Here is a 288,358-nt window from a genome sequence, read left to right on the forward strand (position 1 = left end):
CATTGTGTTGAATCTATTGGCCTACCCACTTTCTTGCTCAGCACCTTTGCAGGATTTGTGGCTACTTTAGTACTCCAGGAAAATGAAGTGTGTCAGTGTTAAACAGATACAATTGTATATCTCTTTTGTGAGTTCAGCATTTCTTATTCTTACAGTATATGAATTCTGGCAGCTACCTGTGATTTTATCTTCCAATCTGCTGGTCAAAGCCATGCTTAGGTACTGCTCTGTAATCAATTCTTTGTCCATACATGGAACCTATTCTCCAGTATTTGACAGAAAATAAATTATACTTGGTTAAAACATTATTTCCTACAGAACTTCTGTGCTTTCAGGTTAGTTAATAAATATATTAGCCACTGGAAACTCTGTGTGTGGGAAAGTTCTTAATGAGCATTAAATTTGAGAAGACTTTGTTAGTGCTATTTGCTCAGTAAGTTACTCCACATGGACATGATGCAGAGCAGGTAAGCATAATGATTTGCTATGAAGCCAGGGAGTTTGTCTTTACTTTAGACAACCATAGTCAACCTAGCCATGAATGTGATCTTTTGAACTAGGTAAATAAAGGTGATGAAATGTAGTTTTTAACCACATCAGTACTATATGTCCTGTTGACAGTAGACAAGCAGGATGGTCAGCAGAATTACTTGCTACGGAGCTACGTTTCCTGCTCCTTCTGATCTATTTACAGTCATCCAGGACTAAGCTTTGTGGTACAAGATAACATTGAAGTATTTCTTTGGGATTGACAATGTTCTTTTTGCACCAATTTAAATCAGGAAAGAAAAAAGAATGTAATTAGGATTATGCAACTGCCTGGTGAGGTTACAGCTATACTGTGTTAAAAGTGTTTTTACAGCTGCAGTGATTGTTTATTGTATTTGTACAATTACAGTGATCACTTATTGTACTGATCTGTTTATTATAGTAATGACTAAGGACCTAGTAGTAATTAAGCACTATCCAGATGAGTATTAATAAATGCCCAGTAGTACAGAGTATGTAACCTAATAGTATTTAGATTATGGGAAAGTAGTATGAGCACCGGCTGGACAATAGGGTGGTAGCAAATGTAATTTCAGGGGCATATGGAATAGTCTTTATGAAGAGGGAATGAATTAAATCTGATACAATGCTGAAAAAAGCTAAGGAAAAAGAGCACAGATAGGAAATATACAGAGAAATGAAGGGGAACGGCAAAGATGGGAGCAATCACAGCAGAGAAAGCACAATCAGCACTGCTGGATATTAGGATATGCAGAGGTCCCTGTTCTGACTGCTCTTACTTTCTGGAGGGTCTAGTTGATATCTCCATGCTGTCTTACTTCATGAGCATGTGCAGAGGGTGGAATGCACCTTTTTCCCACCACTTGGAGTTCAATACTCTTTCCTGTACACTTCCAAGGCTAAGCGTATGCAGAGGAAGATTGATTAGGGATAACAATTTTTCCTTCCATTGTACCTCCATCACTTCCTTGCAGCATGTTCTGTTATGATTCCTCTTAGTCTTGCTGCATGCTTCAGTTCTGTCTGGTTGATTTGACCTTGCTCAACTATGCCCAGCGTCTGGGGTTGCCTTGCTCTGAGACTCCCCCTTAACCCATTAGGTACTTGCATGCCATAGAAGAATGTACCAGGCATGTACCGGCATCTTTGATACTTAGATAAATTTCAAAATCTGCCTTGAGTGAACTACTAGATACTTGGTTTGCTACTATAATAGTAAATATATTTAGCATTCTGTGTTCAGATGAATGTGATTGCACAGCCCCCCTTTGCTTGAATAATAATCAAGGGCTCCACTATTTCTATTTATTTCATTTCTGTTTCTTTCTATTTTATTTTCATTTGTTTTCTTCTTTGAGCATTTCATTCCAGAGACTCTCCACTTCAGCCCTCCTCCTTTCTATTCAGACACATACAGCCAAACAACAAATATAGCAGTATCACCTCAGATTACCACAAATATGTATGTATTTCTTGTTTTTATCCTTAAATCTCTGTTTGTGATGATACTTCCAGGCTGTTTCCATACTTCTACCTCTGACAGCTAAAGACAAAAGTGGAAAATAAAAACCCCTTAATACCTCAAAGCATCATAGCAAACCTCATTACAATGACCAGTTTAGGGGATTATGGGCACTTTAATAGTGCAAAACATAATGGTATCATCTACACATAACTCTCTTTTTCCTCCTTTTTTATCAGATGTTATTTATTCATCATTGTCTTCAATTAGGTAGCTTTTGAACCCTGTAAGCTATGCCTACATCTTCCTAGAGCTTGGGGTGTTTGAGGACAGCAGATGCCTCTGTTGCTGTTGCAATTCAGCACCGACACCTGCTGCTTCTTCCAGTGCCCAACAGAGAAAAGTCGTCTTAAATAGAATCCAAATAACCTGATTTAAAAAAACCCAACCAACCAACCCCACCAAAACCAACAACAACAACAACAAAACCCTAGGAGATGCTTCAGCATTTACGATCGTATCCAAACTGAAATGGAAATGTGGGAGAAGACAGAAAATAGGGGTATTATGAGCGGTGCTCCTAGCTTTGTAAAGATTCTTGGGTATAAATTCTTCGTCCCCTTTAGCCCTGTTGACAAGGTGCTACACTCTGCTTTGATGACGGGTATGTGGATGGGACAGTGGATGTGGGAACAGTGAGATGGTAGTAGGTTGCCCTCTTCTGTTGTGACAAAGTAGGTTGATATCTGCAGAATATTAACTGCTTGTTTTTACTGTTTGTACAGCATCTAAAATTCTTTTTCCTGAATGAAGAAAGGATTACTTGTATGGTTCTTGGTCATTTTGAAACTGTCACAAGTAAAAGAGACAAAGATAAAGAAGGGAGGCATAAACAAGCAGATGTTCACCCTATAGCTGAAAATATCACCTCTTACCAATGTGCTAACAAAGAAGTTTGTGTGTGCACAGTCAGATTGAAAGCTGATGTTCCTCTTGCACAGGACAAAAATAACAGTCATTCGTGGGAGGCTTTTTGGTGAAGCAATATCATGTTATTTTCTGTGTCTGTCTTCTGCGTCTTTATAGAAGAGACTATGCTACACGTCAGAATTACTGAGAATGAATTGACCCTTCACAGGTCTGCTTCCTTACCACAGGGCGGCCAGGATGGTCAGATTTAGTTTTGAACATATGGACTGGGTAAAATAAAGTGTTTCTTGTGAAAGGAGGAATTAGCCACTTGGACAGAACAAATGCTCTAGTGCAGAGAAAGCACAGCCATTCAATACGAGGTTAAACCTTTCTACTTAAAAAGAGGGAAAACAGATTGTTTTGTGGCTCACTGGCCACAGTCACTTTCCAGTGTGTCTGAAATAACACCAGTGGTGAGACGGCGATAAAATTAAGAGAGCAAGTCACACACAGCATCTCCAGGCTGATTTAAATTGATGTTTTATTCAATGACATAGCCTGATAAAGGTCATTGCCTGTACTGAGCAGTAGCAGCTCCTATCAACATCAATAACAGTCAAGAGTGCTCACTGCCTCTTGGGATCTGGCCCTCTCCACTTTATGAAGACTGGCTGTTCCAGTATTGACCACTGGACCATTTAAAAAGGTTACTCTAACTCCTGAGTAATAGTTTTAAATAATGAACAGGTACAAATATACATGTATATATATTTTGATGCACCCTTTTTAATCCCCCCCCCCCCCCCCCTTCTGGATGTATTAAGGGCTTTGCTTCCATTACAATGCAATGGTAACTAGTGCTTGGTGCAGTTTCTGAAAGGTAAACAAACCATTTGACAATGAGGAAGAAAGGACTAAGCCAAATGTACAAATGAGCTGCCAGTCAGGGCATGTTTGGATGGAGGTGGTAGGGAAGAAGGGGAGCGTGCTAGGAGAACCACATTAAAAGAGTACCGGAAAACTGCTCAAGCCTGCGAAGTGTGACCTGATTCTGGGAGTAATTACCTCAAAATCTGATTCAAAGTCTTCCATTGACTTCTCTGGTCTTTGTATCGTTTTTTCTCAGAAATGCCTTTTTGCACTGGGATTTTCCTTTCTTTGATTCAGAGGAGAAAAAAAGATCCCTGAGAGGTTTACTTTATGCTTAAATATATAGTAGACCAGTCAGTTTAATAGTGGAACAACTGTTTGACCACAGCTGCCCAGGGGTGTTTCCATAGTGCCTTGAAGAGCGAGACAGGCCCACCCAACTCCCTTTCTCTCTCCAGCCTCTACCTGAGATTTGTGAGGAAATAAAAATAAAAATCCAAGCACGAAGGGCAGACTGAGACTGTGACATGTTCTCACCTGCTTCTTGAGTTGGACGTCCAAAGCACTGAAACCTTGCACCTGTATTCTTAGCTAGCATGAAAAATACCTAAGGCTCAGCCAGAGATACCAAATTCTGGAGTAAAAGGAAACTTTTCACACTTACCTGTGTGAAAACTGTGATTCTGTCCCTGAATTTGCTTTGAGTTACATCTGCTGACTTTGCTGGTGTTTGGGTCAAGCTCCCAGATGGGAATTTTGCCACAGCGAGTATATGCCTGCTATTGGGATGCAGGTCTTGTGGAGCAGTGTAGGGAAATGTCTGTATGCAACTCCACGTGTCCTCAGATTCACCTTTGCCTTTCAGTTCTCATAAAGAACTTACAGGAAACTTGAAGTGATTTAGTGCTGTGCAAAGAAGCCTTTCAAATATGAACTGAATTTATAATTGACGTATCTATGAAATATTAAACAAACCATTAGTGTCTCTGAGCAGGTTACCCACATGAGCCCTTCAATCTGCACCGGATCATGTCTCTGTGGTAACATATTAGGCTCTGGCTTATTGAGAGTAAAGAAGCATAAATGAGAACTCACTGGAGGCAGAGTATCAAAAAACATGTTTAAGTGGATAAATACCAAAAAGAGATTTAATATAGCAGCTACATAAACAGTTTCAACATTCTTGCGTTGAAGTTTGAAATAAAGAAAAAGTCATGTGCAGTGATAGCCACTTGATGATAACAAATAAGGAGATTTCAGGGATGATGACATGGAAACGGATCGTTGGCAGATGAAACTGAAGTAGGGGAAAGTTATGTATTTGTGTGCTTGGGCCAGAAGGGTTGTTCTCTATATGGAACAGGCTATAGGATGCCTATGTGAAACGATGGAATGGAAGGAGGCTCAAACAAGGGGGAGATGTTTGCACATTCCCAAACTTTTAAACTTGATCCACTGGATATCACTGGAGAGATGTCACTCCTGGTGAACGGTGTAGCTCTGAGACACTCATGGTCCCCTCCTCACATCTGAGGAGTGAACTATGAATGATGATGATGTTCAACCATCAACATAGTCCATATCCGAGCTGCACCCTTGTCGAGGGTTATTTAGTAGGGTGGGCTTCTCCGAGATGTTAGTTCACTGAAGGCCACATTGGTTACATTGAGTTGACAGTATGAAAATCATCGCTGCAGCCTCTAATGTCTATAGACTCGTGTTCTTTCTTAAATACAAGGGGATTACAGAGAAAGGTAACATAATCAAGGAAATACCAGCACACGATCTGGGGCTACATTTCAGCTGGTTTGATCCCTACAGTTTGTATGTACCAAAGCTGGCCGTTCCTGGATTGGTTGGGTGTGTGCAGAGAATAACATGAAATGACATTTTCCTGCTGAGGTCAAGGTCATTGCTAATGATGTCATAGCATTCTCCTGCATTTGTGTGCCAGCTTCCCCTCAGAAGAAGTGCAAAGGTTTGAACAAATAAGTTGGAAGGATTCAGAAATGGAAGAGAGAGAGAGAGAGGATTGAAAAGCAATAATTAGGAATATTTGTAACAGTGCTGGAGAATGCCACAATTAAGAAAGAAATATTAAATAAAATAGTTTAAAAAATATTAAGGGAAAGGAAAAAAAAATATGAACATGGAATATAAGGCAGTGTTTTTCTCATATAAACTGGCCAAAAGTCTATTCAAGGGACCACAGGAAGTTTCTCAACTTTTTTTTTTTTTTTAATTGAGAACTAAAAGCTCAACAAATAAATGTAGTTTCACTGAAGTCTAGACTAAAGACACTACACTGCCTGAGGGGATTAAGTGGATAATCAAAAACATTTTGTGGTTTCTGCTGTTCCCAGAGACCAGAAGTAGGGACAGACGAAAATGAGAGATGGTAAATGAGCCAAACTGAAAAAAACCCAAAACTCTGCAGAAAAAGATGACTTTCCCATATCCAGCTAGAGGCTAACTGAAAGTAGCTAAGAGTTATAAAAGACAGAATACAAACACAGGATCTACAGCTAGAATCTAAAGTCCTTGCTTTGCTTTGCAGGAATATAAATAGTCAGAAGAGTTTAATGGTCATTTAAGTAACTATTACATTTTTAGTATTTGACTCAGTACAACTCTTTGAATTTATTAAAATTGTATTTGATAAATTGGAATGACAACATGAAGACTAACTGACTCTATAGTGCAATGTGATTAATTATTTTGATAGGCAAAATTAGAAGTAAGAGCTGATCACTGTGTAGTTGGAGTGCAGAAGCTTTTATGGGGTCATTAGTCTGGGATTTTATGTAGGAAAACTAGCTTTTGGGTAGCAGTGCCTTAAACAGGCTTATAAATAACTTCTCAGGACATAGATATACATTAAGGTGACTTCAGACCAAGTTGTGTAATCGTTATCAAACCTAACATTCAGATCTCTGGGATGTGGGTGTGAATGGCACTGCTGGTAGTATGAAGTTTTATTCTCAGCTACTCCCTATATGATCTAGTTCTCATTAAAAAAGACATATAAGATTATCTCTAAACACCCATATGCCACTCATTTGAGACAGAGGAGCAAGGCAGAGGAATATGGATTTTCTGGGTCAGGATCTGACAGTTTAGATAATTTATTTCGGAAAGTACAGAGGGAGGTACTGGGAGAATGGACGTGCTGTCCTAAGGAAGTGAATACAAAAGCCTCTCGCTACTAGGGTTTTACATTTAGACATTTTGTCTGCAAGAGAATCCCCCTTGTTTAATTCTTCTCCAGCTGGACCTTGTAAAGTGATTTCTCAGCAAGGCTTGTAAAGCACAGCATTGCACCAATTACATCTATTAGTCACAAGCACATATGGGTGATGGTACCTACATCAGTCTGTGGGAACTCTGCAGTCAGCTAAGCTATGTTTGGCATTTGTCTTGCATTGCAAAATCCCTTCACAGATGCTGAACGTTAGGCGACCACTGAGACAAGAGTCTAAAACATCTACAAATCCTAATGGCAAAGCAAAATCATCTTTGCATTCTTATTTTTAGTCAGACTGAATGATACCATATGACGAACTTTTCTAAGGCCATTAGAAATCAAAATTCAGAAAAAAAATTACTTTTCAGTTCCTAAATATTTACACATAAGTCATTAATAAGGGAATCAATAATTCTCATTTAGTAGAAACAACAACTCCAGAAGACTGTTAGTTTTGAGAATAAATTTATGTTTATTTATTAGCACTTTAGAGGCTCCCAGAGCTATGTGTTACTGAACTGCTCCATGTGAGGAAGGGATGTAGTGTGGTCTAATACCAGACTCCTTCATTAACCAAAGAACCTCTGTATATTTAAAATGAATTGTTGTTGATTGTCCTGTCTGTGATTATACTGAATACTTGTATACACTAATAAAATAGAGAGAAAATACAGGCGATCTGGTAACATTATTGTTTTCGACAATAATGGTAGCATGTACAAAGACGATTTAAATACTGCCTGAAAGGTTTCACTCAGCAGAATAAGAGAAAGAAAAGCTTCAATTTTCCACTAGGTGTCAGTCAATGTATTTCTTTGGTTACTGCAGAAGAGAATCAAAATGCAGATGCAGAGCTGCTCTAAAAATAGTTATTTTTTTGTGAATACCACCCAGAAATATTTTGAAAGAATGAGACCAAATGGTTGACTTTTGTATTTTAATTGTGCCTCTCTGTTTTTTTATTTGCTTTACATTTTCCATTTAACAGCTGTCAAGAGAAACCCCACAAACTCCCAGCCTGATACAGCTGATCCATGAGCAAGCAATTCTGGGGAAAGCGGAGGAAGCTTGCGAGGAAGCAAGAGAAGAAGCAGGCTGGCCTTGCCTAAGGAGACACCGCTTGGTTATTTCATGTCAGTGTTGAGCCAGCAGCAGCAGGATTTGACCCTTTCAGGGGGAGGGTGCCTCAGATTCCTCTCCTTGCAATGGAAAGTAGAATCCAATCCAACATCTTTCAAGGAAGCTCCAAAGCATCAAGCCTTTGAACTGCCATTGCACTAAAAGAAGACAGCACCTTTCACAGTGCAAGGCATGGTAAGGTCCTTGGGAAAGGTCTTGAAAGTACAGAAACATAAACCGGGAAATGATTGTCAAAGGGACGAGAGAAGAAAAGATAGAAGCAGAGAGAGGAGCGGGTCAATATGGATTTGAAAAGGGAAGCCAGACATGACTGTCCCTAATGGTAGTCTTGGCCCCACATTGCTGGCCATAATGGCAACTGAAGACAACCGATCGCTTCTCGTGCCAGCCTTGACCAGACCAGAGCTGCTGTGGGGAGGGCAGCACCCGAAGGGCATACAGGAAAGGAAAGAAAAATGATGGTGCAGAGCAAGACACACCGACCGGACAAAGTGAGCCAGAGGTTGCTACGGAAAGCACAAGAAGAAAGCAAGCAAATAGAGCATTTTTCACTCCGGCTTCATAAAAACCAAAGAGCCCATCTCTTGTGTGAGTCTGTGTCCTAGATATACTATTTATAGTAACATTTCACATGTGCAGCTGCTCTGAACAGGTTACACCCACATGAGCTACAGCTTCTTACTTTGCCTACTGTGCCCTGGGTAGATGCATTAGTGTGTGTAAATCAGATACGTTAATCCCTGAGGCTCTGTAAAACCATTACTCTGAGAGCTGCAGGGTCCTTCTCCACCCCAGCCAGGAAAATACTGGCAGGGTACCTATGGGAACAGTGATCTGAGAAAATCTGATCAAGGGGCCACGATGCAAAAGTCAGAGGTACCTGTTAAAAGAGAGCAGCAGCTTTGTGATACCAATTTGGTTTATGTCCCACGTCCACCAGGGAAAGGGTTAAAGACTAACTGTGCTCAGGCAAGATGAAGCTGGCGGAACTGGTGAGCAATGTCCAGGAAGGTGGCAGGGGAGAGGGACTGGCTCCCCAGGCTGCCCAGAGAGCCAGCTGGTTGGGTCTCTCTTTTGCTTTGGGCCTGTGGATGCTGGGCTGTGTCATCTGGCAAAGCAGAGACCCAAAAGGAACCACCAATGTGGTTATTGTCCAGCCTGTATTTTCTATGCTGGCATCAGTATCAGTCTTGTCTTCGTGATCCCTGGCTCTACCCCTCAGATAGAGAGCTTTTTTTGCCTGCTGCTAACAACTTTTTCTGTAATACATAGAGGTCTCTTACCCCAGCAGAATCCAGGTAGCAGAAAACCCCTTCTTTCACATGCCCTTCACTTCTGCTCTTCATGTTATCTGTGTGGTATTTTCCACATTACTGCTCTCGTGTGCTGGGTTGCCTTTTCACCGCTGTGCCACTACTCCGTTCACCCAGCCATCAGGTTTCCCCCAGGGGCAGTTACAGTGATGGGAATGTTATTAAAATAATCTGGTAGAGGAATTAAGATGTCTTTTAACATAGATCCCCCCAAAAATCTAAAAACTAGTTTATGATATTTGTTATTGCGTTGCTCTTCTTTGTTGTTTAAGTATTGGTTTTGGGCCTGGCTATGTACAATGGAGAAAGAACAGAATCTTTTTGTGGGTCTGTTTGTGCAATTTTACAAGACACACAGAATGGGCAGACTCAATGGCAGCTTCAAAAATCCTGCAGGCTTCTTAGTTTGCTCTTCTTCCCTCTGAAATACCCGGAGCTGTATCTCATTTTACATAACAAAAGATGGAGTGAAACAGTTGTGCCATAGGAGGGGTAGTTAGAAGGAAAACAAACACCAGTCCATGTTCTTGCCTGTCAGCGGTGGGGCTGGCAGAGGGGTCAGGGGCAGCACGGCTCCGGAGCCCAGGAGGTACCTGGACCACCTCCTGGAAGCAGCAGCAAGGCTTTGCAGGAGGAACTAGGAGGCAGGAGCTCAACGTCTCTGTGCTGTCCTTCAGCAGCTCTCTTCACCCATCTTCATTCAGCTCAGCTTCCCTGATTGGAAGTTTAGAATAAAATCAGCTCATATCTTCACAATGTGTTTTCAAGCCCCAACTCCAGGAGCCTCATAGCGTAACTTCAAGGACTTGATAAATACTGTTAGAACTGTCTCATATTGCCCGTGGTACTGTAGTAAACAGTAAGTTTCCCCATTGGATCAGACATGGTGAGATTCTTCCAGAAACATGGTGATTTGGAAGGTGATTTTCACTGATTGCCAAGAAACGTATTCAGGTACTGTTGTTAATAGCAGAGCTATAGTAACAATTTTTAATGTCATGTGTTTAATTTAGACTATGCTTTGGAGGTCGCCAGGAACTGTCTTCTGCCATCCTTCCACTAAGCTGTGAGCCTGTGAGTAGCTTGGCTGCAAGCCCATAGGAGGTTGTTTTTCCTGGCGCTGCAAAAGTGGGAGGTTTGGGGCCTGAATGTCACGTGTCTTAGGGAAGGCTCTTCCATATGAGCAGGAGGCTCCAGTTCAGTGCTACCTTTCCCTCTATCCCCCAGTTACTTAACTAAGTTGTTTAGCTCTTGCATACTTCTTCAAGTCTTATACTTTTCTTCCTTTAGTCTGATGTGTTTTAAATCAAGCTCATACAAATGTTTCAGCCAAAGGTTCTTAGAACTTATTTATGTAGGGGTATTGGTTTGTGACAGTGCAGGGCTGGAGGAAGGAGCTGATGATCTCAGGATGAGCCAGGAGTGCCCGTGGGGGACTTCACACCTGCCTTGCCGTGTGTGACTTGGCCTGTAACAAACCTATGGGAACCAAAACCCAAAAAAATTAGCTGATTGTGTTAAAAGTGCGATTCTACTCAAGACTGATGCCTTCAGTGCTGGAATCGGAGCTGCTATTACACTGTGCTCTCTTCCTGCTATTCACAAACATGCGTGATTTCTCGCTCAGCTGTGTTTTCTTCCCAGGTGACAGAAACCTTGGCTATGAAGTATGGGAATAAAACTTGGGATCTGCTGCAGTCAAGTTTTGTTTTGCTGTTGAAATTCTCACCTCGGTGAAATCATTCCAAAAAAATGTTTTTGTTTATGATGTCTTATTTATTTGCTATTTCTATGACACGTACTTCAGAAATTTAAGAACCCTCCTTTGTTTTTCTGTGTGTATCCAGCTCGTTCCCAAGAAACGGTGTGGCTGCATACTTGCTTGAGATGGAGGCATGAGGCAAGAGCTGGCTCCGAGTGCCTGTCCCTGGTTTAACACATGGGAGCCTTGGCTCTCCACGTACGTCTGTGGAGCTATGTAAAACTGTTTTCTACAGAGGTCTTCAGGGCAACCACTTTCTCTTGCTGAGATGCTGAAATGGAAATGCTTGCTGGCTGTTTTCCTTTGAGGCTGGTGCTCTGTCCTTGTACAGTGCAGCTTTCTAATAGCTGACTTCCAGTGAGCCTCTGAAATGCTGACCAGCTGAAAACCTATCATATGCCTCTCACTGTAGAGAATATTGGCCGCTGGACGGAATTACCGATCCTTAATTACAATGTCTGTACAGACTGTGACCTGCCTGGAGCCATAATCAGATATAAAAAGGCTCTGAAACAAATCTATAGACCAAGTTCTATATTTATGTGAAGCCCTGACAATTGGGAAGGCATGCGAGCACAAGTTATTAATGCCACCATATTTTTATCATGTGAATATGACTGTGTAGTTAGTGATGGTCAGGGTTTCTGGACATGGCATTGCAGCCACACAAACAAGAAGTTATTTCAGCCAGCCGCTTGCATTTGAGAGTGAATTTCATACTTGCAATTCTGTGGTGAAAGGAACTCACTATACTTGAGGAGAAGGAGAAAGAAGCAGCTTTTCTCAGATTTTTTTTTTGGAACAACTGCACTGATTTGGAGACTGTAATTCCCTGAGGAAGCTGTGTCTCCTCTATAAATACCCTCTGAGCTAGCTCAGCGGGTTTATCTGGACTGGAATTAATTTATAGGTGTTGCATTTGACTCTCACAGGAGGCATATTTCTTATTCTCTGTAGAGCAGGCATGACTAAAAATGACCAAGGGAGAGTCTGAGATATCTTTTAATGAACAGCTTCCTTCATTGCTATTGTGTATGCCTCGGCGAGCCTCCCAGCTGTCCCAGAGCTAACAGCCAGAGGACAGTTGGCCTCTTGAGACAAAATGTTTGCAGGGAAAGCAGAAGATGAAATAATAGCTATACTCCTTTGTCATTCTATGTAGCTGGTTTTAAATAATAAACCTTTTTAGAAGTTAAATCTAAGTAAAGCTGCCCATGATCGCCACCCCCACTGCCCATGCCATTGCAAAGTGAGAGGAGGGACCTGGTAGTGGTAGATCTGCTTTTAGCTGGAGCCGGGCATCTGCCCAACTTGCAGGTGTGTTTCTACATCGGCAGAGAGCAGGGCAGTGGGGCAAAATGTGGAACTGGTGTGTGTGTGGATACCAGTCCTATTAAAGACAGTTGGAAATATTGCTGTAAGTGAGGCTCTGGCAGGAAACAAGTTAAACATAATGGAAGGCTGGCTCTGGCAGAGCATTTCCTCAGAGGAGAGCTGCTAGCACTGAATGTCCTCTCCCATGTTTTCCCCCTCATTTTAAAGGCAACAGGATTGAATCCTAAGATACTGCAGTATTAGAACATGCACAGGAGAGTGTTAAATTTAGCTATTGAAAAAGCCTGATGAGGGCATCAGGATTGTCACTGTTCTTCTGAGGTAACATGACCTTGAGGAAATTGATAGGTGACTACCGAAAGCACAGGATGAGTCAATCTGGAAAGAGATGCCACAAGAGCGATCTCCGTCCACGGAGCAGTAGGCTTAGGCTTATTCATGTTTACCGAGAAAGAAAGTAGGTACTTTTCCCCCCCATCATAGCTATATCATAGGAAACGTGACAGCCAAAAAGATGCCTGAAAGCCAAATTCATTTTTACTAGTCCCAGAAACACCATGTTGAACAGTGGCTGACTCAGCAGGTAAGCGTTCACGTGTGATTCTCAAACACTCGGACAGGCGCTGTCAGTAGAACGCAGCTCCGGAGCGAGGCTGTGCTGTCGTAGTTTGGTCTCCCTCTGGATGAAAAGTGACTGCGTGCAATACTTGCCACCAGCAATAGACTGTAAGGCAGCTGTCTTCTCTGAAGACACCAGATTTAGACCCAAGTAGTAATGGCTGCTTTTCCAGGCTGACAGAGGAGTATGCTTGGCCACATTGCCAGAGTGGGTCTCAGTTCACCAGGAGCAGCTGAGTCGTGGTAAAGGGTACATCAGAAGCTAAAGGTTTTTTACTCTTGGACAAAAATAGTCAAATATCTTAGAACAGACAAATACCTTTTGATGATCCTGAACTTGTGGGTGCCTTGTTTAGTAGCTTAATCTCCTTACTTGAAAACAACTAGCAAGGCTTATTTATAATTTCTGACAAGGTTCTGATCAAGTTCTCCTCTTGACCCAGCCAGGGAAACTTCTGGACAATCCCTCCTCTTGCATAAACTCATGGATTTTAGGGGAAAGGCTGGTTGTTCAGTACTCGAGCTCTCCAAGAGGGTGATGACAGGCTCCTTACCTCCAAGCTTTGCTAAATGTGATGCAATCTATAAGCAAAATAGGCCACCTAGCCTGAGCTGTGCGTACGCCTGTGAAAGGTTTCGCATCAGGTCAGGGTGGGCAAAGGGAGAAGGAAATGAGACACCAAGGACTGATCCTGACCTGGCTGCAATGCTGGCTCTGGCGGGATGGAGCAACCATCGCAACCAGGCAAAACCCACAAGCAGTGGAGAACTGCTCAAAAAAGAGAGCTTGCAGACTCTAACAGGAGGTTTGCAGAATGGAAAGTGGCAATACAGAAAACAGGAGGGCTGCAACAGCAGCTAATGATTTCGGAAGCTATTGCTGCTCAGCCTCGGCTGCCTGCTCCTGCAATGTTTTACAGAGAGCAACCGGAACGTCTTGTCTGTGATTGGGAAGCATTTGGGGGATTGTTGGTGCTTTTGTGAAATGAAGTGTGCATCTTTAAATCACATACAGTATGCTTGATTAATAATCAAGTTAAAGGAAGGAAACAGTGTTTTTAGAGTGGTTAGACCTAGGGAGCAGAAGTCTAGGAAACATTTCCTTACAAAGGGCGTCTTGTATGCTATTCTCTGTTTCATGGCTTGAAACAACTGCAAACTATATGCATACTTTTAATCCCAGTTTATGACCCCCTGGAGCATGATAATGGGTATAAAACATTAATCTGATTTGTTTAAAAATATTAATCCAATTTTTTGTGTAATGGTACAAATCTGGGCACAACTGATAACAAAAACTTACAGCACCTTATCTCTTTAAAGAGATAGCTAAATGCGATGCCATTCATCACGGTGATAGGTAGTTCCTCAGGCGCAAATATGCACATATCGCAGTCTGTGCATGATGACGACCAGATCCAGCTCTGTTTTCTGTCTGCTCTGCGTGGCGCTATCGACAAAGAGCTACGAGCAAGGGCAAAGCAATGCTCTTGACAAATCCTTCACAAATGTTTGGGTTGTTCTTTTATGCGCTCCTTTGGCAAATTTTAAACAAAGTCTAGAAATCTGTGTTAGCCACAAAGCACGAGCGTAGACTGCAAATAAGACTTTGCTCTTTCAATCAGTCCAGCGTTTTGCTTGCCTTTCGGTCAGGCTAAAGCTGATGGCTGGGCAAAAGTGGCCCCAAGGTTTGCTGCATTGAGAAGAGCCCTGGAGAGCAGAGGGCACCTGCAGCAGCCCAAGGAGCGTGTGGGTGATGCGGTGCTAGTGCTGGGTCATGGTCCTAGGGCAATGCCATGTCTTTGTCAGCCAGCGCTGACTTTGGATTCAGTAACTGCTTTAAGGTAAATAGCCATCTGTGGTTTCAGCAAGCTGGGACTACTATGAATGGACGTTATGAGAGAAATGTGGAAATACTTTAAAAACCCTCCTCATAATCTTTTAAATTACTGTATTTTCTTTTTTTTCCAGTTTATCTAAACATTCTTTAAACCAGGTTTATCATCTCTGATATGTCAAAACTTGTTCCTGTGATTAGCATGCAACATTGAGGTTGTTTTCGAATATTCTAGTTGCATTGCTAGTTCCAAAATCCTTTATGCTCTAGCTCCCCATCACAAAATGGGGTTAATAGCACATCTGTTTCATCTTTTGTCTATCAAAAGTAATTTGATTTAGAAAGTCTTTGGAGTTGTGTATAGGCAAGAAGCAGCTCAAAGGAAAACTTGTTCTCAGCTTGACCTCTAGGTATTTTTGTTTCAGCTTCTTGCAAAACTTGCACTTTCAATTTATGATTACTGAAGCACAAAAATAATATTTTTTTTCCCTTGAAGTTCTGGGGAAGTTTAACTAGGGAAACCGAGGCACGGAGGGCACGAGGTCACGTGGGAAACCAAACTGAGGGACAGGCTTAAGCCGTTCAAAGAGCCTGGGCTGAGTTCCCATTTATGCCAAAGGTTTTAGGATTATCCTTTTGTCTCTGAGGCTGGGGCAAAACCTGGCAGGGCGGTGGGAAGGGAGCGGGTGGGGAACCAAGTCCTGCACAACCTGGGAAATACTTTTGCCCCAACTACTACTTCTGGGGCCAGTTCCTGTAAGAATTAGGCAGAAGACAAGGGCAGAGCAGAGTGAGCTTGTTTGTTTAGACACACAATGTTTGCCTTTATTTCCCTCTATCTTTTCTAAGGGCCATGACGGCACTTCCTTCCTAGTTCATTTGTGTGGCTGCCTGAAAGGGATATGTCTAAATAGAGGTCAGAGGGACTGCAGGGCAGTTTGCTTGTTTGTTAAACAATATGGGAAGAAAACAGAGGCCATGAAGAATACTTCCCTCCCCTCTGTGCCCCAGGGAACATTCTTTATAAAATTTGGCAGCAGCTCTTTCAACAGAAACCAGCAAACCACTGCACGGAGTGGCTGGCCCTGGAAACTGTTTTAGCAATTTAACAAGAGAGGAAGAGGAGGCACAGGAAAGAAGCTTTAAAAAAAAAAAAAAAAAGAAGTTGTATAAAGCCTCATAGAAAATCTCTAAATCAGTAAGATAGAGTGTTTAAACAGTAAAAAATACGTAGCAGTTTTGAAGGAATTAAAAAAGAAAAGCATGTCGGGCTTGCCTTTCTGCATGGTGCATTATAAACAGGAGCACAGTAAGTATCATGTCATGTCCTAGATCATGCTGCTGATCAACTTAAATGAATGCTCTCTCTCTGACAGTGACCATTGCAAGCCTGTTCAGAAAACAGTACAAGAAACTTCCTGCAGACTCTTGTGAAAAATACATCCAGAGGTAAGCCCGAGTGGCTAGTGCAGAAATTGAAGCATGAGAAAAATAACAGGAACTTCTGTAAATATATTTGTCTCCAAGCTCTGCAGAAAACCCACCTCTGAAGACTAGTAGTGATTTCCAAATTTTAATGATATACTGAAAATAATTATTTCCGTAACAGAGCTGATGGTGCCAGAAATCAGCTTGTTTTGCCTTCTTTCCTCAACCAACCTGGTGCAATTTTGAATCAGTGCTTCTGGGCTCTGTTTCTAGCAGTAAGCTGGGGATATGGTTCTATCCAAGCCTAAAACTTTAAACATTTAAAACTCCCCAAGCTCTGCCAGCTGCTTAGGTTTTTATCAAATACATGCCTAACAGTCTGTTAGCCATGACTGGCCTGCTAAAACCTCTGTGCTCCTCAGCGGCGGGGCCTCTGAACTCCATCACCGCTCTTGACGGGTCATTCATTCCCTCATCGATCTTGCCTTTTCCAGTAGGATGCTTCGGGCATAGCCTTTCCTCCTTCCCCAGTCCAATAAGTCTGATGAATTGAACCTAGTTCGATAACTATTCTGCCTGATCTCGTTTGCAACTAATGCCACAAGGCAAGTGATTTACCTAGAAGGTTCTATGCTATTTTTATACACAAGCATTTATTCTTGCTGTAGGCTGGAAACGGGAAGAAAACAAATGTGAATGTATTTTTTTTTTTTTAGACTATGGTTCAGGCATTAGCTAGAAAATCTCTACTTTTCTTCTTGTTCAAGGTCATTCTTAAAAGGCCTCCAAACACAATTTAATGTGTTTTCAGAGGCCTCCAAAGCCAAATCAGGGAGCTTGCAGACCAAGCGCTGTGAGTGTTAGTGCTGCTGAGCGCACCGTTATGGTCCTGGAATTCACAAGTAGTTACGACCCCTTCTAAATGTGGTTTGTTTCCACTTTGGTTGAATACTTTCCCTGCGTTATTAGGAATATGCATTTCTATGCTGCATGAACCATTTTATCCGATGAGGAGCATGGCACAGAGATGGGATGCCCTGGGGGGAAGAGAATCACTGTTAGTTCTCACTGCATAAGACTGAGCATTCTCTGATTTCATCTGCTTCTCCCCTCACTGGGAGACGGATGCCTCACTGTTGCTGAGGATTTACAGGAGGCAGCACCAGAATTTTGCAGTTTCAGTATTCTTTATGTGCTTCTCCCAGTCTTACGTAATGGAGTATAGTGCCTATGTAGAGGGAGGGCAGGTGCTGTTTTCCGGACACAGTACCTTAATGGACTTCCCTTTCTTTTTAAGAAGGTCTAGCAAGGCTTTCAAAGTTGCTTTTCTATGCATCACAAAGCAATTTTCGTAGTTTTCTGCTGGAGAATGAAATTGTTCATGGGTAGTAAAGTTTTGCCATTTTCTTGCTTTTACTTGAGTTCTGATTTTAATGTAGTTCTAGCTTTGTGGGCATGTCACTGAGGTGGGATATTCAAAACCATTTTGGATTATTACTTGTATTATCATTACTGAATGCTTTATTACTTCTTGTATGCTTTAGAAGCCCTAGTTGATAAACGAAGTAGGTGACAAAGACTTCAATAAGAATTGTTATTGTGTGGGCAGTGGTAGTAAGGACTGTACATTTTAGAAATGTTAAGGGCAAAGATTGCAAAATTCCCTAAACCTTTTCTAAGTTCCAACAAAACAAATGCATTCCTATAGGTCAGTCAAAAACCCCATGTGTGCTCTTCAGACATTCTGTTGTGCTGCTGTGTTGCTGGCAGGTATTTAGAGAAATGAGAAGAGTATAGACTGCTGGAGACTAAATGATTGAGTTAAAACAAATATTTTGGTATCTTTGCTTTCCTTTTCAAATGTTTAAATGGACTACTTACTTAAAATATGTTCTGTTGTACAACTTTCCCCAGTGGTAGGTGTAAAAAAGTGGCCTATAGGAACTTTGCTAACCATACCCTCAGTGTTTCTGTAAACTTGAATTACAGCCTAACTGAAGATTACGTGTTTAACCAGCTCACAACAGTGCCTTGACAGAAATTTATTTTCTTTTAACTGTTTTTGAAACAAAGGAGAAATTCTTAGCAGCTGACCTGTTTGTTTTGAATATATAGTGCAGACTTGCTGTGTCACTAAACGTGTAGGAAGTGTTTGGCCAACTGGGCCCTCTTCCTTTTAGAAGAATCCTTCCTCTGTTACCCACACCTTGCACACCGTCTTAGTCTGGGCTGCGTTATGAACATGATCTACCGCTACTAGCTGGCTTATTTAAAAAAACAACAGTTCTCTGAAGTGACACTCAAGTGATTTGAGGCCACCCTTTCTTGAAATTCCCATTTCATTTGCTAGCTGTCTTCCAACTTCTCTAATAAATGAGGCACAAGGCCCCTCAAACCAGAGCCATCTCGGCTATACCATCCTGTCTTTGTGCTTATAGCAGGCTTATCATATAATGGAAAACGCTATTTAATTTCGCTCCCTGGAACACATACATAACTGCACTGGCACTTCTAACATTCTACCTTTTGAATATTTGATTTTTGGAATAGTAATATTCTTTCATTCACTGAGAATTCTGTTCCTAAGGGCCTTTTCCATTTTTAGTGTTACAAAGCCTTAAGAAATGTCTGCGTGGGTCAGGAGCAACTGTGATGTTCAGACCCACCACATCACCCTTTTACTACTTGAGCTAATGAAGTGGCTAGTAGAAGACTGGTACCTGGAGAAGCATACACAACACACTTGCTGTAGGGCTTTTACTTCTCCTTCTAGTAACAAAAAAAACCAGGAGCCTATGGAACAATGGATTTGATTCCTGCTGTGATAGGGAAATCATGCTTATTGGTTATAGATCTTTCTGGGTTTTGAGTAAATGTTAGGAAAGCAAAAGACTCTCTCAGTTGTCTGGTAACCTCCCCATACTGATCTTCATGCCCTTGGCCCATAGTGGGGAGGCACTGCATCTTCTTATTTCAATGAATGTCCACTTCTATAAAAGATAAACAAACTGAACTCCACAACTGTCAGTGTAATTCTTAGAGAAAGACTTGCTCATTAGCAACTTCCAAAATAAATGAGTTACTTAGTTGTAACTTTAGTTTTTACACCATATTGTTTCTTACTCAGCAAGGCAGCGCTACCTGACACAGGTGAAAAGTGGTGGTCTGTAAGTCCTGTAATCATGTCAAATAATGAAGAGAGGACCTTTTTTAGGTCTTCATGATGCTTTATGGAAGCTAGTGCAGGAGTGATTCCAGGGTTTGAGCCTGCGCAGTTTTAAATGACTTACGCTTTTGCTGCTTCTCAGGGAGAGATTGTCCCACAGCCTCAAAGACCTCTTGCTGTGTGGAAAATGTCTTTTCCTTTCCTTCTGCCTCAGATTTTCCATTAACAAATTTTTATCCCAGCTTGTACACCCACTCAGCTAGTTTGAACTCTTCTTCTGTGTTTTTATGACCTTCCGGTGCTAGTAGACATTTATTACATCCCTCTTGTCTAGCGGCCAGATTATGTGTATTGAATCTTTCTGTATAAATGTACCCCTTCAGTGCCTTAATCTCTTTTGATGGAATTTTTTTCTTCTTTGAATTCTTTCCCACCCTTCACTGCTCTTTACTCTCCCTGGACTCAGCTTGGAAGTTCATTTCTTGCGAGCATTCTGGATGCCTCAGGCAACACAGGAAAATATAGTAGGATGGTGCAGAGGGGAGGGGAAAGTGAGGAAGCCTCAAGTGTCTGGGATAGTGCTCAATGCAAAAGGAGCATGGATGCAAACGTTGCATATTAGCATCAGTAATAAGAACAGTACTTCACCTTCACCTCCGGTGCTATGCTAGTCGTCATTTTAGACACTGAGACCTTTCAGGTATCAGCTATATCAGAAATATATCAGAAATAAAATAGCTCTGGGTTGACAGATGAGAAATAGTTGAAAGTAATTTTTCAGAAATGTTTAATATTTCCTTGTATAATGAATGCAGTCAATGGCTGTATTGACTAGTTATGGTATAACATCGGCAAAGGAATTAGCATTTTACCTTTGTAAATTTAATGCATTGCTCTATTAAAACAGCATCTTGATTTCATTCCTTAAAATTTTAGGACACTGCTTCCAGCACTTAGCAGAAGATCTGTGTATAACATTTGATTTTCCTATGTCTTAAGTGGAAATACCTACCTTTTATTATGTAGCCCAAGTCACGGATACCGTTTTCATAGCAACTTTCTCCTGGCACAGACTACGGTAGATATATACTAGGTCCTGCTCTTTTCAAGGTCTTGTACCAGACTGCAGAGGTACTGTTTTGCATCGTTTCAGTCTCACTTTCCCAGACTGTCCATGGGTGTTAGTGACATTGCCTTCTGGCCTTTAAGATGAAGGCCACTGATTATTTACAGTTTCATAAATAGCTAATTGTGGAGTGCATTATTTGAGGAATGGCAGTAAAATGTGACTTTTTCCATTTGAATTTGTTAGAAAGCAGTACTGAAATTCAGCATTACCGAAGCACACAGCAGGCTGGACCCGTCGTGCACCAGGGATGCCATGTAGGCAGTTAGCCATACCAGCACCCTGCCAGAATTGAATGGGGCACCAGCCTGCACTCCCTCTGTGGCAACCACTGCTTAAAGCAAAAGAGTGTCCGAGCAAGAGCCAGTGCTGCCATGAGTGACACCTGACAAGAAACACAGACATGGAAACTTGAATTCTATTGCCCAGCTACAACATGGACACCTGCAAATGAAGATGCCAAGAAAACAAACATTCAGGAGCTTGAGGGTATTTAGAAGAGTCAAAATTAATGCAAGTTTTAGAAATATTTAGGGAAATGCTGATTTGAAAGTAACTTAAATGCACTTTAAACAAAATGCAGAGTAAATCCTTGAAGGACCTGAGGAGTCTGTTGGGCATTAGTGTGCTTAAAAATATAAACAAAACCATCATTACAGATAAAAATAAATTAGCTCTAACTCTGCTTGTTCCAAGGGCCCCAAACTGTGAACAAACCTGTTGGGTTTTTTTAAAATTGTGCAGGTGTTTTATTTTTAGTATTGACTTGGGAAGAAAAAAGATCCTATTAAGAGTCAAACAAAGGACAGTCCCTTATCAGAAAGGTTCTCTAAAAGACTCTTTGGTGTGTGAGAATTAGTACCACGACAGCAAGAGGTTTGCTTTTGCCAGACTGAGAAGCAGCATTCCTCACTGCTCCCTGGGGACCATAGTGGGAAGCGATAGTGATCAAGACTTTGGGATGCTCAGGCAGAGAAAGAATACGATGATGTTGGTAACTGAAAGGCAGCAGGCCTCCTTCCAGCTACTCTGTCAGACAAGCCTCACAAATCAAAATTCTCTTTCAGATGCCCAAATTATATTTCTGTTGGCTAAGACTTTAAAAACTTTTAAAAGTTGCTTGAATTAACAGCTGTCTTTGGCTTCGTTCTTCACCTTAGTCAGTTGTTTGTTTATCCTCCTGGCCTTCTCTTTGGCTTCGTTTCACTGCTGCATGTGCTTTAATTTTCTCCAATTACTTTCACACTAGCATTTTTTAAAGCGAACCTATGACTCCACAACTCATCATGCCCTCGTTCTCCCCATAGAAAATAGGAAAGCGGTGAATTATTTTTCAGCATTGCATAGAGCTGCCTATCAAGTAGGAGTTTGCTTTGCTCCCTGTTAAATTCAAGAGCACCTTTCCACAAGACAGCAGCAAAACAGAGGTTTCTTCTTACTTTTAAATGTGTGAAGCTATTGGCTGGGGAGTATTTCTGTCCAGCTGTCTGACATCATGAAGGCTTGTCTTCCAAAAGTTTTGAACTTGCTTTGGTACCTGCCTTTAAAAATGCTAAAAATACTGGCCCGGGAGAGGGCAGGGGTGGCTACGCAGTTGGTAGCAGTATGTAAAGAACTGGTGGTAAGAAAAATGCCTCTGCCTCTGGGCATGAGAGCGGAAGGAAGAATGCAGAATAAAATAAAAATCATTATGCTTCTCCAATTTTAAACATTTAATAGTGCACTTATTGAGTATATTCTGTACAGACATCTATAGCAAGTTAAACATTTTCCTTTCTCTCATGTAGATCATAGTCATGTAAAGCACATTTACAATAGAAAACATACTTGAGGTACAAAAACCCAAAAAGAATATCTGAGGTATAAATACAGGTATATTTTAAATAATCTTTCTCATGCTTTATCTATGTTTGACAGTACACTGTGGGCAAGTATACATGTTTACAATAGAATGGTATGTACAACATACAATTTTACAAATTCAAAAGTGTTTGATGTAGAAGAATATACAAGGTTTTCCTACTCATGAGGACCATTGTTACTGGAAGTACTACATTATTTGCCATAATAAAAAAAAAAATCTTCATCAAAAAGCTTAAAATAATACTGACAATGGTAACAAAGTCTCAGTCAAAATTCCATCTTGCAACTCATTCATACCCTAGCCACAAACTACATTTATCACTTAATACTGCACCTTGAAAGCAAATCTTTACCTTTACAGTAAAACCCACAGAAAGACACCTTTCCAGAGGACCTCAAGACTTCCTACAGTTCATACAAGTTGATTCTCAAGGAAGGAGGAATATCCCAAAGGATTTAAAACCCAACAAAACCCAAGACAAAACCCCACCTTCCTCTCTGCCCCCAAATATAACCCTCCAAATTGCTCACATCCAGATTCTGTTTGTGTTAACGTGCAGCTTTTAGGAAAACGGGCAAAGGAGGGAGTGAAAGGGAGAGAGTTTGTGCGACTCTTCCTAACCACCTCACCCCACCTGCTACTGCAGGAGTCCTGCCACCTCCCGGCACCGCAACTCCAGTGTTGACTTTTTCCTTTTGAGCCGTTAAAATACAGTAAAATATATAAAAGCTCATTAAAACACTTAGAGTTAATGCAGGTAGGAGTGAAAGCAACAAACATTTTTTGGCAAATTAACAATTGACATTACTGGCTCTCTTCACCATTGCATAGTCATTTCATTTCTAAGCTGCTCTGTTGCTCAAAAGTATATTTACTTAAAATTGCTATAGAATTGCTAATCACTCCTAAAAGATCATCTGGATAAGGAGTGGACAGTAATCGGAGCAAGCCTCTTGTAGCATCTGCTTAGGGTTTTTAACAAGGTTAGTGCTGAGGAAAATGCAGAACTGGCACATGGGAAGGATGGCTACTCCTGGTCCACAGGGGAGTCCCATTCTAGGTTGAACTGTATCCAGCATACTAAAATCCATTCTGGTTGCCTATCAGTGTACCAGACACATTTCAAGTTCGACTTCTTCTATCCTTTCAACCATTAACACACTCATTCACACTTTAATCTCTGTGCAAACCTTTCTTTGCTTATCTCAGTGAGAACACATTGAAGAGTACCAACTATTCCAGTGGATACACCAGTCCCTCAACGCGCTACAAATAAAATGATATGGGTATGTACATAAAGCTAAGTATTTCACATGGGAATGATGAGCCTTCACCATATTTCATAATATATTTTGCATTTAAAGAATTTTGCTTCTCAGAAGCAATTCAAACCATCTAACAGTACAATACTTTTTTTTCTTTTTTTTGCACAGTCCTCCTATGTATTCCAGTCGAGGCCTACACTATAGACCTTACACAGACAGGAAGCAGCTTTAAAGTGTATGGTATGGCCACAGTCCTATAGTAATGCTCACAGTCAAGTTCTCATGCTGTCATCCCTTCATGACATGACTTGCAGATGGTACACTAGTCCCATCTGCAGCGGACGAACCTCAGTTTTGGGTAATGTCTACGTTGCTGAGGTGTGGAGCGCATGGCTGTTCCTCTTCAGTAGTCACCTGGATTTTACTTCCTTGCTCTCAAGACTCTGATGACTGAAAGAGTCTCGTATCTTAACGACTTCAGAAGCACACAAGTGTCCAAAAGACTTGGTGTACCACTCTGGCATGTGGCCCCTGATGGGTGGAGAAAAAGTAATGATGAAGTAGGTACCAGTAACTTTGCATGCATTTTCTTAGTCAGAATCAAATACATACTTAGACGGTTAAATGCCCGACTAGGAAACCTCCTTATTACTGCTTATCGCTCAGCGCAGCCTTACTAATATATAGTCTTGCTCAAAACCAAGTTTGCCGCAGTGAGGAAAAGTTACGAGAAGTTTTGTGAGAACTTGGTCCTCTTTACTAACTTACTATTAAAATTAACATGTCCTTGCATCCAAATACATCTGTCAGACAAAGGCGTGGGATTATATACTAACAACTATGGTGGAGCACATACTGGAGGCTTCTAATGCAACAAACCACACCTGCTGTTAGATGTGCACTGAAGCCAATTTTCTGTGACATCTCAGAGACCTGTGTGCATGCCTTTGAGAATTATGTACTTCTGGTCAAGCTAAATCCTGGTGAACCGTCTAAATTTTGCACTGAGTACACAGAAGCTATCAAGAAAATTTACCACCACAGAAGGAGAAAGTGGAAATTCATACCTTAAATCAATTCTGCACATGTAGGTGAGTTTAGATTTTCCTGACCCGCAGGGCTCAATCAGATACCTAGACAGAAGCACATTGACTCTAACACCTGCCACTGGAGCACGGTCATGGTCCACTGAGGTTGCCAGAAGCACGCAAGCTCCTTTAGGGAAGTTTGTCCTCCATGTTCTAAGAAAAAAGAAGAAAAAAAGTCTTATCTTTGACAAACAGTAATTCAAACATCTAATAAGCCTTCAAATTATGCACAAATAGATATTTACCTATAGAACTTACGTTATACAGAAATTGTGGGTAAGGTTGCAATATATGTAGGAAATAAACACCATCGCATATAGAAGTCTTACCTTAAGACTACGAAGTCCCTGGCTGGGTGAGGTGCCATGCTGTTCTGGACATACTGGTATATATCTGTCTGGCTATCCAAAGGTTCGATTACTTTTGAATCTATAAGATCTTCATCCCAAAGATGCTGCTCTTTAAGTAAACGATTTAAAACGTCCTCTGGCATAGCTGGGATTTCAATGGTAGTTTTCCATAACCGGAGTGGGGGACCTTCGCATACCTGGGGAAAATCAGCACAGAGTCCTCAGTTTTACTCTTCTTTACACTTTCTTTTCTATTTTAGTGTTGGCTAAATACAGCAAATTAAATACACACACACATATGTATATGTTGTACTAAGCTCGTCATAAGCTCAGACTAGTTGCTTTCCTCACAGCCAAAGGCATCTGCATGCCGACTTCCAAATTATTTTTAAGTTACAGTTATCTTCTCCAATATGGGCCACTATTAAATCGTGATGCCACAGAAAAATATCCTAATTTTCCAAGTTTATTTTTTAAATATCTTAAATCTAATTGAAACACTTCTCCCTGTGCTAGCTCTGAGCTGTAAAAGATTAGAGCTGAGAAACTCCTCTCCTACTGCCTGCATAGTGACAGTGCTTGGAGGCTTCACTCAGCCTGTTAAGGCTTTGCACATGTGAGCGAAGGCATGTAAATGCAATACAGCGAACATTCCTGGGCAGGATAAACAGAAGAACACAAATCAGTGCATGTTAGCTAACTACTGCTGAAAGACATGTTGTTTTTAGACAGTGTGCAACTATGTCAAAAGCTTAAGGGTTTTCTTCTTAAATTTATCTGCAAAGTAAAGATGTGCACTGAACCTTCTGTAATATCCTATGTCAAAAGCCTGCTTATATTAGAGAAGATGAGCTAAGAACTAGAGCTGTGGAGTGGGTGACAGGGTTCATACCTTCTTGTAGGCCAGCTCTGCTTGTTCTGAGGTGGAGCAGCTGACCCAGCCTTTAAACTTCTCCTTCATCTCTTTGAGCAAGTCATCCACGCAGTCCTGGAGGTAGCAGTGGTAGTCGGAGGGCTCGGTGGTGCTGCTGCCGCCCCGGAGCTCCTCCAGGCTGAGGGGACGCAGGTCCTGCTCCGTGTACGAGTTCCGGCCCCTGCTCATTTCTTCAGGTATCTGAGGGGTGACAAGGGTGAAATCATCCTCCTGCAGCTCCCTCCCCAAATCACAGAGTTAGTCTAGCAGCCTGATAGCCACAGAAAGATGGGTACACTGGTTTTGTAAGTGGTGGGGCGCGTATGTGTCAGGTCAAGCACTCAATGTGAAGAAATGCCAAAATTAAGTATGTGACACTGATTTAACTCAAATTAGTCTCTCATTTATGGGGTGTCTTATTTTTTTCTGTGGAGTATCCCTCTTTGCTACACAACTCAGATCCATTCCCACAGCAGTTTATCCTGCAGACTGAAGGAAGGAGGGATCAGTTGTCAGCCGCAAGAAAAGAGACAGGCATGTCTTCAGTTGAGGGCTCTGAAAAGATTTGATGACAGTGAGGGAAACCAGGACTCAAGACTTGTCTGGTTCTCCAGCCCGGGCCCTAGAGGGAGCATGCTTTAGTTCCTACAGACCCTTCAACCTACGGTTTGACAGTGTCACGTTCCAGGACGCTTTTGTGGCCTAGTCTTGCTAACTCTTGGGAATTTAAGTATAAAACAAGCACTGAAATTCCTGGAAAAAGCTTCTTGCTTTTTAATTAGAGCTGAAGTTCACAGACCCTGATGGCTGCACAATAAAAGCTTGAAAACATACTTCAAATGCAGCTTGGATGTAACAAAAATGTCCCAAACCCCACAACTGCCTCATGACTTTTGAGCGCCAGTGCCAACAAAACAACTCTTTTCTTCTGGCACCGCTTCTAATTCATGTATGCACCCAGATCAGGATGCAAAGTTTTTAAAAAAGCTGTTTATCATGTATTAAACGTTTTTACAATAAAGAAACATTCCTAGCTTTCCATTACACAGCAGATGTATTAGCCATGTTGGCCAATATTCCACCCATCGGTTTTGCAAATAGGTGTTTTACCTGAAAGAGCTTCTTGCATTCAGCGATCATATGAGCTAGCCCTTGGGTTGCAGCCAGATTTTCATTTAGGTCTTTCTGATCGGGTTTTCCCAGGCTTGGTTTTCTTTGCATCACCCTTCACAGGGGATAAAAGCACACACACACATCCAGTTATTTAATGCAGAGCAAGAGAGATGCTTGGTAAGAAAACAGTACGGTTCCCAATTCTGCTGGTGAGTTAGAGCAGTGCTGCCTGGGACCAAATCTTGGCATGGTGTTACCGTCTTCTCTTGCTACTCTCTCTAAACTTTTTCTTTGGAATCCACACTGTTTCTTCCTTCTTAAGAATTTGCTTGTATTTGAACAAATCTCTAACAAAAGGTAGGATCCCATAACTGCTCTACACCCGTTGCCCTCTGAGGTGTCCGAGGTGATCACAACTGGTAGGGTCAGTGCTAGACTGTGCCTGTAGCACATCACCGCTAGCGGTGCTACGGCACCAGCAGCAATGAGCCCTGCTCCCCAGAGACGTACCTTGGGGAAGAATTCTCTCTTTTGAGCGTGTTTAAGTGGAAGAGGGAAGGTGCTAAGCAGACGGCCAGGTTTGTTGGTGTCATCTGGTTTTCCTTCACTGCAGCTGTGACATCACTCAGGAAATAGAGAAGAATCTGGAGGACCTCCCTGTTCTCATCGGGTAAAAGCATAATGGCAGCCTTGATAGCCTGGAGACGCTGATCCTTTGGCACATCTGCATAATATTAGTAATTCTCTCATCAGTCCATTGATTTTCCACACACACAGCATGAATACATCCCAAAGCAAACTCCAGCTTCAAATATTTGACTCGAGTTTGAAGTGATTTCCTTCAGGATGCATACCATTTGTAGGAAACATGAAGGAATTTTTTTTTAACCCACTAGTTTAACTACCCTCAGCTATTTCCTGCCTCACAAGAAATGCAAGCAAGAAGTTGTGCCTAGGCCAGAGTTAATTTTAGATTTAATTTCAACAGCTACATGCTCCCGCAGATGCACAAAAATGACAGAAGCCTGGAGTCAGGCAGTGAACAAGCAAACACAGTCCAGCCAATTTAGAAATTCTTTGGCTTTCAAAGAAATCCAAAACATGAATGCATTTTAGAATAGGTGAATTAATTCAATAAATTGGCTAGCAAACCTTTTCAACAATGATGTCATAAAATATCCAGAAAGTGCTTTACCAAACACAGAGGGTTGCTTTATTGAGCAGATCATTCAAAGTCATGCGGTGGAAAAAGAAAGTCAACGCTGTGAAGCCCCATACCATTAAACAGCTCCTTGGTTACTAACAACAAACAGCCATTGGAAAAATTTGACGTGTCTTTATATAAGGCCCTCTCCTCCAATCTTGAAGGAAACAAAAAATGTAATAACCCAGACCAGATCTGCATCTTGTAAAGGGATTTCCAATAAGCCATCTCTGAAGACAACATCAGAGTCTGAGTCCTGGAGCATTCATATCAACATTAGCACCACACCACCCTCACTGCACGTCTCATAATATATGTGGGGCTAACCAGATATTTAATTGGTATTTGCTTTGGGCTTCAGCAACTTTGTAAGGCTAGCAGGTGAGTTTAGAAAGCAATGTGAAGCAAAAATCCACCGTCTTCCACACTCTCCCCTCAATCAGCTCAAAACACATTTAAGCCATGTGCGGACAATTCCAGTGCACAGCCTGGTGCATAACACCAAAGCAAAGGGAAATTTTGTCCTTTGCAGGGAAGCAAAATTTACAGCTGCTTTAAGGCTTTTTGCTTTACACAGAGATAATACTTCCCGACCACCTCTGGGGATTCCTCAGACCTACCGCCTGGAAAAGGAAAGGAACAGATACTTCTGCAATGCTCTGTCAAACTTTTTCTGGCACTAAACCCACAAAGAGTTGCTGTTTAATATGCACAGAAGTGGAGAGTCTGATTAATTTCCTCCATTAAACCTTCTTGGGAATCCAAACACACACACAAAAATGCCTGCACTGCTAATAATGGTATGTTTTTATTTTAAACCGTCACCTCCGCCTACAGAGCTCTGAAGGAAGTTCCTGTAACCTTTTTGTAACCATCATCATAAGGAAGGCACAAAATACAGCAAGTGCTCAAAGAAGGTGTTTTTGCAGTAAGTTCTGTTGTAGCTGTGCTACCATGGGAAGAATACAGGGGGAGAGAGCTGGGTGGTGTTAGGTAGAGAAGCCACAGGATCAGCAAGGTGCATCAATCAGTTTGGACCCTCATGAATATTTCAAAAAGCTTTGGTTACCAAAAATTAAATCATCTTTTGCTATTTTATAAAGTGAGAGTATTCCCAATGAAACAATGTTGAAGAAAACTTTTGAAAGACAACGTGTTGTTTGGAAAGATCCAGCACAAAATTACCATCTATACAGAACTCAGTTTATCTAGCTCACAGAAGCGAATGTCTCCCTTGCTGGAGTTGAACCTGCCATCTCAGAAAGATTAATTATTTCTTTTCACATGCATTGATAAACTCCATTTTTGATGTGATTTATTCTAAGCACTTTCTGTTTATGGTACCTATCAGTAAAGTAGCTACAAGTCAGTAACAGAAAAGCTTTCAACTTGAAGGTTGTTATCAAAAGTTGTGGTGAAAGATAGAAGAATATGAATTATGAGAAAATAGAATTTTTTTGGCAGCCTTGCTCTTACAAAAAAAAAAATCTCAGTAATTTAGTGGATTTCAATCCCCTCAAAAGCCCCAAACTCTGTTCACATAGTGTTTGTGCAGCTCCCTACCTAGCCACATCAGATGTGGCTCATTTTCAAACTCTAATATGAAGTATGATCAAAGAAGAGAGGAAACTTTATAGCAAATGATGGAGGATTTATACTTGTTCCCAAACTACAGAGAAAGGTGAAATGAAAAGACCTTGTGCTATAAATCGTTATACAACTAGAACATCAAAAATCCATTCTTTATGAGGCAGCCTGAACTAGAACGGCTTGCTAGAGAAAGGCAAAGACCAACATATGCAACACGTGTAGTGCCCAGAGGAGCAGTATTAGACAGTTCCACCCTTGCTACACAAACGACCATTTGCCATCTGCCACAGAAACCTCACTACTTACACTGGTATATCTGTAAGAAGGTCTCAGAGAGTTTGCTGGTCATGAGAGGCTCAGGGAGATCACGGAAGAATTGCTTTAACATGTCTGCTACATCGTAAGCAGACTGGCCTTCGTAGTTGACGCTGTCTGTTGAATTCTCATTCATTTGACGCAAAGCCTGAATCCTGGATTTGACTCCAGACTTCCTAAACAGTCCAACCTAAATATATATGGAAAGGTAAGTACATTTACAATGAGTCCAGCAAATCTGAAATGTAAGTATGCTCTTTAGCTTCTTATATATGGGTTCTAATTTCATGGAAAGTTTTCCTTGCATTAATTATCTATTTTGTCCTGTTTTGAGTCTACTTTTTTCAGTATGACCCAGGAACAATAAAAATTAATGGAAGGCTGGGCTTTGGGTGCTGCATGCATGTGGGATGAGAGTACAGCACAACCCACCTGATCCAAGCAGTGGTTGCGGAGGTACCGCATGGCTTGCTGAATGCTCTGTGGAAGAGGTTGCCCTGTGCGCTGGACATTGACTTGCAGCGGTACTCCAAACACATTTCGGTCCTTATAATCTGGCACCTTTATCCTTTTCATAAATTTTGGTACTGCCCTATTGAAGCAAAGGGAATGACAAAATGAAATTAAACCTCTGTTGACCATTTATCTTCTGTATTTTGCAGTAATTCAGAAAGTCAGTGAAAATAGGTGAAACACTTCAGTAATATGAAAAGTAGTGACAGTGTAAATTAGCTAATCAGGGCTGGGAAGGGGGAGAGGGCAGAAAACAGAGTTTCTCTAAGAGAAATGCTTGACATTCGGGGCAGTATGCTGCCTGTAAGTATTAATGTGGTGCTACTCCACCAATATTAGCAGGACAAAAGCTACAGCCTAAAACTGCAGGGGCCAGATTGAATTGCAAAAGAGTCAAAATAAATCCTGCTGTCAGTGACCCCTTATAACACTGCTTCTTTAGGTTTCGGGAAAGATGGGCATTTGAACAATGAGCTTTTGTATGTCAACTACTTGTTCTACAAAGTCCTCAAACTGGGTCCACCACCCACCAGTGTGCATAACAGCAGGAAACTGATGTAATACATTTGAGTTTGTCAGCTAAAAACTTCAGCTCTATAAACAACCCCTTTGAGGGACCCCCCTCCTTGTCAGCCAGCAACTGTTGTTACCCCTACCTCCCACTCCAGTTTCAATGAGAGGCCTTTCCATCTGCTTATGACTCCAAGGAAAAAGTTACTCAATACAAAAGAATGATTTACCCCCAGGTCCCCAAGAGTATTGGTTTCATGAAGGGGAAAAGAAAAGCCATTAAAATGTGAAAATGTTGAGATCATTTTCCTAAACAGGGAGAGAAGCTAATGTCCAGTGCAACAACTAGTAGGACACAGTAGCACTGGCAAACAGGGAGACCTATTTAACATTTCAATATACAGTACAGCTATACAAACAGTGCATTAGATTTACAGCTGACTAATCTGTTACATAGTAAAACAGAACCAATTTGTATTGCCGTATAGTTAAGTTTAGGGCATTATTGATATATGTATGAATAATACTTGCTTTGTCAAAAAACATGCCAATGGAATGTGAAAAAACACATTGCGATCTCCACTGAGAATCTGAAGCATGCAGGGATAACTGGTCAATACTTATTTCTGTCTTTCAGAACAAACAACTTCTGTATTTAGAAAGGCTGACATAATAACAGCCTTTGAACAGGAGGTACTTTGATGCTGAAGCTAAATACTCGCTATGACTCCTGGGGAAGGGAGGAGGCTGGCCTGTGGTAGGGAGAAGAAAAATTTTATGGCGTCTTTTGCATCCTGAAGGTTACACAGGCTGTACTGCAGATACAATAATAAAAGAGCTTTCTATTTAATTCTTCCAACAAAAAACATTCAACTGGGTTACAAACACATGGCCACAGCAGAAATTGCTGCCTACAAAAAACTCCATGATTCTCCCAACCTTTCTTCCCTCCCCCTCCATGTTTTTTGGAAGCTAACTGGATTTATAGTGCTTTAAAGAGGGGAGATAGATTTTGGCTAATGAGACACTAGAACTAAAGGAAATTTACATTATTTAATAACATAATTATATAGAGAAACTAATGCAAATATTTAAGAATAACTGAAGAAAAGCAAGCCTATTAAGATCTACTGAGGTTTATGCCACTGCTCGTTAACTGCCTCAATAAACAACTAGTCCTTCTTTTGCTATGAATAGTGGACATCTTTCTGCTCAGAAAGCTGGCCTCTACTTCATTGCTTTTGTTCCCTCACATGCCCCCTGCAAACATACTTCTCAAGCCTAATAAGATTACACTTACGTAAAGGGTTAGTGATTTTAGCCCCATCTTAGGAAACCACAAATCACTGTCAGCACAGGCTGGAGGAAGAAGTGCAAATATGGAAAAAGAGGGATGGAGGGATTCATTGCATCTTTCCAAAAGTTGCTTAGGATAAGCGCAACTGTAGTGCTCATATAGTTGGCCTGCCTACACGTGGCACTGTGCCCTTACCAGCTGAAACCGTGCTTGTTGGAAGGCGTGTACTTCTCCAGGAGAGCAGTCAGCTTCAGGAGAGAGTACTTCTGCAGCAGGTTCATCTGTGCCACGGACTGGCAGTTGATCTGCAGCGACGCCGAGCTGAGGCTGGGCCGGTGGGAGCTCTGGAAGCTGTGCCACCTCAGCCTATGCCTGCAGAGAAGATGGGGGACAGAGCAAGGATCGGTCACTGAAACATCCCTGCAAGACATGTGCAGGAATTACTGCAAATGTACCGCTGAGCTCTCTGCCCTTGGCAGCCGCTGCCTTCTGAGATTTCACAGGCATCAGCCGGCAGCATCTCTGCCTCACCTGGTGCAATGCAGCACGTGCAGGTGCTTCAGGTAGGAAGGCGCACTCTGAGCTGACCTATGGCTCAGTGTTAACTACACAGTCTTGCCCTATCAGGTATCCTCTGAGGGCTCCAACATACTTTTTCAGAAGCCCTTTCAGTATTAAGGCAGTGGGAATGAAAAAACTCCATTAAGAAAAAACAGTCCAAATTTTTAAGACACATCAAATAGGAACTAAGCACTTCTAAAAGTCCCATTAAGTTTATACAAGCCGCTGTAGGCGACTGAATGACAGCAGAAACCAGGCCCTAAATGATTTGCACCAGTTTTAAAGGAAAACTGGAAACAAAGCTAGAAAGAATTCAACTCCTTGCTCTACTCACAATACTAAATACAGTCATCCTTCCCATGGTAAAACTCCCAGCAGAAACTGGGAGGCCACTGGAACTCCCCCAGTCCCCCACTCTGCTACAACGATCAAGAGAAAGTAAACAAACCTCATTTTCCCCACAGATTTAATGCCCTAGCATACTATTAAGAAACAGCCTGCTACTGAAAAGGACAATTTTTGAAACAATTTTTTTTACTACACCCTGACCATACTTACACTGGTTCTCCTAGCCAACTTAAAAAGTGAGCAATTCTACTTGAGGTCCCTCTCCCTCCCACACACCATTTCAGTCTGAAGAATTATCATCCCCCAAAACTGCCTTAACATTGCTCCTAACGCTGCCTTGCTGACCGGGCTGTTTTTCAATGATGACTCAGGCTGCACATACAAACATACAGTGTGGGAATCACTTGTCTGAAAGTCTTGCACAAATACTCCCCTTGCCTATAATTGTTTTGGGAAGCAACGGGAGCAGCATGTGTGTGCTTGAATGGCCACAACTTCTATTGCACCTTAACTGAGTGTGGTGCGGCTACTACAGAGCCACTCGGGCTGCAGGGGACCTCACCGGGGCCACCCCAAGTCCCAGCGCTCATGACCTCACCTGCTGGACCGCGTCAGCGATGCGCCCACCCCAGAGTCCCTCCTGTCCTGCATCCCCGCGGGCTCTTCCGTTTCGTTCAGTGAATTCCCCGTACTGTCAAGGTCACTTGGTGTTGTTCGATCGTTGTCTACGTCGAGGTGGATCTGCTTTGGAGAGGAAGGACACGGGGAGATGGAGTCGAGCGCTGAGTCGGAGTCTCCTTCATCCGAGAACTTCTCTGACCACTGGTTTACTATTCTCTGCATCCCTTTGACGTGGTACAGGATGTCGTCTAGTTCTGGGAATATGTCTTCATTTTCGAGGTCGGCCAGGTCACTCGTACTGGAATACAGGATCGAGCCTGGCACGTTGTCATAAATACTGAGGCGGCTGCTCACCGAGCTGGAGGAGTTGCGCCTTTTCCCCATGCCCATCTCTTTGGAGCTGTCACCACTGTGTTCCCTCTGGAGGGTGAGATGGCCATGTCCGTGGAAACTCCCTGTCCTCCAGTTCACAGAGGCGTTGCTTTCTGTCGGGGAGAAGTTGCCGTTGGAGAGTGCTTTGGGAAAAGTGCCGGGCTTATGATCTTCGGGGATAAAAAACACAGTGTCTTCTGCAAAGCTTCCCCGGTTCTTGAAGTTCTGCTCCATCACGTCACTGAATGTTGACTGGTTGAAGGGGTCGAAGCCTTCCAGGTACATGCCCACCCTTTTATTGTACGCACTGAGGCTGCGTGTTCGCGTGACAGGACTGGGTGTGCTGACGGCACTGCTCGTCTCAGACTGACTACTGCTGCTGCTGGTCTGGGTGGAATTGGAGACGCTCCTCTTTCGTACCATGGGGAGGCTGATGTGATTGCCATTGAGGGCAGAGATCTCCACGCAGTTAAGTTGTTTCAGTTTATCTTCATCCATGCCCTCCTGCAGGATGGGCCCGCTAATAATAAGGCCAAGCTTTGAAGGAGCTTTGCTCTTGCCATGGTGAGAGCTCTTGATTTTCAGGCTCTCCATTCTCTTGAGCAGGCTCTTTGTTTTGGACTTGGCGTTCTTCTCATTGGCTTTCGTGTTGAAGCTGAAGCTATTCAGCTCCCTGGGCGAGGGGAGGCTGCTGAATGAGTCATCATTTGCTACGAAATTGCTCGATGAACAAACGCTCACGACCGAGTTTGTCCTGGTGGTAGATGCCTCGCTCTGCAGCGTTGGTTGGTGGCTGCTGGTGCTGCTGATGCTCAGAATAGAAGCCACCTCCTGGCGTTCGCTGAGGTCTGTTAGCACACTTTCACTGCTTGCTGCATTAGTAAGGTGAGCAGCTTCCAGGGAGGGGGTATTCAAGTCCGGTTTTGGAGGGAACACATCAAACTCTTCAAGCCTCGACCACCTCTTGCTGTCTCTCTGAAAAGTCCATTTGCCACTTATTGCACAAGGTTCATCTTCATCCGAATCTTCGCTCTGCAAAGAAGAAGAACCCTGAAAGTACTGCTTGCAAAATGCCCAAACAGCAAAGGCGGTTGCATTTAAATACAATGCCCACTAAACTGCATTAAGCATGACCTTGTTCTCACTGAATTTAAAGCGAAAACAGTCTTTTACTTGAGGGAGAGGAAGATTAGGCCATAAAGCCCATCACAGGAAAAGATAACATGGGACAGGCAATATATTTTAACAGTTTTTAAATACAAGAGATATACGCTTTGTAGAAAAAACCAAACAATACAAGCTGCTTTAAATTGCTCTTTTCTAAAAACCCTAGTATCCATAGACTTTTAATTAATTGGTCACAGCGGATAGCCCTCAGATCAATGGAAATTCCTGGCATGCATAAAATTTTAAACTGGAGTCAGTCAGGGGCTGGGGTCTCTCTGGACTCTCTCCAAAGTTACACTCTGTTGATAGTGGCTGTGTGTTTATACTCCTCTTTGCAATTATGAGATGTTTCTCATACGTTCTGAATTGTAGCAGCTTAATTCCTTACCCATTCAGGAAGTCTGAACGGTCTCCTCGCTGTGACTGATGAGATAGCAAAAGAAACTCTTGCAATGCAAGAGTTTCTCTCCAGGCTCTTACCTGGTCCACTCTTCCTCCCACAGACTAGCACCTAACATTTTAAGAATGTCCTGTGAAATTTCTACTTCAGTCTCGCTTCAGGCAAACTTTAACACTCATAGATAGCGAGCAGCAAGAGCTCACTGACAGTATAGCACGTAAGTAAATTGTAAATAACATCTCTGCTGCTGATGTTTGATGTATGAGTAATGCCTGAGGGCACAATTACATGTACACCACTTACGCCTACAATCTTTTCATCTAAATACTGAAAGGGAATGATCCTGGGACTGATATAATTGGTATTCCAAATACCTGGAAAATTTCATGTTGGAAGAATAAAGCCAATGAAGATATTTTAATATGACACCATGAAACCACAAAATAACCTTTGGCGTTCAGAGTAGGAAACACTAATTGCCACCCAGCTCCATGAGTTTCACTTCATTTGTTTAGATTGCTTTAATTTAAAAACAAACACACATGCATGCCCCAAACTGTAACTATTTGTGTTCCAGGAACACAAAGACTTATTCTCTGAAAAACAAGTAAATTATTAATATTTCAAGTATTTTATTTATGTATACTTTAGCTCCTGATCCTCTCCTCGTTTTTTGGGGTTTTTTTTTATAGCACTTTTCATCAGCTCAGGAAAATAAGTGAAACACCATATTTATTTTTTGTAACCACATACACACGAGACACAGAGCAAGCATCATTTTCTTTGTTTCCCAGCTACTACAAACTACTTCTGTCCATGAGTCAGATGAAAACCTAAGAGGACTGGCTTGCTTATTTAAAGTTTTCAGAAGGAAAAAGGTAATCTGAAACTGCCAATGGATAATAATGATGGTTTGGTGGTGAATGTGGTTTGACTGGAAAAAAAGGAGCAGTAAAGTGATCTTAATTTGCAAAGTGGTAAATGCAAACATAAGGAAACATGTTTCTGTCAGCACAATTTTTCCCTAGTGTTAAAAAGCTTTAAAGGCTAAGTATTGATTTTAGTGAAGTCAACAACAAAAGGGAATAGGATCCAAGTCCATCTGCCAGAGCATGGGTGGCGAATGAAAATCAGGAAGGACTGAAACAAAAGGTAATGTCCAGGCTCCGGAAGATCTGGGGTTTGGACCTGAAGTCGGGTCTGGTCTGACCTCTAACAGCAATACTGATCATTCCAGTGTTAACAAGGTTCAGGAACAAGGAGGAGGAATCTTCTGGTGGTCATAAATGGCAATCCAGCTGTCTACTCCTGCATTTAAAGAGTTCCTATATATGCTGCCTCAAAGTGTTATCTTCTGGAGCGTGGATGCTGTTTCCAACATACCACAAACAGATAGGGAAAGAGGGGATTAATTCCTGGTAAACAACCTCAGAGCATTTGTATGCATTCTTGTTAAGGGTAGGGCAGCATTGTATTGCCTCAGCTCAGTCATCTTTATCTGCAGTTGTCATATCCCAGGGGACGGTATCAACTACTGATCCCTCCTAGGACACACACATAGTTTTAAGACAGCTATCAAGAGGTACCTTACTAGCAAAGCCCAGCAACTCAGCTTTCTGTCGGTAGTACCTTACTGAAATTACAGTAGGTGCTCTCTTATTTCTCAGCACACCCCACAGGGATCCTGAAGAACCAGGAATTACTTTTAATTCCTGCTGAGCTCCGTGGAAACATGCAGACTTTCTAAAAAGGTAGCTGATGTATTCTGTAAATACTTTGCTTTAATTTTGAGCTCTATAATTAAAAACCGAGGAAACAACGTGCCCAATCCTACAAAGGACTGGCTCTTTCCTTTGCAGGCCAAGTGCAGTCCAGTTGATCCTGCCTACATTATAATAAAATAATACAACTCTAAAGTGATGGCAAAGAACCAAAACCATGAAGATGACACCAAAGTTGATGTTCTAACCTTCAGGTCAGCTCATCATGGCTGGTCGGGATCCCCTCCATCAAGCCTACTCTTTACAATCCTGCCTGAGTGCAGGTAATACGCTACAACACGGACAACCTCACTGGCAGGCAGAGAAGCCCAGTGCCTTTCCGACCGGGAGCAGCATTCCGGGGTAGAGTTAGCTAGACGAATAGCCTTTACCTGCAGCCAAGCCCTGCAGTTTTCACTCAGTGAGAACACAAAATGAAACGTACGCAGGGTTTTAACTGTGTGTCCTTGCCAGTCTCTACTCAGATGTCACCCTAGACTGCAGGTAAGCAATCTGCTAGACCTTTTTTTCAGTTTTATTAACGTACAATGCTGTAACAGAAAACGTTAAAGGAACTTACCCTTTTCCTGTGGGGACTAATTTCTAGCTTCATCACTGCACATTTGTTTAAAGTATTTAAGCGCCTGCAAAGCAAAGGAAACCATATTGAGAGAACACTCCAGTGTTTTGACACAGGCTATTCCAGTTCAAAAGCTTTTGTGAAGGCTGTCCCCAAACTGCTTTGCATACAAATAGCCACAAGCAGAGTTTCAATTAGAGCCCTAATTATACTTAACCATTAACCCATTACATTTGGCTGTATTCTAACTTCAGAGGGAGGGATGGATGACTATTTGTCACAATTACCTGCATCAAAGTAAAGAGAAGTGAACGGAAACTTAGACTGAGAAGTGCATTATATCCAATGAATTGTAATAATTACATTTGTTTAAATAGCAGACATCCGAACCCTGAAACAATCAATCTTGACAGACTGAAAATAAGGGAAAAGGCTTCTTATTTGACACTGTGTACATGTGCCTGTGTGAAAAAAGCACGCTGCTTTAAAATTGTACTTTATAAGCTAAAACCTCCCAGAGGAAAACTTATTTTCCACTTATTAGGTGTCTATTTTGTTTGTGAACAATGGTTTTTTTTCAATACAGTCCTGGGACAAGACAACTCACCAGTTTTAAAAAAAACCCAGAGACCCGAAACTCTTTTACACATTGTTTTTCTGAAGGACTAAAATTTAAAGAAAAATAAATTGCTGCAGCAACAATAGTTAACCAGCCTCCTTGTGAAACTTGACAGCATTCTGGATGCATATCTTGAAGTACTGCACAAATGTACATAAGCATCGCTTTATTCTCTGATCTGGTAGGTATCCCTAAAACAAAAAAATTATCTTTCTTCTCCCTTCTCCCCCAGAAGCTCAGTGTGCAGTCCTGAGCACAAACAGCTTACAGCAGAGCAAAACTCGTCATTATTAAACACACAGCTCCACGGCAGTTTAGGCACAGCTAAATGCAGGCTGCTGTGGGCTCCTGCCCTTCTCCCAGCTGTCGCCTTCCCAGAAACTGCTCCAGGGACATGGCTCAGCTAAAATCTGCACTGGTAAAGCATGGTTAGAGAAATGCTGGTGCTATGGCAAGGCAAAGGGCAGGAACAGGCTGGCTGCGAGGCAGAAGGCAGAAAAGCTGAAGCAGCAGCTTCATGGAAGAAATGGTTTGGTCCCTTGTATTAATACTTCCACTCATGAGGCTGCACTGCGGGATGGATGAGGAGACTAACCAAGCTGAAAACTAACCTTTCGACACTTTGATGGGCCTCAAGTTGTGCCAGGGAGGTTTAGGCTGGATATTAGGAAAAATTTCTTTACTGAGAGAGTGGTGAAGCACTGGAACAAACTGCCCAGGGAGGTGGTGGAGTCACCATCATTGGAGGTGTTCAAGGAACGTGTGGACATGGCACTGTGGGACATGGTTTAGTGGGCATGGTGGTGCTGGGTTGATGGTTGGACTTGATGATCTTACAGGTCTTTTCCAACCTTTTCTGTGGTTCTGTGATTCAGGTCAGTTCCCCGAGCTGGGGAAGACAGAGCAGCAAAGCTGCCTCTTTCCTTCAGCCAGACCACAGCCCAAATTCAACAGGAGCAAAACTGAGCTTTAAAAAGCCTAATTCATTCTGAAGGAAGTTGTATAATTTTTATATAATTCGTTTGAGCAAAGTGTAAAGAAGAGCCTGTATCAGCAGCTTTGAAAAACTAAAAAAAAAAAAAAAAGAAATGCTGATTTCTCCTGTTGCTTCAGATGAGTCTTTTCGGATTCATGAAACTTGTAACTTGAATCTAGAAAATGTGTGCACAGGAAGAATTACTAGTTTCCTCCTCTCTTTCCCCTCGCCTTTTATGCACAGGATTGGCTGCAGATGGTATTTACACAGGGCTTGATCCTGAGGCCATCAAAGAAAATGGAAAAGCTCCTACTGGTGCTTTTGTTGCAGTTGTGAAGTAAAAAAAAAGGCAGTTTGATCTATAATTAGACCCAGCCACAACATAGCAGAAAAGAAGAGAAACAGGAAGAATTGCCATGGGTCAAATAGTAGGGCAGCGGCAGGTTAGGAAAGTTATCCAGATCTCTCTATTTTCATCTTTGCTCTGACTTTAAAAGGCAGAAGGCTCAGTCCTGCCGGCTGCAGCTGGTGGGCACATGCACAAGTCCAGTGAATTTCAGAGGAATTGTATTTATGGCGTGGGTGAAGGGTGAATGTCCCATCTACGTGCTACACAACAAAACTGGTATTTTTGTTTTTAAGAGGCCACACAGCAGCAGAAAGCTGCCTCCCTCTCTCTGCTATAAAAACATTCTCCTCTTAAACTCCTGGACTTCAAGGCCAGGGAATATTCAACTGGCTTCAGTTCTATATTGTGTAATAATTCACAAATTTCACAGTGTTGCAACCTTTGACTTATGCAGAGAGAAGTTATCACCGAATCCCTGTATCAGGCTTTATCTAGCTCCAGCCTGTCTGACCGCTAATAAAGACGATCTCTGATTTCACAAAGATTACATCCCCAGATTTTTCTCCTACTCAAATTAAAATCCTGAAATAGGTGGAAAAGGGTGGAGCAAAGACCTCTGTTTCCACAGAGGGTGTTTAAGAAAAAAAAGATCTCCTGGCGCTCACCTCACAAAAACGAGTATGAAGGCAAGATAAGGTAACCCCCAATGAGCAAGGTTAAATACAATAGCAGCGAGTCAAATAAAGGCTCTGTTACATATTTGACATGATTTCATCGCAAAATCAGTTTCCCTTTTACAACCTAAATGTTCTGCAGCGATTGCCTCAGGTCTGCAACTTTCATTATATACATCACACATCCTGCTTTAACTTCTGCTCAAGTTCAGCAGTGCCCCGTTCCTTGAGCTATAGGGCATGAAAACACAGTACAATATGCAAAACTGCCTTCCAAACACATTATTGAGTCTGGAAAGCTAAGCTTACAAAGTTTAGGCTTTGCCAGGATAAGAGTTACCTACCCAACTGTCATTGACCTTCACAGATGCTTTGCAATACTTTTTAAGCATGTAAGCACACATTCATTTTCTACAGATCTCATCAAATCGATGCTTGTTAATGAACCACAATTTTCTCCTCTGGCTCCGGACCATCTCCTTTGGTAATTCCATTCCCAGGTATAAATTCAACTTATCATCTCCCTGCTGACAGTCAGCAGGTCTGCCTCATTCTTTAGCTCTGTCATATTCTGCCCAAACCTGTCTCAGCGACACCTTCGCGAGGACAAGATGGGAGATGGAGGGACGGGGCAGGATTGCTGCAGACAGCAGTTACAGCTGCTTTCACCATCTGGCTATCTCAGTCGCAATTTCTACAATGCCTCCTACCCTGGCCACCTTCTGGATGACTGTCTGGCTAAAAAGATAATGTTCTTTCCCATCATTTAGATAAATGCGTTTGAGTCAGCCCTCTCTCTATACATCTTCGCATCCAGATGGTATCTTACTCCTGTGGAGCGTTATATCTCCACGACATCACTTTTCCTTGCCCCTCCATGTACTCCTACCCAGGCTCTCGCCCTCCTTTACCCCAGCTCTGCAAAAACCTTCTTCCTGAGGGTGACCAATGCAACAGGACCTGCCTCTCAGTCCCAGCCCCTGAGTCGAGACTGGCCCGTATCAGCCCTGAGTGGCAATTACACTGGAAGCCTGAACCTGCTGCACCCAACACATCAGGCACTGGAGCTTCTCTCAGAAATGAGCAAACAATGCATTTTCCCTAGTCTTCTCCTCAGAAATGGCCAAACCAGTTTAGTCTGAACTTCTTTTAAGAAAGGCAGCCTGAACAAGACATTCGCTATCAAAAATTGCAGTGTGAACAGCTAACTTCAGCTAATTTATAAATTAAAATATGGGCTTATAATATGAAGTCTTTGTTAATCTAGATACCAGTCAGTTCCACATTGGCTGTAACCTCAGGTAATTAATTCTGCTCTCATTAACAGGAGAAAATTCTCACCCCATGCACCCAAGAAAAGTGGCAGCAATGCGCAATATTAGATTTACGCATTTTAAATGACAATTTTCAATCTGAGTAACTGTATGATCTAGCTTTAAAGTTTAAAATATTTTCTTGATGGATTTAAATTCTTAATTCCTTCTTACAGGGCAAATTCCAACTCCATTGTACCTGTAACTAATTGATGATACAAGGGCTTTCTTGTCTCACTGCAGTGGACAGCCTCTACGCTGGCTCCTGCGGTTCATCTGCATGCTCTAACCTGCAAAGGAGGCCAGCTCCCTACAAACCAAATGACACGAGCAGTGAATGCTGCTCATGCGAATCCATTACAATCAATTTCCTGGATGAGAAGTCCTGATGGTAAAAGATTTAAGAAACCTCTTGCGTATATAGTGTGGCAGTTTTCTAGCTGTGCGTAAAGCAGATTAAATAGGATTTCCATCATGGCTTGCTATGTATTTTGTACTTAGCAACAACCTTTAGGATAGGCATGTTTCAGTACTTAGTTTCATCAGTGCATGATGCAGAGAGTTATCCTCCGGAGATAAATTCCCAGTCATTAATCTACGTAAAGCCTTATGAAACCAAGGCCAGCAGTACTTTGCGCAGTCACTACAGGCAGCATTCTAGCAAATTAAAGTAGAGTCATCGCTCTTACATTTTTAACCCTACATTTCATGATAAGATCACTAAATGATGTTTCTTAACCATCTATCATCTACTGTTACCATGTGCCATATGCTATCTCTGTAATTCAAGCCTCAACCCACTTTTCACTTAAAACTTTTCAAGGAAATCCTCAATGGGATGGCTATTGATACCTTTTCCATTTAGAAAGGAATTTTGCAAAACATTTACTAATAAGCTATTTTTCAAGTTACATTAGTTTTCCTGCTTCCATTAATAAGACTATTAAATGATAATTTACAACACTGTTCAGATGTAAACTATCATTTAAAATGCTTCAAACTTAAAAAAAATCCTTGTCACTGTAATTTCTACAGTCTTTTTAAAAATGATTTCTTCACATGCAGTAATTAGAACAAGGTAATTAGAACTGCTGGCAGAACACTGGTTGTTATACACAAAAGCAGATTCTCAGCATTACCATCCACTGCATACAGTGTTCAATTAGCTCTCTGCTGAAAATGCAAATATTCCAAAACTATTCCAATTTTCAGTCAAGAAACAGCGATAGACTTAAGGTTGTGAAGCAGCTTTAAGTCTTTTACCGAGTAAACCCCTTTACTGTTTACACACTGACCATGGCATGAGTCAAAATAAACCCAGGCTTCAGGAAGAAATGCAGCATTCCAAATGATGTGCCTTCTCCATGTTTTTTAATGAGCTTTACAAAATTAAACAAGGAGGTGTGGAAAAAAAAATCTAAAGGTGGAAATGTTGTAATAATGTACTGCTTTTGTCTAACACAAATGGTAAAGGGCTAAATTCAGACATCCGAGGTGATTAACTGAATTACTTCAGTTTTATTCTGAGGTGAGATCTGAACACTTCTGGAGAAACATTAGCTTCAGTTTTAAAGTTATATTCTAAAAGATAACTGTGATATATACACCACAGGCTTCAGAATGATATAGTTCAACATCTGAAATCTTTGTCTCAAACTACAGTAAGACCCGTGGATTCTTACGCATATTACACAGAAAAGAATTTGAAGATGAAAGCGAAGAGGTTATTTTACAATTAGCAGACTTACGAAAAACTTCCTAGTTTCACAAAGTATCTATATACCCACATCATTTTGGTTTGCTTACCTTTATTAGAAGGCTTACAATACAAGCTTCCATTCTTAGGAATCAGATCTTTTTATTGTCCTCTATGTTCAGAAAGAGTGCTAACTGCTTGTATTGATCACACCAGCAGCAAATCTCAAAGAGATACGGAGGGCATATTCTTACTTGCATCAGTGAGAAACAATCTGCTACCTTTTTTTCCCATATAAATAAAAAATCCCAGATTAAAAAGTATTCTCACAGGTGAGCACTCGGTCCAAAATATGCTGGCTTGACTGTATTTTGTTTTCCTGGCAAGGGAAGATCATGCTTCTGGGAACCAGCATTTATTCACATTGCTGTACTTTCTGTTCAATGACTTCACAAGTTCCACAAATAAGCACGCCAATGCATCACATTTTAATAACGATGGAGTAGGTGCCCTACACAGGAGTAGGGCATGTCTTGAGTCTGAACTTTCCGTTAATGAGATTTTTCCCCTCCCAATGACTGGACAACAAATCTGTTTTCTCAGTTTGAAAATCTTGTAAATATTTCTGAAGAACTTTAAATTCCAGTCCCTCTCTTTCCCTTCCAAGTATGGCAGCGATGGCATGAGAACACTGTAAACTTAAAGCCTTTCTTAAAAGGGTTTTGTAATTCATTAGAATTACTGACATTTAGAGTTGCAGACATCATGCATGTAGTATCCAAAAGCATTCATTTTGCAGACCATTTGGGAAGCTGCCATGATAGAGGACAGAGGCAGAAAACTGCACTCATTTCTAGGTAACCGGAGATATGAAAAGTTAAGGCTTTTTTTTGCCATTTAAGATTGTGGACTCACACTAGAGGAGGTAACTAATGGATGGGTAAGTGTCAGATGGAGCCACTGCAATTGCTCTTATGACAAAATCAGTAATGCTGAGGCTGTAGTTCTGTAAAAAACATGCTGCCACAGACAAGCAAGTCTTGCTCCCTCTTTTTCTCTACCCATCCCTTCTCCTGCCCCTGCAGCTGGCTGTGGGGTCCTGTCACATCCTTTGCACCTATTCTGTGGTTCATTATGCCTCTCCATGGGCTGATTTAAATTTACTAACCCAGCAGAGAACTATTCAGACTCTTTGTGCAGAGTGAGTGAGTTGAACTGGTTTGTGGAAGGAGCCCATAAACAACAAAGACACATAATTGGAGCACGCGGCTGAGGGCAGGCCAGCGTTTGCAGTGGTGGTAAACTCTTAGATTAGCTCACATTAACCCTTATAGCCATATTTCGTGATCATGGCACACACAGGGTGATGTACTGAGGTTAGCATGAGGGTTTGTTTACGTAGCTTTTTGTTTTGTTTGTATACATAGCTGCTCACCAAGGTAAGAAAGGATAGTAATGGAGTGCAGCAGCACAGCTTTGCTAATGCTGCTCCCAAGAAATAATTCCCATGTGGGAACCGATGCTACAGTTGTATGTGCAGATAGCTGTAGCCAGTACAGTTCTGCTTCCGCGTGCCTCACTAATTTGGGAATTAGTAATGAAAGCAAATTAAGAATAATAATTAAAAATACGCCTGTCACAAAGACTTCTGCCATTTTCCTCCCAACTTTGTTTTAAATACGAACTCCAAACATTACTTAGCCCAACATATTATTCTAATGAAAACCGCATACTGATAGTGGATAACAAAAAGGTTTCAAGCAAATGGTTATTTAATAGTACATAATTCGGTTGAGGTTATGCTTTTCCCAGGTTATATTTTCTATTGCACAGGAAGAGTTTTGTTTCAAAATGCAGTGTGATTTTTTTTCACCTACCTGCATAAGGCCTCAATAGCATCTCTGTCCAGAAAGTCATGCTCTCGCTTGACTAGAGCGATGTCAATTGGAAAAAGGAGATCTGTAGGAATAGAGACAGATGGAATCAAAATGACTCTCATTTCCAGTGGTGAGTTATTTCAGAACAACCAGCTGCCTCCAGTTGAGCTCACCAAGATGCCAGTGACCGGCACTTCTCTGGTAAACACACGTTACCAACTCAAATGCTTCCTTTTCATGTACAAGATTGTGACGTGCACCTTTGATAACGGAATATTCATACGCATAATGAGGGAAAAAATGAGCAAAGCAGAGATGAAACAATGGGAGAGGGAAAGAGGCAAATGTGAGCTCCCTATCTGACATCAGAAGCGTAAACTGATTCAGGCTAGCTTTATTTAAAATAAATATACAATCTCCATCAAAGTACTAATATCTCACATTAAAGAAAAAAGGTCAGTAAACCCCAAATCTCTGGAAAAGAATGAAAAACAGAATCTCCTTGGCTGTTAATCAAGCTATTTAAAAGTTTGACACTGTTACAACATTAATGAGATATGGACTGAAATGAAAGCAGGGCAAGCTGCGTGGAGCCTATTTAAGAGATTATTTAGGTAAACAACTGGAAGAGTGAGGGGGAGGAAACAATGTTGGCAGAGAGTTTAAAATTTACTACAGCTCTGAAGCAGCAACCACATATATATTATTTACTGTCCTCCACAGATTCCTGACTGTCATACAGGTCCTGATCCAGCATTCCTTGCACAGCCAAAACTCCCACCAAAGCCACTGGGTGTTGAGGGCACAGAGCAATACAAGAACACACTCCAAATATGCCGTTGCACTTGCATACAACTTTCCTGGTCCAAGTGGTTGTCTATAAAATATTTTAATCTCCAGAGACCAGGAAAGAGTGAGCTGAATTGACGAAAAGAATAGGATTGGTGTTAATTTGTGGAAAGGCAATTAATATTCTGGCTTTTTTATACCAATAGATAATCTCTCAAATGAACTATTTGTCCTGATTTTGCCTCGGGAATAAACAAATTATGACGTATTCTGCGAAATGCAAGAAATTCTACCTTTTCTACAGAAAAATGCATTTTTAGCAAAGCAACTGACAAAGGCTCATTGATTAATCTCCTTTTTAAATGTGTACTGCGTGGGACCACTCCACAGAGGTGACTTCTCAGAACTCCTGTATTTTTCCCCAGTGCTGATACAAGTTTTTCTTCTGAGAAAGTTAGTACCTTAGAGTGCCCACAAGAAAAGATATGGAAGAACTGAAGTGACAGAGATGACTTGGAAGAAGTTGATAGTCTCCACGAGTCCACTTTTTTAATGCTTAATTTATGCTGCTGCTGTTTTTGTTGTTGCTGCTGCTGCCAGGGGGGCTTGCAAAGGACAATGGTATATTGTTTTCATATAAGGACAGCTGTCTTCTCAATGGGTATGGCTGGCCTTGCTCTCACCTCTTGCTCTCACCTCTGCGGTCCTTTTGATGTTGGGCAGGACATGGTCCTACATTAGAAACTTTATGTTAAGTGTAGAGTCTCCAGGTAGGGCAATGGTAACCACAGGTCGGACATGTTTTCTGAATGCAAGTAATTTGTTAGAGGATTTACAGCTCAGCATAACATGAAACCCACAAGCCTACACATTCAGCTGAGAGTCTTGTCCCCAGTTTTAACAAAGACTGGAAGTACAGTCCCAGCTCTGCATCCCAAGAAAATCTTGGCATCTCCATTAGCACAAAAAAAGGAAAAAAAAAAATAGGAAGAGAAATAATAAAAGGAAATTTAATTTCTGAACAGGCGAAGAAAAGTTTTGCCAAGTGCTGCTTTTGAAAGTGCTATTATCATCTCATATTGCCAATGCAGCTGCAAATCAAAGCTCAACGAGATCATTTTTCAAGAAGGTTCGCTCAGCATTTGCTGTAATTTCCAACAGTTATTCACTGTAAATAATGGACTTTCTATGCTCATTCTTACAAGCAGCAGCTGGAGTTTATTTTATAAAAAAGAAGAGGCAGATAAGACTGCATAATAATTTCACTACAATGCAAGTAATTTTGTGTGGTATGTGAATTCTGAACAATAATACACATATATAAAAAGGATGTTGCTCTTTAAAACAAACTTCTGTATGTTGCTCTGCATCAGAGTGTAAGAACCGTATGCCAAAACTGCAAGTTCCTAGGAGGTTAGAGAGGCAATGAAGACAACAGTTTTAATTGAGCAAATCCTTTGTAATAGCGGTCATGCAAAGTGAATCCGTCCCTCAGAAGGACAAGTGAGTGCAGGAGGCAGCAGTCTCTTCGAGGAGCTGCTGCACATCTGCACAACAACGGCTTGTAAGTTCTTTTTTCCCTTCACAGTGAGCCTGTGTCTAACACCAACCCAAACTGTTCTGAAAAAACACACAGGACTTGGGAACCATGAGGCGTACAGATGCATCCACGCATATGCAGAATGTCCTACCTCTGCTCCATTAGAAGAGCTGGCCAGTGGAGCTGGACACAGCTCCTGTGTTTCTCTAAGACTGGGCTCGCAGCAGTGGATGACTACATTCATGAAAATATAGTTCATTTGTGTTTTAACTACAGGGAATGTGCCATGGTGCTAACATAACATTTGTGCTATGAGGACATTTGGAAGATTCAGACTAAAACAGAAACCTGAAACAAATTTAAAACTCCAAGAGTGCTTCAGAGTCTCATTGGGTTTGGCACATCTATGCGTGTGGTGGGCAGCAGAGAGCAGCCCAGTCCCTAAACGTCATCTCATGCACTGGCACTTCAGTTGTGCCCCTGAACATCATTTATTGGTGAATATCACATCTTATTGTCCAAAAATTGCCAGGGGATGATCAACTTGCAAGCTCAGGTGCCTACCTTCATAAAGCTGCGCGTACTGCGGGAACCCGGCAGCCCGCAGCCAGTCACAAGCTTCCTTGGCCTCGATTTCTGGAAGAGGACAGAAACAAGACACCCTCCAATTAGTGATCTGCAAAGCAAAAACTTCTTCTCCACCACTTCTACTATTCCCGTTACAAACTAAGCACGAAGGTATTCAGCAACTTTGAAATGAGACACAGGTTTGCTTATCCCAGTTTGCTTTTCTTCTCATGATCAAACATATCTTAGATTCTGGAAAGTCACTAGCGTTGACCTGTGATTTATCAACAGCTCATCATTTTAATAGTTAGAGGGGCACAGATAACAGGCACAGATGAAAAACTGCAGGAGTTATGGATTATTCTGTACAGGTTTTGTTAACGCTAGAGAAACCAGCACTGCAATCAACATGAACAGCATTTGTTCAACAACTCTTATGATCCTCCTGGCACAACTATTTTGTCTTGACAGAAATTCCTAGTAGAGCTTGTAATACTGTGCACTTTAACATCTTGTAGATAGTTCTGACAGACCCAAGCCCAAGAACAAACGACACACTGTACTGCAGCTCACTCAAGCACGTATTTACTACCCAACAAGAATCTAGTTTCACTGGAGGTCTTCAAGGCATTTATGAGTTACTTGGTATATTACAGGGAATTCAGCTAACTTTCCCTCACACTGCCCAAAACAGCATACCACAAAATGAAATTATTCACATACATATACATGACACCAAAAGAAAGGAAACATTCTGAACATAGGTTATAGTAGTCTGTGAATAAATTATATATAAATTCATTTGTTACCTAATACAAGCAGAAATAAAGAATATGTTATGTTATTAGCTCAAACTAGGAAAACATAAAAGGTATTTAGGGTATTCTCCAAGTGTTCAGGAAATGGATTGTCTTAATTTTGTTCTTCTAAAAATTCAAGAAAGTGCTACTGGGAATTTAGCTCCCTGCTTAGAACTGATCAAACAGACAGTGAGCAATCAGAAACTCTTAAGGTTCATCTGGCTTTGATTATATTCACTGTTCTTGATGGACCAGAAAAGAAAAGCTTCATTATGTACAACTCAGTAGACAATTTTGCCACCTACTTGGAGAGGATACTATAGCTACCAGCTGCAGAAACCACGCGCAAAGGGTTTGCTCAGAATACAAGTTACTGCATATAGGGCAGTGAAGAGCCAAACATAACATAAGTAAAATGTCTCAAGATTTTGGCACATTATGAAATATTCTCACTGAGATATAGGTACGCAATAAAATCGGACAAAATGGCAGGCACCTTGTAGCATCTCCAAAATGAGGGCAATCCCCCTCTAATTTTCCAAATTGCTACAACAGGGTTAAAATATTTGGGCTTTGCCAGACTACCTTGCTAAGATACATAACCCAAAGCAAGGGGTTAAGGTGAGCCAAAGCACAACATTCCAGATAAATAAACAGCTAAAAATCCACTCTCCCTGAAGTCCGGACAAGCAGGCATTTGTGTAACTTGTGTTTGCTTCACCTTTGGGTTATGGGACCACATGAGAACAAGCACGTACAGACATATTGACTTAGCTACTCATTAAGAAAAAGCATTCTTCAATTCCAATTGCAAGCGATTGTAAAGTTTTGCTTAAAATAGTATTTTAATTTCAGTATCCTAAGGCAATACATGGGAAAGTTAATAAAGAAGGAAAAAAACCCCAATCTAAAATATATTTAAAACTTGTACTGCTAAAGCAAGAACAAACAACAGGATATTACTATCTCAGAAGCAATGAAAATACTAAAGTAAAAAAATCTGCAATTATTTTTTAAGTGTACTTAAAATAAAATGCATTATCTTATAGGTCACATCCTGCAGAAGTGTCTGGATTGAATGAGAATTTTACTTGATTTAAAACAGAAAAAAAAATTATCCCCGATAACCAGTATTTACCTAAAAATCCAGATAGATGCTTGTAGTGCAATTGAAAAAAGTGTCAGTTTCCTTACTACTACAGTGGTTCTTAAATGTGTTTAAATATTTGTTCACAGGTCCTTTACTGAGCACCTCAGGTGTATGACCCGTAAAATACTTCTAGAGCTAGAAAATTGTGAATATGCATTTATCAGACTTTTTTTAAGGTTCTCTATAGAAGCTTTGTGTAACTTTTCTGCAAATATATATGCAAGTTATGTGGAAGTCATATTTTATGGGCACCCAGGTGCCAGATACCTTTGGGATTTTCAGAGCATATTTGCTTTCAAAATACCTTTGAGAATCAGCCAAGAAGAGGAGGCTGAGGGGAGACCTTATTGCTCTCTACAACTACCTGAAAGGAGGTTGTAGAGAGGTGGGTGTTGGTCTCTTCTCCCAAGAGACAAGTGACAGGACAAGAGGAAACGGCCTCAAGTTACGCCAGGGGAGGTTTAGATTGGATATTAGGAAAAATTTCTTCACTGAAAGGGTTGTCAGACATTGGAACAGGCTGCCCCGTGAGGTGGTTGAGTCACCACCCCTGGAGGTACTTAAAAGACATGTGGATGAGGCGCTTAGGGACATGGTTTAGTGGTGGACTTAGCAGGGTTAGGTTTGCGGTTGGACTTGATGATCTTAAAGGTCTTTTCCAACCTAAACAGCTCTATGATTCTATGATTCTGTAAGAAGTCTACCTAGGCAATGAAACACCTGAATTATTCCTTGTTGGCCACAAGAATTGCAGAGAATAATAAGACACCAGTGCGCCCGTTCGTCGATTAGGCTAGGCAAATGCCTAGGGCTGGGTACAGGACAGCACCAAGGGTTTAAAAGCAATACTTGCCCCATTTCCATCTCAAAGATTTTGGGAAAGCCAGGGCTCTAGCCTCTGGCTCCTGTTGCAAGTCCTTGGAAGGGCGAGGAGTTTGGAGAGCTGTCTTGAAGAAGGGGCCAGGGAGCCCCCTGAGGCCAAGGCTCTCTCCGTGTCACCTCCTTCCACACAAAGCAGATGTCAGAGGGGGATGTGGTAGGGGTATGGGCAACAGAGCGGAGGCAGGACCTAAAAAAGCAGCTCCTTTTGTTCAACTCCAGTTGGCCAAACCCAGGATTGCTCCTAGACTGTACCGATGCACTGTCACCAGGTGAATGGAAAGGTCATTTCCAACCCAGCTTCCACATCTCAACTCTGCTGGTCACTGAGGAGCCAGAGTACGAACAAAACTGTGTATGTATGTGAAATTCAGGCAGATCAAAACACAGCCGGAGGGAGAATCCAGCCCAGGGTGCGTTGAATGGGCTGCACAGAAAGCCGAGTACACAGAATAAGCTTCCTCACGTAAGAGATACAAACTTAAACAGCTGAAAGCTTGTATAGATAAAAAGTTCATTACCACAATTTAACTGGAATCTGCCTTTGAGAATAAAATACATTAGTTAAACCTGAGGTTCTGGCCAAATCATTTGAACTGTGCTAGAGGAGAAAGCTCATTCCCACACTTTCCAAATGCCAGCTTTTCTTCCAGCTCAGCAGCACCAGCCCTAGGACTCTTGGTTTGCCAGCTGCCACGGTTTCACATCCAGGTGGACACAGGAATACGTGCAAGTCCTTGTAATCTGGATCAATGGCAACCGGGATAATGAGGGACAAAAAAGAGAACAGAACTTCCAAAATCAGATTTTTCCACTACTTCTAAAAAGTTTTCGAAGGGACAGGATGCCCAGAAGCCGTCCTTCAGTCTCCCAGGGGACCTAGGTCACAGATCACCTGAGCTACGAACTCGCTGCCCAGCACAGCATCTGCTTGGTTGGGGCCGGCTGAGAGCCACAGGGAGGAGAGGGAGCTTGCAGACGAACTCTACACTGCTTTCCAACCCATTTTAGGGAAGCCCTACTTCAGCCCCAATTAATCTGCAAGCAATTTCCCACCATCTTTCCGATGAAGACCTGGCAGCTGAGCTGATACAAGTTGCTGCAGGCAAAGGACTGGTCTCACTCCCTCCTCCCCGCTCCACCCCTGCGGTGCCACTTCCTTTCTGAATCAAACATCCTTGCCAGTTAAAACCTTTACAATAAACTACAATTCAGTATACATTCCAGACAAGAAATGTATGTGCAGCTTTTCAGATGTGCGTACTGTGCCCTCCCCCAGCAGCAGGAGGTTCTTGTACGAAAGAACTGCTGGCAAGAAAGAAATTGCGCTATTATTTCTAAATGTCCTGATACACAAGAAAATCTCTTAGAAAGTAAAACAAAACAAAACAAAAAACCCAAAACAAAAAAAACCAAAAAGGAGTACAATGAAGTCTTTATTCTTGGTGTCGTGTAAGCAAACAGCAGGCAAATGTGTTAAAGAGGAAACAGGAAATTTTTATTGGAAACAGCTTTATTTGTTAGTCCGTTTCACAAAGCAGGCCTCCATGCTCAAATCAAGGGTAGGAGTTCCTTTTGTGTATGGTTGGGAACCATTAGTCCTTATTTACCCACTTCCTGGGGGGTTAGGAGGACCCAATTCTTCCCCAAACTGGTAAGTGAAAATGGAAGCTTCTAACTTCCTTTTTGCTTAACTTTGGTTAATCTTGGTTCCTGGCCCTGCAAGGTTGCAAGTTTAAAACTTCATAGCAAAAATATCTCAATTGACACCTTGTTTGACACTGCATCTGCAGAAGGGAGAACTTTAAGATGTCTATAGTCTTTTGTTGGAGGATACCTTCCTTCCTATAGAAAATAGAAACTACACAGTGTGATGCTGCAATAATGTCCTTTCAGAAAAAAATAATCATAGCAGTCTAGCTAGGAGCAGCAAGATCATTTGCTTTCATTCTTCCTTTCTTTTTGCTTCCAAGAAATAACATGCAACTTAAGCACCAGCTCTTTCAGGGTCTCCAGGACAAGGTGCAAAGCAGATGTATCTTTGTACAGTCATGCATTGGCTCCATTTTCACCTAAGTGCTAAACATCATAGGAACAGTTCTTCCAAGCAGATGGTTTCCTCTTGCCTCAACTCAGAGACCTTTATAGCCATATTAGCACCTCCACACACTAGTTCTACTCATCTCACCTTTTGGCTCTGTTAAGAGAGCAGATTGTCAAAATCTGTAGCAAGACTGGTCAAATCAATGCTGTTAAAATCAAATTTCAGCAAAAATGGGCTTCATTGCTGAAGGTTCACTCCAATGCCATACCTAACAACTGGCTTGCTTAGGGTTCTTTTTGGTCTTAATTTTTGACCAGGTCATTCTAGTTGAAATTCACTATTTGACTTTTTCAGAACAGAAAAAAAAAATTTGTAAAAATTGAATACAAAATCATCTTCCTGAATTAGCTTGCAGGAGAGTCTCTTCCCCTGCAATGCAGAGAATGTGATTTCTCACCATGAATGCTAGAGATGAACCCGCTTGCTCCTTACTATAATGCATAAAACTCCACAAACTACCTGCACATTTTCTAAAGGACAGATGGAGCACAAAGAGGATTCTTTCCCATCCAGAACTGACTCTCCAGTTTAATGGCTGCAAAAGGGCTTGCATGCTCAGAAGCTCATCCTCTTTTTCTGTCTCTATCAGAAATTACCTGTCCCTACATATCGTGTCCCTCTGAAATTTCTGGTGCTTTGCAAAATTTGTGTTCAACTCCAAAACACTGTCCTGAGCTATTACAAAGCTTGAGATCATTCAGGATCATATTTTTTGAGACCAGCTGTGGTATATATGAGGAATATTCTTCTCTGGATAGAATTCCACTGCCTAAATACAAGCAATCATTTTTCCAAGTGCTTCAATTACATCCCTGACATGTGAATTGTGGTCCCAACACCAGACTTGATCACACTATCCAACCACTCAGTCTACAGACACATGAACACGGATGTGAAATCTGAGACAAACCGGGAAAAAAACTGCACTATGGCAGCTGTCTACAAATGAGCAGGCCAGGCACTGAAAATGATAAATCAGTTCTGCGTAATGTCATATGCCTGCACTCCTTTAAAGTTAGGATAGTATGACTTCCTAAGAGTTAGCCTGCTATGTGTCCATGGCCTCAGATGGTTTTCACTTTGAAGATATGTGATTGTAGCTCGAAAATAATTAAATTCCTTTTTATAAGTCTGGTTTTTCTCAAACCTATATAGCTAAATATTCCTTAGGCAGTATCATTAACTCAGTGCTCCACACCTTTCAAGAAAGCAGCATGTAGCAAGGACTAAAGAAAGTAAAAATGTAATTAATGAAGAACAGCATTTTATAAGGATAATGCCCTCAAACACTGAAACTTGGTAAGTTTGTCAATAAACGTTCAACCACTAAAAGCTAGAGAATTCTGAAAATCCCATTAAAAGCTCTTGCCAAACTTCCAACATGTTTGGAATCTCTTCTTATTCTAAGAGAACAACCTAACCTTATACAACTATCCTAAAATGTTAGTCTGACACATCCAAGCCCATTAAGAATTTATTTCTGGAAGAAGCAGTGAGCCCAAGAGAATAATAAGTATGGATTTCGAACTGATGATGAGCTTGCAGGTTTTGAAGTGAAAGCTAACAACCTTCCCGAGAGGGTCCCTCTTCTCCTTTCACCTTTAAAGCACAACTTACATTTTGCAATAGCAGCTGCCTTTTTTGATGTTCTCCTGTATTTCACTGTGCTTCAATTTACCTTCCACAGTCAAATAATACATGCTGTGATCTCCACTTAACGCTACCTGCCTCAACAGTCAAATCAAGCTGACATGGATGCACGCATAATTTTAAGAAAATATTTCTTACCAAAACTTTCTGGGGGATAAACCCACAAGTTCTTGAAAGAAACCATATATGACACCAAATACATATCTGGCTTTCAAGTCAGAGGTGATGGTGGGGAATGTTACTCAAACATTTCTCAACTATGTGATGACGACTGAAGAAACACTCTCCTTGTGTTTGTGCTGGCTTTGGGTTAAACATGGGAATGGCTTTTTCAAGTTATGGAGCCTTGCAGCAAAACAGTAACTATGCTGCTGATATTATGTATAAACCACAGGACACTGGGAGAAGAAGCAGAGTATGTTTGGAATTTGTGTGGGAACAGATGAAGAAGTAAGGAAACAGATGTTTAAGATCATATATTGGTATTTTCTCTGAAAAAAATCAGGAAGCTTGAACACTTTTTTTTTTTAAGCAGAGCTTTTGGAAAGAGCAAATGGCTTACTTCCACTGATGGATTTTAAGTTTCTTTATCCCCTTAATGATGAAACTTAAATAATAAAAAAAAACGGTTTCCAAAACATCTGCATAGGTGTATGTTGGCTGTATGTAATTTCCCACTCTACTAACTGTACCAGGTTCCATAATATAGCAGCTTTAATTGCTCACCAATCCTCTTGGCTAGCACAGGAAACACAATACCACTTTTGTGAATCAAAATCTAATTAACTTGAATCTCCTTTTCATAGTCTTCAGCATATCAAAATCACTTCAAAAGTTTTTCAGCTCAAAACTTAACAAGGGAAACAGCATTTGATGAAAATGTTTAAAATGTTTCGTGATTGAGCCAACGCTTGCTGAAATCAGTGGGAGCCTCCATGAATTCCAGAGGAATCAAGCCCTTCCCAACATGGATCCATGGCTCTCCAAAATCCAACAATACTCTTTTTCAGGAATAAAGGCGATCAGTTTCACAGTTCTCCTCATTATTTTTACCCCCAAAATATCTGAAACGAGACTTCTGCTTTCTCTAAGTCCAGTTGTGCTGCAAGCCCCATCCCAAGCACGGGAACAGCCCAGGTTTTCATCAGAGCGCAGGGAAGGACAGTGCCTGATGGCAGGAGGGCAGAGAGGGCACAGGCATCACCCCCAGCACGTGCCCTGGCTGGCAAGAGGTCCTCCCCTCTGGCAAGAGGATATGGAGCAACTGTTATGCTCAGGAAAGCATCAAAGCAGCACCATTTCAGGATTTAATACAGGAATACAGGGATAAAGGATAATCCCCATGCCTCTGTCAAGCACTTTCCCTATACACTCTGTAAGAGATTGCAATTACTGCTTATTTCACACTATTAAGTATGCTTCTAACTGCCCAAAGTTAGCTGCATTGCTTCCTGATTTGTTGAAGACTTTGGGAAAGCATGTTCTAGGACACAAAAAAACCATCGCAACTCCTGGTTTACACTGTAAAGCAAAATTTATTCCTAAATGGTTTTTCCATTTTGAGCATATACAGAAGGATTAAGAAAGAAATTTAGAAAACAACGCAATATAAAGTTAAAAACTAACTTCGTTTAAACGGAAAACTGAAGCTTCATGTGGCTGTTTTCCTGCCAAAGAACAATTCTTTTTATAGATTAAAGATGGTCTTCTCCCATTCATTTTTAAGAAGGTTCACAGATGAAGAGGAAAGAGATGTCAAGTGACTTAAAAAAACCTTAAGAAATAATTGGGCACATGGGTTATTTATCTGGCCTGATTAACACAGGGTGGTCTTGCAGGAGGATTATTTGGGCCAGAGAAAGCAGTTAGTCAAATCCTCTGAAGGAGGTCGTGTTGACAGATTCCAGAGTGAGAAACGAATCCTCCTCCAAAGACTGGGAAAAAGAAGATGACTTTAACCTTCCCTCTCTCAGAAATGACTTGGTTAGAATGACCTTTGAGAACATACTGAAGGGCAAACGTTCACCATTGCTACTCCCAAGCCCAGCATTAATATTCTTCCATCGCACCCTGCCTGCAAGCTAGTAAACTTGCATACTGTATGCAAAGCTCAAACCAAAGGCTCATTGAGCTCCGCAGGGAGGCAAGAATAGGTCCAGCATGACAGATACTTCCTCAAAAAATGCCCAGGGTCTGGGTTACCTGTTCAGATCTAGGCAACAGTGATGGTATAAGAGCTAATCTGAGCTGTCTCAATGGTTCATACAGAAGAAAGTAGATTTTATACGGACAGTTACTTCTAGCTTGTTAAGCCTCAACCTCAAAACCATCCGCACACACAGGAAGAACTGTATGGAAGAAGGACTAGCTGTGCGTCATAAGCATTTACTGCTTACCTCACTGATGATCTAGTCCCCAAACTGGTGTGTGGATGACACAACACTGGATACAAAAGGTCAGAAATACCTGTGGCAGTGAAGCAGCCCAGCATAAAGCTGGTAGTGTCCCAGCTGAATGCCTCTTCCCCTAAATCAGAATTAAAGACGCAAACCTGGATTTTCCCTAAGCAAGTATTACTATCAACTTTCTATTTCCAGATATAACAGACAGTTACAGTATTCTGTCTGTGATATTGCACACTTGAAAATGCTTTTCTCGGTTCCTGATCTAATGGTCACACCTTGCAACTTCAACTTTGGGGGTAACAGAATGGTCTAGATACAGCAAACCCATGATAGCACTGCAAAGCCAACAGAGCACTGCAGAAGAAAGCAGAGAGACTATGTACGGAAAGAAGGGAAGTTAAAACAGATCACAAAGTATTTCACTGGAAAGTTTCTTGTATCTTACAATGCACAGGAAATCTGTTATCAGAGATACATACAGAGAGCAGAGGGAAGAGTGGCCAGCAGAGCATCCAGTTCTGTGGGTCCACAGGGTAACAGAAAGACCACCCCCAAAACGCAAGAATGCAGGGGGGTATATTTTTCCTAACCCTGAATCTTCAGCAAATGTCAACAATAGGTTGGAGAAGGTCAAACTGTGTCCACTGCTGGCTTCAGCAAATGTCTTTCATGCATCTCCTCAGGAAGCATTCTTTGCACAGACTGAGATGAGCATTTGAATGGACAGTTTTAGATAAAGATGAAATAAATATATTTAAAACCAAGTCTAAGGAATTCTGCACCATTGTGGGCTTTAAAAAAATGTCCCCACCGTAAGTGGGCCATCATATTGTCTCTTCATTAGAAGAGAGACGGGGTAATATTTTTCCTGATCCAGTCTCATCTAGCACAGTCCTTCTCAAGGGAAACAAATACTTGTCAATATTTGAAAGAATTTTCATCCTAACACATAACAACGCTTAGCATGCTCTTCTAAAGACACCGAAGTACTTCAGAAAGGTGTGTAGTATTACCTGTAACTTTCAGATAATGAAACTCGGTGAATTAAAGCTAGCTGGTTAAGTCATTCTTGACTTTATTTTACTTCTACCAGTTATGTCAATGGTATAGCATACTAACAGACCTACTGATTTCAAAGGTATGCTGTGCAGGATAGTGTAATACTCAGTGTCAGCAAGCATGGCAGAATAAGTGTCCGATGAAAAGAACCAGAAAGCTCCAATTGCAGCCCAGTCCTGTGCCCCTTTCATGAGACTTGCTCATCACCGGTGGAAGACAGACTTTGTTTTTTCCTTAACACAGGAGAACGGGGAAAAAGAGAAAATAAAAAGGAAAAAAGAAAAAACCTGGAAAAAACTTTGGAAATAAAAACCCACGCAAGACAATCTTGATACCCTGTACCAGTCAAAATTACTGATAGCATAGCTACAAGCAAGAAATACGCCTGGAATTGCTGAAATTACCAGAATCACCAGATATCTACACTCGCTACATCACTAAAGAGGATATAGTGTTTTGTAATTCATTTACCTTGAAACACCGAGGATCAGACTGTAAGCAGAACAATAGGATACCCAATGAAGATACATGAATTATGTAGGAGCATCATCTCTTTTAGTGGAGACCAAACCAGAAAGTTTTCTGTGAACTGCAGATCATTTGATTGCTGTATTTCTATAATATGTGCAGGAAGGAAGGGGAAACATCTGAAGTTATTTTTATTTCCCCAAGTCTTCTGGCTATACTGTATGAATGCTAGGGTGGGTCTGGCATTGTCTGAAATGTGTCAGGGTCCTTTTGCATAGCCTCATTTCCTTCTTCCTGTTGCTAGGAAGGATAGTTAAGCATGAAAAGCACTTGTTTACAGTACAGGACCATCCTGTTAAGCACATGAGTTCTCTTCCTCCATCTCCTTTTAACCAGCCAAGGCTGCAGTTGTGTTTATGCTGAAGCCAATAGCACAACTCCAATAAGAGGGGAATTGGAAGAGAAGTTTGAATCTCTAAAGAAGCCCAAACATAACACACTGTGGTATTCTGACCAGAAAAAAAACTTTATCATGCAAACTGCATCTCTAAATATTTGCGGAACTCATAACTTCACATGCCTCAAACAAACCATTGCCTAGAATGTAACGAATTAGAGGAACCAGAAAAGTAAAACCAAGTCACCTCTCACCTCCTTCTTCTAGGAATCCTAATATAAACCTTTGAGTGCATAAGGACAACTGCAGTACCTTTTTCCTACCCCACTAGAGGCAAAATACACAGGGTACTTGTGAGTTACCAGGACTAGCAGCAGTCTTTCTCTCTGGCCCAGCAAGGGCAGCTGCAGAACTAGCTGGGAAGACCCTGACTCACGATTTAAAAAACCTAGACTGAATCGACACAACTGAGATTTAAAACCCAACTAAAAACATGGCAAGATATATTCCTGCTTTTAACTACCACTTAGAAATGAAATTTAACAATAGGTCCATAGTGTTTAAAACAATGTATCTGCACTTCCTTTTGATAAAAAAAAAAATCAATTAACAAACCAAGTTATTTTAAAAGAAGATAAAGAGTCCAGGAAGTCCTAGAGCTTACAAAAGGTAGCTCCAAATGTTTTGATTCCTATGAACTTGTAGATGAAAGGAGAAGATCTACATCTTCTTTTGCATATACTATATTCCATAATCAAAGAATCTCAGCCCTAATCAGGATCCCACAGGCAAACTGAAGTAGTGACCCAAAGCCATTTGCTAGAGAGACATCGATCCCACTTCCTGGCCACCTCAGCCTTTCTCTTTTTTGTTCCTTCTACTGATGATGCGGATCAGGATGCCTACAGGACACCAAGAAGGACACCTGGAAGACAAGATAGCAGGCTACAGCTGCGGAGTCAACAGAGGCGCCTAATACCAACTCCATGTGCTGTCAGCCAGCAATAGCCTGGTTGCCAGATGGATGCTGCATCAGTCTGGCACAGAACTGTTGATGGATTCATACTCAGAGGCTTGTATGAAATCTGCTTGTCTATTATCGTCCTGAAGTTCACTACAAATGGCCTTAAAACTCAACCTGACTCAGAGCATTGTTACTGATTTGCTGCTGGGAATTTCTTGATCAGGGCAGGGCAATTCAAACAGATCACACTTACCCCTGTAAAAAAATAAAAGCATCTGTAATTGATGGCTAAGATAAAATTACATTCCCCAGCCTTTCAGCTCATATGTGTCAAGGACTACGACACATCAGGCAGAACCTTCTGCCCTAGTTAAACACATTGTGTAAATGTAGTTATTTCTTCAATACTGTGATTTTCCCAAAGAGAACAGGAGAATTAAAAAAAAAAAAAAAAAAATTGTTGCACCAATAGTAAGCGCCCTTGACTGGCAATAGAGCTCATTAGGCTAATGGCAACACATCGCTCAACAACTTCACAGTTACGGTGGCAGTAAGTCATTGCTGGTTGTCTGCAAAAAAGGGGAGGGCGATAGGGAAGGTAGAACTGCCTGACTGGAAAACAGCATCGGTTTTCCGTCGGCCTCGAGAAGGGGGCGGCGGGGGCGGGGGGGGGATCCCGACTGGCAGGAGGTGCTGCTCCTCCGCCGGGATCAAAGCCTCCGGGGGTGACATCAGGGCTGGCCACCGCCGCACGGGGGGGAGCCCCCGGGCTCCTGGAGGCCATCGGGCTAATTACGAAAAACTTCAAAAGAAACTCGACGGTTCCCGTCTCGCCAAGACTCCCGGGGGGAAAAAAAAAAAAAAAAAAAAAAAGAAAAAAAAGGAAATACCACCAAAAAAGAGAAGAGATGGCCACGGTGCCCTGCACAGAAGGAGGCCGCATCCCGCGCGCCGCTCCGCGCCCGCGGCTCCTCCGCGGCTCCGTGCCTTAGGTCCTGCGGATGTTAACCCTTTCGGCCCGCACTTCCCGACCGGAGCCGCAAAGGACCGCCGCTTCCCAGCGATAAAAGTCACTCCGAGCTGCCGCGCGCTCCCGTCTCACCTGGGGCTGCCCCCGGCCCGACGGGCGCTTCGCACCCCCGCAAGCACGGACGGGGATGCGCCGCGCCCCGCGGGACGGGACGGGACGGGACGGGACGGGGCAGCCGCCGCCCCCGCGGGAAGCCCGCCCGCGCTCCTGCAAGCGCTGCCCTTCCGGGCGCTGCGGGATAACAAGAGGGACCCCCGTCCCCCCAGATCCCACCGCGCTGCCCCCGAAGCACCTCCCGGCAACGCTGGCCGCGATGCGCGGAGCCTGCGCCCCCGGGCGCGCAGCCGCCACCACCCCCGCAACGGGCGGAGCGCGAGCTTACGTGTGAGGATCATGGTCTCCCGCCTGCCGCGGTGCCTCCGCGGGGCTGCCTGCCCGGCTGCCTGCGCCCCTGCCTGCCTGCCTGCGCGGCGGCGGCTCCCAACTGACACCCGGCGCGGAGGAGCGGCGCGGCCGCCCGGCCCCTTCAGGCGCCCCCGCCCCCGCCGGCAGGGCCCGCCCCGCTGTCCGGCGCGCTCCGCGCCCCGCGCCCCGCTCCGCGCGCCCCCGCCGCGCAGGGAAGGACGCTTGCGCGCAGGCAGGCGCAGCCCGCTCAAGCGCGTACCTGGCCACGACCCATACATAAATACAAGCAGAAGGCGACATACACACCCACCCCCTCGCCGCCCCCCCCACCGCGTTGCGCGCCGGGGGGGTCAAGGGGAACGTCACAAACCAAAGGCGATGCGGTCGAAGACGATCTAATGGCTTCTGTCCCCTTTGCTCCTGTGTGATTTTTAATGGCTACCAGCTATTGCGGTGGCCTTTTAGGGGATAGTGACGTTTATAAAGAGCAGTCAGCAAAGCTCTAAATACTTTTTTCCAGGAGACATACAGAAGAGTGCCTATAGAGAAAGCAGCGTGGCTCCTTGGTGTTAAAAATTGGCAAGGGTTGGAAAGGCCTGAGCAGCCCCAGGCACAGGGGGTGCTGAGCCTTCAGCATGAAGCAAGCCATGCAGGAAGGGTGACAGGGGGATGCTGGTGCCCCCCTCCCCAGGCAGCGTGTCGAAGGCACGTGTGAAAGGTTGAAAATGCCTGCACACCATCAAAGTCTCAGTCTGGACCTGGATGGAAACCAACAAGCGTTTTTCCTGCGGGGACCACAGCACAGCCAGAGGTGTGGCTTGCAGATAGCGAAGCAAAGCCTGGCTTCGTAGCTTTGTGCCTGGGAGTCACTCCCTACAACATTCACTACCCTGTATATGTTGTGAAGATTGTTCGAATGTTTATTTCTTGGTTGACGCTCACATTCAGGGCTTTAAAATGGCAAAAAATAGCTACTTTTGAGCAGCTGCCAAACTATCAGCATGGAAAAGAGTACTGTGAAATTTGAAAAATATCTGGGTCTCATCAACGATTACGATTGGTTCATTTTCTTCCAAGCCAACATCGTATTTCATACCCACTGGTGTTATTCTAAGATTCGGTTGTCATTCCTGCACTATGATCTGTCAGATATAGAGTATATATAGTGTGATGCCTGAACAGGCAATTTGCTGAAGAATAAACATCTCTCCCTTCTATAGGCTGCAAACTGTGGCCAGTTGGCTATTACAGTGTTGTTTCTGGAAACCCCTACACAGCTCCAGGTCATTAATTTACTTTAATAGCCCAGAAGAGGATGGAAATACACTAGATCTTCAAGCTTGACTTTACGTATGTTACCCGCTTAATCAATTACCTCTTCATATCTAAACTCACTCCAGCTCTTTTTGGCATAACCACATTTACCTGCATTTTTGAACGCTTCTTGTAAGGCACCAGGATATATGTTTACAAGGTAGGTCAGACCTGTAAAATGTGAATTCTTAAGTCTGACACAGGGAAGACAGACATACGCTACGCCCCAGCTGTTGAACAAAGTAATCCCAGTCTAATTGGCTTCTTTCTGTCCGTATTGTCTATAGTTTTATGCAGTTGGTAGACTAGGAAGCGACAGAATAGTTATGACAAGAGATGGAGAACGCTGGTTGCACATTGTGTGTGATTTTCGGAGTCAGAATTCTAGAAAAGAGAGGAATTGTTTCTCCAATAAGCATCCTCAAAAGGAAGGGAAAAAAAAGAAAAAAATTACCCAGAACATGTAGGAAAGCATGCTGGTACTAAGGCATTTTCATCACAATGATAATGCTGGAACCAGAAGACCACCGTGTGTCAAGTTAATACCCTCGGTAAAAAGCAGGGTTTATTCTTGTAAACACAGACTGCCTAGGCTGCTTCCTGGACCAAGCCTGCATCTCTGTATAGGAAGCTTTCATATAGGACCCTCAGGAAGCTTTTGAAGAAGGAGAGAACGGACTTTTACTCTGCAGAAGAAAATGGGAAGGGTTTGGAGGACTCGGCAGCGTGAAAGGGAACTGAAAAAAGCTAAGAATGAGAGGAGGAGTTGCGTGCAGCAGTAAAGTAAAATCCGAAGCTAGAGTGTTGTGTGATAGATGCAAAACCAGAATTTGAAGTCAGAGAGTTTTGTTTGAGGATTCTGAAAGGGGCAGTGATGAGATCGGTGAATACAGGACAAATGTGGCCCAGACACAGAAGATGGAAAGCTCTCAGTAGTTACACCAAGGGTTGTCATTCTCACCTCTACCACTTCGTAAAACAGCAAATGAATGATGATGATGATGATGATGATAAAACACTATGTTTGTGCTTTAGTTTAGCTCTCCTGTTCTGCTTGCAAAGCTAATCAGCTCCCACAGTAAAGGAGGAATCTCCATCCTCATTTAGTCTTTGTGGATTCCCTCAGCAATATCCGAAAAGAACGGGTGACTTTTGTGATGGAGCAGTCTGTCTGCTGGGATCATTGCTAAATAGATGCTGGAGGATTATCACTGACCTGGATTAGATTCTTGCTGGTAATCTGAAAGAGAAAGGCTTTGATTCTAGTTTGTTATCACCCGTTGAAGACATGCAGTCTCTGTGGCTTGCATTTTAACTTGGAATTCTATAGGGCTGCTTAAGCAGGCGTATTTTCGGAGCTGAAAAGCAAGGCACCAGTCTCGCATTCGCTGTAAAACGTGCTCAGAGGAGCATTCCACCTCAGGCATGGGTGTTCAGCAGACTACAACCACCCTAATCACTCATCCGGCTTTAAAGAGCGTTGTGAAATCAGTAGAGCTTTGGCCCTTAATATTTTTATTTCTTTATCTCTCTGGCTATTCAAAGAGCAGGCAGCTGCCTGACAGAGACACAGGATTTTAGAAGCAGCCTGCCTAAGAGGATTGTTTCTGTGGAGTACTGCTATCCTTAATGCAATCAATGAGCTCTCGCTGGATGGTAAAATAATTGTAAAGGATTGCCCGACAGGCACAATTACTCACTTTAAAAGGTGAATTCTCCTTCTGTTGTACCCGCATAAGGGAGTGATTCGCAAGACGGCATCTAATAATAAGGACTTGATTGTCCTCTGTTTTCCCTCCCAGGCCCAAATGCCTTAATGGATAACTGTACCCTTGTCATCCTCTTTCTTCTAAATAGCGCAGTACACAGAGAAGTCCCAATTCGTAATTAGTCAACTGACCTGCTGGTACAAACACAGGATTGTCAGACACATGATTGCAGTTCTAAACACTAGTATTAATATCCTCTTAGCAGCAGCATGATAGATTATAGAGCAGTTTCAGCCCAAGTTTCCAAGCCTCTGGCTCTAGGCTTTGATTCCTTGTCAACTGGGGTATTTGTGTGTAGTATTTCCACAGTCCAAAGGACCTTCGTGTTCCAACCATTGTCAGCAAAATAATTAAGTTTGCATCTTCTAGCACTTGACTGTACTGAAAAGTAATTATTTAAAAGGAGTCTGTAGTTGTTCAGGCCTCTCGACAAAGAGTGTTTGCACTATCACTTCTCAGAGATAAGCGGTATTAAGAGTGCCTCGCTTTCGGAGAAGGAAAGCTATTGTTTCACTTACTAGAGAATCACAAAATGAAATAAAGCATCTTTCCAAAGTACTTTTTAACAAAATACATAGTAAAGTCATTAGATTGCATAAACACAGGTGCTGCTCTACTGCTTGTAATTGATGGGCTCGCTGCTCTAGAAATCTTGCTTTCGAAATAAACAGCGTTAGAAATATTACCAGCTTATCACGTACAGGGCACTCTTACTTGTATTTGATCCCAGGCAACATTTAGGGTTTTTTTCTTTTCTTTCTTTCAACAGTAAATAATAAAGAAAATTAGCTTTGCCTTATTCTTTGTGGTGCATATAACTGACTATTTTAAAAGGAGGGATAAGTGAGCTCTATACTTTTGTCTGCTTTTGAATGCCCTCAAACACCATGAGTTCAACAGTTCAGGCTGAAAATGAAATTACCAGATTCACAGTCTACTTAAGAAAGGCTCTATTATGTGGATGCACAAAAGGATGAGAAATAAAAATTGATTATATAGTCTGACAAAGATACAGTTTGGTAAAATATAAATACAGATAAACTGAAATAGGAGGAGGAGAGAAAATAAATACTTTCATTCCATTTTAAACACAGAAGGTAAGCTCCTTAGCTTACATGGAATACCATGGGTTTATAGAAATTGGGAGAGATGTAGAGTATCTTTTCCATATTGTGTTTAAGATGCTGTCACTGGTGATGATTTATTTTTTGAAGGCTGCAGAATTTTCTACTGTTAATGGGTCTGCCTTTCAGTTAAAAGCTATATTTTTACATTAAAAAAAAGTGATTCACCTGTGGAAAAATAACCAACTGAATTGAACTTTCAGGAAAGTAGGGAAAACAGATTTGGGTAAACTAAACCTTGTTTAGAAGAAGTAATAGAGGAGGGTAATTAGAATTTCTAACCTGTGATGAAGGCTCAGAGGTGATCCAGAGTAAATATATAGCTTGTGGTGAGTAGAAAAAAGCCTCCTTCCTTTTACTCTGAAAATTCAGAGTAACTGCTCATTTACTGATAAAGGCAGCATCCATAATCGACCACTGCTTCACAACAAGGAATCTGAACCTGAAATTATCAGGACTAAAACCTCCGCGTGTATGTGGTGGAAGTGGTTGTGTCAGCGAGACCTAATGGATATGCAGGTCACAGGGACCTACTCTAACACGCTCCATTAGAGAAAGCAGTAACAAAAGTTTGGCCCTGCCAAGGCACCATCCCTAGGTTTAGCTGTGGTAGCTGTGGCAGTGTGGCAGCAGAGCTCCATGGCAGCAGGAGTCATCCCTGGCCCCTCTCCTCTCTTTGTGGGTCATTGAATGGCAGTGGCCGTGCCCGGATTCGCACCCCTGCTTCTCTTCCTCTGTGCTTACAAGTCACCGTGTGCAATGAAGTGGGAGGGGAAGACAGCACAAAGGATGCTTTTACTCAAAATATATATTACAGAATGATCAAAGGATGAACAGCTTGATGGTGGTATACAATGGAGGCGGGATATCTGTCTCAGCTTTGTGTTTCTTGGGAACGAAGAAGGTTTTTTCAGACCAACACTCTTGTTTTCACTCTGTTCATGCGACAGCAGCTATATCATTACTAAATCAACCAGCTCTTCCCTCTTCACTTTTAAGCAAATAGATTTTACGTTGCGCTTTTAAAACCACCAGTTTCCAAGGCATTCCAATGGTAAGATGTGGGTTTTTCTAACTCTCATTCTGTGTTCAAGCATGACCTCCAGTCTGATGAGGAAAAAAGGTCAGCTTTCACAGAGAGACAACAGTAACCTTCATTAAAACAAGATGTAAGATGCAAGTTGCACACTAAAGTAGATGAAAACTGAAAGATTGGTGCCTTAAACCTGTCAAAACAGTGGTTAAAAATTGGTTTATGAAGCAGCTGTGTTGTTGTAATACACATGAGATGCTAGACTTTTCAGCATGATACCCTGGGACAGACCATGTCAGCCATGCAGTGCCCAGCTGGAGTTAAAAGGAGTAGAAGGGAAGGAAAGAAAGTTTTCTTTTTTTTGTTTTTTTTAATTATAGTAACTAAAAGAATTATGAACAATGAAAAATTTCCTTTCAAGAACAAAGTTTTTCTTACTTCCATCTTCCATCTTGTGTGATCCAAGGCTTTTTAGTTAAATGAACTCTATATTCATTAAACTTATTTCCTCTGGAGGAAATAGGCACATGCATCCACCTGGACGAGTTGACCCATTATGTGAAAGACTGCTGCTGATTTAGCCTTGGGGAATCTTTAGGACTCAGGAAATCATTTTAAACCCATGACTCAATAAAGCACGATAACTATGGCAACTAGAACACATACATTGTGATGGCTAATTTCACCTAGGCATTCGTCAGGAGAGGTACTAGCTTGATACTATAGCCTGGAGAGTAGCTATTGTTAATGTAATGTGAAGCTACAGAGACAGGGAAGAAGGAAAACACATGTTAATAAGCCAAGTGAACAAAGTCAGGCCTGGTGTAAGTCAGAACAGATTCATAACCCTTGTCGGTCCTGTTCTTGACAGAGCACTAGACAGAGACTCAAAATATCTGCAGTCTTGTCCTGTTTTAACTTATTGGGCAGCCTTGGTCTATCCATTACCTTTCTCATACTTCATTTTTCCCTAGATAAAATAGGCAGAATAATACATGCCTCTTTTGAAAGCCCTTGAGATGTACTGTGTAAAGTAGTATGTGAGATTATTATACTGATACTGTGCCTAATAAAAATCCTCTTGCAGATTGCCAGTTTGACTGCATCTTTCATTGTCCAAGCCCGTGCTCTTGCTTATTGTAACTGAAAAACAGCTTACAGCAGCAATTACCTTGTGTTTTACTGGGAGGTGTGGTAGATGCATACATGCAGACAGTTACTTAAGGGCACCTTAAGTAACTTGCTGGAGTGTCAACACCCATAATGATGTCTGAGGAAAGATGAGAGAAGTGGAGGGGGAAGCTAGCTGTCTTGCCAGCAAGAACAAACTGAGCTGAAGATTTATTAGGTGTATGTTACCCAGATAAATGTGATCCCGACTTGAATGGGGGCCAGCAATAGCAAGGGGAGAGGGTCAGGCAGAAAGAAGTGGCTGTTTGGCCTTCGTCAACAGATTCGAGACCTGACGGGGATTAGGAAGAGTAACAGAGTTGTTGGGTGTTCATTCGTCACTCTAAAATTTAGGCTTATAAATTCTAAATGGATGGCCAGTTTAGCTAAAAAATGCTTCCTCCTCCTCCATGCCACATTTCACTCTTTATGCCAGTATGTTACAGAGAGGGAGAGTACTGTATGATATTATTTGTGAACATGATACAATACATAGAAGTGACTGACAGGTTAATAGGAGCTTGCATGTTTTAAAAACAAAGACACATATTCTGTTACATGACCACAAGAAAAAGAAACATGGAAAGCGGTTAGTTTGCGTTCATATTTCAACATTGTCACATTATGAAGGGCTACCTTTTTCACTCTGCTTGTTTCTGAGGTTTTACTTTTGCCTTCATATCACTTTACAAAGAGACATGGTAAATGAGTTTGTTCTTGAGAGAGCAAATCTCTTATATCTAACCTTAGCCCAGAGCAGTTTTTAAATGTCTAAATTCTGAATGAGGAAAAAAAAAAAAATTTACTATTCCTTATTACTGGGGATGTATGAAAGAACATTATCTTTACTAAAGCGCAAAAAAAATCAGGGTCCTCTCGTATTCTGAAATGCCTGTTTTTTCATCAGACTTCAAAATGCAAGACAGGCAACAGTGATTGGAGAATGCTTTTACCTAAATCTCTTTGTCCAGTACATCTGACAAACTGAGTTTACCTGGCTGTTATATTAAACTTTACAACAGTTCTGTCACTAAAGCAACACCATTAGTATAGCAACAAAAGCATCCCGAACAGCCCCTTTCTTCCTCTGTCACCACCAAGTGTCCAGCTGTCCTGGGAATGTGATGTGCCGTGTGGGGATCTGACAAATTCCATACATGGAACAGATACAACTCTGATGTTTTTATAAACCTTTTTGCCATTGGATTCTTTAGGTCTTTTCTTTCTGATGATTTTACTGAAGATTTCTTAACATATATGGTGGGTGGTACAAACCAATAAGCTTTAAATAGATATGGAATCTAATTATTTCTTCATGGACCCCAGTTAAATGTATGAACAATATTATTTATAGGATGTGGTGCTGACAAGGGTATGGATCATTTCTTGTCTTGTACTTCTAAAATGAGAAGAATCTGTTTTGAGAAAAGCAACACAGGGAAAAAAAGTCTGATCCAGCTAACCTGCTTTTTGTTTGATCACAACTTCAGAGAGTTCAAGGCAGCCAGGGACATACCTGTGCTAGGATGGATGGGGCAAGTGATTAACAGTGATAGGACACCCTGCACCTTTCATGCTCAAACCAAAACTTTCCCTCCTTTGAAACAAGAGCCTTTACATCACTCAATAGAATTATATTTCTCATGAGCAGCATTAAAGTACAGAAATAGTGTCAATTTTCTTTGCTGGGGAATCTTTATTTTTTCCAGATACAGAAAGTCTATTAAACCTCAAGATTAACAGTGCTCCTGGCATCTGATTTTTAGTCAGGAAGTATAAACAATGACTTGAAAGGTGTATATGCAGAACTTTCCATCTGATTTACCAGTAGCTCTTTAGAATCTGTCATGCATGTCATATTGACCTTACAAACTTAATTACCTAAGCTCTAAGAAACCACATGTTTGCCTCTCAGCTCCTTAATGTAAATCAGTGACAGCACTAAGAAAAAACCCTAACATAAAACATCCTGAAAACTTAGATTTTAACAGGTCAGAATATGGAATTTCTCAGCTGATGAAGTGAACTGAAGTATTTGGAAATTATTTGGAAATAAAAGCCACATCCCACTTGGCCCAGGGTGCAAGAATCCCACATGTCAAAAAATTACGAGCCAGATGATACCCCAAAATCATAAACTGTCTTGAAAATAATAAGTTTAAAATGTACATCTTAGAAACGTTCTGGTTTTATATCAAAGACAAGAATTTTATGTGATTGACAATATGTAAACACTGAGTCAAACCCAAAAACTGGTGTTCACCTCTATGTTAGACAGGTATCTGAAGAGTTTGGCAGCTTATCTCCTGTTGCTATTTCTGTTGCATTTCAGAAAGTTAGCTGACTTCATCATGATATTTGGGCCACGTGGGAAACTTCCTGGCTCGCGTACAAAGTGAGAACGAGGACAATTCATCCTTAGCCTTGCTTCTGAAGTAGCTAGCTACTGCCCACCAAGGCAAGCTTTTACCTAACCTGGGATTCTTGGGTGCTCCATCTGTTTCCAAAGGGCAGAATAGCTTCCTGCATTACCTTTTGATAATACCTTTTTTCCCCTAAGCAATGTAAAGAGCTCTGCCCCTGGCATAAGAGTTTCTCATCTTTATGTCTGTAGCACCTGTGCTGGATATTTCTTTCACCTGCTGCCGGTTTCTTCACCTCTTTTCTTCCATTTCCTTTCCTTATATTTCTCTCCTCCTCTCCTTTTCCCTCCTCATTGCTGGCTGCTACCAATAGCGATTGTGAGGGATGGAAATGCCCTCCTTATCTCTTTTCCTCATCTCCTCTTCCTTTGACCAATGCAAGAGAAGAGCAGGTGGAATATTAGAGCTAGAGCTGTTGAACAATGTTCCCCAACCAGGGAAAAGGAAAAGCATGCAAACTGAAAGAAAAATATGTCTAGTTCCCAGCAGGAATGGGGAACTAGAACTCAAAAGGGAAATATAGGAATACTGAGAGATGAGATCACTGCTAGACTGAGTGAACTGTGCCCAAATGAACTACATCTGCAATTGTACAGCTAATGCAAATCTAGCAATTAATTTAACAGCTCTATGGAGCCAGGTGATACCCAGTGCTCAGAACCCTTGGATATGAACAAAAATAGTAAATGAAACAGGAAAGAGAATGGTCTCCAAGTATCCTGCTGAATTTCTGCTGGAATTGCTTTATATAGCAATTAGCTATGTTAGGGCAGAAATCGTCAGAGCACACAGAGTATAAAGCAAACAAATTTGAGAGCTACCCACCATTTTATAGCTATTCTATAACATAATGCAGAGGAAAATGGAAAGCTCAGACAATTAAGATGGGTTGGCCTACTTGTCTTGAAATAATATTTTTCATCTTGCCTTTTCATTTTTCCTTGATTAGAAAGTGCTTTGTTTATTTCAGAGTAAAAAGGAATTTAAACCTTGTTCCTACAAATTTATGTATGCAGCTCTATTTGGGTTGAAGGGTATATTGAAATTTGAGTGCATAAATGGTTGCAGGATCATGGCCTTAGTTTTTAGATGATGGATTTTCAGGCTCTTTCACAGACGGTTTTTGTGATCTCAGCCACACTTCATTTGAAACTCTTGTACTCATTCCATTAAGAATAGCTTCTCAAGAATGAGAAGCTGGTGCTTTATCCTCTGGCCACTTGTACCTACTATTTCTGATGTGTCTGATAATATCAGAAATCAAAGTACAGATTCTCAGAACAGCAAGGCTTTTCATAATGGTCTCTCTGCATGAAAAGTCCATGTGTCAGCTAAGAAAATGAATTTCTAATAATACTTGGCACTGAATGAGTGGCTTGTCTCAAATGAGTGCACCAAGCACTGTTTATCTGATCTCTGTAACACTGAAATAGGTTTCATCTATATGAATGATTTTTGTCTTAGCTATCTTTATATCAAGAAGCTTATACTGGATATGATAACCTCAAAATCAGGGATTTTTTTCTAATAAGGAAATAAAAACACACTAGGGATATTTGTGTTGGTGTGCTCAATAGTGTTGGAGAGGGAACAAAATTCTCTGTGCCTGTTTAAAATTCTGGAGAACTTTATGGTACTTTTTTAAGCCAGGCAAATATTATGCAACTTTCTCTATGCACAAGTTTAATATATCTCTTAAAGATGTTGCCTGTGAGTGTGATGTACTTTTCATTCTATACTTAATTATTCAGTATCATTTTCAGAACATGCTACTATGCAAACTCTATGCAATGCCACAAACTTGTGAATGTGGCTCTGCAATTTGCAGTGTTAGCAAATAAAGGCTCTTAGTCAGATTTCTTTGTAGTAGTTCTACATAGACTGTGTATGCCTATACTGTAAAGAAACAAATATATTCTCTAAGGCTGATTTAGAAATGAATACCTCTATTTTGCTTTAGATTTGAAATAGTAATCTGAAAAAATAAATGTATGCATCAAAAGGCTAATTAGTTATTCTTGGTTCATATAGCAGCAGTTTTAAGAGACAAGTATTCCTTCACAGGCTAAAGATGAATCAAAGTTCTCCGATTCCTGTAAAAATGTGTGTCTCTACAGTCATAGTTTGTCCTGGATCAATTCCAGTGCATTGTGGCGATGGGAGCTAGAAAGGAAAACTTGAGAGGGTATTTTTAATCACTTTTACCTCTGTTAACAATGTGATGCTATTTCCATTGTTCCTGTTATAAAAATAAGTAGGTGACATGTTCTCCAGAATTGATTATTGTGTTTTAGTCAAGAGATCAGCCATCAAGACATTGCAGCCTATCAGGAAAGGGAGTGGAAAGGAGCAGACAGAGAAACCTCAAAGGAAAGGACAAGACACTGTGTCTTTTGTCCTTTGTTCCAAGATGGAAATAAACTGTCTCCACTTTTGATAAGCTCTTCTTTTGATCTTGGTTTGCAATAATTAAGGTTAGAGACTAAGTAATTTTATGAACCCTTTTAGGTTTAGCCCCCTCTAAGTTAATACTAATATGAGTTATTTGTCCTCCACAAACAACCACATTAATTAACTTTTTATTATTTACTTTTATTTATGGAGATTTTGCCTAATATGCAAGTGAGCTAGATATTGATAGATTTGGGGAAGATGAAAAGTATTTTTCCTGTAGATTTAATTTCATTTCATATTTTACAAATATGTGAAAACATAGAAATGCATTTAAAATATATAAATATCTATATTCTATCTGTCTGTCTGTATTATATAAATATATAGAGATCTATATATCTATCTTTTTTGGGGAATCAGTTTAGGAATACCTATCACACTGTGCTCCCATATACTTCAGATGGTTTGGAAAATCTGCCCCCGACAGAAGGCTCTAGATTAGTGCCCTCATTTATGAGTATAGGTAAATATGATGTCAGATACCTTTGGCTGCAGAGAGAAGCAGAGTTGTTACTCTAATTCATGCTGAAAGACAAATTGGTTCCAGTCACTAAAGGAAATCCTGTGAAATAAGAATCTGGGATTCAGCTGGACTATGTTAGAAGCATAACCGGAGCATTACCTGCTTCTGGTGCAAGCATAAGAAGAAATTCAGGTGTTAGCTTAAGATTAAATGTGTTTTTCTTTTTTTGAGAAGCCAGAATTTGTCCTAGGCAAAAAAACCAACCCAAAAACAACTCCACAAGAAGGTAAATCAAATTAATTCCGATGATCTAAGAAGTTAAAAACAGTTTCAGGCAGTTTTCACATATATGACCAGGAGCCAGGGTACTACAGAGTAAAATAAATGTAATATTCAAAGAATACAGGAAGCAAGTATGTTCATGGATAAACATATTTGTGGTATATAGTAAGTTGTAATTTCAGAAAATGGTCCAGAATTAAAGAGTGAATGTATATTTTTACATCACTGTTAATTCACAGATTTTAAGGATCATTGCAGCAACCTAAACTACAAATCTTGCTCAGGATTCCTGCTTGAAGTTGCATCTCTGGCATTTTATGCCTCCCTTAGGAATGCACCTTGATTTTAAGATTTCAACTGACAAATAACTTCAAAGTTTAAAATGTGACAAATTACTTCCAAGTTTAAAATGTGTGCCTTAATCCAAATTTTGATTCTCTTAGAATCAGTATCTAGCCTTTTGATCTCTTTATGCCTTTGTCTGCCAGCTCAAGTTCTTCTTTTGTGTCCTGAAGATCATGATCAAGATGATTGCAATAAGAACTACATGATGCAAAGCTATAACATGCCTCCTACTGTCAAGGACAAAAAAATTCTCTATGCTTTGCTGAGACACATCATTGTAATGGTATACAGTTTCATACTTGCAGATTTAAAAATTGTCATCATTTTTAGTAACAACTTCCTGAAGCATGTAGAGGTATAGTCATTTACTGGAAAATATAGAATGCTGCTTAAGGGGTCTAAATTGCTGAATCTTTGTATCTCCAGTGGAGTATAGTCTACTCTTATCAGCTGAATAAGTGATACAGTCTAAACAAAGGGTAATAATGTTCAACTGGAATTCCAGGAAAGGAAGCTTAATGTGAACTTCCTGATTTAATCTTACAAAAATAGAAACGTTGATAGAATAAATGAATCACTCAGAAGAGCAGATTTTGCTTCAGTTAATTAAAACAGACCATAAAAATGTCAAAGTAACCCTTTGTGACATTTAACTGCAAAACTCACATACAAAACTACTTAAAGTATCATTTTCATGCATGAGAGTGAGAAGAATCTCTTCAGAGAAGCAACTCCATTTTCTGAAAACTTCTCATTTTCCAGCCTGGAAATCATGGTGACAGCTACATGGATATTTCTCATGCAATTTCCTGTATCTTCTGCTTTTGGTGGGCCAGGAAAAGTCTTCTCAGAAGTAAATTTGGAACTTCTGCTTCTGGAAGATATCAGCAAGTCAGCGATGCATGGAAATTAAAGAAAAACAAAACAAATGAACTATTTTGAGCCCTAAGAAAAGCTTTTGTTAGGTTCAATTTGAGTTCACTTTGACTTCCTGACAATGGTAGTCACTCAAGTGTGGAATAAACTCACAAGAAAGGTAGAAGGAACACTTTTTGGACAAGATACGTGGTAGGTCACTAGGAAATGAGCAGGAGAGATGATCCTGCACTGCTGGGAGAATGGAAATGACAATGTTGTAGGCCTTCTCCATTTCTAACTTCTGCAAATTTGTCACCTGTCAACACTTTTAAATATAGCCAATATGAAAAGTGTCTAAAAGGCAAGTCAGGCAAGTGACAAGTTGTGATTGCAACTTTCTTCTTTCCCCCTACCAAACCAGCAGGAAAATGTGTAAAAACTGTGTGTGTACTACCATAACCCTCATAGCAACAACAAGCAGGATATCCACAGGACTGCTGGAGGCCATCCATATCAGAGGAACATGCTATGCATTTCCGGAGCTCTTGCGTATGCTCCACCCATGATCAGTCCTTGCCTTGGGTGGAAGGTGTTTATTTTGCACTTGGGCATGAACATCTCATCTTGTTAGGACTAGCTTTTTTTGCAGCAGCCCAATAATTTTCAGTTTCTAAACTCTTCCAGGATGGAGCTCTGTTTAGTGGCAGGCTGGTGGATGGTAGTCTTTGTTCTCTGAGGCAGAGCCTTGGCACAGTTATTTGCATTTGTTTCCCTGATCAGGGTTTGATCCCAGGTTTTTGGTTGGTTTGTTTGTTTGTTTGTTACCAGTTTTTATTGCCTTCCAATTTGTTACTTTCTTTTATTTTGTTTGTGGGTTTGTGGGTTTTTCAGCTCTTCCTTACTAGGATGTGAAGTTGCTCAGAATGGGAGATCAGAAAGAGACTTCATGTGATAGGGCTGCTGTGTGCTTTTATGACTGAGATGAGTGCTGCCAGAAGAAAACAAGAAGAGGCAGACCTGGTGAAACAACACATCTGTGCATGTAAAAGAGCTTCCGAAACATGCTAAGGGTGGATATGGATGACTGATAGTGTCTGCAGTTGGAAGAGGAGCAGCTCTAAGTTAATATTGAATTCTATTTTATTAGCTAACACTGAGCTCTATTTTATCCATTCCTGATCCCTTGGACAATCCAAGGACAGGATTAACCAAGTTTATTATAACCGCTTTGATTTTTTTTGATGCTAAGAAGTGAAGAATAATGTGAGGAATCTCTTCTATGGATAAAAACATATAGGAAGGGAAGAAGGAAGAGGTGAAAGAGTGGCACAAAGCAATCCTAAACCATGTGGACATTCTTCCCTTGCCTGGAGACTGATTCCATAGTGAAAGTTAGAGATTATCTCCCACTAGAGATTTAAAAAGGGATAATCCTGAATAATGCTGGAAATCAGGTCAGTGTTTTGTGAAGGTGGGAAATTGATATCAAAAAAAAGCAAGTTCGTACTGATCAGCAAACAATGCAATCTCCTCAGTCCCTGTTGTGCCTGAGATATCTGGGTGTTTCAGACAGCTGTGAGTGATGAAGCACCCATCTGTGATGAGCTAAGGATGGGATGTGAGCCTTGGAGTCAAAATGGAATTGCCTACTTTTGACCAAAATGTACTTTATGGGCGGGTGTGCTTTGACTGCCAACTATCTGTTTTGTTTTGGCACTAGAAATAACAGTTTTGGATACCTCCCTTTGGAGGGTTAGCTGCAATTACAGATATGTTTCAGAAGATTCTTCCATTTCATAGAAAAAAATGATGAAAATTAGAAGGAACATGCTCATCATTTGCCAGACTTGCAAGATATATTTTTCCTACATACTTAGTGGTTTGGGTAATTATTTTCTTAATGAGGAGACTTGTCAAAACACATTAGCGTGACTGATTTCACATCACCCCTGTTTTTCCTAGCAGTTTCTGATTACTGATTATATGATACAGGAAAACATTCAGTTTTAATTACTGCCAGTAATTTCTTAGAGATCATTAACAGTCAAACTGCTATTGCTTACCTAAGTATTTTAGAGCTTTCCTAGGGAAAAGAAAACCAAAAACCAGATAGCTTTTTTGGTTTATATTTATAGTTTGAGTTCAGAAAACGGAGTAGTTCTGTGTTTGATTGTACATTAGGAACTTAAAGGCAAAAGATGATGAAAAAGGCTATGTCTATCTGTCCTATTACTGGACTAGGGGGTCTACACTACTGCATGCAGAAACATACTTGTTTGCATTATTGTGATACCTTTCAACTAAGGTTCACAAAGCATGCTGCAAACAATGTATTTAGTAATTTTAATGCATAAGCTCTCATTTTACAGTTAGAGAGACCGAAGCACATGAAAGGGTATGGGTGTTTTCCACAGCTACATTCTGAACTGGCTGAGAAAATTGTGAACAAACCCTGCAAGTCTTTTCCCCTTTCCTGGGCTTTACCTTTAGGCACCACTCACAGCACTGCATAACCCTGCGGGACACAGCTGGCTTGCGTCTTCCTTTTGCACCATTGTAGCAAGAGGAAAAAGCTCAACTAATCCCAGCAGAAGACCCAAAATTGCTGGAAGTTTCTGTCCTCAGCATGCATCCGACTACTTCTACCACACTTCCAGGGCTACCAGGGCCCAGAAAAGGGAGCATCTTCCTTATCTCAGAGAGGTGAGCTCACCTGGGTGGCTGCACATTGCTCCTAACCCAAGTTAGTGGCTTGAGGGTGCCATTAAATACAGTGGTTATATCTAGGATGCCATGAAAGAAATTAAGTTCTGTGTTGGTTTAGAGAAGGAGGAGAAAATAGAGATTACATTTGATGTATGGACTTGTATTTGGTGTATGGTATGTATTCAGGTATACATCCCATGTAGTTTACTTTTACCTTATTGCTAACATTCATAGTCTGCTTGTCTAAGAATAACCTCTGTGGTTATGTTACGTTATTTGAAATCCTTGATGTAAGGCAAAATCTTGCCAGTGTAGCTATACCATTCTGTACCACTTTACCAAAGTAATTTTAGGTATCCAAGGATACATATTTCTTGGTCATTTTAATACAACTGTTATCTACAGCTTGCATTTGCTGCTACAGATGTTTTGTGACTAGTGTCCAACATTATGCAATAAGACAGTGAGTCCCCAGAACTCTCTGTCAGGAACACAAAGTACTCTGAGATAGATCACTTTCATATTTTCTGGCATTCAGTGATGGGTAAATATCCAAATGGTTTGTAGGTCCATTTAGTTTAAACTAAATATCCAGAGCTCAGATTCCTAGAGCTCAGTTTTCACAGACTGTGAAAACCAGACTAGTTATCTAATGGAGGTAATGGTACTGGTAAGGGAAATGAGAGAGAAAAAAACTTTCTCATATTTTCTAGAACTGTCCTGGTTCAGCTTGAAATCAACAGAAAATTTCATTTCTTCTTCCTTTTCTTTTTTCTCTTTTCCCTTCTCCACCCAGTTTTTCACCTTCTGTATTTGCTGCTGTTTACGTATTCAGGATGAAGCTGTTTCAGCTACTTTCACTTGACGTCTCCGAGTTGCATCTTTCATTTATACCTGTATGCGTACCCCAGTGCCAAGGACTTGTTTGGAAATAAAATAAGGATTGTCTGAGACATACAGACTTCAAATTTACCTTGTTCATAATATTTCTCAGGAAGACAATTGAACAGAAAGGACCTCATTTAAGGTCTGGCTGAAGAAGTCTTTAAAGTGTCAGAAACCTTCCTGTTACGTACTAGTCACCCATGTCAACTTCGAAGAGCACAGGCTGCAACAGTAGATTTTTTAGTTACAACTTCAGTGGTATCAAATATTAGGAAAATGGGAATTGTTCCATTTTGCAAGAGTGGGACAGCAAAACAATTTCATTTGTTTTGACTGATTTGATCTCCTTTGGACACACAGTATAGTACATTTTCTTGAATGATTAAGCATAGATAAATTGGTTCTTCAGCACAGGTGTATGAATGTATAATTGACATTTTGACACTTTCACCAAAAAAATGCCCTTACTGAGGCAATTACATTTGAAATGCTGTGTAACAGATTTTGGTTTCTTCTGATGGAAGATAATTAAACATAACTAAATTCCAATTTCCTCATAATTTTGCAATGGTAACATTTTAAAGCCTGTGTCATTTGCTTTTTGCAGCTGTTATTTTGTTCAAGGAGTCAGTGTATGACTTGACTTTTCTGTAAAATTTCCAAGTAGAACCACTTTTACTTCCTTTAATGTTACAATATTTGGCAGGGCCAGTTTCATGTGAATAAATGAGTGAAGAAATTGCATAAATTTTAGTGAAAATGCAAATAATTAATTTTTCTCAGACCTGAACTTGTGCTAAAAAGCATCAAGCACCATGGGGTAACAAATGAAACTAGCTGTTTAATGCAGTACCAAAATACAAATATAGCAATCAGAGCTGATACTGCAGAAACTCTGTAGGATGCAAGAAAGGGTAAAGAAACGATGGAAACAACAGAGGGAATTTTAGATGATGGTTTAAAGGGCATGAGGAAGGATGCTGAATGCATTTCCTGTAGCACAAGCAGAGGAAAAGGCTTTCTATCACACTTGCATTGCCTGTGGAGGCTCTGTATGAGGGTCATCCATGAGGGCAGTCACGCACGTAGCTGGCACAACACTTTCTTGGGACAGACACCTGCACTGAGGACATGTAGGAGGCACCCAGAAGAAAAGACCAGTGGGGAGGTTACAAGGGTTGTATGTTTTCTCCTGTCATTGGTACGTGTGCTGTAAACACCCATGAAACAAACCGTAGCATAAGTTCAGACAAACCAGAGTTTCTTGTCTAACCCTTTCACCCTTTACCTTCAAATTATGTAGGGAACAACAAGCTCTACCTCCTTCGCCTCCATGATCTACCATGGGCTTCAGATCCTGGCTTTTAATTTGCTCCAAACTCAAGTGCCCTCCGCTCCAGGCTCTGCCTCCCAGCCATGTTTTCTGACTCCGTTGAATCTTCTCGCAGCCCAATTGCTGGAGAAATCATCTCTATTTCTGGACTTCTCCTTTGTCAGAGGGAAAGCAGCTTATCATACTCTGCTTTGTTTTCCAACCACATTTTGTTGACAGCCTGCAATTTCCCCAGAGCCCTTGCGGGAGCCCGTAACATTGCAGGGGGTCCTGTGACCCATGCCACTTGCTGAGAGGTCCGGGTACTACTTCAGCCAAAAGACTTGCGTAGAAAGGAGGGAGGAGCGATATTGCACAGCAGACTGATTTACTGATCCTGGACCTTGGATTTGAACCTCCAGCCTTCACTCTTCACCCTTCCAGAACTTGGATTGTAGGAGGAATGCCTTTCTCCCTTACTGTGTGCATCCTCAGGGTTATAGCTGAAGCCATGCAATTTCCATGAAATCGTTTCATGGCACCTAGCTAAATACTTTTAAAAATGTTGCCTCCTGCATAAGGAGAGAACAAAATTAAGGACTCTCTGTTGGGGCTGGTGCACAGCTGGGTTTGTGTGGGAACTGACGCATGAAAATCGATGCAAATATGTCTGTTTTCCAACTGGATGTAGTAGCAGCACAGGACATAAGCATAACTGAGTGGGAAAGGGCAGAGTGAATAAAATACATGTGGTTATTATTATTCTGTTCAGGGCAGCATGCCGGGTTCAACCCCTGAACTGTCTATTCCACTCACCCCCCAAATACAATTCAAATTGAAAGGGAAACTTTTTTAAGTGCAAGAAAAGGTCATCAAACCCTTGGCAGAGGCCAAGAGGTGCCACAAGTTAGGAACTGGATGGTAACAGGTCAGGGAAGGAGAAGAAATCTCCTGTAGCCATTTTTGTTGCTGAATCACACTGATGTGGGCTTCTGAGGGCTACAGCAAAATGCACATGGGCTTACTAATAATTGTAATTTATCCTAAGAAAGTTCAGAAGTAAGGGATTTAGTTATATTCCTTATTATACCCCGCTGGCTTGGGAGAGGATCTAGCTCATATTGTTTTACTGACCGCAGAAAGAGAGAACTGAACACATTTGGTAATAGAAAAACTTGAGCGTAATATTACATCCTAGCTTATGCTCAGTTTTACTATTTTTGTAAGAGCAAACGGAAATGTTTAGCAGGAACAGACAAAGAAATTATTTCTCTGAAATAAAGATCCCACAAAAGCAGACGAGGAAACTGTTTTAATGAAAAACCTGAGATGGGAAATGCTTCAGCACATACCCGTTTTTCACAGGTCTCTTCTCTTCTGAAACAGACAGGTGCTGGAAAAAGTGGACTAAAAAGGAGTTACTGAAGAGTTGTGCCAGCCCATTCCTTGCTGATATATCAGTAAGTGATATATCACAAGAGGAAGCAGAGCCTGATTCTCCTAGGTATACATGCAAATTATTCCAGAAAAGCCAAGGACTCCCTCCTTTTATACGTTGGCAAAAATAAGTAGGCCATGAGTATTTTCTCTGACGAGCTTTAGCCATGAATGCATATAAGTTAGAGAAGCTGAAAACTATATTTGCGAACACATATGCAAGTTGTCAATATACCCTCTGGAAAATCTGCTACAGCTGGCTGATATAATATTATTAAATGTGGAGTTATTATTTCACTGTGTTTAGGTCACTTTTGGATACAACATACAGGAGAGGGAAGTATTGGCCATATTATATTAAGCAATGAACTTTCCATATGTTGGAAATAGCGTCATGAAAAGAAACTGCCCAGAGAAAGAAAACTTGGTATTTATGAGAGGGAGTACTCAGTACATCACCAATGATCCCATCCAGCAGAGATTCTCAGACTCTGCCTGTTACCATGCTGTCTGATCTCAAAAAAAGAGAGGGATGTTATTTCTCTTAAAGAAATAAAAAATAAAAATAGTTAGGCCATCCATCAACTAAAACCAAGACAAGTGTTTGGTTCTCATTGTTGAAATGGGATATTATTATTCCCATGGGGATTAATAAGCCTAGCTGGAGGAGTCTGGCCCTTCGGGAGGTCAACAAAGGAATGCTTATGATTAATGTTTTGGTCCATGGTCTATCTCTAATGCTAAGTTAATAAAGCTACATTGTCTTTTACTATCCCTTATTAACACAACATTAAAGTTGTACTAACATTGATGTTGCAGACTGCCCTTGGCTCCGTGAAGTAAAATAATACTTAGTGGAAAAGATTTTATTGTACACATAAGCAGATTTACATCCCAGTTTGTTCCCAGCTCTCAGATGTCAGCATTGCCTGTAATTAGCTGTGAGCTGGAATGTGTGTTGCCATGCAGTAACCACACCAAGCATCTTCCTTCACATCTTGATTTCCCATTTCAAATATCCCCATCGAGTTTAGAAAATGACTTGTGGAAGCAAAAGAGAGCAAAGGAGAGGCGACTCAGAACCAGCATTTAAGGTGAACCTAACGTAGAATCAGCCTGTTAAATAAATACTTTTTTTTATTTACTTGGCTTCACAAAAAATACAAAACATTGTAGGAAAGCATTGCTTAAACAAATAGATGTCTTGAATAAAATAATCACAGGTATTCAGCAGTTGAAAATGTATTTCAAAGGACAGTTTCCACTATGAAATTGAAAACTCTCAAAATGAATGACTAGAGATTACAGTGACATATTTCCAGATGCTTTTATTTTTTATAATCAAGATTAAGGGTCTGTGAATGGTGAACACTTGCAAGCTTTGCACGAAGTCCTGTTTTCTCACCTGATAGATCTGGGATGTCCATGTAAGCCTCCCCAGAAAACCCAATCCTAATCAGTCGCTATCATGAGGCTGCTAGAACAGATCCTCCTATTTAAAGCAAATTCAGTTTTCAGGCTGCCGTCATTCTCCTGACTTCCAAAGAGGCACTCCATATTTGCACTGAAACTTTAGAGCAGACCCAGCCTTCCTCGGGCATTTTGATAGTTGCAACAAAAGTGTCAGCTACCCCTATCAGTGAGCATGACAGATCTCTTGATTAACTTCCCAGTTTTATTCTGCCACTTGCCAACAGTCTACACAGATAAATGCATTTGTTGCCTATAGAGAAATGTAAACAACATTGTGACATGGGCTTTCATTATTTCCTGACTGTATTTTCCAATTGGGCAGAAAGATATTCCATGAACTTCAACTAGTCCAGAAAGTGGCTCTCTGGTTTCCACTGCACTTCTCTGTGCAACTGGACATGCTCATTGAACTTTTGAGGTTTTAATTGCGGTGACACTGGATATCCTAAACACTAGCACTCCTGTTAGATGCAACTGTTACTTTTTTAAATAATTAAGGCAGCAACACTAATAGCCATTGCATTTAATCATGTGGGAACTGTAGGAAAAGAGCTTTCCGTAAAGGCGTCTTCCTTGCTCACTCTTCATGTTGAGGTATCTCTGCAAGGCCTATGGGTTCTTCCAAACTCTCTGTGAGAGATCCAAAGAAAGGGGGAAGGGGACAGGAGGCAGACATGTTCTCTGAATTCACTCTTCTATTGTACCAATCTCCTTCTCAGATTGCTAAAAAGGTATATATTTATTAAACAGAAATAAATTGTAAAGTAAAATCCTCACTATCTCATCCTTGATACACTGAGTTCTTTTAAAATACACTCCTATGAATGTCCTATAACACACATCATTTGGGGAAAAAAAGGTAACCAGGAAGCTACCAGCAAGATGACAAATGCCGTGATGTTTACAATACACCGCCTAACAGAGGGAGTGTTAGATACTAAAGCAAGCATTGACAGCCTCCAATAAAAATTGCAACAATGTTCAAAATGTGTTGGAAAAAAGATGTGTTTTCCAAAACCAGTTAGGAATCACAGGCCAAGCATCCAGCAACTTTCTCAGCAGAAATGGTCATCCGGAGGGCTGCTGCTTTTGTGATCACAATAAACTTCCCAACACACAATCTGCGTTAGCAGTGGAACGACTAAAGTTGGGATGTAAATGTACGGCTGCGAATCGTCCCCTAGCCTTTGGACAGAGCATTGCTAATCTCTCCGGAATATCATGTTAAAGCAATACTTTGCATTTCCATGCAGATCGCTCTGTCTGACAACAGTGGTTAGTCCCAAAGTAGCAATGGAGCTGGGTTAGCCCTGCGTTATGGGGTTGGAGCGAGGCCAGCGTTTCTCCTCATGATTCTCAGAGAATGAGTCAACACACCTGCTCTAAAAATCTGGATGGAGCCAGCAGCCAGCGATGTCATCTTTGGCACAGTCGCCAGAACTCCATCTGAATTATGTTCTTTAGTTCAGGTTTTAACGCTTTTAATACAAGAAACTATTGGAATTTTTCATGACCTGAAGTTTTTCTTTTCCCAAAAGATGTGCAATAAGAAAGTAAAAAAACCACTGCTTGCTTTAGCTAAAACTTTATTCTTTCTTCTGAAAACTATATAATGTTACTTTTAAAATACAAATAAACTTTTTCGTTTTACTGGCAAGAAACAGTCTTTTAATTTTCTTTTAATCAGCAGTGTTTTCTCAACAATAGTAGGACTGCATTCTGCAAACGTATTCCTATGAGTAATTCAAGAAAGTTAAGGAAGTAACTCATGTGAATAAAGGCTTGCAGGGCTAGGCCCATGCTTTTTTGCACGATTTCTTAATATACACAAAGCAGAAAGATAATTTTAACTGAGGAATTTATTTTAACTCCACAACAAAGAAGAATCAAAATGTTCACGAAATTGTGTCAGTTTTCTGACCTTAAAATAAGATGGCTGCCAACCTCTGTAGATGGATGATGACGCAGAGTATGGTGCAATAACACTAGCGAAGTTAGCGTACAGGTAATCTAAACCCTGCTGAAAACATTTCTGTTGGGGCGTGTAGGAATGGGCAGCTTTATGTATGTGCAAAGAAGCACAGCCCATTCCACAGCTAACATCTAGCTATTACCAGCAGATAGTTTCGTCTGCAGGGTGGTTTGGAAATGCTGTGCTCTCTGTTCCTCCACAGCCAACCGTGAACAGAAGCAGCCGCTAAACTTCTCTTTGTTTATTGGCACATGATTGCCAAGTTTTTCCAGCTTTCTCCTCGTGCAGTAAGAGAGGTTGCCAAATAAACTCTGCCTAATGCCTGAAGGAAACTTCTCAAGTAACCTCTATATCTTCCCACTGTTGTATCCTTCCACTTAATTGGTCACACTGGGAACTAGACCAATATGCTGATGGAGCTCTCCATGTTTCAAAGCCAATACAGACTTTGGAGCTCTTCATGAATGTTACCTATTATCTAATATTGCAAAACAGAATTAATTAAAAAACAGAGCAAATGGATATCACAAGTGCAGAAAGAAATCCCCTACTTATCCAAAATAATGCAATGCTGCTCCTTTAAAAATAAAAGTCCAACTTTGCTTTAGATTTCTAGACAAACAAACCACAGCTTCTACAGGGTTTCCTCAGATGCAGTATTGACCATGTTATTCCCTAAGAAACATTTCAACGAAAGTGGTGAAGACATCTAATTCCCAAAGACTACTACCCATCATCTGATGTATTAGCATACAAAAAGCAGAAAATTGCACCGTGAAAGACCTGAAGTGTATTATCGGTTAGGCTTGAGTTCAATGTACTAGGAGGAATATGGAGTCCCTGGGACTCTAGGGATGATTCTAGCTAGAATAATATTTAAATATCTAACACATCAGCATAGATGGCTGTCTCTAGATATGTTAAAACTTTAGTCACTATATCAGCTGTAACTCATGCAGGCAGTTTTCAGCAAGCTTTAATCTAATGAGCTCAGGCATTATGAGCTGTGTAATGCTTAACCCAAGGAGAGTTAAAAAATTTCTGAAGAGAAGTCCTGTTCAGAGAGAGACCAAAGATATTTTCCTTCCTTACTTGGTGGACACAGCATAAGGGGAAGGGAAAGTGAGGAAGGGAGAAAAATATAGATAGGAGACTGAAAAAAGGTTGAAATTGGAGGGGGGGGGGGGGGGGAGAGAGAGTAAAAGAGGGCAGCGTACACAGCGCCAGGAGGCTTGGCTTCTATTTCCATCTCACCCCTGGAATAATGCATGACTTTGAGAGAGTAATGCCATCGCATTACTTCTCTTTTCCATTGTCTTGCCCAGTATTAACTCTTTGAAACAAGAACCAATTCTTAATGTTTGTAAATAACCTGACAAATTGGGCTATCATTTTCACTGGGGGCCACAACAAGGAGTAGGAGGTTAAAGTAGAGAGAGGAGGTATGTCTGAGAGTATAAGTCAAATATTGCCTTCTTGAATATAGAAAATAAAGGATATGCAAAATCAATGTAAGCTGTGAGCTTAATATCCTACCAGTTAAAACAAAGTTGTAACACTCCTAACAATTGTGTCAAGATTTTGTCATTGTGTCTTGCTTAAAACCTTGTTTTCCTAATGGTAAAGATTCTCCAAGACCTTGCCCTGTCATTGGTTCATTACTACGCCCCAAACCCACATTATTCCTTGCAGAATAGTTCACGTACTCTTAGGAAGACTTTCATCCAAGTGCTGACCCTAAATCTAAGGATATCCCTGAATGAATGTGCATTGTATAAATAGGCAAGTCAGACTTATCATGTGAACCTCAGAATGGAAAATCTTCATCAATGCTGCACCCATACTGGCCAAGGAAGAGGTCCAGGATCCATTATTCAGCCCAGAGTGCTTATTTAGCCAAATTCCTGGTTTTGTCCTTCTAACCCTCTAGGGAGAGACCTGTGAAGAAATTGTATGCACGTAGACTACAATACAGAAAGAGAGAAGGAAGGGATAGCATGTAAAGCAGGACCAGTTTCAGCAACTTAATTTTCAAATTTAATCAATCCTATCTGGTCCAACTTGACACCAACATTGAGGTACCTCCATGTCGGCACAAGGAAGACTTGTCCTTGCTTTAACAAATGCAACTGCACTATATTAATTGTTAGTAAATTGTTAAGTTAGATATAAATAAATTGTTAGTTAGACATTTTCAGAGAACTATGTATTTCATGTCTGCTGCCACATCCCCATGCTTCCTCTTCCCCTCCATTTACCTCAGTTCTCTCCCAGACCTCCTCATATCCCTCTAGGGAACAGACAGCACCTATTCTGGCCTGTTCTCAGTCTTGGGTGTGCTGACTGGCCAGACACTAAGCCAACAGGACAGGTTGCTGCACTGCTTTTTCATTTGTGGGTACTAGTCTGAGTCTCCTCCATCTAAAACCTGTTTTTCATGAGGCTCAAAAGCCTCCTCTAATATCTCAGAAATATCTGCCCCGTAATTAAGTTTGGTTACAGCTGGAGGAATGAGTACAGATAGATGGATGAAGGGCTAATACTGTCCCATAAGCCACATTTCTTTAGAAAATTGTGTTGAAAAAGTATACTCTTAATATATCCATTGGCAACCACAACCTTCTGTCCAAATGACAGGTTGATTAACTCTTAATGCTGCTGTTGCTCCTATGACATACTGGAGAATTCATCCTCATTTCTGAATTTGGCCAGACTAGTTTCATTTGAATATCTTTTGTATAAGTAGCATGTAGAAAAGCTTGAAAACATTTCATGATTGCTATTATTGGTTGAAAGGAATGTATTTAGTATTAAAATCCATGTAATTGAGACAAAACCTTTTAAAATTTCATCTCAGACTTTTAAGACACATAATAAACTAATAAATAAATTGAACATAAATCCCAACCACCTGTCTTTTCTTTATTTAACACAGATTAGCAGCTGGCTTGGGCTTTTGTCAAGACTGTGGGAATGAGTTAACATGTTTAAGACAAGCATTTCCACGGCTGACTTGCAGTGCAAGTTGCCTTCCATAATTCAACAGCCACATCAACAAAACAAACGCTAGCAAAACAGTATTAGAAAATGCATTCCGCTCAAGCTGCTGGAGCAAGGAGTCTTCACGTCAAGGGTCCTAAGAGTAATGTGGGTCAACTTAACAGTGCTTCCAAGTGAATCATTTCACAAGCCACCTGCATGTTCATCACTGAACTGAAAATCAAGTTCTTCTGTGAAAAAGCAAGCCTCACATACATTTTTTTTCTTGTTTCACAAAGAATTATATCATCATGTATCGATAGGAGTTAAATCAGAAAGAAAAGAATGTTAAATAACATAAACTGAGTGGGGTTGTTTAGAAATTTCAAGCTTTCCTCCACAGCTTCAAAGTTCAGTCATCTACTCAGGTATCAAAACCCTCCTTTTCCTTAATTGTTTCTCAATCAGTCATTTTAATACTTGCTGGTTTTGCTAGGACACACCATGACTTTTGCATCTAGGAGTAGCATGGAGATGTCATGCATTATGCACTGTCATCAGCAGCTCATGCTAGTTGGAAGATTGCTATAATGAGTGTGGGTTATAGGAGATTACAGGTGATTGAAACAGGAAAATGTACTCTTAACCTAGGGCAAGCTGGAGTGCAGAGAAGTTGATTCTGCAGCCAAGCAGCTTATGGAAATGTCAATGGGGCTATGAAAAAGAACTGAAATAGCCAAAAATATTCAATGTGTCATTAATTTGTGGTGTGTTTATTGCATATGAAGATGAACTGAGACTGATGCCAAATTTCTGGTTTATTTCACTTTCAATAGGTTTTGCTTCTTTTAAAGAAAAAACTAAATGTTTTCCTCCCTTTCTCAGACTGATTTTTCTTTTTTAGTTCTGGGACTTTTAGATTTTACTAATAGTTTAGTATGCTATACAGGAGCTGCACTTTTGCTAGAAAAATGCTCACAACAAAGAATCACTACGCTGTATACATTTCTCATGTTAAGAAGCAGTCTTACAGTCCTTACTAACTTGTGCCCCAATGCTGAAACCGTTGCTCCTTCATCCAGTTGCACAGTGCCTGCATACTAACTCCAGCTTACTCTTTACGAAGGTAACTGCCCTTGAAGGCTTCACCCTTCCAGTCCTTACTGGACTTGGTAGCAAATCTACATGGGGTATCATGAACAGCAAGGCTGGGTCCAAGAAGAGTTTTGTATGGTTAAGACTACTGGATTGGGTGCTGGCTTCTTTTCCCAGTATCTGTACCCCAATATTCAACATAAAAAGCTCACAGGGCTAGTCAATAAATCAGCAGAAGAAGCAGATGGACAATGTGTCTAACATTCAGACTTTAAGCAGCACATGATTCCAGAACACCCAAATTCTGCAGCTTTGACTCATTTTGTGCACTTCCCCTCTGTTTTTTTAATGCATAATTGTCATGAAAAAATTCCCACAGAAACTAACATGATGCAGAGCTCATTGCTGAATGAGTGGTCTATTAATTAGACATCTTTAGAAAAAAGGCTGTTCTATGCTCAACAGATTACACTGAGCCCTTGAGATATTTGAAGTTTGTTCTGTCACTATCAGATAAACACAACAGAACATGCCGACCTGCAAAGGTTCATGACTAAACTGTTTGCAAGGTTAAAAAGAAAGGGAGAGGAAAAGCCTTGTTAATCTTCTCCATTCCTAATTTTAATAAAAAGTAAATATTTTTGTAAAAACATTTCAAAGGCTTCCACTTTCAGCTATGTGGCAGGTCGAGATTAGGGAAAACCCAAGCACCTCCTAAGGTTAAACACACTATTTGTCTCTGTCTTTCAAACTACATCTGAGTATATTTTGCAGATAAGTTTAGATAGGGTAAAGCTCAAACTCCTTTCCTTTGACTTTTTACCTAGAAATACACAGCCAGAGATGCAGTAAGTTCATAGCAATATTTTCTTCTCATTACAGATATTCTACTCAGTTCTTAGAACTAATAAAAAATTTTATTACATGAAGGGTACAGCGGTTTGAAGCTCCTATTCTGTTACAGACAGAATACTTTACAAGTAAAATAAAATTTCTGGCAAATGGCATTTTAGACAATTGGAAAGCTTTAAAAGTGCTATTAGATATGCTTTGTTTACTACATTCAATCATTCAGATTATTATCTCATTTATTAGCCTCACGGAAGAGTGCGATAGTTTAATTGACTCTTGGTAGATAATTTGCCTAGTGTACTTTTATTCTGAGGTAGGCAAACTACTATGATGATTTGCATATATTATGGAAATTCAGCTTTTTCGCTTTGATATGGAATATGAAATTGGGGTTGGGGCAAAGACCATTTCCACAAAGACCAAAGAAAATTGTTTTCACTTCACCACCTTGCGCTTGGATGGTCCCCCTAATGTGAGTATGGTGGCAATGAAATTAAATTTCATTTTCATTAATGGCATTACAGTTATCTATTGGGCAGAAAAATATAACACCACATAGCAAAAACAGTATTTACAGCTGTTACAGAGCAATCTCTTCCAGCCAACACAGGACAAATGCCCTGCAACTCCTCTCTCAGGCCCGATTTTTAACATATTCAGACTCATTTAGGATTTTAAAATCTCAGCCAGGGAACAGGCTGTGTAAACATTTGTATCTGTCTTGAGTAGCAGGCATAGATCTCAGCTGCTGTGAACTGGCGAAGTGCCAGCATCGTAAAAGAAAACACATTTATTTATAATGATTGACTTTCTGAGCCAGGAAATCTCTTTGATTTCCTTCACTGGCAAGAGAGACTCAAGTACAGGTGAGGGTGGGCAGGCAGGTGGGCAGACAGACAAATTTTCCTTATAGCACTACCGAGAGGTTTGCTGGGGGGCGAGGACCCCAACCAGGGCTTCTTCCATGGAGAGTCACAGGGCTGATGCCCAGCTGTCTCCTCTTGCTCTGGGCCACTGAGAGCCACCTAGCCAGGGACACTCCCAGTGTGGTTACCCTAAACCCCCATCAAAGTGGGGTTTATACCTCAAAAAGGAAAACAACAAAAGCTACCAAAGACAGTGTCTCCCTGTGGTGGGAAGGGTAGAAATATCTCATCCTGCCGCCCAGCTAGAGGAAGCCCAGCAGCAGCGCTCCCTTCTTTCCGCAAGGCACAGCCTGCTCGGGGACCTCAGGAGATGATCTGGCCATATAACCTAGGAATGTGGGTAGCAGATGTCGGGGAGCCGAGTGCCTTACAGATGGCTCACACATGTTTTTCACTTCCGTGCCCCAGTGCCGTATTGGGGCTGTCTCGCCACTGCATTGTCTCAGCAAATTAAATGGGTAGGGGTTTAAAAGAAGAAACAAAGAAGGAAATATGGCACTCTACAGGTGCAAACCCTACAGCAAGGACAAGATTTGAGGGGATTACTACAGAAATCATGTCAGTTAGTTCAGGCAGGGTATACACTGCTACAGAGACCATTTTCTGCAAGGCTTGTAGATTGGCCCTGCAATCAACCCATGGTTTGAGAATGTGATTCCTTCCCTTGAATATTTATCCAGTGAAATGTTCCTACTGACAGTATGTCAGCCTGGAGTTTCTTTGTGAAGAAAGTATTTGATTGCTACTAGCTTCTGACTAGGACAGTTATGTCTTATTTCCAACCTTTGCGTAAATCTTTTTTCTTCCCTCCTGTACCTCCATCCTTCTGGGAAAAGTGGCTTTCTTTTTGCTTTGTGCTCATAGATGGAAATATCAGATAGGTTCAGAACAGCAGTAGGAGGAAGCAGACTCCATGGTCTGTTTTTCAGAAAGCTGGATTCAGGTATAGCTCTTTTCTGAAGCAGTTAATAAAATGTTGTGTTCAGTTACCTACGGATACTGTATGTGGTTCTCAAGTCATAGGACGTAGTTAGTTCTATCCTGCCACAGTGTGGTCAGGAAAGATGCCTATTCCTTTCATCCAAAAGTTTAAAATTAAAAGCTATTTGTCACCAACATGACAACTGCGTTTCTTTCTAAATGGAAAATAAAAGTTGAGTCTGCATTTTTTAAAACTTCATATAAATCTATATGAACTCCTGGCAGGGAAAATAATCCTGTGTGTATGTCAGCATTCCACAGCAGGGTTTTAACAAAGATCACATGTTGCACATTGGAAAGCCAAAGCACAGAAACATTGCAGTTAAAAACAAAACCCCTGCATATCTGAATAACACAGCCTAAAAACTGTTAATCTGAACAGCTGCCCTGTGCATGATAGGCAATAAAGGACAAGTTAACTCAAACAAAGCATAAAAAAGAAAACCTGCTACAAGAATACGCTTAACTAAACAGAATTTCATCCATTTTTAGGACAGCATGTGTTGTTCTTTGATCACAGTAAACAGATTCTTCCATAACTTTTCCTTTCTATCTTTCTTAAGGTCTGACTCTAGGAAGAGTTTAATACAGTGCACTCCTAATGCTCAACTTCAGAAGTAATTACTTAAAGGAAATGGGAAAGAAAAAATAAAATTACCTATTGTAATTGGTTTACGGAGAATTTTAGCTTAGTCATTATTTGATTCAGATTCACAGAATACACTTTCCAGAGCATGCAATTATGTGATATGCTCCCGTATCACATAAGTAAGAAATGATACTGTTTATTTATGATCCTAAGGAAATTGTTTTTTGCAAAGATTGGACTATGTGCTACTGTGATGCACAGAGAGAACAGTAATTAAGAACATGTTTATTTTGTTTTTCTTATCAGTTGTGAAATTTATTGAGAGCTTTGGTATTTGAATTTCTGTATTTGTTGACAGGCGAAGAAAAGCAGGGGCAGTGCATGTTTGTTCAAAATGCCCTCCAAATAGTCTTTTACCCTATTTCGATGGGCTTTGGCAGTAATTCGATTTACTGATCCATACTCTTCAGCCAGTTAATGCCTGTTCTAGCAGTAGGTAGATGTTGCAATGTGCATACCAAACTGTTAGGTTGCGATCTGACAGCATGGATATTAAGAAAGAGCAAATTCACAGCTATGATCTAAATATAATTCATTCCATATTCCAGTCTTTCATTATCACACATTTGCCCATAAAACAGAAAAAGCTGAAAATGCTCAAAATATTTATTCTCTGCCCTCCTCAGGGTAAAAGATACAAGTCTGTTCATACACTGGATGGTCTGGCAAAACAAGTGACCCACATACTAGGATCTGGCACATTTATCCCTTGCAGCAGCAAATTTCAAGTTAGTCAAGAGCTCTTGGCTTCAATTTCACTGCTTTTAGGAGATCATTTATAGTTTGTGATTTCGCTGGTGCAATGCTGTATGAAAGTATAAGATTACAAAGCCTAATTTTAAAAAAATGCAGTTATGTAAGGAGATGGTTAAATTCTGAAAGCTTTACTTATTGCTTAGCCTCGATTAATTAAGAGAGAGTTCTGACTGAGTAAAATCTGTGTCAGGATTTTGGGATTTAGGTTCTGAGTGTTTTCCCCCAAATTTCTCTGAATATCTTTTATTCATGTTTGGATACTTAGTGAACATCTGTGTTTGGAGGTTTGTTTTGGTCAAAAGAAGAGGATTTTTTTAAAGCACTGTTAAACGTAAGTACTTTAGAGATAAATAACATTCCTGCTCAGTTAAAATACTCTTCTATTGCTTCTGTACGTGACTTGGCCCAGGGCTGATTATTATTCTCCCTGCATCACAGAAGTGTGTAGCAGATATTTTATGGTTGCTTAGAACTGGCAAAAAAGGCAAAGGGTGGGGAAGGAAAGACAAAAACATCTTTTGGTGACTTGGCCTTTGAGGGTTTGTCCGGAGAATGAAGGAGACTTGGAAGTCCTTTGAAGGGATCCACACATGTTCATATGGAGAAACCCTGTGCTGGTTAATCATTTAGCAGAGTTAGAGCCACGTTTAAGCCAAGAATAAAAGTAGTGCCACTCAAAGGAATAGAGACTTTATAAGGAGCTAAGTTTGGGATGAGACTTGCTTTAAACAGATTGGGAGAAGGCAAATAAACGAGTGAGTAGATGATCAAGCTCTGCTTAGTGCTAGATATTAGATTTCCCTGTTTTCAAGCTACAAATTAAACCTAGAGGTTGCTACTTGCCCAATTGCCTGATACCCATTTTCAGAGGAAAAATAGTCAGCCTCAACATAAAATAGGAAAGTCATGTCAGTCCCACATGGAGTTTTATTGGTTAGTGAATGGTATTAATATTAGCATGCCAGCTATGACATCCATACTATAGCACAGTGTTCTGGACATTGGAGAAAAAAGAAAAGTGAATAATCAGTCAGAGGCCAGAGGAAGTACATGCTCCTTACCTATAGCCCCAAACAGCCAAATAAAATGCAGTGGCTGCAGCTGCTGCATATTCCCTCTGTCATAGCCCCTCTGACATTACTGATTTGCGAAAAAGAATAGTTAGCTGTGTTTTAGTCCTCCACATCTCAGGAGAGATATTTGATCAATTTTGTACTGAGGTGCATAATGGGAATGCAACCCACCAGTCCTCGTCTGCACCCATCTCCACCATTAAAACGAATGTGGCCTGAATGTGTCTCAGCTTACTCCCTCATTCTCTCTCTGCCATCTGAAGGAGCTAGGGCCCATAGCTTTCAGACTCAACACCAGTCAGCTTGGGTTTTTCCACTGGAGACTGCATGATTTATGTGAAGACGAAACTTGCACAAAACACGTAAGAGCTTGTTGGATCTGAAATGTTGTCACCTGTCTGTGCTCTACTTAATAGGTTAGGAGTTCAATAAAGCGCAGCTGAGAAGCGGTGCGGAGGTGTGAACACTGCTGTCTTGGGCCGCTATATCCACGTGGTACAGTGCAAGAAGCTGTACATGTGTCTTAATTATCTTGGATTAATACCATAACTGCTGGGCTTCTGACTAAATGTGCTCAGGAGTAACGCCCCTGCTGCCCTCTCTTCCATTTCATTCTTGTGATTGATGCTTAAAATGAAGCCTTTACTAGCACGGTTAGAAATGTCTACAGCAGAAACAAACCATTTCCTGATTCAAAGTGAAGAAAGTCTTTCTGTTTTAGCATAAACCAGACATTTCTCCCCAAACTGTTATTTTGTTTGATTCAAAATCCATCCTCCTGCTACTTTGCTTTGATGGTTAAAAATCATACTAGTCTGCAAGGTTGTGGGAAACCCTGAAAAATGTGGTGTGGGATGATTTTAGGCCAAGCATGAGAAAAGCAGTGCGGGGAGAAAGGCTTCACAATGGCGTATGCCACCGTTTAGGAAGACTTAGCAGTTATTTGGGTGTAGAACAAAATACTGCAATGGATACAGGATGAATTCCACCTCGGTGTCACTCCCTTACTTGGAAGAAATGAATTTGAGAAATTTTGATTATCATATCTTTTCTACCCCTCTGAGTCAGAGCTTCATTTCTAGCCAGAGCATGCAGCTGACATTCCCATCTGAAATCAATTTATACTCCTAAATGTTAGCAAGTAACTAGTGAGCAAAACCAAATGCTGACATTTTATTTTAGCTAGCTAATCTTTTCAGGTAGTTCAGAACTCAGTGTAGCAGCACAGATTAAAACAGGATATTTGTTTAATTAAAGTTCTATTAAAAAAAAGAGCTTAAACATTTGTTATTCACTTGGAAATACATGGGCAACAGCTGAAGTTAGAGTTTGCTAATAAAAAAATTGGTTCTGTTTTTATCCAATTAAATAAGTCTTAAAGAATAAAGGGACACTGCAAACTAAATGCAACTGATCCCCCTTTTCCTGATATCTGCAGTGCAACTCTGGGGCTTGGTTGTATCTTTTAGCCAAAAATATCTTGATGCAGTGTCTGTCCGTAGGGCAACAGGGTTATGAATACATATTCAAAAGGCATACAAAACCAGAGATTGTCATTAATGTGTCTTTCATACTTCAGCCTCTGGAATAAATCCTGTTTCTTAGATTCATTCTTTTCTTCATCGAGCTTTAAAGTGGGATATAGTCACTTTGAGTGAGATCCTAAGTCATCCTCTTTATAGTCATTTTCTTATTTCATGCCTGACTATTACTTCCTAGCCACACAGCTGAAGTAATTTCTTCACAGAGAACAGAAGATATGGGGAAAATTTCTATCCTAACTTCAAAGTACTCAACTATGGTTTTGAAGGCTACAAACCTGGCGAGAATTATTATTCTTTTTTCTCCCCCCCCCAAACTTGCAGTTTGACTACATTTGCCTAAGATCCCTTCAGAGCAGGGAAACAAAGCAGCCATTCATGCCCCAGAAAGCCTTTTGTCTGGGTCCCAGGAAAAGACAGACAGACATACAGACAAATGGTGGAGGCACGATTTTGGCTTGCATGACAGCAGTAAAATGGTCAAAATTTAGCAGGAAAACAGAAGCCTGTGAAAGGGAAATGGTTTGCACCAGTCTTATCAGTAATTAGTGGAAGCCCCTTACTATTCCCTTTGTACAGATGATCTCTCCTGGTTCTTCTCTGCCCACCTACAACATCCAGGGAGCCAGCAGTTGTAACGGAAGTTGCATTTGGCCACCAAAACTCAAACCAGTGTTGCCAGGAAGGGAACACAAACACAGGAGTTGCCTTTGGGCCTTCTTCTCCCTGGCATGGAAGACAGCTCACAGCTTTCTCCAGACAGGACTTACTACCGCTTCCAGTGAACCGATGGTTTATTAGCTGAATCTGTCCCACAGAAAATGCCTGTGGCACACTCAGCTGCAGGAGCAGAGAAGAATAAATTGTTTCAGAGGGAGCCTCTGTGGTCTCGGTGGAGGGGCTGATAAACAAATCCTGTTCCATTCAGCAGCTTGGTGTGCAGACATACTTTGTGCATGCCTTGGGCTATGGGATGCATTGTTCGTAATCACTTCAAAGTACTCCATGGGCATTTAAAGTTGCTCTCTGTTTGCAGCAGTTTCTTTGGTCTTTTGGACACTTTTGAAGTTGTGGCCAGTGGTATGCCACCACTGCCAGCAATACAAACTCCACTATTGTTGCGTGGCGCTGCCGCTGTGTCTCAAATACTCCAGGCCTCCTAGCTTGGCATATCAAGTGTGTTTATGCGTGCGTGTTTATTAAAATTGAAGAGCCTTGTACTATTTGGTGTGCATTGGAAGAACTTTGGCAATATTTTCTCTAATGTAAGCACAGCATGCTTGAGTAGCACCCAACTGATTAATGGCCACTTTTTGGGGGTGGGGATCGCAATGATGAGTATCTTACTTTGTATCTACTTACATCATCCTTTTTGCCTGGCAAATTATCTTTAAAATGGCTTATGAGGAGTCTGAAAGGGAAAGGAGTTATTTGGTTTGTTTATTTAAGAACATTTTAAACCATAGATCATATCAAAAATATCCTAGGCTCATATGACAGGGCTCATAGCTGCCTGACAGCAGGTCACATATATTGCATTTTATTGCAAAATCCATTGTGAAGATCTTTGCAACAGAACTACCAACATCTACCTTGAATGTTTTAACTGCAAGGCTGTGTAACTGTGGATGACCTTGTAGCATAGATTTTATCCTGTGTAATGGATGTGCTAAGTAATGCATACATATGGACAACGTGAAGAATGAAGAGGATGACATGGGGTACCGGAGATCCTGATCCTTCATTGTAACAAATGCTGCTGCAGATCTTTTGGTAGTGGTGAGGCCAGGGATGGGATGGGATACTTCATTTGCACTTCTGACCTTGTGTTGTAGCATCTCAGCAGTGCTCACATCCTGGACTTTTTTTTACCTGTGTAAAGGCGGATGTGGTTTCATGGTCATTGAAAGCTGATATAAATGAGAGCTGGGACCAAAATGTCACCTACTTCCTCTGCTTTCCATCCCCACCTATGCACTCTCATTCATGCCTTTGTTCTGCCACAGAAGTTCACAAGACCACACAATGACTTGGATCAGGAATCACCGTGGCTGAAAACTAACCTGACAGCAAACAAACAAACAAACAAAATGAATCAACCCTGCCTCCAAAAACCCTCACTGATTTTCAGGTAACTCAATTTCATGCTCCAGCTCAGCACCTGACAACACAAACACTTACAGCAGCACAAAGGCAGGGACGGGAAGGACGCAGCCCTTGTTTTACCACCGTGACTGATCTTCCAAGTCAATGGACTCTGAAGAAGCACAGCATGTCAAGTCTGGAGTGAGTTATAGGCCATTTCTTCACTTCCCTGCTCCTCTGGCTAACACTAGCCAAGAAAGCATGTGAATTTGCAACACTGACAGTAAAACCACCCTGGATTATATATATCAGTTAAAATCTTCTTTAACTGCTTCAGCATATCTGTTAGCTGGTAAGGTGATCTACATGTCCTTCCACCACTGTCTTAGATTTTAGGCTGTTTCAGAAATATATCTTTCCTCATTCTATCATTAAAGGTTTCTTGATGGACACAGACATGTAAGATCCTCCTTCCTCTCCTGTCCTTCCCCAAGCTGGGAATGGCTAGCATCTCTTCTCTTTCTACTGCAAAAACTGCCCCCATATCTTCTGCAATTGGGCATTAGGATATATGAGAATGTAATTCAAGAGATTATGTCATTCCACTTCCTTTTCACTCCCTTAAACATTCTTGATTAGTATTTTAATGCATTTGAGTATCTGTTCCTGACTCCCTAGTTTCTTTTACACTCTCCCATAGAAGTGGTCATTAAACTGCATCATTGTTATCTCAAAAACCTGTAATTTTGTAATCTACTAGGTTTGTCAAAAGAGCCATACTCAAATATAGCACAGAATAAAACATCTTAGATCTTAGAAGGATGCCCACCATTATGGAATTTATACCAACTATTGTAGATCTAATAAAATAAATGTCTGCCGGTAAGGTGAAAGCCAGTGTTATGTAATACATAAACATATGCCTCTTCGTTTTAGGTCAACATCTTGCAAGATTAAGTATTCTGATTTCATACCAGCTGCTTCCACTGGTATCTCCTCTCACCTGCAGATGGGGCCAGGAAGGACCTTGGCTGCATTTCAGCCAGATGGTGACTTTCTTTTGCAAAAATGTATATTCCCAGGTGTGCCATGTTCAGCTGCCAGTTCTGCCCTCATCATAACAGTTCGTTCAGTGGATATAACAATTTCTAACCTGTGGGAAAGTATAGAGATACCCTGACCAGCTTTTAGAAAGAGAAGACTGAGGAAACATTAGGCAAGACTGGTCATTCTGACTAGGGGGCTGAAACAGTTGGTATTTATTAAAGGAAATGTTTTAAAAGAAAAGTCAGAATCTGGTTATGTTAAACAAAACAAAAGCAGCAGAAATAATAAAAAGATAGGGTAAAATGCTCCATGAGAGACTGAGTCTGTTGGATTACATTTGAGCACACACTTGACAACCTGACGGAATTTTTTAGTAAACTTTGGGATGAAATATTCTCATTCTTCCTGGAATTATGAGGTACAATTCAACTGACAAAATATCATGATGGTAGAATATAAGAGGAGATATTAAAAAAAGAGTTATTTTCTTGAGACCAGAAATTATGCAGCACTGAGGAAAATATTTAAGCAAGACAGCCATACCTGTGATAGGAAAAGGTCTTGAAAAGGAAAGCGGGAAGAGCAGGTGGGCCTGAGAACAGGCATTTGGTAACTCAGAGGTGTTACCAGGATTAAAGAAATATTAGACTGAAACTTGTGACCTCTTATTCCTTCTGTTTGTATTAAAATAATCAAATTCAGTCAACGTACAAATGTATAGTTATGCCTTAGTAATTTTTAGACACCTCCAAAATCAGAAACAATGTCTCTCAGCACTATCGCAAAGAATTTTTTGAGGTTTCGTATTTTTCACCTTTTTCTCCCCATGATGTTGGTACAGGAATGGCATCCTGCATTCTTTCAATAGGGTATTAATCTATGTGCAATTCAATATGAACATTGCATGCACATATGAGTGTCTGATCAACCTTTGATTGATTATATTACTAAATTTCTGTCTAAAATGCAGAAAGGCTAAAAAAAAAAAAAAGACACCACTATCTGCTACTACTTCACAAGCTGGTCAACAGGGCTGGGATGTGTGAGCAGGCAGCTGCTGACTGACATGCAAGTGATTCCAAGAAGGTGTGCCGGGGAGTGTCAGCAAGACCAGAGGGAAACTGAGTGATGAAATGCAGAAACACAAGGAAAGGTGATAGCTGATTGCTATGTAAGCCTAACAGAGCTTTATATGGGGGTGGAAATGCCAGAGAAGAAAGTGCAGAGAGTGTCTTTTGGTCTTTTCTGTCCCACTCATGCAGCATACTAACAGCAGAAGATACTTCAAAGTAGGTTAAATGTTCAGCAGACTGACCTTGGGGGACATAAAGAAGGTCCCTTAAAGCAAAGATGTCTGGAAAGCCATTTATTCTTAGTATAAGGGTTTGTGAAAAAGAAAATTCCCTGTTTCGTAAATGCCATGATGATGCAGGGAGGGTCAGATGTGATCAAAATAAGAGTGTGGTGGGAAGGGGACCTGCTTCATGCGGTTACATCCAAGGAGTGTACTCTCACTTCTTTTGGATTAAATTTACCTCAACCTAAGCTACGGAAAACAATATAATGACAGCTAAACACATGACCAGTATATGCTATGATCAGGCTCAGCTTATGTTCAGAGAAATGTATGAAAAATCCTGGAAAATGATAAAATTTTCTAAACAGTAGTTGCAGGAAAATCAGACACTAATCTATCTACAGTAGGACAGTGCAGTTGTCTGTGAGGAAAAAAAAGAATTACTAGTCAGGGATTATAAAAGGACCCACCAGTCTATGTAGTCAGACCTTTTATAAAATGCAGACCAAAATCTTGTCCAATAATTTTTATATCAGGACTAGCTTCCACTAACTTGTTTAGAAAGAATTATGCAGTCTTCTTAAAACAGGTGGTCCACGGTCGTAGAAAGGTTGGTCACATTAGTCACTGGGTATTCTGCAGACCCAAGATAAAAATATGTGTTGCATCCAGGAGTTCTTCAGACTCGATTTTTCTTGAATTTGTTTAACAACTGGGACATCCATGATACATGTTTAAACTTGGTTCTTACTCTCCTAATTAAAACTGGAGAACATTATACAGCCTGAATGCTTGACTCTTAGCTGAAATATTAAAAGGACGATGGAATAGGCTAAGTTTGCTTTATCACTGCGTCACCCTCACTGTCCTCTGGATCATGTTCTTGTTTGGATCTTGAATTTATGTTTTATATTTTCTCTAATGTTCTTATATGTGAGAGAAGAATAAGAAGTCCAGATTATAAGCTCAATATACTTCCTTTTGAATAAAGAATATTCTCCTTCATCTTTCAGATAATATTTTATCCTTATCTGTTCGTACTTATCTTTAACATACAACTTTTCAGGAAGAATATCAAATGTAATTTCTCTTTCCCTATCTTTTGTATGCTGTACCCTACTGGTTTCAAGCTATGTCTAAGCTGTTTTGTTTGTATAATTTACTTTTCATTTCAGATATGAGCATCAGTTGGGACCATAGACAGTTCTGTGAAAAAGTCTTGTTCACTTTCAGCCAAAGTTGCATAGGTGTGCAGACTTAGGACATAGCTTTGCCACAAGCCTAAGATTATGGGTCAGTGGAAAGATGCTCGATGATTTTAGTAAGCCTTTGAACCAGACCTTACATGATATGAAATTAAAGCTGGGATGTCATTGCATAACTGTTGGTGGAGGGTTTCTGAAGGCATTGCAAGCTTTACCACTAAACCCCACAACCATTTGAAGACATAATAAGAAATACACTTTTGCTGAAATCAAGAACCTTCACTGAGGAACTACTGAAACATTTACATTCAGTGTTGTGTTACACATAATAAAAGAAAAGGTACTAAATTAAAGTTTAGCTTATATGACTCAGAACTCCAGTTCCAAATACCTATATAAACTGATACCTTGAGCATCCATTCTGTTCTTTTAGAGCTGTTTGAAAGTGTTTAGTAAGTCATTATTCTCTACATAAGAATCTAAAGTATTGAAAATGATAAAATACTTGATAGTTTTAATATCAAATTACAATACTGAATATTTACTAAACATTTGATCCTCATTATATAGACTTTGGAAATTTTTTAACATTTCTAATCATTTCAGACTACATTTGTTCTTTATTATATAGTTATAGTCTGTTCTTTACTATATAGTAAAACAGAAAATGGAAAGATTTCCTATGAGATCTTGAGACTGTCTGGACAAATCACCCCTACTAAGAAGATGCCCTTCATGCAGTATGATCAAGATGCAATTTTTGATTGTCTCTGTTTTACCTTAAATTACCATGATCTGATTAGGTACTGTTTTGGAGAGGCTTCAGCCTGTGAGGGCTATGAATTGTTTGACACATGAAAAGTACTTTGTGTTACAAACATCTTCGGGACTGTGAAGTCAGACCATCCAAAGAGACCAAAGAAAAAATTACTTTCCAGAAATTAAGTCCACTAAAACATAATTCTTACATAAATATATTTTTATAGAGGAAAGATTAAAAAGCTAGAAGAGTTTTTGAGTTAGAAGACATGAAGCTAACTAAATAAATCAGTCTGTTTTGCTCCCTATGGTTTGGCTTTTGTGCCTAGATGTCCTCCTTGTGTTCAGAAAAAAACTGTCCATGAATCAGTCATTACAATCCCAAGTGTATGAAATATTTTTTCTTGTTGAGGAATGCGACATTCTTTGCAAAGTAGGAACAAATGGTGCAGATTCATCTGCTTAATAAGGACTGGCAATCTGAAGAGCCTCTCAGAATGCCTCGAATGCCCGTGCATATTAGAAATATATTTTTGGTGCAATCTGAGGCATGCTCACCCTGTGTTTTGCTGTGCAATTTTGGCAGTATGATGGCAACATGATGTGGTCTAAGTTAATGCTATACTTGGAATTTTTTTGGTTTGTTTTCCGCATTCCGTTGCTTCCTTCCTCTGTGAAGCTATTTCCTTCCAAACAGTGTTTAAATTGGTATAGACTAGCCAGACCATAGTCTGGGCTGGTTATCAGCAGGCCTCACAACTGGAACGAGTGTCTCTAGATTTCCTTATCCACCTCCCCAGCAGTTACTGTCATCAAAGCAACTGGATGGGACACAGATGAATAGCTGCTCTTAGAATAGAAATCTGCAGCAAGGTCAATGGTGTTCAAAACAATCTGACCAACAGCAGGAAATTCCCTCCAAGATTGCTAAATCTTGTTTACAAGAGATGTCTTTCTGCAGGATATACCCTACCCAACGCTGTGCTGGGAATGTCATGTGACATAGCAAATTTTCATGGCTAGTCTCCGAAAACAGAGAGGATGAAGTTCTGGCAAAATTCCCACTTCCTTCAGTGCAACAGGGTTTCAAATGAAATGTTTCATTAAAGAAAGGGTAGAAATTTTTGGCATCTAAAATCAGTGTTGTCAAGCAGTATCTAGGCTGGCACATGTGCGGAAGTAGAAGATGGCATATGGAAGCTCCTTTGCTGAGAATGGGTTGTAGCTAAATCACACTGATAGATATAAAATAAATGGTGAACTAAATAATCTTGGAATAATATTTCCCAGAGAAGGCTGAGTGAGGACTGGGAGACTGGAGCAGCCACATCCTACTACCAAATACTCTGCTAGGAATGCCAACACAGTGGCTCATCAGTCATCTTTTGGTAGAAAAAAAAAAAATCACTTTTTCTCAAGATATGAGACAAACAAAGTTGGTGAATACATCTGTCAAAGACCTTCAAGAAACAGTTATGTTTCAGAAAGTCATTATTTGGTCATGTGTATTCTACAAATAAAAACAAAGGTGCAAACTGACAAATTATTTGTCAGTTATACATATCTACTCTGTCATAGATATCAGCAATAATTTTCTCTAATTGAGAAAAGTAAGTGTGGTTAAAGAGACACTTTAAAAGTTCTGGATGTTCACATCCATTTAATGCAAGTATTAAGACTCTGGACATCAGTGTGACAGAGTGGAGAGTCAGTGCCTTAATATCTGAAGGTGTATTAAATGAAATATAATCAAATCCTTTTCCATAACCGTCACATATCCTCAATACTTGGCTTATGTCCTTCACAAGAGCCCATGGGAGTTGATCTTAAGGGATAGATACTTTGAGATTTACCAGATCAAGGGGAGAGAGGTTCATAGGCAATACACTGGAAAACAGACACTTTTTCATGGTGCGTTCTCAAAACATTCACAGAATCACCAAATTTATAAGTAAATTACTTAGGATCCCCCTCAGATTCTGTTCTTGTTTTTCAGTTCTCTTAAGATCATAGGAAATCTCTAAGACAGAAGTGCCCAAGCTGTGGCCTAAGTACCACTACTGGAACGCAAGCTACTTTATAGCAATACCCGAATGCTACCCCAAAAAGCTGCATGCCTCTTTTTGTACATGTGGCTCAGCAATGTGGACCTAGGAACTTTATCAAAGTCAGCTCAATGGCACTGGCATTCAGGAAGTCTTACTCCACCATGAACATGGAGACCTCTTTTTATTCGGAATAGCAAGAGACATAACGTAATATTTATAGATTACAGACTGTGTTTAACAGAGGTGTCACTAGTTACCAAAGGTCAGCCAGACTTCATGTTTTCTTTCTCATGTATGATTATGTTGCTATCCGAGATAGACTGCTAATCTGTCATGGGGATTAGTAGCCTAAATTGGGTGAAAACCAATGACATCAAAAGCCTCATGAAAATAATATCTTACTATCTGTTAGTCTGCTCTAAGGAAAAAATATCCATTAGCACCATCATTTAGGTTTAAATAAGAATGATCTTTTCTGAAAAGAAAAAGTAGATTACAGAAATATTATGGATTTAAAGTAATATGATATAGATGGGTAATACTCATGATATTGAGTAATACTCAACACACAGATGACCAGTTTACTGCCTCTTATACTTTCAGGTTCTGGCTTAATTCTGCTGACAAATTTAAACGCACTGTTTGTGAGCAGCCTTACACGTGTAGGATACGCTCAAATTTATTGGTGCTTGTAAGACACTACCCTAAATTCTATATTCAGATTCACACAGCACAGACCCTTCTGGACTCCTTAAGAGACAAGCATGTAAAATGTAGTGCAGTTAGAATGACTACTTGCAAAATTTAAGTTTACATGCTTGTTACCTTCAATACTTGATTCATATTGTGAAGAATAAATCTTGTAAGAAAGAGCTATGGTTTTCCATTAGGATGGTCTTTAGGTGTCATTTCCACCTTTGGGAGGAAAATTCAGCTTTATATATACACATTCTGCTATCTAAAGTTACTATTAATCAAATTATATAGTTTTCTCTTTTAAACAAATAACGAATGAACATGTGAACAAAGGAAAGCTAAATAAACAAACAAACATTCTTCATGCATCCATTTTCCTTGAACATTTTATAAATGTTTATGCTATTTCTAGTTTGTACTTAGACCATATGATATGTAACATATGCTCTTGGTCTAAAGCCCCGGTTAACTTGTCTTGTTGACTTTGTAAGTGAATTGGATGACCTAACCTTCATAAATAAGAATGAATAAGGATATCACTCAAACAAGGATAGGGTGGAGAGCACTTCGGGGAGTGATATGGACAAGAGGAAACAAGGAGACCTATTTAAAGTCATTGCTTGTCCTCTTTAGCTGAAGAAATATGTTAGGTTACAAATAGAAACACTAGAATTAAAATTATCTGTTTTCCTTCCTGAGTAGAGAGAAGGGTTTCTTGACATGTTTTAAATGAGAGATTTATTTTTCTCAAATTGTTCAGATTTCTCATGCATTCTCACAAGTAAATAGGAGTCTTTTTTTATGAGTACTGCAATCACTCAGAAATAAATACACTGCAAACCTTGATCATGAAGTCCCAGAGCAGACTTGACTCAGGGATTTGCAGTATTTTATCATCCTGTAAGTACTGTTTCACCTATCTGCCAAAGCAGGAGGAAGGAGTCAACTGGACTCAAAGGGACGTTGGGTCACACCAACATCAGGCACTGAGCACTGTCTTTAATCACACATGTGCAGTGCTATGCAAAAATACGTGGCATTTTTCATTTTATTTGATCAACTTCCTCAGTTCTGCATGCCAGATGGAAGGAGAGGGAACACTTTAAAGGACTCATGTTATTGTCCTGTCACTCAAAATTTTGCTAAGTGCATTACTGGATTAGCCTTTCTCTCATTTTTTGTCACTGTTCATTATAATTACTGTTCATCACAATCAGATTAGTGTCTTACAGCTTTGATGGGCTGCTCAGCCACATGTATATAGCCACTTTCAGTACTAAGACATTTGTCCACAACGTGGACAATAAGCTTCTCGTACTTTTCTTATTACCAGTCGTCTACTGCGTGACACTCTGTGCTTATGGAATATGGGTAATATTCCATAAGAATGATCTACCGCAAGGTATTTTGTGGAAAAATATACAGAAAAGAGTAAGAACGGTGTTGGATAGGCAGCGTTTTAATCTGATAGTGTAAAGTTTTTCCGATTGGATGAAAAGTAGGAAAAAAGCGCATTTCTTAAAGATTACTGTTAAAGAACATTATGTTTTGAAAACATTTCAGTATTTAAACTGGTTCTCTCAGATTCCAAAGAAAGGAAATCAATGAGATTTTTGCCAAGTAATACTTAGTTCTTCAAACTTGGTTCCAGCTAAATAAGATCTTATGAAATAACGATTTTATTTAGGTTTTCTTAAACTACACAAAGGTTATACCATTCTTTACGATTTCTGTCTCTTTTTCAAAAGTGAAAGCACACCTACAGTTATAATAGCAGATCCAGTCCTGGGCTTGTTTGCAGCTGGATATAATTGCAAAAAATACCAGCTTTTGGTGTTATTTTGAAGGAAAGCACTCCAGCACAGTGCTGTCTAATCTTTTTATTTATATCTAGTAAAGCCAGATGAGGAGCATCCCATCTCTCAGCACCCTAGTTAAACTTAGACACAGCTTATATCAATCAGACCAATAACTTCATGTTAAAACGCTTAAATATTTTTAGAAAAAGATGGGTTGAAAACTGAAGTCAGCATATATTAGAAAAACCAGCAATAACAAAAAGCTTTGTTGTTGTCAACCAGCGAGCTTAACCACACATTTGATATAACGAAAACAGATGTGCAGACACTACTGGAGGAAGTGGGGCACCTTTGATCTGCTGGCTTCTGCTGCTCACTCAGCAAAGCACAGTTGCTTCCATTAATGAGGCTTTTCTAGTTTATTAGGATCACTGATTTCATGTGCCCAGAGCAGGAGGGAAACTGCACTACTCTCTAACAGACCACTTTGATAGCTTGTAAATACAGAGCTATAAAGCACTCATGTCACTTATGGCCATAAGTGGAATATCTTTGTAAACGGTATGACTGCTTGATGATATTTAAAGAGTGTGAATGGTTAGAAGGACAGAGGTAATGCATTGTTAGATGAGCTGATATTTGCTTATCTGTAAGGAATGAACTCAGGTGAGAGAAGAAAGGAATCATTCTTCAGAATGAGTCAGAATTATTCAGAATAATTTTTGCAGAAAACTAAACTTAAGTCTACTGAAGCGAATGTAATTTCTGGCATACTGAGAAATACTTAAATCAGAACAGGCTGAATAAACTAATGATGTCTTATTTGCATCTGTCAAGGGGGTCCTATTTACTCCTATTACACTTATCAGTATAGTGTATTGCATGTAGTTAGCTCACCTAGTTACACGATTTAACGAGACCTATACTGACCACACACAGTGTCTCACATTCATGACAGTCCTGACGTACATACAAAATGCTTTTTGAAGACAGAGTGCCTAAATCCTGCTAATTTTAAAGAGGCTAGCAGAGCTTTAAATGTTATTCTTTCAGGAGTGCTATTTACTGTAGCAGCTGCTAAGAATCTGTGAACAGTCATGCCAAAGACAGGTAAAATAAGATTCATCCAAATTGCTGTTTGTCTAGTTTACTAGCTGTTGTTGAAATAACTGGATTATTTAGATTCTCGGTTTTATTGCTGTTTCACAAGGCTTTACAGAAAGTAGTAAGTTAAATAATGAACTCCTTTCGTTCTCCTCCAGTGAATGTCAATGCTGCATCATTTTTGTTCAAGTGTCTTGTGTTCTTGTGCATGCCATTTTGAGCTTCACTCTTGAGTTTCCCTTTTTACCCTTAATTTACATACCTGTCTCTTTAATAGGTATGTCTCACCAGAGTTTATTCTTTTCTTTTTTTACCTATAGTGACATTTCAATTTACTACAAGTTATACACAGTAATATTTAAAACATGCCTCCAATTCAAATTAAGTTACATGTGGCAAAGGGGATATATAACTCAGAAACCAGATCCTGATTCTCCTGAAAGTTTATTGTGCTACCACGTAATGAAATTACATTTTGACTATAAAACTTGATTTTGAGCACTGCTCTATTTTCTTTATGCAAGACTATTTCCCACTTTCCCACCTTTAATTTCTCACACCCAGTGGAGCGTGGGTGCACTCACTTGCATCCGAGAAATTCAGTGGTAAACGCATCTGCTCACTCTGAGTTTGTGGGTAAAAAACCAGAAAGCCGACCTTCACACTTGCCTGCTTGTAGGCCAAGAGATCAGTTTCATTTGCCTGGCCCCACAGGGAGAGGAGTAAGGTAAGGCTGAAGTATACTCGCTACCAGCTGAGCGCATCCATGACCGGCTGCAGAGGTTCAGCAGTTATAGTCTCTTAAAAGAAGCCACTTTGCTCAAAATGCTGTGGTTAGCAGCATGCCTCCAGCTGCTGCCACCACTGTGGTACAGTGCTCATCCTCAAAGAGGTAAAGAGAAGGATGGTTTCTAAAGCTGCATGGAGTTTTATTGCAATTTGTACCATCATGTCAAATTTAAAGGGACTTCAAAGGAGCAGAGTATTACCAAGGCACTGTTAAAAGGGCTCAAGTGTGAGTGAGAACAACGTTTGAAGTCTTTTACTATCATGCGCACAAATATATACATCACATCAAAAATGTTTCTGAATTAATTTGTGGAAGTGCCAGTAACCAAAGGATGGAGTTATAGATAAGCATTAAGAAAACTTCCTCTACCCTCATCGGAGACGGTGAGCTCTCTGGAGCAGTGGCTGTACTCATGCCCTGTGCACCTCCACTGGGAGCTGATTGAGCCAGGGAATTGTTATCGGATGACGTTACTGCATATGCATCTTGCAGGGAAAGCATTAAGAAAGGAGATCCTGCTGTCCTACATGAACAGCATAGCCTTTGCAAGTAACACTTTTCTGGAAAGGGCAGTCTTACATTAGCTTTAGAAGGTCAAAACTGCTGGATGTCCAGATTTTTCTTCTTTGCCTTTCCTTGGGCAGCTGCATTTCAAAGTTGGAATTGTTATTTCTGTGTACATATGTAGGGTACTGGAATGGCAGCAGAAGTACACATGGGGCTTCAAACATGACAGGACTTTCTGTGTCAGTTCTGAACAAGAGACAAGGATAACTTGCTTATGTATTGCGGGCCTTTTCTAGCGTTATTATCACTTTGCTAATGAATATTTGGTGCAACTCCATTAAAATTAATGATGCTCTCTTTGATGAGAAATCCAGTTCAGCCACAGTATGGTGTATGTTATGGCATGCTCCATACTGAGTCTGTGAGAAAAGGAAAGAATATTTTGGAGTAGAACATCTCTGCAATATCCAATACCATATGTTGGAACACTTGGTGTTCCCAACCTCAGTTAAGCTGTGAATTATATGAATAATTCCTTAATGCTGAAGAAAATTAAAATATTATTGAAATTGGTGTCTAGCTGATGAAAAGGCTGTTTTAAGCTTATTGCCTGCTTACCCTGATTCACCAGTTCTAAGCACAAATTATCCTGTATCCTTAAAATAAGTACTTTTATATAATGTATCAGGCCTTTTAGTAGTACAGATTCATCTAGTAAATAAATTTAATATCTGGGGGGTGGGGAGTGTGAATCTTTTCCAGTTGTAAGTTAGTTCCAGTATACTGCTTTATTTGTACTGGTCAGAAGCAGCGTTTTCAGGATGACAGAAACAAATTCCTCTGAGTTTGTAGTTTTTTGGAGAGGTTGCAAACGCTTTATGAGAAATTTCTTGAAAAGTTTTAGGCAAATGGGAGAGTATATCTCAGTCAGGCAGATGAGATTCAGTCTCAGTATAGGAATTTTATTCCCATTTCCTCTTTTTCTAAGAGTTAGCAGTCTTTTGTTCTGGCTTTCTTCAAAAAGCTTTGCTAGGGCACCTTTCTGCTAAAAGCACCATGTTTTTGTCACACCCCAGGAGGAGTCAGATCTTTTTTAAGATAAATTTTCCTACTGGTCTAATTCTGATTTCTTTCTTGCAACACGTTATACAGTATAAAAGATTTCTTCCGTTCAGAAAAAAAAAGTCAGCTTTGCTCATTGCTATGAACCCTCTGTCCTCAAGCAAAACTTCATCTAAGGCACCGTCACTGTATGGAGAGATGTGTTAGTTAGAGGGTGCTCAGCACCTGTTCCAGGCATTGCATGAACACATGGTTGTTGTCTATCCTTGTCTCGAGCAATTTTGTACCTAATATTGTCAACTGGCCCCTGGCAGAAAACTGAAATGATGGGAATGGTATGATGCACTGAAGACAAAGGAAGAACTGGAGTGAATGATCTTAAATAAAGGGGGCAGAGAAGAGTTAAATCCCTGTGGAGATTTCCCCAGGTGGTGGATACTGAAACCTCATGTTTGAAATTACATCTTGCTGTGGTAGCTCCAAAGAAATGGAACCAGATGTGCTCATCATTACCCATCAGGCCACCACGGCAAGCTAATTTTGCCAAATAGCCCAAATATACACAAAGCTGTAATGACCTTTAATTCCTAACAGCTTCAGTAGATCTTATTAAAAGCAGTGGTGGGCTCAGGGATCAGAAACTACTGGTTTCAACTTTCAAATGGGCTGTCTGAGGACGCTAACCCCAGTGACATTACAATATAAGATGTCTTATGAGCAAAAGAAGTAGTATAAATACTACTAATTAAAATATGGAAGAAGAATATGGACTCATGAAAGAAGTAAAACAAGTTTCTTGGCAATCATTTTTGCTTTTTACAGTCTGAGAAAAAAAACAAAGACAGGAGATTGCCGTTATTTCTGTTCTTAAACACATAGATCTGATGGGATGATAGTGACAACAATATAGGAATTCAGATAACGGGATACTGGGAAAGGAATTAGGTTTTATGGTCACCCATAAATGCTGCAATGGCAGTTAAGTGCAAGGGTACAAGTTACAAGCTTTTCTTTGTAGGCTTGCTGAATTATTTCTACTTCTCACGGTAGGTGGAAAGATTGACAAATATGGACTATCTTTTTATTGATCTTTGAAGTCTCATCAAAATACCTATCTTCAACTTGTTCATATTCTTCTGTTGGACTACATTCTTTCCCTAGTGAAGTTATTGTTGCTTTCACATCAGCAAAATTCCTTGCTCCTAGTAAGACATAAACTATTTAAATTCTCTGCAATGAAAAAGTATTTCCATTTGAGATCATCTAACTTTATTGCTTCACATCCAATAGCCTATTACCAGATACTTACAAAAGTTCCCAACCTATGTTCAAGTTAGCAATGTCTACTATTCAATCAACAAATTGAGATGTTTCATTTCTAATCTAATATCTCATTTTTTTCATTTTCATTGATTGTCCATTCTTTCAACTGTTCTGCATATCTGCCCAGTTGAAGAAAAAACCTCCAGTGGATTATACCATAGATATACACTGGTCAGCTTCAGTAAGATTAAAATACTATGAAACATAACCGTGCATATACTTCACTGCACTTCTACATTTCTAACAGGTACAGAAGGAGGTTTCTTTTGAAATGATACAAAGCGAACATATGTCATATTTTACTATGTCAGGTTGCAGGGCAAACCCTTAAATCCTATAGATGACAAGATATGGCCATAAGAAATGGAACAGATTTTACCAAGTACTTTCAAAGATAAGACTCAAATTGAAAAGTGACTTCAAGTTCTCTTAAAAGCTGCCATGGCTGAAATAAGCCAAGGAGTCTGTGTTTCTATAATACTTGTGCTGATGCCAGTGATAAATATTTGTGCAGTCATTTTCCCTCATGCTTGAAGTACCTGAGTGCTTGCTTGACAGTCCTAATAAACCATAGATAATTTTATCTTCCAATGAACAAAAGTCTCAAAATCAAATTATAGAAGCTATTACTAGAGTATGAAAATTCAGAATATAGATAGCTGAACTCTTTAAATTAAAATAAAATACATAGCTTTCTCAAATAATGTGTAAGTTACTGTGTGGTATTTTAAGGCATTTACAATGTAGGTTAGAGCTGTTGAACATAATAGTCTTTTTGGCCTTAGGAAAGGAACCATGGCTATTCCATATGATCTGAGATGCAAAAAGGTGAACTCACAATCCACCAACAAAGAGCTCTTGGGGGACTCTGGACTGACGTCAAAATTAGATCTAAAGGTAGGGAAGAATCATGAGTAGAGAACCTTAAAAATTCTGACTACAGGGTTATTTTTGCTTAAGAATGCTTCTTATCTCATTCACTTCAACCTATTATAGAAATCCAAAAGGCCAATCAACCTAGCAGGAGTCATACATATACCTATGTATGTATGCACTGTATGTACTGATATATACTAGACTGAAAAAATCACATGGATCATCATCTTCCTTTTCTTCGTTGATACAACTATGAAAAGCCCTCTAATTCTGTCTACAAGACTGAATGCCAGGATTTTATCAATAGTGTAAGTCTCATCAGGTTCTTAGTTTTCTAAAATATGTGGTGTGCAGAAGAATATGGTCAGCACTTTTGTATTAAAGAGCTGGAATTGTGATATGTCCATTCAGCAAATTCTTACAGCAGAAAAACAAACAAATTCATCAACATAAATGTCTAATCGCAATCCGGTTTCTACCGGTTCTGCACAATGAGAGATTTTTAGGCAGGACCTTCTCATGTTAGGAACAAGATTAGAGTTTTTCTTCTTGAGATCTGTTACATGAATCTCTGTCACTGCATCATCAGTTAAAAGCAGCAGGAGACTAAATCAGTGTCCTGCTTGACTTATGCAACTGTCCTCAATATTTCTATCCAAGGTTTCTTTGCCTTTTGAAACCTACCAAACTTTCATTTTAATCTGAACTCTCTTTCTTCCAGCAAGATCACACAAAAATTTTTTTGGTGTTTTTCTTTTTTTTGTTTTGTTTTGTTTTGTTTGTTTGTTTTTCCAAATTACTCTTTAACAACCTAATCGAGTGTAAAGCAAACCTCTCTCTACCAGGCTGCTCAGGAAAGGTGTTTTCATTTGCATTGAAAAACTTTATGCTTTCTCATCACTTCAGTACATGGTTGTGTATGGCCGTGCTCCCTGAAGTTCATCTCTGTGTAGGGTTCAGCAAAACCCAGAAATATTTGCTGAACTACTGATCAGCAGAAGCATCACGGCAGATGAATCTCACATGCTTGAAGCTTTAGTTTTCCATCTTTAAATGAAAGTGTTCAGGATGAACAGAAGTAGGCATGGTGAGAGCTAGTATACCAAGGCAAACACAACACACCAGGAAGCTGCGTACCTGTCTGAGGGCAAAATAGAGATGTTTGACAAGTGACGGATATGGAGAGAAAACAAAAGATCAAGGCCAGGCTTCTTTTGCACCAGCCTTCTGGGAACACTTCACAGCCGTGTCTCTGTCCCCTCAACTCTGAACACTGACTGCAAAGATGTGCAAATGACATTGCAAAGCACAAGTGCAGATAAGAAGACATGTTACACAAAAATCATGGTTGGAAGAAAACTGCTTACTGCCTAGCCTTTCAAAGTGAAACTTTCTTTTATATATTTCAAGGATTCAGCTGCCTTGAAGAATATGAGATTAATGAACCAAGTAAAAGCAAACAAGAGCATCTCGTGCATTTAATGTTATATAAAGTATACACCAGACAACACAAATTTCCATTGTCCTCAGTCTTACGGACCAGAGCCAGTTTAATGCCTTGAGATTTTCTGCCATGACTGGCAGCGACAGGCAAAGGCACGTGCCAAAAACCTTCTTATCTGTGGCTTACCAGGGCAGGCCAGTTGTTACTTCAGCTCGGGTGGCAAATACTTTGCTACTGTAGGATGGCTGCCAAAATAGAACTTCATCACCAAGTAGCAAGAGTAACATGGCAGAAACTCTGAAAGGATGCAGCAAAATTTGAACATGAGCTTCTCAGAATACTGATAGAGACTAAAAGCCTTTTGGAGCATCAACAGAGAGAAAGGGACAATTAATCTAATGCTGAAGATAGTCTTGTATTGGTTCTGTCTTATCTCTCTGCCAAATGAAGTTGTATTGGTACACAATAGAGACCTGAAAAAGTGAAAGCACAAGAGAAAAGCAGAATGCAGATTTTCCTTTCTCTCTATGGTTTTTCAGCAATAGGCTTTCTATTCAGCAAGTTCCCTCAGAGAAATGTGCAAAACTCTCATCCCTATTTGTCAGAAACTGCAAAACATAAACCACTCTAATATATGTTAGAGTATAATCCAAAAGCTACAGTCATGAATGGGCTCTATTCTGTTATCACGTAAGAGAACACGAGAAATTAAAGATGCAACTAAAGTCAAATCACGTGAGAGACGGGGAGTGAAGAAGTAGGATGAAGTCACAAAATCATACCTTGCAACCTCTATGCACATCAGGTCACCACCTTTTAATATATTAAATTGAAAATTCCTTCTCAGATCTTACTACCCACTTGTGCTACACTCATCTTTTTTTCTGCTGTCCAAGTAACTGACAGGCTAGCTGCTATCCATTTCTTATTTTGTTCATTGGTTTTTGTATGTTTGATTTACCCCTTGGAAGTAGAATCTGCCTAAACATTCCTTTCCTATTATTTTTATTAGCTGCCTCTGTATAAGATTAACACAGATATGTGCACATGGAGCACCCTCAAACACACCCGTAACTCCAAAAATAAACTATACTGCTAATTGACTTTCTCAGAATCTGGAAATACTGATACCAACGAGCAACCTCTAGTACAGTGAGATACTTCCTCCACTGAGAGAACTTGGCCCATTTTTTCTCTCCCCTATTCCTCCGCAGAGCCCCAGCCCTCCTTGGGTCCCTGCAAGCTGGTAAACTTGGCACTGCAGGAGGAAGCTCAGCAGGCTGGTAAGTTCTCTGCCTGTGCTGGGCTGAGTGACCGCTGCATTTTTTTGGGTACATAATAAAGATATTCATATGGCTTCTGAATTTATCTCTAAGCACTGAGCACTGACAGTGCTGCTTTTACAGATTATAATCTCTTCAAAACAAGACTTTCTTGATCTCAGTTTCTTACACAGTGCTAAGGATGCTGCAAGGTTTAGTGAATAACAGTATCAAACAATCAATGTGCTCTGATGTTTCTCTCTTTTACCCCGCTCCCCAAATTTAACTGCATAACTACATAAAATGCAAAATGCAAGTGCAGTCAGTTTTTGAAAATCCATTTCAGCCTCTTAATGGGATATGCATTGCAAGGGTAGCTGTTCTGCCAGCACTAATTCTATTTTCAGCGGGAAAAAGCAGAAAGCCTTTGGAAATGGTTGAAATTCTTGTAAGTGGAATTCTATCATATAAAATTAGTGAACATATAAAACTTTTATTGCCACAGAGATACTGTACAGCTGCTTGGATCTGTGTTTTTTTTCATACTCCGTTTATTGCCAACATCTTCCTTAAAAGAAGTATTCAGCTAGTTCCTAATGTGTAGCCTACAATATAACTGGGCTCCCTCCTGTGTCTGCTGCAGTAGTGGCATTCCCTTAGAGTAATAAATATTCTCTATATGGTAATTAGGTTTAGGTCTGATTGTAAATGCAAAGTTCAGGAGGTTGCCATTAATATTATCTTACATCCTTATTTCCTGTTGTCTTCATAGCTTAACATGTTTACTCTTAAATTGGAACATAATTAGCAAATCATATAGCTCATTTTTCCTGAAAATAGCAGCTCGGTGAGATGTTTCCTATCATCTGGGCCTGACCTTCCCACAGGCTGCATATCCTGGAACAGCACATTGTAATAAGAGAAATCAGTTATTTTGGGTCTAGGCCAAACACTAATTTCATTTCTCTGGCTGCTTACCTCCTTTCCAGCTCTTCTCCCCGCTCTCCCCAGTAACACTCACATATGTGAGTTGGAGCTAAGAAGTTGCAGTTGGTAAACAAAACAAAGACAAAACTGCTAAGACGTTTATGAAAACATCAGTAAGTCGTAGCATCTGGATCTCATCATCCACCTCTGACGTAAGGAAGATGTCCAGATGTTAGCAGAACTGTAGCAGTTGAAATATTTTGTGAGCAAGGCTCCTTCCAAACAATCAGATGCAAAGCAGTTCAGCACTTTCAGCAGTTTTTAGGAACGTTTCAAATATAGAATGGTCTTTCAGATGTGTGAAATGTCTGCTCGGTACCGAAAGAATATACGGTCCGGGGAGCCAGGTCTGTGAATAGGGAGTCCCCGCTTTTGCGAAGTGCATACGAATGTTCAAAGAGCAGGAGAAGATGAGGCCTCCCAGTTTTCTGTCATAAGGAGAGACTTCTAGCAGAGACACAATGCTGCTTATCTTGTGGTATCCAGCGTTTAAGACTAGAGTTTGGCAATATCCACAATGATGAATTACAAAACTGGGCCTGGAGAGAGCAGACCATAATTTTCATCTTTCTCACTCATTTTTAATCCCCATCTGACAACGTGTACCACATACAAGTCTTGCATGCTGAAAAGTATAAATGATGAGGCTGGTTTCCTAACAGGTGGTTGCCAGGTGTATCAGGTTTTTCCTTCACCTCATGTCCAAGCTGCCTGATGGAACGATGATATTTTTCACATTCGGGTGCTCATTCTCTGTTTGTGGAGTGACACGACTGCTCAGTTCCTCTCAGACATGTTTTGCGGGCTGCTCTGGGTGTGCTCCCTCCCTCCTTGGCCCATGCCTGTAAAGAATCAGTTTGGAGTTCCCAAGAAAGCAGTGAAGTTATTTCTAAAAATTCCCAATTGCTGAAGTGTCCTGGGACTGAATTCCTTTTATACACATCCCTAAAATCCCAGGCACAGGACAGGACATGGGGTTGCTGGCTGTTTGCTGCAGTCCTAGAATTGGCTACGATGACTGTGGAAAACCAGAATGCTGAAAAGAGGTTGTATTTCCATAATCCCTTCCAGCTGTTGTAACTTGAATGCATGAGGATTTTGTAGCAACCACTTGTATAATATGCCTAGCATACTGTGTACTTCTTATTGTAAACTTGGACAAAACAGTGCCATTGTTGTAGCCTGATTACAGAAATGACGGTGGAGGTCCATGAAATAAATGTTTTAAATTTCACCAATGGAGGAAAATGTGAAAGTCATAAATAAAACTTTCCAATTGTCCAGTCCCCCAACAGTGTAATTTAGCTCTGCCATATGAAAATATCCATTACAAATACCCAAGGTGACAGACTATGTGCACTTTCTTTTCCCCATGAGTGCTCCAGCCTCTATTGCTATCAGACTTCAAATTAGAAGCACGAGGGTGTTGGAAACAAGACATTCCAGCAGCTGAAAATAAACAACACCAGAATCATGCTACAGGCAGCTATGATCTTTCTGGCACTTCTCTACATTTTCATATGGAGAGTGAGAAATTAAAAAATAGAACATGGAATAAGGACCTAATGATGCATTTAATTCCAAATGCCATTTTGAATGAGGATTTGACTGAAGGACTTTGCCTTAAATGAATTCCAGCCATTCCACGATAAAAACACCAGTGCTAAAAAAGGCATCTAATACTCTATGTATCTTATTGGAAATTTAGAGTGGCAAGATTTTAAAAAAAGAGACAAGCATATGCTGTTTATGAAATATATTATTTCTGATTGCATTTGATGTCTGAATTTGAAAGATGTGAAGAATTATAAATCACATGAATGAAACTGATATTTTCTCCAAAAATTGCTTACACTACAAGCTTGTTTAGTAATTACATGGATAACAACAAAGCTCTTGAGCACTCTCAAGAGGAGCAAACTTTAATGTGATAAAGATATTTAACCATTCAACCAAAATAAATTATTAATATGTTTTGCACTAGAAATGCTATACCTGCTTTATTATACAAATAGCTTCTTCTGTTATCAGACCATTGTTATTTACTGTTTTCCTGTTTCTTTTCCATAAATTACAGTCTAATTATAAGTACATATTAAATCAATACCTCATCATTCTCTACCTCATGGCAAGTGGCTACTTTTAATATTTATATGATATTTTAATATTTATATAATAGCCTGAGTAAAGCACCAAACCTATAGGAGGTTGTCTCCAGATTGGGAGTCGGTAATTTCCTAAAAATGCTGATATAGCCAAACAGTGATATATCTGAAGCTATATATCAAGTGGTCTCAGGTTCTGCAACATATCCATTTTCTAAAACCTTATTTCACCTACACACATTGTAAATCTTTCTCCAATCTCAGAACAAAGCAAACACTTAAAGCAGTAATTTCTCTTCTGCATGAGTATAAATTTTAGGGACAGGTAAAATGTAATGCAAAACCTTTTACCTTAACCTGAGGCTTTAAAAATTTCCCAAGGATGAAAATTCCTTTCTTTATTTCCTTTACTTCATATAGATAGCTATATATATGCCTGGGAGTATAAGCAATAGCTGGGAATTGTTTACGAATGAGTAAGTCCTATACTCACAGATTTTGCAATCCATAAAGAGGCATGTTTTAAGGCACTGGAGTTAAGGGGAAAGTATAAGAGAAAACAGCAATTATAAACACAATGGAAATAATAGGGATGCTGATAATGGAGAACAAATTAGCCATCAGGAAGAGCAGATCATGTGTTGCACATGCTCCCAGTGATCCTAGACAAGTCATGCAAAGATTGATATGGCCAGTAGTAAGAAAAACTTAAATAATTATATAAATCTAGCTAATCATCATAAATTAAAAAATAAAAGGTCTACTCAAAGGGGCCTGCAAAGAAACTCTTCATAAGTAGATTCAAAATTATCCCAGCCTTTATTAAAAACATGAAAAATAGATAAAAGCTGACTGATAGTCTTCAGAAAGGAATCTAAATGGAAAAGAATTGTTTGATGGAATTACTTTCCCAGAGTTCTCTCTGTGGCTACATCTTTACCAATAACTTACAAGGACATCTATAATCTTTCCAGATGATTCAAACACTAGCCAAGTAGGCATAACGAGAAGTAGTCTGTAACAGATCTTTGCAAATGAGTCATTTTTCATTTCTTTGGCAATTAACAGAAAACAAAACCTAGAAAAACAAGGGTGGCAAAAGCCCACTTTATTTTTAGTGGGCCAAAAGGTATCAAGTGAATTTAACTCTGCGGTAAAGGAAATATTGTGAAGTTTTAGTGAACTTTAATTAAGAAAAAATTGACGTAATTGAAAATTATAAATGGTAAGTAGGTAAATAAATAATAGAAATTCAAATAGAAAAGGTGAAGGTTTATTTTTAACATACCAAATAAGTAATGTTTTTCCCCAGACTTTCAATGACTAAGCTGCTGGAGCAAAACTGGCAGTAATTCACCAAACCTAGACTACCTACACATTCTTTTTTTGTCTACAATACCAGATATTTCAGAAGACAATTTAGCTTTTTAATCATAAAAAAAAAAAAATTAAAAAAAGGCATATGATTAGTCTGTTGTACTCAGTGTCTGACATGTTTTCTAAAAAATGCTGTTGAAAATGAAAAAGCCAGGATCTTTTAGACACGTCCTATGGTGGACATAATGGGTCTTAGTACAATGCAGTTAAATGCTACATTGGGTCATCTACAGTCTATCATGCAGATAATTCAGCCAACAGTGGAGGCACTAGGGGAAATCTGTCTACAATGTTTGGAGAATATGTACATTTCAGAGTTGAGAATGATGCTTGCATGCTCTGGGGAAGCACACTCTGCGCTGCTGCCCTTCTTGTGCATAAAATCCTGGTCTCTATTGGGAGGTCTGTCCACTGAAGAAGCCAGAATGTGCTTCCCTTCCCAGCTGAGCATGTGGTCTGACATCAGTAAGGTGAATAAAGTGGGAATTCCCAAGGAAACGTTTCTATTTCTCGTGAATGTAGTAACAGGAAATATTACAATTTTTGTATCCCTCATTTAGGGAATCTGGCAACTTGAGTCTCATTCTGTCCTCTTACCCTTTGCTGTCCATTCCATTGCCCTAAATTGTATCCCATCTCTACTGGGCATTTTTGATGTCCCAGCAATTGAAAATGCTTCCATTGTGTTTAGTGATTTATTTAGTGATTCATTTTCCACAGTTTAAGATCACCAGACATGACTATAAACATGTGTCTAGATTTCTTTGTCTGAGTAAATGAAGAAAGAGGAGAAAAGACACTGAGTGGAAAATGATGAGTCGTGCTGCCATCAAAAGTAGTTTGACCATGACATGACTACACCGAGCGGTAACTCACTGCTCCTCAGGACAAGTATTTTGCATGCCACTCTACTACAGTACCTTACCGTATTTATACACGCATGCTTGGCCCCAGCTGGCTGAACCACAGGCTGTTCTGCCATGCGATGAGACGGCACACGGAGTAACTCAACCCTGGTGTTAGGGTTCAAAAGCAATATGCGGGTGCTGCTCTGCAGTACTCCATTGTGGCCAGGGAAGGACCGCACGCAGAGGTGATCTGAGAGGACAGTCATCCCTTCACCACGCCCGCTCAAAATCAAAGCATCTTTTAAGTACCATCTTTTCCTTCCATGCAATTTTAACAGCGTTTTAAAGACTTTTGATACTTTTTGTCCAAGACTAATGCTACCTTTCTCTTGTGTCATTAAGACTACACGATCTAATGGAAAAGGCATTTTCCACTATATTTTCCCAGGGTATTTATAGGAGGTAGATAATACTGCCTTTTTGATGATTATATCAAATGATATTGCATGATTTGCTATTTCTGTGTGCAGGCTAGCAGTTTTTTTCAAAGGCAAAACATTTTTTTGATTATTTTGTCTTGACTATGTCATAAAGAATGCATATTTCACATTTTATTCTTTCTTTTGCAAATATCTTGTGGTTTTTTAAAGGTGTATCCTGATAACACAAATTGCTGATCTAAGTGGATTTCTTATTTCAGTGTCATGACCCTTCTTTACCATTTTTAGGCAGTCAGCAGTTTAAACTGCTGATACTCCAGAGAACAAACAGAACAGCAACACAACTTGTTGCTGTTTTGTTTCTCTTCCTGAATCTCTGTTATTCATGAAGTATGTTCAGGAATACACCCTGATATCCCTACTCCATATTGCACTGCTTAGTGGTGGTGATTTTCTGACTTTCTGACTGACAGCAGCCCAAATATACTAGTGGACTGACAAGCCTACATTACCAGCACAGCCTGGAAAATGGAACTGTCACTGCTTTTAAGGGTCCTCTAACATCTAAGCCTTGTATTGATAAAAACTGTGACGGCTCATAACCATCTGCCAAGTAGAATAAAAACATGCCGACCCTTATCAGCGCAGCTAAAGAGGCTAAAGGGTTCACGTTCACTCCTCGTTTCTAGGAATGTGACAGAGCCTCAAGAAATATAATTAGCAGTTGTCTATCCCCCAAATATTTGACAATCATATGCAAGGTTAAATATATACGTTTATCAAGGCCTTTTCGTATTCTGATAAAACCTGCATATTTTCATATGCAGGTCACATACAGAAGGTATAAACCACATACATTACATTATATGCTATCCTATGTGAACTGATGAGAGGAAAACAATTTTACAGAAGACGACTGGTAGTAGTTGCCTTACGTGGACACAGGCCAGAGAGACTTGGAGTCTGTTGATGCAAATGCCATTCTGAACTTAACTATAAATTAAAAAGCTTGCTTGAAAGCATTCACGTAAGCATCTCTAGCAGGTGGAATGGAAACGAATGCCAGGGTAAACAAGTGTCCAGCTGACCAGGCAACACGCAGATTAAACAAAGGCTGACTTGGCCCCACCAGCTTCCCTTTACAGATTTGCGTAATGTCCATGTGCTTTTACTCAGAATTTCTTTCCTCTCGGTGCTCTTTCCAGTGGAGTTTCATCAACGTCCCAAACATCACGACCCGCGTTGTGACTGCTGCTCCATGCCCTGCAGTCTTTAAGCTACCAAAGAAGTCCAGTTTTCTAACACACCTTTGAGAGGTGAAATGGACTATCTGCCCAGTTCAATTTGCCATGGAAGAGAGGTTAATGTCCAGCACTTTCACAACACTGCCATGTTTGTGACTAACTGCTGAACATTAAAGTAAATGTAATGTCCCCATCTCCTGTGACCATGAGGCTTTACTGTAAAACAGTAGTAAAGCTGAGGTCCTCTGCCCAGGAATCTCACTGTCCTTTGCCATCTATGGGAACAGGCACAGAATTTATCCAGCCACTAAAACAGTAGACAGAACAAGGTTTTTATGAGTTGCTCTAATTTAAAGCAGGTTTTTGCCCCTGTGTTTCTTTATAGGCCATGGTCCCTCACTGCCTGATTACCTGATGTAATCAGTTTTGGAATCGGCGCACCATCACAAATGTCTGTTATGCACTTAGCTGCTCTTATTTCTCCAAAACATAAGTGCATGAGAATGATGTAAAAGTTCAGTTTACATTAGTGAGCCATACGGTCTGCCTCTTGGTCATCTCATCCTTGATCTTATCATTATTCACATTTCTCCTCCCTCCTTCCCTCCCCACCCCGGGATAAACCACCCCCACTGTAAGTACACAAACAAACCAAAGTGATCCCTCTGGCATGTCACACCCATTGTGCATTTCTGCTGCCTTTTCTGAAACCTCTAAATGCTACAATAATAAAAGTAACAACCCCAGCAGGGTGAATGAGAAGCATTCAATCTAACAGACAGACAATAACAGAAGAGGAAAATAAAGCGAGTTAAATTATCTTCTCCTCCAGCCCTCTATTATGGTTTGCCTTGGATTTTTGAGTCTTTTCAAGTCAAAATAAATATATGAACTGTAACCATATAGTTGGGTGGTAATTTATATCTCAGAAGCCTAGCTCTGGCATACCTGACACTCACTTGGAGCTCACAGCACTGAAATCCTTGCCAGAGGAAATACCAGTAATTGCTCGGTGCACAGCCCAGATATTCCAACTGACACACTCCTTGGCTGCAAAACGCTCCGTAACGCAACTCACTGAAGCACATCACGGCAGTAAAGCACAGGGTCTGACCTAACAGTAAAATAAAATGCTTCAGCACACTTCAGTCTGAGGAGTTTGCACCATAATATCAGACCAAAATCCACTGCTCCTTTTCTTTTAACTGATGTTTATCTCATCTAGTTAGAGCAGCACGTACAGTCCCACTGTAGGCATAGCACCGAAGTAACATGACACAGAAACAAAAAGCTGGAGAAATACTTAGAGGCGACATCAATACATTATGCAAATGACAGCACTAATTACCATTATTGATTAAGGTCCCTTATGAATCTTAAAATGTGCTTATGTAATGTCTTTCTCACCTGCCAGTCGTCTGTCTCTCGTATTTTTCCAGATAACATCCAAGGCTCTAGCAGTGGAGTCCCTGATATGATCACTAAATGATCTTCTCAGAGGGGCTTTCACTGGGTGATGCATAATGCAGATCGATCACACATCCAGAGTCAAACGGCTGTAGCTTGGCCCCAGGAAAAAGGGCATTCTTTGCCTGGGGATCTGTCTGAATTTCCCTTCGCCAGGCAGGCAGGTTGTTACTTTATATAATTTGTCGTCAGCCTTGTGGAGCTTTTCCTTGAAGAGTCAGGCATTGCAGTTCTCACTGCGGATGCAGGAAAGCTCAGACTGCAGCCAGCCTACTGGAAAGCTGCCAAAATCTTACATCTGGAACAGTTTACAAATGAGCTAACGATACAGTCATTTAGATTTGGGGCTTTATTTGTGGATATCTATAGAATTCCAGCTTCCTGTTTAATCAAATAACTTACCGGGCACATACTTGCATGCTCATTTATTAGGATAATATTTCCCTGCTTAACTGATATTTCAGGTAGTCTTTCATGTTTTGACATGAAAAAGGTAAGAAATAGAAAAGAGATAAAGTAATTTTAAGTATCTGCAGTTCAGGTATTTTATTTCATTACCATATTTTTCTTGCGTATCACCCTGTCTGTGGCACAGAATAGGGCCCGATTCTGAGTTCCCGGTATGTAGCACTTTATTGCCAATGCAGTAATAAAGGGGTGGAAATACAAAAATGAGAGGAAAAGGGGAGAGAAGAAAAAGGGAGAGGGAACTAGGCCTCCACATCTTTGCTGAATGGAAAGATAAGGTCCCATATGTAAAATGTTTATGCATGTAACTAAGATTAATAGTCACAGTAAACGAAGCCATTTGACCTTGCTTATTTTGACCTTTTTAATTGATTACTGTGTCCTGTGGCTTCCCTGAGGGAGGGAGGAAGGAATAAAGGGGTAGCTGAGACTCTTTCCCTTCCTAATATTATGTATGGTAATGTTTGAAGAGGTGAGAGATTGCAGCCTAAAAACCTAATCCCCTTTGTTATCAGAGAAAGCAAGAACTGTTGAATAAAGTTGTCTTCATGTTAATTCAAGGTGGAGTCCTTCATTTTTATAGCAACTACAGCCATTAAAGTTGGATACTTTTATTTTCTTGAGAAGTATTATGTTATCATTAAAATTGATTGATTAACTTCTTACAAGGTTGGCATACACAGATTGTATTACAGAATCGCAAGTTTCAGCCTGTGGATTTCCACTCCCTTTGAATTCCTTCCTAAGAACAAAACAGTTTTTCTTTTCATTCTATGCTAGGTAATTTATTTCACACTTTCTTATTTGTTGTAACTTTTTTCCAGTGCCTTCTCAGTTCCCTTTATTTTCTCTAGTCCTCATTTCCTCTAAGACAAATTATGATCTCATTATGATGATGAAAAGCAATTTACGGGATTTGCAATAGTGTAACTGTGGGAAGAATTGGCTCACCATCTCTTTAATGCAGATCAGAATTTCTTCCCATCTAGGCCTTTGTCTTTTTTCTTTATAGAACACTAATGTACATCTTTGAACAAAACCAACAGCAAGAAAGGCATCTCTAGAATTTGCAATTGCTTTCCTCATTACACCTCTTCTACTTTTTGAGGCCAGATGGAGAAAGAAGCAGCCAGCTCTCTTGAGAAATTCAATATGATTACACACTCTTGAAATGCATTTTTTTTAATTATTATTATTCTGGCAAAACTTCCTTGTAGAACAAGTGGCAATGCTTATATAGGCAAATGCTGACATGATGACCAGAATGTAATCTATCTACTTAGAAACTTAGAAAACATAGACCCTGTTCAGGTGACATCTGCTGTAGTTTCTACTAGTGACCAGCTCAGAAGACCACTGGTTCATTTTTAAATGAGGATGCAGTAAGCAATATCTAAATCTGGAGCTGAATGTGTATACCTCCGTATTTCAGCTGAGTACCACAGAATCACAGAATCATTAAGGTTGGAAAAGACCTGTAAGATCATCAAGTCCAGCCATCAATCCAACACTGTCAGAGGCGAACAGAAGACAACAAGGGAGAAGGCAGTCTCAGCAGATTTTTAGCTACCAGTGGCTATGTGTACATTACCAACAACGTGGCCCAGAAAGAGTGGATTTATACAGCAGAATAAATGGTACCAAGGTTCTGACACATCTCGAGGTGGGGTTACTTTGAACTAAGTCTACCTGGGTCTCATGTACTGAATGAATCCTCACTGGGGTTTGGAGATCACTAGCATGCTACCAGTGCTTCTGGCTTAGTTTCATCTGAAAGCCATTCAGTTCACATGCTCCAAGACTGTTTGGAGATATGAACCAAAGGGTGGTGTTGGGAGATCCTTTTCAAAAGCATACACCTGGTCTAGGCTAAAATGTCAATAAAAACACACCCACCCTTATTCATTTTAGAAGCTAAACCAACTTTTTCAAATTTAAAAATAAAAAAAAGCAATATATATATTGCTGACCAGGGTTTAATTCTTTGAGAGCTATTGTGGGTTCTGTTACACATGTAGACATGTCACAGGTCAAAATATTTAAAACAGTCAGTGCAACCAGTTCAATGAAACGGGCTGGAAAATGTCAGAATGACCCAACAAAGGGCAAAGGAGGAGTAAAGATAAACTGTAACAAATCAGAGGAAGATGGCTAAGGGAATCTGCTTGCCTGATGTTACAACAGGTATAAATGGATAATCTAAGCAAGTTTGTGTAAAAAGCTTAATTAAATAAATGAAAATTCTTAATGGACCATGGACAGAAAAACAATTAGGTATAGATAGGCTAGAAATATGGATAGGAAATAAAAAGACATTAATTTTAGAAAAATGTAGACTGAGAGATCTAGTGGGGAAGACAGTTAAAAGCAAATATATACAATCAAAGAAAGAAATCTCAGATGCATGACATTCACTATGGTCATAAAATGAGCTAAGAGTTTGCCGTGCAATATGGAAGTATAAAATTATTTTAAAATCATGTTAAAAGGAGGCATCAAAGCAGAGCTGTGTTTCAGTCTCTATTCTTGCATTATTTAAATAACAACCCTTGTGGAGCAATGCACTCAGGTTTGGTCTGGACGTCTCAATGCCCGAAAGATACCAAAAAGGCATGCACAAAACCCAGTTTGCTGGGATATCGGCAGCGGCGCTTAGTTCTGTGCGGGGGAAACACCTGTGCATTCAGGGGAAAGCTGCTGAGCTGCCACGGCTGCGGTGTCATTATCTGATGCTTCTGTTGAGAGCCCTACTCTGCATCTCAGGCAAGCCTCTCCCGCGTTCCCAGACACAGCTCTGCGTTTGGAGAAATGTTACTGCCCAAGTGATACCTGCCCCTGTAGAGATATTTTCCCTTTCAGCTCAGACATATTCCCTCTCCCCTTGCAGGTATCGCTGTTTGCGGGGAGACATCTGCCTGAATCACACACCTTCAGTTTCCTTCAGGTTGTTTGTATGGAAAAGCTTTCTCCGTTACTGTGGTAAACTCATGCTCACAGTCTGAACTGAGAGACGATGCCACTGGTGCCAAGTACATGTGTACAGGCCTCAGCTGGTGAATCTCTGATGTTGGTCAACATGAACATATTAGATTAATTTATGGGGAAAACTGTTAAACCAAACAGTTAAACTGGAGCACTGGGAATGACATTAAAGGAAAAAGGTTTTAATGGTGAGATTTACGAACTGGCAAAGAAAATGTTTTCAAAGAAAATGGCAAAACGTTTCACTGCTTTATTCAAAAGTGTACTGGAAAATTTCCTGAAAACAAGTACCTTCCTTTAGCTGGGAAAAGGCCTATGCACGCTTCCGTATCTTACATCTACAATTCAGTTAGTTGTATACAGGTACTATAGCAAAATGCATGTAAAAATAAGCAAAGTCCTAACCCTCCAACCAGGATCTAGGTAAAATTTACGATACAGCGCTATCTCTTGGCTTCACTGTGTCTGGAAACTTAAGGAAAACCACCAGCAGGCACAGGTTTTGTATTTGACTAGTACTCATAGTGATCACAGTCACAGTACAGTCAATATTCCAGCTATCTTCCAGAATTATTTTATTTTATTCAGTATTTCCTGTTCAATGGCTGAAATGAAAAAAGCCCAAAGAAATAGTTATGGTCAAAAGGTACACTGGATGGGTCAACAAAGACGTGTGCTGGACTAAAAATAGTATGACAGGAATCTGAAGGAGAGGGGTCTGTTGCTAACAAGAGAGGAATGCAGCAGCCAGTGTTTGGGGAGAAAGGCGACAGTACACCCTCAGGAAAGAGGCGGCCGTGCACACACGTATGGAACAGCATGCACGCCCAGGGAAGAGACTTTGTGGAATTCCAGAGGCAAATATTTATAGGGGCCAGATCCCTACTTGCCCGCCCAGCCAGCTTGGAGCCGGGCTGAGCTCTGCCCTCCCAGCGCTCTCGCCAGCCAAGATTGGCCCTGCCACCGCTGCTCCCAGGACCGCGTCTTTCCTGTTATTCAGGCCTAGCCTGCCTCCAAACCGCAGCCACTGGCTTCTCCCATTTCTCTTTTCAGAAATGTCTTGTTAATATAAGCAAAGCTGTGCCTCTCCAATCTTCCGCTCGAGGCTGGATCTCCTTACTTATAAAGTGCTGCTCATCGTTCTGAAACTCATTGTTCTTAAACACATCGTTCTTAAACCAGCTGAGGGCAGAAGGCAGAGGCTAATTCCTTATAACCTTACCACTCCTCAGCAGTTCAAGCTGAAGGATCTAAGCTTGCCAAACATATCTGTTTTCTGTCCTTTAGTAGTTCTGTCCATACTTCGGTCTGCAAAGATAACGTTAAAGATCCTTTTTCCTCTTTAAGGCAAAGAGCAGGCAGAATGCATCAGGTACTAGGATGGATGGGAATGGTGATCTCATTTTTAGTTCTGGCAACATCCAGCTTCTAGGAAGTAAACAGTTATGCAAGCCTCCTTCTCTTCAGGCTTGCTCAAAATGCATCAACTTCCCTTCTGAGTGTTTACAAATGTGCAAATTCTTGTGTTTATCTCTGGTTCATCTATCTGATTCTGGCCACTTGAGTCTGGAAGGATGTACGCATCCAAAATATGCATAGCCAGTCAGAGACACATCATTTTTTAAACGTGCTGCCAGTTTGAGCTTTGCTATGACTTCCGTACAGGCTGTGACAAATGGTATGGCAAATTCAGACCATCTTCGCTGGGTGGTCTACGCAGCTTGCCTGATCTGATGCGTGCAACCATCTTTCCCCTTGTTACAGAAACAGAAAGGTAATGCCAAAACTCTCCAAAAGTATCATAAAACAAAAGAGTGATTCAGAATCAAAATTTTAGGTCTAATAAAAAATGCTTGCTGGGCACATAGCATGTGTCATTGTTTTATCTCTCAGCAGATGTCTCCAAATGCTATCTAGGAGACCACACTGGGAAAAAGGAGCCCTTTGAATTTTGACTTTGACATGTGTTGCTTTCCAAAAGAAAATCTGGTACTGCAACATCTGCAGTATCTGAGAGATCTGATACATATCAGATCTTCAGACAAGAAGCAGCCACCAATTAGAGCAGACTGTAAAGATTTAGAGAAATTCCTATGGAAAGACATGCAAATAAAATGTACTTTGTTGAAACAGAAAAGTTTCAATAGAAGCTTGACAAATCTCAACAAAATTCTCGATATGACAAAGCCACATCTTTATTCAATTTGATTTGTTTTTTTTAAAAAAATCTGTTCGTCAATCAGATAAGCTAAAAATATTCAGAAGTTTCATTTAGCACATAGGTGTCTGGGCAATTTTTCTGTCCCATGGACTATTTTCCAGTGCTTAGCCTTCCCCATGCCTCTTTAGGGAGCAGCCCTGGGACCAGGCTGCAGGTGGAAGGACTTGATCTTGCAGTGGCAGCCACTCCCTGTCATCATCATTTCCTCCTCCCCTCATGGGAGGAAGGAGTATGAGTATGTAACACCATGGTATTTCCAAAGAGACATTTTAATGAAAAAATCTTTCCGTAACAAGTTTTGCTTTTTTGTTCCAAACTGAGAATAAAAAATTCAGAAGGACATTATTTTTCCCATTTCTTGCACTAGGAACAAAAATCAGCACGTTATGGAAGCCCAGACCTCCAGGAAGGCAGGCAGGGTGGGGGTTATAGTGAGGAAGACTATTCTCTCATCCCATGTTTCAGCCTCCTACTTACATGGTACTGAGGGAGAATATTAGGATTCTTCCTTGTGTTAAGTGTCACTGTGAGGTATAGATGAAGTAAAAATGAAGATTAGTCATTTAAGGAAGAAAGTGTAGAACAGGTTGGGAGTCTTCCCAGCCCAAAGATGGATTTGTCTGCGGATTTGTGCATGATGCCCTCTCCTCTTCAGCCCCTCCGTTTCTTTTTCTCCTTTCCAAACTCCTTTACGAGTTATTCTTTGCTGCTGTTTTTCTCTTCTGCCTTCTAAAGACTGCTCCATTGCGCTTTGCACAGTTTCCTCCCCATCCCTGTCCCAACAACTACGTCCTTCTCCATCATGTGACCTCTGGTTCCTATGGCCGACTGCTCTCCTCTGGTTTGCTCCCCTGACTCCTCCCTGCTGGGGTGGGCAAGGGCTTGCGAGCGTTCTGTGCCAGTGGGAGCATTGCTGCACTGGACAAAACAGACTGGAGCTGCTCTGCATCCTGATCCTAGCAGCAGCTGCACATAAGATAATAACAAAAGTTTGGGTGGTGGTTGCTGCAAAGGTGCTGACGATGGGAGTGCACAACTCAGCCCTATGTTACTGTGTGTCCCACCGTATTTTGCTCTCAGAAAAGTGCCCTGTCAACACCCTGTAGTGAACCTTTGAACAGCCTAGGAGCTAAATGCACGCAGTCTGGAGAGGAGATGGGAAACCATGTGACAGATAGAGAAAGTTTCCTGAGCTTCCTCCGTCGATGGGAAGAGTGCACTGCCTGCTGTCCCTGCACTGCCTGCTTCCCCGTGGGAGCAGAGGTGTGGGGAAGCCCCAGGGACATCCTCCCCTCTCCAGGTGCCAGCCATTGCCTCTGTGCACACTGCTTTTGTAAGCTGTGCAGGCTTTATAGCCTCATGTGGTTACCCAGACCTGTATTTTTGAACAAGCGTGTTTAAGTAGTTGAAAAGAAAACGCACAAAATTCACCTTCCCTAGCAGCAGTCCATGATGCAGATCACGACGACTGTTGTTGCTGTCATGGACTTTTCAATACCTAAACAATGAAGACTTCTTTCGGTGAAACACTAAGATCTTGTCAAAATATCTACCTTAATTGCCTTTTGTTGTGTGATAAGTACGTGCTGATGGATTTATGTAAACCGAGTAGTCTTCTATTATACATCTATGAGTTTCATATGTTATGAAGTTATGGTCCCAAATAAACACTAATAATATTGAGTAAACTTCATGGTGTGATTATGGCCCTGCTTTGCAGATAGCCCTATAGCTTAATTGGAGTTCTGTGCACTTCAAAGTGTAAGCTTATCTGTCTGTTTCTGAACTGCTGTCTCGCTATCACTGTGTGCTCCAAAAATAATAAACAAACCAACACAGGAAAGCAGAAGACATTTCTAATCACAGCCATAAATACAACATAATAAGAAGTAACTGAGTAACATGAAAGAAGATATACTTCCAGTTTCAGTTGTTCCATATTAACCTGTTTTTTAACGTAACTGGTTATAAACTATCCTTACATTATCAGAAAATCCAGTCTTGCCCTTGCTGCTAACTGTTTTCTGAAATACTCCATATTAATGAGAAAAAACGGGACATTTAGTGAACTGGTGCCATAGTTTAAAATTCAAATGAGAAAGGAAGTGTTAAAGCTTCATTCTGTTTAGCCATATGTGAAGCACCTGCCTAGACAAGTTTATGGAAGTATTAAGTATTAATCTATAGGGGTGTCCAAACACTTCCAAATACCTAACCTGAGCTGTAGAACTTTCTCAGTTATATCTCTTTCACAGAGATAGTTGATGGCAATAGACTGTGAACTGGGATCAGTTTTCAGCATTAGCCATCTGTTACGCTTTACCACAGCAAAATAGTATTAAACAGCATTGTTCTTCTTTCACAGTGACCCGACATGCAAACGGCCCATACTGAGATATCTTTTTGTCAGCTGAGTAACATATTACAGGTTGAGTAATGTATTTCACAGAATATGATACATGGTCTAAGGTACTTCTTTCTTTCCAGTAGAAATGCAAATGTGGCTCTAAGCGAAATTGCAATAATAGAAAATTGCAGATCCCACCAAAAAAAAGAACCCAAACAGCCTAACACGTCTGAAACAAACAACCCCCTATTGTTACTCCCTATTCAAACTTGGTCTCTATAATCTGCTTCCACAATTAGCAATTTTCCTTCATTGTCTTCTGTTTTTTCTCCCTCCCACTCTCTCTTTCCCTCTCTCCTGTTCATGTCTCCCCTATCATACTAAGATGGTGAGTTCCTTGAGTTAAAGTTCTTCCTCTTTAGACATCCCTCACACAAAATGGCACAGTTATCAATAAGATATTAAAGGAACATAGTCTTTGAGCTTGCCTGCAATGACCAACACGAACACTGATTGTGAATAAAACTAATTTTCTTCTAAAACATTAGTTTAAAATAATCTAGCAGTGGCTGGCTGGGGTCTGTGTACATAGCAGTGAGCAGAATGGGAGCGCGGGGAATGTTATGCGAGCTGGACTCATCTAAATCAGGGGTTGAGCAGGAAGATAATTCAGAGTACAGACTGAGATAATTCTGAACAGAGAGATCAAAGAGCAGCATGAGATTTTAAACCAAAGAAAAAGTCCCAGTGCTTACAGGGTAAGATGGAAAAAGCTCATTCCTGAGAAGATTTAGTGAGGTTTAGGGGGCTCATGTAAGTTGTCTTCATTAGTACTGCCCTGTGTAATGTGTGTTTTATTAAGTGATGTAAAGAGGCTGAGCTGTCCTCCTCCCTTCTCATCCCTGCTGCTGCCATTGCGGCACTGTGAAACACAATCTCCACAGAAGGTTTGTTTGTCATGGTGAAGACAAGCAGGATGTAACTCTCCCTGAATTGCTGGTTTGTGGCTTCAGGGGCAGAGAAAACATTAGAAAAATGGAATTTTCATAGGAAGCAATGACATAGGAAGTAGGATCCAAACTGAATCTAAACTGGAGCACAAGTCTTATGAGGAGTGGCTGAGGGAACTGGGGTCATTCAGTCTGGAGAAGAGGAGGCTGAGGGGAGACCTCATCACTCTCTACAATTACCTGAAAGGGGGTTGCGGAGAGGTGGGTGTTGGCCTCTTCTCCCAAGTGGCTAGGGACAGGACAAGAGGAAATGGCCTCAAGCTGTGCCAGGAGAGGTTTAGACCAGATATTACGAAAAATTTCTTTACTGAGAGAGTGGTGAAGCATTGGAACAGGCTGCCCCGTGAGGCGGTTGAGTCACCATCACTGGAGGTGTTCAAGAAACGTGTGGACGAGGCATTGTGGGACATGGTTTAATGGGCATGGTGGTTTTGGTTGATGGTTGGACTTGATCTTACAGGTCTTTTCCAACCTTAATGATTCTGTGATTTTGGATAGGTATTGGAACAGACGCTCACCAGATTTCAAGATGTCCCTAATTAAAGCACTGCTGGACAGTTTGTGAATGGTAACTTCTCCTTGCTCCATTTTTGTGCAAATGTTTATTTGCATAGTTAGATTGGGGATTTATTTTTAACACCGCCTAAATTCCCCAGGCTCCCGGTTTCAGTTTCTGGTATCTGCCACAGTTTAACTGTTTGTCCTGGAGCTGTCTGTGACATAGCTTCTGTGAGGTGCTTTCTTTCTGTGTTCATTTTAAATCCATCTCTTTGAGGAAAATGAGTGAAAGGATATGTTATTTTCCTCATGTTGAAAAATTCTAGCGAGTTTTCTTTAAATACTTGGTTATGATTTGGTATGGGAATTTGCTCTTCTGTAGACATATTCCTTTTTTCATCTTTCTGAAGGTCCATTTGTTGTAGCCATCGAGAAGCCTCTGAGAAACTCTATTTCACAGCAGTTCAGCAGCATTGGATGTTAGTGGCCAACAGCCCAGAAGATATTTTCTCACCTGGTGTATGTGCACCCTGGGAAGTCTTTTCAAACACAGCTCTGGGCTGCTGCCATCCCTGCAGCAGGCTGCATGAACAAGACAACCCATCTCACCTCAGCTTTTACTGACCCCACCGCTTCATCTCACAAAAGGGTGGAAGACGGTCAGTCCCTCATCAAATGTAATAGGGAATGAGAAAGTTGTGCTGGGGTCGGGAGGGACATTTGTATACACAACTTTGTGAAGCAGAGGCAGGAACAGGGGGAGAGATGCAGGGGCAGGAGAGAGCAAGTGTATCTGCCATCTACTGTAGTTTTAACTGCATGCCTCCATTTGGCAACAAAAATTCAGCTATTACATAGGTGGTGAGAACTTTCCTTATGTCCTGCTCTGATGGAATGGAATAAACATAATTTTAAACAACTGTCTTCTTTGCACCGAACAGAATTTTTTTCAGGATATTGGCTAAAATGTTATTACTTTTTTTTTTTAATAAAAAAGAATAAACCTATGATACTCCATTAAGTGTTGCATGCTATTCTGTAGGATGTATTTCTTCTGGGGTTCATTATTTCAACTGAAGTCTTGCAGTAACTGCTGATTACAAATTCTAATGCCTAATCTTTCAGACATGAAGAATCTAATATTTCACTTCACCTTTTGTAAGCTTAATGTATCACAGATGCAAGTTAAAGCTTTATGGAGAGTGTCAAACATAATTATCCTGAAGATTAAAGCAGGCATCATATCAACTGAAAGATACATTCTGTTATCCATAATAAAGCCTTCGTGAATAACGAATGTACATAGCATGACTTAATCACTTACAAAGGGAATCTAAAACTCCAGCTGAAGTTATTATTAGATGTTAATGTTTCATATTTATTCCATGAAGTTAGCAACACCATTAAATGAGGTTTTAATGAGACACTCTAGTTTGCTATTCTAGGAATTGGATTTCTTCGTATCTTTACTTAATTTACTTCACAGCCAATCAGCCAAAATTGCTTCTGCATGCACTTTGCTGTTCCTGCTGGCGTCTGATTTTAGACATGGCATATCTGCCCTCTGGAGCATCACTACAGTGTGTGGAAAAACTTCACATAGAGTCAGGTTACTACACTGGTCTTCAGGGCTGGCTGGGGAAGAACTGTGAGCTTGGACTAGCTGGTTTTAGGACCAGGAGGCTGATAGGATACAGCAGTACGTAGCCTAACTTTTAGCTACTGAGACTAGCTACCGGCTGGCAAGTTCCCCTAATTTATTTTACAAGGACATTTCATTATTATATGTTTAGCAAACTTTGCACTTCACAGACTCAAGAGAAAAGGTGAATATGCGAAACTTACGTTGTGTTTGTAGGGCTGAAACCCTGACCTGTGTTTTGTTATGGCTCTATAGCAGGTATAATATTGTTTTAGAGTCAAGACAAGTTATTATGTTGAAAAGTAAGAGATATGGTGGCATTCCCACATTAACTGAAGATGTCTCTGCTCATTACAGGGGGGTTGGACTAGATGACCTTTAAAGGTCCCTTCCAACCCAAACTATTCTATGATTCTATGAACTGGTTCAGAAATGAAGATTATCTGCTCTGGTCTTATTGAGTCTAAAAATACTGTAGTCATTTGGTGTGAAAAGATATCTAGATGATGAGGTGACCTCATAGGAGAGCTTAAAATTCTGTTTATGAGTGATGCACATTATTTTCTATGAACTTAAAAGTTTTCAGAGCCATCATTACACTACCGAATCACACAGTTCTTAAAGAAAATAGGAAATATGAGTCTTGCACTCAGGTTCAATGCAAAGTGTTAATGGCTCTGGACTAATCAAAAGTAGGCCTTGAAAACACTGAATATCTAAAATAGCAGCAGCAACACACACATGGAAAAACTACTTACAAATATTTATGTACACTAGAAGCAAGGTAAGTACAAATGTTTCTCCAAGTACTTTTTAACATAAGGGGTGGTGAGGGAAATAATTAAAGAGCTCATGAAATAATAGAGAAATTATTTCATATTTATAAGTAATTAATGTAGAAATTTCTAGGAAAAATATGGTAACTGAAAGAAAGAAATAAAACACTCGCCAAAGAAATTGAGGAAGCAAACAAACAAGAAGACAAAGCTCACATCTGAGATTGATAGGTTAAAGTAATATTTTTAAGGTATGTTTACTACAAATAAAGTATTTCAGTAATGGTGAAAAGGTATACATCTCAAATGTTTGAGTGGGAAGAGAAGTGTGGTAAAAATGTATGGCATTTCTTCTTTACTATTCCTGATGCTTTAATCATAACATTAACATTTTTGCTCACCTATATAATAGAAAAAACAACTATTTTTTACATTCTCAGTATTTCCATAAAGAACAACCAGATATACTGTATTTGGCACAAATGAATCTCTCCTTGAATGCAGCATGTAGTTTTAGCCTCTCCAGTACTACGAAGACGTCAACAAGTTTTGAAGGAATTCAGATAACAGCAACATAAATGATTAAGGGGCTGCAGAGTTTGATTTATGAGGAAAGATTAAAACATGTTCTGCTTAGCCAAATGACAGCTAATAATGCAAGGGGAGAGTAATGATAGCAGCCTACAAGTATTTAAAGCGTAAGCACACCAAGAAGAGTGGAAGTGTTTAAGGTGGTACAAGGTTTCAAAACACTGACCTGACACTGAAGACAGTGTTGTGTTTGTGTATGTTTTTCCTCCAGACTAATTAATCTGCGGAGTTTATGTAAGGACAAAATAAAATATATGAGTACAAAATCAAGGAGAAAAAAGTGCAAATGTAAACCAGAAGGATGCATTTATCACCTATGGTGCAAGTCCTCAATGTTGTATATATTTAAACATAAGTTAGCAAGATCAAATTTGGAATAGCAAGATTTAATATGACAAACGAGCAGAATATAATACTACAGGAAGCATACATCAGTATCGTAGTTCATACCCTCTTTAGAAAGAACTGACCCTGAAAGTAGGTTTGCTTTGCTCAGAAAGTTTTGCAACCCCTTGATAACCTGCTACGCCTTCCTGGTAAAAAAGGACTTGCTATTCAGACATAAAATTTGTCATATCAAAACTTCAGTCTTATAACTGAGAGGTGGTCTTCTGATACGCAAGCTATCAATAGGATTCTGTATTCCTTTCAGTCCAGTGTTACATGCAGAAATACAACAGAAAAGGACAAGATGAAGGAAATACCAGGGAAGGGGAGATGGGCGAGGTTGGTGTAAGTGTCAAATACACATGCACGCTATCGAGTACCCTGAGTGCTAAACTCACTAGATCTCTACTGAGAGGTTACAGGCTGTGAATCTCATTTTTCCAGGCAGGTTTTCTGAACAGTTTATCTAGGATATTTCTTTCATAGAACATCTAACTCTGTATCAGAGGTCTTGTCAAGATGCCTGTGACTGTCACAACTGACAGTCTATCCACAGCACTGAGGAGAGAGCTGAAAGGTCCTCCATGAAGCCGCTCTGTCAAAAAGTCTCTTTCCTAAACTCAGGCCAGTGCGATGCACACAAAAATCTACATTAATCATCTGCAAACCCTGGAAAAACAGCTTGTCAGGTTTGCCTTTCTGGTACCTTTTCATCAGTTATTTTCTGATTACTAGTATTCAGTGGGAGCCATGAGTCTAAATCCCTTACAAATGTTGAAAATCCCCCTTTAAATTAATCTCTCTAAGGCACCCTTGGCATGGAGGGTATTTTGGCAGGGCTGGGTTAGCTATGCCTGATGTACGGTGGCAGAAGCTTGCAGACCTCATAAATAAAGGGCTGAAATACAGTGGTTCTGCCATGCTAAAGACCACTACTGTAAAATTTTCTGGAAAAGGGTAGGCCTCATATCTATTCTACACAAATTAATCAACAGCTTTACCAAATTGTTATATCTGCACAACTTCTACTTAGCATCTGCTTCCTCCTGGTCCCCTGATTCCTAGGAACTGAGAACTGATACAAAGGAGCTGTGCCAGCTCTAGTTCTGTTGCTTCTTTCATATGACTGATACGACATTTGCAGAGTAACAGTGGCCCTGATTTGCATCACTTGTCTCTCCCAGGCTCTATCCAGAGCAGAATCTCTACAAAGTTCACGTCCTGAACACTGAAGTCTTTAGTTCAGTTCTCACCTTGATTTAAAAACTGGACAAAGAAATGGAATATCACAAGACAGGGGGACTTAAGACCATGAAATGACAAAGATACTGGCAGATGAAAGATGCTCAATCAAGCATCATCATTGGACTTTTACCTCATCATTTGATATTGACAAGGATATAATTTCCCTTTCTTCCTATGTGCCATATATGGGGAGAATTCCAGTGAATTCCCCATGAAGACAGGCGAACCAGACATCCTCTCTAAATGTTTTGGCAAACTAATTCACCTATAAGGCCATACATCACTCTCAATGTATCTTACGTGCTCTTAAATAAGGACAGTGCACAGTCTAAAGCACAGATGAAAACAGAGAACATGATTTTAGGAACATTATCTTCTTAAATGATTCATGTATGAATCTGCACATTATTTAAGCAATACTCAAAGTGCAGAACATTCACACACGTGCATCTATACACACTCACATGCCAGTCCACTCCAAGAACCCAATCTCACTTATCAGTCATTATTTCAACAAACAACAGACACAGCTAGATAGGGAATCTGTTGTACTAAGTCTTAGTACTTGCATACTCATTGTGTTTACAGGCTAAATACAGGTATCATTGCTTGTTGTACACAACAAACCAAAGAAAGAAAAAGAAACAGCAGACACCCATTAGGTGTTTTTTAATGGGCTAAATCAGCTCAGCCCTGTTTGCTCATATTGGCAGCTTTCTCAAGGCACTACTACTACAGAATAAGTGTGTCTTTAAGTGACATTTGAAGGAAAAGCAGGAGATATTTTCATGCCAGTGATGCTCTTTAACATTTTATGGATAAGGAACCAAATGACAGAGAAACATTGAAGTTCTTTAGAAGAGGGTATGAAAGGATGGCATTTTTACAAGGATGCTGAAAAGTTTTTTTCTATTCAAATATACTACTCTTTAGTCGAGTACTAGAAAAGATTACATATGTGGGCCAAAATAAAATACTTCTTTAAGTTCAGTGAGAAAATCCACTATAAATTAAAGGAGAAAATGTTGTACTTTTGTACAACAAGCAAGTATACTCTTCTACTCTTGTTGTACTCTTCTTAAAAGACTGATCCTAGACTGCTTGTTTGAAATTTGGAGTTGATAGTGGAATGAGCAGCTATCAGTGAACTGATAACAAATTTGAGCTTGGCTAACTGGTCATAAAAGTCAGAAATAAAATAGAAATATATTTTAAAATGTCAAAACTTAATTCTATACTGTATATGAAAATACATAAGAAAAAACAACGGGGCAATTTAAAAAAAGGTTTTAATGCAAGTTTTTCAATATTAAACAAGCTTTGAAAGGCTCTGTCCCTACAAAGTCATGACAGCTCTGAGTTTCAATTAACAGGATTTGATTCAGTAGCCTAATTAACCTAATTTCAACCTGAATAACCTAGTTATTTGATGTTGAAAACTTCCTCCCCTACATAAGAACTGTAAGATTTCAGCATCTGGACAATCAAATTACTAAACAGTAAATTCTGGCAGCTAGGATTAAGAATGTTGTAGAATTTTAAATAAACTTTCAAAAAAGCTCTCAGATATGTTCATAAAAAATATTGAAAATTAGTTTATATTAAAGATACATTAGTTAGATCCTGGGTTTGGGGCTTGCAAGATTAAAAATCTTTTACTAGTCTTCATCTAGGGAAATCATGCCCTTTTTAAAGCTTACCATGCCTTGGAGGTGAGAAGACTACAGAATAAGTGTTTTCACTCTAATTTCAAATTAAGTTCTATGCACATGCCTTTCTTACAATGTTTTCAGTAAAGTACCACCGATCACCAACGAAAACATGGTCTATATAATTCTTATACTGTGAAATATTAAACATACATCTCACCAAAATCCTCTGTATATTTTGATCCTCGGTAATTATATTTTTTTCCTCTCTAAGAGGCAATACAAAGTAAATATATCCCAAATGAAATATTTTCTGTTTTACCAAGGAAGACTAGGTTATCTCCAGTTTTCTGAATATTGTCATTTCTTAAAGTCCTTCCACAAATGCCCTGCTCACTTGTCACATCTGACTTCATGCCTGTTGCAAAACTTCTTATCCTGGAGAAGGTTTAGATGTTTCTGGACCATTTTATGGGAAAAGGGTTTTTTTCTCCTTGTGACTTTCACATTGTTGTGCATGGTGTGTAAAGACAAGAATGAATGTGTGGAACACAGAGGAGGTCATGCAAACTTTTGCAATTACTATATTTAGTTTCTCAATGACAATCACCCCAGGAAAGGAGCTCTCTTAGAAATATAATGGGAGACTAGCTGCTATCTCCTAACATCTACCAAGCACGGAAACTCAAAAAAGGCTAGATAAGTGTGAGGCTGAAGCTTGAAACAAAGAACAGAACTCTGTACAGATTTCAATAAAAAGGCCGCTCTCAGAGAAGTACGTGTAGGAGGGCAGCTGGAATCACGTATGTTCAAGAAATCCGTTGCGTTAGCAACAGGCACATGCTGACCTTAGGTCCATTCTGCTCCTCCTTGCCTGAGAGCCAACGTGCTGGATTCCTGTTGGGCAAAAAATGCTGACTTGTTCTGAAACGGTGTCTAGTGTTACTGTAAACACACGCTGCTTTTACAGTTCCCAGCAGAGCACTCTACACGGAGGTTACATGATCTTTATACTCCTGGCAGGAAATAAAAGATGTTAATGGTGGGGACCTCTGTTAGGAACAGTAGCCCTTAGCAAGAAGAGGAAGGACTCAAGCATGGTTAAATATCAAGGGTCTATGTAAAGACATCGTTTCCATTGTGAATATGTGACATAATTTTGGAAATGCTAAAGGATCCACAGAAAGTTCAGTAGAGCAGGAACAGGTAAGGGGACTAATGCAATGGACACTGCACAGGTGGGAGAGTCCCAAAAGGCAGCAGAACTGAGGCAAGTCACATGTCTTGTACCACAGGAGTCCAGATGAGGATGGCTATTGTAGCTCATATATGTACCTCATGACCATGCCAGCACAGCAAGCACAAGGGTGCGAGGGGGGATGTTTAGTCTGCAAATGGACAGTCTGTAACAGTCTCAAATCTCTGAAGGGAGTCCGTAGTTGCTGTTAAATACCAGAGACTGTTGTAGTAGCTTTTAAATGGCTATGTGGCCACTTCAAGTTCTAGTTCTAGGTTCGTTAGAATTGCATCTTCTTAGTATTTAAGTACATTTTCTATGCCAATTTCTCTATGCCTGTCTGCATCTAGTCCAGCCTCTTTAAGGCATTTATTTCCTAAGACACTAGCAACAGAAAGCTGCTCATTTGTTTCTTCATAGGTTTTTTGCCTGTGTCCCTTATTGCACCAAACTGTTCTCTCATTTGGTACTGGGGCAACTGTTTGCATGGCTTGCTGAAAGCCAGCTCACTAAAACAATGTAGGTTAAAAAATAGATAGACTTAATGTGAATCATTTCAGTGATCCAGTTTACAGCAAATGCTTGAATTCCTCAACTTAGAAGGCAGTGAAATACAGTTGGGGAAGAACCACTGTGACTCACCTTCAACAGAAAGCTCTCTTTCAGGCAATTACAACTTCCAATCTGTCTGTGCAAAGGTGAATCACAAGCTGGCCCACAGAATACATGAAGAAGGATATCTATTTTGCAAGCATAGCAGATTCATGCATAATGAAAATCAGGAATTATTGCCTGAACTGCAAGCCAGGCTATAAATCACATTTAAAAATTGACAGCATGCATTTGAACAGAAATCCACATCACTTTTAGGGATTCACATCTCTCTCAACGTTTCAGGTAGGTAGATTTCATACAGGTGGCTGAGCATTCTACAGCTGACTGCTGTAATGCCAAGAGATGAAAAATTAAGTATAGACAAGGTAACACCATGGTGAAAGTATTCAATTCCCATTGAAGGTCTGTTTGTTTGGGTAGCTTTTCCTTATGAAATATGCTCACCTGGTTACATGTTAATGAACACTCTAAAAGAACAATGAAAAAATGCCTTAAAAGCATACAGGAAAGGAAGACAAGGGATACAATCATACTGAGCTAAGACATACACTTTACAAGAAACAGTACACTGTATTGGCTGATATGTATGCTAACAGAGGAACGTGCACATGGGTTGTGAGTCCTTGTAGGTACTACTGAATAAGGAAGTTCCATTCCAGGCTCTGGTTCAGACTGTAACTTTGCTTTTTGGTCAGCTCTTATGGTGTAGACATAGTTCATGACAAATAGCATGAGGGGAACTAGATTTCTTTCCTATTTGTGAGGAAAAGGCTTGAAGGAATGGAAACTTATCAAAGAGGAACTGTGAAAGAAATGAATTGTTGAATAGGTGTCAAGAAAGCTGTAGCAGAAGATGGTAGAGATGAACTTAGTTTGACAGTTTATCATAGACTGAGTCATCACTCTCTGTTGAGTGCACTAGTGAATAGGAAAATGCTCTGGAAAAGGAGCTGGAAGGACTCCCCCATTCAAGTGGCATAACATGACCTACAGTAAGATCCTAAGCTATTCAAGATGACCAGCCTTAAACCAGAAATATATATCACAAGAGTTAGGAAACCAATGCAAGAAAAAGAATGCTGGATTTGTTACCTTTGTCTTCTGTGTAATCAAGCAAAAAAGAACATTATTAAAAAATACCCCACATGCTATGTAAATCTGGGTGGCTTACTTAAAAACTTTAGATGCCTTAGAATAATTAAACTGTCGCTTAGAATGAAGTAATGAGTTCATATCCAGAGGTCTGGCAAGCTAGTTGGGGTCAGCTGTAGACTTGGAGACCTGAATCTATAGAGGTCTTCTTTGGGAAAGCCCAGTAAACACACTCAGGAAATGTATGGGATAGGGCAGTGAAGGCAGAAGGGCTTGGAGGGAAGCACAGGGTTGGAGGGCATGGTGGAGTGGAATCCAGCTCAACCCTCATAAATGCTGTTAAAATTGGGAATAGATTCCTTATTTTTAATGGAACCCATACAGGTATTAAGTCCAGAAAGTTCCATAATGTTCAGTAAAAATTAGAAGGGTGCATAGGCAACTTAACTGAGTCTCATTAAAAATGAATTGGTGACCTATAAGGTTTGGCACACTTCTTCATGAGTTTATGCTGCTCTCAACATGAAGCACTGCAATGTAAGCTACAGAGTAGCTGCGTCCTCTCAGGGTTAGATGTGAAGCAATTTACTGACTTCAGTCTGCAATTTAGGCAGTGTTTCTCTCAAGAGATCCAGAGCAGGCAACGAAGGCATGAAAAAAATTTGTATTACACCTTCGAAATCAGTTAAATATAATTAGGTATTACAGACATGATTTTTTTTTTTCACAGAATTTTCACAGAATCACTAAGGTTGGAAAAGACCTGTAAGATCATCAAGTCCCACCATCAACTAACACCACCATAACAGTTTAATCATTATAGTTTAATCATAATGGTATATCTATTTTATAACATCACTAGAGAGCAGAATTATGGCTCTTTGGTTTTCTTACCTTAATCTATTTGATGCTTCTTAAGAATAACCCTTAATTTAAATTTTGGCAGATTGTAAACTTTGGTTTGGTGATAAATTGCTCCTCTGAAATGTGTTTTATCCCTGAATTACTGATATGTAGGGTCAGTTGACACATGTTCTCCATTTTAATGTAGGGATTTTTTTTGTGTCTGTGAATATGAATTAGCCTTTTCTTGCTCAAGGAACATCATCTTTTAATTGATGAAACATGAAGACCATTAACACTTCATGAATTAAATTACAGTGCACCTAAATTCCTACTATGATTTACAACTGTTGTTTGCTCCAATAATTAAAAAGATTCAGTAGTAAACACCAATATTTAACACATCGGGTTGTTTAGCACAATGACAAGAACATCTCTTGCTACAGGCTGTGTAATTCCTTAAAAAGTTGAAAACTGAAATGCTTTAAAAATTGTAAGGGAAGAGTATGTGAAGAAAGAGGATATCCTAATTCTATGATAAAAGTGTACTCCAAAATTCGTGCTATTTACAGCATAAACCAGAGTTGCTCAGAGTATAGGACACTTTTCTTATTTCTTTAAGGACAGTTTTATTAATGGATAAGTGTCTAATTGCTGCAGACTCAGGAAAGTATTATGCCTTTGAGTTCACTTGACTGTCACGTGACTGAATCAATGAAATCTGCTGCTCCTTATCAGTGAGATCTGCTGTTCAAAGGTCCATTAGGAACAAAAGCAAATCCTGACTCCTGCTGTGTGAGGACATTGGTAAGGCAATACTTGCTCAGTGCCGATAGGGTTGGGATGTTAAACAGGGCTGGTTTCTCCCACATTAATGTGGAGCCCTGCCCCTGAGCTTCTTTATTCCCTATCATCACACAGATGTGAGGTTTTGTCTGGTTTCATCAATTTGTAGTTAGGTTGCTGACAGAGTGAGGACTCATGCAGATAAAAATTTGGTATTCAGGATATAATTAAGGTTACAGTGACTTCCACCTACCTCTACCAATAATTCAGCATGCTATCCAAAATACAATTGGTACCGATAAATGAGCAGCAAGTGCTAAGCGTGTCTTGGCATGACTCTGCCCATTTCAAAGACTTGTCCCAGAGGAAGGGGAGCACTGGAGCAGCAACTTCTGGTACAAAGAGCTACTCTCCAGGGAGCATAAGCTGGGGCAGTCTCCATTGTCTACCACCCCTCTTCACTACAGTTATGCCAGGGATTACCTGGCCCTGCAATTTAAGGAAGCATAAAGGCAGCTGAAGTTATTTGCATCCCACTCTCCGGGTATGCAGAACAGAGCAGCAGGACAGCTAATTTTCTGGCTCACTGTTTTTTCCTTTTTCCTCCTGAACTAATTACTGTTGGATGACAACTAAAAAATTAAAAGGCAAAAGCACAGAATCATTGGGCCCATTTGTCTGTAACCAAAAGAATTAATTTCCAGAATCTCCTTTTCAGTAAATGTTCAAATATAAAACCTTGAAGATAGTTTGTCAGAAGGAGTGAAAGTGGAGAGAAGAGTTAGGTGAAAGCAGTGGTTCAACCTTTATGCTAGAATCTCACTGGGGCATATTTTCCATGCCTTACAAGAGGTATTGCCCTTCCCAAAGCTTATCTGGGAAGCAAGAGGCTAAAGGTGTTTCCACCAAGAAAGTGATTTGCTCATAAATTCGTATTTGAATCCTCTAATCAAGGACTAAACCCGGAGAAGTTAGTGGTAGACAAAGGATACCAAAATGAATCTGTCTGATTCATCTTTTTGATCAAGACCTCACAATGCGAGGAAGGGTGAATCTCCTAGCACTGCTGGTTTCAAACAGTCCCTGGTCCATGCTATCTCCCAAGGTGTTCACAGGTCTTGTCTAGAAAAGTGCCAGATGGCATGGACCAAAACTACAGCAGGAGGCATGATAATAAGCAAACAAGAGGGATAACTGCATGTCAGTACTTGAGCCCATGTCCTGTCTAGTTTACTTGTACAGGTCCTGCTGTATGATTGAGTCCTTGAATGAGGTGCCCTTCTGTCCTTGGTGACTGGCTAATGGATGTTTGCACTCCAAGTTTGATCGTCATTTAGCCTATAACTCCCTCTGAGAATGCAAATGAAACAAACCTATGTGACTCAGCCCAGAGTTCTTTTAAGAGTGGAAATTCCCAGTTTTGGGAACTACTTTGTTTGTGGTACTTTGTTTTTGTCATCGTTGGATTTCTAAATCCATCTCCTGGATTTCTAAATGTAGAGGGAAAGAGCACTTGGAAGCAATAATATAGCATTATATAGGAAACAGCTTTAAGGGAGTATAGGAGCCAACTCTCTTCTGGTTGACCGCACTGTATTGGTTTAACCAATACAATTCAGATTTTAAGCAGTGCTGCTACTGCATGGTACATGGCAGACAGGGAGTTTTGGTGCTGGAGTGTATCTCACCTAGTAGCATTGTGCTTGCTAAACACAGCTGGAGGTCTACAATAACAACACATTTACTTGTCCGTTATCTTTGACAATTACAATTCTCCAGCTCACTTCAGTTTATTAAAACGATTGTCCATACTGCAGAATACTACGGAGACACTTTGTCTTTATATGTTGCTTTATTTTTAAGGGTCTATTTTGCTTCGTTTAAAGAGAACAGGTAAGGAAGCTTAAATAACATATCTCAGGAAATGAAATGATCACTACATCTTTAGCTGAACTGGAATGCACTTAAGAAAATAAGAGAGAGGTTTAAGTTAGAGTCATGGGAACTGGTGAACAAAGCACCAAAAAGCATGAAACCCCAACACAGATGTAGCAAAGATTTTCCAGATGTGGAATTCTTTCTATGGATCAGTAGAGTTAGCTTAACTTACTTAAGCTATAATGATTATTCTGGGGGAAAAAAAAAGTATCGCTCATTTCTTATCTCTCAGTCTTTTAATATAACTAAATGCAATTTACTTTGCTGAAGATTTTTATCTAGATTTGCTTTATGAAAAGATGTCTGTTTCTTATTCCTCTTACTTTGTCTAATGTGGCATACATTGCCTCTCTGGAAATGCCTTTAAAATGTACTGCAAAAGTTAATATATGTAGCAACTTCTTAGGTTAGAACCTTTCTTGGTTAGTTTTTCAATGTCCAGTTTCTCATAAAAAAATAATGCCAAGTTTTGATTACAACTGTAACTTATATATCTCTTTACAGTTTTTAGTATGGTCTTTGGTTATGTTTGTGTTTTTATATTCTTATGAGATATGCTCATACTTTTTTTTCTTTGCTCTTTATTCAGCTGAAGAACTGCCTTGACTTACTTTATTCTGATCATTGATTGATTTCTGCAAATTTTAAGATCCCTCTAATTATTCCTAGAAAGTTTCCTAACATGTAGAGGACTTCTGCTGTTGCTGTGTAAGTTACATAGTATTCTTAATTTGATGATGGGTAGTTTGTACTGTTTCCTGCAGGAAATACATTCTTCTTACAAAACATAAGAAACACTCATGTAATAAAATTATATTCAGTGTACATATTAGGGCTGAATATTCAACACATTTGTACTACAAAATACCATTTCTGAGACATTAAAAACTAATTCAATATTTGGATAGTGACTTATCCACTGGAACTACTGCAATACTAATTTGACATCTTGGGCAAGTTTTGAATTGCTACATAGAGGGTTATGATTTGGGTAAATCTTATGAAAATCAGTGGCAGGACTGTCATTAATTTCACTGAGGAAGGGGTTATACTAATACATTTCTCTGTCATTAGTTTGCCTAGACTTTTAGAAACCTGTGTAAACTTTAGCACCCACAATATCCTGAGGCAAGGAGCTCATAGTTCAGTTCTAGATTGTGTGGAGAAATGACTCCACCTGTTTGTTTTGAACCTGCCACCTTCATTTGATGTCCTTTCATTCTTTTATGGGAAGAGACAAGCAATTGCACATAATGTCAAATGGTTATCAACACAGAGTAATCACACATGAATAACTATTGTGCTGAGAGACCAAAAAAAAAAAGAAACTACATGCAAAAACTTTTACATTTGGAAGGAACTGAAGGTATTAAATCCCTGACTGAAAAACCCAGTACTGCTTCCAAGCTAGCAGTGAATCCTACTCTAACTTGTGTACCAGAAACACTGTCTTCCACTTGACCCATTGTTGTTGTCTGATCCTGCAATAGCTAATTGAATGGCTGCTAAAAGGCATTTTTCCTACAAATGCTAGTCTGGATCCATGCTTCAAAACATAGAGTCAGACATAAGTTGTAAGGGTGATCTGTACAAAAAGTACAAGTCTTAGATCTTCTAAAGGGGTGAAAGAAATTTTAGGAAAACTAGAGATTATTTCCATGAGTCTCTTTCAATTTTCCAATCATTTTCCAGCCACAAATGCCCTGATAATGATGAAATTATACCTGATAAAATTGATTAACCTGATATACACTTTAAAGTTTTGCCAGAGCAGGTATATCAGTTACGAATGTGAAACAGAGCCCTGCTGAAGACACACTTGTGCTGACACAAAAAATATTATTCCACTCAGAGTTATCATGAGCTATACCACCAAAATAAGTCCTTGGCACTCTCCGAACATTCTGGAGTTTCATCCCTGCTTCGAGAGCCTCCCGTGGTAACTACAAGAGCAAAATCTTTCTAGTGTAGGCATGGGCTTTGTTCTGTAAACAGTGCTCTATGTAAGTCAATTGATAGATAACAAATTATTGACAAAAGTCTCAGTCTTTCTTTTTCTTCCTTGCAACATGAAGAAACGTTGATTCCAGGATGACATTGTAAATTAGACAACCTGCCTAGAGGAAGCAGTGGTTTATTTTATTAATTTTTTTCCTTGCCTTTTAACAGATATTTCGACTGTTCTTCACTAATTTCAAGCCTGTATTTTGGTATGTATCGAAATCCCTGGTTACTTTCCTCTTTGCCTTTCAGTTCTGCTTATAGGTGGCTACTGAGATATGATCTACCTGACTAGCACTCCAAAATTGGTTACCAAATATCTCCTCTTCTTTTAGGCCAAAGTACAGCAGCAGGTGCAGTTGAATCCACTGTAGATTGGGCTTTAAATTGATACCTACCAATTGAACTGAAGAGGCTATTCACTCAGAGAAACTTTCAGATAAATAATTTTAGACTTGGATTTAGCAAACTTCTACTTACAAGCTTAGTCCAAACTCATGTGACTGGAATGATTACCTGCAGGAACAACTCCTTGCAGTTTTATAGTTTATAGGCCATTTGGCAGTTGTGTCTATCAATAGACTTGGTTTTCAGTTCTTTATTTGTAATACTTATGAATTAACAATTTCATGCAGTTATCTGATTCTTTCCTAAATTGTCATGAAGGGGAGATTCACTAATAGCCGAAATCAACACAAAGGTAGATTGAAGATGGTAATAACATGATTGTATGAGACAACTGACTGACTTTGCATATAAGAATCATACACCGGTCCATTTTAAAGACCAATGGCATCTACCATATGCTGAAGAATCAGGATTTGATTTGATTGCCACTTCCTGATACGTGCAAAAGCAATCTATTTTTACAAGAGTATTTGCAGAGGAGATTTGAGACAATGGCTAAACTTGATGACTAGATACCACAAGGTATTTCAAAATCTTCAAGCTAATGAAAAACACCTTTTGTCAGATATGGTTAATATCTTTGAGTTTATAGACAATAAAAGATCTAGTCTCTTACTTACGCTGAACATACTACAGGCAGATACAGCAATTCTCTCAAGCATCACTTGCTATACCAGAAGGCATTCAGAGCACAAGTGAACGACTAACATAGGAAAAAAAACCGTCTGAGCAACCTAGGACGCTGCAGTTACATACAGACCTATCATTGTGCTGCCAAGGACAGTTCTACATCAGGAAGACACTTTGCCTCCAGGTGTGCCTAATCCAAAGTGTCCTTTAGGCTGTCTCTCACCTGAGTTGTCAGCATGTCCTTAGAGGAATGTAAATAAGCATGACTTCTCATCAAACATCAAAGAGCTCTCTCTTTTCCCTAAGGATTTGTGAAAAGGAGCTTTTTATTCTAATAAGACAGGAGTTTAAAGTGTGCATGTAAGTACCTAAAACTTATAAATAACAACACCTTGTGTTGGCTTTGCGGAGTGAAGGCCATGTCCCAGGTGATGCGGGACTGAAACCATTTCTCACCCTTCTGTTTTAACAGATGCAAAAAGAGAAAAGTTACCTTGTTGCACTTTCTTAAGTGCTCTAAGCTCTTCGTATTAAAGATGATTTTAAATTATTCAGCTCTTTGGTTCATCTTCAACAACTCTGAAACAGCAGTTCAAGTCCTATTTTCAAATACGAACACAGGAGCATAATATGATCTTACAGATGTTTTGAATGTTGTCTAGGAACCCAGAGAAGTAAAGAAGAGCTTAATTTTTTTCAGAAATGACTAGATACCTTCACAATTCTGTGCCAGGTCCAGATTTTACTGCCCAAAGGTAATCTTTGTGGGAATTGGTGTACAATTAACAGGTGTCACAACAGAGAGCTTGTTTTTCATCTTCAGGTACCTAAATAACTATGAAAATATAGCCAAAAGTTATTTTTAAAATTTGGCTCTGGGCACCTCAGCTTTTCAGAAACTGACTCTATTTCTGGACACTGAAAAAGAAAACCCATCACCTGATTTCTGAATCAACAGTCACATCACTACTTTGGAAACCATGGCCTAATGATTACATGTCAGTATCAATTAGGACCAAGTGAACTAGTTTATATTTCATCTGAATCAACACAAGTCTTTCCCATGAACTCAGTCCGAACAAAATTAGGCTAGAAATAACTTGATTAACTGGTTATCACCATTCTCTGTTATTCTTGTTATAGCCAAAAAAGGAAAGGAAGAACAACTTGTTTGTGTTTGCTTTGATTTAAAAGCTCAGGGACTACCTCTTTTAGAATGTTTCTGGTGTCCAATACAATAGGAGACCACAATTTGTGCTGGGTAATATAAATGCTACCAAACCACTGTGTAACTGATAACTAACTTTATACTGAAAAGCAACTTGTTTAAGATTAAATATATGATACTAGCCAGAATATACTGAGTACCAGTTTACATTCTGTATGGTGGTGTTCTAAAATGTGAGCACATTACAGTTAGTTATAATGTAATACTAAATTGAATTTGCTGAAAGTAACACGTTCATAAGCCTTCTGCTGTATTTTCCACTTTGACAACAAAGAGGTCAATCATGAAACATTGTTTCCCACAATATTTTTGTTTGCAGGTTGGGATTTTACAGTCTAGAAGGGTGGAAAAATAAATGATAAAAAACTGCCTGGAGAGAAGCTCTGTGGAAAAGGCCCTGGGGTCTTGGCAGACCGGGAGCTGCACATGAGCCAGCAGTGTGCCCTGGCAGCAAAGACAGCTGGCAGCATCCTGGGATGTATCAATAAAAGTATGGCCTGTAGATGGAGGGAAGGGATTATCCCCCTCTATTCAGTGCTTGTTAGACCACATTTGCAATACTGAGTCCAGTTTCAGGATCCTCCCAATACAAGAAAGACATCGATAAGAGGGAACAAGTCCAGGGGAGGGCCACCAAGCTGGTCAGGGTCTGGATCACTTGGCCTGTGAGCTGAGGCCGCAGGACTTGTTCAACCTGAAAAGATGGCTTTTGGGGTCCTACCAGCAGATCCCCAGGACCACATGGGAGGGCAACAAGAAGACGGAGCTGGCCTCTTCACATTGTGCACGTGAGGATGACAAGAGACAACAGGCATAAACTGAAACCAGAAAGGATCAGACTGGATAGAAGGAAAACCATCTCCCCAATGGAGACGGTACAGAAGTGGAGCAGGTAGCCTACAGAGATGTACTTTATTATTATATGATGATTTCATGGAATTTGTTTTAGACTTCCAGAAAACACCTGTTTTTCCTGTTCAGGCATGGGACCTGAACGTTTGTGTCCTTCTTCAATGGCATGCAGCCTTCTCGACTGCTGGCTCCCCCTCAGATCACATTCACACTACCTGGCCCTACCCTTCACTTTTTGACTCAAGAAAGTAATATACAACAGACAATCATGAGGAGTTTTAGGGGCCATCCTGCTTCCAGTGCATTTAGCGTGGTTTTAAGTGGACTTTCAGAAGAAAGCTGCAGTCTTGGATGTACTGTTTCCTCCAAAACCTAAAGAAAATGGCCATGGCACCTTAAGATTAATGAGACTTTGGCTTTGCACAGTGCTATGTGCATTTTAAAGTTTATGTGTTTATATCCACATGCATACAGTGAGTATGGTGTAACTTTTAAAAATGAAGTAATTTATTGAGAACAACAACTATGCTAGTGTGTGGTTAATAAGCCACTAAAAATCAAATACCAAAAATCATGACATCAGCTAATTTACTGCATTTAGAAAAAATAAAGAAAACCCAACGACTAAACATCATCGGGAATCTTAGCGTAAAATGTCAGCTTTCAGCATTTATTGGCATCACAAACCTTTTTTCTAGTAATGAAATAAATGACAGTGGAATAAAAATATATCTATTAGCATCTATTAGTGTTTGGCAGACATCCATGCATATTCTGGCAGAGTTTCTGTAACTGTTTTTTAGTATGACAGATTGAAGTGCGAGTGCTCACCTGACATTTTCATTTAGAAAGCAAACACTCAGCTAAAACAAATGTTATAACTGTTGCAACATCAACAGTAAAAGAAAGATTACCTACCCAGGAACTGGTACTTCATACCAAGGTCTCACAAAAACGCTAATAAGACTGTTCTACTAAAATGAGTTACAATACTTACAAAAAGGAACAATTAAGAATTTGTTTTGCCCAGTTTATTCTAGAATACTGGCTAGAGATATTGTAAAGCAGCCAGAAAACTAGTAACTGTGCCAATTAACTTGTATTTCTCTCCAGTTTATGTGGAAACTGATATCCTGTAGCCGGTCAGATTAAATTTTTTAATGTTTTCTCTAGGTTCAAAATAAGTTATGTATGGATGAAACTTTAATAGCTTTATGAAAACAGAGCATCCAGTGGGTACTGCTCACAAGAAGAATTCACAGAATCAATACGGTTGGAAAAGACCTGTAAGATCATGAAGTCCAACCATCAACCAACACCACCATGCCCACTAAACCACGTCCCACAATGCCACGTCCACACGTTCCTTGAACGCCTACACATTCCTTGAACACCTAAATTGAGTTCTCTGGATTTAGAACATGTTTGTAAAATCTAGTGGAGATTTCCTTTTTTTCCTTTTTGATTAGAGCTGCAGTTAAATTAAGTGAAATTAGAAGAGCTCTACCTAGTGTGCCAAGCAGCGGGTCTTTTATGTGCCTTGTTTAATGACAGTGAACCTATTGCTACTGGATTTTCAAGGTCCTCTGCTGCGAGTTCTCACAGATGGGCCCGACCCGCCTTGTCACCACTCCATCACCTCCTGTTCTGCAGCTCATCTCACCATGTGGCCAAACACCAAGTGTCCTCTGCTGCCTGACACTGATGATTAGAGTCTGTGAGAGGAAATACTCTGCCATTAAGGTCCCTTTTATTGTCTGTGTACTTGTCTTCCTTGTGAATCAAAAGGCAACCAGGGAAATGAACACCAAAGGACATTGAGTCTGTAATTTATTAAATAGTATCTTTACCAGAAATCTAAAGATGCAGAAAAAAAATGAGGCTTGTTCACTGCTAGGGCCATATTGTAATACTGACACTGGGGAGCTTTCAAACACTTTACATTGGCCAGAGATCCAATGAGGCTGCTGTCTTTGACTGTGCTTAATACTTTATCATCTTGTTTGCTTCCTGATCACCAAAACACATATGAGAAATGGGCTATCAAATCTGTTCTATTCCATGTCAAAAAGACTGACACTTTTATTTGTGCTGAAGTAGACCTCTCTAACCTACTAGTTAGAGAGTACTGAAATTCACCCGAAGAGGTTGTGCATTTTTTACATAGTATATCTTTAAAGCAAGAGGGAATATTTTGGGAGAATCATGAAAGCTCTTAAAAGCATGTTCACTTGCTATTCTGCTAGGGAATTTTTACTGCTACAGATGAGCAGTGTCACTTGCTTTTTTATATCAAGTCATGTGTTCTGTGTTTTTTAATTGATCCAAGTTTGTACTTAATAATTAAAATGTAGTACTCAATGACTTAAAACCCCCTTATTTTATTTTTAGAGCAGCAACTGTTCTAAATGTGTGTTTAAGCAAAATACCACAGGGCAGTTTTTTATGCACAGGAAAAAATTATTTATTATAATGCTGAACATTATGGACGAATGGTGTTAATATTTATTTAGGGCTAGACTAAACCTTCTGCCCTGTTTATGTGATAGCACATAGTTTCATCACCTCAAGAGAAATAAGCGGTGCTAATCCCTGGCCAGATGTGGATATTCACTCTACCCCCTCCCGCTGGCTTTGTTGTAGCAATGTTTTTAAGTCACAGAGTTCACTATTCCCTACAAATATTTGTGGATAAACTGGGATATCATTAAGTAGGTCCACAAAGAGACTTAGGCAAGACTTCTAATATTGACTAATAGTCATTTCACCTTTGTTTTGGGAACATTGCTCCAGAAACTGAGGTTAGCCTTGAATTAGGAACCTCACAGTGGATTCTTCGTACTGAATATTGGTATCTATGTTAGGAGCCATCTTGACTCTACAGTTAGTGAAGAGTTAACCAATACCATTCATGAAGCTCATGTGATTCACATCACTAAACCCAATGCTGACATATAGTCATGTGAACCAAAGGTTCGTATGTTGATTATTTTTAGAGTATAAATGAATCCAACACCACTGACTCTGGCACAGACACCTTCATTATTGACAGGTGAGATGAACCCTCCATCCCTCAAATTTCCTTCATGGACAGAATTTGAGAATAAAAATCAAAACAGTCAGCAAAGTAAGTAAAGGCATGGGAGTACATGAATTACTCAAAGAAAGATGGATGCATCTGAAAAAACAGTCTTTTGAAGCTGCTTGTTGGCCTGCATTCCTGATTCAGGTGCCAATAGTCCCAGCCTTGTCATCTCTTGGCTTGAGCCATCATTTTCCCTGACTGCGCATGTTGCTTGATCTTAACTTCTACCTTAAAAAAGCTCTTTTGAAAGATTTATTTTTTTCACCATTGCCAGAAGTGTCAACAACATTGAGACTTCTTAAAAATGCATTTTTCAGAAATAGCTGATGCCACAGTACATCATTTGTAATGCCTTAATTCACACAACTTGAAGCAATACTGTAGGCAGTTAGGCATGACTGATGTTCTGCTCAATACAACGATCATTTATAGATTTTTGCCAAAGGGACTCTGCAATTGCAGGTTTTACTGCACTTTCCACTCTAAAAAAAAAATTAACTGGTTATGGAACTCTTGAGTTATTAATTGACAAAAGTAGCAATGTTTTCAGATTATGTTTGGCTTTGCTCTAAATCTAAAAATAGTGTGTGTTTTTTTTTCCTTAAGTACTCCATTGTAAGCTTGTATTTGATGTAGTCAAAATTTACAGTGTGTTGGAAAATATATAAAATTGAGAAAATATTTAATTTCAAGGATTAACAACTGCTATAAACATAATCAGTAACGTGTGAACTTCTAAGCTGCTTAAGCATCTTGGTCCATTTAAGGAATGTTTGGTTGCCTATAGGAAAAGCATTTGAAAGTATCAAAGTATCTAGAGCCTACAGAATAGAAAGTCTTGTAAAAACAGGTTTTTATTTATGTATATAGAATTTCTGAACCAGAAACATTGAAATAACAGCCTTTCTACTTTCTTGTATTTCTCATTCCAGTCCCAGATGAAACCAAATAGTATTAAGTAGGAAAGAGGGAGCTACAAGAAATTATTATTTCAAATTCTCAAAATGAGAAAAGGTGTTTAACTAGACATTTTGAGTGCATTTAAAATCCAATTTTAATTTTTGCACAATGCTATCCAATCTCTTTACCTACTGAGTTACTAGCATTGTCAGTAGTAAAATAAACAGCTCCTTTTTGTTTTGTAATATTTTGCAATATATTTTAGTCTGTAATAATATAAACTAGAAAGAGTGAGATTGTTGGTATTTCCAAATAAATATCAAAATTAGTATTTGTTTTGTTCTCTTACACGAGACGTGCAAATATGCTACATTCTTTTTTAAAGGCTTTCACACCTTACTTATGGCTTTGTCATTCATGAGTCTTCTGCAATGTCATTTATCTGATGAAGCGTAAGCAGCAATGATCAAACAATGGCTAGTTAAATAGAGAAATATGAGGCCTGAATGTCTGAATCAAGATCCAACCGCATTTGAAAAAATAGCACTAACTACCCCTAGAACCAAATGACTTCAGTCAACAGGCCTGATTTAAATAATGATGATTTAAATAATCATCTCCCTAATGCTTAATATTGCCAAAAAACCATCATAACCTCAAGAGCTCCTGAGCTGCGAAGAGTTAAACAAAAGCCAAAACTGATTAAAAGGCAACCACATTTCCATTCAGTCTGGCTTGTGTTCATGTACACAGAAACGTCAGCAAACTGACTCCACACGGCATGAAGTTCCACCTAATATTTGTACTATTAAATATAATGCTGTCCACAAAAAACATAACACTGAAGTCCAGGCAGGAAGAAGGAAGAGAGAGATGGATTCATATGCATATGTACAGGTTATAAAGTGTATCTCAAAAATATATCTATTTCATACTATTTTCAACAAAACATGATAGATAGTTTTGACACTGAAGAAGTAAGCATAGAGATTTATTTCTGATTTTACAAGCCGTTAGCTATGGCAAACTTGTTGCAGCTCTATTCCTCTAGTATAAAACTGGGGTCATTACATCTCTATGCCCTGATGATTTTTTAATGACTTTCAGATAGCTTTTAATCTCATATGGTACATAATTGCTAAAGATGTAGGTTTTTGCACAATGTTGCATGGCTGCTTGACAAAGTATTTGAAATTAGCTGCAAATACTAGGGCCAGTTATAATCAGTTTGGACATAATTTAAAAGATGTGGCCAAATATGAACTGCCTCAGAAAAAGAAATAGCAAATAATATCACATGTGAAATAAAAAAAAGCTTATCAAATATGGGTCACAGTTTGGGAATTATTTAGGAACTTCAACAGCTAAAATTGCAACATCCTCACCAGACAGCTCCATAGCTTTTACAGTACTGATGGCACTGTGGCTTTTCTCTCAAAAACTTTTATTTAACTTATTCCTCTCCCTTCATAAGCAAAAGAAAAGAAATAATGCGAACCAGGATAACACAAGAAAATGTCACCAACAAAAATAAGACATAAATCAGAATGGCAGGTGGCATTTGGATATTTTGAGGTATTTTTCAAGCTATATCTGAAGTACAGTAGCAAACTATCAATTAAAATAAACAATGAAGAAACCAACAGAGATTCTAGAGATCTATAGTGCTAAGAGTGGAGTGTTCCCTAGCGTTTATCAGAACAATACACCCATTTGACAGTGTCTAGCAGGCAATCACTAATGGATTTCACATCCCAACACCAAAGTATGTATAGTGTTCAGAGAACATATATAACAGAAAAGAATAGAAAAACAACCTTTCAATATTCTTAGCCAAAAAAAATTTACCTCCAAAGAAATACTACAGATAACCAAAATTTCCTGCCATACTTAAAGGCAGACAGTAAAGCTCACACTAAGTCATCAAATTCTACTGACTTGAACAAACCCATTGGCATCCATATTTGTTAATCGAGACATCAAATAAATCAAAATCGATTTTAACACCAAGTAAGAAGTTAGTATCTAGAGGAAGACTGACAGGTAAGGGCAGCTGCAATTCAGCTGGGTACTTTGTAGGATAGTTTCAAACATCTTTGTTAGCATCACACAGAAAGCTGGTCTGCTTTTCAGAAAGAGAAAATATCCTATTCAGGAAACAATGAATAACCTTTACACAGACATTTGTCAGGTCTGTAACCCTACACATTTGAAACCCCACAGTTGAAGCCCGTCTTTTTTCACTTAGTTCAGTAACACTGTATTCCACGAAACAAATACAAGGAAATGAGAAAATAAGTAAATATTTACTCACCAGCCTTCTCCTTTTCTGAAATAATTGGCATAGCCTGAAAGAAAAAAAAATAAATGATACCACTATTAAAAAAATATTAGGGAAACATTATAAAATCTTAAGGTAGATTTTATGAGTGTCCAGAAGGTCCAGAAAGAACTGAGGTCTCACTGTGTTAAGCACTCTGGAGAGAAACATATCATTCCCATTTGAGTGGCTTATCATCTATTATGAAACTAATTACTGTTAAAAAAAAAAGGACTAGGAGAGAAGGGACGAGATGGAGTTAATAAGATATTTCAATGACTGCATTTTGAAATAATCATCCTAGAATACATGCCCACAAAATTCCACTGGGAAATTACTAAATAATTCTGAAGGAGTGAAGTGTGTGGCTGAAGATGAGACTAAAATGCCAAATCTTTCTTCTTCAGAACTCAATACTTGAGTTCTGCCATTGAATCCATATAGTTAGGACTTGGGCTCAAATGTATGTTGTTCTATAACATACCAATTTCTTATTTTTTTCAAGACAAATAATAGAAGTGTTTTCTTATTGGCTGTAATTGTTTTTGGACTTGGAAAATTGTTTTTGCAATGGATGTAAAAATCTTTCATATTATGCTTTTCTTTCAGGCTAATGAAGGACTTTCTGAGTGTATTTTTCCTAAAATAAGTAGGTTATAGATAAGATGAAGAGTAAAATGGAATTTATATGGCACACATATAAACAGAATTAAAGAATGTGCAGATATGATAAATGTAAGAAAGTCTGGATGAGAAATTGGATTGGGTATGCAATGTATGCAGAACTGCCATGTGAGTTAAGGTATTAATTTTACATCCCTTTCACTCATGTCAGACTAGCCTTTGTTCAGCAGATTTTCCTGCTGCAGATTTCACAGAAAAAGAAAGAGGGGAGTGATGAAATCACAAACCAGCCAGTTTCAGACTTCTTATAGAGTTCACGAAATAGATGTTGAAAATTTAATTTCAGGATTTGATTTGTCCTGCTATACAAAATAGTATTTTATAGCATTTCCTGGATGATATTTTGTACAAAATTTCAAACAGAACATGTCTTAGATGATATATATTAATAAATACCTTACAGATTGGTAAAAGCCATAAGAATCCTTTTGTGATTCTTTCTGTTTCACAGGTACTCTGCCTAGTTAAATATCTGTTGCTTGAGTTTGATATTCAAAAATGTCGTATCATCAGACTAATACTATTCAAAACAACAGAAGCCCCTTGCTTGAAAAGCATTTCCCTTGCTTTGTACAAACATATATTTGTTCAGAAGAACCATTTTGCTCCAGTAATGCAATGAAGGCATTAACTTCCATAGACTGAAGAAAGCTAACATGCCAAAGAAACAATAAAAATCACAGAACAAATCAAAGTATCAGTTGCAAAGAAAGAAAAATGTATAATGTACAGATTTTTAAAAAATTGATGGAATTCTGAAAACCAGTATATAATTTTCTTCTCTTTCCCAGACCTAAGTGGCTGCACTGGCTAAGAAAAGTAAGAAAATAAGAAAGAAAACCCCAGATTCACTATTATCATTTGTCCAAGAAGGAAATCTGTAAAGAAAGAACTTTGTAAAGAAGAGGTGTAAACAAAGAAAGAAAGAAACAATCAAAACTAAAAAAACTCCAAGAAAACAAACAGGAAAACAAAACAGAAGAAAAAAAAACGAGGGAACATTAGTGTAAATCGAATGGAAGGGTCAGGACAAAAGAAAGAAAGATAGGGACAGGTTGTTATCACGTTTTAATTTTGAGCTTTGTTAGCCATAAAAAAACCAAAGGTGTGATGGTGTCCTTTAAGATAAGCTTAGAAGACAACATTGAGATGACTGGAGAGTGTCAGCATAGAAATCATGAGCTGTGTCATGGAAAAGAGACAACAGTTTGATGGGGACAGCCTTTGTAAGGTCTAAAATGCAAGGCCAAGATGAACAGCTATGATTCAGTGGACTGGGGGGAAGCAGTTACAGGACTCAATGGGGATATGACAGAGTGACAAGTACAGAAGGTAATTTTTCTGGTGGCTTTATGACAGATTTAAATGGACTTTAATAATGTTGTCTATAACTGCAATGTGAGTCACTGGTAGTGACTTTGGCCTGAATAAAAACTTCTGAATCAGCTCCCATCATCATTCATATCAGCATGCAGATTTTTTTTTTTTTCCATATGAGCATATCAGATTTTAAAACATTGTTAATCTTGCCATTTGTCACTTCAAGTTATTTCCTGGAAATATACAATATTTCTAATTCATGATCACTAAAACATGCTGATTTACAAACAAACATAAATTTTAGTAAATTTGTTAGATGCTAGTCCTAAAGGTTAGAGTTGTTTAGCGGGTTTAGCCCAGGCAAAAAGCTGTAGCTGGAAGTATAAAGAACCATAATGCCTCAGGACAGACATGTAAGTCACAAAATTAGTACTTCTTTTAAATAGGATGAAGAAGCCCTATAAGTTCCAGACAATTTAAAGGTAGAGTGAGGTTTGCAGATAAAAATACTTTCTATTTCCTCCAGCAATCCTGCAGCAATTCATTAAGATTGATGCTAGAGAGACCAATGTGGATGATACAATCTACCAAAAGTAAGAATTCTAAAATCAAGTCAGGTGCATGGAAAAAATAATGCAACTAGAGTATTCAGGTAAAGAAACACATTCAAAATGATAGCACCACAAAGTATATAAGCTTTTCTAGCATAATTAGGAGAAGGACCTCATACAGTAGTGACTACCTGTCACCATCATTTGTCACTACTCCAGGTCCTCCACAGTGCATTATGTAAATACAGAGATTTCTTTTTATTGCCTCACTTTTCTTCCTGATATCAGACTTAGCCCACTTTTTCAGCAAAACATGGTTCCATTTCCTTCATGTGCTTTTAAAATTAAAAGAACTAATTTTCTCTGATTTGGTCTTATTGATTAAAAGCACAAGAAAAAAGTATAGTATTTTCCAAGAACCAAATATTTTCTCAGATTCATGTGAATCCAAGTAATAAAAAAAAGAAAAAATAAATTATCTCTAAAAATGCCCTTATAGTAGCATCAAATTAATGAAAGTAAAATCTTTTCTTTAGAACAGAATAGGAAGGATATTTTTTCCAAAGAATATCTTCTCATTGTAAAGACTGCAATTGAATGTTTGACTCGGAACATAGTACTGTGGGCATACTTATAAATTCTGACTCCATTGTAACAGTTATGAAAAATATTTTCTTTAAAATAATGTATATAAACAAGCAAGTCTTACTCATTAATTCTTTACAATTTAAGGAGAACTCATATATATACATAATATTTTTAATCAAAGGTTTAGATTTGCTTAGTTTACAGAAAAATTGTAAATCTTCCTATTTTATTAAAATATGCAGTAAAAGTAAAGTCCCTGATTAAAAAACGAAACCAAAAAAACACCCCAAAAAACTACCTTCTTTATCCACAAGGTACAAAGACATCATGGACGATACTTTCAAATATGTCTGTTTTCTAAACAGAGTGTAATTCTGCTGAATCAAGCTGTAAAATGAGCTAAAAATTCTGTCAGAATGTTCTATTGCTGCTTAAAACCTGAGGAAAAAAATCCTAAACGACATAGCACTTCTTGAAATTTTAAAATAAAGTAAACCACAAGCGAATCTTGTTCAACAAGATCTCAGACAGTCCTACTATTGGTTTAGTTTTTTGTTAATACTGCTACACATACTGCTTACACGCTGCCCAGTGGGAAAACATGATTGTTACTTATGAGAAATGCTCTCATCTCCAGTACAGTTTTGAATTCACTGGAGACCTTCTTCCAACAAGTTCCATATGTTCCAAATGAACTGCATTCCCAGGAAGTGATTTAACATTTCTGGCAATGGAGCAATTAAACCGGATTTTCCTGCTTGGCCAGATGGGTTCACTGTAACTTCACGTTATTTCTCACTCTTCCCACAGAAGTAAAGAACTGGACTAACAATTTCCACATGATGGGGTCACATGTGTTTTAAAAAAAAAAAAGCAGGCACACGTCCTTTTTACACCCTCTTCACAGATTTCAGTAAACACTCCCCAATGTCAGGCTCCTCTCTCTATTTTTAATAGTATATGCTCTTAGCAGCACCAAGAAAGAAAAGGGAAAAAAAAAACCAAACAAGGAAATCACTATCAGACTATTGCTGAAATATACTCGGGATTTTCTTTTACATTAGAGAGCACGATTTTTAACGTATGAAAATCTTGAAATATCATATTGAATATTTTTGTATGCAGCCTTGCTGTACTGCAACTGATTCCCTGTAAAGATATTATGTCTGCAAATATGACTGCAAAGTGCATGTAAAACACTATATTGGACATTTTTCTTTAAAGTTGCAGTTGCCTTGCTCAGATAGAAAACATTACCAGTAAGACTGGGTTAAATAACCACTCCCTTGGAATTTCATTAGAAGTTAAGTGGAAAAAGCTGTCTTACAGCAAGAAAGAAAATGGTGGAAAGTTCTGGTAAATGAGAAGTTAAGATAAAATTTTTGCACAAATGAAAAGTTTTGTTTAACCAAAGTCAAAATACCTATTTTTTTCCCGAGCTTTTAAGTACATTTTAACAGAAAAGTAAATATGTAAAAAAAGCCCATAAGTTCAAACAGCAACCATTCATTTTGGGCATGTGCAGTTCTTCACTGTGAAAAGAGGAAAGAAAGAATCCTTCCCCACTCCCCAAATTAGCTTCCTTCCATTACAGAGTCAAGATTCACCTATTTCATCTTTGAGCTGGGCTAAAAAAATTAGCACAGTAGCTTTCCAGATTAGAAGCAGTATAGTCAGTAGACGTATGCAGTGTCTTGGTGGTGAAAGGGGGAGGTGTTATTGGCAAAGAAGACAGAGGTCATTTGGGAGCAGCGGTGAGGGTACGCTGAGCTGCAAGACTGCCATTGCAAAAAACTGAGGCACCTCCAGCCTGACCTGAACACAGCTTGGCTCTCCCTTAACTGTAGTGCAAAGCTATATTTTTTTTTTACGCTGATTCCAAACCTGCAGACAAAGCCATCATGAATAAAATTAAAGTAGCTTTTTGTTTCCTTGCACTCACAAAACATGAACAGCTCTATCATGACTGACACATCTGCAAAAGGCTACAATAGATGGCAAAGTTTTGTAGAAACAGGCAAAGTTACCGTAGTGAAGCATGTAACATACAATTTCTGAAATAAGGACTTAGTGACATGTATTTATTTTTGTAGTATCTCGTAAACCAATTGGAGTGAGTCTATATTCCAATTTTGCAAACAAGATATAGCATCTTTATGTCACAGCTATTAAATCCACAGTTTTTCCCCAGAATAATACTTCTGGGTTTTTTTGGATTACAGAAGATAAAGTGCATTTGGCATTACATGAACCACGTTTTCAATGATGCCATCCAACCACGATGGATATTCTATAGAGCCCTTTCATCATAGAAGGCTGTCAGCTATTCAGCCGTTTGTCAGGTATGTATTTGAATAGACATGTTGGGAAATTTCCTTGCTAATGATCTGATACCTCTTGATTTGCAAGCGTTTCTCTAGAATTTTGCCTGTGGAGGTAATATCTTCTGCTGTCCAGCATGAAAGTAAAACTCCAGGACAAACATTAGCATACCGGGATTTGACTTGAAAGGGAAAATCCAGCCTTCATAATTGTGAGCAGGTAACGGTTGCTGAGCTCAAGCTGTTACAAATTCCCCCACCTTATTTTTGGAAATGCTTTTATGGTAATCACCTTTCATTCCTGCAATTAAAAATCATGGTCTAAATTCTCACCTTAGTGGATCCTTCTTTTATGTAAAAGAGTTTTAGTAAGAATTGTGTTTTTCACTGAAATGATTTGCTTCAAGACCAAATCTATATCCCTATTCTAAAAAACTGGAAGCTTTACATCTCATTAGGAGTGGAAAAGAGACCAACCTCCAAAGTTTACAAACATAAAAATGAATGTTATATTTACTTTTTAAATAGCATCATTGACTTTAAGACCAGAAAAAACTGTGTAGATCAAAATATATCTCTGTTGTCTTCTTTCTACTCAAATGATCAAAACACACAACAATCTAAAATCCTCTAAAGAAGAGCGATCTACTGAGTTTCTGATAAGAAATAAAGGAGGTAGTATCAACACAACGTACAATTACCAAGGAAGGACTAACAAACGCAATGACAGAGAACTCTCTATTCCAGTAAACAAGGGCAATCTTGTACCTGAAAACTGAGGTCAACAACGCTCAGACAGAAAACAACTTTTAAGCATTATGTATTTTCTCAAACAGTGTTACATACTGTATCATCTGCAGCCCTTAAATAGACATTGTATTTTATTTAGAAGCTATGCTCTAGTTTTCTTAATTTGGATAAGTAGTAGTTAAATTTAACTGGGTTATTTTACAGAAGACAAACATCCACAATCACTTAGATGGTTTGAAATCAGGGAAATACTGCAGCCCGTAACTGGGAATTTCCTCAGTTATATCCCCATTACAACAAAATATTGAATGAATATCTCTACCGGAAAATTCTGATTTTTTAAAACCAAAGCCTGCAGTGTTGATCAATCAGATTAAGAAAATAGACATGTAGAAAACCCTTTTGAAAAAACTAATTAAAGTAGAGTAATCTTTTGATATTAGCATTGAACAGAAATCATAGCAATAATGTAGAAGAAAACCCAAGAATGATTCATTTATCATTCAGAATTATGTACAAAACATTATTTTATTAAACTTGTAAGTTTTTTAAGTAAGTTTTCAGTTCTCCACAATTTTTACAATTTTGGTTTTTTGTTTTGTTTTTTTTTTTTTTTTTCAACTGGATAAGGAAAGAGAAAAAACAAACCCATCAACTTTTAGGACAGACCAGCTTTCGAAGGGGAATTTAGCAAGGTCTTTCTTCTTTGTGGTCTTTCATTTTACTAAAGATTGCAATTACTAGAAGTAGAGCAGAAGGCAATTAAAATCCACCCAACAATAAAGCTGCATCAATTAACTCAATTTTAAGAAAGAATTAATGTCACATTCAGAGGTCTCTGACTAAATTTGAGAACACTATGAATCTAGTTCTAGTGGAAGTACAAAACTGTATGCTTGCCTGCATATGTTCTCCTCCAGCCAGTTGTATGCCTCTCCCCAACTACTTTGTTTTCTGACTAGATAGTTCTGTTTGCTTGAGCCTCTTTATGCCACTGAGGTCATGCACAGAGACCCCTTCTAGTTAGCGCTGGATGGTTGGCAGTTCTCCTTCTATGAGGCACTTGCCAAGAGCCTGCACTTGGGGTGGTCTGGTAACTTCCTGCGTCTTCGTCATTCAGCTGGCAGAGTGTGACTCTTGCTGGATTGGAAGAGTAAAACAAAGATGCAGGATAACTGTCTTGTGCTCTGCTTGGTGTTATTATAGACTTTCCATAGATCAGGGCAGGCTCCCAATGCTCTGAAATCTGTCAGGACCACAGACAGCTGGTTTATATGACAGATAAGACAATAGCTTGGCTGGGGCTTGTCCAGACCGTTAAGTAGAATGGGGCCATAGTGTAGAATTAAGTCCTTTCTCTTTAGGGATGCTAAAGTCTTCAGAGCAGTAGCTGCAAGTTCCTAAATACCCTGAGAGTTACCATCACACATTTTGTGAAGCATAATTATGATTTTTTTTAACTTAGCAATTGTTACACCTCAGCTTATTTGCATATCAGGACTTAACTTGGAATAAAACCAACTGTGTAAAATAAACTTGTTTTTGATACTTCCCAGGAGTTCCCCAGATAAGGAACTGTGTTACCACTCTAGCTGCTCTTTAATTACTGCAGTGGACACACAGCACTTGAAAGAGAGGTCAGTTAAATTTTAGTTTAATGCTAAGGAACATTTCTATAGCTTTTGGTAATAACAAAACCTGTGCTTCCTCCAGTTCCAAACACATGTATCTCTTCCCTAAAGAAAACATAGCTTTAATGTTAACACCAAAGCTGAGATTTGACACACTACCTCTATAACTGGAGCAGCCCCAAGAGTGCTCATTCTTTTCATCAATCACCAGAGGTTCTATTAGGGTTCATTTACACATAGAGAGCTTTTTCCCAAGCTCAGAAGTCATTTGTTTAGCTAATGTTTATCTTACAAAACCTTTTACAATAACAAACACATCAATAAACCCTGAAACGTTGGCAAAGCTGAACTACTTGGGAACCAGAGGGCACCCAGCTCTATAAGGCAGCAGTAAAAGATAATTGAAGTCCTCTGTTTCCGGTTTGTTTCAACATAATGTAATGTCTACAAATGTGATTTTACCTTAAAGCCCTTAAATCTGGGGAATGCTTCTACATGGCTGATAGGAATCACAGGTGTTTTCGGTCTTTTCTCATCTCTTTTATATATAAAACTTACAACCTTAGAATAAGTCCATGTTTGCTGTAAATAAAAAATTCTTTCAATCATGTGATGATAGAAAGTAAAATTTATTACATGATGATTCTAAGTTACCAAATACCTTTGAGCACTTACTTGCAGAGTAAAAGGGGAAATTAAAAACAACAAAATCATGCCATTCTTGTCTTTCCCTAGCCACCTCAAAGAAAACAAAGGAGCCCTTTGCCCTTCATCCCAAAAAAAGCAAGTCACTTACTAATTTTGAAGGGTGCAGACATGAAAATCAGGAATGTAATCTCATTTCCGCAGGTGCCAGAGTCTATAACAATGCAGAAGCTGCATGGTCATGAGTTAACTGAGGAAAGGTTAGCAATATAAATCATCTGATATGTAAATGAGCAATCTGACTCTAATGATCTCTCTGTGAGGTCAGCCCAAATCCAATGGTTGATTGCTATCTACATTTTTGAATTCCACTAATATTAGTGTCCTGAATTCAGATCTCACAGAGGTTAGCAGCAATAAAATCATATTTGAGTTTCTTGAATATTATATATGAAGGAATGGTATTTATGCTGGTCAGGGAAGACCTCACTATGCTCAGCTTTATGTTCTGAAAAAGCAAATCAGGTGTAGAGCATTGCAGCAACTTATTGACACCTACTGGGAGGGCAGCAACTATTGACAGCTACTCACACTCTCATCCTGTGTGAGTTTGCTCTCGAATCTTTGCAGGTAACCCCAGCTGGCTACTCTTCCCATTGTTAGCAGCAGTAGGCTGCTGCAACTGTTTAGAGTTCTCTCTCTCTCTTTCTCTCAAAACAAAAAAGCAAACCCAAGAAACTAATTTTTAAAACATGTTATGTATGTTTTGGCACAAATCTTAATGCTCACAGTCTCATGTGAATTTAGTCACTGTGATATTACATTTGTTGGACCAGGTGGGAAAGGATCAAAAGCAGATCCCCAGGGAGGCTCTTGGTCTTGAGCTTTATCCAGACATAGAAGAATAAGTTACTGCTAAAGCTACATCTCTTCTATGATCATGAAACCTTTACTTTCTGCAGAACATCATAGTTCTTTGCTCAGGAAGCTGAAGAGTCACATAATAGTGATGCTAATCATGAGATGATGGAGAGAGAAGGGAGGTAGCATGCCAGATAGAATCCATGATAGGTTTGGGAGAGTCAGTGGGGTGTTTTATTGTGGAAAGAAGTCCATCTAACTTTGGAAGGTAGCAGAGGCAATTGTGGGAAGGTAAGTGCCAAATTTCAGTAAACTATCACCAAGTCAGCTAGATGTGATAATTACCATGTTTCTTCTTGGTTTACTAAAACATAAAGCAAAACAGATTAACATAAACCACTCTATTTGCTCTCACAAGGAGAAGACAAATGGCAAGGAGTAGAAGCACACAACAAGACAGTAGCTTTGTCTTGGGTAGGAGGAGGAGGTAGAAAGGAGGGGAATAAACACTAGAATATGCTATCTGGATCTTGTTTACTTATTTGACCATATTCTTGGAATCTGAGTTTGTTTGTGCTCCAACATACATGTGTAGCGAGTGTGAGCTTAAAAATCACCAAACGCCACTACTGTGACCTTACTAAGTCAGTATTTCTGTAGGTCATCCAAGAGAAAGAGAGCTGAAATGAAATGAGTTCTTTTGAGTGCTAACCTTTAAGCACTTGTCAAGGTTGTGGGTGACAGATAGAGGCAGTAAAACAAAAAGATGTCTTTTGGGTGAAAAAGTAAGAAAATTTGCTTTTCAGTTCATTCAAGAACTTCTGTTTCTTTCAAGATAACTGATTTTAAAAAAAAGTAGGAAAGAGATTGCTTATATGAAAAAGCTCTTTTTTTTTTTACAAAAGACAGAAAAAAGAAATAAAAATATACAACAAGTAAAAGTGAGAAGTTACTTTGTCACTGGGAAAAAAACCAGCAGCTTTATCTCCTTTAAGGGCCTAAGGAAATGATGCAAAGTAGGTTTCTTAATCCAAATACAACAATGAAAGTTCTAAAAAATACCCCAAGCCCTTGAAAAACCTCTTTGGAAAACAAAACATTCATGTGCACAACTGTTTTATGCTAAAATGCTTATAACCAAATCCCACTTTTTTTGTTTGAGGAAAAAAAAACAACTGTAACCATTTCTACTTTCATATCTATACTCTGGTCAAACTGAGTGTCAAATTTCCTTTGCTTATATAACCAAAAGCTTGGTTCCTCTGGTACAGTTAATAAACCGGAGAAATACATATTTCATCTGCCATATAGTTTCCTCAGCTGGAAGTACTACCAGTAAGAGCGCTACTCCAGTTCTCTGATATGAAAAATTGCTATTACATTTCTTTAGGGTCTTGCAACACCTTGCTTAACTCAGTAATGCCTGCGCTAACATTTCATAGTACATACCTACGTGGCCAGACACCAGCACTACACGTCTTCCATCTGTGTGCAGCAATCCCATTTTATTTCCAGGTACTATCTGTCAAGCCAGGATCTTTGATGTCATAAAAATCCAGAAACCAACAGTAGTACTCATATAGCTGGGAAGTTTTGCTCATGCTGCTGACCTATTTTAAAAGTCTGGGAGGAAGGAGGGGTGTTCTGCAATTGACTGCAGGGGACTCTGGGTTCCATTCACCCCCTTAAGGCTCCGCCATAAATGCTACAGGTTAAAGTTAGGATGAGCTTACTGCATGGTTAAGATGACAGGCTAGTTATGACTTTTCTTAGAGCAAGACCACTGGGGATAGTTATGGTCTGGTATTAGAACACAAATACTAGCTGGACAATCTTTGTGCCAGTTACAAATATTACAAACACCTCATTTTTCTCGCCTTTAAAATGTAAATACTAATGCTTTACCATTAAATGAGATGTTTGGGGGCTTTCAAGTACCTACAAAGAAAAAAGCTGCAAAGTATTCTGATTGATCTGTGATAGACTTTTCTACGCATTATGTATAAAAGTGTAGTATATTACAAGATTAACACATAGCAAATCAATTAATCTTAACTTTTGAACATAGACACATTTTTTTCTTACAATTGCTAAGTCTTTTTAGTGTAAATCATCTAGCATGCTATGTATTTCTGTAGCTTGCATTATGCTATCAAAATACTTTCCAGTAAGAAGTTCTGTATTTTAGTCCATTTGTTTCTAAGATTTTGATTGTTAGAATCAGTGGGTGTTAAAGTAAACACAGCTCCTTACATCATAAAAATGACACTTTTTAATCTTAATTAACAGGTATAATAATTTTCTATTCAAACAATGGCTAACCATAGTTGGTGAAGGATATGCTCTGTCTGAAAATCCTTTATTTTATAAAATCCTTAAAAGTTGGAGATATTCGATATTGTCATACATTTATCTAACATAAGTTCCAAACATTATTATTTTCTATAGATGATATATTTCTCATTCATGGAAAAAAGAAATTGTTACTGATACAGAGCAGAATTCTGCTAAAGTCAGTAGGAACTTTGTCAACTACTCCAGTAAGCAAAGGCTCAAGTGGACGCTGCCTGACTCAAAATCTTCCTGTCTATGCCATGTCCGTTTCCTTGTTAAAAACTCAGTTCTGTGTGTGCATATATAAATATGCATAAAAGATAATACAATCTACTACTAAAAGCCAGGATTTATAGAAAACCTTTTATTAATTGCTACATTTACTATGAAGACAACCCTTTTAAGATCCTTCCTTTTCTAGAAGTTCTAAGATTAGTCTTCTTTCAGGATCACTTTATTTATTTATTTTGTTCTGAATTTTATTTTTGGTTCCTGTAGGCACTAAGCAAAGAAGTATCGATGTCTGTGTTCCCACGCTATTCTCATGAAAAGTTCACTCAGGCTTGCAGACAGATGCACCGCAGATCCTGAGAGTAGTAAGTGGGTCCAATTCTGTGAAGTGCAGGGCATTTTCTGTGTTTTCCCAGGACCATGCTCTAATAGTACAGTTTCTTTCTGAATTGTTCCAACAACTTTCCCAAACTTTGTGTGGCATATTACAAAAATGTAGTTCACAGTTTCTAAACTTTCAAAACTTTCCAGAGGGAAACAGCACACAAGAGTCCAAGCACACTCTTGGCTTTCATACCAATAACAGTCCCCTGAGGAGAGTTTGAATTATTCCGTATTTTAGTTAAGAGGGACTATTGCAAGTATGAAACATTTTCTGCAAAAACACTTTTGACTGAATCTTATGTTCACACTCAACTCTCCTAGAACCAGTTTAAACCACAAGCATTTAAAAATATTCCTGACCATTAATGATGGTGCAAAGAACTCTAGAAAGCCACAAACCCCATTTCACCACATGAAAAGAGTAGGTGTTTTTTTGAAAGCAGATAGTCTGCAGAATGGCAGAGTAGACTTCTGACAAAACAGCTGTATTTCATATGAAAAAGATTTTGTGAAAAGAATTATACGAGTAGGATACATATAAAATTTTAAATCCATCCACATTAGTCCCTAGTTTTGTATGTAAATTTAAATTACAGAGTTGCCACAGGAAGGGGAGATGGCTTTTTTTAAAAAAAGATTTCTTTCTTGTGTCTTGGCAGCAAAGTAAGCAGAAATATGGCTTAGTGAAAATAAAATACCCAACGAACAAACAAAACAACAACACTTCTACCAGTGCCTGTTTTTCATTGGAAAGAATAGAAGAATGCATTACCCTTGACCACCCACATACTTTAGACCTTCCAAACTCAATGTTTGCATGCTGAACACAATGAGGAAGGAATAGTCTGTGTATGAAGCAAGTTGCAAAAACTTGCTATGTGTGTCAAGACAGAAGCATAGAATGAAAGTTCTATTTTATATTTGCCTGCCTTTCGAGTTAAGAATAAACATGGTGATAGCAGTGGAGGGTACTCATCACCTTGCAGCTGCTGAAAGAAAAAAAACTTTAGTAGTTAGTACCAAAGAACGTGAGAGAAAGAAATAAGCCAACCTACAGATAAATTAGATCAAGATTTTTCAGTCTGTCTTTTTTATGCTCATTTCTCCATTATTTTGTACTTCTAGTCTAGTCAAAATCTAGACCATTCTGATTCATTTTTTCGTAAGCAAATCCGACTCCCTGACATCTGGGCTTAGCATGATTTAGAAACAGAGGAACAGCCAGAAGTGAGGACCCAATAGGCTAGGGACTATTTAGAGAAGCTGGATGTATTCCAACCTCTGAGGCTAAATGAAGTCTACCCGAGCATGCTGAAAGAGATGGCTGATGTGATTGCAGGGCCAACTAACATCTGTGAAAAATCATGACAACTGTGGGGTGTCCCTGATGGCTGGAGAAAGCCTTACACCCATCTTTAAAAGAGGCAAAGAGGCAATGATCTCTAAGCTTGTGAGCGCACCTCAGTCCTGGGAAAGATCATGGAGCACACCTTAGAATCCATTTCCAAAGACATGAGTGACAGGAAGGCAATCAGGAGCAATCAACATCAATTTGCTAAGAGCAAATCATCTTTGATCAACCTGATTTGCCTTCCAAGATGTAATCACTGGCTACGTGGATAAGAAGAGAGCAGTGAATATAATATACCTTAACTTTGGTAAGACTTTATACACTGTATCCCAAAGCAGTCTCATTTGGAAGCTGAGAAAGTATGAGCTGAAAGAGCAGACAGTGAGATGGGTTGAAAACTGGCTGGACTGGCATCTTTCAAAACTGTCAAGCCATTAAAAATGACATCTACAGCTAGGGCATCTAGTTCAAAACCAGCTTATCTCTTAGAGTTTTTAGAATGAGGACAGAACTCACTTGTTCTAAGTTCCTAATGGCATCTGGATGCATCTTTTAGATGAAGGACAAAATGGTTGAGAAGATAATGCCAAACATTGCTGAACACAGAAAAGCAGCTTTGCACTCAGTCTGAGGAAAAGGTGAAATTTTGTGAAAACTAGAATCAGTGAGATTTCAGGGAGTCCCCAAAATAACAAAGGACTGGGATGCTGACTCACAGGGAACTTGTGGAAGCTGAAGTAGCTCCTGCTATGTGTATTGAGCTTGATTTATAGAACTACACAGTGTAAGAATTTCTTGTGAAGGCATCAAAAAGAAAGGCATAAATTCAAACTTGAAATCCAAGCAAGAAAAAGATGTTGGCTTAAAGCATACCTTTACAGATGCTGCAGATAAATGACATTGTCTTGAAGTACTTTCCACGGACATCAAGAAAACAAATAATGGCAGCAGAAGGAGATGGTGTTGCCATAAGTAGTAATAAGAAATTTTCATGGGTTTCCAAGTGGTCTGAGCAAACTCAATCTATGTTTGTGAGAATATGACAGCATTTACAAGTGCACATAACTTCAAAGCTACTTTTGAACGGGACTAAATAATCCCAACTTTCAGCTTAATAAACACCACACAAAATACCATATGTTTCGGCACTCGCTCTCCTGATTGGTATATGTCTTAGGAAAGCTGAGTATTCCTAACTGACTCACAATAACCCACTGCAGTCCTGAAATACTGGAACTAGAAGTATCCATTTATCTAGGTCTAGAGAAAACCAAAACTTGTTTGTGTATACATAGGAACAAGCCTGGCATACGAACAAATACACTGCAGCAAGTTTCCTGATTTTTTTTTTCTCCTAGGCTGAAAATTCCACAGATAAGTTAATAGGAAGGTGAGGCTAAGGAAAATATGTAGCAAGAGATTGCTTTAGTACTTCGTTACTATAAAGTGCACTTGCAGATAGCCTCTATCTTCAAGAACTCTGTTCTCTTATATGAAGCTATATAAAACTGCTGCACCTACCAACTTCTGGTTGCCATTGAAAACCTCAATGTTCTGATAGCAGTTAAATTCTGTTAAGACCATCACTAATTCCAAAGTACTGAAAATTGTTACTCACTGTTATTCCTTTTCTTTTGCAAGCTGTTTAACATATTTAAGTTTTCTAGGAGTTAAAGAATTTCGATAATGTAGTTATCTCTTCTAGGTTTTCTTTTTTTGGTCTTGTCCTTTGTTTTTTTAATAAGACAGCCCAAAATCTCCATCTCAGTGTTTTCAGCTTTTATGAGCCTGGATCCAATATCACAGAAATTGCATGAAACAAAGTAGAACAGAGCAGCTAGTCTGATCTCTGTGTCTTATAGGCAATTATCTATCATCCCGTTCAAATAAGTAATCTTCAGGAGACTAAAATGCTCAGAAGAGATTCAGGCTGTAGGTCATAAGTGTTCAGCAGTAAATTAATTTAGTAAATTAACTTAAATAACCCAGATAGAAAAAAAACAGTACATTTTGTTTAGGACATTATGATGAAGGGAAAAAAAATGATCAGTGTTTCTGCCAGTTGTGTCTGGAGAGTCCTCTTGAAGATTGGTTTAGTACTGACAGTATATGCTAAACAGGAGAGAAGAGAGTCTCCATAACATCACTGGTCCTCTCTGCTCTGTATCCTATCTCCCTTTGTGAGGAATACTCTGAGAAAAATATAGCTGGTCCTTTGTCCTCTGAATACCTCAGACCAGCCAGGGATAATCATCCTGTTCTGATGCCTAGAGGTGATGAAATCCAGTGCGAGGTTTTATTTTAGTTCTTATTTTGCTGAAAAACTAAGGCAAGAAAGTTGCAGGCATGCTGATTCAGGACAAATCTTGATCTTCCCACAATCTAGGAAAGAAATGATTGTGCATGGGAACTACTGGAGTAAGAGAGACCTCTGCAACCATGTCACACCTTTCCAAAGACTTTGTTTTAAAGACTTAATGGTTCCAATCTGCAATGTTTTCTAATAAGCTGTATCAACAGTTAACTGCCCTTTTGCTATGAAAGTGAATGTTATTTCAAGGTGGAACTTTAATTGCATTCTGTAGCAAATGAATCTTCTTACAGCTTTGCTGGCAAGACTTAAAAGCCATCCACTCTTAGATATCTTTTCCACATTCCTACATACAGTTATCAAACCACTCACTATCCTTTGGGCTGATTCCTCAGTGCTCCCCAGGAACTGAAGATATGGTATGCTATAAAAGTATTCACTTCTCCTGAAGTGACAAAATTAACCCCAATTCCATGTGTGAGTATTTATTTAATTTGAATTACCTGTGGATAAATGAACTTTTCCAGGAGTAACCACTGAGCATGTTCCCATGTAAAACCCTGAACACTTACAGCTCTACCACAGGAATTTTGGTAATTAAACTTAAGAGAAATCAATGGGAAGCCTTCCTCAACTTTGGCAAGCACTAAATTGTGTCCTAGATCACTAAAGATCTTTTTCCCTGATCTTTTCTGACTTCAAATGCCAGAGCAATTGATGTTGCTTTGGTCAATTCAATCTTACCTTCATTACCCAGTCAGTTTTACAAACTGCTACTGAAATAGAACTTGAGACAGTTGGTACCTGGGAACCAATGGAATGCACCCCTTTATAAAGGGTCATGTCATGCCCATGTCATGGTGTATCTCACGGGGGAAGGAGGTGGAACTGCTGAGCTGCCTCATGCTCAGACAGCCTACTGTCACCTAGCTCACAAATCCTGTGTCCTGATGCCAGCTATAGAAAGGAGTCAGAAAACAATTACTCTCCACTCCTCCCTGAGTAATAAGAGTAGATCAGAAGGGGATAAGAATTTTTATTTATCCTGCAGTGTTTAGTTAAAGGAGCCATAAAAAAAAGAATCTTGAACCTCTGTTTAAAATGTCTTCTAACATGATGCAGCCTATGATAACCAAAGTATTTGTTATTCAACTCAGTACTGAAATGCTTGAAAATAATTTTCTCAAAGTAACATAAGAACTTATTACATGTAATTTTTTAATCTGTGTTATACAGACTTTGTGATGAACAACTTACTACCTATAAATGAAATCGCCAAAATCTTTAAAAACAACTTTATTCCAAAATAAACAGAGCGGGAGTACTAGAATGAAATGTTCCGATAGTCTCTCTCATTTGGATGACTTCATACTGTAGGTGAAGAACACAGCTCTTTAACACAGTGGGATCAGTACAGTTTTAATGAACAGCTCATTGGGCCAAGATTTGGAAGAATCACTGATAGAACTGGTATAATTTTCCTCATGTACCACCTTTTAATGGAAGGCCAACTGCACCGTTTGGGAAAATACTTGCTTAGCTGAGTGAAAGTAATTTCCAGAGTATCCACAGATCACAGAATCAAAGAATCATTAAGGTTGGAAAAGACCTGTAAGATCATCAAGTCTAACCATCACCCCAACACCACCATGCCCATTAAACCATGTCCCACAGTGCCACGTCTACACGTTTTTTGAACGCAAAATCTGACAGTCAGAGCCATCCAGAATCTGACAGTCAGAGCAGATCTGTTTGATGCAGCAGTGGAAACAGAAATGCTTGGTAAACACCAGAGCTCCCACTGCTGAACTTTACAGCTGACCTGCACCAATGCTTGCAACAATGGGAACTTCATACATGCACATACACAGCCCATGAGACAAAAACATAGTAACAGCATAATTACTAGTTTGAGGAGCTGAGCTACTAGAACTTCAGTGAAAACAGTAATGAGAGATTTCATAGCTCGTACTGCCTCTGTGGGAACTTCAGATGACCACACAGAACTCAATGGGAATTAGGAAGGAATTTCCCATGCATTTTATGGAACAAGCTGCATACTCCACATGGATTCACAGGGGATGGTGATTTACTGGTTTGAAGAACTGAGTCCATTTCTCATTTTGGAAGGTGATACTGATGGTGTTTTTTGGGTAGAATTGGCTAATAATACTGTCAGACCACAAGACAACAGGGAATGCAAAAACATGCCAATTTTTTTCCAGTAAATCTTAAAGATTATCTGCTAGCAGATGACAATGATGTGTGGTTTTTGAAGAAGATAAAAGTATAATTTATTCACACAGATTAATGATAAAAAGCCACTCTTCAATAGCTAGGAGAGAGAGAATCTTTAAAAGGAAAAATCAAACTAGACAAAAATACATACAAGCTTTTTTTTATTTTAAATTCCTCAGTCCCTTTTGTATCAGTAAAAAGTCTTGTATTTAAACTTTCTACTTAATTCTTCATTTACACTTTCCTATCATAGTTATGTATTGTGTGTGTTCCTAGAATTATACTTTTACTATGCAACTTCCATACTGCAAAATACAAATTAGTCATTGTATTTGCTGTCTGAAACTGTTTGCCTCTTCATCTTCATTTGTAGAGATAGTCAAGACCCCCCAATTTCAGATGGAAATTATCAGTCATCATCTTCATATTTCACCTAATACAGTCCAAATCAGTATCTTCATTGCTATTCTTTCATTCCCTGCTTCTGATCTTTACTCCGACAGAGATTTTGACCCTGCTGATTTGTTTCTTTTCCCAGTATGCTTTTTTTCCTGGATGAAAAACATGCGAACAGATGCCTTGTCCACTGGCTTATTCATGTCTTTCTCTATTGGTACAGAATGAATTTTCAACCCCAGGTCACCAAGTACAGGCAATTATTGATTTCTCTGAACTATTATTTCCCCAAGACTTATAAGCATCCCTTCCCATGTCAAATGCTGTCGCTAGCCCATTGTTATTTGAAGAGAAGATAAGGAGAAAATGTTTTAGGAAATGTTTTACTCACTAATAATTCTGTAATATTTTTTGTCTGTCTCCTAGCGTGAACTGTCTTACCTTGGTCTTTAGACTGAAAACTTCTTCAAGTACGGCTGTTACTGAAATTAAATGGCATACTTGCAGGTATTTAAAAAATACGAATAAAAGTGGTTTTGGTAGCCTGCTAGTATTTCTGCTTTCATTTTCATCAAGATCAGCCATGTTTACACTTCACAAACCTATTTTTAAGTGCTGACAACATTATTTGTATTCTTGAAGCACTCAAAAGCCACAGATTTGGACCACAATCTCATTGTGCAAGATTCTGTACAAACAGGGCAGAATTACCCATACACCAGAAGGAATGTAACCAGTATAAAGCAAGAATCCTCATGCAGGCTGAAGTGGGAGTACAAGGAAAATGATCATTTGTATCATACAAATAATGTTTTAAGTAGTCTGGGAAGACTGGGATCTTGACTGCTATCAAACTTTTTCAGATACCCCAGCAAAAGAGTACACTACAGAAAGCATTAGGAACAGTCAATGAGATAGCTTTGCTGATGTATGTGGGGAGGGTCCTTATGATGAAAAACGTGAAGGAATCCAGTCTCACATATTCCAGCTTTACCTACAATTATGAATGTTACACTATGGGTATTTTTCTGAAGCATCTAGGATCTCATAATCCTAAACATATACAGAATCTAGAATATTTTTTCTTTAAAAAGTACAGTAGTGCTTACAGATCCTTTACAAAGGTAAGTTTATTTCCTTTTTTTGATGCTGCTAAAAGTCATAAAAATGACCAGATTATTTTCTTCATGAACTGTTTTGACTTTTCATTTGTGGTGAAACATGAACTGTCATTATCCTTTCCTTTTCCCCCACTTGCAGTTTCCTCTCAAAGAGGATCATCCAATTCTGAAGATTCCCAAACACTCAGTCCCTGCGGCTCACAGCTGCTCCAGAGGCCAATATGCTCTTATGCCTCCTCTGTCTTTTGCCGCTTTCATATACAAGAGGATTATGAAAAACACTGACAATTTTGGAGCTTTTGAAGACAGTGGAAGAATTTTCAAAACAATTTTATGTATTTTATATGCTGGATGGACTATACTCAAATGACTCTCTAGCTTGTAGGAATGAAATATTTTCTAAAGTTCTATCATAGGCATGAAGATGACTTTTGTCAAAACTTGTGTGCTGCCCAAATGTGATAGAGCCCATAAAAATATGCATTAAAGATTTTATTACATCATGAATGGCATCATTGTTGAATCAGTTAATATTCCTTACCAGCTATTACTCTGTACAAGTCATGGATCACAAGACTGAAGCATGTTTTTGTCAGTGCATGCTTACATGCTGAATTTTTTGCAAGATTAGGGTCTGAAATGCCATTTATTTCCCTACAGCAATCTATCACACTACTACTTTACAGCAGTCTAGTATAGTCACTGCAACGTGGTCATTAAAGGTAATACTAATAGTCAAAGGAGACTTAACAGGAAAAGGGCATTTCTTGACAATGTTATCACTATGACTTAACAAAAAATGATTTAAAACTTAAGCTGTGTCAGTACATGCTTACACTAATATTGATTAACACCAAAACACAGTACTGAAAGTGTAACTGGAGGGGATCTTCTGCCTGTACTGTGATTAACTCCACCTACACCATTTGCAAGAGATTAAGGAAGTTTAGAATTAGAAAACACATGCGTTGTTACACAGGGATGATAGTCCAAAAGAGCATATTGACAGGCAGACACCCGTGAAATACTGCCTTGGAATTCATGTATCCCAGCTTTCACTCCACCCGGTAGCCTGGACAGCAGCAGCAGGAGATCTGATCCGACTCACGTTCTGCAGGGCCCCGCAGCAGAACCGCTGATGACCCTGAGTGATTAAGGGTCAACAAACTCCAGCCTGAAGCAACCGTTCCATGAACTTTGGCACATTCTGAGTCGGCTCCTGCTGCTTTGTTGCCTTTGGCCCTTATCTTGCAGTTTAGCAAGGATTGTGAAATTCTGAATAAAGTTACAAGACAGATTGAGTCTGTCTCAGTGACTCAAGGTCTCACTCTTCAAATGTTCTCGGTCTTCAAAATTCCTTTGGCAAATAGTCTCATCTATCAGCTAAACATTTTTCCAATAGGTGTGTCAAAGGTCCCACAAAAAAAAAAAAAAAGGAGAAAAAGAAAATATTTCTATAAATATCATGTGCGGCAGGGAAACATTATCAGATATTCTCTATGGTAGCACTTTGTTTGGAAAAACTACCTGCATTCTATGTGTGCACAAACTACAGCCCATAATTGAGAAACCTCTGCTTTGAATCTAGTACTGTGTGGTGTTTTCAGATGGATGAAGGGAACAACTACTTCAGAAAAGTGTAAATATCTTTGGAACATGAAAAGAAAGAGAGGAAAAGAAGAGGAACTGCCCACTTTCAAAAGTACTTATAAGTCTAACCTCATTGACTCTTAAATGCCCAAGTTGCCTGCAAAAGAGGACTTTTAATACAAAGTCAATTAGACTTCTGAAAATTTTGCTGTGAATTTTGCTTTCAAGGCAGAACTTAGGCCTTTGGCAGAAATTATAAATTCTTCTTCCTTAAAAATACAAGGAAGAGAACATATAACTCTTTGGGCTCCTTTCTTCTTGGCAATGTTTTTTCTGCCATTGAGGTGGCCTCAGTGCTGTAATGGAATACTTAATGAATTAAAGATTTTCAGTGATAGGAAATCATAGGTAGACATGTAAATAAAAAGGGTGCAGAAGTCATAAAATATTAAGCTTGTTCATATTTCTTGAAAAGAGGCAACTCATTTCAAATGAGAAAAGCTCTCTATATTCAAATATTTAATGAGAGACCTGTGACATCTTTCAACATAGTCAAATTCAGCTAAATAGTCCTAGTACTTCTCCCCTGATCTTTACCTGCAAGAAGGTAGTGACTACTTGTAGTGTGGATTTTAACATCTGTTCTCCCTTCCCTCTCTCCCTACCCTTTTTCTGAACAATCAGGACCAAGTAATAAAATAATCATAGGAAGCATTTAATTCTTCTGCCTTCCTGCTTCCTTAGCTGGGGCAGTTCCTGGAGAATTTCTCATTCTAGCAAGGAGTTTTGGAAGAACAGTCAGGTTAAGGTTTTCAGTGTCTACAGTCAGATTACTGAATACATAGACAAGACATTACCAAGACATTTTCAAAAGTAGTTCAGAAGCATAAAACTTAGTAAAAACTGTTCAGCTACAGAGGTAACACAAGTAGATACAGCAACAGGGTTTTACTTCCTGGAAATCATCTTAGTTCTGGAGGTCACATGAGATGCAATTCATAACATTCAGCGGCAGGTAGGTACCTTGTATTTGTTCAGCTCAGCAGCTGTCTACTTCTACCTTTAAACATCTAAATGGCTTTTAAAAAATCTATCCTTCTAGCAATTTTCAGAAATTATTAATTAGTGGCTCAATTAAGAAAACAATTTTGGACAATTACATGTCCTCCTGAAGTACAGGACGGCTTCTAGGTACCCAGAATCTCTGAATTTTTAAAATAAATCTTAAATCTCTATCTTTTCTTAACATAGAGTCTATGTACTGTGATTTTCCCTTCTTACAATTTCTGTATTTCCAAGAGATTATCCACAGGATGTTCTAAACAATGTGAGAAACACGTTAAAGACTTTTTTCCTCTCCTAAGAATACAGAGGTCTCAAAACACACTGAAATCCCTAAGCATGTTGAAACATCACTCAGTGATGGCAGCAGCAAAACTGGATCTTTCTTGAACTGCTTTTGTATTGGCAAAGCAGCAAAAGAAGAATTAGAAAAATTGCATGTGACTGCAGCAAATCGCCACAATGAGCCAACATAGCTCAAGTTTTAATGGTTTGGAAGCTGGATATAAAATTGGCTGTATTACTCGCTGTCATGTTTTTGCTATCTGTCTTATGCCTATCACCCCACTAATTCTCCAATGAGATACTGAATTGCTGAACTTTTTGTTCATTCAACATATCAACCACGTGAGTTCATTGTGAAAATAAACTCATTGCTCCTGTTCAGCTGAAAGGCCTATACTTAATTTCACTTTTTCTAGACAAACCTGTCAATTGCAGCAAATGCTGAATTTTACATATTGTTATCTTCAGGCTTTCAAGGAGATGTATCTTGGCCAATCATTTGAGATGCTTTGAAACTCATCACATTTAAGAAATGGTATATTTAATCTCACATTTATCTAATCTCTCATTTACTCATCAATACTCGTAAACTGTGTTGAACACTCCTAAGGCTATACTACTGCAATATAAAATATGCTGGACTGAGAGTTACAGCTTTGTAAAGAGAGTGGTAGCATTCTGCAGGATCATGAACTATTGAGAGATTAATTCTGTCATCTACTCCTCTTCCTTCTCTGAAATGAAACCCTACTTTGTTTTCACATTGCAGTCTTCAGTCTCAATGGCCTGAATTCCTCGCTGGCTGCCTCTCCTGTGGGGTTTTTGTTCACCTAACAAACTACTGTGGAAGAATAAACTTCCCAGTCTAGTGCCATTCACATACAGACAACAGTGTCTTCTCAGAGTAGGAACCCAAAATTTCAGAATGACTTTGGAAGACCAAAGGATCTCCCTGCTTTCCATCTCGAGTAGCACTCTGTTTACCCTTCTGTGTTCTGCATGGCAATACGTCAACTATTAATCTCTACATAATGTGTGCAGTATTATTTAATGTACAATAATCATATTTCACTATTTATTGGGTTGTAGAATACAGGGAATACCTCAAGTACCATTATAGGTTGTTTGGATTTTACTTCTCTTTTACAATAGGGATAGCACAAAAATACCATAAAGATGGTTTGGTTAGAGAAGGTACGTAGAACAAAATCTCCTAGCGCAAACTATGTATTAGGGAATAAAAACAGACAAACTAAAAACTTTGCTAATCTCTATGTTAGAACACAGAAAGGTTCAAAGTACGGTAGTTAATCTGAAGAAAATAAAAAATGGCAACGCACTGGAATGTACAGTTTCTATTTATAGAAAGCCCAACAAACTAGAAGCCCGTGCTATTCAGTTAACAATTTACAACACCTTCATTGTATAGTGCAGCGCAGAAAGTGGAAGGCTGTTTCATTTCTGTATTTCCAGACGCGTGTCATTTCCAACCCCATATTTAATAGTGTGTAACTGCCTGAAGGGGAGAGATCAGAATGTGTGGCATGTCTCACTGAGAGGAATTTTGTGCATTAAAAAACCCCAAACCAAGCTCTTTCAACTATTAAACAGAGAGCTACACCAGTTTCCTTGCTCCCACCCTGGCTTTGAAGACCAAAAAAAAAAAGGAATGAAGAGAAAAGGAAGAAAAAAGAAAAAGAAAGCACAAAGTGAGACATAGCAGAGAGCGAGAGACAGAGAGCGCAAAAAACAGGGAGAAAGAGAGCGCAGGAGCTAGAGGATTCCTTACGAGAGAGGCATATGTAAAGGACAAGAAGAAATGGTTTTCCATGATGTCATTCACAGCATGGCTGTGTCTGGAAAAGTGCTTGAAAAGGCAGACATGGATTTCTTCCACTCCAGTAATGCAAACTATTCATGCCACGTTTTCAGACCGTGTTCCAGGAGTAAAGAATACTGTGTACGAGGCATGAAAGAAAATAATCTAGATATTTATTCACTACCAACAAACTGATTTGACCAAGTGGATAATTTAGGTCTTGCCATTTCCTCTTTACTCTTTAGAATCCATGTTTTCCAATTTTCTCCTACTTTACAATCTATCCCCCCCCCCCGGCCCCGCTTCTTGCTTTTTTCTTCTTCCATCTCTCTCTCCCTTCAAGAAGCTGATGCAAGGTTTTTTCTTCCTTCTTCATGTGCATGCTTCTACCTTCCTGTGCTCTCCATCTACTGGCAGAGAGATTAAACTGTTGTCGCTACTTTTCTAACCCAAATTCTGTGTCTCAGTCTCCCCGTTCTGCGCTCCCTTACTGGTCTTGGACTCAAGCCTGAAATTCTTCCTTAGATAAAACACAGGAAATTCTCACCAAAAGGCATACTTACATATTATGTTGTTTCTTTCCTCTTTAATACAGCTTTTCTTTCTTGAGGTTTTGCATATTTCTTCTTCAGCTAAATGCACATTATTTCAGGCATCACAAATCCCCAAAAAATCACTTAGCTGATGGCACACTTAAAATAACCACAGCTGCAAGCGGAGACATAGATTCATGGAGGCTGAATTCAGTACTAACAAGACTGACAGCATAAACAACAATTATTAGTAATGTACTTGTTCCCCAAAGGCACTGGTCTTCAGCCCATGGCCTGGAAAACATGTAATGCCTATGTTTGCCATAAATGCCCATATTTCTTCTTTCTTGTTCAAGTCACAGTTAGACAAGCTCTCCAACTGCATATAAGAAGAGGAGAAGAAATTCAAATGCTTATAGGGATAGGCAAAGCTGTGGCTGCACAACCATGCCAGTGATCTTGCTGGGACTGATCTGGTGAAAGACAGCCATGGACCATGGGGAAGACAAAGTGTACTCTGGAGCAGGGTGGGTACGATTTGGTGTTAATAATTGTCCTAACTTTAATGCAAGATGCAAATCCAGAATAAAAGTCAGGAAGGTGGAAAAGTCAAAGAAAATAGAAGAAAAAGAGGAGAAAATAAAAAAAGAGAAAAGGAGGAAGAGAAAAAAGAAAGAAGAAAAAAAAGGAAAAAGACAAAAAAACAGGAAAAAGAAAAAAAGAAGAAGAAACAGGAAAAAAGACTGCTTTAAAGATTCAGGAGCATAGCTAATCTAAAGTAAAGCATCATTTTAAAATCATTCTGCTCTTTCCTGTTTTTATATACACAATTCTGCCAAAAGGCATTCAAAATTCATAACATCTCAGTATGGGCCCAAGTCCCATCAAGCACCAAACTTTTGGATATGAATATTACGAGACTAGTTGAAAACGTTTTTACAGTAAGTAACACTAATTTATAGTGAGTAGAACAATTCCAATCTTGTCAGGACAACACTTTTAATATCAGTTTAAATAGCTACTAACAGTTATTACCACTTTGGAGATTAGCACAGTGGATACTCAAAGCAGTAGGTTTCTTGGTAATTTTTAAGCAGCTCAGATGTGATTGCTGTACCTGCAACCATAGTGTATCTCACCTGCTCTGCATGACAATACTAACGTGGGACAGCTGGGTGATCTGAATCCCTTCCTTGTAGGAAAGTCATGCAAAAGAGGAGAAAAAGAGCAGTATTGCCTGGGACACAACCGCACCCCTAAACCAGCATTACCTTACAAATGAACTCCTGAGATGACACTGTTTTCTCCATCTTCAAAGCACTCTGAGTTTTCCCTTCTCTTGAATTGCTGAGGGGTAAGGTAAGGGTCTTGTGGCTCTCAGTCCACAAGATGATTTTCAATCTGCGCTATTTAGTTTGACTGCTTCTCTCACAGTGATCTAATTCCTAGCAAGATGTAATAAGTACTTACAGAGTCTGATAGAGAAACAATGTATTTCTTCATAGAGCTATCCAAAACCAAAGCTGAAATTGCCCTTGGCAAATTACAAGTTAACCAACAATTCAGCATCTAACAACAGTTTATCCTCGCTGAAAGTCTTGTGCAATACTGTTGGACTGAATAAAGTTGCAGCCTTTTGTCACCTATTGGTCTATTGGCCAAAAGTTCAAGTTTTTTCACAGCTTTAAAATCTCTTATCCACAGTTCCCAGAAAATCTGCAACCTAGCTTTCTGCAGCAAGTCTCCAAGCAGCTCTCTCCCTTTCCACTCCTTCATACTGTCCAGCAAGGGGGCCTATTGACCTTTTCCGGAACCCTCGTTCCTTTGTTCTGGAGATTTTGAGATATCTTGTTGAGTTATTACTGAACAGGATGGAAGCAGTCACAAATCTATCAATATTTCTGTTTCCATGGTGTTTATTAAAGGCTTTTACACAGAACATATTCTGCTCACTTCAACACTATGTTAAGGACTTACATAATTAAAAATCCTTATGCTAGTCTTCTGCATGTGGTGAAATTTATCCCCCACCATATCTTCCAATTATTTCCTTTCAAAGAGACAGAATTCTAAAAATGGTGAGATGTACAGATGTAATAACTGATGCAATACATCTCAGTACAATATTAACAGGAGATTTCAGATTCCTTCTTTTCAACAGTGTTTCCCAGTAATGTTTGGCATTTATGACTTGCTCTGAAATGCTCTACCAGGCATGAAGCAGAGAAGGCGTGTGTCACTAGGACAAGTTATATCGAGATAAAGCTCTATGCAAGAGAAATAGCTTCCATGTAAGAGAAATAGCCCATGTAAGGGCTTGCACATCCAGGCGTCTATGGTTCAGAACATGTCTATGGTTGTATTGTATCAATCTAGACTATTTTTCTCTCCCCAAGACCTGAAGTAGATTAGAGGATGTGTATAAAAACATGGCTATCCCAATGACAGCTATGGGGCATGCACGTACTACAAACAACAGGCCCAACAGAAGAGGTTGGCAAACTGTGGCTCTTGAGTCAAATGCAACTTCTGCATTAGGATTTCACCACATGACTGACATTAAGACTGTAATGATAATGAGCAGAAGCGTCTATCTGCTGTTCTGATGGGTTATAAAGTTTTTCCAAAAAATGCCCAAGCACTTTTTGAGACCAGTTTACTTTTACCTTCCAAAATATCAATAAGTTCCACAGATTTAACCTTTAAAAAGATTGTCTTTTGTTTTTAAGTAATTACTTTCTATTTCTATTCTTTTGTTTTTAAGTAATTACTCCCTATGTACTTCACCCATACAAATCATCATCTTGTGCAGTGATCTCTTCTGCAAGTGTTGGCTCATACCAAAGCTAATGCAACCCCATTCAGATGTATACACCTCTGCATCACAGCAATTTAGACAACAAGAACAAAAATTCCATTAATAAAACTGCTTAGTGCTTAGTGACCTTTGTTTTTCTCCAGGGAAAATAAATTCTTTACGCTATTGACATTAAGAATGAGTTTACAACTTTTTCAGCAATTTTCCACTCCCAGGCTTCTATCTGACAGCGATTTTAAAATTTTGCCCATCTTTGCTCATGCATGCAACAACAATTCTGAGCTGGATTATGGGATTCAAGTTCTTCAATGCAGAGATGCACTATACGGATTACATGCTGACAGAGAAAATTTACGAAGTATTTTTTTAAAAAAACCCACAATGATATAAATGTCATGTAAGCTTTTCTGTGTAGGTGCTGAAAAAGAGTTAAAATTTCATACTGACATACAGTTAAAACATATTTAAGTAACTTCAAGAAAAAAAGGGAAACTTGGTAAGGATTCAACTCGGTCCATATGGAAGAGCACAGAAGAGAGACTTGCACTAAACTTATCAGGCAATAAAATTGGAGAACAAATGGGAATATTTCATGTAGTGTCTGACATTCAGAACATATTGCCATGGAACGCAAAGCCCAGCAAGCTCTCAAAAATTCAGACTCAACCAGCTTCATATCAGAGTTGTTTAAGTTAAAAAAAGATACTGATATCCTGTCAGTCTACTAAACCTACCATTTCTGAATGGCTAGAGAAACTGAGCTTTCTCCTACTGATTTCATATGAGAGAAAGATTTACGTATGAAGAACAACATTTTTAGACAAGCTTTAATATTTTTTTTTAAGTGTAAAAGTTTACACAAAATGTAATTTTGCTTGCTTCCTTCACAAGTTTATATCTAATAAAGCAGGCTGAATCCCTGTCTTCAACACTGCTAGTCTCCTAAAACAGCCTGTCGCTGATAAAACAGAATAGTCAACATAGTGTCAATGTAAACCCATCTAAAATTTGTTATTTGCTATGTTTTGAAAGTTCTTTGGGCTCTTGGTCTTATACTAAGGGAATTTCAATTCTTCTACAGAAGACCTCCCATTTCTACATTAATTATTCACACTGACAATGTACACCTACTGTTTCCATCACTATAACATTTAAGGTAACCCTTTAACCTAATGGTTACAAATAGCTTTTGGAAGAAATAAGTAATTTATTTATAATTTTCACCTGGAAGGTGTTAGCAAATGAGACACTATGTGCGTATGCACAAACCACTGGAGGAAGACAAGGCATCTGGCAGTAAGCGTGACATTATGAGAGTCCTCTATTTGATTGAAAGGGGTGCAAATAATTAAAGAGGTTATTTTATCCATGGATAATAGATAAACCAACTTTTTTTCCTCAGTGATAATCACCTGCATGTCTGCATATTTCTTTCCTTTCACAAAATAAACAACAAATTGGGAACAACATGCTAGTGAATAGGTGACTTATAAGTATTCACTTACATTTCTTTTTTCAAAGCATCTGATTATCAAAGCCACAATGTGTCATTTCTAAATATTGACTGAAAAATAGACTAACACCTAATTAAAACTGATTTATTTATGCATACCAATCTTTTTGTTAGGTATTGTATAGAACAGTCATTCCACCAAAACCCACCAGTAATCTATCACATGAATCTTCATTAATAGCAGTTTTCAAATAGCAAGGGTTGAACTATGTTATTCAGAATACGGACCTATGGTCACAAATGCTTTTTGCAATATTTAAGCCATGCTATTTATTTAATTTTCGATCAAAAGGTATATTTCTCATTAAAAAAATAATGGTACATTTACCTAAAAGTAATATTCAAATCACAATTTTTCCTAAAATTCTTTTACTAATGTCTACCTGTTCGTAGAATGAGCCTCAGCTGTTTCCTAGGCAATCCTGGGATGCACAGCAGTAAGTCAGAGGCAGAAACATAAGTTGGTGGGGTGCGTTGTTTTTGGCTATCATAGTCATTAGTTTTGAAAGAGTACTAAAATCCAAAATAAATGTTTTGAGTAATTTATTACTTGACCATAGTACTTGGTGGGAGTGAAGTCACGATGTTATCTTACTGGTACATTGTGGCAGTCAAGTAATTGATGCATAGAGCTGACTCTCTTGACTTTTGTAAGATGGGACACCAGCAATTCTTCTAGGCATCATATATTCATTTGGAACTGGAGGACATATGACTTTCATTTATATAATGAGCCTGAATGCAAACTCAGGCTGCCCTGTGGTATGTCTACATAACCATTACTTAGTAATCAATGGAGCATGAGTCAACTCTTTCAATATAGTTATAGTAGGGATGAGGAAAACATCCTGATGCTTGGGAAAGGTCGCTTATGGTTTTTCTGTATGTATTTTTTAAGATACCAGGCATATGGCATTGGGAAGAAGTATTCTGAGTGGTAGTTAATTCTGATCATTAAATCTTCTAGCTCTGACACAAGGCCTTAATTCTGCAAAAAACATATTCATATATCCATCATGTGGCACTTCTGACATGCACAGTCTTGTTGATTTAAACAGATTTACTTCTGTAAGAAAATGCATTTAACTGATTGCAGAACTAGGTTTAAAGAAACAAACTAAACTGAGGCTGAAATTTTAAATTTTATGACCTCGTATGGTTGATATTCATATAATTTGTTCTTAGACCTGGAAAGCTCTTCCTCTGCATCTACTTGTGATTATTTAACAACAACATAATGATTTCCTGCTATTAAGCCTTTAGTATTTAAATTTAAGCTACACAGAAGGATATTGGTCCTGAAAGCCATACAATAAAATTCCTCCAGTCACAGATTTCAGTTTCCATTTGTCAAACATAGATATGGTCGTGCTAATAAACGCAATGCTGATGTGCAAGAACATAGCAGATTTGATTCCAAGTATCAGTAAATCTGACTTGCAGTGAAGAAATAGTAGTGCAAAGCATGGATTGCCCCTCCTTTCTGAGGGGTTTGGGAATCGTCTTGCCTAATCCCCAATACAAACAGAGAGCCCGGACTGCAGTTTTTAGATTCCCTACCACAGTAACATTTCCATAAGTGACCAGAAATGATAATTCCTTCAGCTTTTTTAGTTCATGCAGAAAAGAGGCAAGATGTGTTCCCAGGTCTGAGCTGATCTTGAAGCGTTTTGACCTCTTAGCCCATTAGAGGCAGCCATAACCATAACACATTAGACTGTAACACATTTAAGCATGACACCTTTAAATAGAAATACACCCTTGCTCACACTTTTCTACTGAACTACTTGAATATTGGCAACTTCAGCTATGATTATTAGCTTAATGTGAATTTTTCTTACAGAGAAAAAGTTTCCTATTCTCAAATGCAAGAAGCTTGAATAAAATGAAAATTTAAATCACTCTGGATTTTGCAAAACAGAGACTATCTTCCAGGGAGGCTGTGCAACATTCAGTATTTTTTCCTCCCAGTTGGGTCCACTTGAAGCAAGAAGCAACATGCCAAGAGGAATCATAGCACTCTAATATAATGGACTTAACACTCTCGAACCCATGTGCCTCCTAGGGTGGTACACATGTAGTTCTGATGTTATGTTGAGTCAATAATTATGTAGCTAGCTGAAAATGGGGTATGATTTTTATGAATACTAGCACTTAATGTACAAATAAATTATTGCATGTGTGAATATAAAATGAGGAATTCCTAATGTGAAATTTACAGTTCAAGGGATTAATCTAAAAATCTTCCAAACATCTTAAATCCATTAAGAGCTGAATTTTTCCTCCATTATTGTAAAATCAATGCTTTTTAGGACTAAGTGGAACTTTCTTAACATTTCTAAAAGTATCCCCATCCACTATAATTTCCATTAAAACTTCATTCCCACAGAAAATTGTCAACCTTTAGTCTATCATATTTTATAATTATTTGGAATACATCTGTACAAGATGAAAAGCTTTTTTTTTTTTTTTTCTTTTTTGTTAACATGAAAAGTCTGTATGTTTGATCATGAAGTTTTAATCGGCACAACTGCCTGACACGGTGTAAGTGCCTGGTGTCTCCTGCCCAGTGCCCTTCATTTACAAGAGCGATGCAGCAGATGGCAGCACACAGTGAAAAAATGGACTTAACCTTGGAAATAGTACAATTAGCAATGTTACTACTGAAGAAATAATAAATTTTCTTCCCTTTATAAAAAATGGTTATTGTACATAACCAGACTGATACAGTGTTGAAGATGGTGTCAGCAACTCTCCAGGAAGGAGGAAGACGTGAGAAAAAAACCCCTGTATATAAGCATAGCTGCTATAAATGGGTTGTAAGAAGAGACAGAAATGTAGATGTACAAGTTGATGTCTTGGAAATACTCTGAAGTCTTCACGCTTAGCACTTTGCAAGCTGGGTATTTCGTTAGAGTCCCAATATTGTGTTGGGATCGAACTCGGAAACAAAAGTGGACAGCTTAATACGTGTATTTCCTGGGTTATACTGTAGCTATATAAAATGGCAAACCTTTTATTGCACTGTGAATTTCCATACACTTTGGTCAGTCAGGAATCAATAATGAGGGACAGAAAAAGAGAGAGAGAGAGACTGTCCCTGACCAGTGCAACACTGTCAAAGACATCATAACTGGATTCAGTAGTTTCGGTTCAAATTCCAGGAGTAGCTTACTCTCACTGCAAAAAAAGTGCCCATCTTTAAGATTTATGGTGCTTAAAAGACTTCATAGAACAAAAAGCACCTCTGCCATTTGCAGTTTGCTGCTTATTTCATTTGAGGAAAAAAAAAAATATACTTGGGGTTAACATGGGAAGTTATACTTAAAACAGAATACAGATTCCATTGGGGAACAAGCCAGACTCAAAGAAAAGTTTTCAGAGGTTCATGTAAGAAACACAGCATAATCCTGCTGTTATCTCCTACACGACTGGCAAATGTAGCTTCATGGTAATTTACATGTTGAAAAAACCCTTTTTGTAGGGTGAAATAACAGGCTGTTAGAATTCCAATGAAAATGTGATTGTGTTAAAATTTGCCTTCATAATTAATTGTCTTACCTTGTCTTCTGAAACACTTTTTCTTAAACATAGATATGAAAGGCAATACTAACTTAATCAACATAGTCAGATTCTGAAGTCTTTTCTCATCTTCTATTTGTAAAAATTCTGAAGTTTTAAAGAAACCATGTTTTAATTAATGTTGCATAGTAGGAGTCTTTCTCCCTAATGCTTACCAGAATAACTTCCAGTTTTTTTCTGAATGAGTAAAATAAGAATTCAAGGAACACCATAATATCAGCAAAAATTAGAAAAGTGATATGAAGACTTTAATAAACAAGTAAATACAAAATAAAGGTATGATTCAGCAAGACCAAAATCTATCACCTTTCAAGTGCCATAACCCAGTGTGAAAAATTTGTCTGCACAAATTCATTGACATATTCTGTGTGTGTTTGCACATTTCATAGTTCATTGTATTTATTATAAAGCACAATGCAGTGGGAAATGTAAACATTTCAAACAGTTTCTGCCCTGATAATTCTTTATGAATATTTAATTCTGTAATCGAGGTTTCCTTGTACTTACCGTAAATTTTAGCTTCATTTCGTAAGTTAAAAAACAGTGTAGTAAAGTAACAAGAAACTTGAACTCGATTTCTTAATCTACAAATCTATAAATTATTCTTCACAGAATGATTTGGCTTTCTCCAAACAGCTGAACTTTTAAAATATAATATGAATCAAAAACATATGTGAAAGGCTAAATTATTTTAGTACATACAAATGAACGGTTTGCAAACCTGTAATCTAAATAATACAACCTTTTGTCCCAATCCAGTAACAAGATTTGTGAAATTGGACCCCTGAGCTCATCCAGGGCATCACTGTAATCAGTAGCTGCACCTGAATCCCATTCTAGTGTGTACCCAGACAAGGTCATCTGGTACTTGCAGGCTTAATTGGTGCCTAAAATCACTTTGAGAAATGAATGCATTTTAAACGAGTCATTACAGCTAATCTGAAAAACAATCTTCTCCTAGATACCAGCTATTCTGGTCATAATAGATTTCTGATTACCTTTGCACAGCATGATTAAGGCTAAGTTGGACACTGTTGAAGCAAGAGGGATAGGGCTGCCAAGAAAAGCAGCAGAAAATGATCATGGCTGGTTTTTTTTTCACCTGAACAGAAAATAGATAGGCTTTCCAGAGCAGATGTTCAAGGACAAAAATTTGGCCACAACTTTTAGGCCTTAGTTGCTATTATCCCGTAGCCAATTTTTTGTATTTAGGGAAAAAAAAAGACAATGGTAATTGATTTAAGCTTTCCTTAACTAGTTAGCTTTTAACTGGGTTCTGGAGAAGGCTATTGTAACTTATCTTTTGTTATTAAAATACATTTTAAATTCTGTAGCCATATATTTCTTTTATAATAATCAAGCCAAATTTAAAAATAAATAATTTCTGGTCTTTATTCTTGAACAATATTATAAGTGTCCAGATGTGTGGCATTAGTTTGTAGAAGGCAATGACATACACGATATTTACATTCCTTGTTCTCCAAGTCCAGGCCAGACACTCCCGTTTTCCAGTATTTCTCATGACCATTGGAGCAAAAGCCTGTTGATTTCATATTTTTTTAAGCTGATTTCAACTCCCATGTGATTAATGTTTGCCGAGTGTTTATATTCAAGAGTGCCTAACATATTCAAGAGTTAATATTAAAAAAATCATTGTCTATTTTGGAGACTGGTGAATAAAAACCCAGAATATAGAGATGTGCTAATTATAGAAGCATGAACATTCTTTACTCTGTAAACATAAATAACATAAAGATGCCGAAAACATTTCTTACTATCCAATCCTAAATTATGTGGAAAATATACCTGTTCAATCATGTGAATCCTTATTTCACACGGATTGTCCATTTGTGCACCTTGCCAAACATGTACATTTTGAGTTAGCTGTTATACTGTGGACCAAACACTCTATTGATCACATTATGCTATTTTACCCTGACCATGAAATATAATGGTGGCAGTTTCCTAAATTTAGGATGAAGGTTATTCAACTGTATACTTCTCACAAGCCCAAAATACCATACACATCTGCATGTCAAAGGCTTTCATGCTGCACCCTGCAAAATCATAGAAAAACCTTTCTATAATGCTCTGGGGAGAATCCTGTTCTTCCTTGTCATACCTGTATTCAGTAAGGAGTACTCTGTGCGCCTATGCATGCATGTGTATGTTTATATATATGTGTACTGTACACAGGCATTCACACTGACAGGAATGGATTTGACTATCCGTAAATGAATTTTTATGAAATATTAAATAACTTGTGTATGTAAACACCCCCCCCCCCAATTATCTTTAAAAGAATATCTACTACTAATTTGCAAACAAAATTACAGTTGATACTGAATTTTAAATACAATTCTGAATACCTCTGCTATGGGAAAGCTTGTTTAATATATCATAAAGTCTGCACATGAAAATTTAAAATGTCCTGCTTTTCCATAAACCAATGAGTGAATCATTTCCACTAGGATTATCAAACCAAATTCTGTTTATGGATATTCTAGCACATTGTGACATTGTTAGAAATTTTGCTTTAAATCCATATAAAGCTGAATTAACAAGAATGGACATAGCTTGTCTATACACAAATTTCCTATCTGTAAGATAAGATCTTGTGTAGTTAATATCTTTTCCAGGGTCTTTATCAGGGACTAGATTTGAACCTATATCTCCCTGCCTTATTATTCCCACCCCCCCTAGTCTGCACACGATGCCTTGTTTTAACTGTACAGTCTGCTTTTGATGCAGCCAACAGTTTGCTATAGTTTGTTTAAAAATACCACATATTATCCCATAATGTAACTAATTGCAGTTGTACTCTTGTTTACATATTATTAATAAACACAACAAAGTAAGTTGTCCTTGGAGACTAGGCATCTGGAATCCTTGAAGATCTGCAGTTGCAAACACCAAAAAGGAAATAAAATCTTTGAAACAGTGCATTACCATTAAAAAGTAGCTTGCTGAGTTTCCAGTGTAGAATAAACCTATTCCTACACCAGCTACTCCGACAAAAGAAAAGCAATTCCTACACCAGCTACTCCAACAAAAGAAAAGCAACAAAAGAAAAGACAAAAGTCTCCCTTGCAGATAGAAAAACACACTTCGAGGATTTTTATGAGTGATCTCTACATGGAAATAATCTGTACAGAGACATCCCTGATGTTTGTTCTGCGCAGTGTTTCAAGGAGATGCCACTCAATATACCCTTTTTAAAAATTCATCCTGAGTAGACCCCAACGCTAAACACGATGAGAATAATACGGGAACTTCTTTTCTACTGGTATGGGATGGCAGTCAAGCACCTAGCAGCAGACTACCTAGCCATGCAGACCAGATGAACACAAGGTCTAGAGGTACACAAGGGTGAGAACTAAGGGTTATTTTCTCCTAGCGTGTTCCAAGAAAACTTATGCTTTCAAACAAAGCTTGACTGCAGGTAGGGAGGCAGCTGAAGTTTTGAACAATTGAAGCCACAGCACACGTTAGCACTTGGTTTGTGGATCAGAAGGGTACACAGTCAAAGCAATCTGAAAGTCTAAAGTCAAAAGGAATAGAACCTATCTGAGAGGATCTTGTTTATCCCAGTTTGCAAGAGAGCTACACTCGAGCAAAAATGATCCACATTTTTGTACTTATCAAATGTATTATGATAAAAATGAAAATATTGTCTTTGTCTGAACGTACTTACTAAAAAGAGCCCATCCCCAAATCCCACTATAGAGTCTGGTAAGTTGCAGCATGCAAAACTTTAGGAAAGAGAGTTCAGTTTGGAGGAAATTTAATTTCACTTATCAAAAAGGTTAACAAAAGGGGACTTTGGATTGTAGCTCTACAACCCACACATCAGCAGAGGTTTTTTGAACATTCACAGTTACTGTACAAGGCAAAAGAAAAGAAAGGATCTCTGCAAAATCAGATACATTAAAAACGATATAATAAAGCAGTATTTGCAGATATGTTCCGCATGATATATACATCACAGCAAAAGTCGAATAAATACCTATTAAAGGTGAATTAACACATAATATCTAACTCCAAAGGAAGTGACCCACACTTCTGCAAAGCCAGGTTTTAAGAGTTCCACAAATATTAGTAGAGAAACATAAATTTAAAAGGAATGTTTAATACCTTAGAGAGTATCTGTGCTCTTCTCAGGACCTGGAAAAATGGGGTATCGCCTTCTAGCATAACATATGTACTTATTTGAGAATTTGTTCTGTACTGTATGCAATGACAGAGTGCAGAGCTCTATTTGCTATAGTTATGCACTGATGATAAATTACAAGTGAATTTATTTTTGTACAAGTGAACAATCCTAAATGTAAATGTTTATTAGAACTTTTGTTACTGTCTCAGTTGAAGGCATTAGTTAACTTGGTATTATTGCAGTGCAGTAAATGACAGGTGGCCTCTATTTTACTTTTTATAAACATAAATATATATGTTAATCACACTTTATATTTTAATATTTTATCCCAGATTTTCTGCTGGTCCAGTTAGCAGCAGCAGCTGAATTCATGAACAGATGGAGCAGGAGTTATGCTAAGACTTTTCAGCCTGGGCAAAATTTGGAAGAGCCTAGATTTCTCTGCTTCTTGAGGGAGTGGAAACAGCAAGTGCAAGAGGGAACAGAAAGTGTGTCAGGAGTTTCTAGGACATCCAAGCTTTTCTGCACATGTTGATGGCTGAAGCGTTATGAAGAAGGATTCTTCAGTAGATGGACAATGGCAAAAGAAAGGACCATGGTCTTGATAGCTGAATGTATCTGTGAATGGATACAGGAGGCTCCTTGCCATATCTGAGCTCTCAGACCTGACCTTCCTCACCACCAAGTGTGCATTGGCACTTGCAGGAAAGGGTCTGTCTGCTCAGAGGCTTCCCTCTCATCCTCAGCGCATGAAACTTCTTGCCAAATTTGTCCTTAAAATGACATTCTCCCTTCAGTAGGGTAATACCTCTCTCTGCAGTACACAACAGTTTAGCCTCTCAAGAGGACTAGGGTGACTGGGTTTGGACATCATAATTCAGGCTACATGATTCAACTGTCTTTTTCTCTGTCTACATCTTCCATGAGGTTTAGGAAATGTTCCAAGTGATACCACTTCACAAAAAATTATCTTCTGAAGTAAAATGGAATATCTCCTTTAATTTATTTTCTCATGTAAAAACTCAGCTTATTATAGCGTGTTTCTAAATGTGAAACTTCTAGGATTGTTTGCCACTCAAATGGCACCTTGAGACAACCTGCATTACTAGTACTTTTTTTTCAGTGTCACACGCATACTGCTGTACAACCCATGCAATGAATAGTATAAAATACCTTTATTTCACTTCCAGCATGATATCATGAGTGAAGTTAAGAAAATATAATCTTTGTACTCACCCCAGCCTTTGGTTTAGCTCCAGAGCTGGCTACCGAGCAGGGAGATGCTAGGTCAGGAGCATGGATGTTAGGAGACAAGTTTGTTTGTGAGTGACTTACTGAAGCAACATCCACTCCACTTTCAGAACCAGATTCAACATCCTGTAAAAAAAATAATGTTGCAAGTCTCTTTTGTAAATGTGAATATGAAATAAAATCTAGTTCTTGTAAATAATGGAAGTATTTAGACAGTCTCACTCAAATATATGTACTTAATTCTCTGTGTAAGAGTAATTCCCCTTATTCTTTTCCATTACCTACACATTCACTTGCTGTCCTTTTCAGTGTGGTGGTTTGCATTAGCTGCTGGTCTGAAATTATAAATCACCACTAACATCAAAGCTATAATTCCCCTAAATGTTAGAATGCAAGGTAAGAAAAATCAGTTTGGGGTTGCAGAAGTCTGACATTTTTCTCTGATGTTCAGTATTTCCTGTGTGCTCCCACCTTGTGTCTCTGGCAGCATTGCAAGCTCAGTGAACATCTGTAAGCCATTACACAGCTGAAATGACATCACCATCCAGCAGTTTATACAAGTCAGAGGTACAGCTCCCTCGATTTTTTGGAATCAGCAGGCACTTATCAGCCAAATGCTATTTCTGGTTAAAATGCCCTCACTTTTAATGACACTGATTACATTCCTTTTTTTGAGAATAAAAAGAAGAACAAATAGAGTATGTTTTATTTTTGAGGAAGTAAAAATACAGCGCATGCTTGATTTACTGCATCGAGTGAGGGCAGGGGATTATACTGCTTGCAGATAAATCGTGCCACATATCTTGCAAAGAGCTGGCTATGTGTAGAACCAGCCATATACTGTCAGGATTATTAGCTGAGGTGCAGCCTGCATGAATACAGCTACACAGTACACAGAAAAAAAGCCTGAACTATTAACCCCAGCCAACTCTGTGCAGACAAAGCCTCAGTTTCCTAATACCAAGTTCCTAGAATAGGTGAAGTATGGGGCAGAGACATCTCAGGGGTTCTCCTGAACTGGAAAGAAATGGCAACCCTTTGATTCATTAATGCCAGTTAAGTCTCTGGTCTGCCAAACTGAAGCTGCCAATTAGTCAGGTGCCTCTACACCAAGTACGCAAGTGTGCTGTTTTCTGAAAAGGGTTAGAAATTGGAGACAAAGCTGCACTCTAGGTAGGATGATGCATTTGAGTCAGGTATTTCCTGCCAGTGAGTCCTCTGTAATGTGAAGCATTGGGAAAGCAGTAGAGCCATGGAAATGCCTCTGTAGAAGTCAGCTTGGGTAAAACTGCTCTTAGAAGCTCCTGTTTAGCAGAGCCATGCTGCTACCCTGCAGAACCATGCTCCCTGCCCCATTACCCATGTTTTTGCATCACATTTAAATGCTTCTTTACTATAAAGTCAACATGAGACTGAGCACAACGCACAAGTGTCCTGAAAATCAAATCTTTTGATCTTCTGGTTCATAATACCCAAAGGCTCAAGAATTCCTAGAAAATCGGTGTATATAAATAGTATATATATCATGTTTGATGCAAGCTGTCTTTCTGGAAGGCTGCTTTGCAGCGTGGAAACAGGTACCACTTCTCTTTATCTTGCAGGCTTCCTTACACAGATTGCCCCAACTCCCTTTATTGCTGTAAGAAATTAGCTAAAATGCTGGTACTCATTGGCAAAATATGGAGAACAGATGTTAACATCATATTTCAGCTTTCCTCTCCCATCAGTGCTCAAGGAGATACTGTGAGAACTCTGATATCCAGGAGGAAAATGTTTAACTATTAGAAGTATGATTATGTTATGTCCTTTAAAAATGACCTATTATATAATCTTCAGCTGCCCAAACCCACAGAAACTTAAATACAGCTTTTCTCACCTACAGACCACTCACTTGACTATGCAGCAATAATGAAGTCTGGCTTTAATAGGAAAACCCCCTCACTATTTAAAAGAAAATACCACTAACAAAAACAAATGACCTGAATGTTAGCCTAGAGATCTTGGGGCAGTATTTCTCAGGTTTCTTAAATTGAAAAACAGCTGCAGCACATGTGGGTGAAATTAACAGGAAGCCTGCATGAGAACACCTTGGGTCAGCCATTTCATGTTCTTCACACTTACATGTGTAAACATTTTTCAGAAAAAAAAGAACGCATCAATCATGTTTGTGAGCTGTCTAGTCTCCCTTCAGACTACTCTCAGCAAGGAATTATCTCGTTTAAATAAATAAAATAATTAAAGAAATCTAAATAATTAAAGTTCTGCCCAGAATCTTATTTTAAATGACAGAGGATTTCATAAGTGTGTCTCTGCCAAATATTTCATGGACTCTCCGACTAGCAGAAAAACAAGACCTGTAGCTCAGACTTACTTTCAGTTCTAACTATTTAATGTCAAATGACACATACACATGTGCTCTGACATTGGTGTGATCCTGACTCTGTGCTGATTCTGCATTTACAGTAAGTAATAATTGGAGAGTCAGACATTTTCTGAATCTTGTTGATCTCCCTTTCTTTCATCTGGGACCTCTGAACCTCTCATTTATGAAATTATGCCAAAAGGAAATAACGGATGCCACTATTACTGCCTTCAAAACATACATATATACAAAGAAAAATGCACAACAAATTCTTTACAAAAAGAGCTTTAGTTCTGAAACCAAGGAGCTCATAAATCTGAGGACTGAAAAAAAAGCAACGGTGAAGTAAAACCAGATTCTTCTTAGAATAATAAGAAAGATTAAGCAAACTGGCTTACTGGTATGTGCCTCCGTTTGTATGTTGGGGTGCTGGATGGGGAGGAGCCTGCACTGAGAGCATTTTCAATATCTTGATCAAGCTGGTCCAGTTTCATAATTAACAGCACCATTGAATCCAGTCGTGATCGGTCCCGATCTTCTGTTATTTCCTAAGGAACAGAACACACAACTGCTAAATCTGAAATGGCATTACTTGGAAAGAATAAGTTGAAATCAAGAAAGCTCTGTTTCTTAATCTGACATGAAAGTACATTGAATAACAAGAAGACAAACCTCTTTTTTGGGAAAAATACTGTTTCGTGTAATCAGTTCACTGAGCATTGACTTACTGCTGGGAAAACAATTTATATTAATATTTAATATATGTCCATTACAGCAACTAAATTTTTAAAAAAGCACAGTTGTTTGGTACAAATGCATCATTACCATTTCCTTGATACACATACTCTTTAAAGAGCTAGTGATTCTAAACACTTCCTCCAAATATTCACCCAAGTTAATTAATTTGATTGTGGAAATACAAATGATGAATGTTAATTTATGATTGAAATGGGAGAGAACGAAGTTCAAAGAAGCCATTTTCCAGCTGAGGACTTTTCCTTGTGGAATTCGTCAGTGTAACTATGTCTTATAATTTCTTGGCAGAGATTTCTGTCTTGGTTGGAAATTCTTGATATACATGAGATATGTTAACGCTATAGTAAATATTGCATTGTAGATCCTCTGACTGGAAAGAGAGAAGGATGAGGGGTATTTACATCACAGCCTTAAACACCTACATTATGCAGCTTATTTCCCTATACTCCATTTGTAATAAATGGAGACAGAGAAGATGCTTGAAAGAGCAACTCAAAGCAAGAACTTCAGTTAGATGGACTAAATAATGCTCTCAAGGAATTTTTTCCTCTCTTTCCCCTTTATACAGAGCGTCGATGCAAAAGTTAGCCAGCTAGCCTGCCTGAAAATTCAGGAATATGAAAACCCCCGCTGGTTCCTGTATAGATTTTCACAATAGGAAGTTAGAAAATAAGAAGTTCCATTAACTCACTTAAAATAATATTTTTATAAATACTTCTCAAGAAATGGAAACAAAGATGTTATAATTACTTCATTGTGTCCAAGAAGTAGGTAATATAAATGCCCAAATCAGGCTTTTTCGATAGTCATTAAACTGTTTTTCAGGCTACACAGTGACTTCTTTAGTTAGTTAGGATTCTATTAGTGGGATTTTTATACACTGCTTCAAAGATGTTGCAAAACATGAATTAAATGATTCCTGCTAGAATTAAAGCAACTATATAGATAAAATAGTCATATAAAACATGGTCTACATGGTCTTTATGTGAAGCCAGAGGTGACCGAAGGTTAGTTAACTAAATCTTAGAAAAGCAGAAATACAAATCTGTCAGTCCTTAACAGAGTTATGAACAGCATTCATAGCAAAGGCCAAATCCAGGAAAACTGTGTATTTCATTTTTTATTACAACATGATATTTTGGACTGGTTTGCTGAAAAAACTGATGAATTTGCAGGACCTCCTGATGAACTTGAACTGAGTTTAGAATAACCCTGAGAGAATATTACCTCAAAACAATGTAGCAATCGTTGAAATGGGTTAACTTTCTCTTTCTTTCAAACCGAAAATACAATGTCCCAAACGATTCATTGAAACTCCATGCATCTTCTTTTTAACTGATGTTAAATTGATGTCTGAAGTTTGCAAATGTCAGAACAGTTATTTAATCTAATCTGCATAGGTGCAGAAAGCCCAATGGTACAAATGAGGGTCTGCTAACAAAGGAGACATGACTTCCTTTGTGGCATGGGGCTACATTTGCCATGGTGTGTGAGATTGTAGCCAGTTCACCCATCCATCCAGAGGGGGCCAGTGCTGCTACCGAAACTAGCTTCCCACAGAGTCCCCTAATTATGTATTTATTTCTATTAGTTTTGCTTGGAAATATAAAACTGGAAAGGCTAATCCATCAAAAATTTACACTTGACTTAAAAAGCAAAAGTTAATTGCCGCACCACAACAAAATGAGTGGTGGTGACTGGGTGGGGTTTTTTTTGTTTGTTTTGTGGGTTTTTTTTCAGACTAGAGAGATCACAGGCATTTTACATGAAGACAAAAAAAAAAATCTGGAATTTTCCCCAAGCAAATTGTTTGACTTACCCTGCCAAAAATGTATAAACTTGTTCTGCATGTAGCAGATTGAGAATGTTGGAGAAGAATCTGCTGAAATAAAGAGGTGGCAAAACATTGCTCAAAGTGATACTCAGGCTTGACACAATGGACTGGCTTTGCACGCAAACACCTCTTTCAGAAAACAATAGTATGGAATTTAGCTATTCTGTTCAGAAGTCCCAGCAATTGTTTGTGGTTCTGACTGTTGACATCAATCTTGTCATGACAAGTTTTAACATTTTAAGTATAGTTTCTATTTTCACAATTTACTGAATAACCCAATAATCACCTTCTGTTTGGCTGGGGCACTGTTAAATTGTATACATGAAAGCCTAAGCATTACACCAAAAATTTAACACATACAAATAAAAAAGGTTAATCTTGAGTTGGAAATTCAATACGACACACTAAATAAATATTATTAAAAGATTAATTTATGTTTAGACAGTTTTAGCCTGGATATTACCTAATAAATTTCCAAGAGCTTTATAGCCTATTTGTCTTTTTTGTATCTCCCTTCTGAGATTTTATTACTGAAGTGTGATATGATCTAAAGCCAGCAATATATTAGCAATTCATTTGTTTTCTTTTGAAAACACAGTATTTCCTTTGCATCCAGTCTTTCAGATTTTTCTCCACTGATAGCTAGTTATCTTCCAAATTAATACACAATAATATAAATTACATTTAGAGAATTATAAAAAAATCCTACCTTTACTATTATGAAGTCAAAACTCAGGCATTAGGAGGTGCCTGGTCAAAGACTGCCCTTACAGCCTTAATTTCTGCCTTTAGGCATTTGCATTGGGAAATTCAGGAATGTATGACAAGCATATACAGTAGGTCAAACTTGAGATGTTATTTGTCCAGAGATTTTATTTTTAACATGTCTCCACACAAAGAGGAAATACTTTAGGTCATGAACTGGAAAAAACAGTATTTCTTTTAATTTTTGTCCTCACTGGTGTGATAAAGGAGCTAGTTGAATTTGAATACATTCATACATTTAGAACAGAAAGCATTTTAACTGTTCCCAGAATGAAGGATGCTTCAATTACTCCTAAATTAAGTACTAAAATGCCAAAGTTAAGGTCATATTAAAAGAAATCAAAATGTTTTTACAAGGAAAACAGTTCACAAGCCCTGTTGCTATCATCAGCAAACAATGCTAACAAAATGAAAACATTTTTGAGAACATGAGTGCAGATGAGATTCAGCCACTTTTTTAGACACTTTTGTCATTTTGGAGCTTATATTGTTACTGAAAAGCATAACACTATTTTGTTCCCCTATGTACTCTTAGGTCTTCAAGCACTTGTTTGTCTTTTTACTACCAAGCTGCTTTGTACCTGCATTTACAAACTGAGATTGTTTATTAACATGATGTCCCTATAGCACTCTATGTGGAGAACACCTGACAATTTCTGAATATAATGTACTTTGTGCATAATGTTATATTTTTGATTTCGAACATCTGACGGATAAAAAACAAACACTGTACAAAGGCAGCATTAGTCAGAGTATTTCTGAAAAGTACCTCTCCCCCCTTATTTTTTTTTTAAGGTTGCAACTTTTATACCCATATTATCAGAATGCTATGATATTTTAACCTACTCTGAAATAAAAGAAACCAGTCAAGGAGTACAATGCTAGTTAAGTTTGGATTTAATACATCCATTTTGTCTTATCAGGGCAGAGCAAAACAGTTGAAGCAGATACTCTTCTCTTCCTCTCTCTTAAACCCTTTATTTCTCTAAGTATTTTTCACCTTCTCCTGTAGCCGCTGTTTTACATCACACATACACACAAACACACACACACTTTTCTTCCTATTATAGCCCCTTTTCCCACAAGCTTCTTTCAGCTGAGCAGAGCTGAAGAAAAGGGTACCTTTTGCAAAGAAGTATGTACTTTTAAGAGTAAAACCTATTTTAATTTTCACAGCAAAAATTTTGTACAGAAATAGTTAGTACACAAAACTAACTTCGTGCTCTCTCTTAATGCACTCAGGGGGACAGAATCACTCTCACCTTCCCTGTAAGGGCTCCCTTTCAAAGCATCTGCTAGTTTCCAGACCAGAGCAGACACCCTCATTAGTGCCAGCAGGCTTCCCTGTGGTTAAGATAGGGATAGGATGTCCCGCTCCAAGCAGCCCTCTGTTACGGCTATCAGGGTACCACCAGCCTCGCTCCTCCCTGACACTCTTGTGTCAAGATGCTCATATTTTCTTTGAAAAGGAGACCTTGTTTTTTAGAGGCAAGCCTATTGCACAACTGGCAAGGCAAACTTAATTACCCACAAAAGAAAGGGATCTTTTATGGAAAGAGTTGGCTGAATTTTGTCTGGTATTCTTGATCTGCAGCCAGCTGGACTGACTTAAGATCTTGTACTAATGCTATGTATTTCAGATGGCATTAAATTACTCATTTGTGTCTTTCCTTGCTAAAAAATACCCTTTCTAAAAAATAGAAAGTTATTAAATCACTAACTTTATACTGTGAAGGATTTCATATCAACTGAAAACAAACGTAAAGAATAATGTGATATATGGTATTTTGGAATGATCTGTTGATTTTTACTAGCAGGTCTATAAATCAGATGTGTAATTTTCATCCTTCTACATTGCAGCGTACAGTTCACAAACTTTGAAAAATACCTAAGAATTTTATCTTTCTCTAAATTTTACACTTTACAGTACCATATTAGAGTCCTATTCTTCATTATATTAGAGGAATTGCAGGCAGAGAACATTAAAACACAATGAAAAAACTAAAGCATTCCATTCCTTTTTGACATAAGACACACTGCCTAGACACCAGCAAAGATCACAGTAAGGTTACTATTATAAATCATATTTTGAACTAATATTTAAAATAGACTGAAAACAGAACAAATAACATAAGCATACACTAGTGTACACATGCACAGGTGAGGAGACATGCTCATGCATGCAGAAATCGCTACACATTCATACAAGTTTTTGGGAAAGTAGCTTTCCTTCTAATTCTTCTTACAAGAATTTTAGGTAGCTGGCTCAATTTTTCCAAATATAAAGTATTCCATAGCACTGGTTTACACACACTTTTTAGTTTCTGTAAAATCCACAAATAAGTTTTTTTGCAAAAATGAAGACTTCAGAGGCACTTGATTGCTATATAATGTAGTAATTGTGATTTTCACTACTGTATCCTTAAGAGAAATGTAATAAATACAATAACATCAGAAAGTCAACCTCTGAAAAACATTATCTCTTAACAAAATGCATACTTTTTATACTTTCAGACCCTAAATATGACTCCTTCTATGGAGCATAGTGCTTGCAGGGATAGTGCTGCACTCTGGGGAAAAGAGGAAAACATGTTGGAAAATGACAGAGAACATAAAATCTAAATATACTCAAGCTGGTAAATTCCAGGAACTGGAAGATTTCAGGACTAGAAGTGAGGTGAAGCTTCTCCATTTCCCTAACTTTTCACAAGATCTTTCAAACTCATGTGCTATTCACAGGTAAGGTCTCCTGAATTTAACTTGATTTCCACTGCAGAAACTTGCCATCTTTCACATTCAAAGTTAATTTAATTTAAACAAAAGCATTTCTCTTTACTAACTTCCTTTCCACAGCTGTTTTTGCCTAAACACATACTCAACCTGTAGGCTGTACTCTTATTTCTGTTCAGGCAGTTTTGGTTGTAGTTTTCCATGTTTCATGTTGGCCAAGTAAACTATCTAGCAGAGATGTTATTTTAATAATGAAATTTAGCAATTTGCTATTGATGAAATGGAAAATCACACAAAAACCTCGGGACAAAACAATCTGAGGAATCATGTCTGTGTTAACTCAGCAGGGACTGCAGGCAGTAGTTACCCATGAAGTGGTTGCTCTTGAAACACAGCAGCTCTGTAGTAAGAAACTAAGTAATCAGGGTTGCTTTCTAGCTAATGTCATACTACCATGGGTAGATATTAATAGAAAATGTAAACTTCTCAAACTGTCATTACTGCATTAACATTATATCAATTTTCTTGCAATATTAACGAAAATAGTAATTGGTGGTGCTAACTCAGGTAACAGAGATGCAAACCCAAACCTAAAATTAACAACTCTAAATGGTATATCTCATCCAATGTAGAAGGCAATTATCTTAGAATAAAATTTCATAAACCACATGAAATCCACCTATCTTTGGAGTTACACTTGTTTACAGTAGCCTGTCTGATGACACCCAACTCCCAGTAACCATTCTTGATTTAGGATCATGTCAGGACCATGACTACGAAAATTTGCCAAAATCAAATCCCATAGAGGCACAGAGCACAACACGAACATAATCTGTCTTCACTGGGTGGAAAAAAATTTAGTTAAAACATAAAATCATTAATCACGCTCTTTCCAGCATAAACAATGCTCAGTTACTTTCTGATTTCCGCCTTCTTCTTCATATTTTGTAAATTAATACTATACTTATTCTAAAAGTCACCATTTATGACTAAACTTTAATGGCTATGACTTACAAAGTAAGCAAAAAGCAAGTTTTTACCTTTACTGGACCCCATTTCTGTCTGCTATGAGGGGAGAGACTTCTGCTTTGTGGAGAATATTATGAGAGTAATCTGAGCGCTAATTATCAGACTGGAAAAATACTGTGATTAAATAGAACTGTGATTAAATAGAATGTGAATGAAAGATGACTGATGCTGCATTTTTTATATTATTGCAAAACTACCTCATATCTAGTAATTTTGTGCAAAGTCAACAAGAAAATACTTCCGTGAACTTCTTATTGCTTTTCTATTATGCTATAAATCACAGTCAAACAAGGCAAAATAGTGACTCTATTTTAATCATCAGAAATTAAATCAGCATCAGCAACATTCTGAAATTAGCTTGGATACGTGTCTGTTGTTGGCATGTGTTTTACAAATACACAAACAAGTAAATCTATTTGTGTACTTATATTTAATATGCCTTCTTTATAGATTGGTGGAAAGGGAGCTGTTTTGGTTTGGTTTGGTTTAGTTGTGCAGTTAAAACAGAGGGAGGGTTACCCTTCAGGAGATCCGTTCTGGTCTTTGCGATTTTGTTTAAGCCTGATTTTTAGGCTTTTTGATTTATCAAACTAAATATTCAAAGTAAATCAAGAGAAAAGAATTGATGCCAATAATGACTCACAGGAGTCTTCATATCTGTTGAAGTCAAATGAATTAAGAATCATTTCTGTGAGACTGTGAAAAGTCCAAACTCTGAATTGTATCATCTGAAAGGAACAGCATGTGAGAAAATGTAAGTAAATTGATGACAAATCATTAAGTCTCTTTGGGTCTCTCTGTTATTATCCTTTGTATTTTATAATATTTAAAAATGTTATATCACAATTTTATTCTCTATATAACACAGTTAAAAATGCAAAGACTTTCTGAGGACTTCAATTTCCATAATATTACAAATTAATTTCTCCAGGCAATCAACCTGATCATTTGGAAATCAATATTTGAACTGTGACAAGTTTTTTTGACTCTAACCATTTACATCCATCCAATTTGGAAGTGCTTGAGAATGAGAGTTACAGGTGTCTGGATGCCTCATGTGGCACAAACCCTTAGGACACCCCATTCTTAGAAGAAAATTTGGGCTTAGGGAAGTATAACTGAATATATGACAGACAGAAAAGATTTCATATATTTGGCCTATTAGTATACTTCGTAACTTACTTGTGATTTGTTCCTCCTTAAGACATGAGACACTCACTTCTGAAAACACAAAGGTGAGGATAATTATGAGCCAGCAATGCAATGTCATGGCAAAAAAAGACGAACAGTATCTGGACTGCACTAGGAAGAATGTTGCCAGCAGGACAAGGTGGGGATCCTTCCCCTCTATTCAGCCCTGGTGAGACATATCTGGGTTCAGTGCTGGGTCCATTCCTGGACTCCCCAGTACAAGAGAGACATGGACATACTGGAGCAAGTCCAGTGAAGATGATTAAGGGTTTGGAGCATCTTTCATATGAGGAGAGGTTGAGAAAGCTGGAACTGTTTAGCCTGGAGAAGGGAAGGCTCAGGAGGGATCTATCTGATGAGTGAGTAAGAAGATAGAGCCTGTGCTTCTCAGTAGTACCCAGAGATGGGACAAGAGGCAGTGGGAACAAATCCAGATACAAGAAATTCCATTTAGACCTAAGACACACAACTTTACTATGAGGGTGACTGAGCAGTGGAATAGGTTGCCCAGAGAGGTTATGGAGTCTCCATCATGGAGATACTAAAAATCTGACTGGACATGGTCCTGACAACCTGCTCTGACTCTGCTTGGACTAGACAATCTCAAGAGGTGTCTCAACCATTCTATGATTCTGTGATAGTTTTTAACACTTCTTGCAATATGGTTTTTAAAGAGGACACAAATGATATTACAGTGAGAACCAGTATGGCATTTAGGACACTCTGCTTAAACCATTCTCTCCAGCTGTGGTCCCCTCGCCTCAATTTCTTCACCCTTTGTCAGTCTGAAGGTCTGAAAGAGACAAAGAATAAGCACATGGACGGACCAAATAAGGCTTATCATAGGTTAATTGGTTGGATAGGACTTCGGAGGTCTCTAGACCAACCTTCTGCTCAAGTAGTGCCAGCTGTGAGATCAGACCAAGCTCTTCAGGGCTTGATTCAGTCAAGTTATGGAAACCCCCAAGGATAGGGAAGGCACAGTCTCTCTGGGCAACCTGCTCTCATCCTTGACTGTCCTTATGGGAAAAAAGCTTTTCTCTGAAGAGCTCATCTAATGAATTTCAAACCTCGAAGTAAGGAATTGTTTACAAATGGAAAGCAAACCCAACACTTTCAGTTTTACACTGCAGTGAAGACAGTGCCAAGAGGATGGGGGAAGAGGAATTAATATAAAACCTAGTTTGTCCTCCAGTTTACCAATGAAAACACAGAAACCGGGTAACAGCTACTACCTATATGAAGTCTACTAGTGACACTCTACCCCACAATACCTGAAGATATTGCAATAGTAGTACTGAGCAGCCTCTTGAAATTAATGGGACTTTTCCCACAATTGCAATGGACTTTGGATCAGGTCTAAGACTGACATGAGAATTAAAAACCACAAACCACTGTACACTCTAACTTCTCCCAGGTGAGAAATAGAAGTGCTTGTCTTAAATGGTTATCGTGCTACCCTAGTAAATGAAGAGTTTTAAGAATATAGGTTGCACTGTCAACTCAATCTTTTTAGATAAGGTATCTGTTCATTAATATGACTGCGAAGTCAATAAAGGAAAAACCAGTGTATTAAAAAAAACCACAACACAATCCCCTTGCTAATAATACCTTAATTAATTTGCCTATTATCGGTGTGTGTGTGTGTAGTTCCAGTGAGAGTTTCAAGTCCAGTTAACAAGTTGCAGGAAATTTCCTATATTTGCTTTTCTTTGCAAGCAAAATGTTTGTGCAAAGCTAGGAGGCATTATGGAAGAAATGCGCCGTTATACAAAAAATTATAACAAATCTTCTTATGAGGGGAGCAGGTTTAGCTGGTTATTTAACCTTGTAAATCTTGCCATGAGAGATTAGTTTGAAGACATTCAAGTTATCATTCATCTGGATTTTTTTTTGTTAAAAATATAAATATTTAACTGCTTCTGCCTTTTACTTTAGTTTTATATTACTCTTTTGAGTCCTATGGGTTTATTTATATTTCTATGTATTTACAAGTCACATAAACACATGCATGCATGCACTCTGATTTGTGCAGTGAATAGGCTTGGAACATTGATGATAGGATTAAATTTGGCATTTCTAAATGCAGAAGTAAATATTACAAGTTTACCTGGAGAGACTAATTAAAAAAATAGATTGGGTTGGCTCATTACCAAGAATTGCCTGAGAATTTTTATATATTGAATGACAAAATGTAGGAACATTTTGTAATAGCCTGCAACTCCCTGAAATCAGCCCAGTGCTTACGGCTTCTGATAATCTGGTCATTTATTTAGATACCTGGTTAGAGACAGAAGAATCTGCATTTATCATTCTGGTTTTGGTAATCTTGCTGAAGTTAGCAGTTTACATGAGAGATTCACTAGGTTTGTCTGCCAAACACAAACAATTTCCAATCCCTCTCATGTCTGGAGGAGGCCGTTAGAAGAGAAAGGCAATCGAGGAAAGCTGAGATAGGGTGCATTCAGCAAAGAGTATTTTCTTCCCCTGTATGCTGAAGCATGATTAGAACATGGAGACCTCTGAAAAGAGGCAACAAAGGAAACATGGAACTTCAGAGTTGATGGTGGAAAGAATGAGGTGGGGGATTCAATGTGGAGAGAAGAGCTCAAGTTCTTGTATGGAAAGCTATATGATATAGACAGGTATATACCAGCCATGCTGAATCTCAGGGAGTCCAAACAAACCCGTGTCTGAAAGGACACCCAGGATCAAGGCAAAAAAAGTGTGAAACCAGATACATAAGACCTACTTTAAATGAGTCACCAGTTAATCTGCTCTACTGTAGAATGGACTGACTTGTGCAGTGAGGAAAGTATCACAGTGTCACATGAGAATCAAAACCCATAAACCACTCTCCAACTTCCTCCAGGTGAAAAATACAAAAGGCTGTCTTAGATGGTTAAAATGCTAACCTATTAAATTAAGAGTTAAATTAAGAACGCAGGTTGAAAGAGGTGAGGCAATGTGGGATTCTCTATGTGTGATATGACAAGACCTGGTTACAGTCCTATTGTCAAGACAGGTAAAATGGATGACATAATTCGGGGTTGTTTTTTTTTTCCTTTGTTGTGCTATTCAGCAGCACTTAAGTGCAGCACTGCAGATCAGATAATAAGGCTTGCAGAAAAATGAAGGAACAAATAAGTACCAGTAGGGTGAAAATGGTATTAAAAGGTAAGGCAATGGCGAGTGGAGTGGGAAATATTAATGCTAATCCGAAAAGGACACTTTTGTGGTACAGGAAACAAAAAAAATGCAAAAGTGGACTCACTTTCTGCAAATGTAGAAGAGCAAACTTCACAGAAGTTTTGCAATATATAAAACTTTCCTGCACTGTTAATATTCTGTCCCTGCATAGACCACCCTTCCATGCAAAGCTATTTGGAAATCTCTTTTAAATATTCTGCTGTTACTTCTGGTTCATTTCATCAGAAAAAATGCACTAACCGAAGATTTTTAAAGTCATGCAAGTGACCTGAGAGAATTGTTTAAAGATTATTTTAGGCTTACTGTTGTGGCAGATGTAGCAATGAATGATGAAGGCTGTTGCAAACTTCCAGGCGTTATAGCAGAGTCATGTTTTTCTTGTGCAGACATTTTGTGACAAATAGACGAGGGAAGCTGAGAATTTAAACTCTTCTGTAATAAGACTGAATTTATTTAGAAACAGTGAACTTCAAAATAGCACTGTTTCTTTCAGAGGCAGTATGTTCTCTGCCACAAAAACACTGAAACAGATTCTCAGAACACTACTTATATTTGCATGTGACTTGCATGACACGATTGATTTAGTTGTCAGTATGTAGAGAAAAATATTTGTAAAACGGAATGACCTTTTTACTGCAGGGCTTAATCAACACAAAAAAACCCCAAATCATTTAATAGTGATGGTATTTATAGCACATGCATCTCCAAGAACAAGACCTTGAATAGGGAGACCAGTAGCTCTTCCTACAATTAAGAACGATGTTGAGAAAAAGTTGTGGTCAAACATTAATTGAAAGTCCCAAAGCTCAAAGATCTACTTGCTTGCCTCCCAGTTTTGCCCACCACACTGCTGCAAGACTGGTGCTTTGCTGTAAATCAACATATTCTGCATAGCTTCTCTATATTTACTATCTCAAGACTGATCGTTAGCTATATAAGTGCACTTGATTTTGCCTCTAGCAATGAGCTGAGCTTTTTGGCTAGACCTCTCCATGGATTGTGTAGACTGCTCATTTCTTTCTTGCAAAGATTCCTTTCAATACCAAGACACACTCTAAAGGATGTTCACTACTGTCTAGTAAATCCACTACTTAACCTTAGTCAATAATTTTAAATTTTCAACTTACATAATATTAATAGCAGTTTAGTATTTGAAGATTTAAGTGTGATCAGAACTCTATTGTTTAGTAACTTTGTTTATAGATGTCCTCCAAACTTAGTTTTAAAAAATAGATATTGAAATCATGATTTGATACAGGTCATGGTTTCATGGTTACTTTAATTTTCCCAAAATTCTCAGTTCTACTATAAGTTTCTGTTCCCTCATCTACTCTCCCAGGCCATACCTCACCTCCCCTTGTGCCAGCACTAGTATCCAGTAGTGAGCCAGTGGGGATCCAGCTGAACATGGTCTCTGGGAAAGGGGTGGTGCTGGGCAGGGTCAGTTCTGTAGTCTGGTTCTCCGTGCAGCCATGCAAATGTGAGTGCTGGCCAAGAAAGGCCAAACAAAGGCAGGACAAAAAGCTGTACCAATTTTTCTGGTTTTGCAAAAGCCTGGATTTATGTTGGTGCAAAGTGACCATATAACTGTAACCTTGTTTTTACAGGTGAGGTTACGCTGATTTTACAGACATTGTAGGGTCTGGGGGCTTCTCAAATGTTTTTCTTCAGAACACCACTACAAAGGACTTAAGGGACTCTGCACATTTGTAACTTAGTTGGTGAGGGTCTGAAAGAGAGGTGTATTGTCAAAAAAGAGCAGTCAACTGCTGTCCCCTGCCCCTCAATTCACCCAAGCATCCTTCTTTAGCTTTGCCAATCTATGCAGCTGATGAAATGCCAGAGATTTTTTTTTTTTTATGTCACAAGTTTGTAGGAGAACATGATAGCATGAGAAAATCCATTGCTAATTTTTTACATTCAGTGAAAGGAGTTTAAGTGCCTTGTTTTCTTGGAAAAGAGCTCATTCTTTCCCATGTGAAAATTGGATTGTCCCGGTGACAATTACTTTCTTATTAAATTACTTCTGCACAGTAAGATTTAAACCGAGGGTAGTTTTGTATCATAAATATCAATGTGCTGTGGTTTGTAAGAACTGTTATTGGTGACTGAGGAGGTGGTGGTAAAGATCTTGATCTTGAATGAGGATAAAACTGTATTTGTAAATAAGACTGAACCAAAGTTAGAGTTTAGGTTTGGGTTAAGACCCAACACCCTTGAATTTCCAGAACTTGTCTCAGCAAAAGTGTTTCAACAAACGCATTACAAAATAAGATGTTCGTATCAGACTTCTTAGCTTAACTATATGGAAGCCTAGTCACAGGGAAATCAAGCCCCCCAAATTGGGATCAAGATCAAATACATGGGGAATGGGAATGTTGATCAAGGGAACTGTTATTCCTTTTCAGCCACATGAAGAAAGATTCTAGATAGCTCAAAACGTCTTCATAGAGCACGCTCTCTCTTTCAGTTTGAATTCTTAGCAAGTAGTAATAAATGGCAGTCAGAGGTTTTGAGAAATTAGAGAATCAAAGGAAGCTAGATCACCCTTTATGTGGCACACACCGTATTTTACAACTAAGATACTTCCTGGATTAAACAGCCAACATGCTGCAGTCATGCCAGCTTCTCTGAAATTCTGCAGCAATTACAAGATGCCTCTATAGAGCTGATAATGGCCCAAATAGGGTAAAAACAGCCAAGAAACCCTTGTTTACCTCAGACACCCCTTAACAACATCTGGCTTCTCTATATTGTTGTCTGAAATTCACCAAAGCTAAGCGTCTGACCATGTGGTAAGTGGTTGACTGGAATTTTGTAAAAGTCTGTGGTTCAGACAAGGAATTCTGCTTTTCTTTATAATATATTCAGCTATTTCATGTATGCCTTTGAAATATGTTTATGTGCACTGGAATTATTCTAGCTGTTAAATATTGCTCAATGGGATTGATCTGTGCACAGTGCACAGCATTGAGGGCTTGCTCAGACACACACACTGGCCTATGAACTAGCCTTTAGGATTGACTATCCATTCACATCAAAGGACATCAGCCGTGTAGCACACAACCGAAAGACAAAGTTACTCTGAAAGCCTCATTCTTCTGCAGCTACCTTTTTGAATCCTTGAATTCATTCTCCCCTAAAAAAGTTTGCTGCTTAGATTCTTCTGTCATTCCCTTTAAATACTCATTTTCCTTTAGCATTTCTACCCTAAATCCTTAGAAGCAGGCCCAGAGTTGTACCACATAACTGCTACTAAAGCAATTTTCCATAAATATTTAAATGAATACATTTTGTATACTTGTTTTTAAGCATTCACTGCTTTCTCAACAGTAAGTTCAGCTTCCCAAGTCTAGTGACTATTTTAATCTGAAACCATCAACACTAACTGCTTTAGATATTACACAATATTAAATATTACACATTTATATACACTATTAATGAGCTAACAATAGAAAGTCACAGAATCATAAAAAATACAATTGGAAGAGATCTTGAAATGTCATCTGTCTCCTTCTCAATGACAGGACTGTCATACTTGACGAATGGTTCTCCAGCTCCTCTTACAAACCTCCAAAACTGCCCCAAGCAAAGGTTTTATTTCAGTGCTACCTTCCTTAGCACTAAAAACCTAATTCTAATGTGGAATGTCAATCTTTCCCTAGCTTGAACTCATTAATTCTTATTTTTGACAATCTTTGGTCTCCATGGTAGACTTTTTTTTGTCCTTGGAGATGGTATTATGTTCCTGCCCTAGTCTCTTGTTCAGACTCCTTCCTTCCCTCCTCTGGGGGGCCATCCCTGGCCATTCTCACATCTCTTCGCCAGACTCCTGGACTCTCCTCCTGAAGAGCAACTTGCAAAACCCTCTGCCTCCACTGCAGGTGAAACCAATGCAAAAAGTGCATCTCTAGGAATGGAAAGGCACAATATGCTCAGGACATTTTTCTGTTGTGACAGCAAATAAATGTCAGTTAAAGCCATTTCACCTCCCAGCATTTTTGAGGTGAAAACCTCTGGCAGTTGACTGAGACCTGCAGGCAGTAAGCAGACATCAGGTAGCAAGGTAACAACAAGCAGGTGAGATGAATGATTGTCAGGAACGGTTCACATACAGCCAATCTTTTCTTGCAGGTTGTGGGACTGGCAGGCAGCAATTGCTCCACAGCCCTCTCCTGCACCGCTGCTCCCTGCCCTCCATAGGTACAGGCTGGCACGAGCCCACACCTCGTGCTGCAAGGCCTCAGCCCCCAGAACCGATGAGGATGGAGCCAGCGCTTTCCCAAAATTGCACAGGTGTAAGAAAAGAGGCAAAGGACTTAAGGTGAAACAAGAAAGGATCAGGAAATTTTTTCCCCCAGGACAGCCCAGCAGCGGAGCAGGTCACCCAGAGAAGTTGTACAGGCTCCGTTTTTGGATGTTTTCAGGACCCAACTGGATAAAGCCCTGAGCAATCTTGTCTGACCTCAGAGCTGGCCCTGCTTCAGCAGAGACCTCCTGAGGTCCCTTCCAACCAATTACTAAGGCTGTCCTTAATTTTTCCATTACTACATGGGAACTAATTAAACTGTTATCTACAAAAATTCCTGGTAAAGTAAGATTGGGTAAAAAGTATTGTTAATATTACTGAATGCAGCTAAGCATTTTGCGCAATGATTTACCTCTTTACTGTATTCCACTTAGTGTTTGCACTACTATTGGATGGGTATTGCTGCTTTTGTATATGGCCGTACACATACAGGGTATGCATGCCCACCGGCAAACTAATTACACTGCATTGTGTAATAACTAATCCACTTTAGGAAGCAAGACTAATAGCTTCAAAACTGAATAGTACTGTATATTCTTTTTAAAAACACCCATAATTTACTGCATCTAAAGTGAAAATTCAGCACCAGTAACATTCCATGGGGATATCACTATGTAATTTTCTTTCACATCATTTCATAACTCAACCGTGATGAGTACTGTGTGACCTACACCAGGACTGTCTAAGGTTTTTCACTTCCTTTATCAGCAACAGCAAAAATATATTATTCCAAATTGTATGCACAGGTATTAGATGGAAAACAAGATTTAGACTTTATTCTTCCCCACAGCTTATTTTTCTACTTCTAGATTTTCTTTTACAATGAAGGAATTGTAAAAGTCGCAGACACTGAAGGAAGAAGCTGCTCAACCCCCCCAATTCTTATTTACTATAAAGTCTAAAAACATCTCATATGGGTATACCAAGGTAAGGAAAAAATATTAAAGGAAATAAAACACATTAGAAATATTGATGTGACAGATTATTGTGTACCATACCTGAATTCTTAACATATTTATCTAAAAATACAGGCTGTGTTTATGCTGTCAACCAAGACAGTAATAAGCAGTAAAGGACAGCCTGAGCTGAAACCTGAGCCCCTACGACCAGGAAGAAGCTAACTAGTAATGCGCTGGCTGGACTTGAGTCCAGCTGAGACTGGACTGTGGCCGCAGCATTTTCCTTTTCCTTTTTGTTTCTGAGAGTTTCAGCCAGGCTGCAGCAGGTAATGGCGTTAGTGCTCAGCTCTGACAGTCAGGATCAGGAGGAAGGAAAAGCGTTGTGCTCTGCTCTTGTCCCAGCTGGGAGGTGAGCTCCTGCCTCCCAGCTCAGCCTGCAGCACGTCTACGTGCCTGCACATGTCCCCTCTTTTTTGGGGAGCTGCTGACTGATAGCTTCCCTTCACAGCTGCTGCCTCCCAGGAACAGAAGGGGAGAAGTGTCTGTCTCTCAGAAACGACATGCTGCCCGAATCAAGTTCAGTCAGTCAGTCAGTCAGTGTGTCTGTCCACAAAGGACCCAGTAGCCTACAATTAGGAGCTTGGCAATTTGAATGGGAGGTAAGGCTGGTCACAAGTCTTAGTTTTGACTAACACGCAACATATCTACATTATAAATATGACCACAGCGATGCAGGGGATACATATATATACAAACATAATTTTTATATATATAAAAAAGGAGGGAAAATGGATACACAAGTTATTGTTAGTTCCAAGTGCGGCTTTGCCAAATAGGAGGTTTGAGTTCAAGAGTTATCTTAAAGAGGAGAGAGAATAAAAAAGGCAAACCTGACAGGGCCAGGATTAAATCAGATACTTTAACTAAGGTTCAACAAACTTGGATTCCATTCCAAACTCTTCTCCAAAACAGTTATTGGGGTGAATACAATTTCATTCTTACAAAACAATTTTAAAATAATTTAATTACTTAATTATAATATGGTTTTAATTATTTTCAAGGTTTTTTCCCCACCTGAATCTGTGTTTCTTGCTGGAAGTCAAGATTTCAGTAACCAGAGAATTCCAGTAATTATAACTAGAAATATTACAAAAATCTCAGAACATACTGCAAAAAAAAAAAAAATTGAAAATAAATATAACATTTGTAAATGTACTAGATTTGTAGTAAGGTTTTATTTTGAAAAGACTAATTTTGAATGCAAATGTAAAAATAAACTCTGGCTGTAGAATGAGAGTCAAAAAAAACACAGGAAAAGAAAACTCATTATGAATAAGAAAAGATAAAGATATGAAAGGAAAGAGTAAGAAACTCAAAGTTGCTCCAGCATGAACAAAACAACAGTATTGTCAATCAGCACCTTGCTACGATCTTGGCACTGCACTTCTGGTGGATTTTAACTGAACAAACAGGCAACTATAAACACTCGAGCAGGATGTTACTAACAATGAACAAGCTGCATTGTAAAAAAGCAGATGGAATAAAGCTCATGCATGCCAAGAAGACAGAATGCAAAGGGCCTTGGAGAAAGTAGCATTCAGGACAGGAAAAAAAAAAAAAGAATATGAAATTCAGTATTTTGGGATTTCTGTTATTCTTCACAAGTAGCCTGAAGTTTCATGTGATCAATGAAGTGTAAAAAAGTTCAGATATGAACAGCAAATAGTGAGGGATATTTTAAAAATATCGAACATTACCATTTTGAGAAGGTATTCAATAAGGCTGTTAGCTGGGATATGTTGCAGGGAAAATCTGGATTTAACTCTATCTGTTTGCGAAAGTCAGGATGGTATGATTGCCATTTCTCAATGGCACAAAAGCCATATCAACAGTTCAGGTTCAAGGAAAATAAATAATGCAAATTACAGCATTTATTCAAGCATTTTCAGAAACGCTAGCTTGCCCATTGCCTAATTCATCCTGCTGCAGGCCAGTGGAAAAACCTTAACCAACCTCTATTGGAATAGGCCTACCTGACATAAACTGCTTCTGTTAATTCTATTGGCCTTGGATCACTAAATGGATCATTAATGATCCATGTGATCTTGCTGAAGGGCCAGGTGGGCTGGGAGTAACATAGATTTCAAGAAGCTCTAGGATTAAGAGGCAATGATCACAAATCACGGCTCTCTAATTCAACCTTCCTACCCTCAAGTGAATTCCACGACAGCATTCTCCTTTTTAAGGAAGAGATCACAGATGTAAGGACTGAGAATTGCACAGATGTAAGGACTGAGAAGTGAAGTTTCCTTTCAGTTCCTCAGCTTGAAATGTTAAAGCAAGTTTCTGCAAAATAAATGTTTCTCATGAAGCATATCATTATCTCTCAAAATTTAGAGAGCATGGTTTTCAAGAGTGCTGGAGGAAAATCTTGTTTCTAAGACTTATTTTGAGTCTGTCTCCCTCACTCACTGAGTTACATGGTGTGTTAGTCTGTATTGTGTCATTGAAAATATGGGTCTGACATTTGTGGTTTATTAATGGTTGAGTTAAGAAAGAGAAAAAATCAGTAGCAAAATCACAGATGCAATGACCAATGAGCATATATTGATGAATGAAGAGGAAAGCAGCTGTGGGGCATGTTCAGTCTGGCTTTGCATCTTTGATCCAAAAAAGCGCATAAACATAGACACAAGGAAATAAACGATGAAGCTGCAAAAACTTCAATAACCAAGTGTTATCAAGCACCTGGTAATAACCACTAAGCCACAGAAGGACTAAGTCAATGTCTGCTATGACACATCTGTGGCTGCAGATGAAACACAGTTTGTGAAAACCAGAAATGATTGCCTAAACTAGGTAAATCTCTCTTTTTCAATGATGTCACCCTACTTTGAGGTAGAATTTCTGTGAAAAAAGAAAACAAAAATAACCCAAACATCCCAAGATTTCCAGGTCAGAGAGGACAAGGGGTAATTTAGTCTCTGGATAATAGAAAACACTTGAATTGCACTTGGACAGCCTCAGAGGCCAGCTTATCAAGTCCTGCAAGCAAGGTAATGTATACTCCATGCTTAGTACTTCTTATTGGGTGAAGGCTAATAAGAGAGCCTGGAGAAAGTATCTCATTAATGTCTCATGCTAATAAACAGTGTCTTCCTGTTCACTTGCGTATTAATGCAAGGATGCAGAGGTTTGAAGAAGTTGTAATGAAACAGGAGAAGCAAACTAAAACAATGAGATGAATAAGTCACATTCGGATCATAATTTAGGCAACAATAGTCGGCTAATAACACTGAGTCTAAGATCAAAGGTGGCCTTGCAGTCTCAAGATTCAAGAAGAAAGAAGTGTTTGGGATGGTTTGAGAAAAGCTGCCAGTCTCTGAAGGCAATCGCAGGCTCAGGGAAACATGGAGACTGTGATCAGGACAGGTTGGTCAGCACTGTCCACAGAGGAGTCAACTGGTCTTTTCAGGGGTATAAACATGGGCATTGTGGGCACCCCCACAGGAGTTGTGGGCATTGTGGGCACCCCCACCCCGTCCCAAGGAGGAAAATTCTTGCCAGGTCCAAGGTGCAAGATGGATCTACTGAATGAGTCATAGCTCTTGTGGTCTGAAAGTTAGTGTCTGATTTAAGCCTCAGCTGAATAAAGACTGAGTGGAAAATCAGCGAATAAAGCAGTGGGAAGGAGTATGGTACAGTTAGGCCAGTGACCAGGATATTTAGTGACAGTCATTAGACTCCTGCAGTATTACTTAAGTGTCAAATAATGTAAAGGGTACCGTAATCTATAACTACAAAAGGATGGGACAGATTATAGTAGATGCTAGAAATGATACAATTAAAAGATGTAAAAATATTTTCTCTACTGTTAATGAGCATCATGGGAGGGCCCCTACTAGGTCTTTGTAATCCAAATATAAGCTCCAAGAATTCATAATGTTATACTTTCGGATCAGTTAGAGCGTGCTAGTGGTTCTATGTGGTGTTACTATTCAGTAGCAATGATTGTGCTATAGAAATTCAATTCGCTTAGAGACTGGTGCTATGTGAAAGTGGTGAAACTATTGTAATTCTTTCGATTACCAATAATAGTAAAGATTGTGCTTCCTGGACCTTTAATTATTTAAGTCAAGAGTCTGATACCCTAATTAACCTTATAAGATTAAAGTGTAAGAAATCACAGAACATAAGAATGAAAAATTTTTTCCTCTAACTGTGAAGTTAGATTTGAGAGCCCAGCAATTAACATGACTTGACATTCACAAATCCTCAGCTTCTGTTTGATCTGCATTTTCAGTAGTTCAACCTTTCAAGTTAACAGAATAAAATAATTTGCTTGCCATTTCTTCACAATAATTTTTACTGAAATCAATGAGACTAGTCTCCCAATATGATTTAGTGAATTAAATTCAGATCGGTGGAATCTAGCTATTAGCAATGGGGACAGTATCAGGATCAGATAAATATAACAATTATTTGTAGAACTGAAAAAAAGGGAAAATGTCAAGATTCAGTGAGTGTTGGTAAACTGAATTACCAATGAATAATGAAGAATTACCACAGGGTAGGAAGCAGACTGTATGCATTAATGTTTTCCATCTACATATCTGCATATTCCAGCTGAGCTGGACTGCAATAAAGTACACTTTAAATGTTAAATCTTTTAAGCAAAATGTTGTGCTCATATAAATCCATAAATCTCAAATCGTGGATAGTCTTTTGCACTTATATTTGTATGGAAATGTCTGATCATTCTAAGTTTTTCAGTCTCTTAAGATGCACAAGCACATGCCGTTGTAATTATTAAGCTTTTGTTTAAAGCAAAATAAAAATGAAGTTTGCACACTTCTATTTCAGCTGGGCTGGCTCCACAGTTTCCAGCTGGGCTGGTTTCTTTTCCAGGTGACTCATTCCCCTTTGCAACTATGGAATAGGCAGCCTATGGTATGTCACTAAGAAGTGTCTGCTTACATATACAGAAAAGAAGTTTAATGAATCATGAAGCCGTGATGCAGTAACAATAGCATGTCCTCAAGCAAAAGGTATAAAACCACCACAGAATGGAGTAGAAACATTTGTTTCAAAATCTACCCTAAATGGAAGCATTTATATATTTTTTACCTTATTTTCCTTTGTCATAAAGTAAGGTTTTGTTGATAACAACCTGAAATGCCACTCTTCATTTTAGATTTGATCTTTTGCTTTTCAGGATTAAGATCTAACTGGGTTTACTATGATTCACACTTCAGAAATGTGAATCTTAAAAGAGTCTCCCAGTGCAACACAGTGACTTTTGGTAATGGGATATTTCTTGAACAGATCCTTTTTTCAAACATATATGTATGTATACTCCATTCTCCATATTTAAAAGTGTTGCCTTGCTTTCTTGCAAATACAGTTTGAGCAGTATGACCTGTTAGCTGGAAATGCAACTACCAAATTGCTAAAGTCCAGCTTATTTACCCTTGAAAATGCACTTAAAATAAACACAGTAAACAAAAATAGCACTGTACATTTTGGAGTATATAATCTTTGGGAAAAGAATGTCTATTTGTTATATCTTTGAAAGTTGTACAAGACAGTAGGGCAACACTGTTTCTATTCCTATTATTTCTAGGTGCGTCCATAAGATAAACAATAGCCATCATCTCCGGTTAATGAATAAATGTTGTGAGGAATTTAAAAGAATGAATACATTCTTGATTGAAACTTTACTAACTTCTTTCAAAATAATAGTTCATCTTCTGTATAATGAAACAGTAACATTACTCTGTCTTAAAACTCTCCCTATATTCCTAGAATAACAATACAGCTGTATGGTTATTTACCCTTCATAAAGACAGAAATAACAAGATGTTTTTCTACACTTTTAAAAAAACTTTTAGATGTAGAGTTTCCTGATATTAAAAGAAATAAACACTGTCACCACATCTTGTGACAAAAACGTAAAACATCTTTAAAGGTCGGCATAGCTTTTGCATGAAATATGTCTGCAGAGAAAAAAAATTGCTTGAGAAGGGAGAATGAGACTTTTGGAATAGTTAACTATAGCGCAGCTGGCACAGATTAGCCTATGTCCTCATACAATCAAAATGTTTCTATTAGAGAACTTGAGATAACTAGCTTGAGAGCATTTAAGTGTACTCCAGGTTTTTTTTTGCCCAATTTAATCAAGCATTATCTCATGAGATATGACTGCATTATCCCAGTAGAATTCAAGAATTACCAACCATACACTATTACATATATATGTATTTAATATCAGGTTATTTGGCTTGATTTTATCTGTGGTGTATGCCAACTTTTATTGGCTTAACACAAGACACACCATGAGAAAATCAGCTCAGGGAAGAAAGAAACATTGCATGAAAACTCTGGCTACTGATTCACAAGTGAGGCCAAAAGAGTGAAACTACAGTCTCAGAGATGCATAGCAGAAATACACAGAAATACACGTCTGGGGAAAGAACCTGACTCAGTCTAGAGCCAGCGCCAAGGCAAGCTGTAGTGAATTTGTAGTCACCATCAGCTGGCCTCCCCAAGGAAGAACAGCACCAAGAACGCTTCAGGCTTCAAGTGCATTCAAGGCACCTTGTAGCAAGTGGTGCTGGACCTGTAGTTGATCAATTTGAAGAATAGGACATTTAGAATCTAAAAGTATTTCTTACCATATAGAAATTTAATATTAAAATAAATGTTACTATTATCAAACATGTCCTTCTGTGTGTGGGAGAAAGATAAATGCATAATTGTGCCAGAATTTCCAATAAAATATTTATAAACTGCAGTTCCGTTGTTATTTGAGTTAAATCCTGCTTCCTCTGACTCATATCAATGTGACACATAAATGCCAATATATCTCTTTCACTAATATTAAAATGAGCAAAATACCATTTGGCTCGTCTTCATTTAAAAAAAGATGAAATAATAGAGCTTACCATCATGCCCAGAGAACTAGATGACCGTAGGTGAAATCTGAGGCCCTTTGAAGTAACTGAGAGTTCGCTAGCAACAAAATTAGGATTTCACCAAACTGCTTTTCATCCATCTACTATGTGTATCATCCAGGGCAACCATGCCCAGAAAAAGGTCTTTTCATTGTGAGAGTTTCTTTTTCTCTTGTCCAGGGCTCAGTTGCCTGTTTTAAAGGAACGGTTCTGACTCCATTTATGTTAGATACTTCCGCTGCCACAGATATTTATGCTTAGGAAGATAAATATCTCTAAACATGCAATTAAGTTCAGTAGTACATACCCTCAAAAAAGGCTGAGCTTTTGTGCAGTTTCTGAAGAGATGAATAGAGAGCTAAAAGGAACACTTGCTTATAGAGAAGAATGACAGAAAGGGCCATTGGGAAAAGTGTCATATAATTTCCTCAAACTACTGTATGGAGACCTCAGAGAGACAGAAAGCACATACAAATGAGTAAGAGCACACCTACAAATTATTTCGCGTGGGGCTGTTTAATTTCATCTAAATCTGATTTTAAAGCATGGGTGCTGCAAAAATGGGAGACTTGTCCTCACTAGCAGCAAACTGTGAGTTTTAATATGGAACAGAAGGGAGTGTAACAAGCAGGAGCAATATTGCATCACTGAAAGTTAGTTTTTAAGGCTCCTGAGGAACTTCTGCCTGTGTATCTCAGGCAATTGCATAGATCTATTAATACAGCATTTCAGTGTTTATTTAATACAGTTAACCTCACAATATATATGACAAGGGAAAATTACATTAATTCTGTTTTAAGGATGTGAAAATAATAGGCAGGATAAGCATTTTTCCCAAGGCTAAAGCAGGACTTGACCTAAACAACAGTGCTGGCCACTGGGCTAAGTTCCCCTCTGTTTTTAACCCTCCTTCTCTGATCCATCCCTGGAGTCGTAACATTTAGAAGTGTATTTAATGCTCTGGTTAGTAGGGTAATGACTGTGTTTGCTATGATTGTGTCTGTTGGGGGATGCTTCATTACTGGTTCTCATGTTTCAGGCTTGGTTCTGACAGTGTAATCAAACTGGAAAAAAATGTAAATCAGAGTTTTCTTGATATTTATTGAATGCATGTACTGTCTTGCTACATTTAACAAAAGGAATTTTTTTTCAATGTTCTTCCCCTGCTCCCTTCATCTCCAGAGATTTCCAAAGCAGCTCTGTGTAGCTTTATGTTTATCAGATTTTTTTCTCCTTTTCCTCTCTGAGACAGGAAGCTGAGGGTTTTGACCTCATCTGGATATTTCCCAGTGTCAGAAGGTGGTCTGTTCAAAAAGATTCCATGACACTGATCTCTTCCTGATTTATCAGATAGCTAGGTCAATAAATAAGGTCTTGACTGTTTTTTCCACAGCTGTAAAATAACCAATGAACTCCTCTGAGAGCTAATTATCAAATCTTTTGACTTTTTCTTTCAAGGAACAAGCGTTATCTTTCCGGTTAGTAAATTCCACTGCAGTGTAATTTAGCAAAGACTGCCTAATTGTAGGAGCCCTGGCTCACATGAAGCAGTTCATTTAAGTGAATTGTTAACACTGGAGACCTGTTTCTTCTTCATAAATTTTTCTCTGTCCTTCTATCGGTGTATTTCCTCATAGTCACAAAACCCTTTTACTGTTTATAAAAGGATTATAGGGCAATTGTCACGTCCAATGAATCCACCAAGTGACAAAGCATAGTATTCTTCTGTAGAACTCATCTGGATATGGACAGTGAGGGTACAGCAGTAAGTGATAAATGGGCACTGTTCCAGATTTGTCATCTTTCTGCCTGTATCCTTCTCGCCAATACACCTAGGCCTTGTGCTGCTATTGCCTCCCCGTACAACTGGCTAGGTGAGGTGGTTCATTTAACATTAGATATAACCCAGTGGAAATATCTCCATCACTAGTTAGAAAGCATCTTTTCTGACACTCAGTGAAACCAAGGGAATGTGGAAGGCTCCAGTGACTGTCAAGACTACTCTCTTTAAACACCTGGCAGAAGAAGAAGTAATCAGAACACTCCTAAAAGATCGTATGTCCCAATCTGAACTGATCTACTCCTATTTTATTCCATAGGAAACCTTTAATTGAAAAGTGTAATTTAATGGTTATTTATTAACAGATTTCACTGATAGTTCAAAATTTGTGGCTGTCAAAGGTCAGCCAATAGGCTTAAGTTCTCAAAAATCCCCAGAACACAGCCAAACTCTTTTTCTACTCTCTGTCTTTCTCTTAGTTTATGTACATTATATTATTTCAACTGCGATATTCCTTTTAAAGTTCCATATTTAATGATTCTAATGGCTATTGAAAAAATGCATAATAATTAAATGCTCATTTTGCCTGAATGCTATACACTCAAGATTTAATGAAGTATTGGAATTCAAGGAACTTCCAAGTCCTAACACCAGATCTGCCTTTGATTGAGAATAAATAAGATGACTTCTGTGTTTTGATTTATTTATGCTTGCACTGATGTTATTATGAGTAATTCTTTCCCCTCCAAGTTTCGGTTAGATTCTCTAAACATCATCTCAAAAAGGTAGGGTGTTTACCGGAGATAGTGATCAATATTATATACTGTTTTTAACTAAAAGCTTCTACAATGATTACTTCTAGAAATTCTCATACTGCCTTTTAAAACACAAATAATACACAGATGGAGATTGTTTCTACAGGACAGACTGAACTAGAACAACTAAATGCTTATCTTATTTCCTTGCAGAACATGTGGAGTGATATAATCACAAAACAACTGTTCCACACACAGCCAAAAATGATCAAAACCACTGCCACATAATATATATGCATACAACATGGGTACTCCCAGAGAAGGGTAGAAGATTTTATGCTTTGGTCATGGCAGAGAAGACAAATCTCACTATTTGTCATGGAGTAATCGGAACCACTCAGACAGAGAATGACCGACGATGTAATGAAGTAGATGCCATAGATTCCTCTCGACATGGAGCCTCCTCCTACATTACTGGGTTAAGTCACAGCCCACATTTGCTGTGCTTGCTGGTATTGTGGCCTGGATGTAAATCTCAGTAGGTCTTAAATAAGAGAGAGCAACCAAATTAGATAGATGGCCCAAATACCCACTATAAACTACACTTACTATTACACAATCCTATGCACAACAGAGTTTTTTCCCTGTCTGTACAGAATTACATTTCAAATTGAATCCAAGCACTGTATACCATTGAATCAAATGTTAGGCTTCACAATAAACAAAAAAGAGAGTCCTAAAATAAACTGTAGACAAACATTTCCTCTGCATTTTTGATTAAAAAAACCCCACCCAAAACTGCCTTGGGATGACTAGGAAAGCACAATGATTTCTAGCTGCTTAATTTCTCTTTTGTCTTGAAGAATCTGGGGTAATACCGAGGTAAAACGAACCCTATCTTCAGCTCCTTTGACACTTGCTCTTCAATAATCCCACAAGTCATTTTTGGTGAAAAATGTGTTCCAAGAGGGAACAAATCAGCTATTTCTGTTTTAGTCTGCTCATACACTTTCTACTCCCCTTGCGCAGACAAACCTTACCTTTGTAGCTCACAATTCTGTTCTTACCAAAGACTGAAGCTAATACTAATGGGCTAATACTAAAGGGTCTACAGAAGGCAACCAAAGAATTCCCTTCTACTACAGGCAGTAATTAAGAAAAACAAAAGAAAACTAATTGTGTCAGAGACAAAAAATCCGTAGTATACAAGACATACCCTCTCTCTATTTCTATTTCAAACACACATTAAGAGCAGTTTAGTGCTTATACTGCGTAATATTTGGTATTTCCTCATTCATCACTTATCCAGACTGAGTTTGATTATGCTTGCGTTATGTTCCCTGTCTGCATCCCCAGTGGTATATAGTTTTGTTTTCAAAAAAGTTTTATGTTGAAGTGAAATGGGACACTGACTTGTAAAACACGGGGAAATGCACATCAGGAGGATGCATTCATGAAGAGCTGAACAGCTGGCCAACAGAATGAACACATTACCACAATACTACTGGGAATTAGTAAGAGAACTAGAAAGTACAAGTACAGGGGGAAAAATATTCTTCACTAGTTTTACATTGAATTTGATATATTTCAGACAGCTGAAACAAAAACTGTAAAAATCTCAAGAGAATGCCTAGTTTGTTTTAACCTCAAGTCAGAAACCCATAATCTTCTACCAGGGAATTTTTATCAAATTCACCTAAAAGAAAAATGTAATATACCGACCTCTTAAAAATCTGTCTTCAGAAGATTTATTGGTAGTTAAAGTTGTCCAGTCATGACAATTGCATATCTTGCAGCCAGTTTGATAGGGGTAGAGGACAGAGTCAGATGTCTTCACATTGCAAGTGATGGGAATGTACGATACTGTGACTACATCTGATAACTAGTCTTTGAATTCATACCTCTTGCACTGTGCAGGTATGAATCTGCTACCCTCTGAGATCCCTTTTTTCTTCCTAATATCTGAAAAAAATTGCCTGGATATTGGCAATCCTAAAATACAGTTTTTCTTTGTGAAGCACTGCATTAGTATCTATGAAATCAGCCATGTAGCTATCAAATCAGGCAATCCACATGGAATGTCACTCTCTTACATCTGTCACCATGTCACTTATCATGCCTTATATCACATCAATCAGCAAACTCACCTCAAAAGCATGCTCCTGGCCCAAACTAAAACACTACAGCACATACGTGTCTTAACCCACTAGCACAAACCTACCTAAAAACAATGGGAAAAACTTCTGCTTCTTGGGGAACTGCAACCCACATTTTAAAAATTTGGTTGTTGAATAACACATGCTGAAAATATAAATTCTAATTTCCTCATTTTAGGATTGCAGATGATTTAGCAGCAATGGGAAATAATATAGAATGGCTTAAAATTCACATCTGTTCATTTTCACAGTTACATGATTTTGCTCAGATATAAAAGAGCTTGCCTTACCAGATGAAGTCAAATAGAAAAGTTATACAAAAGTCCAAGAATAGACAGAATGCAGTTTAAAATACAGATCAAAACTGCCAGATTAAAGGGTTCAGTAATACTTGTAGTTAAAACAATGTCACATCTCACACAATTTTACTAGTTCAAAGACTCGGAACTAAGAAAGCAAAAGCATCTGTGGTAGGCCTATATAGGGTAAGCCCCTTCAAACAAACATAATGAACACTGAGGCAGGTAAAAATAGATAAAGCAGAAGAAAATGCAGTGATAATAAGAATGGCAGATAGTTTTTTTTATTCTTTAAGTAAATGAGACTGCTGGATTTCAAAGAGGAAGCTTTTGACACCTGCCTTTTACACCAAGCTTGTTACACACACAGGTATTATTTTGGTAGATAGGATCAAAAGACATCTACACATCAAATAAGAATCAGCCCCTATGTTTCTTGAAGGTCCTTGGTGTGCATAAAAGCAAAAGTAAGATGTATCCACAGAATACATGAAAGAAAAAAAGCAAAATACGAACTGCAAACAAAAGCTAAGTTTATGTACCCTGACATCTCTTCCTGAACTCCTTTCTCTTTTCTTACTCCCAGGAATTGCTTGTGTTGGTTTCTGGCCTGTGTATTCATACCAGTATTCAGGAGCAATACGCAGAGTTACAAACAGACAGATTGCTTCGCATTTTAAAGGACCAGTTACTTCAAGATTCAGCTTTTTTTTTCTTTTTTTTAAACCCTTTTTCTCCCCTTGCAGTTGCAGAGCTATGGAATTAAAGAAGTACATCTGTACTCAAAGAAGAACAAATTCATTTCTCAAATGAGTATTTTTTGATTAGAAGTCAGTACTGTAACAGTAATTAAAACAACTGTAACAATAATTAAAACAAGCATATATTTTCAGCTACTGGGTCTGTGAACTCCTCCTTTCCCTCCCCCAAGTGACATACTTTAGCAACAGTAAGATGACAACATTAGAGGTCACAACCAGAACTTCAGAGTTTGACAGATGGGCTATAATCGAGCTACCCCCCTTTGGTGAACACAAAAAATTAGTAAGTTTTTACAATAGCACTCTCTTAAAGCAGAGGTTGGTGGAAAGCATAGGGACGGAAAATCTGTTTCTATTTCAGTTGTGTATCTGGTAAGATGGAAAATTTTTCAAGTCTACACAGATGGTAAATAAATTTCTGCTACATGAGGCAGTTCCTGGAATAAAGAAATTTTCTCAAATAACAAGTGCCAAATTTTTTTTCAGCAAGACTTATTTTTAACTTTCCCAGGGACTTGTTGAGAGAGCTGGAGAAGTGTCCTTTCACCTTCAGAATCCTGGTCTAATTCCAGAAATAGCCTCTAATGTTCTCAGCATAGACAAGTTTTCTTTACACTTTAAAAAGACTTTTCATAGTAAAGATCAAAGCTCCACAATTATACTTCACTGCTGGTAAACACTCCCTCTGAACATAGCGGCTAGAAAATAAGAAATTTCTGGTTAAACCTTAAGACAATCATCAATGACTAACAGTGTTGACATTTAAACCGTCATTATTACGCTCCATGAGGCAATGCTGTTGACACAAGAGAGCTTGTCCTCCACGAACTAAGTGTAATGGAAAGGACTGAGAGAGGAAGCCCAGAATCAGGGACCAAGTCACTGCAGAGCATACCTGCTAAGGAAGCTGTGAAAAAGACACAGAATAGTTAGGTTTTTGTCAGATAGTCTTATGAATGGATTTGAGTAGAGATTTTGTGCAACTGTAGAAATGAGCGCTGGGCAAAGGGGACTAGGAACTATTATCACCACTACAAAACCAGCTCTTGAGGGTGTTTGAGACAGCTCTCCCCCTCATACCAAAGTGGAGTGAAAGTCGTGGAAGCTGCTCACCCTTTTCTCCAACAACTTCCTATTCTCTTCCTAACCTGTTCATGTGACTGCACGTCTCTGCTTGGCTGCTGCTTGAGCCTGAAATCAAACCCTGTGAAATGATGATGCTTGCAAGGGGAAAAATACACAGTATTCTCATGTCACTGAGTGATCTTTCCCCTACATATGCATGAGCTCCAAAAGGCTAAAAAGTTTAATACTGCCACTCTGAGCTTAGTACGTGAAATGAGGGGAAAAAAAATCAAAGCATTTCTGAGAAGGCAGGAGTGAGGGGGAAGAATTAGTGATCTTAACATGCTGACTAGAAGAGTATGGGTAAGATGAAGAAGGATTTTTTTTTTCTGACAGAGAGTGTGGATGATCTAGAAAAAAATTGATGTTATAATCTGAGGCTTCTGTTACTATTCCCAAGAAAGCAAAATCCAGGAATACATGTATTTCTTCTGAATCTGCTTAAAGCTGTTTTCCCCACAGTCATAATTATTCATAGGCTTCAGTCTGCAAAACCACAATCGATTGATTTAAAACATATATTGCAAAAGAACCTACAGTAAGAATTACAATATGACTTTTCTAAAAGCTTAATAAAGTATTTGTGAAATGTGCTAAATTACAAGTCCTGCAGAATATTTACCCACAAGAACGTTAATCAAGGTACAGATATGGAGGTATTTCTTCCCAAATTATCTTTGACGCTGTTACTTGCAGTATTGAGGAAGGCTTGGAAATGGACAAACTGATCAACTGGGAGTCGCTTTTGTGAGCTGAGAAAGCTTTGTGCAATTAAGAGTTGAATGATCACTTTACATGGAAAATCAATTAATATTCATCTACTTATTTTCCAGTCTTATCCCACCTATAAGACGATCTCTCGATTTCCCTGTCCCTTTTGTCCTATTCCTTCTTTTATTCAGTCTCTGGCTATTTTACTTCCCATACAAGTGTAAAGCCTAAGCAAGATACTGCTCATCTACCACATCATCTTGTCATCATCTATCAAGCAGTAGAGAATATTTGTAAACAGGTGAGTTCACCATGCTGGAATAAATTCAGCAGATGTAGTGAGGTGTGATGTACACATACAGTCACTACTAAACTTCTATGAGATAAATAGAGCTTGGCATTTATCAGAAGTGTAGTGTTTCAGAAAATCCGGATGTAGGAAAGTAGTTTAGTTTACATTCCCAAATTTTTGCTTGTGGCCATGCTTTTTCATTCTCAATGCAGTAAAGATGTCAGCTTTTAAAATATTTTGAAGCTAAAATTACATGCAGCACAAGCCAGGAGCTTTAGCACTGCTGAATTTTTTTCATGTATTTCACACCTTCATATCAAACAGCCATGAATCACATATCAATGATTATTAGTGCACGCAAACCATCTTTAAGAAGGTTGAGGATACCACCCAAGAGATTAAAACATGTAGTACAAGAACAGAATCAACTCCTTAAAGATTTTTTTGAATGGGTATATTAGATGATACTTTTTATGTTAAAGCAAAACTATCCAAATGAATAAGACACTCACGATATACAAATAGAAACCTCTGTTTAATTGAATCTGCTGTGTGCAAAAATGTTTGGGAAGAAGGCATCTTACAGGAAAGGGTAAATAAACTTCCATTTAAGATAAATATTTTACATATTGCATTTTCTATTCTAACCCTTATGTAAGGTGAGACTGCAAAAACAATGTGAAACTTAAGATATGAAAGTTATTGCTGTAATATAGCACATTATTGAAGGACATCCTCATGTTACAGTGAGCCAATTTTTCATTAGCACAGTGCGCATGAGCCAAGTTCCTTATGTTCATTGTTGTAAAAGCATTAGATGTCAGCTGTGACAGAGTTATGAAGGCGAGCAAGGATCTGGTTTACATTTGCCATACATTTACCCTGGTGCACACAGACACTCATGCATGCATATAGAAAGAAACTGTATTGCTGTCTGAATTTTTTTCGTAAGAGGAATTCTGTCCCTCTAAATTTGAATTCATAACCATTTTAGGCAATATCCTCTGAAGCCTGGAATAGTTTTTGGCAGCAGAAACAGTATTGTTTCATTTTGTAAAGCCATATTCAATACACCCTAACTGTGGCATAGACCCCCTTGTCTTTATAAACCTCCTATGTTGCCATTAAGAGAGAGTGGTAAAAGGACATAAGCATTAGCAACACATTTTTAGGGGTTTCAGTCATATGTACTACCATGACGGGAAGCAAGAAAAAAACCCCAAACAAAACACCGCAAACAAAAAAAAACCCTGTGGAAAACACTTTGCAGATGGCTCCTACCCTGCTGCAGTTCAGCCCATGGCAGGGGGTTCTCTTCACTTGTTTGCTTTTAACTGCTGTGGGGCAATTGGTCAGATACCTGGGGACTTACCCACCACCATACTACTGCACCCAAATACTTGTTGATAGCAGTGGCAAAGACCTCACTGCTGTAAAACCTCAACCCCCAGAGCTTGCCATGGTGGGCGGCTCTTCTGTGGCCCCTCCTCAGACACAGCACCACTAACAGAAAGGCTTTTGCTTTTAGCACAGGTCGTGTCTGCAGTAGAAGGTTGTGCTGAAAAAGCTGCTCTGCCATAGCTATGGCTTCAAAGGCTCTTTAATATAGGCAGGGGTGCTCTAATACTGACTTTCCAGGTTACTGCTGTATTTACTGGTTTTTGATGGAAGCTGTATCTGTCTGTGCCTCTCGGATCTCTCTGTTAGTTCAAAGGGAATGTTATGCTCATGAAAGTGCCAGATGAACAGTTCTAGGGAGCAAAGTCCTTTTTTAAAATTTTTCTGTAACCAATGGAAAAGCATGTTGTGGATAGTGATGTCGTAATCCAGAAGGTTTTGCCTAAGTGTTTTAATTCCACTTCCCATTTGCTACACTGTTAAATTTGCATTTTTGTGTACTATACCCATTTATTTCTTCCAAGACAGCTTCCCTCAAAAATGTGGTGTTAATTACAAATCTGGTGTCATTTTAGGAAATGGTCATCAGTCCATTTAACATGACCTACAACTGAGAATTTATAGACTACAAACAGCAAATAATTGGCCCTTATCAATTAGAACTTTTTGAAGATTAATTTTAAAAACAAACAAAAAATATTTTAAAGTGTTCTTCCAGCCAATTCTTGCAAACCTGGACAAAATTAGAAATTTCTGGGTATAAACTGCATGAAAATAAAGCTCTCTACATTGTTTCTTGAAGCGTGTAATATCACTTTGGTGAAGCGATAATGCGTGACTATGAACCGTGTATAAATACAAATACTTTCATGACCATTTTAGGTAGCTGAACTCCAACTAATGCATAACTTGATGTGCAACAGTCTCTTGGTTTGCAGTCTAGACAACGCTGGCAGCCTTTAAAATTTATTGCTGAGCACCGTCACAAAAATGTGTCAAAGTAAAATTTGCATAAAGGTTATACTGTAATGGCCTGGCAATCATCCCATCCTGTTCTAAGCTTGTTTTAAATACTTTTCAGATTGTTTGAAATACATCATACTTCAGTCCAAACACAAAGGAAGTCTGTGGGAAAGCATTCTTTAGCTTCCCACATGGAGATAATATTTATGATACATATTTTTGTGAAAGCAACAGAGAAAATTCATGGTCATGTAACCACAATAATAGGAGTGCTTTATGACCACCACTTTCTACTAACTACCATAGATAATATGCATAATTTAAAAAACCTTAGATCCAACTGTTTTAGTCCATTTATAATTTTAAACCACATCTTCACTATTAAATGGTAAGTTTAGGAAGCAAGTTTTCTATGCAGAAAAGAGAAACAAATATTCATGACAGTCAGGAAGGTTTCATTTTTTTTAAAGAAATCATACTATTCGTTTTGCTTTACTTGCAGCTCTTGCCAGATTCTTCCCAATGCCTTCAAAATTATGACCATTTAATAGCAATGTGCAAATGCAGCAAATTCTTTGTGGTGAAGCAACTGTGGATCTCAGTAATAGTTGCCCACTGTACTAATACTACAGACTGTAGCTGAGACATGTGGGTAGCAACTAACCTTTCAAAAAGCTGTTGTGGCTTAGGATCTCTCATCAATTTTTGATGGTGTTCATATTCACATTATGAGTTTAGAAAAACAGATCCATGCTCTTTTCTAGAACCTTTAGAAAATTTGAAAAGCTTTGAAAAACCTTTAGAAAGTCTGAAAATGACAAGAGATGCAGAAATGGAACAAACGCAAATCCAAATTCCATACACGATAAAAAAAGATTTCCACTGTTTGCATGATCGTCTTTAAAAAAAGATCATCAGATTTCCAATATTTGCATTTGCCATTGTCCTTCACAAAACTAAGAAAAAACATTCTCTAGATGCCAAGATTGTATTACTTACCTCTGTATATGAAAATGAAGCTATTCTGGCATAAGCACAGGTCTGAATTGTACAGGAAATATAGTTAGAGAACCATATGATTTGAAAGTAATTTTGCTGTGATAGTGCTTCTATAGTAACTAGCTTCTGTAGTCTCTAAGGTTACAAATTATTATAAGACTCAAGTTCAGCAAGGCACTTAAACATACTCTAAGAACACAGTAGTTCCACTGACATCCATTAATGCTTTTTTAATATCTAGATTTAAGCAGTGAAGCCTCGGTCTCCTACAACCATCCAAACAACATTCATCGTTGTCCACATTTGCAGAATTTCTAATGATCATTATAATCTGAGAATGCAGACTTTTTCCTGGTTGTTGCATTACTCCACTAGAATATTTGCAAGATGACTGTCTTTAAAATATACTCAATGGGAACACGTAAACTGTGGGAAATGAATGCATTTATACATCATATTTTGCAAAGGTGCAATTAAAAAGATAATTGACTTTGCAAATCACCAACTTTTAGAGCTGTCGTCTTCCTCTGGCTGACACACATTTGCAGACTGAATCTCAGAAAAAGGTAAATTCAATTCCTTATGACAAAATCAGGATACAGAAGAATGCACTTTTCCATTTTTAATTAAGTTTTCCTGTACAGTCCTGTTTTTATTCATATTTTTATCTTCTATGCTTGTCTTTCTTATGCTGACCTGAGTTACTGTTACAACGCAACACTAACAAGTGTGCATCACTGACAACCCTAGATATGCCTAGATATTACTACTTATGTAGTAATAGTTTAAAATGGATCCCTGATAAACCAGCTTCTACAAAAAAAACACACTTTAAGAGTCTTAAAAGCTAAATTAAAAATTGGTATGAAAAAATAATTAATCATTAAATTATCCCCATTCAACAAAGACAGAATTGAGGTAAAGGGAGATTAAGAGTTCACAAAAACATACTTGTGACAGGTCTGGAAACTTGTTCTCTGGTACTTTAAGAACAAGATCTAAAATATTGGATACTATTGTTCACAACAAGCTCACATTACTTTTTAAATAGGAATCTAATGCTGACAAGTGAGTGCTCAGTTGAAAAGGATTATGCAATGTGAATAGTAGAGATGGCAGGGAAAAAACTGTAAGGAAACCATTTCAGTAAAATAGGTAGCTCTCATGATTTTTTTGGAAGCTTTCCTACTATCTCTCCCAGGTACTTTACTGGGAAGACTAAGCCAACAGGCAAGGCTCCATAGGCTTCCTGTGGAGTCAATTTACAGGGTGATACAAGCAGAAGCTCCTGGAAGAACCTAACTTTCTAACTCGCCATAAAAAGCACAGTTCTAGCCTTGTAAAACAGAATTTATTACAGATCATAATGGAAGAGAGTCAGCCTTCACATCTCACGGGCAGGCATAATACTCAAGTAGCAAATACAGATGAAAAGGCCCAAATTCAACTACCCAATTTTTTTGTTTTCTCACATTAGTATAACTATAATTGATGAAATAATTGAACAAACTTTATTGCAACAGTACAGAAAATGCAAAACTACGCTTTAACAACTCAGAGCTTTTGTGTGGGGGAAAGACACTTCTACAAAGACCTGTGTCACCGCAGGTAACCTTCTACCTGGGTTTCTTTCTACATTTACTGCCATCCTTCTGATAATCTTTTTCTTAAATTAATTTGCATCTCATTGACACTGGCTGCTGCTCTCATGCTGACATTAACGGTGTCCTTAAGTATCCTTTACAAACCACACAGCAGTTAATCTAGATATTTGGATTAAAACAGTAGCAATAATAGTGAGCATTAGAAAATAGCCCTGACTATTATACTCTTTAGTCTTGTAGGAATGACTTTGAGATAACATCAACTGTTTGAAACTGGAAAGCTTCTAAGCAGGCCACCGTGAAGAATTGCAAGTAGTAAATATTAAAAGAAGTTTCATGAAAGAGAGATGAGGAATTTGTATATTGAAATATTTGTTTACTTCATTCCTTTTTCAGTGATACATAAGCAAAATATTTTAATGAGACTGAAATGCACTCTGAGATTACCTGTGAAGAGAAACTGATACAAATTCATCACATATACTCCAATTAGTTTGCTACCTCAATTAGCCCTTCCTGAAGCAGTATCCTAGGCTATACCTTTTCTTGGAAGGAAAACAGCTGATATAACAAACATCAAATCACCGGGCACAATACATCAATTACATTTCCCAAAACCAATAATTATGTATTGATTTCTTATTTCATCACACTGTGCAGTAAATTTGCTAGTACTTCATCATCTCTAATCTTATAGAATTCTTTAATACTTTCAAGCAAAAATCTCCATAGCAAACCAGATTTCACATTAGGAGAGAACCCCAAAAATTTCAGAATTAATACTTCATATAGATAAGCAAATGGACCTTCAAACGCTGATCCAAAGTTTGTCTGAACTATTTTGAACTCGATTTCTAAGTCCAAGAGAGTTCATTTTTGGAACATTTACTCCAAAGCTCTTTCTATGGACTTCTCAAATAATGACTGTGACTCTCTCCAGTAATTGAGCAGTTCTAGAACCTGTTTCTTCCACAAGTTAATAAAAATAACAACAATATTAAACATTGCAAAGGAACGTTGCTTTGAGATGCCTGAGAAAAGGGCTGCTTTCAGAGCAGCAAACTTTTGTTTTCTTATATCATTACAATCTGGAATACAAAACATAGGAGATAGAAAAGTACTTAATTATTTAAACGAAAGACAGATTTTCAGAAAAATGTGTTTAGCTGCAAATGTAAAGGCATGCAAATGTATATACCTTATCCAAACTAAGAAAACAGTTGAAGAGGTAACTATCAACTTTGACATGTAATTGTTCATTTGTGTGTGTTAATTCAATTCTTTTTCTTCTGACATTCAGCTATTAAACTACATTGTATCAAAGCAGCCCCAATACATGTGATTTCCAATCTTTGGAAATTCAGAATGTACAATTCTCAAGTGAAGTGACTATTTTAAAAACTAAAATTTATTTAACCCAGGAAAGCATACAGGAGGGTCTAGTTGGTGTAGCCACATATAGTTAATCCATTTGTGCTTCTGCTACTCTGAACCATTAAAAACCATCAACTTCATGTTGTGAATAAACTGAATTGATTATCATCAACACAAAAAACAGGAAAGCTTGATTACTGTGGGATCTTTCAATTAGACTTAACATCATTAACTTCTCACAATTAAATTCAGGCACTTCCTATTTCCAAGCCTTAGGAAGTCTTTCTGGGAAAGCAAAGGAAAACAGGGTGCTGTGTATCAACCATCTGCACCCTGGTGACTTGAGGGAGCAAAGAATGCTCTAACAGCTGGACCTGTTTGCAAAAAGTATCTTCAGTGTCAATACATCCATCATGACTAAAGCAATTTACTGAAATGGAGCTAGTGCTCGTCAAAGATGCTAAACTTTAAGCACTTAAGCCCTCAAGCCCTCAAACCCGCATTCATCTGCAGAGCAAGCACAACAGATTCACACTGTCTCACCTCAGCTTTGGTTTGAAGACAGTAGATCTAAAGATAAGAGGGGAGGTCATGCTCTGTTGCCACAATTAAAAGCAGTTTAAAATACGTTAACGAGGAACAGGTTTTCAGAAGAATTTAGTACCAGCAAGAGCAGAATGATGTCTCCTCAAATGTCCTAAGATCTTAGGTGTCATGGAAGTCCCTGACGTTCAGCACCTTTCTATCATCCCCCACGGTGCCACCTCAAGCTTTGGGTGCCAAAATACCTTTAGCAATTCATCTCCATGGGCCTTTTCCCATATTCTGACCTCTATGAGTGCATATTTATGTGCAACTATAATGGACACTGAGCATTAATCGGACAGTGGTGTGTTTTAGGCCTTAACTGCACTGTTTGAACTGCTGACCTTGAGAGAAAGGTTTTATATACCATTCCCGATCCCTTAAGTCTTCCTGTCACTGCAAAGCAAATACTTGACTTTCATGGATGGATTCAGTTTCAAGTCTGTTGTTTTTCTAAAGTTTTGTTAAAATTAAAAAGCATCTTTTAGGGACAGTTTGTAAACATAGGCACGTTTTTCATTACAGATTATTACCAACACAGACAGGCTTTTGTAAAATAGTGTATGATTAGCGCTAAGTGATAAAATCCTGCACACAGAAGCATTGTCTGTAGAAGTGTCCTGTGAACTTCGAGATAAATAATACCATAAGCAACAGCAGATCATATCTTTTCCCCCTTGCCAAACATTTTAGTGTTGTTGGTAAAGACTTCTTTAACCAAAGCGGTACAAGGTCGCTCCTTCAGTTCTACAGATTCTATTCCCTTTTACAGTGCACACAGCTTCGCAGTTGCTGCAGCTACGTAACAGTCAACCTTCCTTGAAGCAACTCCTTGTTTTGCTCCTTTCTATGCTCACGTCCCTTCTGCGTTTTTCTCACCATTAGTCTTACTGGAATTTTTATATTCTGTCTTTTTAAACATTTAACGGCACAAACACAAATATATTCTCAGACATAATTCTCGTGAGTGTACATTTAAAAGATGAGCATGTGACCCCAAAACAAGATACAAGGAGATACATGGAAACTAGCAACATCGAAGCTATTATAGCATGGTACACTGAAAGCTAATGTGGGCAGAGTCACAGCACAGTGACTGTATCTGTGCATAATAAAAAGAAGTTTTATCTGTATTTTCAAATAATAATCATAGGACTTTGAAATTACATTATAAAAATTAATCTTGCTAACAATACGAAATGTACGCATCAATATTAACAACTATGCTTAGTGAAAAAGAAAATGAGATGCTAAAGTAGACCAGCTGAGCATACTGTTATAATAGTCAATTTAGTTCTCGAATATGATGCTAATTTGGTTAATTTTTTTGTTTTCAGCTTGAACTGGTTTCTATAGATGGGTAAGTTAAGTTCAGCATTTCTGGTATTGCTAGTCAGGTTTCTGTTTTGTAATTTAACTCAGAGCAATACTTACTGCAAGATCAGTTGAACAGTTACCACATTAACTGTGATTGTGTGAACTACCAAAGGAAGACCGGCTTTGAGGGCTTCTGAAACAGTTTGCAAAAGTTACATACAGCTTCCAACCATATCAGTTGAGTGTTAATATTAACAAAGGGTTTACACAAGGAAGCAATGGCCAGCAGCTCAGGATGCTGTGTTGGCATACAGTAATTTAGATATGTGAATTTGTGCTTTAGTGAAACAGCTACTGAGGTACTACAGCTGATTGATAGAAAAAAATCCACACACAATTAATAGAAACTAGATTTTAAAAAACAGACAAAAAAAGCTGGATGATGCCAAATAAAAAAAGGCAGAGAGAGGAGTAAACAATTACAAACTGGTTATTAGCAAGAATAAGCAACATAACTGGGAAAGCCAGACTTTAAGATGAATTCTGTAGTGCCACAGCCAGCACATCTCCTCCCATGAAAGCCAATGGGAGTTTTATTGCCAGGGAATCTGTTCATTAAAGTTTTGTAATACTCTTCCTTACTCTGTGTAGACAGTGAAACTCTCCAGTTGCTTTAAAATTGCAAAACATTGTTTCAAACTCAGCAATGCTTCTTTTTGCAAGAACGTATGCTCATGGGCCTGAACTGAAAATCAAACAACTACTGCAAAATGTTTCCACTCCTTTTTTCCCTTTGAAAATTTTGTTGCACTTTTTCCCTGTTCTCTTTTTTCAATAAGGCTTCCAAACCACTAGACATAATCTGTTCCCTAAGAAGGCTAATGATACCTGATAGCAACAGAAAACCAAAAATAAAACCAAACCCATAGAAGATACTTATTCATTTAGCCTTGAACAACATATATATATTTATATATACATATATATAAAAATATACATATAGCCTTGAACAACATATATAACAAATTTGTTTATATATATATGTGTATATATAAAAAAATAACGTGAATATAAGGAACCTTCCAAATTCACAGCTCAGTCATTTTCAGACCTTAAAAAGAACTCATGAAACTTGGTTGTTGTATAGACACACTATTCTTAAAACCATTTGAAGAAAAATCTGACAAGTTATTGAAACAAGGCTGAAAAATACATCTTCTCTCCAATCAGTTAGTCATGGAATCACGTTCATAATAAATTGGTGGAAAACATTAAAAAGAATCCCTGCAGTTTATAAGCATCCTACCTTTCTTTTGCGCAGTTTCACTTGACTGTCTGAATATTCTTGCGTGGTCAAATGATCCCTTACATGTAAACACTGAATGTATTCTGCTGAACTGACATTTGAAAGGCATTTGTTTTCAGGGGCCACTTGAGGTTCTGTGAAACCACTTTCATCCAGACCATTTTCCACTGCCGGGATGAGAGAGCAAGGAGAAGATTGCATAAGGCAGTCGCTGGATTCCACTGCTGAACATAGTTGCCTGTCACAGCTGGTGCATGATTCAGAAGAAATCCCACTCTCTACCACATCACACTCAGACTTTCCAAGCCCGTCTTTAAAAGCATCAGATTTCCGGCGCTGTTGTGCAATTACAGCAGTATGAAGCAGCTGCTTCCCAGGCATAATAACTTCTTTCACATTTGGAGAGTTAGAAAGACTTTCTTTCTCTACATCTACTACTTCATTTAAGCCTTCATAATTACAAAGCTCCAGGCTTTGGCCAATACTGCCACAAATATCATCTTCTTCCATCTCCTCTTTAGGAACTATGTCACAGCCAGGTTCCTTACTTATATCTCCAATTGTTCCAGATGCTTCAGTTGCCTTGTTACTCTCTGGTATTGGTATCACCTGTGTTAAGGAGCCCGCTCCATTTAAATTCATCTCTTCAGCTTTTGGTTCCCTTCCTACAGCAGTGATGTGGTAATTGACACTATCCAGGTTGAGTGCTGAATAGTTATCATCATCATCAGACACATGGACTAGAGTTTCTGTGCTGGCCTCCAGAAAATGGTCCTCATCCTCATGATTATCATTTTCATCCACCTCCTTTGAAACGTTTCCCAGCTGCTTTGCAGGGAAGCCAATCAGCTCTCCGCTATAACAGCACTCTGGAAACGAAGCACATTTTTCTTTCCGGTCCATGCTCAAAACCTCATCTTTTTCCATACTTGTCTGCAAGTTATCAGCTACAAGTCCGTGACGACATTCTGTATTATACTCCACAGACTCCAAAGCCAATCCCATCCACTGAGTCACATGCTCTTCCCAGCTTTTCTTTCTGATTGCTAGAGACATGTCATAACAGTTCAGCAGCAGGCTGCAATGTACCTTCCGCGGAGGACCAGAGGAGATGTCATGGCTGCTGTGCACTGCTCCAGAGGGAGAGAGGGTTTCATCATTTTAACATCTGCAAGAAATAAAAGAAGACCGGGTTATTGAATCAACTCCAAATAAAAAAAAGAAAGGGAAGGAACAATTTAAACAAAAGTGTAAAAGCAAGATAAGACTGTGGGACCAGAAGGACAGGAATTTAGAAGACAAAACAGTTTAAAGTTTTAATACTTTTCATACAAAACTTGACAGCACTCATAATTCAGTGTAACCTTTTTTCTGATTACTCTCCAATGTCAAGTAAACAAAAATGGTATAAATAGGCACATGGACAGGCAAGTAGCTCCAGAGCCAAAATTTGACAATAAGTCTCTCTTCACTATGTCTGTCATAAGTTATTAATTTTCATGGGTATAAATGGCATTATGTCTTATGATTTCTTTGCACACAAAGTTATTTTGTATTTCTTCCTCATCCAGAGATACCCTTGGAGTGCAGAATTCTGGCTGTTTCCCGAAGAGGTAGAGCAGAACTTGAGGGTTATTCTGAATTTACCAAAGTATAAACCACTTGTCTGATAAGTAGCTTTGGCCCTTTCAGTGGCTCTCACTTTTATTGTTATTGTTTCACTCTCTTCAGGACAAGTTGTAATTACAAGTGTTATATGAAATTGCAGGGGAAATCAGCTCTTGCGTGGTAATAAAAAATACAACTCTAGGAAAACTAATTTAAGCTTTTGGCATATTCCTTACCTCAAATACATTATAAAACCTGAAAAAAACCTTGGTAAATATATTTGGGATCTACTAATGTAAGGAAAGGAGGAAGCCCTTATTTAGGATGGGGGTCTCCAGAATGGTAGCTTGTGAGCCAGCGTGGTCAGCCCTAACTGTGCTGCTCACCTGGACTGTCAGGCTCTGCCATAGCCCACTGTCCCCGCTCGATGATTATCTTATTTTTCACCGACGGCTGTGTCGGGCCTTCTGGATGATGGCATTTGAGATACATTAATCTTGCGACATTGCATGTACGAATTAGCACAAAGAAAATACCTCATATTAATTTATGCATTACGAAACAAAATTAACAAGTGCTTTGTCAAATAACGAAACAAAACTTCTGGCCCATAAAACACAGGTTCAAGGAGCAGACACTTCTACTTTTCACTCCCTACATAAGAACTGTCAGCACTTAGCATGGATCTGCTTATTGATTTCAGCAATAAAGAAGATTAAGTACTGAGTTTGTTCTGGGTCATTTCAGTCCACTAAGGCAAATTCTGATTGCCCACCAGGCCACAAAGCTGCCTTGACAAATCACATGCCTGAAGGCATAAAAGTATTCATCTTGAAAGAAATGCAGAATTATGCCTGTGCAGCTGAACCCCTGTAAATTATGTCTTGACAAACTGACTTTCAGGATAGAGTTGTGCACGCTCCTAGATCTTTCACGTTCTTTGAGAATGGCAAGCTTCATTTCACATTCACATTTTCCACCTCTGTGGAGACTGTGCTTAAAAAGAAAATATATTCATAGGGTAAGAGAATTCCATGCAGAAGTCATTAGCGTGTGGGAGGCTGAGGAAAACGGAAAATAAAACACAAAGCCAGGCCAAAAAAAATTATCTGCTTTCAGAGGCAAAATTTGGTAGTAAGAAGTTAATACAGCTTTAAGATTCTCTTTTCTTAGCTGGTTGAATATAAGAGCATGCCTAAATATTAAAATATAAAGTCAAATTATTGTATAAATTTGCAGTGCATTTACATTCTTATTCTGACTTCATTTCATGCTATTATTCTCCCACTATTTCTAAGTGTCTGTGGTTCAAAATTACCACAGGGTGCAAATCAATAACGAAAATGCTTTTAACTTCTGCTGCACCTTTTCCTGATGGACCCTAAAGCTCTTCCTCTTCGTAAGCAAGTAATTTAGTTGTACAACACTACTGTGTTTTGCTTTGACCTCTGAAAAGGAGCAGGTTTACTAAAAGGGGCTCTATGATTTCTGCTGCTTTCCATTAACACTGCTTGGAGTTGCACCTGGGTGCAACTCATTTGCAGCTTCCCTCTCTCTTCCCCTACTAGAACAGTAGCTCCATCTACTTTACAGAAAATTAAACACAGTTGCTACAGCCATATAGGGGAATTTCTGACAAAAATAAAGATACTAGTAATATTAAGTGTAAAAAGCTAAAAAATGCAACTTCCTAATGACATACAAGTATCCATCTGCCTAAGATTTAGGTTGTTCTTAATGTGCAGAAGGTAGGCATTCAAAGAGTTAATGGGTGTGTGTTAATCTTGCTGCTGCTAAATGGAGTTACACGTGTGCAGAAAGGGGAGAACAGATCCCTTACAGTTTTTCATTTTTTGGATGTGGAGAGTTATATTTCATGGGGGATAAAAAACAAATAAATTTTACTTTAGGAACCCTTCTGTTTTACTTGTGCTATCACTAGTTTTGGCTGCCTCAGACTGCAGAAAAAATGAACAGGAGAATATCAAATACTTTGCTTGAAATGCAAGACAAATAAATATATGACAAGGGCACTTTCATTGTTCTTTAAAATATGAGCTTACGTTAGCACAGAGTATGAAAAATTTACCTTACATACGCTCCCTCTCCAGGCAGCTTCAGCTACCAATCCCTGAAATCCCCTCATTCCCATGGCACATGGAGGAGCCCATAGTTTGGTGGAAGCTTATTTTTCTTCCACTCTCCCTCCACTCCTCAAAGTCTGCATTATCTGCCACAACTCAGCTTAGAAATTCTTTTCCTGCTATAATTGCTTGACAGTTATGGGTCAACAAAGAACTTGTTTCTCTCTTCTACCTCTGTATTCAGAATAACCTATTTCCTTTGCACTCACATGCAGGAACATAAGCTGTGCCTGAGGATTCACCACTCCAGACCTCTGAATGAGATTCATAACTGTGCTCCTTTCTCTGCCAAAGTGCCCTGCCACTTTGCAGAAAAAGGGGCTCCTGCCTTGATCACTGCTTTTCTGCTATTGCTGCTCGCTTTTTTCTTGACATGCAGCATCTTTTGTCTTCTGAGAAATGCCCCTCTCAAGTCCTTTTGTACTGCTCACCAAGAGAAGAAGCAACCCTCTATTTTCCCTTTCCATTGTTACCATCCCACAACTAGAAACCTTTATATCTGATTTTTCCAGATTTTTAAGACAGGCAGATGAACTCTTAGCAGTCTGTTGAAAAGTTTTGTAGAGTGAAAAGACCTTTTCTTCTGGTCAAAGCATCTGTCAGTATGATACAGTCCACTCAGCTGCTCCCATAATTCAGACTCATATTTTGCTTTTACTTTTCAATATCACAAAGTTGGTACTGCTTAGTACTATTACTGTTCTGAAGAATAAGGTTTGAAACAAAATATGAAAAATAAAGACTTCTCCTGGACAAAAATCCTTGATCCTGTGTGTGACTTAAGGAATATGGGCAATATTGACTCAGTAGGCAGTTCTCGACCAAAGGAAATGGAAGTGAGCAGTGGGCGATCAGCTGCAGCAGAATCCCCTTCAAGCACCCTCTGTGATGCTTCATGGTGTTTACAAAACAAGATGTCATTTGAGATGGATTTTGTAATAATTTACTGCCTGTCTCCTTTCACTCTAAAATATAATGGATATGGAAAATAGGGCTTGTTTAGTTTTGGAAGTTTTGTATCATGTCTCACGTAACTGATAGTTACATTGCAGCAGATAAAGCACAGAGTGAAGTGATGTATAAGATGAACTGGTAGGCTCTCCTATAATTAGGCTGTCTAATGTTTTTCTTCAAGGAGGAATCCTGTGATTTTTTTCTGAGAAGTTCAAATTAAACTGTTTCCAGCAGGCTTTTGAAATTTAGACAGAGAAGTGTCCTTTCTTTATCTCATGAAATTCCATTCAGGTTTGGCTGTGCCACGAATTTTTCAAGACGCATTTTACCTTCTCTCGCTTCCCTCCTGAAGGAAATGTGACGGCCTACAAGAAGTATCTTTAAACAAAACAGACCCAATACCTATGGCTGACACCCCACGAAAGCTGTGCAAGCTGCAGCAGGAAGACCTAGGAGTTGGAGCTAGAGCGAGAATGGAAAGGGGAGGAAGGAGATTTGATTGCCTGTATCCGTGCTACCCAGACCTGTCTGAGGTAGCACAGGACGGGACATGAAAACCTCCCAGTTACAAGAGCGGGGAGGCAGGGCCACACAACCAGGGCGCTCTGGTCCTCCACCTCCTCCCTCAGCCTCGTAGGACACAGGAGCGGAGCCGGTGCTGGTTTTCCCAGGGTGGAAGAAAGGGGTAAGGAGAGAAATGTAGAGCCATTCAGCAGCAGCAGCCATCCCATGAGACGGGGCAGCACACCCCTCATTGCCATTAGGATGGGAGGGCTATGGCAAAAGCAGGCACAAACAAGACACGGCCATGCAGGAGGACATGTGGATGGCATCCCCGGCTGGCCAAGGCAAGGACAGCAACTGACCCAGGTCTGACATCCCTGCTGGCCCCACCAGATCCACCATACTGACAATTCATTGCACACGCATGACCTCCTCCACGTTGCAATAAACAGAAAGGCTTTGGAAGCCCCAAAGAACATGGGAGAGTTTACTAAGTATAATTGGCAGGAGAGTTTCAGAGAGGGTGGCCCAGGCAGTACAGCCCCTACCTTCCTGCCAGTGGAATTCAATGTTTGCTAATACTTTACATGGGATGCAAATCTTTTCTGCAAAAAAATAAGGCAAAGCATTAGCTTATGAACTTACACAGAGATGAAAGACGGTTTCGTTACATTTTTTACATAGCAGGCATACGTAAGCAACGGAGATCAAGCAGAAATATTTATTTTGTTATCATTATTTTATCTTCGTTGGTCTGTGACCCCAGTCAGCAAACTTTGTTTAAGGAAGTCTGAGTGAACAGGGTCTGTTTCCTATAAACTCATCTCACATCTTCCTGGTCTGGCTTACATTCAGCTCTTTCAGTAACCCCATACCAAGCTCTGAGACAGAATGCTGTTTACAAATAATTTGAGATAAACCATAAGCCTCTAGGTCTTTGCTCAGTTATTTTAAAATATCTCCTGTTTTAGAATTTACAATCCTTCCTCCTCTTATTTCCTGGACATATACCACCCTTTGGATTTTACTGATGTGGAGGCTCACCTTGTCTGCAGTTTCTATATAAACAGCCTTTGTAGTGCATAGGTATAGACCATCCGAAACCCTGATGTCCTAGAATAGAGATATAAGGATTAGTTGTTGTAGGGTATTAATCTAGTGAATACCAGATGCATGTTCCCTAATTTCTTTTATCTAGAAAAGATAATAATGTAGGATTAAATATTAAAAACTGTTTGAACTAATAACTATTTTGAAAATCTTTACAACTTTATTCTAAAAATCAGAAAAGACATAGTACTTTTAAGACAAGTATGCCTTCAGAATGAAATCATAAAACAGTTGAAATCTTTCATATAAATTTTAATGGTAAGGTTTGCATGTGTATGCATGTGATGCACTTATATGTTGTAAATGTGAACACAGGCCGGTAATATAGCTGTTGCTGATCGTTGTACAGGTAAACACAAACATAGCCCAGCAGTGTCTTTTCACGTGGCAGTTGTCCTTTTCTTTGAGGATATCTCTTACTGTTTGTTTTCAGCCATAAATTGGTGGACAGAAATAGAAGTACAGTCTTTGTTTAGAAGCAAAAGGTGGTAAGTAATTAATACTTCACTGAAATCCATAGCCCAAGTCCTGTTGGCTCCAACAGAGGAGTTGGGGCTTCTGTGAAAGTATGCGATGCATACTTGATATTCCCATTTTCCAAGAAAAGCTAAGGAAGTCCTGCCTACACTAAGACAAACAGGTATATTAGAACTGACCAACTCAGGTACATTGTATATAAGGTTCTGCTTTAAAAAATATTTTTAAAGGACTCAAATCAATGCAATCCATATAACTATAGAGACAGTACAGCTTACTAGACACTGCTCACCTAAAATTTTTCTCTTCTGCTTCATTCTGCAGGCCTTTCAAGACAAAAAGTATTAAAAGTGAAGTGAATGACAAAAAATAAAAATACTAACCCCTCTTTTTCCTTACACTTTGTTGATGGATTTTTATTCTGAGAAAGTAATACTAGCAGCAATGTTGGATACATAACATTTATGATCATAGTTTGTCTCTTAATAGAAGTTGCTGTCACCTGTGAGATAATTAATACAAATTTTGCTAACCGTTTGACTCAGCTATAACTATCCGAATGGAAATTTTTCAGTGACTTAGTACTCTGGTCATACGAAGCCAGACAGATAGGGAGAGTTTCCGAATGTATTTATAATACAGTCTTAGTTGGATAAGAACTGAATGATACATTACATTATTTAGGATTACTAAAAGCCATAGGCTAAATTTTTGGTGATACTCTAATACAACAAGTGCCAATCCCAAAAGTTTTCAAAAAGAAGGAGAATGAAGAACAGCTATGGACAAAATATAGCTATTTTATTTTACAGAAAATTATGTTTCTTTTTTACTGAAGTATTTCTACACAACAGGAGAGTGTGACATTCTACCATATGAACCATAATAAAAAGTGCTTTCTGGAATTATTCTTGGTTCTCATTTTCTGGCAAAATACTTTAAAATAATAGGCAATATTAAAAAAACCTTATGAAACAATCTCAAACACTAGCATTGGAATGCTACTGCATTGTGCCTTCAATACGCACCAGAAAGATGCACTGCATTAGACAGTGTGGTTTTGATATCAGTATTTATTACGGAGGTATGAACCAAGTGCAACACACAAACATTCCTACCAGCACATACCCTATAATATGGGATTTTAAAAATAGACTGTTGCGATGCACCACCAGTTGATGGCCAGCTGTAGCTCAAACAAAAAAAAATTGTCAACAGATAACAACCCTCCCATAAGTCTGAGGAACTGACTCATATTGAAATGTCAATTAGAATAGGTTTCAGGACAAGAAAATAAAGTGATCAGGAACCAATTGGTAGAATTGAATAACAATACTCAAATGAGAATTTACTGAACTTGTAACTCTGAAAGGTACCCAAAGTTACCTTCTCTGTACACAGTAACAAAAGGGGACAATTATGATGCCTGCAAGGCAGAGGGGGGAAATCTGGGGAGCTGCAAGAGGGATGTTCTTCCAAGCTAATGGCAAATGTCTTTGGAGTCAGAGATGCATTTTACTTGATGCACAGAGTCAGAAGGGATCCTGACCAGGGCTTGGAGTAGGTGTGGGAAGTACAGCCTTTCTAGAGTAAGAGAGAGAGTCTTTTTCAAATCTTTTTCCCTATGATCATGAAAGGGAAGAGGAAGCAGAAGGATTTTTGGCCCAAAAATACCTGTCTCCTTACTAAGCCTCGTGGGTGGTATCTCCACACAACAAGAATGCTGGAGCAATAGGGGAAATTACCCTGCACACTCACCATTGGGGTGCTGTGAGCAATGGTGGGATGCACCAAAAGCTGGTTTTAAAATCAAATCAAACAAAGACCACTTGGTCCTGAACTGTATACTTGGAAGTCTGATATCCATATGCAGTAAATTGGCTGAAAATTCTAATGAAGAATGAAAATTAAAAAAAAAAAAAAAGAAAACAGAAACCCAAAAGTTATATAATTTTTTTATAAAGAGAGAGTTTATTAATAGATTTGCAAAGACAGCTATTAGAACCAGTGTTCTAATCTACTGTTCCAAAATCAAGCAATCTACAAGGGAAAAAAAAGCAAAGGTCTGTAGCAGTTAGAGTACCAAAAACACAGTCACAGTTCTTGTTGTTGCCTTACTGGTGACAGCTTTTGGTGACAGTTATTCAGAAGGAGAAAAGCAGTGAAATCACAAAGTTTGTTAATGATACAGATGGACCCAATTGCAGGGAAGAGCTAGGAGATAAATGCATATGAAATTTCCTGTCGATAAATATAATGGTACGCAGTTATAAAAAAATAATTCTAACTATAAATGCATAATAAAAGCCTGCAAATATCTGCTACCAATCAGGAAAAAAAGCCCAAAACTAAGAACCACTGCATGTGGTAACATAGAACTGAATTTCAAGCTCAGTGAAAATTAGAAAGTATGTAGCACAGTAGGCAAAAGAGAATCTGAGCATACAATGGCATAATAACGTCTTCTAAGTTCTAATTATGCTATGAACTGAAAATTGTATGCGGTTATGGTCATTTCGTCTCAGAAAGAGAAATGGAGCAGGAAAAGTTATAGCAAAAAAACAATAAAGAGAATGAAAAGTATGGTATAGCTTCTGTCTGAGGAGCCATGAAATAGGCTAAGATTTCCTGCCTGGGAAAGAGAGGATTTAAAGCCATAGAAAAATCAACAGTATCATGAAGGGGAACATTTATTCATTGTGCCTCATACTACAGGAACTTGCAGAGGACCAAAGCAGAAATAGAAAGCAGAAATATTAAAACAGAAATAAGATTTTTTTTTTTTTTGCTTATGCAGGTAAAGAAATAGAAGTTATAACGTACAGTAAATACAAATTATACACTGCAAAAAGTTTGTGATTTCTGATAGAAGAAAAACCACACAAGACGTTGATCAAGCTATGTACCTGAAATCATTCTTGTGACTTGATAAAGATTTCCTCTTTCCTGTGGGGATCAGTTTCATTACCCTTTAGCAAGCTATTTTCTTTTCTCCTTTATAGATTCTGACATATGTCAGATATGCTTATTATAGTTTAATCTCAGTGAAAACGTGTAATACTGTTAAGGTTGTTAACATCCTTTCTTTAAAAGACATTTGACATGTTACAAAAATTGTGATACTGACCAGCAGTATTACAAGATCTCAGTACATTAGACGCCCCAAACTATAAAGTTAAGTCGGCAAGTTGTTCGTTCAGAGACATCCAAAGTCTTGCTTGTTTTGTGAAAATACTATTGGTTCCTAAGATATGAGCCCACACTTCGTCAATATGCTTTAATTTATTGTTAGAAAACATAAGCCAGCATGAAGTTGCTTTACTTTCTATTCCTGCTCAAAAAGTAGCTGCATTACCAGTGCTCATCATCATACAAAGAAGGGCTTTTACTTGTAGCCAACATGTGATTACAGTGGGTTTTAGCTTGGTTGCATTTGTATTTGGTTCATTTCCAGTGCTGAGCCTCAGATCAGCTAAGCCTCTTCTTCAAGGATGAAAAAGGGGAAATGACAGGATCCAAACTGATCCACAGTTATCCAGGCTTACTTAAAATCTATATTATTTACACCCAATTTAATTATCAAATCAAAACCAATTTAAAAGACAATTTAAAGTACCCAACTTTATATTTTTGTACTATTTGGCATTGATGAATAGTCAATAAAACAAAGAAATACTATTTTTTTTCAACTCCTTATAGTATAATTATACCACTTTACTGTAATTTTGTTAATGGCATTTTAATATATTAATGATCAGCATTAATTTCTTATTAGCTGTTATGATAATCCGTCACCTTCACCACAGCATTATTCCAGAGTGGCACCAGTCATCGAATTTATAACTGCTCACTAGAAAGAGAAGAGGTTTTAAGCCAAAAAGCATTTCTACCATAGATTTTTTTAGAAGAAAATCAGAGCCATGATATCTAGCAATTCTGATCTGCAAGTCTGTTGGTCTTCAAAATTTAGTAGTTTGAAAGATATTATGCCATCTTGTTTTCAACATAATATAAACTGCTTATTTCTTTGGAATGAAGAGAAGTAATCTAAGACGTAAAGGTTTGGACTCTTCTTTTTGAATAGGTTTTTCTTTCCTTAATGGATTTTTTTCTCCTTTTCTAAAATGTAAGTCTTCTAGATGGAAATTTCATCCCCCTTCCAATCCTCCCCCAAAATCGTTTCTGCTCTCTGCCCCCAGAGAATAGAAAAAATAACATAGTCGGCAGATTCCTTACACCTCCTTTCCCCCTCTCCCTTAACTGGAAGCGTCTTGAAAAGAAGACATGAAATGAGAAAAGGCCATCCCATAGGACACGGCAACCCAGAAAACTGTGGCTATTATTTCTGGTCCTGAATTAGGATAATTTTTTCCCAAACATGTTTTTTTTTTTTTTTTTGGGATGGAAGAAATTCCATTTTATAGCCAACTCTAGTGAAAAACTAATTTTCTAGCTACAGGAGGTCCTTTTGAAAACAATATAAATTAACCAGATTGTATTCCTGATGCCTTTTAGATTTAAGGTTCTAATATAGTGTTTCCATTTAAAGAAAAGTTGCTGGTGCTCTTTATAGCCATGAACTATGAAATCTGAGGCACTATGGACTTTTGGCAACCAGTGTGCTTACTGAATAGTAGGGGGCATGTTCTCATTCCTGGTGTAGACATGACTAAAAAGTATTTTTGACATTATTATGCATATACTTTGTACATAAGGAGTTGAAAATTATTCTGTCCCGTCAATAAAGACAAATACTTTATCATCAAGAGTCTAGAGAGAATGACTACTGAGATGGCTATGCTTTTTGGTGGGAATGAATCATTAACAGTATCATTTGGAATCCCATTTTGATGCACCTATAAAAAAGAACTGAGAGCAAACTGAGCAAGTATTTCTGGAATGTAACTGAAGATGTGAAAAGCAAAAATTAATCAAAATGGCATCTGTACCAGGTATTTTTTTGAAACTAAAGGGAGAAATAACATCTAATGCACACTGAGTGTTTTGTAAATGCACTGGAGGACCTAATTAAGTCCACTTTCTTCAAGGAAGGGAATGTAAAAATTTAATTTATTTCCCAGCTTGGTGAAATTGGGGGGAAAAAAGTCTGCATCAGAACAAAACCTTGCAATTGACCATTTTTGATTTTAATATTCTTATTCCAGAATTCAGGAACCTTATATTTCAAAGGACTTGTGTACAGTGTGTTTGTATCTCACCTCTTTATCCCCTGTCTCTCTGCTTCTATAATAGTCATAATGTGGATGTGACTGTTATAGTCAACAGACTTTCTCCACAGTATTTTCCAGAGATACCTCAATTCCAAACTCATCAGCTGGCCTCCTGATTTTATGATGATACTCTCCTATTCAGCATCTGTAGCCTGCCTGGAAAGACATACCCAACCCTGGAAATTACTGTTTTTGAGTACATGAGTACAGGAAAAATAAAACAAATGACTCTTGAGCTCATACAAATATCTTCCCTCGATTTGAAAACTAATTCAGATCTATTTCCTTTACCAGCTTCCAATTCTCACATGACACACAAAAGCTTTTTAAAAATCTTTAGCTATATATCCAATTAAGCTGACAGTGACTCAAGGTTTGGAAGTTGCCAGGAAGGCACTGACATCTCCTGCACATAAGTATTTAACGGAACTAAAATGTACATTTGTCTCTGCACATGGAATCCTCTAAGTCCAGCTTCTGCTGTGGAGGGTACAGCTCTTTAAGACCCTCCTTTTAGCAAAAACTTCTTATTTTAGCACATTGAGAGCTGCCACCTCTCCCTGATAAAACAGCATTATCTGAAGATAAATGTTCAAGCAAAATGAAAAGGGTTATCTACCATCTAGCTGCGGACAAAAAAGTGCATAATGAATCTAACAGTACAACTTCGAGTGTGTTGAGCCTCTCAGGGCTGCTCAGAAGCAGAGTGTTAAATGCTCCAGACTGAACCAGTGAATCCAAAGCAAGTCTTCCTTGCCCATTACGTGTCTGTGTCTTGCAGGAGAAAATTCGTGAGAAGAAGAAAACAGCTTCGTATTTCATGACAGTCTTAGCAAAGATACTAATAATACAAAATTAAAGTTGTTGGATGCTCTTTAACAAGTTGCAGTTATACAGCTATAATAATGTAACCACAACTGCTTTGGCTAGGCAAATTTCTTACTGGTTCATCTTGCCTTTTCCGTTTTCTCATAGCTCCTTTAGCAGAACAACACTTTGCAACAATCCTCCATACTACTCTAGATTTTCCCCACTTCTTAGTCTAATGAAATTTTCTTTTTGAATCTCACCACTGACTCCCTCTTATCCAAAGTGAAATTTTGGATCATGAAGCAAACTTGCCACAAATACAGTGATGTTCAAGTTGGAACATTTATTTATTCTAGCATTAAAGAGTATTTGTCATGGTTGAGATCTAGTGTAACAGACTGTACGAAACTCTCACCGATAAGACATGGTACCTACCCTGGAATGCCTAGAGCTAATAAAGAGTGAGCTAGAGGGTGGAAGAACCACTAGAGATTCAGAGGTAACAGAAGTTGTTTACAAACTTTCCTAAAGTTCAAGGGCATTTAATCTAAACCTACCGGATTTTGACCAAGGTATAATAAAATAGCTAAAAGGAAACGTCACAAATCAGAGTAAGAAAAAGAAGAGCCTAGAGGGAAGTGAAGGCTAGAAGTAAAGAGAACATTGTATGACTTAAATTGATTTTAATGTAGATACATACAGCCTAATGCAAACATCTGTATTTGTGTTCAGTGGCTGACGTACAATACGCCAGAGATAAAACTCCAGGCATTTCTAATTTCAAATTAAGTTATTTTCCTCATTCAAGAGAAACAAGCAATTATCGTAATAGTGGATTTAAAATTCTCTACCAACAGACTGTTCTTAAGTAGTTTCTAAAAGCATTGACAAATATCAATGGTGAAATATGGGCTGCAGTCAGCAGCACAAAACCATGTTCAAATTAAAATTCAATATCAGTAGTTATTTCCATAAAAATAATATTCACAATTCTACTACACATAGGATTTGCATGTGAAAATTCTACATAAATTTGGTTTGGGGTATAATTTTTATACATATATACACACACATACATATGTGTATATGTACATATACATGTATACACACACACATATATAAAAAATACACCTGCATGTACAGCCTTACTAAGTATTCACACTGATCACCATCTTTGGAGATATTTAAAACCCAAATGGACAAGGCCCTGAGCAACCTGCTGCAGTTGGCCCTGCTTGGAGTGAGGGGTTGGACCAGAGCCCTCCAGAGGCTCTTTCCTGTGTTACTCTATTTTTGGAGTAACATAAAAACCAACATAAAAAACACCTTTCTTTTTTTTTCCCCAGACAAACAAACAACAGCAAATGAACCAGGTGATTAAAAGAAAAAAGGAGAATACTCTAAAGTATATCTCCTTTCTGAGAAAAGAGGAAACTGTTCGTAAGTTCTCATCCTCCTTCTGCTTCTACCCTCCTCAGGGAAGCTTTATATCAAAGAAGATACATTTCAGCATTTCATATATATTCATATTAAGAACAACAGAAATATATAATATAAAATTCAGCTTAACACTTCTGACAATTAAAACAAAAATTAATTAACTTTTGAGACTTATGAAAAAGCCAAAATGGGCATCCCTCTATTGTTCCACCACCTAAAGAATAATCTAAAAATTTATTTTAAGCTCATCAATTTAAAAGAATTACTATAAACCTTGCCTAGTCAAAAACTGCCTACCCAGGCTGGTATCTTTGCTTTTAATTTTCTTTGGGGAGGGAATGTATTTTGCTTTGTGTTACAGAGATCTTCATGAATTAGGTCCAAATATACAAACTTATTTTATTCAAGTGCTCTGATTATGGAATTTAACATGGAGGTCAACAGGTACAGGTTCAAAAGAAAGTAAGTTTGCAGGCACATAAATTTATGGTGAAGGAAAGCTATTTGAATAATTTCTATTACATGGATGTAACCACTTGCATTAGTTTTTCTCAAGGCTGCAGATATTAATTCATGTACTTAATTGGTCAAAGGAGTCATCTGATATAACTACTTGGGCTGTTCTCTTGTTTCAAATTAGTAACATTAACATTTCTGAAAGAACAGAGCAAGATCAAAAACTTTAGATCCTCATTTTCCATGTTCATTATTGCTATATATCTACAAAATAATTTTCAGTGTTTTTTTAGACAGTAAGCTTTCTGTGAATTCTTTTTCTTGAACAAAAATATATTAAAAAACAAAAGCAGGATAGCATAACAGAGAAGGTAGACTAAGTAGAACCAGGAGTTGAAGAGTGATTTGTCTTCAGGACTTTTAAATAAACCTTCTACATCAAAAAGTTGGGCAGCTATCTGTGTAACATTTTCTTACAGTCCATAAGAAACTTCAGAGTTAAATGAGAAAACACTTTCTGGGTTCTATTCTGTTGTCTACCCTATAGTTCAACTGTCTCAGGTGTCAAGTATTTTCATCTGCATGTGAGGTCAGATGAGGTCATTACACCCTTTAAAACCCAGAAGAGAGTGCTGCAGAAGAAGGTGCCCCTTGTTATGGAGTAATTATTTTTATTATTTGGTATTTTCTGTTTAACTAGAGTAGTCACTAATACTAAGTACGTACATGCATGCTTGCAGGAGTAAGTATGGGAATACAGTGCAGTAAAGGCTACTAACGCTAAATCCCTTGAGACATCAAAGTTTCAGCAGAAATTTCATGGGATTGACGCAGAGACTCAGACGTTCAGATTCCTCTCAACTTCTCAGTCCACCACCCACCTACCACAGCTCTCCCAGCTCAGGGCACCAAACTGAAGAAGGCTTGTCCATAAGCAAATGAGTGATTGTGACATTAAAATTCACCCCAGGATATATCCAGGAACCATTTGCTGCCTACCAGCTGTTCCCTGTCCCCTTCAGACCCATGTCCTTCAGAACCCAGAGCCACTTCTGACCACCATGATCAACTTTCTTCCACCCGAATGGCAGTAAAGTGTACAATTCTCAATCGATTGCAGAGGAGATACTTGACCCCATTCTGGAGTATTTACTGGTCCTTCATGTCCTTTCATGCCACAAAGTCATTTCATTACTCACCAATCATTTTGAATAAAATATTCAGTAAAAACAAAGTTAAAAACTTCTTGAAATATGCGAACAGAAAACTCCCGTTTAGTTACCAATCTGGTCAATAACTATATGGAGCCTTAATGATGCACATAAGAAAGAAAGAATCTGTCATATTACTTATAAGCAACAACTGTCCTTTTAGATTTTCAGAAAGACAAAGGATACTATATAGATTGCCATGAAAAATGCTTCTGATGTCCAATTTAATAATTAAATCATGCCTTTATATAAAATAGCAGCAGCTCCATTCATGCATCAGTTAACGATAATATCCCAAATTTCCCCCTAAACTCCTTAACAGCGGATTCTTGTTATTTTTAATAGTTAAACGTTTACTAGGTTAAGAAAGCGACTGAGTAAATTCATACATCTTCACCAAAAATTATAGTCAGCTGACATGTACTGAATCTTGCTTTCCCTCTTCTAAATGTTAGCGCAGCATGCCCCAAACTGCGTATCTAATCATAGGTTACTAAAAATAACCTAATTTAGTTAATGCCAAGAAATAAACCTTGGAATTTCAGATTTAGAGTGTACACATTTAAGACTGTATTGTCAGTTATACCACAAATTTCATCTAGGACTGAGAAAAGGCTAGAGACCAAGCCCAACAGAGGTATAACTCATATATCTATCTAAAACACTCTTCATCATTACTGCTGGAGGTGAGGGAAGGGAAGGGAAGGGAAAGTGGGGGGAGAGAAAAAACATAGCCCTAAATGCCCTCCCTGTTGGCAAATGAGATGAAAAAAGAAATCATTCACACGTCTAGCTTTCCTATTTAATGTCCATTAAAAAATATGCAAGCAAGACCATGCAGCTCTATTTATATACAAATGCAAATAAACAAAGTTCAGCATATCAAGCATATTTTTAAAAGATGAAGAAAAATGCACAAGAAGATTTTTTTTTTACAGATCTGGTGCATTTTGATAAACAGCATTGGCACAGTCTACAACTAAATGTACATTTTTAATGATTATCAATTTTTTTACCTCCAGTTTTAGCGCTGAGATCCTGAACGTAGAAAGCTCCAGTGCTGGGTACTGCTTGTTTCTTTGCTGATTTTTCTTTTCTTTCTGGGGTTTTTTTTTTTTTTTTTAGATCTTTGATAGTTTGAAGTATAGAAAGATTCCCAGACAGCCTTACCTAGATGAAGAGAATCTGGAGTTCAGACATGACCTCCCTAAAATCTTTGGTCAATAAAAGAAAAAAAAACAAACCCAAAACGAAGGAGCAAACAAACAAACAAAAGAGCCCAGTCCCAGTTAGCTCCTGCTAGCATAAAAGTTCAGATTTCGCTACTGAGATCATTGCTCTATTCTAAGCAGTTTTGCTCAATGTGTGATTCTAACAAAAACACCCTCTGCAGCTGGAGGGAGCCTTAACTAAGCACGAGCCTGTCAAGCCTTTCCCAGTGACTTCTGTCTACTAAATTCAGACTGATGTTTTGTGAAAGGGGCCTCAACAAGCAGGCCCAGATTGCCTGAAAAGTATTTCCTGCCTTTGAGAGAGAGGGCGAGGGAGAGAGAGAGACAGGGAGCAAGCCTGCCTGCCTGCCTGCGCCAGGGAGAGGAGAGCGCACAGAGAGGGGGGGAAAGAAAAAAGACGACAAGACCGAGCATTTCAAGACGTTTCAAGACATTCAGCTTAATACACTGCTGGGCTATTTCTGTCAAACGAGAAGATCTGTGCTACAGTTACATAATGTAAAATTGTTTTCAAACCCCTCCCTCCTGTTTTCTTTTTTCTTCAAAAAACTATTTTATACATCTCTAATGTTCGTGCAAAGATAACAGCCATCTAGAACAACAGGAGAACGTCTCCAAAATGCTTGATCTTTGGCACCAGGTAGTGAGAAACAAGCAGAGAGCAACATGGTCTAAGCTCAATTAACACATCACATTTACAAAGGGCGTAGTGCTATTCGGATGAGCAAATATGCACTGTTAGATAGATACTGTTTACACGCGTATTCCTACTCGAGAATAAGCTGGATCTGAGAAAACGAACGCTACAGTTTAAACACAGTCATATTGCAGGCAGCGGTATATGTTGCTTTACCTCTTCTGAGAATCCTCCAGAGTCACACAAATCCAGCTCTGCAAAATCAAAAGGACAGACTCCATCTTGATCATATTAGTATTTTGCTGACATAAAACACTTGTAACTACTTCGTTCCAGTTTGACAGGGTGCCTGAATCACATCTCTGGGGTAACCCACAGCACCTACATCCTTTGCTTTATACAAATTTAGTGAATATCATCTGTTTATCTTTTCTGCTTTCTTCTGCCTTCTCTGAATGACTTCCTCTTAGCTGTTCCAGCCTGAGAACTTGGATTACCATTTGGTTTTGATTAAAACCAGACGGACAGCTCTGTAGAAGTTGGAGAGTAAGCTAATGGAAATGACTAGTATGGCTTTAATTAGTGATTCAATTAATAATAAATGTTAGCTATTCATATAACATATTCTACTAATAAACACAAGCAAAAAACATCTTCGGTCATTCGTCTCATATTTAGGTGAAATAATTGACTCAATTTTTATTTAATTTAATTCAAAGCGAATCATAATGGTAATGACCATGTATGATTTCCAAACTACAGGGTGAAGCCAACTCTTTTTTTCCTTTTCTTTAAAGAAAGAAAGAAGTGTTGCTAAGTTTAATAATCTTCCCAGGTGGGTCGGTCATATATCATTTACCTTCTGATGACCCCTTTAGCTGGTGTAAACCCTCTTTATTAATTATTGCTCTGAGTAAATGATTTTACTGTTACTGATCAGGTTATTGATTGGAATCTTTGGCCTTTGGCTGATCTTAAGAGGGAGCTATAGAGATGCAGAGGTAAGACACCACATATGCTATGCTCCACAACATAGTGCCTGGACATTTAGTGACCAGAAAGTCTCCATTCAGCAGGCCTGCCACATCTGGGACAGGATATTTATTCTGAAAGGAGATAGGAAACCTTCGTAATTACTAACTGCTGATACATGAGTTTTCTACCAGCCTCCAACAACTGCCTTTTACTGTTTATATAATGCCTTCATTAGCTCAAGTGAGTCTTCTCCAGGGCATTTCTTTAGTCAAAGAAAATCCAGCCCTGTAGGGCTGTCTCCAGCTCCCACTAATATGGGTCATATCTGGAGCTAATTTGTTAAGCTTTAGTTCCTCAGCATGTGGAATTTTGTGCTAAAGTCTGCTAAATTTGCTGAATGTGGTCTTCATTGTCGTACATGTAATTTTGTATATGCATTTTTCAGCCTTAAAATTACAGTATTAACTTTAAAAATTAGTTGCAAAATTAAGCAGGCCCAAATGGAAATGGGTTTGAAATTTTTCCCAGTAGCTTTCATGTACATGGATAGTGGAGGTAGACAACCTTAAGTGGAATGACTTACCAGCCTAACCTCTGCATCTTCAAAGATGGAGCTCTTTGAAGCCATTGAAAGGAAATGGCATATGTGGTGGTAAAATCTGAACAGTCAGAAGTGCAGCCCCAGAGGTAACTAACTTTTCAAAATTATTTTTGACTATCTTTGGCTAGCCCAAGATCCAAATCCATAACTTCTACTCTACTGTAAAGTGTGATTTATACTATTTTCCTGAAAGATTTCCAGTTTGGAATTCACTGAATAAATTACAGTCTGTGAAGGGACATATTTTATTTGCAATTATGCAATTGCATAAATTGTACAATTTTGAAATTTATTTTTATGGGAACCAAAATAAAACAAAAAGCCTTTAGTTTCCTTACAGTTAAATTTTACTATGAATTTTGGTTTTTATAATACCAAAAAAGTGATGAAAAATTGAAACATGCTATTTCAAAAATTAAACAGATATTTCAAGACAGAATTTTAATTAATTTTTTTTTCTGATTATTTTTCTTCAACTAAACTTCACTTAATGTTCCATCAGGAAGCTTTGATTTCAATAAAATAGGGGTTTTTTTTCAGAAGATGGCCACAAGACTAAGACAGAATGAAAAATGTGTACGTGAGAGCATATTTAGAAGTTATGAAATTATTAGGACATGGTCTGCTCTGTGACACAGTTTCACGAAGACAACTTGCTGTCACATATTCTAACACTTGATGAACAGCTAAAAAAGAGAAAAGAAGGGCATCGTAGACAATGTCTGTCCATTTCCTGTCTAAGAAAACTGGGTACAGACTGTCTCCTACATATCTTTTCCTGCTATCGCATCTACAGAAAGGAGGAGAATAACCACAGTTTGAATACTTGTTCTAAGCTGTTTTAAGAAACCTTTATAATGATAACAATAAAAACCATCATATAGCAGAAATTTATGGTGAAAAAAGGAAAAAAGAACACATGAAATCAGAACATCTCAGTCTGAAAATCTCAATAATTCTTTTGGGTCTTGCAGAATCAACAGAACTGAAAAAAGTAAATAGAGGAATGGAGGAGTAATGAGAAACAAGGTAATTCACTAATGAGACAAGTTAATAGCACTGCTGTACTTTATATGCAGTGATAAAATGCACTTCAGTTGCAGTCAGCCTGACTACGGTAAAATGTTAGAATTTAACTCCTTGCTATTTCTGAGCTTAAATCAAACACAAAGATGGTATTTTTTGTTGGTACCTCTGTAGGTCAGAAAACCATATAGCTCGAAGCTAGGCCATATAAATCAGATATTCAAACAACTCTAGTTTCTGTTTAGGTAATGTTAGATGAAAAATTATAATATACTATTATTATTATATCTATATTTTATTTCTAAAGTAATTATAAAAAGATAATACTATAGAAAAAGTATCATATATATAATGTTATTTATCCATAAATATAAAATATTTTTTGACATGCTAGTATAAGCTGAGTATACTCCATAACATATTATGGCAAGAGAAACTAAAATAATATATGCTATTTATACGATCCTACGTAAAATGGACTACCCAAACAATTCAAAAACTAAGAAAAATTCAAAGTCTTCAAGCAATTTCTGTTGTAGCTGTACACAGATATTAGTATAATGCAGATATGGATATTTTCAGCCACTCTTTATTTGTCTGAAGATGTGACTGTTCTTTCTAGACCTAGACAAATGGTGTTAGGGCTTTTTAATAACTCAGTTCTTGCTCTGTCAACTCTCTGCATAAATCAATGAGAATTTGTCCGAATCATGCAGCTGGTTTATAGAATATGTAAATATAGCCATCGTTTATTGCATGCAAAATTCAAACTTCTTCAGTGAAAAAGAATCACCAAGATTTGTGGACTGACCCAATCTGTTTTCATGCTTAAAAAGTAATCCTGCTGAGAAAGTAACGTGTATTAAAAAAAAAAAAAAAGAAAAAAAAAGAAAAAAAAGGGACGAGCACCTCAAGTCTTACTGTTATTTGTCTTAAGCAACGGAAGTTGCCATATGCCTCATAGAAAAACATGAAAGCTTTTGCTGACACCTTCCTTTTTTTTTTAACCTAAAGAGTGTAGTTAAACCGGAGATATTTCCCCTAACGACTGAAGTAGAAGGAAAAAAAAAATCTATTTTGTTTAAATACACCTGGAAACTGCGGAAAATACAGCAATACAGAGGCAGACGTCTCTATCTTTTAAACCATTTTCAAAGTTTCAATATTTGCTTTTGCTTCACAGTAGAATTACCTGATTACATGAAGTATTTCATACTTTTGCATTTCATACTGTATCAAATATATTATTTTGTTCACGTCAAGACATTTCATGCAGAAGTTTTGGATTTGATGAAATCGTTACGGATAAAGCACAAGAGGGAGCAAGGGAAAGAAAGGGGAAGAGGAGCATTCATCAGGCATACACAGACAGGCATAACAGCGAGTCTGGGGGCTGTGGCCAGGTATGAGAGAAAACCAGAATTCATGTGCTTGTTCTGTTCGAGGGCATGAGCATGTCTCTTGTATACTTGCTAGGTCCCAGTGCACTGGACTACAGTACAAATGCGTTGCATGAAGAAGTCTAAAAAAGGCTCTTTACAATTTCCCAGTTTCCAATAAATTTACAAATGGTTATTTCAGCAAAATGACACTCATTTGAATATGTTAAGGCTACATCTATATGCAAAACTCTTCACTGCCAAGACTATGAACAGGATATAATTGGAACTACTTGAGAAATGTCCTCATCTACTTTAGATAGACACTTTTCAGGACTGAAATTCACCAAGAGAAGCGAGATTATCTGTGTGTATCACTGAGAAATAATGTATAATTAAAAAAAAAACCCAAATAAAACCAATTCTAAATAAACTGTTCATTTGGAATTTGCTAATTACATTTCTGCAATTTGGAATATTGAATTCTAATTGTCAAAGAACCTAAGCTTCTCAATAATTTAGACCGACACATTTAGATCATTGCTTAAATGCCTTTAGTCTTGCACATTTATATACCTTCCTCTTCTCAGTGACTTGTTAACAAAGATTATCATTAAGCCATCAAAGGGAAAGAAGAAAGGTAAGGCCATTTCAGTTTTTATTCAAAGATATAAATTTTTCCACAGGAGATAAACTCTGAAATCTGAAGCTGCTCCTGAGGCAGGCACAAACATCAAGATAATATACCAAATGAGGATGAACACTGATTAAAAGAATGAAATTACTTCCAGAATGGGTAGATGATAATCCTTATGCAGATTATCTATTTTTAAAACTATTTGTCCTATTTCGTGTTTAGAACTTTTTGATCATTCAAATTCAGGTTTGAATGATCAAAAGAAGGAATTTGTTTATAATATGTCAGGCTATTTAAAGTGCATTTGTCAGAGTTGCTTACATTTTCCCTGCCATAGATTGTGAGCCATTGCTCCAAACAAATTCCACTCCTTTACAAGCTTCAAATATTGGTAGGAATTTCTGTGTTAGTATTTTAAAAACTTTTCTTCATTAATTTTCATATGAAATCCTTTCAGGCTACTTTGTTTTAGTACGGGGAAGCATTTTAGAAACACCAAAGGTGGATGCAATTAAATGTCCTAAGGGCAATGAAACTTCCCTCAACTTAGCTCCCAAGTGTACCTGTTAGCAGACATGCTGGTTGATGACCACACCTTTTCTTGTGTTGGCAAACTGATGACAAAACCTGTAAGAGTACAATTATTGCAGTCCCCATGGAAATAAAAACTGTCACAATCTACAACTTCGGGTTTCTAGATAAGTAACACTAAAGTTCAGCAAGACATTGCAAAGCTATTTGGTTGATACTGTTACACAATGATGTAAACCAAAGTTAAACCGCAGTTTCAAGAGCTAATCGAAGAATAAGTGGTTCCAGTCTCACTGGAATATGCTATCCAGATTTTGGCCTTGCTTCTACCTTTTAGTAATCAATCAGCATATCTGTCATAACTTGGCAAGAAACTCAGAAAGCTGTGTATTGCTGAACTGTATCTTACATTTCCTGTTGTGAAGACTCTGTATCTTCTGTTCTGGGGATGTCTTTCAAGCAATTACTGCTTTTTAAATCAAGCCCCTGTGAAGACAATTTTTGTTTTAAAGACCACAAATTTCAAGCAAAAGCATGAAGATGTAAGTAACTGTCCTCTGTTTTCAAGTACTGTACAAAGGTATTGTGGTTACAAGATGAGTTAAAAATCATCGCAGGGGTGCGGGTGGTATATTTTATTTCTGTAGAGCTGACAGGCACTGATAAAGCAGGATACATGTTTACATATGGTAAATATTAAGGATAGTGCCATTAAATATTGGGTATGAGAAGACAATATGCAGTCAGGTTCTTCAACAGTCTTCAGCTCTCAGTGAAGACAATTCTTTCCTTAAATCTCATTTTTTATGAATGTTCTTGGAAGGCCATCGAAGTACATTTTCTTGAAAAGTCACGTTTTGTTGCTGTTATTGTTCTTGTGATAGGATCTAAATAGCTTCACTAAACTCAGGGGAGATACTTCAATTTACAGCACTTGAGGATGTGGTCCATTTGTTCCAGACTTTTGCAAGCTATTTGCATTCAGCCTTCCTAATTGCTTTCAGACCTGTGGAACGACACAGTGTCTCAACGGCTGTGTCTGTTCAGCATAACCTACATGAGACCTTTTAGACTTAGAATCATAGAATCATTTCGGTTTAAAAAAACCTTCAAGATCATTGAGTCCAACCGTAAACCTAACCACTAAGCCATGTCCCTAAATGCCACATCTACACATCTTTTAAATGCCTCCAGGGAGGGTGACTCAATCACTTCCCTGGGCAGCATTTTCCAGTGATTGATAACCCTTTTGGTGAAGAAATTTTTCGTAATATCCAATCTAAACTTCCCCTGGTGCAACTTGAGGCTGTTTCCTATCGTCCTCTACTGATTTGTTGTTGATGTGTCTCTGCATTTATATTTACTGTTAAATATTTTATTCTTGTCCACGTATTCAAAGTGGAATCTGAGAACATAAAAGCTTTTGATCCACTTCCTAAACCCTCTTTCTGTGGTTGGACACATCATAAGAGCATTCAACAACATCCAGGAACTTATCATTCTCTCTCATTGCAATAACACGTAAGTTTGCAGTGAGTGAATGGAGAAACACAGAGTCTTCTGCCCAACTTCTGAGCATGCTTGCAGTAAGAAACTATGGCAGTGGACTTCTTCCTAGGAATTAATCTAAAAAAAAATTACCTAAGTACCAAGAGAATCAGCAGAAAGTCTTATGAACTATTAGGTCAAATCCAGTTCAGACAGGTATATTTCAACAGTGCTATTCAGTTCCAGGAGACAGATATCTACAGTAGTAAAATTATTACCATGGCTATGTCTAAAGGGAATGAATAAGACAACTGAACTCTTCATCAACCTGTAGACTATTTGCAAAGAATGGATTATGAACACAAAAGTAAAACCAATGTATATTCAATTGCTGTCACTGTTTTTGTTTTTCTTACTCAGTATAAAGGCATAAAATTCTTATGCTGCCACTGTTTGTAGTATTGTCTTCTGATGTTGTTAACCATATCTTATGCAAAGTTTTCCACGTGCATTATAAGGCTATTAAAACCACACAGCTATTTCCAGAAAGAATTAGGAATTTATAGACTATCACCTTTATGCAAGGTTGTATCCCTTAACCTCACCATTGTCAATGAATAATTGCTGAAAATACTGAACATTTTTCTGGCTGTTTCCAGCTTCACATGTGACTCTGAAATATCAAACACTGAGAAACAAGGTTATAACTGTAATGTATAACAAAGGCCATTTCTAGATTATTCACTTACTGCAAGCCTGTCTATGAAAAAAGTTATTTGTAAACCTCTATAGAATATTTAAATGATAACTAAATACACATTTAACAATGAAACAAATATCTTGGTGATCGTTATTAGCAAGAGACTATGACAAACTAGTCATTATAGTCCATTATTAATATTATATCAGAGCTTAAAATCAGAAAATTAAAAACAAGAAGTGATAAAAAATCAGTTTAAAATATGTATATCAAGTCTCTTGCTTATAATGATCTATCTGCAGCCTTCTATTGACTTTATATGCTACAGTCACTCCAAACCACTTGACAGACTGAGGGACAGAGAGCTGAGGAGAACCATGCAAATTAAGCCTACGATCACTTCTGTCTATATCTTAACTCAAGGGATGTGCAGTTAGGTTAGGTTATATGGAGAATGGCCAGTGGACTCCATCTTACAAAATCTTAAAATATTTATTACTTCAGTACTGCTCTTGTGGAGAACGTTATACAACCCTATGTATGTCTGGGGAAATGTACATTTTATTTGAATGTCTAGGTAGTGCTTTTCACTCATTAAAGTTGTGCCAAATAACCCATTAAAAAACCAAAACCGTGTTGCACTAACTTATCTGTGGCTTCAATAGTGTTAATCTACTTTCCAGATTAGTTCTCAGTCTAGTGAAGCTTGTGATTTTAAGATGCACACCTAGCTGAATATGTGGTGTTATTGTCAGTTTTCATCCTATACAGCATAAAATGACAAGGCCCTGTTTGTTTTGCGTTTGGATATGCACACACTGCTTAACATTTCTACAGAATCTGTAAAGTTTGTGCAAACTCTGCCTTTACTTTCTCCTTTGCAAAATGCCCCCAAAATTTGTTCTTTCAGTATCACATTTCATTCTATTAGTAATCCATTTTATCTTCAGAGTCAACAAGAAAATACTTATAGCAGTACTATGTTTGTTCTTAAAACAAACCAAGCAAGGCTGTTTGTCTGTTTCCTGAGAAAATACTTGGGAGACATAAATATAATTATCACTGTTTTCTTGTAGAAACCACTGATTACTCAAAATAAATTCAGACTTACCAAACAATAGGGAATTACTGGATTAGTTCAGACAGATTCCTTCCTGGTGTCATTTCATTTAGTGTCATTAACCTTATCTGCGCTGCATGAATGATCATTAGAAGAAATATATTATTTGATAAGTGGTCATTTACACGATAATATCAATCATCATATACGATGACTGAACAATCAATCTATACAAAACACAGCATTCATTCCTCCATTCAAAATTGTAAGTTTTGAATACAGCAAGAACTGCATGGGTACATCCAGGGAGAGATTCGGGCTTCCAGAAGGATAAACTTACATTCCAGGAATACATTTTATTTGGGCCAAATACATTTATAGTTTTAGTATATTTATAGCTTTTAATGCTGTCCTTATGGAATCAAGTTTAGGAGTTACAGCCTCAAAAATAAGGATTTCTGTGTTTTGTAGAGAAAGACCAGGAAAAAAAAGGAATTAGATATATTTTTTGGCAGAGGAAAATCCTTCTATAATTTGTATTTTTACATAGCAAGAATCTTTCAACAAAAGGGGCAAAAGAGGTATTTTAACAAAAAAATTAGGCACCAGAGACATTCCATTTAGGTAGGGTATGAGAATAGGCTTATAACTTCAGAGTACAGGTAATATTGGTACACAAATAACTATAAATCACATTTCTTATAGGATAATCAGTTATTCATAGCAGCTAGATGTATTTAGATGTATTTGGACACTGAAGCATGTACCAAACACTACATTTATGAGTGGCAACTGATAAATCCTAATTAGATAAAGTAAGAAAGTCTAAGCTAGCATTATTCTTTCCATTGAAGAGAACAGTACAAAGTAGAAGGATCTTCAGAACAATTATGTACCTACAGTACTAAGCTTAGAATTGATAAAGAAAATTGTCTCTCTACAGACATAAGGAGTTTTCTTTGACAAAGAGGTAGTCATTTGCGTTCTGTGAACTACAAGATCATATCAGTACTTTAGTTTTCTAGTATCATGTGGACAGTCTAATTCTTTATGTCAACAAAAAAAGCTTTGGAAAAAACTAAGATGCTACACTTCCCTAACAGATAGCTATTACAAAAGTATGTTTTCTTAATTCCTTGGTTTTATGAAACATATTTTTCATTAATCAGAGGCAGCAGCTCCTCAACAAAACACCACAATATGAAAAACTCTGTTACATCAATGTTACGGAAATTTAATATGAATTTGACACAAGAGAACCATGAACCTGTGAATGACTATACATGTTATCAGGATTTTACACAACAGAAGGAATTGCGGTCTGTTTCTAGTGGTTTTGACAGTACCCATATAGGCTCTGAAAACTGGTAAGAATAAAAAGGTCCCACATTCACCCAATCTCAGAAACTTTCAAAGACATATATAGAATGTCCTGATCCTTAGTCCTGGAGGAGAAAATGTTTACATAAAATGTTTTTTAGATATTTTAGCTAAAATGGAAGTTTCTCAGAAAAATAAAAAATTAGTAATATGACAGCAGCTAAAGTAGATGTACAGCCAGTGTGCAAGTCGCTTCACAGCATAATGCGTTTAGACATATGGTTATTAGCTATCTCAAAAAAAAACCCTTAAAAATCTCTACTAATTAAAGAAATAATTACTAAATTACCAATTGAGAAATATAATGACTATAAATAATTCATAAACAAATAAAATATCCTTTTAATACCAAGAGCATATTGACAATAAGTGATGGACCAGAATCTCTCTGCCTTTAAACTTGAAATGATGGAGTATGTGGGACAGGGATGAAATTTGGTCATGTATAACAGTACAGTCTCGGTGCATGCCAACCCACGGAGTTGAAAGGCATGTAACTTAATTCTGTAGTTAAGACAAAGGTTGTCATTATGCTACTTCAGATGTATGTAGTTGTCCTGGTTTTGGCTGGGATGGAGTTAATTTTCTTCCTAGTAGCTGGGGTAGTACTGTGTTTTGGATTTAAGAGGAGAATAATGTTGGTAACACACTGAGCAATTGCGTTGTGCATCACTTGTTTTGTACATTGCTTTATCATCATTATTATTATTTTCTTCCTTTTCTGTCCTATTAAACTGTTTTTTTTCTCAACCCATGAGTTTTACTTTTTCTCCGATTGTCTCTCCCATCCCACGGGGGGGGAGCGAGAGAGCAGCGGTGTGGTGCTTAATTACCGGCTGGGGTTAACCACGATAGCAGTGTTGAGCATTGCCTCAGACTGGGTTTTAGTTATGGAAACAAAAAGGAGTTGTTCACCAACTGTCTGCCACACCATATGGGGGCACAATCCGCCATCCACGTGCCTAAGCGAAGGTTCGTTGTCTTGCCTTGTCCTGGCCCCGTGGCCCACGGCTTCCTAGAGAGCTCTGAGAAAACAGCTTTAAGTCCTTCTGCAACTTGATATGCTTTTGGAAAATTCAATCTAGATCAGAATATAAAGGAATCTAGTCAGAGAGCTCAGTCTGCTAACAGCAGCAAACAATAATTATTGAGACATTTCAGACATCAATCTGGATAGCATTTTATACTTTACAATGCATGTGTTTTTCTAATCTTTAATCTACTCTCAACTATGACTCGCTGATGACAGACCATCCCTTCCCTTCCAACACTGATTTCTGAAGTTTTTAATGTACAGCTTTTACTTACATAAAGAGAGACAGAAGAAGAATTTGGTTGTAGAATTTGCTTTAACATGAAACTCTGGTAAACATATAAATATAGAAATTCCAGATGACACATACTATAGTCTCAGAAATGCCATTTAATTCCCTATTGATAACTTTTATGTTTGTTTTTATGAATATTTTTGTAGTATTCCAAAAATTACTACTTATGTTTTCCAAAAAAAGAGAACCCAAATCAACAACCATATAAATCAGCACAGGTTTGGTTACAAAAATGGCTTTTATTTACAGACTAGAGGTTCCCATCTGTGTATAAAATTTCTGTTAGTACCATACTTAGTGTTGAGATTATACCAATTGCAAAAGGTGGAGAAAGACTGACATGCTACAAGGTATTGGCTAGATTTCAGATAGGAAATGGGATCTTGGATGTGTCTGCTGAGAAGGGAAAACTAAGTGTGGTGTAGATGCATGTTTTTAATTTTTATTAGGAATTCTATGGGTGCAGATTTAAAAAATACATAGGAAACAGTAACCATAAAGATAAATGAGATTTTATGGGAGAGAACCACTTTAGTATAACACTTTACTAATATTACAGACATAAAAAGCCTTCAGGGTGCAAAGGCATTTAAGCATAATATAAATGTTCATACAAAAATACATATGAAATTGTATGTTGCTCTTCTTTAATCTTACTGTTATTTTATTCAGAATTCTGATGAATTAAGGAAGGTCCCAATTTGTGATTCACATTATCTAAGGCAGCACACTGACAACATTTCCTCTATTTGTCATTATATGTATCAAGGGCTATTAAACAAAGATACAAACTCTGGCTTGAGTTTCTGAGCTAAACTGAAGACTTTTTGAGGAAACTGGAGGGCTAAAGAGAAGAACTATGAGGGCAATCCTCCTTGTGAGGCGGTCCTGTTTCTTTCATAGCCATTCTTTCATGGCTTGCCACTGCTAGGAATCTGCTCCCGGCCACTGTGAGAGACAGGATATTGGGCCAGATGCACTTTTGGTCTGACCTAGTCTTGCTATACAGTACCACCATTCTTATGTCATATTTTCTTACGACTACCTCCTCCTTGTCCAGAATACCCATTTACAAATTCAAGAAAATCCAACATTTCTGACAACCCTTTCCCTGTTTTTATTTCCCCCTTGGAGAGAGAAAAGAAAAGGCTGAAATTTAAAATATTTGTTAACATTTTAGTTGAGTGTTGGTTTTGTCCACTTACTAACTTACTAAAATCTGAGACAACTGAACTATTTTATGAATGAGCTTTTTTTCTAACTGATCTTTCTGAAAACTTGAATACAGTAAGGACTGGGTCTGCTGAAACTCAAAGAAGAGATGAGCTTCCTTGATTTACCAGGCAAATGCACACAGTCTGTAATGAGCTGTGGATGAGGTTTCAGTGGCAGGAACGTGTTTGGCCACTCCAGCATCTGGGCTGGTGTTGAGAAGACTGCCTGTTGTTATGTCCCAAATGAGATGGCTTGACTCACCACAGACGCATGGCGAAAGTAACTCCTCCTGCCCCTTTCTGTAGGGGGAATAAAATTATTCATCCCCTCCAAGGAGTTCATGACACTCTCCAAGGGAAGACTTCCTCCAGTCTCTTATCCTGTATGAAGGGCGGAATCTGATCCACAGAACACAGAGCTAGATGATGCTGGGAGAAAAATATCTGGCTTTTTTCTCCCCCTCCCTCTCCCTCTCCTTCCCCTAATACCAGCAAGTATTAAAATTGCAACTAACTACAGAAACACCTCCCATTCATCCCAATTCACTGCTAATACGGAAGCCTCAGAACGACAGACATCAAAACCCGTTTGTTCTCTAGACCCTACTACCTCCCTACAGCACAGTTTGAGATAAGCTGTTAGCTAAGAGCTATTTCTAAACACAAATGAGCACATATTAAGCCAAAGTACAGAAAGCAATGATGCAAATGTGAAAATATCTTTATTCTAGTCCTTCTAGATGCCAGATGGTAATTAGAAGGATGCTGTGATGAAAACAAGGCGGCCATCAATAGCTGCAGCAGGTTTTTCAAATGTGGCTTCCATCCAGTAATGGGATAGGACTCTATGGGGACAGTGCAATCACTTAATGCAGATTTTGTTAGTGGATCAGGCCATATGCTCACTTTTTTAGAAATATGAGCAAAGACATATCTGTGACATGAACACTGAGTGGGTTGGGAGATCACAGCCATACACTACACACCAGTGCAACCACATTGCATACATCTCACCTTATGCTGAGCTATATATTTCTTAGAAAAGCTTTTTTTTAAAAAAGACAAAAAACAAAACCCAACAAAACACAGCCCCCCTCAACATTTAAATTAAAACCAGTGGTGGTTTCTACATTAATCTGCCCTCAGAGCCCATAAGGAAAATAAAATGCAAGTAATTTCTCCATGAGCTGAAATGAAATACCCGATATGTAACTGTTGAAGAAAAAGATATTGATGATTAAGAGTTAAATTTATGATTTCTGCATAGCATTTAGCTAGTTCACTATTTCACACAAATGACAAGTTGTTCCATGAACAGTGGGGATAATAATAAGTCTGATTTCTCATGGTATTGTCTTTTACACTTAGATTCTCAATGCCTAAAAGGATTTGAGCTATCACAGAATACTCGCTCTCAGTACGTTTCACTCTCATTCAACTCTCTTCAAGCCTAGCATTCCTAAACTGGCAGCAACTAGCAATAGGTTCAAAAGTTAAAAGGCAAGACAGACATACTCAGAGTTGCATACATCTCACTGAAGAAAGTGACCTTAAAAAGAAAGGAAGAAGCCCTTGAAGAAAGAGCTAGGCCTAAACAATTTGTTTTTGAATAACAAAGAAGATTAAGCAACCAAAATGCATCGAGACTGTTAGAAAAAAAACCCAACAAAACAGAAGGAAACAGCTAAAAGACAGAATTTCATCCACATTTTTCTAAAATGGAAATTTTAAGTTCCTTTACTTCAAATAGCTTTATTTTTAAAACATTCTTCCTTATTACTTGTCTTTAACAGCTAGTACTGTCAAAAACTAGACACACACGTTTTGATTCCTTTCATATAAAATTTTATGTCCAGACAAGTCCTCTTCCATTTTTTCAAAACACCAGTGAGCTAGGACTATCAGCTATTCACAGAGATTTTCACACAGCACTTGCTGTACCAGTGTCTACACAATCTTGTGGTCTATTTAGTCTGATCTTAGACCACGGTGCTCATGTCTACATTGGTAAGTAGAGTCAAGCACGAAAAGTAAACCTGTAGAGGAAAACAGCTGAGGAAGTGAGATCTACATTATATGCATTTCAGAGGGTTTTTTTCTTTGAACTAGTGCTAGTTGGGTGCCTTGGGCTGAATGTATTAGGTGTGCTCCATGTGATGCAGTTTAGTTTCATCCCCAAGGCAGGGATGCTGCTTGAGCCTGCTCTGTAATGCAGAACATAGTAAATAGGGATGACTGGGAGATTTGCTTCAAAATATGCTCCTGATTTGTGCTAACCTGCTAATGTAGTTGTATTTGGAGCCCAGAAAAAAAAAGAAACTTCAGTAAAGGAGTTTCTGAAACAACCCGTCTCAAGGGAAGTTTTGTTGGTTTTCTTGGGGGGAGGAGGGACCTTAGCCCTTATTGATCTTGATTAGACATTGGGGTGATTTGCTAATCTGTCTTTAAAGATGCATTTTTTTAAATTCATTATAATTACTATTATGATATTTTTTTAAATGCATTGCTGATTTTCAGTAGAAAATAAGATCACATACAGCTTTCATCTTGAAGGGTTTCCGCTTCCCTTTTTGCAGAATAAATATTCTATTCATCCCTTGCTGATGCTTTCTTCCTCTTTCCATTCTTGATATTTTCATTGGCAAGATTTGGTTCTTGCATGGTATTTTAAAGTAGAGTACATTTCTCCAAATTTAGCTTAGTAAGACTTTTTTTCCTCTCTACTTTTCTTAGTCTGACTACCATGATTGTTCAGAGCTTCCCAGCTGCTAGTCCTTCTAGAAATGGCAAAACTGACAATGATAAAGACTGTTTTCACAGCTTTTTTCAAGACCGTATGTTTTAACTTGAGCAAAACCAGGATAAGCACAACAGTAGGCTTTGAGTTTATGTAATATTTGAGAATAAATGATTGTTCCTCAGAGAAGACTGATCTCAATGTACAAGGGACAAAATAAATAAAACATACTGCAGTAAATAATACCATTGTATCCAAGCTGTTTCTTATTATGAGAATGAGACTATTCAAAGATTTGAAGGCACTAGAAACGTAAGATAAATAGAAACAAACTCTGTTTTATTCCCATACTCCACCATTTATAAGACCAACTCCAATTAGCGTTTCTATATAAACATAAATGTTTAAGTTGCAAGGAACTTCCCTGCTGAGTTAATTAGATAACTGTGGAATTTGGTCTTTTGAACAGAAGTTTATACTGATAAAACAATCCAGATTCAGAGCAAAATGAACATTGGCACACAGTGTAACTCAGTGTTGTTTGTAAAATACTATTTTATTTTATATAGCTTATCATTACCTGATTTACTAATTAGATTTCTCTAAAGAACAAAGGAACAAGGAGACTCTAGAAAAGGAAAATGCATCATGGTATGAAATTGGGGAAAAAATAAAAAAAGGATGTTTTATCAAGTGACTAGAGAGGAGAAGATAATGAACAGATACCTGAGAAATGGCTATGAACTATACACAGCAAATATTTTTGGGGAAGATCAAAGAGTAGTAACACATAAGGGGAAAAGATACAAGTTATATATATTATATGCATTTTTAAAAAGGCGCTAGAAATTGGTAAAATGGAAAGGAAGGGAAAAAAGAGTGTATACTGTATTAAGATCTCGGGACTCCAGCAGGAGTTGTGCACACCTAAAACTGGTCTGAATCAGACCTGAAGGTTCAGCTGATGACATATTCAAGGTAAAGGAAAGGAACTGGTTTTGCTCTGCCTCCCATGACAAACTGAGGTTTAATGGAAACATAAGAGAAATGAGATATGCTTTACCAAGAAGTTGAAGTTAATCAAAAGGACAATTTTGGAGAACAGTTTTTTTGTCATTTGAGCAGTTAAAGAAGACTAATGCAAGATTATCAATGTTTGATAGGAGCCTAACTTCCATGCCCTTCACCCCATACTAGACTTTTAAGGTTAGTTTACAAACCAGAGAAAGGAGACATGAAAAGCAACTTTTCTGAGGGAGAGGCAAGCATCTGGAACATTTTCTGGATATCATAAATTTTTCAAACAAAACTTCTATTTGCTTAAAGTGATAAATATGGCAAAGGCATGTATTGTATGCTTGTGCATGAAGCTTTTAATGCAAGTTGTTTCCTGTATTCACATGTTTAGTCACATACACATACAAATATATATCTCAAGGTAAGGTATATCAAACACTTTCATATCCACTAAATTCCACAATGCTTTATTTGTTGTTGCTGTTGTCTTTAATAAATCAAATTTTGCATTAGAAAAGGCCAGTGTTTGTATACTAGACATGAACTCTTGTCTGTCTAACCAAGATCAATGGTCGAATTATTTGTCTTGGCTAGACTGATAGGCACCCTGTTTTCAGTGAACTCACCCTTTCTATACTTATGAGCACAGTTTTAGAGAAGATAGATATTACAGTGAATTCTCAGTGACTCTGTTTCCTTTGTGTGTTAAGGAGAGATGCTATTTATTTTCCCTCCTTACTATTTAAGATAGTAAGTAGCGATTCAACATTGTCTGCTATAATTACCTAGAAGATACCTAAAAGCAAAAGTAAAGCACTTCTTAACAGGGGTAGTGCAAAGTTATGCTAATCTAAGGGAGGTTCAAAGCAGAGTGCAAATGGAAATGCTGAAATATGCTTTTCTGCACATCTAGGTAATCCACATAGTCCATTAGGAATAATATGGAAAGATCAAAGGGATTTTGTAAATCCTTTTCCCATCTTGCAGTTAGAAAAAAAAACATAGTTATTACTACCCTTCTCACAAAACTTCATCTTTTGGAGAGAAGGTGTTCTTGATACACAGTTACCCTTGTGATTAAAATAGTTTGAGAAAACTCATGAAGACAAATTCTTCATCAGTGTGCTAGCTCTGTATTACACCACAAAACTGTCAAACTTGACGAAAGGAAGAGGAAAAAGGAAAAACAGAGGAAAACAGAAAAATGCTGAACATGTCTCTATGACCAGATTAACTGCGGTCAGTATGATGAGCTAAAAATGCTAAAAGTATGTTTGCATACAAGTGATATAATTCTTGATATGATTTGTAAAGTAATTTGTCTTGCAAATGACATTCATTTTATCAACCTGAAAGGGTGATAATAAAGAACTGTTCACTTAGGTCATCACTGCCTTCTTGGGTATACTACTTATATTCCCATGCTTCCTAGCTGAACTTCAAGGAACAAGGGGAAAAAATCCTAATTCCAAAGGATTGAAGGGAAGATCTGCAAATCATTATAGCAAAGTCTGACACAGAGCTCTGTTACTGAAACAGGGTTTCTAATGGAGAGCAACTAGAAAAAGTACTTAAGAGTGGCATATGAAGGAGTGACAGAGAAGTTCCTTCTGAAAAAAAAAGTATAGTGATCCAAAATAAGGTTCACTCCAACTAAACTGGAACTGTACCACTTGAAATATTGCAGCGGCTCAGTAACAGCCTTGTTGTTAAATGCAACCTATATTTAATGTTTTACATTTCCCTTTGTCACTGACTCCAATTTTATAATCAAAAGTTCAACTCCTTAAATCATTGGAATAAATGTGGGTTGGTTTATTTTTATGTTAAGTAATTCAAAGAAAATTAACAAATCTGTAATACTTTTATTTTTGGAGAGGTAAGCATTCCAAGTAACACAAATCATCAGATTTGTGAATCTCAGGACATTAAGCTACATTACTCAGCAAAAAAGAAACCTTCTTAAGAGTCAGTTTAGGATCTGTCATCAAGGACTGTGATGCCCGACTCTCCTCTGACAGGTGTAATTCCATTGTCATTTCTGAGGACACAACAGATAATATTAAAATTTAGAAAGAGGAATGCAGTTTTATTATGTAATTGATTTATGTCATAGTTCTAAATTAATGCAGGAAGTGATTTACAGCATTACAACTCAAGAAAATAAAAGTTACTATAACATTTCTCTCTGTTAAGTAGACCTATTCAGTTAGCAACATGCATAACTGAATTTCTTCTACACTTACTTACAGTTCAGAATTTAACCTCATAAACAGATGGAAGCAATCATATATCATACGTTGTTTGAGACAACTAGAAAAATGAGCTGGTCTGCAGGATGAAAAATCTTGAGAGCAACTGATTTGTTACAAGCTCAGTGTTCGAGTTGAAACAGTTTCTCAGCTCATGAGCTTTTAATCACACGGCAGTAGCATTTTCCCATTCCAGCAGAATTCAAAGTGGAATTCAGCAGAATTCAAAGTGGAATTCAGCACATATAAAGCCTATTTAAAATGGGAAACTTCTGGAAGATTTGGAGATTTGTCTTGACAGATTTTGTAAGCTGAATTAACTCCCAATAGTTTCTTTTGAAAAACAGCAATTTTTTGGGAGAGCTTTCATCCTGAAAGGTTTCTTTCCCACCTCAATCTCTCTTTTTTTGTAGGTTCCAGGTACCACTATTCACAATTCAGAAGATTTACTCTGCTTCTTCAAAGAATTAGTTTATTAATGAAATACTTGGCAACTTGCTTCCGTTATCCAGTTCAAAGAACCCCTTAAGCTCTCCTACTTATCAAAAGGATCACAGCAGGTTGTTAAAGGACCCTGTGTAGGTTATCTCTTCTTGCTGTCCAACCCGCAAACACATGCCATGTGAGTCGAGAATAGATGGAGATCTTCATTCTCCATCAGCAACTTGACTTTTGCAGCCTGACTAAGAGGGAGAAACTGAGTCAGTGTAAAGATTAAGCAGAACAAGGGAACAGTAAGGAAGCTTCTCAAATCTTCAGGATTAATTAGCAATGAAGGGGCAGGGACCAAAGCTTTGCTTTTTGCAGACTGTCCAAGGATTACAGTGTATTTCCTTAGAGTACAGGGGTCAACCACCTATCAGATGAGTCTAAGATTATAGTTTCTTCTAGTCATTATTTTCTACCATTTACTTTATGCTGCAAACTTAGATGGGGGGAAAAAGAGAAGAAGCCTAAACAGGTCAGACCATAATTAGTCCAACAGATCCCAGACCTACTTCAACTCACCGTAACTTTTTACCAATCCAAAACAGCCAGCCTTTGGAAATCCTGATTTATTCCAAGCTCCAAAATGCATATTGGTACACAGTGTGCAACACTCACACATCCTAAAGGCTGGGTGCTGTAACCACCCAACAAACTTAATAGATGTCCATAGAATATGTTGAGCTATGTTGGATTATACCCAATAATACATTCAGATTCCCAGGGTTTGGGTTTTTGGTTTTTTTTTTGTTGTTGTTTTTTTAATTTTATTAATCATATGAAGTGTAAACTTGGGCCTAGGCTTTTGGCTATGATCAAGGCCTAGTTTGGTGTGGTACAGCTGGCTCAGTTTTACTGAAGAAATTATTGTTAAGGTGCAAGAATATACCTAAGTAGGAGTTGGGCAGAGGATCACGAGGTTTCTCACCAGGAGCATGGCCACCACACACTAATGCATACCTCCTTAGCATCTACTACCTGCTTTTACTGAAAAAAAAAAATCTTTCCTTTACACTCTTAATTCATAAATATCCTTCTTATAAGATCTCTTGTGCATGACAAAAAATGCTCTAAGTTGGAGCGATTCAGTGATATCAATCATACATTGTCGGCGAGGTTTATGAATTTTTATGGTAATCATTTGCCAGTTTGGCACATATAAGTAGCAAAGATGATGTGACTGGATAACATTTGATATGGATGAAACTACAGAATTTTCAAAAGGTGTTTAGTCAAAAGAAAACAATGCAACAGTGGAAGTGTAATACATATTATTCACTTTAACGCACAGCTTGCACGTGCCATATGTGAAAAAACACTTTCGTAACATTTTCACAAAGCCTTCAGTGTTGTTCAAAATACAAGGTTAGGAATGTAAGTTACTTTAGAGACTAACTCTTACCAGATACTATTATCAGTTTGGGAAACAGATAAAGAAAATCAACGGAGTTCAGTGATAGCACAATATTCAGTGTCATGTCTACCTTCATTGCTTGTTGTATTACTGGAGCTTTTTGACAGGTAAGAACAATAAACATGTAGCCTCCTATGCTATTAACAATGATTCAGTCCTAATAAAGTAATTTCAAAGGAAACATTTTCCTATTATAAAGTTTAACTACATTGAAGATATACTACAGAAGTTTCATGCATTTTCCTTATTTAACTGAAATTGTCTGTGGGCAGTATGTTCCTGTGCAACTCAGGAACATGCAGGAGTTCATACAGGAACATACGCTCAGGAACAGGAGTTCCTGTGCCCCAACAACTAATTAATTAGTGGAAATATAAAAGGGCATGTGTAGTCAAATTAACTCCAGATTTATGTGTCTTTACAAACTTACCTCCATAACTTATGTTTTTTATTGCACAAAAATAATATGTATAGCAAATGGGCACAATATATGGACTAAGTTTCTGTATCTCTGCCTCCTGAGTTAGAATTCAGTATTTGATGAGTTTCCTGGCAAAGAGAGTAAGTTTTGCTAGCTAAGATTTGTGACAGCAGGAGTCTGTGACTCTGATCCTAAGCAGACACTTGGACAGTGTCAATAGATACTGCTGCATTTTAAGGGGGCATGAGAGTCTGATGAGGAAATTATTTGATGAGAATGAGGGTGCCAGAAGAAACCAGCAGAAACAATACAAGCCGTCACAAGAATGAAAATTGTAAATGACGCAAAAGCAAAACCGTGTGAACTGTTGCTAGCTGTGTTTGTTCCTGAGGTGAAAGCAAGTGTTTTTCAGGAAAGATTGCTGGCGAAAAAAAGGTCTCTTTTACTAAATATAAACTTGTTTTCTCTCTTGAATTTCCCCATTAATCAATGACACTTGACTCAAGAAACGAGAGCCATAAATTGCAAAGCAACAGCAATGTAACAAAGAAATACTTGGTTCCATCCTTATTTCCTAACTGAAGCAACTTCTGGGGCAACTCCAGATTACTAAGATTGGTACAAATTAGTACCAACTGAGTACCAGTAATGTAGGTTACTGGCACTGAATCCTGCTATTTTTTCAGATTGTTCATAAGAATTCAATATGAATAATATTCACATCCAGTATTTTTGTAAATAATCACAGAATGGTGTATTTTAAATTTTTTGCATTAGGCTTCTCTGTTGAATAACAAAATGTTTTGATGCATTGCCACCTTTAAAGCCACCATAACATTAGGATACCATTTTGTAATTTTGGCCATTGTAATTGAACATCTGAGTTGTGGTGCATGACCAGTGATAAGATTTTAGTCATGAAAAGTAGTTACTACCAAGCCTGCACAGTTGCAGGGGAAAAAACCTCAAAACATTCAAACCAAAAAACTACACACAGAACCACCACCCTCCCCACCCCGCCCCGAACACATCTATTCCAAGAAGGGCATAATGTTAAATATCCACCCTTTAACTATGTCAGTGTGGTTTTGTGGTTTAATATACTATAGTATGTGAAAGGTGAAATAGAGCTACAGCAAATATTTGTCTGCATGCTCACAAAAAGTTAAACATACCCAAATATAACTGCTTCAGTAAATCTTTCCAAAGCCCATCATCAAAAAATTCTGGATGATGAGTTCACTCACAATATGTATATATATCCCCACTCTCCCCCTCCCCATTTGGACTACGGAAGTCCAAAAAGCTCATGTACAAGCAACATGTTGGCAGTGCCCACACTCACTATGAAGTGGCACATACATCTGTGACTAATATCCAGATTGTTCTATTTGTTGGACCCATGACAATAAAAACGGTAGATGAAGTTTAAAGAATTTTGTTGAGGATTTGTGGGTGGCCAGTCAGTATGACTAAGATAGAGGCATTTTCTAGCTGCTTCAAATAGACTTCTGTCTGGCTGGTCAGAGTCCCATGTGGTCAGTATGGAAAAAGTGGAAACCACCAAAAAAAAAAAAAACAAAAAACCCCAGCCATTAGCTTTTAAGCATGTTTCTGCATAGCTCACTCTTGATAACCCTTCTTCTCAAAGTCATACAGCCAAACTAGTGGACAGTGGAACTATTTTAGTGCATTGTTGTCAAAAGATTGTTGTCAAATTGAAGGGAATTCAGAGAAAAAAAGGCAAAAACTTCAAAGGAGACTGGGAATATTAAGAGCAAATTAGAGCTAAGCGTGTAACTTTTCTACCTGACAAATGCATAGGTGATGTAGAGTTCTAAAAATGTTACCTACAAAAAGCTAAGAAAGCATAAGGGGACTATTCCAAAATGGTATTGATTAGTCACCATTAATTTATTAAGGAGAAATGATGGAAGCCAGGAATAGAAAGGACGACATCTACAATATACAGTTAAAAAAATAATCAAAATATTAAAGAACCATCCTGAACCTAGATAGCCCATCAGTATGACATGTCACACTCAACAGTGGTGTAATGATGCACTTGGCTTTTGAAGCTAAATTATCTTGAGATCAGCAGATAGTTCAAACTTATTCTCCACGTGTACTGCGTAACACTTCAGCTGCTCTGCCACTACATCCCACAGACATATATGAAATCACACAGGAAAACAAATGTAAGTGTATTTTATTTATTTCAAATTTACATGAATACATAAATAGTCAGATGTGCACAACCCAAACTACTCTCAGTTCAGATATCACACAGTTCTAATATCCATTAACAGGTCTGTTCTGTGTCTGAAAGTGGAGAAAGTTCATAGCATATGAAATTGGTGGGTACTGATGTTTGCGCACCCTGCAGCTGTCATCCAACAGTTCTTTATACCCTGGTGGAGTGGATTAATCTGCCTACCAGCATAGTCTCTGCTCTTTGGGAATCATAATAATCGGATGCCACCTGCCTCTTTACGTGTTGGTCTAAAGCCAAGACTAGACTATGAGGGGTACCTGCTCTAAAAGCAAACATTAGGCTTCAGACTACTCTGCAACTGGACTTTGTAACTGTAACTGCAGATAAATTTCCACACAGTCTAAGAACAGTCAGATTCAGTAAGCTCCTGAAATGAAACAGAACAATCAGAATAGATTTGAGAGAACTGCTAAAGGATGGGGTCATAACCAGGATATAATTTATTGCCAAATCAGAAGCAGTGATTCGAACAAGGATGAGAATCTCACCTTAAAAACGTTCACACAATCCACCCACATTAAGATTTTGCTACGAGACACACCGCAGGGTAAGGTTTGGGCAGATATGACCAATTTAGGCAAAGGAAGAAAAGATGAAGATAACTTCTGCTGACTCTGAAAAGGAAAAATTGACTAAGGGCCAAGACTTCCCTGCTATGCAAGAGGCTGTACCATAAAGCCCAAAGTGGACATGGCTACCCACTTCACTGGATGTGTCAGCTGGTAGCTATTTATCCTTTGATTTAATAGACTTTATTATAAGTAAGTAGTCTTCTGCTAAGTGAATACCTCTCATTTATTTTTCCAGATTATACTCTGAAAACTACCACAGCAGATTCCATATGGTAAAAGCGGTAAAAATAGCAGCTAGATTGTAGGATTTATATAGAATCATGTTCTCCCTGTGCACACTAAGAAGTTCTCTGCCTGAAACTAAGCAATAGCTTCATAAAGTGCTCTCATCTGTCCTTACCTGTTTTCCTGTCATTCCTTCTACAGCAACTCACTGCTGCTCTCCTACTTTCTCAAACTGAGCAGCTTTACAGTAATAATTTACTACCACGTTGTACATCCTACCCATCCTTTTCTCTTTATTATCAAAGAGATCACTGTTCGCACTATCCTTTTGTTGCATCTACTCAAACTTAAAACGATGAGATCCTCTTTGAGCAGAGCGCAAACCAATTTTATGAAGTGGGGTTGGGGATTAACATTTTTTAATACATGAAAGGCATGGCATAGAATATCTCTAACTAGTATTTTCTCTAGATGTATTAATTGCAACATTTCAGCTGTAAGATATTCTCCCCAAGTATAGAACTTGCATTGCATGTTAATAAAACTCTGTTTAAGAAACCTGCTTACAACAGTAAGGTCTGATTACGCTGAACTCCAAATAGCCCAAAAAACGCAGTTAGCCTATTGCTCTCCGATTTCACTGTTGTAACTTCATATATTTCATGAGGGATGTAAATTGAGATGTGTAGGTGCATAAAGTATAATGAACATGTTATGGGATTAAGGTTTTTTTTTTTTAATTATGCCAAAATAAAGTATAATGCCCTCTAAAACCTAGAAAACATCAGTAGGACCTAGAAAACATCAGTACATTATGAAACTCTGATCAGCCTTCCATGTGTCTTAACAAATTTTCAAGTACCTTGTCATCAACTCTTGAAGACTTCTGTCTTCAAGTTCTGTTGAACTAGTGATATTCTTTTAACCTGAGTTTACCTACGAGTGTTCAAAATCCAGTCTACATTCTCTCTTCCTCAAAATTCTTGCTAGTAGGAGCTGCAGACAAACTCACCTGCACTATAACGATAACCCACAGGAGGCAGTCAGAATTCAGCCTTCTAGGGGTTATGTACATAACTTACTACATCAAAGATCAAAAAGCACATGTAAAGCAATGTACTGCTTTTAGTCTCTTGCACCACTGAGAAATGGCTATGTGACGTCCTCAGGAGGAAGAGAAAACTGTTAAACTGAATTCATGGTGGTTATTTTGTTGCCTTACATAGAATCCATACCTAAGTAGTTCACTCTCTGACATAGTTTATATCTTTATTTGGTGTAGTACAGCAGCTTCACATAGCCAAATGTTAGAGAACTACCCTATCAAGGGGTAGCCCTCCATCGTATCCACTACTGCCTCCTGCATATAAAGGAGCAGAGAACTCCCTGTCCATTTGACATTAGGAAACCCAGTAGCTTCTGTGAGCCCTTCTGCTGAATAGCATTACTCCATGGTGTCCCAACTATTTGTATTCCCAACATGAAATAAAAAGGAGGAAAAAAAAGACAAAAACCCTAATAAAACCCCTGTACTGTGTCTCACTGGGGTGGAGTCAAGTTTCTTTGTAGCATCCCATGTGGTGCTGTTTTGGATTTGTAACTAAAACTGAGTTGATAACATACCAATGTTTTGGCTGTTGCTGAGCAGTGCTTGCACAGCATTGAGCTCTTCTCTTTTTTTCCCCCTGCTCAGCCCCCCTCAGTGAGTAGGCTGGGGGGTTGGAAGAAGTTGGGAGGTGATAGCTGACTCAAACTGGCCAAAGGGATATTCTATACCATATGACATCATGCTCAGAAATAAAAATTCAGGGAAAGGAGGAGGAAGGGAGGACATTCATGGTTATGGCATTTGTCTTCCAAAGTAACTGTGATGCATGCTGAAGCCGTGCATTAAAGGAAGTGGCTAAACTTCTGCCCACTGATGTGAAGTAATGACTTACTTCCTTATTTTTCTTTAGTGTGTTGTCCTGGAATACTGCTTGCTGTCATCCTAAATGAGGAGGAATCACATGATTCAGAAGTTTTAATATCTTGTTTTTTCCTCTCTTAGAAGTAGCACAGGTTACTAAAACGGGACTGAGGACTGATAAGTCATGTGATGGCAGTACTGTCTTAAAAGTAAGTCACATATCTACTGACTCAGGAGATGTCTGCCCTAAAAATTTTCACACTGATTTTCATCAGATTGAGTGATACTCTATAGACCGAGAGATGCATGCTTACGAATTGCTTGGGAAGATTTCACATTGCTCTGCAATTCTGAGGTGAGCTCTGTGCAGCTCTTCAAAGAACATTTTGTCATCCTGAATTTTTGCAGCTGCTGCTGGTCACATCAGCAGTGTGGCACAGCAACTTCCTACCCATCTGTTTGTCTCAAGAGCTCAAAAAAAGACTCTAAAGCATTAAAAAAAATCCTCCCAAAGCAAGTAGTCTGTATCATTGGTCTCTTCTCCAATAGTAGATTAATTGCTCACAATACTGCCAAAACTAATGTGGAATTCCCTAGCAGGATTTTAGTTTGCAGAGCTGATGCCAGGGAATAGTGAGCTGTCAAATACATCTTCTCAAGCAGTGTATTTACAGTCATCAAATGCATATTATTTCTTTATCCCATTGAAAACGGTGTGTAGGCTTTCACAAAAGAGATGACTAATGGGATGGTGAGAGAGGAACCACGGGAGCTGCAGTGTGACTGCAGAGGCTGGAGGCTGCAATTAGGTCTGGCTACCTTTTATGCTATATCCCGAAGTGCAGCAACAGCAGAGTCCTAGTCCTGCAATAGGACAAAGAATCATGAGATTGCTCAGATGGTGCTGAACACTTAATATGGAGGACATATCTCCTTCTCTGGAGATATTCAAAACTCGCCTGGACGCATTCCTGTGCAACCTACTCTAGGTGAACCTGCTCTGGCAGGGGGGTTGGACTAGATGATCTCCAGAGGTCCCTTCCAACCCTATCATTCTGTGACATGTCATGAGGACACAACTGTATATACGTAGTAAAAAGACATAACTGTGTGGGCAATGTCTAACCCACAGCCTTTAGCTCGTTGCTGATTAGATCACACATCACCCCCCCTGCCCCTGTTGCCTTGTATCTATCCAGTCCTGCTCTATTGGATGGCTTTTAGCATAGCAGATGTAGATGGTAGGGATACCTTTCAGCACACCAGGAATAGAAGGCAGGAATCCTCAGATCCAAGGGCAGGGAGAAGTAGGGTCTCAACCAGGTAAGTAATTCTTATCAGCTTTAGAAAATAAATTTAACATACTTTTGGTACAATTGGTTCCATGCTTTTTGGGGGATCTTAGAAGGAGAGAAATTAAAACAGAAGATGGAAAATGTCTTTAAAAAAATATTTCCTTGAATTTGCAACTTGGCCTCTCAGTTCCATACAAATAGAAAAGCACTAATAAGGTAAGAAATGCATTCCTTATTTCAGTATATAACATGTGCTAATGCTTAAGTGACTTGGGTCAGCCACAGCTTCTCTCCCAGGACAGGTGCAGGTACATTCAGAACTACAGCATGTCAGATGTTCCACAGAATAACGCAGCCCACGCGTGAGAAGCACAGCAAAAATATGCATGGAACATTGTTTAAAATGCTTTGCTTTCTCCTGCATTATTTCCTCTAGCTTATTATACCAATCACCTGGAGCATAAATCTGTCATCTTCACCATCTGTTCTTTCTTCTAAAGCAGCTCCCCATTGCCCTTGTCGGTTGCTCTTGTACACAATTCTTTATCAAACATAATTGGAAACAGCATTGAAACCAACACTTACCATCTTCCCAAGCATGTTGCTTAACCCTTCTGCATCCAGAACAGTATTGAACAATGCTTTTCAAAGGATTGCACCTTCATGTGCAAAGGATTTTCTCTCCAGTGCTGAACCAGACAAGCCCTCCTCACCATTGGGGCTACAGGGTTATTTAGATGTCCCATGGAGAAAACAGGTTTATAATTTCAGGATTTCGAGGCTGCCAGTTATGAACACAGACAGAAACATCCTACTGTGTGAGGTCTTACGAAGCTGACGAGAAAGCAGAATTTGGTCCCTTATACTCCTCATATGTATCACAGTCACCTACCGTGATAGGCTTGGGGGTTGTGGGAAGAATTATAGATATACCTCGGAAATAAAATAGGTTCAGCCAGTAGGACTCACTCACAGAGTCCAGTCCAGGCACAGAGTCCCTCCTCCCATTTTAATTCTAGCATTAGCATTAGTTGTGGCAGTGTTGCAGGGAAAACAGTGTGTTGTTGCTGTTTTAGTTTAAAACAAATAAAAACATAGTAAGAGGATATATTTTACCAAAAACAAATCTGAGGTTAATGTTTGGAAAGTGAATGACTCACAGGGTGCACTGCAGGACACAGGGGAAGCACAAAGCCTTTCATTTCCAGGCATCACCAGTTTGCTTTCATCTGTGCTCCATAATTGTATATCTAAATCTTTAAAAGCTTTAGATTTTTAAGAGCTGAAGCATTAAATACTGTATTTAGAGAAGCTTCACATGCCTTTAAAGGAGATGTTTCATAGTAGAAGTAGCATCAGGTGGTTTTCTGCACAAAACATACTTGCATCTTTGTAAATGAAATAACACAAACCTTTTAATTCCTTGATTGGTTTAAAGGTGTGACTGTATATCATCATTATGTCTTACTCCATTCGGAGGGTATTTGACTGTCAAATACATAGAAATCCAACCTTTCTAATTTTAAAATTTCAAAATGAGATGTTTTGGGGCTACATATTGTATCATCATCTGTAACAGTAAATAACTTACTTGCTAAAGAAAGCAGAGAAATCAGTCAATAAAATTCAAATTCACTTCGTATGATTATGAAGTGCCTTAAAAGTGACTCACAGAAACCAACTGGCTTTACAAAGTCAACATTAGATGTATTCCTAAACCACAAGTGTGGATAAATCTATGACAATATCCTCCAGCCATTTAAAATTTCCCTCAACTCATGCATTACATCAGCTCTAAGATATTCCTATATGAGTTTAAAGTTTAACTAATGACCAGAAAACTTTATTCACTTTCTCAAAATGGCATATTTTTCCTCAAATCACAAATGGCAGATATTCGGAATGACAAAAATATTTTTCAGTCAAGGCGAATATATTAACATTAGAGCTACTGCAGGTCCAGCTTCCCACAGTACCTTCAGCTCAGACCCCTTCCTTTTTGATGGAGATTTGAACACTAAGAATATATGGGTTGAGGTTAAACCTTCAATAGTGTCCCTGATCAATAGAATGAACAGCCATGTAACTCGTGAAAAAAAATGTAAGTACTGAGGCGTACTAAGAGCTATAGTTCTTGTAGATATTTAATATTTTTCAGCCTGAAATGAGTCAGAAAAGGGAACAAAACACAAAATATCCAATTCCTTACTTTACTGCTCTAATCATTAGGCTATTCTTTAAGAAGGGTGACATTATACGATCACCAGTTATACCTTAAACACAGCTTTGACAGCTCCTCCTGAATGAATTCCTTTCTCAAATGTTTAAAAATCCCTTTCTCTAGACAGTTAATGTGGGATCTTGAACTCTACCCAGATACCTGCGGGTTACATATTTTGTATGTGTGTATTCGTATGTATAGCCATATCACTCATCTAAATACGATTAAATACTTATTCAAATTATTCTTCTGAAGAACTGCTTTCACACATTCACATAGCTAGCTTGCTCTTGGATACTTGATGCAACAAGCCCAGTGGTAATCCTGGTCACTTTTAGTTGCATACTCAAATAAATAGATCACTTTTAACTCACATTCATGCAGGCAGCAATTTACTTCTCTTAAACTTTCACTTAACTGACTGTGCCTAGGCTTCCACCCTGTTTTCAGAAGGTGGCTGTCTCCCTTCCCACAGCAGTTGTATGGAATTTGTAGGAATGAAAGTCTCATGCTTGTTTCCTTGTGTTTTCATGATTTCTATATTGAGTTCTCACTTTAAACAAGCTCCAAAAAACATTGAACACAGACAATTTTCATGGGTTCTCTCCAAAATTAGTGACTGAACCAATCCAATGCCCTTGTAAAAACTTGTATTCCCCAAAAGGATTCTGCATGCCTCTGTTCCTTTACCCAATACAAATGTCCTTCATAAAAATAAAAGTTTTTAAAATTTTTTTGTTGCTACAAAAAGAATTTCAGGTATATTATCAAAACTATGAATACTATTTAGCAAATAATAGCATAGGCTAGCTAATAGATATGCATTAGTGATTTACATTCATCAGTTAGAGGACCTGATTGTATTCTGCACAACAAACTATAGAAGCATCTATATAAGCCCTTTCTGCCCAACAAACTATAGAAGTATCTCTAAGAGCCCCTTTAACTGTTAGTTGCTCGATTTCACTTCTGGAAGCAAAGATTCTCTTTGCTACACTTTAAGGTTTTTTTCCAATTTTCCAAATTCAAGTCTATAGAAACTTACTTCCAAAACAGCTGACTATACAGACAGGTAAAAAAAGCAAGCAACCAGCATGACACTAGTATCTGTAAAGTTGCCTTACTTTGAATAGCATTTTTCACATTTCTTCTTCAGTATGTGAGGTGTTTAGATTAAAAGCACAACATTTTTGCCTGTTTCTAGTTAAAACTTGCTATCACACTTTTTAAACTTTATAAATAATGTATAACAAAGCAAGATTATGGCGGGTGAATATTAATGGCAGGAATTAGAGCACAGAAACCAGTCTATAGTCAGAGAACACTAAAACACAGAGTACTAAGTGACATAAGTAGGCTAATTGGATGCTTCTTACAGGAACTTCTTTTCTGCAAACATTAGATTCACCTGACAGATTTACTTGATGACTCTTGGCATGAGAAAGAAAGAAAACGATTCTCTTTTGTGTCAATGTAACAGATCTGTGTCTTGACATCAAGGGGAATAAAATAAAAAAAAAGATGAACCCAGTACCTTAATGGTGTATTATTTTTCTTCCTCGTTTATTTCAAGAATCAAAAATCATTCTCTCTCCTCACAATCATTTTCCTATCCGTGACAAAGACAACTCAGATTGTCAGAATGAGATAGCATTTAAGAAAATAACTATAGAAGTTCCTCCCACCTATTTTGCTTTACAGCATTTTGATCAAAGTCTGCACATGCTCTAGATGTCCTAGTTCAAGAATGATATAGCTGCCCTCCTACTCACAAAGGCTGGAATCAGCTTTTGACTTGTGGATTTTATTTTTATTAATTTATTTTTTTAAGAAGTTGATAGCCATATGTCTTTCTCAGCCCAAGGCACTATAGAAGTGTAGATCAGTGCTAGTTAGTAGCCCAGTTTACAAATACCTGTCACAATCTGAGTGCCTCTCTGGCCTGTGAGTGGCAA

At 38.6% G+C, this 288,358-nt stretch overlaps 1 protein-coding gene across 2 annotated transcripts; it reads right to left on the reverse strand.

Annotated features, from left to right (window-relative positions):
- Positions 1-22,754: 22,754 nt before the first annotated feature.
- DLC1 (DLC1 Rho GTPase activating protein) lies at positions 22,755-240,502 on the reverse strand. Of its 2 annotated transcripts, XM_059818170.1 has the most exons (17): positions 239,447-240,502; positions 198,744-198,893; positions 195,969-196,109; positions 157,655-157,688; positions 48,952-49,023; positions 46,059-46,140; positions 38,555-38,618; positions 34,253-35,679; positions 32,941-33,117; positions 30,858-31,017; positions 30,417-30,615; positions 27,827-28,040; positions 27,314-27,428; positions 26,183-26,404; positions 25,270-25,487; positions 24,920-25,093; positions 22,755-24,383 (listed from the first exon to the last, which is right to left on the reverse strand). In XM_059818170.1, the coding sequence occupies exons 1-17, from the start codon at positions 240,500-240,502 to the stop codon at positions 24,263-24,265; spliced, it is 4,626 nt and encodes a 1,541-aa protein (XP_059674153.1). In that variant the 3' UTR covers positions 22,755-24,262. The 2 variants fall into 2 exon arrangements, with proteins under 2 accessions (XP_059674153.1, XP_059674154.1); XM_059818171.1 differs by lacking the exons at positions 157,655-157,688; positions 195,969-196,109; positions 198,744-198,893; positions 239,447-240,502 and adding an exon at positions 62,243-62,258.
- Between the last annotated feature and the right edge of the window lie 47,856 nt (positions 240,503-288,358).

The sequence above is a fragment of the Gavia stellata genome, chromosome 5 (genome assembly GCF_030936135.1).
Source record: "Gavia stellata isolate bGavSte3 chromosome 5, bGavSte3.hap2, whole genome shotgun sequence".
Taxonomy (NCBI): Eukaryota; Metazoa; Chordata; class Aves; order Gaviiformes; family Gaviidae; genus Gavia; species Gavia stellata.

What these genes read in the sequence shown, in the direction of transcription:
- DLC1 (XM_059818170.1), bottom strand. Translation starts at nt 240,502, where the DNA reads ATGTCTCTAGCAATCAGAAAGAAAAGCTGGGAAGAGCATGTGACTCAG. An exon ending in TGAAACTGCGCAAAAGAAAG is followed by an intron (nt 198,894 to 239,446) that starts GTAGGATGCTTA and finishes TCTGTTCCTTAG; the next exon opens with GAAATAACAGAAGATCGGGA. An exon ending in AATGCAAGAAGCTCTTTCAG is followed by an intron (nt 26,405 to 27,313) that starts GTAAAACACCTA and finishes GTCACCCCTCAG; the next exon opens with ATACCTGAAGAAATGAGCAG.